The 288,358-nt window shown below is 41.0% G+C and overlaps 7 protein-coding genes across 18 annotated transcripts; 1 reads left to right on the top strand and 6 right to left on the bottom strand.

Annotated features, from left to right (window-relative positions):
* Positions 1 to 66,505: 66,505 nt before the first annotated feature.
* Positions 66,506 to 229,440, bottom strand: ptprub (protein tyrosine phosphatase receptor type Ub). 4 transcript variants are annotated; one of them, XM_069143102.1, is made up of 31 exons: positions 229,222 to 229,440; positions 178,801 to 178,932; positions 142,118 to 142,389; positions 134,084 to 134,165; positions 131,122 to 131,237; positions 126,136 to 126,310; positions 122,977 to 123,270; positions 116,640 to 116,957; positions 114,576 to 114,685; positions 111,611 to 111,812; positions 109,978 to 110,080; positions 109,618 to 109,891; positions 103,137 to 103,173; positions 99,250 to 99,388; positions 98,225 to 98,248; positions 97,755 to 97,909; positions 96,869 to 97,056; positions 91,478 to 91,550; positions 91,303 to 91,379; positions 87,797 to 87,814; positions 86,103 to 86,139; positions 85,061 to 85,158; positions 81,813 to 81,929; positions 80,693 to 80,847; positions 80,055 to 80,190; positions 79,155 to 79,304; positions 77,608 to 77,922; positions 74,853 to 74,978; positions 72,820 to 72,977; positions 69,432 to 69,567; positions 66,506 to 69,325 (listed from the first exon to the last, which is right to left on the bottom strand). In XM_069143102.1, the coding sequence occupies exons 1-31, from the start codon at positions 229,289 to 229,291 to the stop codon at positions 69,263 to 69,265; spliced, it is 4,350 nt and encodes a 1,449-aa protein (XP_068999203.1). In that variant the 5' UTR covers positions 229,292 to 229,440; the 3' UTR covers positions 66,506 to 69,262. The 4 variants fall into 4 exon arrangements, with proteins under 4 accessions (XP_068999203.1, XP_068999204.1, XP_068999205.1 ...); XM_069143103.1 differs by lacking the exon at positions 87,797 to 87,814; XM_069143104.1 differs by lacking the exon at positions 98,225 to 98,248.
* A 2,192-nt stretch (positions 229,441 to 231,632) lies between these two features.
* Positions 231,633 to 239,385, bottom strand: LOC138194399 (glucocorticoid modulatory element-binding protein 1-like). 3 transcript variants are annotated; one of them, XM_069143101.1, is made up of 10 exons: positions 239,250 to 239,385; positions 238,222 to 238,363; positions 237,807 to 237,865; positions 237,400 to 237,521; positions 237,111 to 237,214; positions 236,374 to 236,558; positions 235,838 to 235,984; positions 233,915 to 234,052; positions 233,518 to 233,634; positions 231,633 to 233,433 (listed from the first exon to the last, which is right to left on the bottom strand). In XM_069143101.1, the coding sequence occupies exons 2-10, from the start codon at positions 238,344 to 238,346 to the stop codon at positions 232,904 to 232,906; spliced, it is 1,527 nt and encodes a 508-aa protein (XP_068999202.1). In that variant the 5' UTR covers positions 238,347 to 238,363; positions 239,250 to 239,385; the 3' UTR covers positions 231,633 to 232,903. The 3 variants fall into 3 exon arrangements, with proteins under 3 accessions (XP_068999202.1, XP_068999200.1, XP_068999201.1); XM_069143099.1 differs by lacking the exon at positions 239,250 to 239,385 and adding an exon at positions 238,509 to 238,647; XM_069143100.1 differs by lacking the exon at positions 239,250 to 239,385 and having other exon boundaries at positions 238,222 to 238,647.
* A 229-nt stretch (positions 239,386 to 239,614) lies between these two features.
* LOC138194396 (discoidin, CUB and LCCL domain-containing protein 1) lies at positions 239,615 to 251,945 on the top strand. 2 transcript variants are annotated; one of them, XM_069143093.1, is made up of 16 exons: positions 239,615 to 239,679; positions 240,424 to 240,586; positions 243,671 to 243,892; positions 244,476 to 244,613; positions 245,739 to 245,790; positions 245,872 to 245,944; positions 246,038 to 246,171; positions 246,302 to 246,339; positions 246,716 to 246,907; positions 247,148 to 247,260; positions 247,378 to 247,552; positions 247,642 to 247,734; positions 247,943 to 248,036; positions 248,414 to 248,451; positions 248,532 to 248,639; positions 250,329 to 251,945. In XM_069143093.1, exons 2-16 carry the CDS (start codon positions 240,484 to 240,486, stop codon positions 250,769 to 250,771), a joined length of 2,016 nt encoding a protein of 671 aa, XP_068999194.1. In that variant the 5' UTR covers positions 239,615 to 239,679; positions 240,424 to 240,483; the 3' UTR covers positions 250,772 to 251,945. The 2 variants fall into 2 exon arrangements, with proteins under 2 accessions (XP_068999194.1, XP_068999193.1); XM_069143092.1 differs by lacking the exon at positions 239,615 to 239,679 and adding an exon at positions 239,705 to 239,888.
* On the bottom strand, positions 249,702 to 255,439 carry LOC138194398 (zinc finger protein 436). Of its 4 annotated transcripts, none has more exons than XM_069143097.1 (3): positions 255,194 to 255,439; positions 254,817 to 255,114; positions 249,702 to 254,047 (listed from the first exon to the last, which is right to left on the bottom strand). In XM_069143097.1, the coding sequence occupies exons 2-3, from the start codon at positions 255,094 to 255,096 to the stop codon at positions 252,504 to 252,506; spliced, it is 1,824 nt and encodes a 607-aa protein (XP_068999198.1). In that variant the 5' UTR covers positions 255,097 to 255,114; positions 255,194 to 255,439; the 3' UTR covers positions 249,702 to 252,503. The 4 variants fall into 4 exon arrangements, with proteins under 4 accessions (XP_068999198.1, XP_068999196.1, XP_068999197.1 ...); XM_069143095.1 differs by having other exon boundaries at positions 255,240 to 255,439; XM_069143096.1 differs by having other exon boundaries at positions 255,394 to 255,421.
* A 1,552-nt stretch (positions 255,440 to 256,991) lies between these two features.
* Positions 256,992 to 263,110, bottom strand: LOC138194395 (zinc finger protein 668). The gene is made up of 4 exons (XM_069143091.1): positions 262,794 to 263,110; positions 262,148 to 262,646; positions 260,184 to 261,151; positions 256,992 to 258,523 (listed from the first exon to the last, which is right to left on the bottom strand). Exons 2-4 carry the CDS (start codon positions 262,635 to 262,637, stop codon positions 257,732 to 257,734), a joined length of 2,250 nt encoding a protein of 749 aa, XP_068999192.1. The 5' UTR covers positions 262,638 to 262,646; positions 262,794 to 263,110; the 3' UTR covers positions 256,992 to 257,731.
* Positions 263,111 to 267,488: 4,378 nt separating this feature from the next.
* On the bottom strand, positions 267,489 to 271,525 carry znf576.2 (zinc finger protein 576, tandem duplicate 2). Of its 2 annotated transcripts, none has more exons than XM_069143090.1 (5): positions 271,443 to 271,525; positions 270,499 to 270,682; positions 270,278 to 270,393; positions 269,497 to 269,640; positions 267,489 to 269,304 (listed from the first exon to the last, which is right to left on the bottom strand). In XM_069143090.1, exons 2-5 carry the CDS (start codon positions 270,641 to 270,643, stop codon positions 268,468 to 268,470), a joined length of 1,242 nt encoding a protein of 413 aa, XP_068999191.1. In that variant the 5' UTR covers positions 270,644 to 270,682; positions 271,443 to 271,525; the 3' UTR covers positions 267,489 to 268,467. The 2 variants fall into 2 exon arrangements, with proteins under 2 accessions (XP_068999191.1, XP_068999190.1); XM_069143089.1 differs by lacking the exon at positions 271,443 to 271,525 and adding an exon at positions 270,905 to 271,391.
* A 767-nt stretch (positions 271,526 to 272,292) lies between these two features.
* Positions 272,293 to 283,718, bottom strand: znf576.1 (zinc finger protein 576, tandem duplicate 1). Of its 2 annotated transcripts, none has more exons than XM_069143033.1 (10): positions 283,641 to 283,718; positions 282,556 to 283,070; positions 280,941 to 281,453; positions 276,815 to 280,419; positions 276,459 to 276,729; positions 275,816 to 276,013; positions 275,635 to 275,730; positions 275,327 to 275,513; positions 274,800 to 275,007; positions 272,293 to 274,592 (listed from the first exon to the last, which is right to left on the bottom strand). In XM_069143033.1, exons 2-10 carry the CDS (start codon positions 283,031 to 283,033, stop codon positions 273,312 to 273,314), a joined length of 6,837 nt encoding a protein of 2,278 aa, XP_068999134.1. In that variant the 5' UTR covers positions 283,034 to 283,070; positions 283,641 to 283,718; the 3' UTR covers positions 272,293 to 273,311. The 2 variants fall into 2 exon arrangements, with proteins under 2 accessions (XP_068999134.1, XP_068999135.1); XM_069143034.1 differs by having other exon boundaries at positions 275,635 to 275,727.
* Positions 283,719 to 288,358: the final 4,640 nt, after the last annotated feature.

Raw genomic sequence — 288,358 nt, 5'->3', positions numbered from 1 at the left:
TGTTGGTACCAACGGAGTGTTTTTGCCAATTTTGAAAAAATTCCCTCAAGGTCAGATGTGATATCTCACCTGTTCACAAGAACAAGGCCGACGGATGAGAGGTACATGAGGTCATAGTGACCATGAATTTTGACCTTTGACCACCAAACTCTAATCAGTTTATCCTTAAAGCCAAGTGAATGATTGAGCCACATTTGAAGAACTTCTCTTCAGGCGTTCCTGAGATACGATGTTCATGATTTCATTCATTTTTGAGTTATACTGCATTCAGGAGGAGCAACCTGAAAACATTATGTTTCTGCTGCGCCTACCGCCGGCACGGAAGCATAAAAAGGATTCTCCATTTGCAGCACACAGTGTTAACTCACTTGTATGCATGTACTGAGGCAGGAGAGGAAACTCGCCTGTGAATCCCAGAGGATTCCAAAATTCAATATGCGTGGTTCTGATTGTGGAAAGTTTGTGAAAAAACAAGGGAAAGGTAAAGCATGGAGATGGGAATGTGAACGTCTGCGGCTGTTTTTCTTACAATGGTGTAGGTGAACGTGTATTTATCGATTTGATTATGAACTCTAAAGTGTGCAGAGGAATTTTATTCTGTAAATGTATAGAATTCAGTAAAAAAAAGAAAATTACTCACTTGACCGAAGTGGATCCTTCAGCAAGTTAACGATCCAGAGCATACAGCAATCTGTTAAAAAACATTTTTACCCAGATTAAAATCAAAGTCTTAGACTGGCCCTCCATTCCAACTTCAGGTATTCAGGTATTTCAGAAATCTCTTTATAGGGCATCACCTAAGCTCTCACACATTAGCCTTGTTCTGCAAGATTAATCCAAATCAATATTAATTAATGCTAATCAATGCTGTGCAATCTTTTCCACCCTCATGGGAGTGGACCAAACTAATGAAGTTAATGAAGTCGGTGTTTGAGACTTTGGTCATCAGCTTTTAGTGACGTGCAACATCTGCTTGCAGAGTATTTGGGGAACAGTGCAATGCAGTACTCACAGTACGGTACACAGCTGCGTTCGGGATGACTTCGTTGTCGTGATTTATGACTCCATTTCCCCGTTGAGAGAACATTCTCCCGACTAAAGGACAAATATTATCTTGTCTTAAGCCATATGCTTTTTGATGGAATTTAAATTAAGCTCAACAAGGAAGAACAGTAGTCAGAGCCTTACAGATTAGCTGGGGACAACACCAAACATGCAATGTCTTAGTGAGTCGCTAATAAACATGTGACTGCCAAGGACATTACATGCACACCATCCTCGAGGAAAAACTCCCCTTTAAAAGTCTTGCCTGCTTAGAATTTCATTTTCCTGCAATAAGGTTTATCAATAATTTGTTCAAGCATGCCCTGCTCTGCAAATGGAGTGATGATTACTTGTGCAGACTTCTAATTGCCTTGTAAATGAGAGCAGAATTACCAATACATCAACATGGATCCAATAAACTGTTTGTTTGCTCAGAACCACTGAGTCTAGACTACCCAAATCATCTTTCAGAAAGGTCTAACAGCAAGGCTGAGTGAAAGAAATCCTATTTGACAGAAGCACTGATTTGATCATAACATTTCAATATAAGTTGTTGTTACTTGTCAGTCAAGTTTCCTTTGAAAAAGATCAGCATCAGTCCCTGTTATTTTCATTACTGGCTCACAAGACATGATGTGAAATATTATGTCTAACTGCTTGTGTGCCTGAGTGGTACCCTGACAAGGGACTATACACATGTGGCTAAAGGCATCACACAATACAACAATTGAAGCAAATTGGAAATCACAAATGCCGTAGATTCCCTGTGGAGCATTTACCACCATTGTTGGAAGCCTTTTAGGCTTTTTAGCCTTAAGATGCACGCAATGGGTTTTAGAAGCAATGTTTCTTTTAAAAGAAAACATTACATGTTACAATAAAAGTAAAATTCGATTTTTATTCCTTTCTATCATCTTCCATCATGATGGGAGATCATGACTGAGGCATGAAAACACTGATGCAGATTTTTCCACATTCTCGTGAAAGAGTGAATAAGCCAAAAAAGTTAATTACAAAAAAAACCAATCTCCTCTGCCTGGTCTTGATAAAGCCCAGCATAAATAGCAGCGGCAAGAAATGTTCATGCTTTCATTCTAACAGCCATGAAGACAACACAGCTGCCTGGACTCGTGGCAAGTCTAAATCCGTGTGACAGTTTACTGCATTTCAACACCTCCCACTCAAGATAAAAAAAATAAGAATAAATAGTAATGCAAGCTCCCTCAACATATTCAGCAAGGACTGCATATGTTTGTATTGGCAAATCCAGAAAAATTCTCTTCGGCTACAGCTTCAGGGATTGGTAAGTTTTACCTGGGTCTTTCTTGCTCTTTTGTTTTATCAACGTGATTTGTAGTCCAGCAAATAAAATATACATATAGCACGCTGTAAATAATGGCAGGAAAGTCACACGTACTGTATGTTGTAGTGTATCTGTATTTCACTCGAATTCATCCATCTTAGAGTAAACCCTGATTTCTTGTCATACGTTCATCTGAGAAGGAGGTCTGACTTTAATGGAGGTGACGATTGTCAGCGGGTGTTGTGATCGATTAAACTGACGGGCTCTTATCGAACACTGTTCCTCACCCGTAAGGACTTCTGTCTGGGTGTGGTTTCTTCCTCTTCATCTCAGAGGTAAAGTGCTGCGCCTGCACCATCTGCTGCACCGTGTCAGGTCCTCTGTGCGAGTTGAATTATTGAGAGAGGGACGCGGTGTTCTCCAGACACAGGTACGCTGTTGTTTCACATGAAACATAAAATATTGGCCAGACAGGAACATGGGAGTGGACGACTCCATACTGTGACGGTAAAACACCATTGTGAAATTTTGTCAGATGACAAGACAACCAAAAGGATCTAAATTCCTGTAATTGTTTATGTCAGCTACTTCAAACAGTGAACACTGTTCAGGCGAAGCTTGAAATGGTTACAGCCCAGGCGCATGTCTGTGACCAGCATTATCATATCATCTGCTGTCGGGAAAACCGAATTTCAGAGATGTTTTTGCTTCCTCTCTGATTTTATGGAATGAATGTCAGTATTCATTTTCATTTGGCTTTGATAGTTGCCTTGACGCAATTACTCAGCCTGTGCAGGAAAAAAAATATTCACAAGAAAAATACAAACCACTTAACTTCAAAGCCACATCAACAATCTGATGTTCTACCTCAACAGAGAAAATAGACAGTATGTGACACTGTAGTATATTTGCTAGCAGTACATTCATAGATAAACGTGTTGTTACTCTTAAGAGCTCATGGAAAAAAAATGCTTCATTCCTCCTTAAAAGTGCAGAAACTTTCTCATGTACTGTATACCTGCATGTCTTTCAGATGTCAGAGTAAAGTGAAGAAAGTGTAAAATTAGATAAATTATTGCTTCTTCTACAAAGATTATTTTAAAAGAGCATCAAGAGATTTGTTGGTACCCCTGGAAAAAAGGGTAAATACAGTTGTAGTGATATTTCAAACTATATATTTAGTTTCATTTAATTAGTATCACATGTCTTCAGTCTTGTAATCAGTCATTCGGCCTATTAAAATGGAGAAAAGCAGTCACTCTGCTTATCTTCTTCTGCTCCATGTTGCATGTGGGACACATTGATATCATCCAGCAGAGAGTTTGTCTGAGAAGATCAGACAGAAAATTATAGACATATATGATAAAGGTAAAGACTATAAGGACCATCTCCAAGCAGCTTGATGTTCCTGTGACTGCAGTTGCAAGTCACATTAGGTCTGTGTTCGAAGACAAAAATATTACGTTTTCCAAAAAAAGAACACCATAGCCACTGTGAAACATGGAAGAAGTTCGGTTCTGTTTTAAGGGCTGCTTTGCTGCGTCCAGTGCAAGGTGCCTTGAATCTGTGCAGAGTACGACGAAACCTCAAGACTGTCAAGGCATTCAGGAATGAAATGTGCCGTCCAGGTGTCCGAAAGCGCTGTCTTAGTCACGGGTCACGTGTCCTCCAACATTATAATGACCAAAAACACACAACTAAAATCATCCTAAAATGGCTCAGTGGCCTTCAGTGAGTCCTGATCTGAATCCTATAAACATCTAAGAAAAGAGCTGAAACTTGCAGTCTGGAGAGGACAGCCCTTCCAACAAAATGGTGGCTTTTTCTTTTTCTAATGGAAGCTACCAACAAATTCATCCACAACTTTATATAACATATCTGTCCTAATGCTTAGTGAGATATGCTAACCCAACTGTAGCTTTCGTTCTGGTCCTGACGGTATGCAGCTGCGTTAGGAGCACAACAAACACCGGATGTGGCAATTTTCTACAGATAGAAGAATATAATGGATAACTCCGGAGAGGCTCAGATGAGATCGGTGAAGGAGGAACTCAGTGGGAGATGGATTGAGAAGGGTACCTCTTCTTCGCTCAGTATGTACAGTATGTACCTGTAGGAGGCAGATGATTGATTCATCAAGCCTGAAAAATCAATAGAAACCTGCTGGAGTTGCCGCTCATGGCTTTAAAGCAACAGATGCAGTAAACCTCATCTGAGTGAGCCGTAAACACCACAAATGTGAGGAGGATAGAACGATAGTAATGGGAATTAAGAGATGAGTAAAAAAAAAAAAAAAAAAAAAATAATATATATAAAAAAATAATCATCGGAAAAAAAACAAAAAAAAACAATGCTCACACCAATGTTTTTGCACAAAGGAAATATATACAACAATACATTAGCTGCTGATCCAAAAGGGCTTAAACTCACTGTATTTGTATCTGCTGGCCTGATCAATTGCAGGTGCTCAAACAAAACTCCTGCGCAATATATCACGTTGCTCAAACTGATTAATTTCTCTTCTCTCAGCGACACACTTCACATAGGAATACAGACACTGTGCATGTAGTGTTGTCAGCCTTACTATTATTCAGAAAAAGAACATCTAATAAAGAGCTTTTTGATTAATTTACAGTGAGAAAATACTAAAGATCAAATGTGATTATTCTGGTTATTACCAAGTTTCCTGCTAAAAAGAGACAGACCCTAAAATAGAGAACAGTTTGAGTATTCTAGCTAAAAGGGAACGATGAGGTCAAGAAAATCACTATCCATTGATTTTACAGGCAGTGGTGCCTCAGCCAGCCTTGCACTCAGATAGAAAGAACCCCCCCCCCCCAAAAAAAACATTGTCATACGTGTGGTAAAGCTCTTCTAGGTTGTGGTAAATCATAGTTAAAGGGAAAACATAAACTTTAAAGTTAATTCAAATGTGTTTGTGTCGATATTGCCTATGTACTGCTAAACAGTGACTGAATGACCGGAAGCATTTCATTTTTCTTATAATATTCAAGGAGCCTGAAAGCAAAAAAACGCACGGCGTTTTCTTGTTATTGCTGTGCTGCAAATTGTTTTCCTTTTGGAAAAAGAAAGTGCTTTTTTTTTTTTTTATTTCCACAGCTTGGTAGATCCTCTCCTGGAGTCGAGGCAAAGGGCAACATGCAAAGATGAAATACTGCAGTTCAGTCCGCAGACAGAGCCGACCAGTTCTGAGGTCAAAGGAACCCAAGCTGCTCCACAAATTTGTCAGTTCCAAAATAGCAGTGCTGTGAGGCACAGCCCGTTGTTTGTGACAGACCTTTGGAGAGCAGGCGACCCGGCTCTGCATCAACCTTCAATTCACATATCTAAAGTTAATTGTTACCATAGAAACAGTGAGAAGATGAGAGGGATAGACTTTCAAAGTGTTTTTAATTTGTGTTGTATAAGTCGATATAGTCTGTTCTCAAAAGTGGCTCTAGGACATCACGCTTGGGGAGGCTGAAATTCAGTGGCGGAATACAACAACTATGAGGGTGGAGGATAATCAATCGGTAGTCTTACATTTACAGCAGTTCAGCAGTAAATTAAATCATATCGCAACAAGAGATTCAGCAGTGTGGACCCAAAATACATATCATAAAGAAGATAGAAGAAGAACAGTTGCTGAATGCAAAAAAAAAAAAAAAAGCCCCAATAACCTGATGTAGTGCACATCAACGGGAGCCTGGTATCATTTGCGTGTGATGTACTCACTCTGTGCCATGCGTAAATGACGCCGTGCTCTGACGCCTCACATCAGAGGCAGCACCTCTGCTGTCATGTCAACATGTTTGTCCTGCAGCCTTCAGAGCGAGCAGGGATTTAATAAACAGAAGGAAACGCTTACAAGCAGCTTGTGGACAACAAATACTTCAACAATCACGCACATTAATTTAGAGCTAAATCCGGACTGATTTCTACAATAAAAGTCAGCATCTACTGGCGGGTTGGTGTTTAATTGAAATAGCATATGTACATTTTCCACATTAAAATACTTTATTTTGCTCTTGTTGATAAAAGCCACCAAAGTGGCAGCAGAGTTATGTTGCGTCAGAGACGTCTGTTCTCAGCACATCTTACCTTTTCCTCAAATACCAAGAATTAACCTCCCGCCTTTAAATTATTACGTAGCCCTACTTGTTATTTTTGTCAGGGCAATTCTTTTCTTTTTTTTTTTGCTACTTTAACAATATGATGTATCTCCTGGTGCTTTCATGACATAATCATAATCATACATACATAATCAATAAGGGTCAGTTTTGGCCTTTCTGCTTCCCTCCCTCCCTCCCTCTCTCTCACTCTCATTGTCACTCTCAGTCTCAGTCTCACACACGCACGCACACGCACACACACACACACACACGCACACGCACACACACACACACACACACACACACACACACACAGCGCGACTGAGCGAGGATGATGGATTGAGCCCGCAGTGGACATTTTTTATGAACCGTCCCAAAACAGTGGACAGTTGACCTGGAGTGGCGAGTTGTACATGGTGCCACAGCTACAAATGCTTTTAGACAGGTGCCCTTTCTGAGATTTTAATGAGACCATATTGTTTTTGCTGACTGTAAGAGACTCACAAAGCTATTCACTGTTTTAACTCATGTTTTTAATTAATTCGGTTTAATGTTGTCAGCCTCTGTTTTTGTTTTTGGTGTCTGGTACAGCAAAAATAAAAGGAACAGTGAAGTGCTAGAACTTTTTAATGGGTGAAACCAAAATGTTCGCTGGACTCTCAGAGACGAAGTGCAGACTTGACCTGCACAGGCTACTCTCGCAGTGTTGAGTTCAAATATTAAGGGCAGAAGTTGCTTTTACAAGGTCGCAACATCTGATGAGGGGGTGAAGTTTGCTGGTTTATTTGGCTGAAACTGAGTAAATGTTGATGAAATGGTCATGAAAAGTCTCTCTCTCTCTCTCTCTCTCTCTCTCTCTCAGACACACACACACACACACACACACACACACAACAAAATAAACATTGTTGGCTATGGCATAGTAGATAAGCCAAGACAACGGTTGAGTCTATTTGTAACAATGTGAACATAGTGACATTTTTTGTGTGAGAATAAAGGGCTATTTTATTCATTTTATTTTCAAATTAGCACAAGACTTGTGTTGTGTCATTCCCACCACTCAGCAGTATATGCTGAACTTGAGGCTTTTATTTTTCTCCCCACGCAGCAGGTGGAAGAGTCAGATCAAACAAGACAAGACATTTAAACACTTAAAAGTCTTACTGTGGCATTTTCAAATAGTCCACAAAATTACCCCGAGATGGTGGTTAATGGCAGATGATCCTTTGAAGTGGAACAAAAGATAAGCCACTGATCCATGTCAAAGCCCCATCCACAAAAAGAGCGTAGCAGAATTCTTTTTCTTTTTGTTTAAGATATTCCTACTGGCTGTAAGGTTTCGATTAATAATAACTCCTTTAATATTTTACCCCTTATCAGGTCACAGTCTAAGAGCCACAATAAACAATAAGAGAAGAAGCTAGACTTATGTGCTTTCTCATGGCCTACTAATTCTAATCTCTATACAAGTGAGGCGAGGTTACTTAACCTTACCCTCCACACTCCACTGTTCCCATTCTTTCACATTTTTAGGCTTTCTGGTTACTCTGAATCACCTTATTCTTCTTTAATTCCAATAAATGCATGCTGTAGTAATGAGGCAAAGTCGGTGCTCCCCTGTTTCCTTTCATTTGCTTAGAGATCACAAAGCCAATGCATCAGATAGGGGTTTCACCCTCCCAGCTGACCATGGCTAAATGGTGTTTTTGCTCTGCTGAACACTAATCCTTCTTTCAGATAAAGCTCATTATAGCGGGGGTGTAGCCAGCCCGGCTCCTTTTTAAACAGACTTTGAACCCATCTGCAGCATACAGCGCAGTTCTACAGGGGACGGCAGTTCAATGGCGCTGTAGTGTTTGCACATTTAGAAGCACACCGCACGTCTCTCATGCAGCACAGTGGTTTGTTCCTCGCTCTCAATATTCAATCTGAAATAACAAAGATGGACCAAAACTACTCAAAGTAGCTTCAGTAGCTGCTGTTGCACCGCACGTGTTTGGTGTAATATAAAAAAAACATAATCAGAAATTTTAAGTTCGAGTATTATGAATTTGCTTATTCACAACAGACTGACAGAAATCAGGAGATAGAGGGAGTTTATGATGCGCCCACCATGTTTGGCTGTTCTGACGCGTGGGCCATTACATGTGCTATTATCCATTATGTCTGTACAGAAGGTTTTATTGCAAAGATAAGTTTGCTCTCATGAAACAGATTTGGAAGTCAGCAGCTCTATCATGGGCTCTCCCAGAGCCAGACAGCAGCATGTAAATGAGGAGCCAAACAGATGCACTTTATTTGTGCTGGAGTAGGCATTGTTATTTTTCTCTCTCTGAAAATGAGGAGCCGGAGCTGGACGTTCACAGCCTGAGGGGATGGAAATTTAACTTTGAAATGGCTCATATATTGAGGCCCACAATCATTGGTATTCTTTGTAGTGTATTTTAACGACATACATCAGCCATTTCAGCATCATGGTCGGCAATAGAGCATGTGTGATGCCATTTGTAGATGATATTTTGTCAATAACAACCTCAAAAAGGCTAAATCCTCCTAAAGAAAACAATAAATTTGTCTTCTTTATTGCATTGTACTTAATGGAACGGGAACTCACTCCTCGCTAATCATGCTGTCTTTTCTTTGACTGTGCAAGAGGAGGATGTAGACTCATCTATTAGTGGCTGTTTACCAATTGTTCCCCCTGCAACACCCACATTACACTCCGTCACAGCGAGCTCACAGATTGACCACCCGGGGCGCTGTGGGAGCACAAACATCAGCAGAGAAATTGGTTTCCTTTCCTCCTGCTGTTGTCCCGGCCCCTCTGCAGCTGCAGAGTTCTTATTAATGCCATCAAGGGTCTATTCTGTTGATCTTTCAAAGAGGTAACATCTTTCACATAAAGCGTGGTTGAATCTCTGGAGTATAATCTCAGGGGAATAGGCTGTGAGATTGTAGGGAGCGCTCAGAATGGATCTGCTGCCTCTAAACATCACACACATGCTCATGCAGCTCCTCTACCCCTCCTATCACTTTTATGCCTGCACTTCTATTTCGGTATGTTTGTGCTGCGTACCGTCTGATGTGGATGTCATTATGGAAGGCAAACGTTCAAACTAATGAGGTTTTGGGGAGTTGAATGTAAATCTATTAACCTGTTTATTTACGGAGGAAGAGCAGTAACACAGGTGTCAAGAAACTGCCATTTTAATTTATTTGGTGCCTCATAGACACTGTGGTGTGTGGTGCTTATTGTGTTCTTCTATGTTTGCATCTAATGAAGTCATGTTTGTATGCTAGAGGACTCCAGTTTGGCTAAGATAATCAGAAATCCAAATCCAATCAAATTGTCCGATGTCAGCTAAAATACGGTCGGGAGTGGATGGATGGTTTGAAAGGCTGGATTTGTAGAAATGCTGTTTGATGATGATGTTTTTTAGGGATTGTCTAGGATACTTTCTACTGGATAATTTTCAACTGAATCTCTGAATTATTTCTTCTTATTTTCCAATATTTCATGAGTCAGACTGTTTGCAATTTGATAGACAGTGAAAACGCTATGGTCAAAGAAATAAGTCTGAAACATCGTCTGTCCTTCTCTCTCTGAAAATGCCTCATATGTAGTCTTCTATAATATATTAGAATTTTAACCCTGACAAAAAAAATAACTAGATGTGCTCATTATCCTTTATTTCTCTGAAAGAAGATTATTTAGTCCTATACATTCCATGACTGCTGCACAGTACATCTTGTAATTGTGAAAAGGGTTTTTTAGTTGTGACTTACAAACCTAACAAACTCAAGATGTATGAAATGTATGAGATGTCTAATCCATTCTTGTTACTATTATGTTTTTTTAAGTGAGTAAAAGAAAAAGAAACCACTGTCAAACCTCTTAATATGCAGCGTACATCCACAGTATTACATTTTCACTTTGAAACGTCATTTTGAAACAAAAACTATCTTCATTCCCGCAAGGATATTAGAACTATTTTACAACTAATCTTTAACACACCAGAAAATGCATACCACATGCCATGATTTATGTCATACACTGGCCATGGCACCTAAAACTGGTGATACAACATATTTAGAGACCGGCGGTGTTCATTAGGTTGGTTAGGTTTAGGCATAAACAGTGAGATAGATAGTGCTTTTGGGGGAGGTTGGTTAGCCAACAGTCAGTTGTGCCTGTACACACTGTGACTCCTCAGTAATAACAGTGTAATTAGTTTTTTCTTGTATGCCATTTCTCACTGTCCTTCCCTGTTTATGACCTTTGATTAGAATACATTTTATTGTCTTTTTAGCAACCAGCATATCAGCAATGGGCATTGGATAAATATTTTAACGAGCATGTCCTGTTTAAATGTCAACCGCTCAAACAGACGAAGATAACATCAAAGGCACTTTTTTTGTCCAACTTATCTAGCCTCTGGTGCCTTGACATTAGACAGCAACCCTCTTCTTGGTAAAGAATAGGATGTCGACTTTGGATAATCCATTTAAGTAATCTCTCCTTCTTTAGAAAATGAAAGCAATGGCTTAATATTTTTTGATGAAAATGGAAAAACAAAAATTATTTTAGATAAGCTGAATGTCAAAACTAAATACTGTGTTACCTTCTCCTTAAACAAAATAATGCTATGTAAATGATTGCCGAAGTATTTCAGAGAAAGATTCTACATTAAGCATAAGTGTAAGTTAGAGCTTAGGAACCCTTAGCCTGCACTTATTCACAGCATCATCTTTTTTGGGAGGAATTATGTTCTCCAATCATCTCAAGAAAATTATTGTGAAAAACAGCAATTGACAAAATCATGATGATGATGATGAATTATTTACAGGTTATATTTGACCATACGGTAGCAACTTGCAAATCAAGTAGTTATATTAAGATATATTCTTTTTAGATAATTATAGTTTAAAGACTGCTTTCTGTCACTCGATTTTATGTAAGTTCATTTTAAATGATCTAAACAGGTCTACTATATTCATATATTTATACCATATACAAGTCAGTGCAATTAATCAATCACTGCGCAATGTGTCCAACAGTACTGCTAAATCCATGATATTCAGATCTCTATCCACCAAATCCACCTTCACTGAGACTCAATCCCATGTCTCCAACTGTCTCACTGACATTAAATCAAGGCTGTCCAACTTTCTGAAACTGAACAGTGATAGATCCAATTTAATTACCATTGGTCCCAAGCCCTCCCTAAGGCCAAACAAAACTTCCTCAACATCAAGAGCTCCCACTCTGTCTCACCTCCTATATCCAGAGGATGCAGCACAACACCATGTACATCCTATATCTCGTTAACAGTACTGCTGTTTTTTCCCATTTGAAAAGCAAAGCTCACATCTGCCCATACCTCTCCTTTTGTGGTTCATCCATGTTTGAAGACTTGACTGCTGCAGTAGCATTATTTAGACCTCCTATTTAGAAGTCCAGTACATCCAGAGCTCTTTTGCTCTCTTGCTCACTCACATAAGGGAACACATCACCGTTGTCCTCCAGAACCTTCACTGGCCCCCTGTTGAACAACACATCCAATTCACTCATTCAGAGTATCCTCTATAACAAGGACCCCTTCCACCACACCAACATTCTCCACTGCTACACTGCTGCCAACAGCCTCCATTCATCTGATGCTTACCTGTTCAGAATGGCTCTTAATTTTTTCAATGTCCCCGCTAATTTACTTTTAGTGTGTACTCTGCTTTTAGTGTGTTTGTATTTGTTTGTTGGACTGTTTGTTTTCCTCTGAGTGAAGCATCTGTGAGTAACTCGAAAAGATGTGATTGCTGAATCAGGAAATACCCTGCACTGTGTGGAAGCTGAGGGAAGCTCCAGATGCAAATTCATAATTTACACTTTCCACATATGGCATAAATGTACCTTGTCCACAGTAAGATTGGTCATAGGTCTTGGTATTTCTTTTAGATATGTAGTGGATTAGATTCATATTTGGGGCACCACTTTCTGTCTAGCAAAAAGAATCAAGATTTAATTTTAATAGGTTGTATAAACCGATATACAAGTGATCAGTCGACATAGTCTGAACCGTGACTTCTGCATTCAGGGATTTCTTTCAATATCTTCCAGGAAATACACAAAAACAAGTGCTTGCTCTGTAAGGATATTTATTGAACGACATTTACACCAAGAATAAACTATATGAATATATATATTGTAGTGTATGGGTCATGGATGTGATGAACAGGATTTCGAAACGATAGCGGAGTGCTGGTGGGAAGAATAGTAGTTAAGTTAATAAAAATGGAGCTAGTTTCTGATGTAAATGATGATTTAAGTCATTTAGAATTTGATAAATCAGCTATCAGACAACAACCCAATGGATCAAAATACTCATAGATTCTGCCTACTGTAGGGTGGTCCCATCTTTACTGGGGGGTGGTCCCATCTTTACAGCCGTCCAAACAAGCCTCTTTCTTGCGGACCTCCGTGCAGATGTTGAGGGCTGGAGTTTGACGTCGAGCTGGCGTGCCCGTCCAGGCTTCTTCTGCTGGTACTGTTGGGTCTTGTTTAGGATCGACGACCAGGGTGCAGTTTTGCAACAGCTCTCAGCATTGGCAAAAATGATCTTCTGAGCTTTGTTCGGGTTGACAGATGACTTTATCCTTACTAGATTATCAAAATTACTTCTTATGAGCTGAGAGAGAGAAAGAATAAAACAATGGTGTTGTTGGTTGCAGGCGATAATTAAATTCAATTAGTCGCAGTGTGCGTTCTTCACTTGGTTTAAAGTTTACTTGGGGTTGATAAAAGTATAGAGCGTGGTGACTCTAAAACGACCAGAAAATGTGAGATAAATTTAAACAGGGAGGGACTAATGATAAATATTAAGGTTGATCAGAAGAAGGGAAAAAGCCCGTTTCAGTCTGAGGTTCACAGTTTTTATGAACGGCCAGGCTGGAGGCGGGGTCAAGTGTCCGATGACCACTCTCTGAGCCTGCTCTGAAAACAGGGAGAATGCTTCCTTTAAGAAAAGGGCTAACTATTATTTTTGATACGGCTAAGAATAAAAGTTCATTATTCGTCCACCATGACTAAAGTTAAACAATTATTGATATCAGTTACACAAATACTTAATACAAGTTTATATTGTTAGCCAATATGAGTAACTAAAGACAGGTAGAGAGTCTGCATATAAGAAAGGCTTATTAACGTCAATGATGTGTACAAGTGTTATTGATTTGCATGAGAAACAAACTCAGAATAAAACATTGTATGTGCATTATAGTTTCAGCTTGAATACTGAGTTTATCATTGTGGAGTTGTACCAATGTTCCACTATAGGGCAGCAGACATTAGTGGTCTGGATAGTTTCACCTTCTGGTGCTGATGGAAGGGTCAGAGGACAGCCGGTTCACAGCATTAGACAGAGTCAAACCCCAGCCCTAAGGGGAGTTTATGTTTGTTTATTCGGCCTGGTGAGTTTTATGATGTGACACAGGCAGGCAGTAGAAGGAGAGATAGATGGATAGACAGAGATCTCAGAAATCTGGATAGATAGACAGAAATCTAGATAGAGAGATAAATAGAGGGAGAGTGAGATAGAGGTCTAGACAGAGATCTAAAGGTCTACATCGAGAGAGCTCCTGAAAGAGATTTAGAGGTCTAGAAGAATAGGGAAAGTCAAAGAAAAGTGCAGTCTTGTGCAGTCTCCAAATACAAACATTTAACAAATAAAATATACTGTCTGGCAGTCCTTTTGTTATTACATCATAATGATATCATTTAATCAATAGCAAAACTGGATATATTGAGATTAAAAGTGATACCCTTTTAATTTGAGATCCAAACACAAAGGTAACTAAAATCAGCTTTGTTTTTAGACTTTGTTTTCAACAGCAGTTCTGCATGAGATCTTTGATGCCATGAAATCACCTCAGGATGAGCTCCAACACAATATATACTGTATGGTCTGTCCACCTCTGAATCATTCAGTCCATCTTTAATATTGCATCTGCTTTCATGATAACAATGCAGGCATACTAAAATAGTTTCCCTTCAAAAGAGGAGAAAAAAAACATTGTCCTGATTCAGTTTTTTGCCTTTTTCAATTCAATATACACACAGAATATGCCTCACAGACCCTCTGAATGTTTTCTCTCTTAAATATATTCCAATATTGCATATTGAGTATTAGGCAACAATATTGAAAATTGAGTTGGGAATAAAGGATTAAAGCTTTATGATATTTTGGGTAACCTGTTTCACTGAATACAATCTCTTATCTATGATTGTAAAATTATTCAGTGAAAGGGGATTATGAAATTTAATCTTAACAGGGATTTTTATGGTGAAATAAATTATTTTCCTTCTTTAGTTCATCAATATACAATGATTTGAAAAAGGTTTTTCCTACCTCTGAATGAGACAGGTCTATGGGTAGATCTTCAACATCCTTTCAAATCACAACAGAGACGGAGACAGAGGCATCACTTCCTTTCTGTGCTCGCATTACTGTGATTATTTGCTGCTCTGCTGCTTTCATCATCTGTGCACTAAGCTTAATCAGTCAAAGTGAAGATGAATCCATTTCTGTGAAAGCCAGACATGATCATTCATTTGGTTTATTATGTGCTAAGACTTAACCTATCATTGGGCTGTTTTTTAATGTCATTCTTGATGGCAAATGAACAACAATTTCATAAGGCAGCCTGTTATGTTGCTTAATAACTAATAGCAGAAATAATGCAGATTTATTTTATTTTTTTTACCAAGAATTAAATGATGTGCCCATGATGTGAATGTGTCATGGTTTTAAATAATTGAAAGGAAGTAATAGAAAGGGAAAGCCTTTATATAACAGGGTATAAAATTGTTCCCAAGAATGAGTTATCTGTTTTTAAGCTTTTAACAACTCACTACTTTTTCTTTTACGGAGACACGATTCGAAAATATAAACCTTTCTCAATATATGCCTCACTCATAATACACTATGCCAGATAAAAAAAAAAATTGGTTTGGCCAGTTAGACAAAAGGTTTCAGCTGAATTTGGCTGCACATGTTTCCAGACCAAGATACCAGTAGTAAAAATCAATATCACCCTTTTTCATTCTATCTCACCGCTACCCTATTCTTTTCCAGTACCGCCTGGCAATCCATCCAACAATCAATCCATCTGCCTAGTGCATCATGAATCATTCAAGTATCATGAGTTGTTGACGTTGAATGTTAAAATCATGTAAGTCAGACTCATCAGACATCTCATGGTGCTGCATGGCTGCCTTCCATATCCAAAGTTGACACCCACAGGTTTGTCTCCAGCATTGGCTGAATTTGAAACAGTCTTCCTTTGGGAACAGGGAGGTTTCTCCACAACCATGTATGCTGTCCTCTCCAAGGAGCAACATAGAGGCTATTTTTGATGTAGAAAGATAACCTCTGTGTATCTGGGTATTACTCGAGAGGACTACACTTCAGACTGTCCATGGTTGTATCTCCTGATCATAGCTTCCAGTATCAGATAACCAGGCGGCTTCAACTCCCAGCAGTGACAGATATTTGCTAGAGTCACCTCGCCTGGACTTATCTTGGCTGGACCTGAGAAATCCTGGCCATAATCGAAAGTTAGAATCAGCACAGACACATAATCTCTAAGCCATTCCTAAAGCAAAGTCAAAGAAACGTTCAAAAAAAGCCCATAGAGGATATTCAGCAGCTGAAAATCTAGCTCCTGAGAGGAATGTGCTGGATTTAATTTAGCTGTGTAAGATGGTAGGATACACCTGCAGCATATTGAATTGTTCCAAGAATGGTTGATACTGAGAGACAGGAGAAAGATAGAAGGCAAGAAAAAGAGTGTAATTTTACTGAGATGAGAAAGGGGCTGGGTTTGTTGACCAAGCTCTTTTTGAAGTAGACATCCCCCAATCTCTATCCGGATTTGCTCTATAATCCTGTCTTTCAATTTAGTGTCTCAATCGCGTGTTCACTGAGGTAAACAACCTGGCGAGCCACAATTTCCTCTTGGTGACTTGTCACACCCACTCCTGTCATGTTCCCACACACACGGATTCATGAACAGGTTGATATGGTTTGCATAGAAATGTGCGTGAACTCTGTGAAAGCTGGGGACAATATGAGTCCATTTCATTTCCAATGTTTAACATTGTTTCCAAGTATTAGTAATAAAACTCATAAAAACCACACATTCTGTATAGACTTTTACCAACGCAGACATTTTGACTTATCATAGGAGCAAAACAACAGGTGTTTTTGAGCTGTTCATTAAAGTATGGTCACCAGTCCCCTAAAGAACAGTAGGGTTGAAAGGGAGAAGAAGATTCAGTATAGCACGACACATAATTCCAATGAGACAGGGTTGAATGTAATCATACGTGAAGTGTCTGTTTACACATTTATCAGGGAGGCAGAAAGCATTGTTTTAGATGGCAGATGTGTAAATGTAAGTCAGTTCAACACACTCACTTCTTAACTTGTGGGCATACTGTTAGTGATGGGTGCTGTGGGAAAGCCTATGTGTGCAAGAGAACTGTTCATGTTCTGTCGGCATAAATGGTACCGTAATTGGTTATAGTTGTAATTCACATGTAGTCCCAGCCCATCCTGGACACCCACTTGTACTTCATCCCATAGCACCTGACACTTTTCCACTTTTTCCACTCGTCCCAAGCTGTATTTATTTATTTGATATTTGATATTTATTTGTTATTTTTTTAGTTGATATGGTTTGTGTGTGTGCGTGTGTTTATTTATTCACTGCTCTTATTTGTTTCTAAAATAATTATTTTTTATCTATCTTACTATATGTATATGTATATTGTAAATGTTGTCTTTTGTGTGCTTCTTCTTGTGTTTCTTTGCTGCTGTAACAACTAAGTTTCCCCACTGTGGGATTAATAAAGTCCAAATCTAAGTCGAAGTCATTTAGGAGAAGGAGGACCTGAGGACAGCAGCATCAATGCAACCAATGACATTCAGCCGCCACTATATCACTTTGATACTCTTGATGACAAGTGCTATGAAATCACATTGACTTTCATTAATCCCCTTCCCGACTACAAGTTGTTCTCTCTGAATATACCTTACATGTACTTCCTGCAACTCAGTGGGAATGGGAGTGGGTCTGGACTTGCTGATTGCAGGCGAGGATGTATAAGACATAGTGCTTTTTTGTAATGGAAAATAATAGGGAATTTAAATTACTCATGTATTCAGCTTGAGCAAAAATCACCTTACATTTGAATTTTAGTTTTTTTCCCTTCGTGCCATTTCCACAAGAGTAAATGAAAGCTTTGCTCGTTTCAGGCTGGCTGAAGTAAATTGCAGATGATGGTGGTTTTCGGCGGAATGCTGTGAGCCATACTTATGTCTACAAAAGAGAACTGTAATAAATGCACCAGAATTCAGCACTTACAGTGCCATTATGTTCCTTGATTTTAAACCATTTTACTTTGCAATTAACTCAGGGTTTGCCCAGTTATTTTAGGAACATATTCAAAAGTTACATTAATGGCTAGTGCTCTACTGAAACATTTACATGTTAACTTTCTATTACTACTTAATCTGGGCTTTAATATAATCAGTGTCCACAGACATGCTTTATTTTTAGACTTGTCCTGGAGTTTACACAGGGCATGTTGATTGGCCAGTGATTGGCCCGTCCAGGCCAGCAAAGGTTCAAGTCTGCAACATGAGCACATTTAGATGATGTATCTTTTAAGATATATGACCAGCATATTGCATCCTTATTCACTGAATTACCCGATGGGAAGGTGAGGTGCATAATGGGATGCGCTAGCGTTGGCTCAATGGACTATGCCATTGTCTCTATGCCACTCTTTCATACTGGCATCACATTGACTTACAGGTAGGTAAGACGATGAAGGTAAATTTCACCCAAAATTTCTGTTTTGGACAAATAACGCAGAGGTTATGGTTCTTTGTAGAGTTTTGTGTTGATCTAAAAAAAAAAAAAAAAAAAAAAAGCTAAACATTACAACAAATGTATCATCAAATACAGCATTCCTTTTTATTTATCATTATTGTTTTATTTATGTAGCTTACTTCCTCATGCAGTGCAACAAAGGTGGCTGACCTGAGAAGCTCAGAGACATTTTACTATCTCTAATGTTAGCCAGCTGTGAACTGCTGATGAGCATTCAGTGTACATGGATATAAACAGAAAATAGTAACTATATAATAATGTCATATAAACAGACAGAAAACATCAACCCACTCTGCCCTCGGGCTAAATATAAACACCAACAGTGTGTAACATAAACATGAAGAATATTGACACAATTGTATGACCGCATACCCTTAAAAATGTTTATCAGATCTCGGGTAGGAAGGAGGTCCTGCTGTCACCTCCATGTCTCAACCACTGCTGCGTTTATGGCCACACGCAGTGTAGGGAAACTGAGTTCACCTGCACAGAGCGATCTGTCAAACAGAATGAGCAACCTCCGCATCAGTCTTCATGCCTTTCCACTTTCTAAGGTCTCTCCACTGTTGGGAAGCCTCACCAATGTTGATGGCCTTGCCTGATCATAGCTCTTCTTTTTCAAATTTAGTTCCTCTGACCTCTTTGGCCTTTTTTCAGCCATCTCTTCTCTCTAACAACACCATTAAGTTCTGTGGTCCAACACGTTAGAATGTGCCAGAGTTACCGACACGCTCGCTCCCACTGTGAAGACAAATGTCTCCTTTTGATGCTTGGCTGGAATTGTGTCTGAGACACTTTGTTTTCTGTTTACAGAACCAGGATTGTGTATAAACACTTTTTTTTTTTTCAGTGCACTCACAAAAGGGACAGCTGGTCCCTGAATGACTGTCATGAATTCGCTGAATTTGGCAAAAAAGTGTATTAGTTCAGAACACAGACAATACCTTTAAAGTCTTTATTTTAATCTAGTTTCTTTAATGTTTGATCTCATAATAATGGTTTCGCCTTCTGTTCAGATATTCATCCTGCTTGAGTTTGGTTTCCATATAATGCCACAGAAAATCTATTAAAACTGAGACACAGGAAATACAAAACAAGAAGATTACAGGTCAGTTTTGGTCCAAGACGATGATTAACTGCTGAAGAGAAAAAGTGATGATAGCCCACAGACAGGCTGCTGAAATAGACAGGAGTATATAAAGACAGAAACTCTCCGACTATAATAGAAGAAATGAGGCAGGTTTTTATTAAATTAATTTGGACAGGAATAGTGTGCAGAAGTTTCAGTGACAGCTGATGAGCCTGCTGCTATAGATAGCTGCTTTGGTTGGAAAGTGGTCTGCAGTGCAGCAGCAGTCCTCTAATTCTCTATCCTCCACAGGCCTTAACACTGGCAATAAGCTGCTGTCAGCTCACACTCACGCATTAAAGGAACATTCTTAGAGGTCAAACACCACCTGTCACACACCAACCGGGACCATCACCATGACAGGAAGAAAGCGAAGAGAAGGTAATCTGCTGAGGGATCTAGACTCACAATACCACACATGACAATCAGTCAAGAGCAACCCCTCTATGTTTCAGCATTCATCTGTTAATTTATTATTTCTGAGTGTTTGAAGAAAAATGGAAGAAGAATGCACGACTGAATCTCTCCATTAAAAAGTACTATCACATTGTGAGATATTTCAATGATCTATTGACTAGTTGAACACCTCAATCTGACAAGGTCGCATTCACTCGTATGGGTTTAGCCCACAGAGAAAAAGCCATCTTAATCAGCATGTCAGTTATTTAACTAAAATATGATGGTTTCTTTTATGTGTACACGTGCTGTTTGACAAAAGGCACCCTGTCAACATGTTTTATGTGCTCTTTTTGAAAAAGTATTATCTCTTCTTACAGCAGGACTCGGTCATGTTCCACGTGCTGAAAAGATCACCGCACAAAAGGGAACAGCCACCTCCAACTGTGACAAAAAAAAATGTGAAAGGTTAAAGTGCCCTCCATCCAGCATGCCACAATGGCAGAGTATCTTGTTTATTCCCTACTGGTATTCACATCAAATTCAAAGCCTCCGCTATATCAGATAATTTCCCCTTTTCTCTTTCCCTGCCATTTGGCACCATCACTCTTCGCGGTCTTATCTCTGATGGTGAGGACCGGTGCCCTTTCTCTCTCCATCTTACACCTTCCATCTTCCAGCTCTGACCTCCACAGAGATCTGCCATCAACCCAAAGGCATAAAGTATGTGCATAATTCCACACTTTATTCTACAGAAAGGTGGATTGACTTCTGATGCTGGTGGGTTGAAATATGATTTATCATATTGCTGTTTAATCACATTTAGAGCTGTAATTAATCAAGCTTCATAGATTAAGGGCCTGATTTACTGAAGGTTTGCGTGTGTAAAATCACGAGCAAACTCCACACCACCCGCAAAAAGATGTCCAGGCAGATGTATCAACGACGTGCAGTGAGGATTGCGTCTTTCAAATGTGCAATTTAACACACGTTGTCCATTTTGCGTGTTTTCCTGCATGCATATATGTAATATTGGGCGTTTCTGATTGAAGGTGCAAAATACTGGGAGGGAACATGCAAATACATACGTTTAGCACCCGCAACGATATTTACTAAACCTGAAAGTAGAAACAGGAGCACCTGATTGTTGTGTATTTTAGTACGACTGAAGGGAACGTATTAATCAGTTACGCAAATCTGGAGAGAGGACTGCTCTTATTGTGGTGAGAAGGAGACGCAGGAAAGCAAAGAATACGTAGAGAATGTGGTTTTACACCCGTTTAAACATTTATGAGATGTCAGAGGCAAAAACATATTCAGACATATTGTTTGTCCAGCGATGACATTTCTGAGTTATTGAATGAACTGAATGATGATTAACAGCCAACAACAAGGAGGAGCCACGAAATACCAGCAATTAAAAAAAACTTCCTCCGACTCAGCATTTTCCTGCCTCCGGGTCGTTCCAGCGTATCGCTGCTTGGACGTCCCACCAGTCCTGTTATTCAGGTGTGCCGTCACAGGTCCTGATTGTGTCCTTCAGCTTTCACAGGTTCATAAGGTTCACGAGCATTTGCGAGACACCGAATGAAAAGTCACCTGCTCATCACAGAAAGATCTGGACCTGCTGATTGGTGTTTGTTAAAAGATCTCATCCACCGTCCCTCCTGTTTAATTTGCCACCATTTTGTTATAAAGCCTTTTTTGCGCCTTTTGGTTTTTCCCACAGTATTGACCTTCTTGCTGATAATCTCCAATAAAGCGTTTTGTTCTTGTTATATTTATATTTCTTAACTTCAATGGGATCAGATTTCCTTTTCCTTTTCCGGTTGCTCTGTTTTCCATTGCTGGAATCACTTTAACACACAAACTCCCCATTTAAATACAGCGATTTGCACCTGATTTCAATGACGCAATTACTCTTAGTAAATCAGCTGCAAAACGGGTGCAAAAAAAAAAAAAGGCTAACTTTTGGACACGCAATTTAGTACTCTTTATTTGAGATCTTAGTAAATCAGGCCCTAAATGTTTAAGTGTCATTGTAGAAATGTATTAGTGAACACTTACACAATGAATACATTTGCAAAACATTACGCCAACTACAATTAACAACTCTGTAGTGTGCCTCTCCCCACATGTTTCACGCATATCTAAAGCTCTATGGCACAGAGGATCTATACAATAACCACAGTTTTAAGGTGGACATTGAAGATTGGTGTCACCAATTCAGTGTCTAATTATAGGCTAAATATAGGCACAATCTCCCCTTCTGTTCCTGAGCTATGACATTGAGTAGCAATCAAAAATGCTTTTGCAACACGCTATGATGTCACATTGAAGTTGACCTTTGATCTTTAGGATATAAAATGTCATCACATCAGCATTTTATCCTATGATCTTATCCTATCCTATCTTATCCTATTTTATCATAATTAGTGTATTAATTCTTTAGCTATAGCCACAAATGTGGTTTGTGAGGTAAAAAAAAAACCGTAACCTTCGACCACTAAATTCTAATAATTTAAATTTTGAGTCCAACTTAAGGTTTGTATGGTATTTAAAGCAATTCCCTCAAAGCCTTGCTGAGATATGTTAGAACTACTGGTACCTGGACGATTGGACAACCCCAAAAAAACAACCGGCCTCACCAGTGCTGCGGTAAAAAAATAAAAATGTAGCCCGGATTTTGCATGTTGTATTTCTTTATGTAATTCAGTCTGGATTCAGCAAAATATCAAAAGAGAATGTTAAATAGCTTTATAATTTTTTATGAGACCACGTGAACGGTTTTCAGTGCCAGTATCCAACACGCTTGTTGATTCGCCATAGAAACTATGGAGGGATTACTCAAATTTACAAGTTTGACATGCACAAAAGCACATAGCTTTCAGAGGTTATTTTCCAAATGGATGTTAGAAGTTTGCCTTCAGGGCTTTCTGGCAGAAAGCCCTGATAGCAAACTTCTCCTAAAATCCACACAATGTAACCAGTGGATTAGCTATGCCTAATTGTTGCTTGACAGTGCACAACATCACATCAATTGAGACTGCAGATGAAAAGTGTCTGCTTCATTCAGATGGATGGTAAGAGAAGCACCAGAGAAAAGAAGTCTAGACTACCTACTAATGCTGTGGACTACAGCGCTTGTATAAGCATCAAAGGTATAATCGGGATTGGCCTAATGCTTTTTTGTAAAAATGTAGGCAATCAAAGTCATGAGGGGGACAGCAATATGTGAACCAAATTCAATGGCAATCTTTACAACGGTTTTTCAGTCATTTCATTTAAAAATCACATTAGCCTCAATGTGGCAAAACAGAAAATGTCCAGGAATCACCAAATTCACTGGGACACAACATTTGGAAATTATAAATGTCTTATGAAAATTTCCTCCCAAAGCCTGTAGTTGCTGTTAGTTGTTCTGGTCTGAAGTGTACCAGCTATCATACACTATTTATATAGCTTCTCAGGGACTCCAGAAAACTAAATCTAAAAACTATATTTGGATGATACTAACTATGGCTGAGAATATGAGATGGAGAAATCAGGTCAGGTTTGGGACCAGATCTGGAAATGCATGAATGCAAATGAAAGTTAGTCATGGAGTTCCATAGGGTTCTGTACTTGGACATTTCTATGCAGATGCCACTAAACTATTTTTATCTATTAAACCGGATTGAACAAATCTGTTAGTGAATCTTCAAGCATGAGAGCTTTTCTTTCTTGTAAAGGAGAGTTTTTCCCTCTGGCTCTTGCTCATGTGGAAACTTGAATTGTTTGGTTCCTCTCTATAATTTTGTAAGGACCTTAATGTTTTAAGTGCTCTGAGATTACATACGTTGTGATATAAATAAAACTGACTTGAACAGTGCAACATGAAACTTCACCTTCAGGAGTAACAAGCCCCATTTAAGCAAATCACTATTTACTTTTGTCTTGGTGCCAAGACAAGGCTTGTGGTGTCCTTCCAAAAAGATAGCAAATGATTCACTATTTACACACTGTACAGCTCGAGTATAATAGTGCATTTTCTTCTTCTGAGCAGATAACTAACAGAAAGGGCATTCTGCAAGCCACCTCAATCATTTTACACTAAAGCAGTGCGAGAACATCATTAGATATATTTTTGTCAAAGTTCTGAGGGGAAACATTTTCTGTTTATGATGTATTACGTTTCCAACTTCTTACACTGTACGTGTGTTTTCATCTGTCCCTTAAAATGATTTAACCTTAAGACTGCAAATATTCATGTGCACACCTTTCCATTCACTCATCATTAAGCAATCATGCATTGCCTTAAACAAATAAATCATTGTCGTTTGCTAATGAATCTATTAGCATGCAACAGTAAAGGCGGTAACACCCCGGGCAATGTGCGATAGAAAGGATGATTAGTACCTTGGCTCGTCTGATTTTGTACTGTATAGAGAGGGTGCCACACCAGCAGTGCTCTGGCTTCAGTATAATTAAGGGATAATGGTACAACAGTAATGTCTTACAAGCCAATAAGGGAGGCCTCCAGTCGATGAGAATTGATCTGGGAGTCATCTCAATAATGACTGAGGCTAAACCTTACGAGGTTTTGTCTTAGCGAGTCAACGCAGCAGACTGTTTTCAAAGTGATTGTTTTTACGTTATGGTGAAGATTTTCTGGGTATTTAACTTGTACAGTAAATCCACATCGAACTGTCGTTGCAACTTTGTGTTAAGGAGTCCGTTCATTTTACACGCAAGAAAGGTTGCATGATGTCTTCTTGATTTCTGCCATAACCACAATTACGGATGGGGATTGTTAGGATTTTATCGACACCAATACCAATAATCAATTCCAATACTTCAATCAACTATTTTATAGATACTACTCTCCATAGTTTGAATCAAAAAATAAAGACATGGTATGAAAAGTTGTGACAAGATTCAATGACTATTTTATCATCACTTTTTGGCTGAACTGAGTTAAATAGCTCATTGATTTTCCTGTATGTACAGTTAGGGAGGAATACGGACGGGTATTGTTCAGACTTTAATGACCATGTGTGTGCAGCTGGTGACAGAGTCGCCCCCCTCCGCTCGCTCAGAGGTTCTGAGAAACAGATCTCTCTTCTGGTTCGGGAATAGTGAAACTAGACAAACGTCTTAATCAGAAACTGAGTTATTGAGACAAAACATGCAGGATAGAGAATATGTAGCAATGATGAATGCAAATTGTTTTTTTAGAATTGCTTCAGTAAAGATAACAGAACAGTTAACGTTGGAGCTTGTCGATACAGAGCTCCGTTGCTGCTGTGGTACCGGTTCAGATTAGAACTGAATTTTGACACCCATTGCTAACCACAATAGCTACACATTTTGAGAAATGCCCTCTTTTTCTTTTGTTCCTGCAAAATAGAGGAGAAGATTGATACAAATGCCATTACCATAAACACGACGATGAGAGCGGGGGGAAACAGCCAGCCTTTCACACTAACAGCTGTAGCAACACCTGCCGGTCAGCACCTCTAAAATTAACCAATCAACATGGTCCGTGCCCGCTTTGTTCTGGCTGCCCAATGTTCTGCACAAGTGCAAAAGTCGGTCCATGCATAGACGTTAACATATTTGTAGCACTCAATTTCTTTTTATTTTTTACCTTAATTCTTTCTCTTGAGATGAGATTGAGCGCCATCTCCAAAGGTGCTAATGGTAAGAGTGGGGGCCCGGACTCCATTCTCTATAGTACATTCACTGTTTATAGCCTAAACAGCAGTATGTGAATTGACAGTACAGAAGCACCTGTGACTAAAAAGCAGGACAAACTTTGCAGGACTCTTTTCTAACGGTCAACAAAATGTTCAGAAGAATTTCAGAAAAATCAAACTCGCATATTAGGTTTGTTTCAACAGGCAAACCAAAGGAATTTTGCTCCTTACATACGCATTAGTAAACAGATAGCAAACAGTCGGTGTCAGTACACAGTCTTACTTTCTGGCAGAAAAACAAATGCTGTAAACTCTTCCCTCACAATATCAAATATAACCAACCACAGATGAAAAGTATGCTCGGAGCATAACTTGAATTTCCATACAAATACACCATGTGATTTTTGGCAGAGGCAATGAAGAGGAACCATCATTTAATGGTTGCAGTTTGACATATTGTGTGTGTTGATGTAACTCGCTAATCCTCAGCATTGTAATTGTTGGAGGCACACAGGGTTGTCAGAGCATGGAAAGGCCCTGATTAGCTCTCACCTTACACCATTCAGCTCTGTTCACAGACATTTCACGCAACTTTTACTATCAACTTCTCATTAGTTACACAGGAGACTTCAGGTTGCTATCCCTCCATTCAAGATAATTATTTAACTCTAAGGGTGAGCCGCCTCCTCTATGTACGCCAAGACTGCTCTCAAACATATATTTAGAATTTGTGAAGGCCAATTTGCTGCACAGTTTGAACATTCAACAGACCAACAGACTTAGTTTAAATGCATTGTTATAAAGATACAGAAAGTAAAATTACTTACTACCAACTTGCATGTATTAAACATTTAGTTTAAATCTATAAAAGAGTTACTAACATTGGCAGAAACAGTCCAGCTTTTTATACGTCCATGTGTATTATATATATATATATTCGGGCTGGGGCGATATGGACCAAAAGTCATATCCCGATATATTTTGGCTGATTGGCCATTTACGATATATAGCTTGATATTTACATTGAAGTGGGTTGAATATTCATTTTTAAGTCAAAGCACTTTTATTAACACAAAGGAAGGTTTTTCCTTCTTGAATGAAAATATACCATTGCAAAACATAAATGAAAAATTATATGAAGTAAATAGCCTATATTAAAATAAACTGTTTACAAGCCGTTCGGATGTGAGCTACTTTAGCTCAACAGTTAGCGGTGGCTTCAATTCCTCTCACTGTCCAGCTCTCTGCTGCTCAGTGCGTCTTGTGTTCGGTTGTTCTTCTGCCTCCTGAAGTAACAATCCATCATGTAACTAATGGAGTTTGTTTGCTGCGATTACAGTGAGTCTCAGTGAAGCCGGGTTTTGGCCCCTCCTCTCTGCCAAAAAGTATCAGCATTTCCCATCATGCCTCAGTTCTTGCTTTGTAACTTTTGAGAGTAAAGCAAATAATTAAATTTGTTTAAATGAAAGGTAGAAATTACATTTACTTTGGATAAGACTTGCAGATTTGGAACATTTCAATGAAGACAAATATTGATGCATAAAATGGGCTATGACTCAAAATCATAAGTGTAAGACAGGAACAGATATCGAAACCTGTCAAACTACAGGCACAGCTGCAGTGAGTAACGGAGTCAGTCCTACGTTATACCAGACAATACTATAGGCAGCACTTGAATAAATATCGATATGTTGTCAAAATAGGATATATCTGCAGCCCTAATATATATAACAATAAATATTAAAATCAAAATAAATTCAAATTTGAAAAAGTAATGCCAATAATTCAAAACACAATCACTATAAACATATAAGAACATAAAAGCACTATAAAGGAGAGAAAATATGTTTAACGGTATAAAGTCAGAATCATGTTGATGTTTATAGTTCAGGGATTTTGGATTTTATCAAATGAGCATCAGCAACAGAAAAATATTGACTTTTTTGACAATAAAATTTTGTGGCAAGTGAGCAAAAGCGATCTACTGATAAAGATCATGTCATTTCGACCCAAAGCTCCAGAATTACTATTAAATGGACCTAATGCTGAAATAGTTTTCTCAATTAGAATCGTCTCTTTGTGCCGGAATTTATGACATCCATCCTGAAAAAGAAAATTACAGGTTAAAGAGTTGGCTGCACGTGAACAAGAATCCTTTCCACAAGCAATTGTCAGAAATACATTTCTTCAAAAGGCAGTAGAAATTAACAATGCTACTGCTGACCTTTCTAACTTGTGGGTGCTACCGCAAAGGTCTTTTGTGACTCACCACACAATCATCTCGACAGTGAGCCTTATCCACGATGAGTGCTCAACTACTCCCGACTCTATCAAAGTGCCCCTGCTAGTCAGCCTAAATGGTCACGAAATATACTGCTGCTGATCGAGGGTTTGAGACCGTTTCCTCTGGATGGTCACATTACAGCAGTGGACCCTCAGACACGCATTAGAGCAGACAGTGAAACTACATCGTAACCTCTGTATTTATTCGCAAAAGGGCAACCATCTCTGTCTTCTCAATGTCTTTATCCACATGAAATGATAATGTCACCACCGCAGCACATGAAATAGCTACATAAAGACAGTGCAGACAGAGCCGACACAGGGCTAAGCAACTCTAACTGTGATAGTCACAACACAGAGCAACAGGGAGAAGAGATTAAGCCGGACCACTGACTGCTCATGGTGTATAGATTAGCAAGATATAAATCTCATGAAAACAATTCTGCTGAAAGTCTGTGTGCATGTGTGTGTTTATTGTCTTTTGAAGCAGGGACAGATGTTAAATCATACGACCATGAAAGAATCTTGGTGTCAGCGATTTCCAGCCATTAGAAGGACTTTGGCTGTTCAATAATAGATAAGGCTTAATGGCTTCTTTGCTGCTGCTTCTGGCTGTGTTTGACATGGTAGTGAGATAATTAATGTAAAAGTGCCAGGGTCACATGGTTAAAGTTCTATTTTGGGGTCGAAAATTTTCCCCTTGTTTCCTGGAATCTTTTGGCATCCACCCATCTGTGCATTTTCAACATGTGCCACCCTTTTCCAAAGAACTCTGTGAAATATTCAATGTGCGAACGATTAATGCTTCAACACATATAGCCCTCAAGGATTACTTCTAGATAGATACACGACTCACAAATGCTGGTGGTGATGGTGGTGTTGGGGGGGGAGAGGAGGTGCTGGGAGGGGGGGGGCACTTGCACGAAGAGCAGTGTGTTCCCTTTATTCCTTTTATTTAACAAATACCTTTGTCATAGGCTTTCATACACTGGTCAGCTTTGTCTGTACTCCTTCAGAAGGCTATTTGTTACAACGTGTAATAACAGGAACGTCTACTAATTTTCTCTTCCAGATAAAACAGAAAACCTGCACATATCGGCTCTGAATCTATAAAAGGTTTTACCGCTAACAACCCCATCCATTACTGCCATCCACGGGCCATTTTGAATGCAGTGAACAACACTGCGTACAGATCCACATAAGCCTGGTACTAAACAGCTCTCTTCACAGCGTGAGAACATGCTCTGATTTACTGTAAATACCTCACTCAGGTTGTCAAACAATGTGGTGACAGCTTTGCGTCAACATTGAAACGACAGCTTATTCCTGTTGCATTGCCACGTCACGAAATCCAGACAGACAGACGGCCCTTTCAAGCAATCAGTAGCTGACATATGCATGTAAAAATACCTCCCGGTGTTGGCACGAGTTTACTTTCATGTAAGTATGGGATATATTTTCACAAACAGGCATGTTTCACAGCCGGCATTTTGACTTGTCAGAGTTGAAAAACAGGTGAGAGAACCACATCTCATTCTGGGGCTTCGTCTCAGGCGGCCAGTCATAACCACACACTTCATCACCTCCAGGTTCCTACTAAACACAATTATATAATACTAATTTGTTTTCAAGATAGTGCTGTAATTTGAAATATATTTCCTAACTTTACTTTTTTTTTTTTTTTGACCAGAGAAAGTGTGACATTCCTGGACTATACAAAAGTTGGGGTGAAAAGCGGGACTTACAGTTTTCTTCTAAATGTCTTATTTCCAATTTTCTTTGGCAATTGACACAAGTTCTGTGGTTGATTGATTTCGCAGCTGGTGCCTTCTGTCTGTGTGTACATGCGATAAGGCAGGTGGTTGTTAAACATGGCTGACATTAGTCAGAAGCTATGCGCTGAGATTGAGGTGAGGCAGTATAAACAGATCCCCGTTAATGGGTCTGTCTCTCCGGGTCCACTGTGCACTGAAGCACAGAGATAGGCACGGACCCGTCCGTCCCCCTGGAGCAGCGCTCCCAGAAAATTAAAGCCAGATTATTGATGAGCGCCTTTAAGAACCGTCAGCTCATCCGGTGTGACAATGGGTGCATTATTCATTTCTTCACAGAAATCATTAAAATGGCTTCAAATCTATTTTGTAGTAGCTTTTTTTTTAAAAATTTATTTATTTATTTTATGATAAACTGAAATAGACAAAAACAGAAAAATGACAGGCAGCAACAAAAGAGCGCTTTTTAACCAAAACATGTCCGCTCCGCTGGCAATCTATTTTTCAAAAGCTATTTGGGAGTACTGGCGATATTCACAAAAGGGAAAATGTACTTAATTTAGCGATTCATACTATATGTTAGGAGATAAATTCAGCTATTTTCAACCTTGACCTCATTTCTAATTAATTGTGTTCACATCTTCAGCAGCTCAAAAGGCTGCTCACAGCACAACAAGAATAGCAAGCTCAAACTGCTGCACACAACACTCAGTAACATACACACATGTACACCCCTTCAAATCGCAATGATTTAAGAATTAACGTGGCATTTTCAGGTGCAATTGTCTGACTTCATTCTTTCATTGCTCACAAGTTATTGTGTATCAGCTGTTTAAGCAAATCAGAAGGAGAAATATCCTGTCCAACTGCTAATTTCACACAATACCTCTAATATCTATGCGTGTTGGCGTGAATGTAAATATTATTGTTGATCTGAAACGCCTTGAACTGCTATCATTGGTGAATGCAATGCATTTCGACAATCTTCCACCGTTTGATAAATTTGTTATGCTGTTCGGAGACATCAGAAGCCTACATGAAGGTCTCACAATGCTACTTGTAATTATCACTACAAGGTTGATGTGAAATGTTTTTCCCAGTTGGCAGCTTGTAAGAGAAAAACTGATGTGACAGGAACATGATATTGGAGTGCAGTTGCTGGATAAAAGCGATTCACTTCCACAGCATCTGCTGTAGTGGACAGTAAGTTCTGTATGTTTGATACAATAAATGATCAAAAACAAGACGAAGGCAGGATCCAGTGCAGAGTCTGTTTACGTCGCTCTACAGCGACGTGATGGAAGTTTTCATCAAAATCACCAATAGAATTTAGGAACGTGAGCTCCAAGATAAAAACAAGCATCCTTGTCCTTTCAGGTGTAAACTATGTCAGGCATTTTTTTTTGTTGTTGGTATTGTTAGCAGCATGATGCTAGAGGTTTAGTTGCTCAGTCCACTCCAAACTGAATTATTTCACTGATTGCTATTAAATTATGTACAATTATGAAGAGAAAAATCCCAAAGACTTTTACCGAGCATTGACCACGACTCGGTCTATTAAGTGCCTCACCCTGACCAGTACCTCCAATACAGCCTTGATTTTACCCATATTCCCACTAGTATTTTTTTTTACATAGATTATTTTGTTGCCAAAATAGTTTTATTCCTTTTTAATACTTTTAATCATTATAGTAAACGTGATTTTCTTTGCCTGGTGTATGCCATTTGCTTATCAGTCAAAATAAAACTACGCAAGATGGTTAAACCTCCAATCCCTGGCCACTCATATTATAATTCATGTAATGTTTCTGGTGTTTGTCACAGGAGACTTTTTGAATACCTGTAATTACTGAATGCCTGCTCTCAACTAGTAAACCATCTTTCTTTCTATCGGTTTACCGTTAGTGTGAGCTACCGTCACCTTTTTTAGACACAGGTCACAAAGGGAGTGAATGTGTGTGTGTGTGTGTGTGTGTGTGTGTGTGTGTGTGTGTGTGTGTGTGTGTGTGTGTGTGTGTGTGTGTGTAAAATTATTGGCGTGAGGAAAGATATTTAAAATATTGGACAGTCAGGAAAATTAAAAGCTTTGACCGTTGCCAAGTAGCCTCGTCCACTGACAGCCTCTGCGGACGTTCCACCGACAGCTGAACATGTCTGATAAGAAGTGAGCCAAGGAACAGTGGCAGAAAGAGAGGTACCGAGACTTCAAGAGATGAGAGGGAGCGGGGGATGGTGTCAGGAGGACGATGCTTATTTGATAGAACAAAAGTTTATCCTATAAGAGCTTAAATAAAGATTTTCTCAACTGTTTCTGAACAAGTAGAAGTTTGATGGTATATTCCTCTTTTACTGCCGAGCTGAAACACTTAATAAGAAACATATTGAATTTTACTTGGAGCTTTCCTCTGAGTTTAACTTGATTAAAAAAGTTTAAAAAAATTTTTTTTTTTAAAAAGGCATGATGAAGTACTGTATATAAGGCATAACACATCCTTTACATTTCAGATTTTAAAATAATAGCTGCTAGGTTTGACTACATCCACAGTACCCTGCGCCATAATGACTTGCTGGATTTTTAGCATATATGTTTTAAATGGTAGTCAAATTGCCACCGTTGCCAGTTAGTGCCGTGCTTCTCTCATTAAAATATACACTTTCTGTACTTGTACTTGCACTCATATCGAATGCAGCAATCAGAGTTTTAACATAGATCACATTAATCCACTCCTCCCGGGTGACCTGTTAGCTCCAGACTTAATTTAACAAATTTTAAATTCATACATATCCAGTGGTCACCTTTCCAGAACCTTTAACCCTCTATGATCCAGATCCTTCTCCTACAGCTCTATATTTTAATAGTGATAATTATAGATGTTGTTATAGTTGTCCATGTTAGTGTTATAGTTATTATACTACAAATGATAACAGAACTGCAACTTCTATCAGGGGGCGGCACGGTGGTGCAGTGGCTATCGAATCCGGGCCTGGGCCTTTCTGTGTGGAATTTGCATGTTCTCCATGTGCCTGCGTGGGTTCTCTCCGGGTACTGCGGCTTCCTCCCACCGTCCAAAAACATGCGTCTCAGGTTAATTGGTGGTTTTACAAATTGCCCTTAGGTATGAATGAGAGCGTGAATGATCTTTGTTTCCGTCTGTCTCTATGTGTTGGCCCTGTGATAGACTGGCGACCTGTCCAGGGTGAACCCTGCCGTCGCCCAAAGCGAGCTGGGATAGGCTCCAGCCCCCCCATGACCCTGTTCAGGATAAAGCGGGTATAGATAATGGATGGATGGAACTTCTGTCAGGAAATAAATAATATCCATAAAGTTGACCCAGAGGCCTTCAATGTGGCTGTTGAGATTAGAATGCAAATTAATTAGAATTCTTTAACAATATTTTGATTGTACACTTCCAATCTTCACCAGAAAAACTCAGGTTTATAAAGATCTGCTTCATCTCTCCCCAATGCCAATATTGATATGAATAAATAAAGTTGTAATTTTAACCGACAAAGTAAATTGTTAAATGAACACATAAAATGGTAAAACCTTGTGGGTCGTTGAATTTGAACACTTTCTTTGTACCTCCATAGAAATATCTGAGTATGGGTGACTCACTCTATCAAGCTGATTCCCTTTTGGTTTGGCACAGCAGGCAAATTTTTTTAATAAGAATTCAAGCACGGGAATAAACAAGAGCAGAGAGAGTGCATTTGGACCAAATATACTCACATCTATGATGATAATGCCCAACAGCACACCAGCATTCGCATCTGACTGAGAGTGTTTTGATTCTCATCCTTTCTGAGCCGTTTTGTTTTTATTAACCATTTCCCGAGCCATTTACACAGCTGCACTGTTTTCTCCTTGTCTCCTCTGTTTTCCTGCTGCACTGTGGCTGGCTGACATGGAAGAATGAACGGTCTAAAATAAATTTCCTTGGATTGGCTCCATGCAAAGAAAAAAAACACTGAGAGCACGTTTTTGTCGCCGAGAACAAAAAGTGTTCTCAAAGTTTAGGTATCATCATCCTTACATGCGCAACCAGACTGAAAAATGGTGTTGTTTCCTGCCACCTTTCCACAGCAGGCTTACTGAGTGTTAATGAGAGTTCATTATCAACTGTTCAAACCTGATTCTAAACATCAGCTTTTTTTTTATAATCTCTGTAGAGTCCCAGTTATCGCGCAGTTGTTTGTGTACCAACCGATATCCAGCCTCTTGATGCCATTGTAAACTTTGCACAGTGCCCTGTACACACTCAGCAATCCATGCTCATCCCCGCGTCCACCTTAACCCTTCAATCTATTATCTACATAAACAAACTGTGTCCTCTGACAGCAGTGCCTGTCAATAAGACCAACAGGGTCGTGACGCAGGAGTATTTCTCGTCGACTGGGTCTCACGAGGCCACAACTTGATTGAAGGTTGGATCCATTTTTGTTACACCCTGGGCCCGTACAGGTCAGCATACCCTAAAGGAGAGCTTGCAGGTCAGCAATATTGCAGTGAGTCAACATTGTTTTTCTTACTCTGGGTTCTGATTTTAACACAGAGGCAATAGTTTTGCATCTGTGCAGAGAGACTGACCTTTTTTCATTGTTTACTGGATAATTTGTGCGCTCTCTCTGAGGTAACTAAAAAGCTGCTACCACCACCAGCTTGCTTGGGACAGACATCAAAGAACCTTTTCAAACTGACATTCTTTGAATTTTGCAATTCTTGCTGCTTTTATCTTTTTTGCCAGTGACCTGAGCGGTCTTTAGCTGAGCCGTCCTATCTCAAAAAAAGACAAGTGATAACTTAATTTACCTTTAGCTTCCACCATCTATCATCTTATTTGAATTTAAAGTTTTGTAAACAGTACAAATTTGCATCTTAAAAATCTGATCCAGTTAGTGCTGAGAAATATGGAATTCTATTTAAAAGGGTTTGGTCTGAAGTAGATATTTCTTTATTTTTTTTTATTTGTCTCGCACACAGGAAATCATCCAAAAACACTAATCAAAAGGTGTTCATTGATACTGCTCATGAGTCTGCTCTGGAGTATTTCAAGGCCCACAGGTCTGATTTTATTGAAATTTGGCCCGATTGTGCTTTCTGGTGTTGTGGGGATTAAAATATTATACAAACTGGCTAATGTGAACATTAACATTTGCAGTTTTGAAAGGACCCAGTTCTTCTACTATGCTTGACACAGCCCATTCATTACCAGGATCTTGTTACCCGTTTCTGAGTAGTAGTAGAGGGAGCTCTATGTTAGTCAAGGTGAATCTGCAGAAAGTAATCCTGAAATCACTTATTAGTATTAGCATGTTTGGAGTGCCACCAAATGTGACAACAAGCAGTGTTTTCCTTTGAAACTGCCACCATATGAGGCGAAGCACTGAAAATGATGAATAATAAAAGGATTCATTATTTCTTACCCATGTCACCAGGGGAGAATCCCCATATGGAGTTTTCAGTAAATGAATTAAACTCACAGATGTTTCAGCATCTGGTTGATCCTTTTGGCATTTGCCAAGGCAGAATACAATACCAAGGGGGACTGCACATGCTCTTCCCTCTTCTTTTTCTTGCACAATTAGGCGCTTCAGAGGTCTGGCGCTTTGTCTACACCTAACTAAAATAAACACCTGACAGACCCACCTTCAGCTCGCTTTTGGCACAAATTCCCACTCAAGTTTACTGATTGTTTGCAAAAACTGCAACTCAAACAGTAGAATCAATGAAGCTTGTTTTTACCTCGTGAATTAATTTTCTCTTTACACTGCACAGTTAACCTTGACTCTGCCGGTCGCTATTTTGTTCATTAATCACAGCAGAAGGCAGTCCAGTGAGCGAGCTCGGAAAGAGTAGTTCTTCTGATCAGGAAGAGCACGACAAAATGCAAACCTGTAAGCTCGACACGGCTGACTGTTTCAAACATAACGAGTGTATGAATAATCAGCGAAGTAGATTATGCTGCCAGAGAGGACCGACAAGGTTTCCATAAATGTTTTCATACTTTTCTATTTCCAACTTGAAAACTGGTTACTACTGGAATCTTTGGGAGATAGATTTTAAGTCACTTTAATGTAAAATTTCACTTTAGAATTTAGAAGTTATGAAGCTGACACACTTCAACAAACAAATGCATATACATATATCTGTCTGCCATGTGATTATATCTGAGAAGATTCAAAGAGACTCAGGCAAACCTGTCCCCATATATACGGTGCACTCCCCTGCTTTCCCTGCTCCTCTGCCATTCTTGTGTGTTCATCATTATGGTTTTTGGAGTTAGCTTTGTTCACTGTGTTTTGGATTTTTTTTTTTCCTGCTCCCAGTAGGGATTTGTTAGTTTGATTTGGATAAATTACCTGTGTACTACTACTTAGCTTTCCAGCAAAACAATTGAACTTTGAACTTCACCTCATGCCCTGAGTTTTCCTCTGCATCGGAGTCTGATTTTGCCAGAAATATTACAATTTGAGATGATCATTTATTATAGATGCGAGTTGTTTTTTGTCTGTTGTATTTTTTATGATGTGCTAATTTATGCATGGCTATCTACAGACAGAATAACCAACAACAGAGTCTGTGGAACACCAACAGAGCAAAAATATACTTGAATGACCCAGTACCATCCTGCTAAAATATGTAATATAGCACAACTTCTGCCTGATGAAATACTGAAGTAGTTGAAATATATCTATGAATTGTAAATTGCCTATTCCTCATGAATCTTTGTCATAATCCAAAGTCAAGTTAAAAATTTTGAGATGCTTTAACTTGCAAAAACCCAGCCTGGATTAAAAAGTAATCCCTCCTCCATCACATCATTTAGACTTAATCTCAAACCATTTTCTGATGCTAAAGTCACATCTTGGGTTCAGCAGACCATGACTTCCGAGCTTTTGCAAATGAATTTCTTCATCACTTCAAAGGCAGTTTTCCACAGCAAGAGCAGCACTTTGCAACAGTTGTAGACTGCCAGCATCAACAAGTTCGGTTCAAGGCTTACTCACACCCTGTAGTGATTCTGTGGAGAGATGTAAGCATTTTGAACTGTTTCTGCTGCTTTCTATGATTCTTACTTGCAAAACAGGCAAAGTGGATGGATGAAAGTTAAACAGTGTATCTCATCAAACCAAAAGAGAAAGGTATTTGCAGACTTTCTGTTCTTGCCTATTCATATCCATAATCATTGACCTTACAAAAACAGAAGGATGAAAAAAGTATTCCCAATACAAACATCCTTTGAGTCACTAAGCATTTTTTCAACATATATCTTAGTATGCGTCAGAAGTTATGGTCAGATAATTAGATTTAAAAATGACTTATCTGTGATTTCATTCGATATTGTGAATATTTGTCAAAAGCAATGAACTTCTTTTGAAGCAAAGAAGCCAGAGCCATTGCACTGAGATTTAATCAGAGCTTGAAAATCACACACGCTGACGAGTCTACAAAGGAGGTTGTTTTTCCAAGATGTAAAATAAAATATGCACTTGGTGTTATTGTATTTCCACTAACTTAATTACATTACATCTTTAACTTACTTCACTATTTGCATTGTCAGGTACAAACCGTAGCTTCTGATTGACTGATAACAGATGCTTTCCAGTTTTATTGGTTATTTTTACCTGTTGTTAGTACAGTGTAATAAAGATGTGCTTGGAATTTCCCTTATTTTTATAATTAGATAGTTTACCGCTGTGGAGGCATAATATTAGTCCATGCATCATGTCTTTTTAATGTTAGCTTATTATGATATTATTAATGTTGGCAGTGAAACTGGTTCTGTACATTTAATTGGAGTTGTAACTGTTTCTATATATTTCTGATAATGAAACGAATTTCTTGTCATGAAGGATGCAGGCTGTACGACTGAAGTACAGAAATCGTCAGAAGTATATTTGTTGTGAGGGGCAACCAACCTTCAAATCCTTTTTGGATTGTGGTGAGTGAAAAATATTGCACACACTAATCTGTGGAACAATATACTTGGGATGTCAGTTTATGTTTTGCATAACTGAAAGTCTTTTCCCTGGAATAGCAAAGGTCTGCTAAGGAACACCAAGTCAGTTTTGGAATTACAATGTTCATGTAAAAATGGCCGTCCGATTTCTGTCCGTTATGTTTCTCTGCAAATACACAACCGATTCATCACTAAGCTTGTCCCTTATTATTTTGTCTTCACAGTTGCCAAGAAATTTGACATTCCAACCTTGGACTTAAAAGTCTCTGATGAATTGAAGACCGAAGTTGATGAGCAAGTGTTTGATAAAAAAAATCTTCATGACTTGTGTGATGGAGATCTTTTCAAGAGTCATGCTTTATTTTCAAAACAGAAGCATGCAATTCAGTTTCAGCTTTTCCATGATGATTTTGAAACTGCAAATTCTTTAGGATTAGCACTTTATTTCATGCCCGAGACGTTAAAACATGTGGCTTTTCTAAAATACTTGATGCACTTCTGCAGGATATTAAAATACTTGAGAAGGATGGAATTTGAGTCTCCTTGTATGATCAGCCAGTGTATAGAACTATTGTCCAAGTTACAGGCGACAACCTTGGTCTTCACAGATATTGTTGCTGCTTCTATCTTGCGGAGAACGAAGATTTTCAGACTGAGTGTAATGAAGATTCACCCAAGATAGTTAAGCGAACTCGCGCACTTCACGTGGAACATTGCTAAAAGATGGAGACAAATCAAGTCTTCCCGATGTGATGGCCGTTAAACGTTCTTGCATTCTGAATTCCTTTCAATATATCAATACATGTGAAAACGTCTCCGTCCATATTATGCATGATATCTTGGATGGAGTGGCACTTGATAGATAAGTAAACAACATCAAAAGAAATAGACAGGAGAATTAAGAGTTCTTTGGAGCAAAATAACAAACGACCTGCAGTTACATTAGGAGAGGACTCCAATGACTTGGGGTTGAATGCCATCCAATCCTGGTGTTTACTTCGCAAGCTACCACTTATCTTAGTAATAGTTTGTTCAAATGATCAACACTGGTATGTGCTACTGCTTTTGCTTCAAATTGTAAACATTGGATTTTCTCCATAGTTATCAAAGGGTATTACTATTTCTTTGAAACACTTAATCGCAGAACACCACAGGTTGTTCAAGCATTTGTTTCCAAACAAAAGGCTGCTACCAAACCATCATTTTATGGTTTATTACCCTACATGTATTCTTAAAATGGACCACTTTTGCATAGCTGGTGCATGTGCTATGAAGCAAAGCATAATTTATTTAAGAAACAATTAAAAAGCCTCAGAAATGTAACAAAAATGTTGGCAAAGAAACACCAAAATCAAATAGCATACAAGTAGCAGATATTTCATTCACCAATCGTTCTTAAACCCTACTTGCACAGTTTTTATGAAGATTGTGGCATTCACCAATGTTTTCTTATTTGAGATTTCTTGGGTAAGAACAAAATCTAGACACACTCAATAGCCTTCTTAAGCACGTCTGAGTGCTGAAATGTTTGTGCCAATTAATTGGTTCATGCGTTTTCTTCAATTCAACAGTTGTATGATATTTTAGTATTTCATCTACAATGATATTTCTTTATAATTCATCATTTTAGTAATTATTTGAATTACTTTGCAAAGTTCCATGGCCAGCAGATTTGCTGTCCAGGTTTGGCAGCAGTGAATTGCTTCCTCCTGAATTAAATTGTATCCAACAGTGTGATACTTAATACAACACAATTAATCTCAAGACGGAAACATCACAAAAAAAATCAAAGAGGTTTAAGTGTATTTTTACTTATTGTTTCTGGGATTGCAACCAGCGTTAAGGTTGTCTGTGTCAGTGTTTGGGGCCGTTCGCTCCTGGATGTCCGGGACCATCTGAGATCAGACGTGGGGCAGATGAACAGGATCTGGGTGAACGTGTGGAGGTGCTGCTGCAGGAGCGTACAGTCTGCGAGCTTCTGGTTAGTTTTACGTAGTTGGTTTGAATTGGTCTTGGAGTCCGCTGCTGCACCGTCTGTCGGCATTATTTACGTTTCTCTCAATTTTTCTCTTCTCCCTCACTTTCTGTGATTCAGTGTGCACACGGCACTGCAGTCTCATGTCCTTTTATGGGCATTGGCAGGTCATTTACTTATGCTAATTAGGAACAACTGGCATGCGCTTTCAATTCACAATGACCGCAGGATTCATCAATATACGAACACAGGTACGAACAAATGGGTTTAAGAACACATTGTCACTCTGACTTAGACTTTTTCTTAGGACATTTGTTAAGAAACAAATGAAAAAATATTGGTGAATGAGGTCTGAGGATGAGCATTTGAATGCATATAAAGTTGTGTACAAAAGAGGGACCTCATGTGGTTGATGTCAAAGAGCTTTTCTGTTACAAAGCATTTGATATACAAATGTCATAGAGGTGGGATGACGCAAGTTTTTTTTATTGTGCCATACTGTTTCCTATGATATAGTATTCAGGAGTGAAGAGATTGAAATTGTATTCATCATTTCACAGAGGTCCATTTTTATTTTCTTAAAATGCATTCTGTAAAATATCTGTTTTGATGTATTTCACATTTATCATATTTTTTTTCAAAATAATAAAATGTGCTTTGTTAAATACTGATATCTGATTTATTTAACTTGTTGGGTTTAAAGATAACCTTCCAGACTAAGTTCTCACAGGTTTTAATCATAATTTATGTATATATCAAGTTAAATCCAATTCCATAGAGTTAAATACAATTACTAAAAATTACTCTGAAAAATTAACTTTGAGGCAAGAGTAAATTTTACTCTATTCAGACTGGGACAAATTTTATATTTTTTTAGAGTAAAATGTTTTTCAATTTGAGTAAAATTTACTCTGACAAATTAACTGTGTAGGCGGATCTATTGGCAGAAATAGATAAGATAAGAAAAAGATAATATTCGTATTTATTGGTGAGTTGTCACCTGAAAGTAAGAATCACTGTGCTTTCATTACTTTAGAATGAGCCCTTCATATCTACATGCGTGCTCTTCCGTGGAGCCCACCGTGGTGGACTGCCATGTTTTTACAGTAGCCCAGAATAGGCAAACTCATCACTGACTCAAATCTTGCGTTTTGTTGCACAATACCACCAGCTGCCATTAAATCCTACACACTCCACACTCCTTTAAGGGCTCACCCTGAGAACAAGACAAACCAGTGTCATGTGTAAGATAGACACGGCCACCAAACTCGCTTGCTGTTGTACAGTAATATCAGTTCCATTAGTTCTCCAAAGATGATGCAACTATTACCATCCTAATAAAGAGCAATGACCCATCCCCTGTTTAAACTGTATTTTTGAGGAAGCTCTCACTGTGTAACCAATACATATTTTCAGTCAGTGGCAAAATTGGTGTAACAACATTGCACATTTATAATGTTTTTGTCACTGTGTAATTAAGCTGAAGCTGAACAAAATGAGTGTGTTGTTAAATGTAAGTGTACTTTTGTTTAAAAAAAAAAAAAAAATGGGGGGTTGTATTTTTTTGAAGTACAAATAAACAAACTGACAAAATAAGCCTTAGCAGACAAATGACATGGTTTTCATCAAAACTGCATCCCTTCAGGCATCAATGAAATCTGAAAGGGAAACCTAGAGTTGGAGTGTTATGTAATGGCCACAATTACATTGTGTTCCGCTGTCATTTTTGGTCTGTTCAGCAAAAATTGCCTCAGCATGCTCTTTGTGTGCTTTTTTTGCTTTCCTATTCTATTTCATCGAGATTGGCACAAAGATAAAGTGTGGACTGAAAACAAAACAACATACAATTTAACAAAAAAACTGCTGGAGAATAATATATATTGTGTATAACGTTTTTAGTTTTTGTTGTCTTTTTTCCTGAATTCCTCATCTTCAGAAAGATTAACTAAGCAGGAAGCTGTGACCACTAACAGGCACATTAAGAGTTGTATCTTCTTTTTACAACTTATCTGAAGCAACTTTAAAGTTCATACTCGTTTGTAAAGGGTTTTGAATTTAGAAGAATCCAACAACATTAAGCCTCCTGTTTTGAATATCTATCAGTTATGTACAGAAATGCTCAGTCCTGCTCTCACTGTTAAAAAGGTTACAGAGAACTGCCTTGATTTACGTGAATAATCTGGATCCCTAAACTTAAAGCAGCGATAATCAATGTATTTATAATAACATTGCAGCAAATGATGACAACATGAGAGACATCACTTTGAAACTACAAAGGATTATCACCTGAATCTGCAGCTTGCCTTGGCTTTACAAACCTTCAGTGAGATTACAGTTTAACAGTGTTTAAAGATATAATCATCACGACAGGGTATGAAAAACAGCCAATAAAAACAAACGCAATGGTCTAAGTTGTTTTATGGACATTGGACCTTACAAAGGAGCCACAAGTCACAGGTGTGCTGCTGTACTTCAACAAATAGCTCTACACCGCAGGTTTTAGTTTACTCTCTTTGCTCTCATAGTGTCATTTTCAGCTGCATCAGGCAGTTGTTTCAGCAAAACAGCTCTAAAACCACACATATTCATCACCAAATGGCAGATAGACACGGTTAGCGTAAAGCTAGTATGTGCGGCATTTCGAAGCTGAAAAAAATATACATTTCTTTCAAGAGTTTGTGACAAAATAATGGAGCTACAATATGGTATTTTGGTATTAGACTTACAATCACCATGTGACCAAAATCTGACACCAAATGAATACTAATGTAAAAGCTGACTGTGTAAATAAACTAACCCATGTGAACTTAAATGTAGCAGTTAAATGTTCTGACCACTACTTGTTCCACACTGCCCCTAAGAAGACAAAATTAAAAAAAAAAAAAATCCACTATTGAAGACTTAATTATACCCACTGCATGCTTAATTTCAAACCCTTAACCTTAACCCAGTGGTTAATCCGATAATTGAATGGTTAATCTTGTGGAGACAAGCTTTTGTCTCCCAATGGTAGATCAGTTCCCGCAAGTGTGTAAACAGATTTTTGTCCTGGAAAGGATTATCTAAATATTAATAATTAAGCAGCCACACAAGACAATGTAACGTTTACTGAACTGTGACCACTGTGACCACAGACGACACACTGAACTGCTTCTTTTCTAAAGTCCCTCAAGCCAGTTGATTGTTTTATTTTAGTGATAAAACTAGTCAAATGTGGCAAGTTTATGTGTAAAAAAAAAAAAAAGGACACTATGTACTACAGATAGAGAAGAATTAGAAACTGACTTGCGATGCCAACACAACAATATTTAACGCTGGTTAACGTTAGCAGACATGACTAAGCAATGAGCCATGAGTAGCTGTAGCAGCAAAGCTTTTGAATGTACTGCAGTGAAGGTGTGTTTTATTGCTTATGAAGTCAACTCATCTTTTCTGAGAGGAAATTCGTGTTATTTCTTTTTTCAATAGTAACACTACCACACTTTAAACCATGCAAATTAACACCACTCTGAGTCAGTGACTGAGGTTAAAAGTATGTCACCTTATCTGCTCTCTTTAATTCACAATTGTGTATTCTCCCTTATTCTGAGTATAAATTTGAGATTTTTGAAGAGGTATACATTTTTTTTTTTTTTTTTTTTTTTTTAAAGGAGAGAGTAGGGGCAGCAGGATTAAAAAAAAAAAAAAAAAAAAAAAGAAGCAAAAACTACTAATGAAGGCTCTGCTTCAGTTTAGAAGAAAAGGGTGAATGTGCTGGTGTCAGAAAACAGTGACAATTCACAATCTTACTTTGATTAGGGGTGTTGCAGTACAATAGTCTGAAGTCAGGCTGAATGATGCTGTATTACTGAAATCATATTTTGCATACTGAAGCGCCTCTCTCTTTCTCTTCTTTCTTTCTTTCTTCCACCCCTCTCCAAAGTGAGACACTACTGGTTGGCTTTCTATGCTGTTGGTGGAGCGCTTTACATAAACAGCTGGAGCTGGACGAGAGCACTCGGTATAGAGCTCTCAGCTCTTTCAATTTCTGCGTTATAATAGCTTTCACAAACATCATCAGAAATACTCTGCTGGCAATAGTGGACCTCTATTCAATTGCTGGCTCACACTTATCCTACCAAGTGACACCGCCTGGTCTTTTGGACATCCTAGATAATATTATCTCTCATGCCCATACAATCATTATATTTCTACAGTACACACCGTGAATGATCAGTAAATACACATTCACAATCAGGCAGAATACAAACACTCACAGACCTGCACAAATACAGTCATTAAATATATGTGCACGCGCACAATTACAGAATGATACATAAATGAAGTACAGAATATGCAACAGTATGTGAGTATAATCTACAAGTCAGAAATAGGAGCCTTTTCCCCTGGGTTACCATTTGATCCTGATTATTTTACCTTCTATCCAAGATAGAAACAAAGGTTAAGTTAGAGAAAATATCTTGTTTTTGTGGGAGGGTTCTCTCTATTCCTGTGATTCCCGTGGTGACTTTTAGAAGTTAAATTTAGCTTTTGTCATTCAGGCTCTTCAAGTTTGTTGCGAAAAAAATCCTGGTCCCTCTGAACAATTCACCTAAAACAGATGGATGTTTGAATCCTGGCATGTTTCTACGATCAAATTTACAAAATGGAATAATTTAAAATTAATTACTGAATTTCCAATGATATTATGAAACAAAAGGAAATGGGAATAAGGAAGAAAAAAAAGTATCTCCACGGCCTCCTCCTACTTATACTCGAATCAAAATATTGAAACATTTTGAAAGAGGTTTTCAGCACTGTCTGTAAAGAATAGGATAAGACCATCCTAGGAGATTTAAGCAACTGCTGAGGATTTTGTATAGAGCTGATAAAAGCTACTGAGGACCACGTCGCTATTTCATTTTAAATCTCTGAAGATTCTATCCTCGCTGTTCATTCCTGTGTACAGAAACACCTGTTATTCTCCAGTGTATTTATACTCGATGTCCTGTATCCACTCTACCATATGTATATATGATCTGTAATACTACTTATATGAATGAGGATGATAAAAGAAAAGAAATAAATATGAATCAGTCTCAGAAAATGGTGGAATTCCATCTTTGGAGTATAAAGACTAAGACTGCTGGGGCGGTAGCCGAAAGTGTATTCTGCAAGCAGAAACACCACATACAGTGCAGGGCCATGATCCCTCAGCAGCTTCTCACCTGGGAACACTACCAGTTTTATTTGATGAGGCTAAATATTGCTGGTAGGCATTGGACTCAGGTCTTTAGAAGGCTTTTTCCCACTGCACCCTCAGGTGTCTCCATCACTGTGCTGACTTCAAACGCAACTTTAATTCAGGTTAAACTGGAGCACATTGTACCTTCGGCTGGGAGACATGTCTTCATACTTTTACAAAGAGTATCAAAAGGTATGCGTCATACACATTAAACGGCTGTTATGGTACAGTTTGTGAAAAGTGTGCATTCACTACTTTTCAGGGTGTTTAGTTAGTTTCTAATGAAGCCAAAACAATTCTCTATAAGGGTCATTTGACAATTGGAAATGCTGACTATGTGGGGCATTAGTGTCAAAGGGCGACCTACATTACTGGATGCAAGGAGGCCCTTGAAAATTATGAAACTGACACGAGACCCTTTAAGCTTGGCTAGCTACTCCCCCTGCAGAAAATGTCGTTCCAGTCTCGCCCACAGTTTCCCAGAGAAGAAAATCTGTAGTTTTTGTCGGGCGTTTCCGTTTAGCACAGTTGCAGAATGCTGCCACCACGGGGCCAAGTGATTGGAACTTTCCACAACCTTTCTGCCATTCAGGACAGGGGGCCCCTGAAACGCCCGTGTTCCCAAATGTCATGGAATGAAAACTGACACTCTGGTTGACAAACGGGAATATAACTGCCACTCGAGCCGTCGAACCTTTCCATCGCTAAGGCTGTTCCCTTCTGATGACAATCAGTCATAAAATTGGCCTTCTGGCTTTAGTCCCAGGTTTTCCTAAAGTCAGCGCCATTTCAAAACTTTTCTGCCATTCAAGGGAAACTTGGTGACTGCTTTCCAAGTATTTTTCAAATGTCAAAATATTAGGGAATGACTCAAATCTGACATTTGCAAATCTTTGAATAGGGAGACCTTTCCATCTCACAGTTGGGATTGCAGAGAACAACTGATGTGATTTTGGGGGTCTTTACTGAATGTTATGGCCTCCAAAAAACCTTGAACAAACGGTCAAAAGGTTGCCAGGTCCACTTAAATTCTTTTGAAGAGCCTGCTGCTTTAAATTCATACACACACGGGGGGGGGGGGGGGGGGGGGGGGGGGGGGTCTTCTCTTCTTTTCTCCTCTCGTCTCGCAATATGTCAGATTCCTTTATTGCTATGAGGGAAAATGTGCAGCTTTAATCCTTTGCATGATCAGCACGATGTGGGTTGACCAGATAAAATGGATACAGGAGACTTTTCAGAATACCCGTGTTGTATTAATACTTTGTTTGTTTGTTTGTTTGACAATTCGGGTCAAAACATTTATCATTTTTCCCTTTAAACAGGGTCCAATGAAACGCAGCGGGAGGCACTCGGGCATGAAGAATGTGCACATTTACAGAATTCATACACATGTTTACAGAGAGCCACACATGCTTAGTCCAGTTCACCACTTGCACAATACTGGTGTAGACACAGTGCAGAGTAAAGGTCCGTTTTGTGCTTCTTATGTAGTTTCAAGGCCATGGGTCATTGTCTCCGGGAATGTCATTTGCCAGAACATTTTATGACACTGACGGTCGACCTCATAAGCCCCAGGGAGGGCGCTGAGGGGAAGAACTCATCTTCGTATTAAAGCTATAAATAAAATCATTGGATTTGTGATATTGTTTCAAACCTGTAGGCTGCTTGCTCACCCGGCTGCTGTGAAGGACAATTTTCTGGCTGTGACAGGTGTTAGAAGATTGTTGTGTACCCTCTAGCCTTGTAGAAGTATGTAGCTCTCTTGACATAGGCCATAGACCAACAGGACGCTATGACAGAGACATTGGCCCCTGATCAGCTTTGTCATCTCATCTGATAGAGCACAGACTGTGTTGTAGTAACATTCACAGAAGGGCAGCCCCGCAGCACTAAGCCACATGCCTGTAACATGGTGATAAAGTAAAGTAACTGGGCAGAGCTCCTCTTGATAATAAAGCAAGCAGCTGGTTTCTAGCTCTAGCGTTTAACCTTGTCACCACATCCTGTTGATTTTGACTTCAATTTGAATGTTTTAGGACTACCATACTGCATGGAAACTTCATCATTTAAGATGCATACGCTTAAAGTAATAGGTTGACATTTTTTAGGGAATACACTTTCAAATTTGCGTTCTTCCTGAAAGTTACATGATGAGATTGATACCACTGTCATGTTTGTACACTATATGCAAAGCATCTGCAAGCAGTCAGTAGGCTTTGCTTATAACAAACACTGGAATAGAAGAAATTATTTTATGCTTTAGATTAAACAAATAAGATATATTATTTATCAGTGAGCTTTCAAAGTGCTATAGGAAGATTTAGTTACACCGGCCAGATCAGGCTAGCTGTTGTTTATTTTGTTGTTTTCTTTGATCATTTTAACTTTTGTAAAGTGTGTTTGAGTACCATGAAATGTGCTACACAATCAAGATGTATTCCTGTTATTATGATTATGATTATTATTAAGCTAACTCAAAGCACTAATAACACTCGCCAACTAACTAAAATCCTGCCATGCAGCAAAAACTTTGCCGAACATATTTTGTCTGACTTGGTCCTCATAAGGTTGGTCGGTATTTGAAAAACGATTATGGATATAACACTGTTCTGCTCTATGAGCCTTATGAACAGCGCCCTAGACTCATTAATTAACACTCAGGGGTAATGTACTCTACTTGGTAATAGAATAAAGATTATGTGTGTGGTCACTTATGATACGCTGTTAAACCACCTCTAAGTAACTCACTTCAATAAAAAAAAGAATCTTATTAAATATTTCAAATCCTTGAAATCAACAAACCCCAAATTAGAACTTAAGAGAAAAGAAAAAGTAAATAAATTACAATGTTATAACTCATTATCGGTAGGCCAATCTCACATGACCAAATAACCAAATACACCAGTTGAGGATATCACTCTTTTCCCTTCTGTGGATAATCACTCAACTCAACGTCACTTAAATAACAGAGCAATTACAGAAAATGTGTGTTAGAGACATTTTAGACTTATACCTTCAATTCAAATACTGAACAGTTCAACTCTATACAACTGTATAATGCATTTACATTAGAGTGGGGTGCAGACTCTAAACAAACAAATAAAAATACCGGCAAGTTACTTCAGGGTGAATCGGCCTGTTCGTTGCTGATGTGCGTCTGAATGTGACCATGCATGAAAACAGAGGTACTCACCCAAAGAAGTTCAGTTCACCGTGATCCCTTATGGCTTGAGAAGGCTCCTCTCAGCAGCCTCTGGGAATTGACGCGGAAAGTCTCCAGGGGTGCAGCTGGGGCCTTTACCTGGTCGCCCAGCGCGCTACCTGGTTTCCTCTCGGTCTGTGGTCGGGTCTGAAGATATCCATTAGGGCGCTAGCTAAGGGGTCAGCATCAAAGCTAATAAAGTCCAAATATACTGCCTTAACGGCAGGAGGGCCATTAGTTTAGCAGAAACTGACATTACACGTTGGTAAAAAAAAAAAAAAAACACAAAACATACTTAAAATGGAAGCTACTGCTACTGATTCATAACTTTAATATTACTCTTATCAAATGCACATGAACCGTAAGACCTTCCCCGCGCTCACGCTGAATTTCTAGAGCTTCTCTCTCTGAAGCGCTCTCACACAAGCTCGCGTCACCTGTATTGCTGTTTTCCCGCCAGCTTGCGTCACCTGTATTGCTGTTTTCCCGCCCCCTAACCAATCAGAAATAAGGAACTTGACGGCACCTCGTGACTTACAAATAAGAGGTAGAAGGTAACAAACAGGCTGTATGAGGCGAAACTAGCACGTTAGTACCCACCGCGTCCAAACGAACTCCTAGTGCTGCATTCACTGGCATCAGTAAATCACCACACTACCCATGTTAATAGTTACAGACAATCAAACACTGTATTACATATTGGCTATGTCACAAACACAGAAAACATGAAAAATATAGAGAACATGAAAATGATGCGATAACCCAGGGGGTTACATATAGTTACTGATTTCATATATATATGTTTTATAGAAGCAAATAAACACAATTTCCCATTCTCTCCTCACAAGCTGACGTTATGGCTCTAAAAAAAAAAAGAAAAAAAAAAGAGGAGAATTACTGAATAAGACGGGCAAGCGACTCGCTCAAACATGTCTGTAATAAAAGCAGGCCAGTGAGGAGTAGACACTGTAAACGTTTTTAGAAAGGAGAGAGAACAACTAAAACGTTCAAAACTCAAACTCGAATGCTGGTGAAGTTGGTGATTACGTACAAACTCAAGTTATTATTATTTAAGTAGTATCCACATGATTGCACTTACAAATAGTTGTTCTCGAGATTGATTCACCAGGACATTTAGTGCTTGTAAAGTTGAGTCAAACTCGGGTAATCTGCAACGGAAATTCTTCAGAAAGCCCACAATAAGGAATCAATGAGTCTCAAGAGACCAGTGGTTAAAAAACATGTCCTCAACTTCTCTCATACAGGCCACCCTAACATTTAAAGCTTGTGTTAATCAGGGAGATCTATTAAAACAACCAGGAACTGAATCCGTATTTCTCACTTCTACAGCTAGAAAACATCAAATTTGAACTTCAGTTGGTCGATGGTACAAAGTGTTGTCTCGGGCATTCACATTGGTAAATACTGTTTGTGATTATATATCAGACATACATTTATTAATGTAGTGTGTCTGATTCCTTCGTCACCAGATCCATCAAGGTTTCTAGTGTTGTTCAAAAGGGATGATTTATTAACACAAACACTGAAAAAGCATTTGAAATGTGAAAATGCCTTTTAAAACCTTTTACACTTGAAGAGTTTTTCCATGATTCTGTAATAGAGGTGAAAATACAACACAACGATAGCAGATGTGTGCACAAACCTCTTCTCAACGGAAATAATTCAAATCAACCATTAGTAACAGCTGAATCATACTTGACTACTGGGGGTGAAAGAGTCAGACTTTCAGTATGATAGCATGAAAAACAGCCCATCGTCTCCTTCGCAGCTTACGGATATGAGGGTCGGCTGGAGGAATCGGGGGTCATCTTGAGTAATATCATCACGTTCGCAGCTAGCAGAGGACCAGGCTGCAACACCAGACAAGATTACAGGGGTTGTCTGTCTCTCACATTCTTTTCCCACCAGACTACTCTCCCGTTTCCGTAACAGGTCTTCTCAAAAGACTGTCTTTCAGGTAAGCGTTGCTTCAGAATGGTTGAGCCAAAAGCAGTGTACCTCTATTCTCTGTCAGCTCCATTTGCTGTTGAGCGATATGATCCTGATTGCTTTCAGAAAAACACAGAAAGAAAAGAAAAGAAAACTTTTCATTTTATTTTTTAACCAAGCATCGTTCTGATTCTGCTACAGTTTGAGGAGTAGAGTGAGTATATGGTTTAGAGATTTTAGGTATTATAAAATATATGTGGTCTATACTTAGAACCACCTGTCCTTTCAAAGCACTCAGAACACCTGGGTACTCAAGTCCAAAATAGACCAGACTGCTCGAGGATGAGGAAACTGAGATTCAACAGATGGAAAGCCTCTCATCCCGCAGCATCCCAAACAGATGGAGCCGTAACATCAACTCAAGGACTTCAGCTAAGGTGGGAAACCAAAAGGGCCTGGGTTCCTTGCGATTCTACTCTTGCCGCAGAAAGCTTCCCAAGCTATGTGTTTGTATTTTAAAACCGGTCCCTCATCCTCATATCTATCACAATTTCTTATATAACCCTGCTTTGAATTTCAGAGATTTTCTTTACAGACTCTCTGAATTACTTTTTTTTTTTATGATGCTCCAATCAGAGGACTAGTTTGAGCCTCCAGGGTACAGAAGAACAGCCAGATATGGGTGATAAAACGGCAAGATCAATGGATTTAAACATTTATGCTGTTCCTGTTAGTTTAATCGTGATGGAGATGTTGTTGGCACAGTCATAACAAGAGTTGTTTATGTCTTTGGTGCAGGGTCACTGTGTGCAGAAGCCCTGGCTGGAGAGCTATCCTTTTTAATTATCTCTCCATTTGTAAAGTCCTGGTCACATACCCACTGTATCACACTGTCAGCTGCACTGTTGAACTCTAATGAGGATGGGGCAAGGTTAATTATATTGCTATTGCAAGGATGTAATAAACTTAATAAAATTATGACAGTAACATTAAATAAATAACAAGCGACGTAAGACCTGGGAGTAACTAAAGTGCCCAAAGACACACGGAAAGCTGAAAAAATTTGCAATAATTTTTTTTTTTTTATGCTAACAATTACAATAAGAGAGAATTCAATTGATGCCATGTATCTTTTCTTATACTCACTGCACAGTGCCCCTTACTGTCTCTGCACAAGACACAAAATCTTCATACTGCCAACACACAAAGGCTTTGCCGATGGTTTCAGTAGCATGTGTGCACAGACTGTTAGAAGTGTGGTGAGATATGCTGATTCTGGAGTGAAGATCTGTGTGCATTTAGTCCTACTCCATCTGTCCCTGATGGAGTGGGCCAGGGGTTTTTCTTTCTCTGACGATTACCGTGTTTCTTTATTAGAATATAGAGAGGCGGACAAAGGCTTTATTTTAAAAATGAATGTTTAAAAGTTGTGTTTCATACATAGACTGTAATTACAGATGCCCATTGCTTTTCAGGAATCCTTAATGTGATTTGGACAGCTTGACAATCAAAATCCATACCCTCATTATTCTTGCAAAAGAATAATAAAATCTTTGTCACATGAATAGCCAATTAAATCTGTGCAATCAAAATATAATTTTATCTTGGTAGTTGGGCTGAAATGAAAACATTAATGTTCCGCTTTCTGGAAAATACAAAAGAGTATATACCCGTTGTGCTGAGCAATGATCCTTGAGGAAAGCTAAAAGCTCCCCTGTCAGTAACACGCAGCACTGTGTGGTGCTAAGTGCCTCTGACTGATTTTATTAAAGCATTTGAGCCTTTATTAAGAGGACAAAAATTCTACAAAGTTGTAGTTTAATCAAACAGAAACCACTAAAGAGGGTTTTTTTGGTTTAAGCATCATGCAATGGATTAAAAAAATGCTAAACAATGACAACTAAAACAAATACTTACAAATGTAGGCTTTGTTTTACAACAGGAATTTTGTGATTTCAGAGAAGGAAAGGTACAGATGTAATCAATGATAGTTGTAATGCATGTTGTCTTACTGGGAAGCTTGCGACTGAGACACAAAATGTCCTATTTGGGGCAACCCGATGGCTGAGTGGTAAGATTGCATAGCACATGGGTGCAATTGCCATGAGCAATCAGTCCCTAGTTTAAATCACGGCCAGCTGGACCTTTATTGCATGTCATTTCCATGTTCTCTTTCCCAACATTTCCTGTCTGTCTCTACTGCGCTTATCTAATAAAGGCAAATTACTACTCTGAAAAGGGCTTGTTAAGAAATCTGTTCTCAAAGCAATAACTTTTGTAACTCAGACATCTAGCTTTAAAATTTGGTCGAATTAGTATCTCGTTCGGTGAGAAATGTTTTCTAAACACAGCAAGTTAAAAGTAGAGACATTTCACGTCAAGACAATCAAATTACAACTACTGCTGACATTGGACTCCTGTACAACATCACAAAGTCCAATAACACAAAGTGATGATTATATTTTGGACCAGTTTTATTTACTTTTGCAAGTACTGAGGTTTCAAAGAGTCAAAAATCACATTAAGGCCCACACTAATATCATTTAATGAAAACTCTTATGAGAGACACGGCTCAAAGTTAAGAATCAGCAATATTCAAAACGCGCATGAAACTCACATGATTACAGCATTTTGCATCACACTATAACCTCCTCACCAGGCCTCTCAGTTGGACCTGTGATTTCACTTGGCTCAATTATCAAACTGTGGCAGTTACAGGCCATCAGCTCTCCCAGGGATCCGTGGATATTGTTGCAGTGCCTTCAAGGATACAGTGTTAATTTTATGTTCCTGTATAGTGGTGTTGCTGTGTTTTCCAAACTAGATTAAAGTACATGTATATGCTAAATATCCCTTGTTTCCTTTTGCTTTGAACAGAATTATTTTGCTAAACATAAACACTTTCAAAGCACTCTGGAAGGTTATGTACTACACTTTTCTTTTGAGGGCACAATGTCTTGTCTTGTCTGAAATTACAAACAAGGTAGTTTCCTGGTGTTTACCCTTCTCCCGTGGGGATAACAGTGTGTAGCAATCTACTATGCCAGGACTCCACAATGTCTCTCTATCACGGTCTGTGCGTGTGGTCTACTTTTCTGCGGCGCAGATTGAGTTCAAGCCCTCGAACCACAAGCGGCAGTCCAGGTCATCTCTTTATGTTTTCCTCTGAAATGAGGAGTCTCCGGGATTGACAGGGTGTTAATTGTAAATGGATCAAACCGGAGACGTTGTGTGTTCACGGTAAAGGAACTAGCAGATGTACCTGTCCTGTACATCCTGACAGCAACAACAGACCTACTGTTTGGCCTTCAACACATGCCCAGAATTCAAGCTGTTCTGGCAGTGTTTCTCATCTGGTGCAGGTGAAGAGTGGCAGAGCTCAAGCTATTTAATAATAGTAATATCCAGAGGTAAGCAGCAACACAGAATACATTTTTTGATGCTTTTCATTGAAGTTTTTTAGGCAACACTAATACAACTTTGACTGTCAGGAGCAATCCTTAGACTATTTGGATGTACAGTAAGAATTTGTATCAATGAGCTTTGATTGCCTCTAGTATGTGACTTTTGGTAACAAATTTAGACTACCAATATTTGAACACCAATGAATTTAAACGACTTGCTTACATATGAGAGCAAAATTCACCTCAGTCTCTATGTTCAGCATTGTACACCACTGTCATTGTCCACTAATTTATATTTTACCTCAAAATAACCCTATCACTATAGTTAGCAGCTAATGCCCAGTCACTTCTAACATATCGGCCACCTGTAAATTGTTACACTTTAATAGAGATGTGAGAATGATGGACTTGAGTCTAACAGTAAATGGCCTTTATTGAACCAGAATCCTCCTCAATTACTGAAAAATGTATGGTTGTGGTTTGACCATTAATAGAATATTTTTGAAGGTATAAAAAAGCAAGAATGAGCTTATAAGAAATGTCATGTTTTGTGACATTATGACTACTTTATTTTTCAATGATCGGAGGATAACTCATTAATTAATAAACACATTATTGATTGGCAGTGCTCTAGAACTGCAATCATCACAATTTACAGTTACTATGTTTATCTTTAGTGGGGTAAGCTAATATCTATTGGCTACAAGTCTACAATTCCTTAAATTATTGTAAATAGATATGTGTTCTACTCATATTCTCATTTTCACCTATTAATGTTTTCGGATCTGGATGTTCCACTTTGCAGTGCAGTGCAAGTAAGAAATGTCCAATCTTGATAGCCAGTATAAGCATGCTTGTGCAAATGCAAGTAAATGCTCATGTCATGAGAGAACATTTACCATCAAGTTTCAACAAAATAGACCTAATATGACTGACAAAAGTCATAAAGTTACCACGCTAACTGAACCTGGCAATGTCTTTAAATCCATGTGTGGAAGCAGAATAAGATTACAGTCACAAAAAACACCACCAGCGTCATAAAGAGTCGCACCCACCAGAATTTCACCCAGTGGAGACACTGGTGCTGTCACACCTCACGAAGATTTATCGGCAGGTCTGTAAGAGGGTGTATGATTCCCCCACACCGCTCTCCTGACTCATGGGTCATTGACAGTGACTTATGTGAAAAGAGACAGAGGTGTCAGAAGGAAAATATGTGTCAGCTCACATCCTTCGTGTTTGACTCTCATGGAAGCCAATCACATCTGAAACAGTACAATGCTCTGACAGGGATGATGTGATATCTAATAATTGAATACCAAAGCACTGTACAAGTTTAAAAGCTATGTTTGTGATGCCTCTGAAGACTACCTCAACAGCTTGGGCCTAGAGGAATGTAGTTACTGAAATGTCTATCAAGCTCCTCATTTGCATATTTCAAATGAAGTTTCCAATGATGATAGCAGCATATTTTAGCAGACGTTTTTAAACATTGGTCTTTCGTCATTGGTCTATAACTGAATTTTCTGAAATAAGCAGGCTTCTCATTTCTAGTCAGCAACGATTGATTTTTCCAAATGATGTTAACTCTTCCTTGCAGCTGGAGAAAATTACCATAACTTTAGCTTTGTTACTTGGTTTAAAACTCAGTTTTTAGCTTACTTTTAAGTTTCATCATCTGACTTGTTTTTAAACATGAAATTGAGTCTGACATACATGAAAATACATCTTAAAAAGGCATCTTAATACTTGATGGCTACATACTGTATATGATATTATGCAAATAAAACCTCATGCTACAGGTTCCTGTCCCGGGTTAAAACTCAGCATCTTCACCAACTGATGATATTCACTGTAGACACAGAATTCTAGCAGCACTGTATTTTTTTTTGTTGCAGACTGGATCAGACTCTAACGTAAGCCTGTTTGGCTGCTTTACTCACACACTTGGACAACTAAAACAAAGATTACATTTCATGCTCTATTGTACATGCCTTTAACGGAATGTTTCACTTTTAAATTCAAAGAGACATGTTTTTAGAATCGGATCAAAACAAAGTGTGCCGAAAACATAATGCTAACTTCACCTAATTACAGATAAAATATACATATACTAAATATTGTGAGTGGACAATCACTGTTTCTAAGAGGAGTTAAGCAAACAGTCAACTGAAAATTGTGAAAGCATCTTAAATTCTGATCAAACATGAGAAAATACTGTACAGTATGTCAAGGGTCAAACTTTGACTAAGTGTGACTTTGATCTTCTACAATGTAGAGCATGCGATAAAGTATTTACTTTGTTCTGTGTCAGGAGATGTAACAGAGATTCAGTGACTAAAGATGGCAGACATGTGAGATGAAATAAAAGCTGTGGCCTTGTCATTCCACTCGGCCTTACATATATCAATCTCAGCTGCCGCCATGGTTTACACCACCTATGTGAAGCAGGCCATGACAGGAATATTATTGCTGCATACGGTCATATATCCAGTTTTGCACTTCATATACCCATTTACACATTAGTATTATGGTCATGCTCACTTTAGAGCATTGACCACTGACTGGCAGCGGAGGTCTGTGCATAAACTACGATGTCTATATCTGCATGGGTGTTCTATTATTGCCGGTGGTATTGCACAGCATGATAAGCTCTTTGTGTTGACAAAACACGGTTCGCATCAGGAAAAGGTTGGTTATACCCAGAGGCTGACTTGAAATCCACTTCTACTGTCAGTACTGCTTTAGTTGGAAAATGTAAAACTCTCCTTTGCATTACTTCATGAATTTTACATGTTTGTATTTGCTGTACTATTAGTAATGACAAAAATGGAATCTTTCAGAGACTATATTTGTCTCAGAGCTTGTCCAATGTGTACTACACAGTCTGCTGAAACCTATCATTGTGGTCCCTACAAATGCAGCCAGTGCAAGAGAACTACCCAGACACTAGGCCAGAGATAAATCCTACTCATTTCCTGTGTTGACAGTCTGAGGCTGCTTCCTTGACTCGGTAAAATTAACGGCCCAGAACGTTATTTTCCTATCCAATATGCTGCCATCAATCATTCTGTGTGCTTTCATCACTTTAAAAAATTATGTGTCAATGTTTTTTTTACAAAGGCAAAGCAACAAATTTAGTCACCAGGCAAAAGAGAGATGATAAAATGCACAAATTTGAGGGTAAAATGAGCAGGGTGTAAAACTTCTCGAGGATGAGTTTGAATTTCTGCCAAACAAAAAGTTATAGGAAGTTAAAATGCTCAAATTAGTGTCAGCAAGTGATGCCGGAATAAATGTGGTTACAAAATAAACTTGCAGAGGTCACATTTGCAGGTTTCCTCTCATCAGCTCACTGACATGACTAATTGCAAGAAATGAGAAAGGACTGCCACTCAGAGTGTTCTGTGACTGGCAGACTCACCAAGAAGAGGCATGAATGTTGCCCTCACAAAACTGATAAAGTACTTGCAAAGAGAGTGCTATTCATACATAATCTGTTATATGAAGTGTCAACGGCAAAGTATTAATAGTTTAGAAAAACAGAGTCTTGGCTAAAGACTCGAAAGCAGTTCATCTCCCAAACACAGGCAGAAATGGATAGGTATGGATGCACAGTTCGGTTTTGGAGAATATTTTTAATTGCACTATCAAACAACAAATACAATTGCTTTGCATGTGAAATATTAGCTGGCTTGCCCTTTATCAGGGAGGAAATCTGCATTTGAGGCAATAATGGTAGTTTGAATAAAGTGTATTTATCATAGAATGACAACTAGCCTCGTGAAGCCTGGTAGGTGGAGCAGAAGGTATATTATAACTGTGGGCTGTGACTACTCCTGCGTGAAGTATAGAGGTTTATTGCAGAGCGGGAAATTGCAAGTGCAAGGGAACAGAAGTGAGTGACATGGAGGACGATAGTATGGTAAGGGAGCATGTAAAGCGCATCCTCATTTCACTTCTAGGCTGATGCTCTCTTACTCCCTGATCACAGAACAGCAAAGGCTGATGGGAGAAGCGGATGGGTGGGGGAATGTGATTTGAGGGCATCAAGAAGCGGAACTGACAGAGACGGATTCACTGTGGCCCAAGCATGGAATTGCTTTTCCTTTCCCCTGGAACTGAGCTGGAAGTGTCTGCGGCTGCAAACAATCTCTAAGCAGCAGCTTTCACAAAGCCCAAGAGCCAGAACCATGAAAGCTCAGAGGCAGGTGAGAAAACGCGGAACTATTTAGAACAAGAAAAAAACAGGTGGCGAGGAATAACTAAAAGTCAGCTCTCTAGAAACTGTTGCGTCAACAGAAAATTCTAATTGTAACATATTGTATGTCTTTCACCATATTAGGTTAAGTGTGCATCTGTACGGTATGTTTAAATGCAAAGAAAGTATGTATTACTGTTTCTGAGTCTGTGTGCTAGAAAACCTTCTGCTTTGTGGGAGTGAGAGCCATGGAGGGTTTGTGTGCGTGCGTGCGTGCGTGTTTACGTGTTTTTGCTAATTATGCAGGTGTTATAGAGCCCATGCATAGAAAATTAAGAAGACAAGTGAGTGTTTCACTTTCTCAGTTTGACACAAGGATGAATGTGTACTATTCAATTTGCACCTTAACCTGAGAGAAGGTCCATGTGGAGTTCCATTGAGGTTACATCTGGTACTCTAACCTTGAGGTTCACAGGCAATTTGATTTGATGAGAATCAGAGTGAACATGTCTTAACCACAGCCGCTGCTAGTAACATCATTATAAACATATTAAACGAACATCCCATCAATGCACTCCACGCCATGACGAGCCACAAGAGAGTGATGCCGCAATCAAAAGCGTCATTAGAACCTACATGCATTAGTTGAAAAAACTAATACAGATTAACCTCATTTGAATTTGGTGTGATAAATTGCTTTTCTTAATGGCCCAAAGTCAAGGAGTTAACATTTATTCTGAGGAGATCAGATGGGAGCCCCCGTTGTTTCACCCCTAATGGTGCATGTCTGTGAGGACATGAGGCATTGTCAGACTGAGTTCTTTATTGTTACACGTCCTGCGATTTATCTTCAACTTGATTTTTTTTTTTCTTTTTCTGTCACTGATTCACTCCACATACTGAAAAAAAGAAATAACATTTCAGTCTCTAATATTGTCAAATATCTTCGACAAGGTAAAAGCTGGGTAAAACCACAGGAGGTGCTAGAGACTTTCATCCTGTCAGTCAACCGAATGTGTCCACGCTGGGACTGTGGACAGGCATTCATGTGCATAAAAGGCAGAGAGCCTGTGTCTTTGTTGTCTAATAGGGTTCAATGAGTCAACTCTCCTCATTCGTTTGTGTGCAACTGAACAACAAGAGCAGAAGAGAAAGTGAGACAAACATCAATTATGAACTAGCCACAAATAAATTCACATGTTCTTCCTCTCAACTGTTGCTTGGACAGCACATTAGTGCCACGAGAGATGCCCTCCTACCACTGAGCTAAAGACGTGGAATTTACCGTATGAGTAAATTCACTGTCAGAAAAGAAGCAAGAAGAATACGTACCATCAGGAAGTAATGTTAACAGGGTCACATAAGTAGCCATTCTTCCGTTCATAATGCAAGCATTGCATTTGGCCATTCATGGTAATAAGTCAGTTGTTGCCACTTTTGAGACACATCAAGCTCAATGCAACATGCAACATGGTTCAATGTTTTCCCTGTTTTTCTACTCATTGCAACAGATTAACATCAAACATGGAGTTGGGAATGCCACGGTGCATCAGTGAACTCAGGCTCTATGGTTAAACATTGTTATTTAAAGACTAAGTCCAGTTAATGTTCACACCTCGGAGAGCGTGACTTTCCTTTTGCCGTTTCTGAAAGTGACCGCTGATGTTTTCCCCTCTGTATCTCTGCCACTCTCTTCAACCACTCTCTCTTTTGACCAGACTGAAAAGCAAAGCAGCAGCTCTTCAAACAAGGATTACACCACAAAACAACATATTTATTGCACTGCCATTATGAATGATTTGCCTATGCTAAATTGCAAGTCTAACGAGTTGGTTACAAGTGCAGAGCAAGTTGGCTGTAATAGTGTGAAGGTGGCCCTCGCTAACGGATGCTGTCCTCTGCACTCTTTTGAGTGACACAACACCAAATACAAGTCTCCGCAACGCGTGTCGTGACACGGTCACCCTGGTCACACACAGCGGAGCAGACAGCTGACGACAGAGCAGGCAAAAATCCCTCCTACTCCACGAACGCTCAAGCAGCTGTCAGAAGCTTGCACTTACCTGACACAGAACTGGTGAAAATGCAGCAAGAAAAAAGAAAAGCCCAAGAGGGCTAAAAAGGGGAAAAAAAATGTACAAAAAGGGAAACAAACAGATGCTGAGAGAGGAAGGTGAGGAGACACTTAAAAAAAAAAAAGAGAACAAAAAGGGAAATTGCAAGTGCAGGAGTCAAATTGATAAAAGGCTGCACAGGAAAAACAAAAAAAGGTAGTGAGACAGTCAAATGTAAGAGAAACAGGGCCATAAATTATTCTTTTGTTATCCTGCCTGACAGCAGTCTCCAAAGACTTTTTTTTGCACGTTGGTATTCTTCAGGTACAGACGAGCAACCCGACCTGTGGAATGAAATATTAAAGAGTTCATATCTGCATGGGTGTAGATCCGAGGGTTCGGCCTACATGACACGACAGTCTATTCCCCAATGCTCTGTTGCTCAGGAACAGTATTAAATGGAAAAGCCAAGGAGCGAGATGAAGAGAAATGGTTCTTTCCTCCATCTAATTAGATTTGAAGGTTGTGAAAGACCAGAACATGGCACTGACCGTTCCTCTCGCTGTGCAAGTGACAAGACTCTTAAACCCAGAGACCAATTTGTAGCCAAGTCAGTCAGTCTCACTGTCTCACTGACCTAAAGGGGAATGGGAAGAGGAACAGCAGTCTGTCAAATTGCATTCAATGAGTATTTAATGCAAAATTCTCCCAGAAAACCACTAGAAATAAAGTATTATGCCAAGAAAAAAATGCCAGCTGCATAAAGTAGGCTAATAGTTGAACTTTTTGGGATACACTTATTTCCTTTCTTGGCGAGTTAGATGAGAAGCTACAGGCAGCATTTGGTTAGCTTGGCTTAACATGAAAAAAAAAATCTGTGACAGGGACTTCCTGAAGTCTTGCCATCACCATGTGGTTGCAAAGTACACAGCAGAGGCTGAGGGAGATAGTGTAAAAGAGGTATATACATATTAAGACTTTGTAGTCAGGCAAGGTTTTGTTTTTTTCCTGTTTTCTGTGTTTAAGCCCGAGCCCGGTATCATGCCAGAGTAAAAAAACAATCCACTAGAAGATTACGTGTCAGTGACAAGTTTTGCTTTCGCCTAGTCGTAAAAAGTGAACGCATGTATAACCAGCCCATACTAAGAGTGATAAAGTCCATGTAAGATTGGGATATTGGACAGAATAAACGCAGGACTTTCAACCAAGAGACCAGTATTCAAGTCCGTGAGAAAGCCACAGTCAACGTGGATTTCTTTTAAGGTAGGTAGGTAGGTAGGTAGGTATTTACTTTATTAATCCCCGAGGGGAATTTAAAAAAAAAAAAAAATTTAAGTGACATAAATAAGTTACTTACATAACATATGTAATTTATCTAACTTGCATTAAGTAACTAATGTGACACACATAACAATACTTATGTTAAGCCAGCCCATGATATTTCCCTAACCAAGTAGTTTTTGTGCCTAAACCTAATGCACCTTGGTTTTTACATTTAAACCAAGTGGCAACCAACTGTGTCGTCACCCTACGTAGGATGACGTCACAGTTGGTTGCCACTTGGTTGCCCACCGGTAGAACAAACAGACACACCCCCACCACATTTTGAGGCCTAATATCTAATCAGTGATATTAAGAAGGACTGCCAAAAAAACCCAATCAGAACGAGAGGCTTCAGCAAATTAAATCGTAATGACTTGTGGAAAAAGATTTGTTGACTTTGTATTTCATGAAAAGTTAAATGGGGGTCTATCGAGCCAGAGCCTTTTTGGAGTCTACCCCTACTGGCCCTTGATGGTATTGCAGTTCAAGGCACTTCCGCAATGGCCTCACTTTTCAGACCCGGAAGCTACTTCCACTTTTACATACATACAATGTATGTAATATTCTGATGTTTTTCCTGTTAAGTGTATCTTGGGGTGTCGGCATGTGTGTGGACGCATGCGGGGGTGACTGTTGGTGGGCTGTTAGTCAATGCATAGTAGAATGCATTTATACACTAGGGATGGTAAATGGAAATTAGCTAGTAGCTAAATCTGGTACAGAACACCTCCGCTCTTTTTGAGATTAATGTATTCTGTAAATGGTCCCTACTATAAATGAAGAAACTTAAACTATATCAAGCCTATGGCCGAGACGAGGCAAAACATGATACGGACAAGGTGTCGTCTTCCCGTCAAAACGTAAACATGTCTGCTATGGGTGGTATAAATCTTTTCATCCAACTCTCAGCAATAATCAAGTGAGCACATTTCCTAAAATGTCAAAGTGTTACTGAAAATATATTTCAGGTTCCTATACTCAACCAGTTGTTTGGCCATTTCATGTTCTAATTGCTTCATAGCTTTCATGTGAGTAAGTGAGTAGCAATGTTCTGTAGCTATGACTGTAAATAAGACAAATTTACATCAAAACATTTTCACACATGAGCAATTTTGTGAACATAAACTAAACATCAGCAAATACATGAAGTGAAATTTTGTCCTATTTTTGAGAAAATAGTGAAGATACAGTCTATACATATTTATGAGAACATAGCCTTGTTGGTTGGCTTTGATTTTGTGCTTTAAGGGAAAAATGTCCTTCATCTTTGTTAATCAGTCAACAGCATGAACAGAATAGAATTTACAGGAACATATTTCTGTTCTGTTTGTCCTTTTCCCTCCCCAAGTGTAATGTGCATCAGACACTGCCCCTAGTAAAACAACTGAGAACGATTGCAGGCAGTGTGGAAGAGGGTGACTATTCTCTGCAGGCTCAGGTGCTAAATGAAATGAGGAAATTGTGAATGACATGTCATGTGTGAAAGACAAAATGTTGAGAAGGAGTAGCATTGTAAGCTATGCTTTCATTAAGCATGCAGACAATTTTTTTTTTTTTTTTTTTTTTTTTTTTTTTTTTAACAAGCATGGTATTATTCAGCCATGGCAGAAAGAAGATAGGGGGCTGCGTGAGCCAGAGGACAATGGGCTCCAGGGATGTCGGGGGGCTGGGGGGGGGGGGGGGGGGGGGGGGGTACAGCGTCCTGCACTCAGGTTTGTCTGGTGTGGAAGAGAGATGAGAGACCAGAGGAAGACTGTGTTTTCCCCGAGGTTAATGTAGTATTATCAGTTGCACAACTGTCTTCTCATAGATGCATCTATTTCCATAACTGCTGGAGGAGAGAGAGGGAAAAAGATGAAGAAAAGAAGACCGGGGTGGGGGGAGAGACGAGTGAGTGGTTTCTTATTTCCTGTTTGTTTTCTCCGTTTTTTTTACTCGGAGGAGTAAACATTTGGGTTTGTATTGAAAATTGATGCATGCTTCATTTTAACCTGAGTGAATTGGTAGTGGTCAAAACCCAGTATAAGGCTTTAAATTTGAAATGAGGCTTTTAAATTTAAAAACCCAGTCAGATGGCATTCAGCTGATCAATTATACAACTTTGTTACTGACTGGCTGACTGAGTAAAGTAGAGCTGGCCCAATGCAGCTAAAGGCACGAAGAATAACACTGAAGGCCTTCACACAAAATACTCACAAATATTACATTTGAATTGCAAATATTTCACATCAAAATTACTCATACTGAGAGCAACGTGAATTTGTGAGTTGTTAAAAAAGTGTTTGAATAGATTTGTGTCAACTCACTCTTCAGAATAAATGATGGATTCAACGTCATCCAGTGATGATGATCTATTGCTGCTCCTACTCACACAACAAAAGAAGAGGAGAGCTTTGTATGTTAGCCAAACCTGCTGTGCAACTGTTGCCTGCTTATTGCCAACTCTGTATCCAAAATAAACTATATGACAAGCAATCAACTATCAGTCATTAGGAGTTGTGATGTGACGTCCATTCACTTCTACCCAATGTGATTTGTTGATGGCTTTACTTGCGGAGCAAAAGCTCATAAGAATTTACCTTTTGTTTTGTTTTGCTGCGTAATGTTTGTGTTCTGTGAGAAGGCACTCATGACAAACATTTTAAAGTTCAAAAAACCATATTGATGTGCAAATTAATTGCACATAAAAACCCTGTGTAAAGACTTTATGCATTACCATTATCAGTAAATACAAAGACAGAAATCATATTTAAACACTCAATTTGGGACTTTTGAATTCACTGACTGTTTCTAAGAGCTTAGCTATATGAATAGATACTGGTAAAGAGACATATGCAGTACATCTTCTCTGTGCCTTGATAAGTTTGGTATTTTAAAAGCAATAAAAGGAAATGTTATATTAAATTGACAATAGGGTATATTCCCAGTGTTTGTTCACTGCCTGTAAAGGAAAATAAAAACGACTTTCACTCTTTTTGAAGTTTGTCAAGGATCACAATGAAGTATGATTGATGGTCGTCATCACTTGTGGCCCCATTTCTCTGCTCTAAATAAACCAAAAGATAAATCCAGATGCTAAGCCAGTCCCTCAAAGGGTTGACCTTTTGATAAGCCCATCTCTCAAATTTATGGCAGCTTGGAGAAGCTTTATTGCCACAACGCAGAAATGGCTCATGTTGACATAAGATCATTTACAAGCTTCTCTCCAGAACCCTCAAGGCTCAACATCTCTATAGGTGTACTAACAACAAGAGATTATCCTTGGGGCAAAATAACTTCAGCCTCTCCCTCACCCGAGATTGTGTTGTTATTGTGACAGTGGTGGCAGAACAGATTTTGAGTAAAAAAAAAACTTGATATTTGACCACTACAACTTCTCTGACTTTATTCCTGGCCTTTCCTGGATTTGACAACTTCTCTCTGCCTTGTTTTATTTTACTGCTGCCATTTCATGCCAGCCATTGTGCTCTTCACTGGCCTAACTCAACTCTTGAATTCAACCCCATAAATGATACAGGTCAGAGCATCCTAAGTTCATGGTGGTTGTTGGTGGTGGCAGCAAACTACTGTGGTGTCTGGAACAGCAAAAGGTGAGCGCGATAATGAGGAAAGGGACGGATGAGTCACTCATGTGTCCTCTGATTCTGGTTATCTGTCCCAGGCTCCTTGTTTGCCTGAGTGATCCAGACCGGAACCATCAGGAGCTCTCTCTCTTACCTTCGTTCATGTGAACCATGACTTTCACTGAACTGAGTGCACACTGCTGAGATAAGGGCTCCAGTCAGACCGACTGTGGCAGTGGAACCAGCGAGAAAACATGGTGGACAGAGCCATCTGGCCAGCTCCTCTCTGTCCTCGCTCTGCTGAGCACAAAGCTGGAGCCACCTGTCTTGTCTGCGGCAGTATTCAGCAGAAGTTGAGTGCCACCAGGATGGTAACACAAGATTGTGTGTTTAATAGGTAAAAAGGTACAAAAAGAGGAGAAGACTTTCCCCTGAGTAAATTGCAGCCTGTTCACAAGTCTGTATGGGTTTTAAGGAACTATACATTACTTCCCCAGATGTACACCAGATCTTTGTCCCATTTTCTAAAAGCCTTTAACATTATTTTCAAGCCATATTAAAGGATATACATCATCCCTTTTGAGTTATTGACTGAGGCTTGGGCAAGGTCACGCGTAAAAGCTTTTGAGACAATATTCTCCCAGAGAATATTGGATTTCATCCGCACCTATTAGCAAGGCATTTGGCATGAAAGAAGAAACATTTAACATTCATCAAGATACACTACTGTGCTTTGAAGAATAGCAATCTCCCGATACTGTATCATATAGCTATTTGGCAACAAACAAGTACATGTTTTTGAGCAGTGATTCCTCACAATTGGTAGCTGTGTCTCAGGGGGTACTTCTGCAGCTGCAAAAAAAATGTGTGCCAGGAAGACGTAGCATAAAATAGCCCAAATTACTGGATAATCAGTAATTAATCGATAAATAAGGAAAAAAATGCATTTGGATGCACCATTTTGGAGGAGTTATCAGCTATGCCTCGCTGTTCTTCCCTACATCATCTGACACTGCTAGCTGTCGGACCTCACTGCCGTTTTATAGAAGGACCACTTCAGAGTGTATCTAGTGAGACTTGCCAGGGAGCACAGACAGAGGCTGACATCAATTGAGCCTGTCAGTGAAGGAATATAAGACAGGGAGCCCACAGAGAAAAGACAAAACCCTTGTTGGATCATGGCCGAGTGATAAGTTACCTTGACCATGGCAGTCATTACACCATCAAAATTAAATGATAAGATTCCAATTACCAGATAATTTAAACCACCGGTTAAATATGAGTAGTAAAGGATGGGGAAAGGATTTCATGTTGTAATAGCTTTCTGCAGGAGGAATAGGAAATTGAGAAAATCTTGCAGATATTAAATAGGGTTGTGAAAATGACCTGCCTCCATAAAAAAGCTCCTTATCTATGTCACATTAAATCTATAAGGCATTTCTGCTCCTTCTCACTGACATGACAAATGAAAAATCTCATCTTCGGAACTCCTGCATTTGCAATCCTTCAGCGTAACAGTTTGTTTTTGAAGGTTAATCAATCCCTAACCATCATAAAGGCAAATCCATGTGGCCTGCATTGTCTTCAACCGTACATAGGGGTCTTGTCCTCTAATTAATCGGCCTTGTCCCCCCCTGCTAAACACTGGATCAGTTTGCAGGCCTGCTGCATTATTCAACGCAGCCGTGGGTGGAGGGAGGAAGTCTGTGGTCTGGAGTCACCTTACTCTGGGCGAAGCAGCAAAGCGAGAGAGATGGAGGAGGATGAGAGGAAGAAATGAAAGTAATGGAAGAGGAGTTGAAAGGGGGGGAGAGGCATGATGAAAAAGCGAAAGATAAAGAAATAAGGTGAGACATGAAATAGAGGGGTAAGATCAAATGGTCGATGTGGTTCAAGGCGACAGGAAGTGCTAAAAGACCACATCCGAATGAGAAACCGCAGGTGGGTCAAGGCTGATAGACAGGAAGTCCACGTTTAGTTGTCAGTTCTCCGCTTCTGCTGACAAACCAATTGTAAAACCACACAGAATGTTTCAGCGGTGTATGCATTTATGACAGAATATCCGATGACAGGTTGACAAGAACACATCTATTTCTTCCCCTTGTTCTTTTATTGTTAATCGTTGTTATCTTTCAGAAGAAACCCCTTCCTGACCCCAATATACATCTGTCTACTCCACCTCTCTCATTAAATACACACCATGTCCCCACAAATACAATGGTCAAAAATACAGTGGTCATGTACCGTACTGTTGGTTCATACAGAAAGAAACAAGTGAAATAAATGGTCCTGTGCTGGGAGTTGGTGTCACTCAGAAAGCAGTCTTAATAAAAAGCTTTGGAATGGTAAAAGTACAATGCACTCGCACAGCTGTGGCTGACGGAAAATACAGTGCATGAAACAAATCATGTGGATATTTTGAAATCGGTTAAATGAAATGCAAAGCAGAACAATGGATTCAGACATGCTTTGATGACTTGTTTTACCCGGCGCGCCGGGATGAACACTCGGAGACGCTCAGTTCAGACTCCGCTGTTTAAAGTTCTGGCAAAAAACTCACAAAATGGTCATTTACAGCACATTCAGCTTTGTGGTTATGCAGTAGTTACTTACTGTACGTCTTTACTCTGGGCAAACAAACATATAGTATATTATTCACATAGTATTCACATAACATAATATACATCTGTATGTACACATTCCTTCTATCCTCGAGAAAAAGTGTCCAGGCACTTCCTCCAGTAATTCTTTGATCACTGACTACACCGTAGCTACCTCATTCTTCATACTCGACACAAAACAAGCTGCTCTAAGAGTGATTCTGTGGGAGCCTGGTAATGTTGGTACACTGTTAGATTCCTCACATATTCTGACACTCCCACCTGAACTGAACTGTGTGCTGCAAACTAGCAGCAGAGTATGCCTAGCTGCCATTTCTCAGCTTCTGTGGACTTCAAGGTGTCTCTCCTTGTTTGATAGTGCAGGTCCTGAAGTGATACCTTTACTGCCCTCCAAGAAAATCTGCACTTAAAGGAGTTTCAGGAGATATGGTGGAGCATAACATATTTTAAAGGGTAATAATTGAGTGTAGAAGAGATATTTTTTTGTGGTTCTGGAACAAAATGTAAAAAAAAAATATAAAAAAAAAACCGGCACAAAAAAATAGCTTCCTTTCTGTGTGATGGGGTCTTTCCAGAGGATGTTTCAAAGCTGACTCAGATCATTATGTGTATCACACACACCAACCTGACAGCGTTTCTTCCATTGGTTCAAGCATAAAGAGCTCCAGTGGTCTCCAGGCATATGGCCACTAGTTGAAAAATTGTGGATTTTGTTTGTCCAACAGGTCTGTGGCAAATTGTTTCTTACTATTCCTCCTTCTTAAATATATCATTTTTATTCCTACAAAATTTACCACCAATGCGAAAACACCAATAGGTGGTGAGCGGTGATGCAAAATAGCATTTTACACATATACATATATGTATGTGTGTATATATATATATATATACACACACACACACACACATATATATACTTTATTTATTTATTTTACATCACTAGCAACAACAACTAACTTCATGTCAAAATTGTACTTGAAAGGGTTCTGATAAAATTCAAACCGGTTTACCTTGCTTCAAGAGTTTACAATGCAACCAAATGCCTCAGACAACAATGGAGTAAAAGAATGAACAGACTGAAACTAGTAATGCAGCACTGATTGAGACATGTCACCACAGCATTAATGGAACATTATTTTTCACAACAACACTATGGCATCTCATTTCTAAGAGCTTCCCCCCACTCTGCTCCTTTTTCCTTCCCACTGGGTATAAAATACAAACCATCACTTTGGAGTGAGAACACTAGCTGATGCAGTACATACTGTATGTTTCTAGGCATATATCAAGATGAAGCAGTAGAACAAAGTAAAGGATTCAAGTCAGTCAGTGGGATTGGCACTGTGACAGTAATGAGACAGGACTCACCCACAGGTCCACTGCTGTGGTTCCTGGAAATGCCCACCTGTAGCACACATGGTTGTCCAGCACAAACATTATGGCAAAATACAACACATTGCACTACTGTACAGTTTCTGTTTTGATACTGCTGAATACTGGGCTAGTCTATCCTAATGCTGTAGGTCTCTTTAAAATCTCTTGTTGCTGTTTTGTACACAAGTATGGCAACCTTTTAGATTTATTCATATGAATAAATGTGTCCTGTCATTAGAGAATAAGGCAGTTTATGGTATGGTAGATAAGTCATGCCACACCCACAGTGGACTGCTGCTGTATGTAGCTCTTCAGAGAGAGGAAAATGCATCCACGTTTAGTTAAGTTACAGATGCTGCTGTAACTCTGGAATTGCATCCAGCTTCCTTGCTGTTTGAATGCAGCCAAGGTGACCCTTCTTTAGAGCAGACAGGTCTACAGAAACCCTTAGCACAAAAGAGATTTAGTCCAAGAGGCAAAGAGGACCGAGAAAAACACAAAAATATCAAAAGAGATAAACATCACCAACAAGGAGGAAATCACAGCTGTACTGTACATTAAAGGTTAAAAGTTAGAACCTTGACCATGTTTTTTTTTTTTTTTTTTCCTCTCTGCAGTCCTTTAAAAGCCAAGTCCACAGGTCCAAACATTAAAGAAGAGGAGGAAAGGAAGGGGAGTTGTCACTGGGTGGCCTTAAATCGAATCTCCAGCGCATGGGATGCTGCGGTAAACATTTAGTTGCTATCTTCCTTCAAAGCAGTCCAAGTACTCCAGGACAAGGTCATAGCAAAATCGATACTGGTCCTGAAGAAAAATAGGAATTAAAAAGCGAAAAACAGTGAAACAACAAAAATAAATATTCTATCCATTTAAAAACCCATTGCTGTATTTATTTAACAGGCTTTCTTACCACAGATTCCACCATGTTGGGTTTGCAGTTGCGTAGAGTTTTCACAGCATAGAAGATGTCCACCATGTTCTGGTACTGGATCATCTCGAGGAGGATGTTGCAGGCACAGAAGGTCCCACTACGACCACCACCATTGCTGTGTAGGAAAATATATTGTTTGGAAAAAGTAGTTTAAATAGTAGAAGTCTAAAACTACTTTGTGTATTCATGTCTGTTTTGAAATGATATTGGAAGCATGTGTGTCTTTTACCAAGAGTTGCCGGAAATTATCTGATCTGCTCCATCTCTGCATTTAACTATGTTCTATTGTACAGATGTTGCGTCCCCTCTCACTTCCCTTTATCTTTCGCTTTCAGTTGCTCTGCCTTGCTGTGCTGCTGGGTGAAGCTGTGGCTGTGGCTAGTGCTTGGCTGCATTTGTGGTTGAATCTATGATGCTATGGATAGTTCAAGCTGTACTTTACTATTTACTGCTCCTATTAACATTAGCCAAGAAGGCCTTGCTATGGTAACAGGATTACCAATACACCACAGGAGTTCAATACAACGCTCAGTAAGCACAACAAATTAACTTCTTACTCTCTCTCTCTCTCTCTCTCTCTCACACACACACACACACACACACACACACACACACACACACAACCACTGCATGTAGTTAGTGTTAGACTCATTATAAACTAATTAATCACAGCCATAATCACAATCCACAGCCACGACTATAGACACAATCACAGTGACAGGCATGTCATCCCACGGCTACGGTCATAATCACAGCTACAGTCTGTCACAGCAGCTGTTGGTGAGAGAGCGTGGTGAACCAGCTCCACTGGTTATCTTTATAACTGCAATGGTACAGACTTGTGGGTGAGTAGCCACGGCTGAAGGAGCACCAACCCACGCTGTGGTCAAAACCAACAGCAGTATGCATAATACATAGGACTGTACCATACTTTGTGGACCAGGGGGAATGCAAAACATGATGCAAAGGAAAGCAAAGTTTTAGAATAAATAATTCATGTCATGACCCTTCAAGGGCACCGTACCACTACCCTGTACATTTACAGTGTAATTTGCACATGTGTTTAGCAGGCAAAAAAATTAGTTTAATAGTTTATATATTTGAATTAAATAAACAATAGACTTGACTTGTATTTGTACACCCTCAGCCCCTTAAAAAAGGAAGGCAACGAAGCTAAAAGCTGCAAAACTGTTAATAGTGTGGGTGGAAATAAACCAGGAGGTCAGTGTAAAAATGTAAGTCAGTATTGCATCGGTTGCACTCGTGGTAGTCAGACCAGGTGAACATAGAGTTGATCTGAAGTGATGAAAAATGAGAAAAATATTGATAACAAAAGAGCCATCATTGCTCTTGGGGCCCCATTGTATTATTCAACAAACTGCATGCAATGAAAAGAGGCCCAGGTTAAAATTAAGTTGTTTGAAAAGTTCATTAAAAGTAAGAAAATGATTGACTAAATATTTTCAAAAGCTCCCTTGTACCAATGCATACGGGAAGTTCAATCTCTCTCATTTAATTTACAATTTGTGTTTGTCCTTTAATGCTGAATATTTAGTCATGCGAGTGGCGTGGCTCTCTGGTTGGCAATGTTGTCTGGAGGTCGGTCAACCACTTAGGTTTAGACTGAAATATCTCGGCAAGCAATGGATAGATTGCCATGAAATTCTGTAAAGACAGTTGATGATCCCTGAAGGGTAAATCCTCCTGCCTTTGATGGTCCCCTGACTATATTTCTAGCAGCAGTATGAGGCTGGCATTTGTGGTTTTCAGTGAAGTTTCTCCACAACCATTGGATGGATTGCCATAAAATTTGGTACAGTCGGTCTTGCTGCAACAGTCAATTTTTTTTATCCGAAAAACTTTGGTAGCACTCTAGTGCTACCATCAGATCGGCATTTCAGTATGTCCAATACTTCAGTTTATGACCAAGTCATTCAAAAGGACCATATACTAATGACATTTACATCAGCCTTAAAGCTGCTTAAAGCTAATCAGCAAATATTAGCATGCTCCCAGGCTGAACAAAGATGGTCAATATGGTAAACATCAGCATATTAGCATTGTGAGCATGTTAGCATGCTGACGTTAGCAATTAGCACTAAGCATAGCTGTACCAAGTGAAGCCTCATTGAGACATTAGCATGGCTGTACATTTAGAAATGTTTTTTTAAAAAGCTTTCCCGTGTTGCCCTCCATTAGATATTGACTGTCGGTGTTGCTTATCCAAGTTTAGTCTGAAATCCTTCAGTTCTGTCTTACTGCACATAGAGCAGTGGGTACCACACACAGTTTATACCAAGGATATAATATCAATATAAAGAAGTGTATTTGCCTCTCCGGTAGGAATGAGCCTCCTAATACGTTTAAGCGAGTATTGGAAGACAATAACAGAGTATAAGCAGGGCACAATATGTGTAATCTGATAACACTGTTTTTGTGTTTATACTACCTCATAAAAAAAATGACATTTGATAGAGTTCATACAGCATGAAGAGACTATACAGGATAGAAATAGTGATAGGCGAAACACTGTAAAGTGACCGAAAAGAAAAGATAAATAACAGCACAGGGTGGCATTTCTTGTAAAATACTGTCCTGGTCATCATAAATGAAAGGCAATATCAATAAAGTAGTGGAGGACAATTCACTTCCTCTCTCCAGAGACACACGCAGCACAGGTGGGCGTGGAAGACTCTGCAGCATATACAAGCAATATTAAGGTAATCAATCGTCGTCAGTGCTTTGGCAGTCCTGGATTTAGTGTAGTGAGAAGCATTGCATTCTGTATTAAGCTATAATTGATTTGATCTCCATAATCTCTTTCCTGGTTGTCGTGGGTAACACTGTGTGACAGCACTGAGTGATGTGCTTTTGGAAGGGGGCGGTGGGGGTGAACGTGTGACGGTTTTGCAATGAGCTAGACAGGCCCATTCATATTCATCAGCAGGGTGTGCACTCCGGGGGCTTAGGACAACAGAGGAGCTACAACACCACATACTGCACTATACCACGGTGCAGCACATTACGCCACAATTTGATTTTCAACATTATAAAATGCTGCCATGATAAATCGCACTGCATCTCATTGCACCAAATCACACATTACACCACAGACACAAGGCACGACACAGTGTCTGTCTCGCGTCAAACAGATTTGCTCATGATTTGCCACATTTTTACAGACATTTTTGTGATAGTCCCTTCTGTGAATAAGCTTTTGGTTTTAAACGCACTTCTAAATGTCAGTCTTCAGCGACAGTAATTTGCTGTCTAAGACATTTTCAGAAAGAGAATAAATGTATTTCTGCCTTGCTTCCTTGTCTTTTAATTTACAGCACATGATGCACGTCACTAAAAGATCACTCACAGGCAGTGCACAACAGTGCGTCCTTCTCCACATTCCCTTTGCCACTTGTGCACTTGCGCCAGTAGGTTGAGGAAAGCCTTCTTGGAGTCCGGAACGTCGCGATACGCCGACCAGCGCAGGAACTGGAACTGACACACCACCAGCTGGCCCTCTTGGAGCTGCAGATGCAACAGAAAATATAGAACAAATGTCTGACTCTACTGTACTGTGTTGGTGCATGTACATGTGTCTGTATTGTATTACATTTTCTGGTTGTTTCAGTATTTTTGTGTGTGTGCCAGTTAACACCCGTCTTTGAACGCTCCCCAGGCTGTGTGCTGGCACTCTCAGCGGTGCTCACTCAGCAGGTTGACTTTGAGATATATGGGTTTGTAGGTGTAAGCGGGGCCCGGGCTGTGCCTGAAAGAGGTCCCTGTGTGTTCATAACCTTGTCCTGTAGAATCTCACCTAATACTTAAGGACCAGTGGAGAACTGTAAGTCATGCAAATTGGGCTGGCAAAGACACCAACGATGCATGGAGGAATTGCCTCAGTGGAGGTGGGATTTACACAATGTCCTCTTTTTTTTTTTTTTTTTTAACTGCTCTCATACCCACACATACATATGCTTACAATGCACTTCCTTTGACTTTTACTCCCTACCCTTGTATATCATTGTCACGCATAGGAAATACACACTGCACCGAGAGAGGGAGAGGTGCGTGTTCTTTCTGTGTGATTTGATTTCTCCCATGCTGTTTTGAGTTGCCCTCTCCCTGACTGTGATGTGCACGGAGTAGAAAAAAGGTGGCATAGGTAGAGAGGGGAATGACAAGGGCAGTCCGACAGAGAGGGGTAAGGATGCCAATCAAGAAAGGAAGTTCTAGGAACTGCATGTCGCGCTCCTTATAATGGCAGTGGGGAAACACCTTGCATACAGATTTCTCCAATAATTGGTTGACAGTGATCCAGAGCAGAATGCATGCATGTGCTTATGCAAATTCCTCAGTGTAAAACATGCATGCATACCTGCACACACAAACACACATTCAACACAAAGAAATGTGTGGGGTCAAAAGGACTGATTCATGCATATAAACATATTTGGAGTGTTGTTGTTTTTTTTGTTGATGAAAGACCACAATGACAGAACTGTCAGCATCTTTATTTAGCTAATTATAATGAGTTCTGCCTAATTCTCTACCTTTTAAGATGTGTGACAGGGTATATCAACAAATCAAAAGACTCTGCTTTGCAGCCTTAAATTGTATAATGCAAGTGAAAATCTGTCAGGCATTATGATGATTAAAGTTCCCTCTTTAGTATGCCAACAGGCACCTGCGACACGGAAGACACCTATCTAGGTAATGACAAGGAGAAATTGAAAAAGGGAGAGACTGACCTTTATTGCACGCATGTCAATGGGCTTCTCTTGCATGTTTTCTATAGGCAGAACATTCTTATACTAATAATCACACTTACGGGAACGTCCGATGGAAAGACTGGTGAGTCTGGTTAAATGTTTTTGGACTGCTGAATATCAAAACAATGTCCTTTGTAGGATGTGTAATATAGTCTATGAAGAAGGTTTTTACTCATCTGCAGTTGTGCCCAGTAAAAATGTTCAGGCTACATTTTAGAGTGAATTTATTTGAAAGTGTATATATTTGACAAACTCCTCTGTCCCATGAGGCATAAACTAGAGATGTGATGTTGTGTGTGCATAAGACAGGAATAATGATGCAGAAGCGCAGACGGTGTACAAATCCAGCATCAAGGAAAGCGCTCAGCTTCAGTATAGAAATGTATACGTTAAGGTTTCAGGTACACGGCCTGTAGTACTTTGAGAACTTGTGTGAGGTTTTTAGACGCACATTACAAGTAGCAGCTCTGACTATATTGTAGGTAAAATGTCACATCTGAATTACCAGTGAGGACCACAGCTAATGCATTTCTAATAAGGCTCAAGTTATCATTTGAGAAATACCCCTGTGTGGAACAACATGTCCTGCGCAGGCTTTTTTTTTTTTTTTTTTGCTGTCGTAAAGACTCACCCTTGTGACGTTCTTGACCCGGAAGAGACGAGTAACGACATCCTCATCAGCTGACATGGACAGAAACTCCACTTCCATGGGCCCGTACTGCTGTAAACCAGGCTCCGGCCAGTACTGAACACATGGCTACACGTAGGAAATGGGTCAATGAGAGAGAACATTTCATTAGCGAATGCGGCATGTAGACTACTTAGAAAAACAAGAGCAATTTTCAGTTGTTGTGACCAGAAAAACTTTCTTTGGATCATAAAATAACTTTGTGTGTTTAAGGGTGTGTGCATGTATGCAGGGGGGGGTCTGCGTGCATGCACTGTCAATAAAATATCAGAAAGATCAAAGAGACACAGACAAGTAAGTGTTATAACAGTCTAAAAATGGCACGTGCCTGCAAGAGGTATTACGGCGCCATACCGGTGGAGAGAAACAGTATGGGAAGGGAGATGTTAATGTGCTTTGAGAGATTGCAACGAGAGGGAGACAGAGCACTCCAGAGCCACGAATGAACTCTATAGCAGAGTTCATAACAAGATCTTGCAATGGATAACTTAAAGTGGCTATAACTCAATTTTTGCAGGCGGAATCCAAAAGTCATTGCTTTGGAAGAAACAAGATGAAAACATTTAAAAAGGGGAGTGGACGAAAAGTGGGTTTGAACGGGAGCACCTACATGTTCTTTTGTTCTTTATTACCAGTCTACACAGGGTTTTAGAAAACTGCACACAGAAACACCAACTTTCTACTTTTAACTGGCACATCCCCAAATATTTAAAGAATTAAGATCATTTGTCAACATTTTAGCAATGCTTGTCAAGGCCTTAGGGGTCATGTTAGTAGTTTACTGGTTTTGAAGCTTTTCTCTTACATTGAGTGCATTGAGTGGGAGCAATGAATTACTGCCCACACCTGTCTAGCACATTTATTTTAATCATTAAGGTGCATTAAGCCAGACAGTATAATACCAGTATTGGTGATTAGGGTCATGCTGGATATCACAAGGTTCAAGTCTTCGACTGTTGAGTGCCTTTCTGTCAAGACTCTGACGTTAGCAAGTGGCCATTAAACACAAGTGTTTACCAGCTGCAAAAATATATATTTTGTGACCTAGTTCATTTCCATTTTATGACATCTTACAAAACATATTTACAGGTAACAGAACATCTTCACGGAAAAATATGCAGACTGAAAAATGGACCCTTCAATTATTTCTTCAGCAGTGGAACGTTTTCCACAAAACAAGGTAAAACCCTAAAGAGTGAAATAAAAAAAATCCAAGATAGATCTAGGATTGAAATAATTTAGAGTAAGAACCTGCTTTCCAAGGCTGTGATACAATGTAATTCATAATTCACATGGTTAATACTTAAAGTTTGACTGCATAACTTGTAAATCTTGTAAAAACAAAATTCAATCTAGACTCTGTGTAAGCTATTATCTTCAATGCCTTTGGCTTTTTACAAGTGATCTCTGCGATTCACCAGTTATTCATACACATATTAATTATACAGGTGTAAATACAAGGTAATAATGAGATTATACATAAGTACTTCAAATTACCCTTGTAAGAGAATTAATAATACATTGATGAAAGCTGATGTTACCTAATGTTGCTTGCTGGTATTCCTGATCTCAGTGCAGCATTTGATACAATGGATTCAAATATTCTTATTCATATACTATATCATGGGTTGTCCTTGATTGCCTTGTATTTGGTCTGGTGCGCATATCCTATGTCTGTCAATGGTATTTCATCCTTGCAGGTATTGTCCCTGTGTGGTGTCCCACAAGAAACCACTTTGGTTCCAATATTATTCCTTCTTTACTTCCTTTCCTCAGACAGTTGTACCTGTTCCACAGACTGAATTATTCAGCAACATTGTTGACTCTGCCCAACTGTTTATCTGCTATTAAGGAGTGGATGTTTGCCAATATCCTTCAGCTTAATTCCAACTGAACGGAGATGTTTGAGCACGTCTGTAGTCAAACTGTGCCAGCGTTTGGCTCTTCAACAGAGTAATGTTGTGCCTTCTGCTACAAACCTGGAAGTTACATTTGATCAGAGCCTTGGTCTGAGCTCCCGTAATACTACTGCAAGCTTGTTATGTCTATTTGACATAGTTTCATTTCATGTGTACTTGAGTTCGGTACTCATCCTTTCTTCTGTCCTAATCAGAAAATGGTGCGATAGCTCCATTTGTTCATGTGACTTTTAACAGGTTGTTATTGTTTTTTAGTGTTTCATTGAGTTTATAAGTGAATCCTGAATGTACATTTTGTGTTATGTTTTCAGTAATTATTGCTATTATTGTAAGTGTTAAAGTAAGAACAGGGAATATTGCAGTAGAGAGAAAGACATACTGTATGCGCATGAGAAAAAGTGGGCCGGCAACAAGAGGAACCCTGAGATGTGGCTGTAGGGGAATGCAAGCCTATTATTCATATTCAGAAATGGATCTTAAAGAGGGATAGTAGAAACTGGGACGGGTGTTATCTAGTCATGCCTTGAGATCAATGTGGTCAGGGATCAAAGCCCAACAAAATGGCATGAAGGAACTAATCTCAAGCACAGTAAGATAGAGAAACAGTGAAGGCAGGGTGTCAGGAAAAATCTCAAGCAAAGTTCATACAATTTTGAGAATGAAAGTAAAAACTTGCGCAGCAAACAGTGGCTGCTGGGTGATTGAACACTATGTCTGTTTTTCTTTGTAGTATCAACAAATCAATGGCAATAAAACAGTATATAACACTTTGACCTCACCCAGGCAGAGTTGGACTGGTTGAGTTGGTTGACCATAACCACTGCTGTGCAGCCGTAGTCGAAAACCAGCCTCCAAAAATCAGCTGTGGTGCCCGGCAGAGGGTGAGGGGTCACAATAAAAGCAGCCTGGCGGTGGAAACTGTCAGCAAGAGCAGCGTTGATGTAATTGTTACTCTCCCCTTCTGTCGTAACCAGGAAGGCCAGGGCGCGATCAGGCGGCAGAACATCCATGCTGCGGTTCTTCTCTCGGTTTCTGGGCAACAGAGCAATGCTGCACTCTTCCACGTCCAGGTGGGGAGTCACGGAGTTGAGCGTCTGCAAATGGAAATGTTAAAGAGGTCGGGTGAGAGCGAGGTGAGGATAAAGTGAAATTCAAGACAGCGTTTAAAAGATGGAACGTGTGAGGAGTGGTGAGGCACAACCGAGGAGTCAGAGATGTTAGGGAAGAGGAGGAGGAACAAAAATAAGTGAATCAGACAAGAAAAGGGATACAGATGACGCCAAAAAAAAAAAAATCCAATAATGCCAATTGAAAGAATCTTTAATACTCGGAGCATTAAGTTGACAAACTGACTTAAAAGATTAAAGGATAAATTGGGCCACGGCATAATAAAGCTGAATGTAATTAAGTTAAAAAAAAAAATCTCAAAAGGAAATAGTGCATACCAATTTTCTTAGATGAACTCTCTGTTCATTTAGCCATAATTACATTAGACAACATGAAAAAAATATTTGGATCATTAATACACAGCATCAATAATAGATCTGTGACTTGCTGATCTCAGTACAACCGGTTGGCTGTTTGCCGTCTGCCGGATGGGAGAGTAAAAGGCAAACGGAGCTCATTGGGTGGTGGAGAGGCTTTCAACATCAATGTCAAAGGGATAAGTTTACAAGATCAAAGCGAAGGATTTAATATTTTTCTTTATGAAGACGTAACAATTTGTAATCAGAATGTTTGACCGCCTACATCACCATCCCCTAATCCTAAACAATACATCCAACATAATTTCTACCATATGTATATTATATAAGGATAAAACTGTCTAAAATTAAAGGAGGAGCATGAGCGTTTTTCCTGTACCGCTTTGAAATGCTAAACCTGAAATCAATGTTGCTGCTGGTTGAGCACTGCAGCAAAGGGTGGTGGATGGAGGTGGTGGGTAAAGCGTGCGGGAACACAGCTGGCTCTCCTCTCTCCTAATAAAGACCTAATAAAATGTTCTGAGAGCACATTGCTATCAACCAGGTAGAGGATTTCAAAAATAATTAAAATTTAACTTAACATCTCCTTGTAATAATACATCAATTATCCTATTTATTTCTGCACTATCTGTTAATTTTTAAATGCCTGTATTATTAAGTACATGATTTCAACCAAAGAGAACATGTAATTATTTTTTTAGTGTTATGTTACTGTCGGAATACCAATAAGGCTGTTTTAACTTAGATCAACTATACAGTACACAAGCAAATACAATATTCTCTCAACGGTATACAGTAGATGATCAATATGTTTGACTCTGGCTATCCAGCCAAAGACGGACCTGAAACTCCTCCCGCAGTTGAGAGGAGTTACTCTGGGAATCCACTCGCATCATCTCTTTGTAAGTCACCACAAACTCGTTCACCAAGATGGCCGTCTCTCCACACAGACAGGCCTCCAGGATGGCATCATGGATGAAGATATACTGCTCCTGAAAGGAAAACAGGCAACATAATTCAGTGCTTTAGATGTACACAAGTGTAGGCATACATGAGCTACGGTGGGTTTCAGATAACAAACCAGAGTGTGTGTGGAGGTTGCAAACAGCTAAACAAACATTACAAAAGAGGCAGGGTGAGACAGCAGCAGGTTAGGAACATACTGTATGTACATGTGAATAAATAATCAAACAATATTAAGAAGATTTTTCATAACCTGGCTTGTTCTGAATTAAACATTTGCTTTAATGTTCGTGGTGTATCAAGGCTCCTGGAGAATAAATGAATATTTCTCAGTAAAAAAAAAAAACAACACACACGCAGTGCGCATTTAATTATCGCACCCCTGCAAATAACTACAAATGTAATAAACAGTTAACTCAGTGTTGGATTTACATAATAAGGGGTGAATATGTAAATTATCTGCGGATCTAAAGAACAGCACGTGCCTACACAGCACACTGACAGACAATGTGAGTCTTTTCTCTAAAACTATTGCAATGACCTTTACATAAGTCCCAGAGTGGGAGTATGGTAATATACTCCCTTCGCTCTTTGAATTTCCAAACAACAAGGAGGGAAAAACAAATGTTTAAAAACCTGGCTCTTCTTCGGCTCTTGAGCAGTGAGAGTTTACCATATTATGGCCATTGATGTAACCTGCTGAATATGTGGAACATGTGCAAGAGAATCGGACTCAGTGTGACTGTGAAGTGGATTCTGGGCAGCGCTGTTGTCCTGACCTCGGTCTGAATCATGTTGATGCGTCGAGAACAGAGGGTTTTGACACAGTTGTAGATATCCACCACACCCTCACACTCGGCCATGTCCAACATGACATCCAGCACGATGTAGCAGCCGGTTCGGCCTGCCCCCGCACTGCAACGAAAGGCCGTCTTATATGAGGAAAAATGCATAATCTTAATAATAATAATAATAAACTTTATTTTTATAGCACCTTTCATACAAGAAATGCAGCTCAAGGTGCTTTGTAATCTTAAAGCAGTAAATAATCTACTATTTTACAGAATGCAGTCTGTTCAGGAGTGCAGGTTATCAGCACAAAAGGAAATGATCCTGAAGGACCACCTTAATGTGCAAGGCAGTGTCAAGCTACTACATAGCGAACAATAGGGGCACCATGGTGCTTACTGCCACCTTGCTACAAGCAATCTTGCTGGCAAGGCTAACAAAAAATAACCTACCGATGCTAGCTGCAGCCTTCGACAGACACAGTGCACTGTAGTAACTGTAGTCTACCTACAGGATATTACTTGTTTATGATACTGTGAAAAATACATTTTCACAACACTCCTATACTGTATATTAAAAAAAATGCCATTACATGTTTGGTTACAACACTTGCTAAGCATCACGGTACCTGCAGTGGACCACCACAGGGCCAGCATCAGGAGGGGTGGAGGCTTTCACTCTTCGTATAAAAGCCAACAGTCCAGTGGCGTGATAGGGAACCCCATGTTCGGGCCAGGACGTGAAATGGAATTGACGTACCTCATGCTTGGTTGAGTATCCTCTCTGTAAAAAGAAACACGGTACACATAAGCGCTTCATGTAAAAGCACTACATACTGGCTGGCATCAAAGCCCTAATAGCCCTACAGCCCCTGATCTCGCCAAAGATGTGCTTCCATCCATTCTGAGACATCCCACCCCTCTCCATGATAGAAGCGACCAATTGTTTTGGTTTTGGTAGTGCGAGGACAACTAGGACATTATTTATGTGGGATGTTAGGTCCTCCAGGACATTAGGCCTGTGGGCATCACATGTTAAAAGCAGCTGCAGTGTGACAGACGTGCAGAAAAGGAATTACTGAGGCTCTAGGGATCTCATGGAGGGCTGGGAGGTTTCTCCTCTCTGCTGGGAAACTGCTTCAGTCACGCAGCAATTTCTTCCTCTGTACAGAGATGACAAAGTAAAGCGACGCAAGGCAAAGATTTGTTGAAGACAGATATCCCAAAAAAATAAAAGAAAGGAAAAGAGCTCTGAAAAAAACATCTGTCACCAGTTTCCAAATTCATGCGGATTTGAATAAGCAGCAGCGGGTGCCCATAGAGAGCGAATGTGACTGTGTGATGATAATGCTGTGTTTGGGCCACTGTCACTCCAGTATTGCTCCGAGCTCCTCCAATAAGAGATCCCCCAGGAGATTGACAGGATGGAGGCCATCAGGGGCACAACACTGTAACAGCTACGTAGGAAAGACAGCAGGGGCATTCACATCGCTACTGGTGTTAATACCTCTCAGTTTAACATGTGGACCTCGTGTCCATCAGCAGTAAATCCTGTCAAGTATTTAATCCCTTCTATTAATAGACTACTTCTAATTTTAATTATTCCTTTACCAGGTAACATGTCAGCATGCAGCACCATAGACTGCGTTCTACCCTGAAAGAGCAGTGACAAATTGAGTTTAGATCAAATAACAACAAAGACGTCAGGCAAACAAGGGCAGGGAAAATGTAAATGTGAGATAAACTCACCCTCTCCAAAGCAAAGGTGCGAACTGTGTATTCAGCGAGAGTCTCCGTCTTAAGCAGAGTGATTTTGATGTCACCGTACATCTCGCTGTCATCAGGCCAGTATTTACAGCATTTCACCTGTTTAAAAAACAGCAAAGCAACAGAGTTGAACCTTGTGTTGACGTTCCTTGAATTCACACCTGCAAAACTGTAGTGTGTGTAACATGAATCAGTCGGTTTGACAGAGAAATGTTGGGCTGAATCTCCATTTTTTTTTTTTTTTTTTTTAAAGTAAAACAGAAAGTTCCCTACTGTTTCAACATCACTTTTCAAAACGTAATACAGTCTATAACATTTGGAGTCTTTTTGCTACTTTTTTATCCAATTACTTTCAACATGTTGTAAATAAATGACACAAGTCACCCCCCTCACTTTTACTCTATTACTTTTAGGCGGATAGATTAACCAGGTTTGTTAAGTTATGTTGTACACAGCTGTGCATTTATCATTTAAATCTGGATTTGAGTGTTGTCAAACAACAAACCGTCTTTTCTCTCTATTGCATTCCTGTTGATAATATCGGTGCCAACTCAAGCAAATAATAGTATCACTGGATGGAGAACATCATCTTTACCATCAGTCCAGCCACTCAACTACAAGGTAAACCCACTTCACAATGGACACTATGGCTGTCGTCTTTTCTTATGAACAGGAAGACAGTAATGGATTGCAAGCTTAAGTTAGAATTTGTTGGATAAACCTAAGAGCGCCTCTCACATCCTTCTTTACACCAGTTTTGAATTTCATGGGACTGAAAGCGCTTTACATCATATTTGAAATTTAGCCATACGATTCAAAGTGAATGCATAACAAGATTTTACTCTTTAAAAAGTATTCACTGGATTATTTTTAACAGCTCATTTAAGAGCAAAGGAAATGCATATTACCCGTGTGATCATAATTCCAAATTAAGTGATGATAATAACTTTATTCCTTAGAATAGAAACATAGAGAAATGAAATTAAGTAAAGGTAGAGGTTCCATTTCAAATGCTGCAGAAAAACAAATACAACCTGTTCCTTTGCAGATATTTTATCTTGGGGGTGGGGGGGCAAAGAAAGGAGAGCCCAAAAATCACATAATGACAGGCAGCATAATAAACAGGAGGGCAGCAATCTCTTTCACCAACACCAAGCACAACAGATGTGATTTTTTTTTTTTTTAACATAATGGAGGTGTTATTTGGATTCAGCCACACAGACCACTTCTCATTTGCTGACTGTTCCCAGAATTGTCAGGATGGAGAACCACATTGGATGAAGGGCTACTGCTAGAAAAATGGTAATTTTCACCATCCACTGAGGTAATATGTTTATCTTGCCTGGACTGAAAAGGATGGAGTACTCATGGTAGAATTCATAGTACATGCCTTCATGCGAGGTGGAAAATATTGGTGCTACATTATGGTATGCAGTGTATATACCAAGACATTAGCCCTGGATTTGCTGGACAGAATATGTTTATATGCACCACAAGTATTTTATGGCATGTTTTATGAACTATGTAATCATTACAATGATCATGTAAATTCCTAACACAGCAGTGCAATTTCATGATCTTGTCAGAACAGACAAACAGGGGATAATCTATGACGCAATTCTGTAAAATGTACGCATTCTATGAAAAACTCAACAATAGCGCAGAGAGACTGATCAAAAATATGCATTTGATGATTGCTACTGCTCAAATGCCACTAAAAGAATATTGTACAGAAAGTTAAAGGGACACTTAGACATAGAGCTGCGCCATGAATCAAATACAAATGATTAATAATTGATATTATTACTTTTTATCCAAACCAGTTTTACTCATGTGAATATGTTCCATGAAATAATTCTGTCAGCTCACCCTTAATGCCCTGGAGCTGCTTTAACTTTCCCTATAACACAGCAAATCAAATCATGGCTTATTAACAAACAAGCAGTTGCTTTTGCCATCTACGTTTATGTTCACACACCCACACTTGTGACTAGCAAGCATAATCTGCCCATTGTTGGAAGAATAGAACCAGTCACTGGTGCAGAGCTGCTATGGAAAAAAACAAGTCAGTCGTGTGGGCTAACTTGGCTTCAGTAAACAGGATGAAGCTATATGCAAATACTACAACATGGTAAGAGCAGAAAATCACACACCTAACCCGGGGACTTCTCTGACACAACAGTCCATTGCACAGGAGTTTGCAAACACTACTCGATATGCAAAAATGATTTAATCTGGTAAGAACCTTTGTTAGGAAACCAGGCCAGAAACACTTAAGCTATTTAAAGTAACAAGACATGCGAATTTTCTTGTTTCTTGTAATTTCAGCAAATGCTTAGCATGAGTCTGAATCAGTGAATATGACTCTCAGAGATACACAGTTTGATACATAGAAGACAGTGGAGAACTACAGAGAACAGATTATGGTGTTAAACAACCCAATCTATAAAATTACATTTACTACTAGTACTACTGTTAAATTAACTATTAAATTGACTGTGACCAAGGTTTATGTGACAAATAACTATGATAAGGTAACATTGCCCAGTCTTTGTAAGACATGCTGGGAAATATTGCTGGGAGTTAGATGAGGATATTATTACCACAGTCATGTCTGTAAGGTAAATTATATGAATCTACCACCAGCAGCTCAGCTTAAACAGGAAACAGGAGGGAACTCATCTGGTTCTGTCCAATCAAGATAAAAAAAAAAAAATCCACCTGGAGGCCCCTGTGAAGTTTGTTTAAGCTGTTCAAAATGTGGATTCCATTGCAGTTGCACAGTTATCTATTTACATTCTGTGTAAAGCCAGGCTAACTGACTGCTCATTTTATTTTAGGACTCAGACATGAGTGGCATTAATCTTCTCATCTATCGTTCAGCAAAAAATGTGTTTCCCAAAATTACCTGGTGCATTAAATGGTAAATGGTCTGCACTTGTGCACTTTACAATTTCAGCCTCCCACACTTGCACACTAATTGTCTGCAATCGAAGGAAACTTAGGGGTTCGGTGTCTTGCACAAGGATACTTCGGCATGTGAACAGGAACAATCAGGAATTGAACCACCAACTTTAAAATTAGTAGGGGACCAGCTTTACCATCTGAGACAGTTAACAGGTTTGTGGTTTTGCATAAATTGGGGACATCAGCACCAGAGTGTAACAGTTTTTAAGCTCTGAACACTGTGGTGACAGGAGGTGGAGAAGGAGAGAGTGCACACAACTTACCCTGCCAACCTCCACCAGCTTAGTGATCATGACGATGCTGAAACAATTTTCCTGCCACACCATCCTCCAAAAATCATACAGAGTCTCCTGCTTTGGTCCTGGAGGGAGAGGGGAAGAAATGACAGAGAAAAAGACAAAAATGGCAGCATCAAGGCCCACTTTCTCAATAAGGGAGTTCTTGCTGTTGTGAAATCGCGTATTATTGCGACCCTAGTGTCCTTCCTCAGATGGCAGGGTACTGATCTCTCAAGATTGTGCCATCAATAAAGTTATTGGGAATTCCAGGCAGGCATAAGGGAAGGGGGTGATGGGTGACAAAACAACAGCAGTAGCATGATGATGAAAGCCCTAGGGACCACCAGTCACTCACTGTCATCCGAGGAAGAGACGTTTAGGAAGCGAGATACAACTTTAAAACGAGGATCACGTAGGACAGGAAGACAAAAACAAAGCTGACATCTTTTTTCTGTCTCTTGCAAGTTTCATCTGCCTCTCTGTGTCTCTCTGTGAGGAGAAGCTGGTGCAAGATAAGCAGACCCTGAGTGACTTTGTGAAGGGTGCTCCCAAGAAACTGACTCTCCCTTTGGGTGCAGAAACAGTACAAGGGAATTTTTAACACACACACACACACACACACACACACACACACACACACACACACACACACACACACATATAAAGAGCCCAAGTGTCCATGTCCATCAGAAGCGACTTTGTATTTGAGCAACAGAGGGTGAACTAAAGGTTTCTCTCTGACAATAAACACACCGCTCCACGTGTCACAGAGATTGAGAAGCTATAATTAATGTGTTTAATTATTCTGCTCTTCTCATGAATAATTCAGTGACGTCACCATCACTGCCTTCGTGGGTTGATAGTCATACCTTTGGATTTAGCAGAGAGATGGTTTTGTCAGGGGACAGTGCATGAGAAGGCTCATTGGTTGAATCATCCTCAATTTATTACACTGCAACAAAAGGTACTCCCCATACTGAATCCACACACTCACAAACACACACTATAGCTTTGCTGGGATACTCACCCTGAGTGGCGATGAAGTGGTTGGATCGATGGTAGCCCTGAAAGAGAGAAGAGGGATGACATGCTGAGTAAGCCATCTGCGCCTCAAGCACAGCTGTACGAGAGGATCTCTCTGTCTCACCCTTTTCCTCCCCTTCTTCCCTGCATCCTGCCCTCCTACTGACCCACTCTGCAACTGGGAAACGTGTTTCCAGTGTAATTTTTCCAGATTTGCCCAACCTATTGATGATTCCAGACCATGTTTTCACCCCCAGCGACTCCACAGATCGTTTGGAGCAGTTGAGGCGACACATGGTAAACACTGCATCCTGATAAACTGCTGATGAATCTCTGAAAATATTATTTGTACAGCACCGGGCTTGTTGAGTGAACAACACCCAAATCCCTGTGACAGTTTAATAAGGATATGATAAAGAAACTAAAGGCGCACTCTTTGTAATTTCAGGTGTCCGATTTATTTATCCATCTCTCTCTCTCTGTGTCGTCTCATAAAAACAAATCAGTTTGCATTGAAGATGCACTACAAACTTGATCTGGGATGATGAATTAAACCAAAACAGAGATTTTTCAGTAAACTTTTCTTCTGAGATTCTGCAACTCTTGTCACAAGTCAAACAAGTGGACCAGCGTCTTACACAGGTTTCAAATAAATGCACGAAACGAACATAAACAGCCTTCCACAGCAAAATCCGATTGGTACAGCAAGGTATTCTGAAAACCTCTATATCAAAGGCTGTAACAACCTTTGATATGGATGACAGACATTTTCATATGGTGAGTATGAGGTGAGTATGAATGACCAATGAGATGTCACCTCCACAGTCTCGAGGGGAATAAACACGACAGAGACCACCTGAGGGACTTTGATGGGTAAACACTTTCAGGACGGGCAAACTGTTCAAAGGAAGTCCTCTTGAACACAAGCACTTAGCTAAACCTTTCAAGGTAAAGGAGACACTTGATTCTGAAACTCTATGAAAAGATCCCCTAGAAAACCACATAGATGTTGTGGTTTGTCGAGAGGAGCAGCTGGAGGGATAATTGATGCCACAATTACGTGACTAACATAAGTCTGTGGAATGGAGAAGGCAGGTCAGGAATAATCTGAATAAACTCCCAAGCCCACCGGTTCTCATCAAATCAGTAGGATGTGGGAATCGCATGTTGATAACGTTTTTTTTAATCTTTGTGCAGAGGGCATCTTCCTAATATGTCGAGTCCATCCACGTTGCTGATGGATTGCTAAGCTGAATTGCATCCAGTCAGATAAACGAGGACATGTTTGAAATGGAGATGGATGACCAGTGCTGTGAGGCCTGCTATCCACAATTCCTCAGGCCCTGGCCAAACTCTATCAGCATGAATGCCACCACTCCTCCCCTTAAGACTGTCGCCATAGAAACTAAACTTCCTGATTCTTGGCCACTTATGAGAACTAACAAAGACAGCATGGTCCTCTATCCAGGGAGGACACATCTCCTTGTGTTCATTTGAAATCATTAGCTAAAAGGGTGTGTTTTTTTTTTTTTTTTTTTTTTTTTGTAAAATGTGCACAAACCTGAAACCCTCAGGGGTTTGAGCATTTGTGGATAGAGGACAGTGGAAAGAGAAGCGGGAAGTTGGAAGAGAAGAGGGGAAATAGAAAAAAAAAAAGAGGGCAATGGCAGGCAGAAGAATGAGCAGTTAAGTACTTACTTCCCTGTTAATCCGAATCTACAGGGTCCGAGGTCGAGGAAGTGGGGTGAGGAGTAGAAAAAGAAGACATATAGGCTAGTTAATGAAAGAAGTTGTAGTTATGGTTACAGACAGGTGGAGGTCTGTGTGTGTGCACATATGTGTTTATGTAAGCTTTGTGTGAGTTTATGACCGAGGGCCGTTGCTTTTTGATGAAGTCTGTTTTTGCTTCAACTTTTCCTTCAATTTACATGAAAGAGTTTCTTTCTTTTTAACTTGTCTCACACATGCAATAAGCTGCTAATAAGAAAATAAGGTTAGCTCGTTGTTTTCAAACTGTCCCAACAGCCTTTACAACACAGTTGGAAGGACATGTTACATAATCTGAACTAGTTCATGAGTTAGGTTATAAACTGTGACAAATAACGTTTAAAATAATGTGAGTTATTACTCTTTAAAGTCCCTGAAAACTTTGTCAAAAATAGTTTAAAAGAGTTTTCTGACAGTGTCAGACTCATGATGCACTACTGAAAAAAAGAAAATGCGGGGGTGCTGTCAAAATTCATACAGCAGAACCAGAAATATTGTGTTTTTTATTCCATGTATTCTCTTCACATGTCAAAACTTAAATTACCCACAATATAACTGGTTTGCTAACATTGGTTCAGAGACTGGGGCATTATGTTAGAAGCTGCTAATGTAACCTCGGAGCAGAGATTCCAAGATTTATTTTATTTTCGAGTGTTAGCCCCTGGATGTATTAACACAGCTGATGCGGTGCCACCACTCAGCCTTGCTGTCAATTTGTCCCAGTGGTCACTTATAAGGAAAAAATGCCCTGTGGCCCAAAAAGCATATTCCACATACAGTTGACCACCATTGTAAAAGAGATTTATGTGACATTGTTGACAGGACAGCTTCAACTGCAACCAATATTTGTATTATTTTTATATGAATGCAGGAAGGTTTCATATTTGTAAAACCTCACCAGCAGTTAGAAAAGTGGGTTTTATTTTCACGACCTCATAATGTAAAGTCAGTTGGTAACACGTGAAGGGCCAGCAGGGGAAATGTGCAGCAGGTCGTAAAGCACGGACACAAAGCCAAAAGCTGGAAAACTTCTAAGGCTCATGCCCCAAGTAAGCATAAGCGTAAGCGTGCTTCCACTTACAACTCTGCATCGTATGTTTGCGAACGTTGCGTACCGTACACATTCTCAGGTCCATTTGTAAGAGCCAGACTGGGGTCCATATCCAGTGTACTCGGGTGTAATACGCATCAGGTGAGAATGCTAGCTTTACCAAAAGCAGGACCACAGATGAATGTATGACAGCAACAATACTCGACTGTCTGTCACTTTATCAAACAGATAAAAAGCACTTCTCTGCTCTGCCTGTTTCCTCAAAAATCTGTGTATGCATGCAGATCTCACTTGGATTTGACTGTCTGACAGATGCGGTTTGAAGACAAGCAAGAGTGCCCCCAAAACAGCAGTAGTACTCTGTTATAAAGTCAGTTGTAAAAACCCACTCAAATGGATTTATTTTTACCGTGTATCATTGTAAGTTGTTGATGATGTGAGCATATTACAGAACATCAAAGGAAATGCTGCCGAATCCGGCACGGCACAGATCAATCCAATGTGGAAGCACCCTCACCATTTCATTCAAATATTGCTAAACTGTGATTGCTGCATCCCAACTAACTACTTGACATCACCTTTTTCCATCGAGGCGCCGCCTACTTCAACATTAAAGCAAAGACAAAAACTAAAATGCCAAAAACAACCAGAACTGTTCCAAATTTGGCAGAAAATGTTGGAGGAAATCACAGCTAATAGTAGGCTATGAAGTTGAATGAGAAAACTGATTTTCGGGGCCTTCATTTTCAGTAAAAGCGTAAGATAGTAAAGCTGTTTTTTAAACAAACGGATTGACACAATGTGTATTTATGTGTGTATATTTCTGATTGTGTGGCCGTGCTACACTTGTCAGGAAGACCCTGATACTCCTTTGACGCAAATAAAATGTAAATTGGCACCCGCCACGATGCACTTGACTGCTCTCCATTTGCAATAAGTGCAAGCAGCTGTTCAAGATATGCAATGTTCTGCACCTCTTCAAGCAACATACGCTAAAACAAAGCAAATAATCAGAAATTAAGTGACAGAAAAAGAAGAAACGCTGTTCCAAGAGCACAATAATGTTTCAGAGGGAGGAAAAACTTTTCCATTTAACCTCTGGTGAAATAATCACAGGCTGTCCAAAATATGTTTCGCTGTGGTGGCTAAGTAGTTACAATTCAGCTTGGCGGGTCAGCCTTTTCAGGGAGTAACATCACTGACACTGACACTGTAGTGGCTGCTGAGTGGTGTTTTTCCTCTAATGCTTGCACCTCTGTGCCCTAAACACTAATGGAGACCCTCACAATAACTAGAGCCTAACAGCAGGCCAGCTTTTTAATGCCCTCTCATTGTAATGAACTCTCTAAAAGCATCTCACCAATGGCCTTTCTCTACAGAGAAATAAAAGAGAGGAAAACAGCTCTGTAGTGTGCAGCATTTTGATGATACAATCTGGCCAAAACGAGGAATCCACATAAAATCAAGTCAACATATGTAGCTAGAAATGTTCTTCTCCTTTTTTCTCCCTTTTAACAGAGATCTTTCAACCTCTTATCAATCTCAAACAGAAGGGGAGTACATCAGCCCGCCTCAACTTCTCACAGAGTGCCATATTTACTTTACAGTACTCCCAATGACAGGCGTGAAAATAAATCTGTTGTGATAAAGAAATCGTATCAGATTGCCAGACTTCTCTTGACATCGCTCTAATAAATAGCAGCAGCTATGGTAGATAATTCACAGGGGAACTAAAATACAGGTTTATATTTGCAGGATACTGAAGGTTTTCTGTTTTGTTAAATGCTTTTGTTAATAACTTAACTAACTGCTGCCATCTATGCAAGCACTTCTATTCTCTGAATAAACACAGCCTCCACTCGCTTTTATGAATGAGAACACGCATGAATGAGACTGTGTGAGACACATTAGCAACATGTATATGTATTTTATATGATCAGTGAGAATGTTTCCACGGCACTGCATGTGTGTGACATTTGAGGTGAACAGTGGAAAGGATCATCTCTCGGCTCCATCCAGAGATTGAATGACATTAATGATGTCTATTTAATTTATGGGGATTTGTAGCATCTTACAGAAAGGTTCATCTCCTCTGCGAGACATTAAAATGCATTTATTCTGCTCTGTTTTAATAAAAGTGATAGCAGAGTAGTCTGGGTCAGGGATCCAGTACAGCAATTGACAACCATGACATCTGGCAAAACACTGCCGGGAAGGGTGTCTGATTAGATGAAAGCTTCCAGGTGAAAGTGGGGCAGCAGACTGGTGGGCTTTAGAGGGATGAGAGAGATGGACTGTGGCTGCGCAGAGTGTGAGAGATACAGACTCAGCAGAGGATATTTGTATCCCACATTGAACAGAGGCAGAAAAACAGGATTAGACTCACATCAATGTAGTTTGCGTTAATGTAGTCTGAGTTGGGGTCTCCCAGGAGGGGGTGGAGCTTCACTCTGTGGCGGTCATCTGAGACAGATACAAATAAAAGAGCAATGAAATGTCGAAGCTGTCACAAGATTTTTCTGTACTTTTCACACAGCATTAAATGTTTTATGATTACTTACATCCCAGCAAGGAGTCATGCCTCCCTTTGGTTTTGTCCTTCTTCTTTGTGCAGTCCCAGCCATCAAAGAAGCTCTACAGAGATAAAGAGACACTTGTTGCAGATTTCAGGAAAGAGGTATCGCTGTAGGAACCATTCAAATATCTCAGATAAACATAATCGCAGTTTAGTTTTTCTAGGTGAAAAAGAAAAATGTGTTTTGTGGTTAGCATGATACGAGCCATCAGCCGGGCTTAGAGGCTTAGATCGAGAGCCACTGTGTCACAGGGAGAGGTTCCTTGCTTCATGCATGATATGTAATTAATGAAAACAGCGTCGAGAGCTTCATTTAGTCCTCGTCTGATCCCAGAGCCCTTGTGAGTCACAGACCCCCAGTTGCAGCTATTTTTGTTAAAACCTTCAGCACCTACAATCTTTAACTGGGTTTGAATTTTAAGTGTCAATGAAAGTATCCAGCGATAAACCCATCAAAATAATCCGAGAATTAATTTTTGTCACAGCAGAGGTAGTGGCAGAAGCATGCAGTCCAGACTTTAAGCATTGGGACACATTTTGTTTGTACTTCATTTGAAATAAATACATGCATTTAAGTGCCAAGGTCTAGCTTTAATTTGAGCCGGTTTACATACTGTACAGCATATAGAAATAACTAATAACACATAGATAAGGGGTTACAAAGAATTAAAAAAAACACAGTCATCCAAAAAAGAAAAACACATGTTTGCCTTTCATGTGTGATTGTTTCAGAATTACATTAAATATGGCTGATGTTTATTGTTGTCTAATTTAGTGAATGTTTGTACAGTATATACCAATCACTGTGTGGTAAAATGAGAGTGAAGGCAGAGCAACTGTCTACCACCTGCCTCGTGGATGACTGCTTAGCCGTATTATAACACATCTCCACATTCGCTATCATCTCTCTGTGTGCATGGATGCACCAGCAAGCATTCCCTCGCACAAGTCATCGTAAGTCACTCTGGGGCCAAATTAAGCCTGCAAACAGCCCCTTCAGATCTGGGAACAAAAACACACACGCACACATCCATACCAGTCTACCCCCAGCAGTTCTCAGCCACTAGAGGTATTTGGTGAAACTCTGCCCAAGTCTGCATGCTGAGCAGGGGATTACAACACAGTTCCCCCTGCAGAGAGCCAAGAACCAGCCAAATCCTGCCTGGGATTACACCCTCCTCCTCACTTTTCCCTCCTCTTTTCATGCGCTCCCTTTCTTGGTCTGTATCCTTCATTCTCATTACCTCCTTCTCCTTCTCTTCATCACCTCTTTCCTCTTTTTTTTCCCTCTCCCTCCCTTCGATTTTTGAATTTAGACCTCTGAGGTATCTTTGTTTCTCTCCCACCGCTTCTCTGCTTAGTTCTCGGGAGGGAAGGGAGAAGTAGGAAGAGGTGAAAACCAAGAAGAAAAACTGTGAAAGTATATTGAAGGGAAGGAAAACAACACAGAGGAGTGGAGGATTGATTAGAAACCTTGGCTGGCAGGGATCAGTGGAGTGGGCTGGTTAAGAGGATCACACAAAATGAGTAAAATGAGATGAAAGAAATGATGACATCGTTAACTATATTTGTGAACTATTGACGTTATTACACTTTTAAATCACTTTTTGTATTTGAAAGTAATTTCTTTATGTGCCTTGTTTCCCTGCAATAACAATTGAATGGCTGACTTGCTGTCCTCAATTTCCCTCTCTGTTTCGCTGTGATGCTGTTTTGCTTTGACCTGTTATTTTTCAACCCCCGTCATTTTTAAGACGCCAATGAATTTTGAATCTCCCTGTGATGAGATTCATAATCTCCCTCCACATTCAGTCAAAATCCAATCAGAGATGTCTGATATGTTACACATAAACTTTGAGAAAAATGAACAGGATATTCCTGTCAAAAAAAGAATAAATGCTGTGTGTGTGTGTGTGTGTGTGTGTGTGTGTGTGTGTGTGTGTGTGTGTGTGTGTGTGTGTGTGTGTGTGTGTGTGTGTGTGTGTTGTTTTAAATGAGCACAGTAATTCAGTAGCCCATGCTGCAACTCAGCTTTGAATCAGTGAACGAGTCCATCATCCTTCCTAAGCTCAGCCTCAAGGTGCAAAGCGGAATAATGAAAGTTTTGAGTTCTTGAGTAAAGCTCCGCTGTTGTTTACTCATAAGTTTTCTGCAGTGGGAATATGACTGTAGTGACAGCAGCTGCCACACATACAAGCCCCCTTTAAAGCTCACTGTAAATTCTTGATCAATGCTTTTACAGAACATAGGTTTTCTTCAGGGAAATAAAAACCTATACCTGCCAAGGGAGTGTAATATGATACTGCGCATCATTTTCCTTCATAATAAAGCGAGACACTCCATCAAAACACATACTCTTAGCACAGTGAGAAAAAAAAACACACAAAGAGGTGTGTATTGATTTTTTGAGTGGAGTGTGTTTTGCCCGTGAGGGACAGTTTAATGAGTCTACAAGCAGAGTTCCAGAGGGGGAAACCGTGAACCAGAGACAAAAGATGTTTTCTCTTTTTCATGAATGCCATCGGCCGTGGGTGACAGAGACGGACTTCTCCCCAGGGTGTGAGCTGAACTCTCAGCCACAATCGTTCCACTGGGGAGAGGTATTCAGAGGTCTGCGCCTTTCATTATGTACTCTGAATCATACCACTAGAGATAGCAACCGCTACAGCAGGAGGAGGGGAATAAGTGATGTTCAGCAAAAGAAACATGTCTGTACTTACAGTTCAATCAAGGACTAAACCCCCACGGTGCATTGGAGTAAAAAAATAAATAAATAACTAAACTGTGATCTGCCAAGGAAACTCAAGAGATTTACAACATAGGATGTGATGCAGGCAGAATGGGAAGAGTGCATGGTAAACTGACCTGGCTACTCAATTACAACAACAGCAATATCAACAGGACATCTGAATAAATTGATCCAAATGAGTTTTAAAGGATAAATTGAATGATTTCCTAAAAAAAAAAAATTCTTACTGTCAACAAATTACTTGAAAAGGTGTAAAATCAAAAATGAATTTATCCCACTACTCAATTCAAATCAGTTTTATTTGCATATAATTTTTCACATAAAGCTTCCCAAGTTCCTTCGTAGAGTAAGATAAAAAAAAGAAAAAAAAACTAAAAATACAAGGATGAAAAAACAATTAAATTGTAAAACAAAGATTAAACAAGAAAACCCAAGGCACCTCAATTAAAAGCAAACCTAAAAAGATATTTCTTGAGGTTTCTTTTAAAAATGTCCACAGATCCCCAGATCCGACTATTCCAAAGCATGCAATAGTTTCTCTGTGTTTTTGGATATTAGCGATATTTCTGAGATGATAGAAGGATAGTTTTGTAATATTTCTGTAAGTCTCAAAGCCAAGGCTACAGTACAACTGTAATAATAATCTGAACCAGGCTTTGGATACATAGAAAATACGTCAGCAGGATCAATTAATTGTTGACTTTACTCTTTTCACAGGATTTGTTGACAGTAAGAACAATATATAAAATTACCAATGTTATACATTATGGAGCATCACCAGGTCTGTGCTCCCAAACGTGAATCCTGTGTTATTACGTGTTCAATATTTTCATCACCAATGTGAGAAATCGAAAGAGCCAAACTGCCTGCAGCCAACATCAAGCACAAAATTATACTTTGTGATGTTGGATGTATTTCTGCGAGACAACATGTAGCACTTGGGCACAGTTCAAGGCAGTATTGCTCTGTGCATCGCAGTCTGAAGATTTCCTCTACAAATTAGAGCACTTACATTGCACCATATATTGCAGAAGGAGGTAAAAACTAGTATTGCTACTAGGAAAGTAGATGGTTATTTGGCTATTGGAGAGAACAGGAAGCCAAAAAACATTTTCTTTCACACATCTTTCCCTGCTCGCCTTTTTCATCTTTCTTCCCCTCTCACTAAGCCTTCCCAGACCACCCCTGCTGCAGTCCGTTAGCAGCAGACAGGGGACTCACTAAGTAGAGCTCGAGACATTTAACCTCATCAGGCCTGCCGTCACCACAGAGGTCTTCTCTGGGCCAAAATGAGGATGATTTATTCATATGCACAGCAATGGTGTGATCCAGATGCCTTTTTAACCTTGGTAATTAATTTCCGTGGATGGTGAGGAGGGCGCATGGATGATGTCAGATTGATGGCCTCCCACACCACTCACAAGAACTCTTTAAGCTCTTTAAGCTAGCAGTTATCCACAGCATACATACTACCGGCCAATAAAGATAACAAAACGACTCCACTTTAAGGATTTTACCACCGTATCATCTGGATGAGGTGAGCCAGGGTGGCCTGAGTATTGAAGGTGCTAACCTCCATCAAACTGAGCTGATTTCCAACCCACTGCACAGCACACTTTGGCATATGTGGGGCTTGACATCAGTTTCTCCCACCACGAGCACCACTCACCAGTGTACCTTCCTCTACCGAGTATACAAGCTTAGACCCTGCCGGTATCTTTGAGCAAAGCCAGCAGCACTAACAATGTTGCCAATTAAGGTCAACCATTTCTGCTGAGGGAGGTAAAAGTAGGACACGTTCGAGAAATGATACCTTCCAGCTCCCGTGGAAGCACCTGGAAAACCCTCAGAGGAAGCGGCTTTCTGCTGTGACTTCAGCCCAGTTGGATTAGTTAAGTTATCTATTGTATAAGTAACAACAAGGTGCCCATTAGTCATATACAACAACCAGCAGTTTCGATAAAGGCGGTTACCTTGTGCATAATTAAGAAAAGCAGGTGGAGCTGCTTCGTGTTTGAATGTCTTTGAGTCAATTTTAATGCCACTTCTGAGGTGTTTCACAACTCTAAAGTCCTTCTGTCACAACTGATTTAAAGTGACATATTTCACAGATGCTACACAAAGCACTAATGCCGTAAATACTTCTCTCCCCCCTGAAAACCAGGATGCTATAGGATCACTGGCAGCTGTGGTATAAAAACAAATTAAAAAATATTCAGTAAGTTTCATGTGCTTGACGTTAACTACACAACCTTCACATGGAAGTAAAAAATAGAAGGTGTTGCCAGTCACAACACCAGCTGCCATCAGGTATGATAAAAGAGTTAAACAGTTTCTATAGGAAGGGAAGGTACCCAAGGTTACATGAAATTAAGCAAACAACTTGCTAAAGATGGTATATTTATTTCTGATAGAGATTATACTTGTTAATTTGATTTTAAAGGTAATTTAAATTTGAGGAAATATTTAAAATTTAGAAAAAAGTTCCAAAGCTCCTACAAACCATCTTTTTCAATACTCAACACTAATGTACCAGCAGCAACACTTTGTACTGCTGTTCAGTAAAAGCTGTCTACGATATCTTATCATGTCAGAGGTTAAGGAAAGAGTGTAATCGTGCCCTCACACCTCATATTCCTGCTTAAAGCCGTAGCCCTCGGCGGTCTTCATCTGATTGATGTGCTGGAGGAGGTCAGCCACTCGGACGGCGGGGTGGAGCTGCCCTGTGTGGTAGGGGGAGCCTTTGCGTCCACACTGGTGCCTCGGGGAGCCTCCCAGTAGGCTGCTGGCCTCGTTCACTGAACTACGAGCATCACCTGGACCGCACAAACACACATTTGCAGTTTTGGTGAGAATCCAGAGGATAAAGATTCAAGACCCAGACAGGTTATGTAATAACACATTAACAGACTTTTGTAACATTTGCATGTTAATTTGAGATGACACCCACTGGTGTTAACTGGGGTTAGTGTCACATAATGGCCCTTTGCATGCCAATGCTGACACGCACAGCACAGCATGTGTCAGGCATGTCATTTTGATAAGGTTTGCTTCGGTAAAGATGTCTCCATAATAGATCCTATGTAGATGGGACAGCAGCTCTGTCTCAGATAACGTGTGAAACGGACCAAGATCTGTACCAACTTTGGAGTAAACACATTTGTCTTTCCTTCTGTGTGATACCAACCATATTAGAAAGCAGATCAAGATGAAAAGCACTGACAGGAATCACAAATCATTTATTTTGATTCAAATAGGTTACTTCACTCTCTTTTTTTGAAATCTTGTAAGATTCCTGAAGGCGAGTGAATAGCTGACGGTAACTCATACTGAAGAATATTTTTCACACAGGATGATAAGTATCTCTGAAATTGAAACATTTATAGAGGGACTGAGAGACGGCCAATCAGATTACAAAGTGAGGGATGATGTGCGTCAACTTTGAAATTGCATTGTGTAGCTATGCTAAGCTCGTAGGTTTGTGTACACGGTCCTGCATATGTGTGAGTCTTACTGCGTGTGCCGCAAGTGTGTGCATCCATGAAGGAAAGAGCCATTCTTTCATCCTCCTGGAGGGTGCTCTGGTCCGTGAAACTGTGCTCCATGGAGCCCATATGGCTCTTCTCCTGCCGGTAGGTAATGGGCGTCTTATTCATGTTCACTGGTTTCCTGTTAATGGATGAGGAAGAAGATGGAGGGACAATTGATATACAGGAGATATTGTAAAAGAGAAAGAGAGACAGCTACAGAAAAAGGAGAAAAAGACAATGTTATGTTTAATGAGGAAAATATGAAGGTAAAGACTGAGAGAGACAAAAAGAAAAAAATGAGAAATTATACATATGTTGAGAAAAGCAGTGAGAGGCAAACCCAAACAAGTGCTTTATTGTTTTTTCTCTCCAACTCATGATTGACAGCCAGAGCACAAGCATGTATATGATGGATCACAAAACGATGGCAAAGCAAAGAGGTGGAGTCACTTACGGATAATAAGAGTAGTAGTCCCTTCTGGCAAGAGTGCAGGAGAAGGAGAAAAAAAAAAATCAAGAGAAAGAAGAGATGTAAGATGAAAGCAATGTCGGCTGAGGGCAGAATGCATTGATTACAGTGAAAATGAGAACCATCCTCTGGAGCTCAGCTGTGCAGGCGGCCACATGACACATGCGAGCGTATCAAGCAGGTGCTGACAGACCAAACCACAGCGAGGCGGAAAAATGTGTGTTTCTTTCAATCGAATGTGTCTCAGTGTTGCACTTCAAGGACTAGACCATGTGGCTTCCTGTCACAGCAAATTTAGCAATCAATTCTCTAAGAGCGAAATTCACGGTGGCTTAGTAGAGAGGAACCCAGGCTAATGGGCAGGGTAGTGGTGACTTTCACAATCAACATTATTCAATATTACCGTGGACGCTGTTTCAGCAATTTAAAAAATTACTGCTGGAGCTCCGACTAACTCTCCATTTGGCACGTCGGGTTCTTTAAATTCCCATATATCTTATTTAAGTAAGGCAGGTTAAGCCCTATTTGAGACTTTAACTCAGCGAGGACTACAGCTGCAGCTAAATGAATGCAGAGCCATAGGTGCAGCTGATTTACTGTAGACCTGTGGGATCATCGGCTAATAATCTCTAAAAGCACACCTTTTCCCTCCCAATTACCATCTCATTTAAGGGTCAGGCCTCTGCTTGGTGTGCGTAATTAAGTGGCTAATTGAATTGCATCCGCCTTTAATTACATACTTCACACTCAGATAAGCTCTGCAGATGAGAGTTGTTTGGTCCTTCTGGTGCACCATGAGGGAAGGAAAACAATGCAGCGCTGGCTGTTGGTCCTACTTCTTCCCTAAACAAGCATGACCTTTTCGAAAGTTCAGCGGGTATAAAAACTGAGCACTGAACTGTTCCAAAAAAAAAAAAAAAAAAAACAGAAAAGGGAAAAACAATGTGGGGAGATGTGATGTGATTGTGCATAATGAGGCATGTTTTGTACGGTTATCAGGAGCTGTTTACCCTTTCTTAATGATGATGATGACGGCACCCAGTAGGAGGATGAGGACCACCAGACCTCCAGCGCACACGCCCAGGATCAGTCCCATCTCCTCAGAGTGCTGGGACACCTCCAGAGCCTTGCGGTGATCTTTGCAGGCCGCTGGAAGTAGGTACACAGAACAAAAACAAATTCAAAAGGCATTATACAAATATAAGACTTGAAGGAATGAAGAAGAACCTGACTGCTATACCAGCCACCCACTTATAGAGGACAATATTAGCCTATCGCAGTTATATTGTATTGGCATGTATGTTGGCTGATCTGCGCCACTATAAAAACTTTTTTGACAGAGCATAATTTATATACTTGTGGTATAATAAAAATTGGTCTATTTGAGTGAATTCCCACTGAAATTGACTGATGTCCTAATGGACAATACACTGTTAAATATCATGCTTCCATTAACTATTTTTGTCACAAGTGTCAAAACTGTTTCATAACCACATTTGAGGGATCATTGCAAAAGATTTGTGTTCATAAATCTTGTATATACTGCGTATGACAGGCAGTCAAAAAGTTCAGAGCCAGAATGGAGCACAGCACCGTAACGCGCATCGAGCAGCGGGAAGGTAGAACCTTTTGAGTAACTATTTTAAGGTACATCACTTGATTGAAATCAGCACCTAGGTTACATTTGTTTCAGTGAGCAGTGATCCGGGCACATTTGTGATTTCCCCCTGGATATGAGCAGAATATAGTCTGATATATCGATATAAGTAACGGCATCGTCCCCAGAAATCCTGTAGATGTCGGGCTTGAGAATACAGGTGGAGAAAATACAATTCACTGTAAAGTCTAAAGCAAAGACTCCAACAGGATGTCGATAGAGGTGGGAAAATTGAATTCAAATCTTTGAAGAAGTTGTCATTCATGCACACAAAACTTTCTATTCCACAAATGTAGACTTTAAATATGGCAATACACTTAGTTGTTTTAGCACACTACTCACCCTAACTACTATGAGGAGATCTACTGATCCCACTCAAAATGGATTTTCAAATAGTTAGTAAAAATGTAGATGTTGCAAATAAAGTGGTGGTGAGGTGTCCACACCAATAAACCTGCAATAAAACTGCCATTGTTATCTGGATAATTAATAGATTGCTGTGTAGAAAAAGACAATAACGACAAGACATGCCGCTCATTTGCTGAGATTCATTCGTCATGAACAAAAAAGGTTTTTAAGACATTATTCTTCAATCTATTGTTGATCTTAAAGTTGTACAACAACATTGCAATAATAAACTGACACCTTGTGATTGTAAACATACATAATTACACCATGGAACTGACACTAAACCATTTTCAATCAACAATGATATGAAATATAGTTTTTCCAGTCAGAATCCTCCACAGAGCTCGACAGTATAATCTCAAGGTGCCCCGGTGTCTGTGAGCTACTGGAAAGGTCGTTATCATAATAGCAGGTTATTCATTTCTCTGGCATAGAGCTTCATACTTATGTAAATGGTGCTGAGCAGTGGGCCTTTCTTTGTCTTGTTCTCGGGGCCCACTGATCTAGTTTTTTTTTCTGTGTGTGTCAGTCTGTCCTCCAGGCCTTCACAGCCCCAAAACCAACCCTTCTGAGCCTATTGGTACAGCACAAACTACCTGGAGAGCGGGCGAAAGTCAGAGCAGGCCTGGGGAAAGAGCTCTATCTTGCAGCCTGCTGGGGGGGAAAAAGTCCGATCTGGGGCAGGGAAAACGAAAACGGTGCCATGTTTTAGCCCAACTATCTGCAGCCATGGGCTGTAGTAAAATATCATTCCAATATTTGGCGGGATTTCTTTTAATCAATTATGAGTGTCTGGCATATCAGAGTGGGGGAAATTAGTCAAAGGCCTGATACTAGAATGGAAGTGTTCCTACTGAAACTGCTATGGACTTTGCTTGTGAGTTTCTATCCACACATAACATGTTGCAAAACTGTGACATTTCTATGTGTGCTGTTTATAGACACCACTTCTGACAGGTATACTTAAGTCTATAGTCGTGGTAGGAGAGTTTCGTCAGACAGTGAATCAAAGATTTCTTTTGTGGTTTCTATTCACATGCAGGGACACACTATCATCCATGCCTTTGTGTCTGTGAGCCGCTGTAACTGAAAATAACAAAGATTTCATCCTCAGAAGGTGCTGCATTCAAAAACCATCCTCAGTCACAAACTCGGCACTTGCTGTTTATTCTTTGCTGCGACTTCATATAAAATTACATTCAAGGGAAATACAGGGGTAGTTTATGTGGGCTAAAAATGTAGATGAGGAGGTGAAAAATCAATTTCAGTTTTCTGACGTTTTGGACAGATAAGGCTGTTTTGCCACATTTAGCCTCGAAATTTCTATTAAGCAAAACACGAGCATGAAATAGATTTCCACATGAATCCATGCACCTGCCAGCTGCCCGATGGTGGAAATTGGCACTTAGAGGAGGAATGGAAGTCTATTGTTGTGTTGAGCCTGCCAGAGGATCCTTAATTAAACTGTCACCTGGAAGTTGAAATGTAATCTCCAGCTTTGTTATCCAAGCCAGAATCATTTGCCTCCACTTTGCTTTGTGATGGGCTGCTTGATAATGACGGCTTAGGACCCAATGATGCAGAGGTGACGTTAATGGTAGAGGGATCATGGAGATCACAAACAGCAACAAAAAAAAAAAATCCTGTGACCTGTCGCACCTTGAAATTGGAAATCAGCCCTAAAAAAATGTTTTCCTAACAATTCGCATACGAGTTTTTTTCAGTTGCATCGCCCTGCATGAGGTGATGATGTAACGCTGGCAGTTCTATGAATCATCACTTGTTTGTGTGATTGTGCATTTAACCCCTCTTTAATTTGTGTTATTTTTCCTTCTCTCTCCTCTATTGTATTTCAGCTTGCTGTTATTTTTTTTTTTATCTTAACTATCTCCAACTACTGGAGCTCCATTAGGAATTTATTTTATTTTGTCTTTGCTTCGTGCTGAAGAAAAGAGGCAAATGCAGTGTCAGGTCTTTTGCTGTGAGAAAGCATAATTAATGCATGCCCAACCAGGCTGTGTTGGGCAGATGGAGTGAGAAGCTGAGCTGAAATGGCTGGCCTTCCCTTTTGGCTTTATGCTTGAGGAGAGTCTCATCTCTTTCGTTATTCACTCACAAAAAGAGGCCTTCACCAAAAAAAAAAGACACCCCGCCAAGTCAATTTAGTCGAAAGGCTCTGCTTACTGTTGCGGTGCTATGATAACTATAAATACATGACTTTTATTCACCATGATCTGACTGCGTACTATGGCAGAGGGGCTCTCCTGCCATCAGGGCTTAAAGTCAATTTCTCTGCCCTTTTCATGTCCCTTTGAATCCAAAAGCTGAGGTACAGAGGATGGGGGGAGGAGGGGGGCAGGGTTTTCTTACACCGATAGGCCAGGGTGGCTACATCTGGAAGTTTTGATCTGGAGAACCCTTCTGGACGGCACTAAGGTCAAAGCCCTCAGATGTAGCTGTCTGGTGGGCTGCTGATGAGAACAAAGAGTCTGTCTTTGATATAGTGTGTCCCACTGTCTGCTCCCAAACAAACAGGATGAAAGCCTGACCTCTAATCCTTCCCTGCTTGTTGCCTTTTTCTCTGAGGCCCACTGCTAAACAACCAGGACTGTCAGAGAAAATTTGTCCAGATCCATGCTGTTGCGCTTGAGACAGAGGTGAATAATAGTGCAGTACAAAGTAAAGTAATACTATTATGGTTGCACTCTTAATTTCTTATCTTTCATATCTAATGAGACGGTACACAATCTTTTAAGGGATTCAGAGATTATGTAGGCAAATGTATTTAAATTCACAGTGTTTGCGGGAGGAGAAATATTCACGTTGAATTACCTTTGCGAGCAATGCGAATGCAGTTTATTCTGGATTCCTGAAAGAGAAAGAAAACACAGACATCAGAGGGAAAGGTGTCGCTTTGCATTTTGCATAAAGGGGATGTGATAAGAGAAAAGAGGGCGACGTGAGCTGTGGCGTGCGCACACACACACACACACACACACACACACACACACACATATATATATATATACACATACATACATATATATTTATCACACTGAAAATATGAATACAACAGATAAAAACACATGAGTGAAACATGATATTTATTCCACAGCTAAGCAGTAAACATGTAAAGTAACTCTGATCCACATCTGGAAGCAGCACCAGCTCCCTGCTCTATTGTTTCTACCCTCAGATTAAAAATTCAAATTGCTAAACATGAGTGGGTCGCACTATTCTTCTCAGAAGAAAGCATGATTCACTTTGTGATGAAGACAAAGATAAACTACAAGAAGAATGATTCGGAGTAAAAGGGCAAATTACCTCCGAGTTAAAAGTCCTACTGATGACATTAGAAAAAAATATCTAAAATCTGAGAGCTGTGGCAAAGTGTGAGAGGAGATTACAAATTCTTGCTAAAGGAGAAAAGATGAGAGTTGAAACAGAGCATAATTAAGAAGAGGGTTTCAGACCAGTGCACCACTATGAAAAATAATTAATTGTATTCAAATTTCAGCTGATGACATCTCAGTGTTATGAAAAGGACCTTTGTCAAACAGCACTAATGAGATCCAAGACTGTAATCCAATTCCATCCTGCCACCTCATGGAGGAGATGTATTATCAAATTAAGATTTACAGATGCTAATTCAGGCATTATGGGACAATTATGCAAATGTGCCTATTCGGAAATGAGCAAAAGGCGCTTTCCTCAAACTCTGGTTAAATAGCTGTTTTAAAATAAAAATTCATTTTGAAAGTGAGTCTTAAACATTCTCTTAACTTGATGGTTAAATCTGAAAATACAGAACCAAAATGTAGACAAACGTGTCTTTCTGTCAGAAAGCCTGTAATTTCCCCAAATCTAGGCACACGCTCTGTGAGTGACAGCATGAATGAATGTCATATATATGTGTAACTACACGTGGCACTCAAGGTTGTTAGAGTTATACATTTTACTAACAATGCAACAGTGAACATAGCAACAGTCTTTCAAGCACAAGGTATTTGTTTTTAATGTTCGACATTGTACAATATGATTTAATACATATGGCTACTATTGGAGTCAAGTATAAAGGCAACCAATAAATCAATACAAAGCAATGCAGTTGCCCTTGTACTCAAGGATGTGGTTTAATTCAGAATGGTTCAGAATTTGTCTATGCCATAATTTGTTCTCTCTGAACATATATGTATTTATATATATATGACCATAATCATAAACTCATGTTGACACCTGTGAGTTGGTGAGCTCTGCTTTAATGATCTAAACACACAGTCTAAAGTGCATGGCACAAGAACATTTAGGGTGTGTCTAAATCATCTATTGTTTGTTTAACAGTGGGCAATCTGAGTGCAAAGTAAGGCACATAGTTCAAAGAGCTGGAACTTCATGCCCTAATTCATCACTGGTGTGTTTTGGGAATCACATGAAATAAAAGAGTCATCTCCCATTCCATTTAAGGGTCAGGTGAGCTTGCACCTCTGTAGCTTGATATTATAACGGTTGATTTGCTGAGCAGAAGAGAAACACATCTGCTCTTGTGCAGATTGATCAGATTGATGTGCACAATAATAATAATCATTCACAATGTCATCTTATTCTTTAACTTTTGCCTGTTTGTGTGCAGTTGCAAGTCCCTGTATGTGTAATAAGCAGAATCTGCACCCACCTATAAAACATATTACTATATTATTAATGGGCCCATAAAATAACTTTGAAATACTGCATGATTGGTTGAAGTCCAGTTTTTTGTTGGTCAATAACTTTTAGCTGCCTCAAGATAGCAATGCACCAACGATGCACCAGACCAAAACTCATTTAAGACTAACACACATATGAGCGCTCAGATGAGCACAAGTACATTTGCTATTTGAACAGTGTTGTGTTTGGCGCTGCTTTTTGACAGATTTTAGGTGGAGCCTAAAATCTTTTACATAAAATTTTGCCCTTTTCTAAATGTTTTTATTTACAGAAGTACAATAACATAAAAATGCAATCCGAATGTAATCATAATAATATATAAATATGAAATATAATAACATTAATCACATTCTACAGTCCCGCTAGCAGCTCTGTGAGGTTGTACCGAGACACCGCGGTGCTTTGAACTAAATGCTAATGTCCGGATGCTAACATGCTCACTATGACAATGTTAACATGCTTATGCTGAGCAGAAATAACATTTACTGTATTCACCATCTTAGTTCAGCATGTTGGCACGTTAACGATTACTAACAAGCAGTTAAGTATATCCGAAGCTGCTGGCGACATCATAAATTTTGAAGGTACTTGGTCATAAACCAGAGCATTAGACTGCAGATAACAGCCATATAAACAAATACTGTACACTTCTAGTCTCTGAGGTTGTGATTTACATTTTGATATGATATATAATATTTTAAATGCAAGTGAAAAGCCATACTTCACGCAGCGAAGACGTATGTATTTGACTGTTGGTGCACTTCTCTATAGCATAACAGGATTTATTTCAATTGCTACAGATTTTCAATTTGTTTTAATTAATCATCATTAATCAAATTTAAAAAGTGCAGCCCTAGCTCACTTATGTGTCTCCAGAAACGCTGACGGCTGACTTTGAGCTTTCCAAGGACTGACTCAATTATATAAAATATCTAAAAACAGCTGATTCATCTGAACCCGCCTCCTTTATGGAGAAAGCATTTGAAATCAATCATAAATTGAATCATTACAAGCTTTGGCAAATTAAGACCGATACATTTACATCTACTTACTGCAGATGATAAAAAAAAAAAAAATAGGCTATTGTGATGGATAGGAGCACATTCGATAACACACACGTTTAAATCATTGTGTACCAGCTCAGCAGAATAGTTAATTGGCAAGCTCCAGATTGTTGAAGACACATCGCATGTCTTTCCGTGCAGTGCCAGTCACGCCAGAGAGGCTGGTGGTTCCTGGCAGCTCTAAATACAAAACACAAATGCCAACAATGTGTGCATGTGCGCGTGTGTGTGGTGCGTGCGTGCGTGCGTGGGTGTGCGAGTAAAGTTGGGAGATCTAAGTCTAGATGTAATAAATGGCCTATGCTGCACCCGTCAAAGCTACAATTTGTATCCACAGTCTTTCAAGTACCTCTTTAGATGGATCAATCAAAGCAATTACAGAGGCTTGACAGACACTCTCTAGATAATTAGCATGGATAAATGCCAAATATTATGGTTTCCATATATTGTTCAAACTATTCCCACATCTGCCACTGTTGCAGAGGGTTAGGTGTAATGTTTCCCCCGTACAAAGACAAACACAAACACTCCACACAGATTCCATAAGGCGCACAATTAAATGATAAAGTAAGGAGGCTGACAATTCTGTTTACATTTCAAGAGTTCAGGGTGCAACTACCTGAAATGATTGCCAAACACAGCAACTTTATCAGCACTTCAATGTGCAGAAACCTTCGTCAACAACTGTTTTATGCAAGTAAATATGTGACGTTTCTGATGTTTCACTCTTCAGAAAGAGCTGCTTTCACTGCCAGCTACTCTTTGAGCTCAAGATCAGAATTTTCTTTTTCTTTTGCTAAAACGAGTGGGCATAAGGTAATCACACTTACCTCTTCTGAATACAAAAAAAACACAACAAAAATGCTTCCCTCTTCATGCATATGCTGAAAGCATTTTTTACTAAAATGCTGTTTTTCCCCTGCATTTTTCATGACAGCGTGAGCACAATGTTAAAATGTAAATACCCTGTAATGCATAGTGGCACATGGATGATAAGCAGGAAGATACAAAACAGCACAAAAGTGCTGAAACGCTCCTGGTCCATACAGGCTACATGAACATACGAACATCTGTGGTTTTAATAGACCGTTTCATTAACAATTGGATGTGGTCGCTGTCAGGCGACTCTGTGAAGAGAAAAATGACAACGCTGAATTCTTAATACTCTCATTACCAGCTGTGGAGATCTTTCATATCTACTGTTCATATACATGCTATGATTTATAACATTACATATTACTAACATATCTTATTAATACATCTAACATAGCATCACATACTATTACAGCAGCTTATATATTTTTACACTATTGTGACACTATGGAAATAACATATGGCGGAGTTGAACTCTATATACTCCCTACTAGTCACTGTTAAGCTTTCCGTAAACACCATAAAAGTGATGTCATAAAAGCGACGTCATAAAAGTGACTCCTGCTAGTCACAAACATGGTTTTGATAAACAACACCAAATGTTGTTTACGACATAAGTGAAACCAGCTGGATGCATGTGCTTGGCACGTATGCACATATGGACCTATGTATGGATTCTGTGAAATAAAGTCTCAGCCCACTTCTATGCAAAGTGAGAGTATAAAAACTGTATTTGTGTTTGTATTCGGGGTAGAACTTCATTGCTTTGCACAAGTGATGGACTTCTCCCCATGCGCAAGAGAAAATAAAGAATTCTTTTGTATTAATCTTCGACTCCATCCTCATCTGTGACCTGTCTCCCGAAATTGACCACCACACAGTCAAAAGGTGTTGTGGTGTATAATTTACAAAACTTCTAATTGCTTCTATTTCAAGCTTATTTTTTAAATTTATGCATACAGTCTACAAAATGTTCTGCTGAAGTACTCGTGTTGACACAGACCTGCTGGGACGTGTCTTTAGTTCCCTGATATGACGTTCATGGGTTATATGCATTGAAATAAGCATCTCTTCCACTGTGCTGAACTCATTGACTATTGGTAAATCGCATGCTTTTTAGCCGACATCCCTGATAACAAAAACTCAATAAAAAAGTTATTGTGCTTTAAAAAAAGAAGGAAACAACAACCTCCAACAGAGACTGACAAAAGCCATTTTTCTTAAACACTAACGAAAGGATTATGTGTTTTACAGGAGTAAATTGTCCTTTTTTGACTGAAGGTCTATGTGCGCCCGAGAAAATTAAGTTACTGTCCTCCCAGGAATTGTTTCCGTCATGCAGCACCGACATAGGGCTGATGCCCAGATTTCGACACAGATGTGGCTACTGTATTTCCAGTTGAAGGCACCGCTGTTTGAGAGACTGGGGACAGTGTTAGCTGTGTGATTTGGCGCTGGGCTCCATTCATTGTGGGTCATGGCTGCTGGCCCCCTGCCAGGCAAAACAAAACCTAATCCCATCCGCCGGTAAAACCAGGCCTCCCCTATCTAATCCCGTTCTTAGTAGCCTAGTTGTGTGAAGTGCTCACACTGCACTCCCTCCGTGTGTTTCTCCACTGAGTTGGAAAAAGATGCTACTGGTGGGTTTGAGCCACCCAGCTCTGTTCATGGGACTCTATAACACACTAATGCAAAAAAAAGAAGTAAAGAACCAGCAACTGTTAGGACTCAAAAACACACACAAGTGATCCAGCTTGCATGTATTTAGTCCTTTCTGGACACGGAAGACTTTGTTACCTACAGCAACATTTCTCAGCTACAGTCTGTGAATATTAAAGCAGTAGCTTTCTACCTCTGATCATCTGCACCTGTGCCCAATTATCTTTAAGTAATTGCCTCACCCAAGTAGCATCTCTTCCAGTAATGGAATTTGGAAAGGTAATGTGGCATCCTCTGGGTACGACTGGAGGTCTTTGTCTGCTCAAGAACGATGAAATGGAAGGAAACACAGCAGTGTGGGACAACATACTGTTTCTCAATCAACAAGGGCGACAACCAAGATTCACTGCGGTTTGTAGTGTACATACAAATGTAGACATGACCAAGAATTAGGTTTGGTTTTGTGTTACATTGGTCTACTATCACTGGCTATTTTCAATGATAATCAACTGATTAGGTGCATGAAGAAAAAAGGAGCAGACAGCGACATGAGGTAAAAGGACAAAGAGGAAAGGAGTGAGACAGAAAACTAAAAAAAAATAGACAATAAAAGACGAATGAAGCGAAGTGAAGTACATTGTTTGCTGAGTAATTCCAGCTAATCACAGCTTTGCTGGCTCCAAGTAATGAATGCAAGTAATTCCTTTCTCAGAAACGCTTTGTTTGCAAAGAATCAAAGCGGTGGGATGTAAACATTAGTAGTTTTCAAGGAGTTACGCTGTCAGCTCAGTTTGTTTTCATCCAACAACCTCTTTAACTGCATAAATGCTCTTTCAAGGGTTGCTAGCCCAAACAATGCCAACTGTCCTACAGCATCAACCACAGCATTGCTACTGTAAATACAGACAGTCATTAACAGCGCTCAACACTGGCTCAGAATTACTCTGAATATGAATGTCTACAGAGGGGATGAAGTGTTGCTGCACCACTTTTGTGAGTTCACAGTCACTCACCCCTCTGAAGTTGCTCATAGCCTGGAAGTAGACAAGGTAGCTTTTGCGGGGGTCCAGAGGGCTGTTCCAGTAGCCGTTGTAGGTGTGATTGTCGCCCACAGTGAAGGGGCTGGCCTCTGGCAGACTGCTGGGTGGCAGCTCGGCAGTGTAGTAGTGTGGTGTGCCTCGGGCCTGAGCCTCCCCGTGTGACATGGGCAGCGGGAAACACTCCTGAAGCCCTAGCTCCCGCTTCACTTTCTTCCCAGTTTCCTCCTCAATCACCACCTGGTATGTGCTGGACACAGAGGGAATGTGTACCTTCAATAAGCCATGTTTGGTATTAAAAAAATATAATGTGAACATTTGAGATGGCATCCTCACCTGACAGGTGCTCCTCTGCCTTGGGCGGGGCGCAGCAGGACGGTAATTGTGCTCTCTGTCTCGCTCAGGGGAGACGGCATGTCTCCGTAATCAAACGTAGGAGCTGTGGACATGCAGAAAGACACAACAAAGTTTACATGTAAAAAAAAAAAACAATTGAGGCACACGCGCACACACACAGACACACATCTAACCTGAGCCTGTGCTCATTCAGGAAACATTAATTCAGGTCAAACTCTGTTTCTTTCTCCTTCCACATAAATATGTTCATCCCTAAATTGTCATGTTACACTGACAGACAGTTTAATTTTAAAAGGCTAACCCATGCTGATACACCCGATACACATATTCTCATATTCAGTACACAGTCTGAATTTCCATTTGAGTTGTCTTGGACACAAGGCCAATTAAAAGTCATGGGAGTGAGGCTAAATAGAATGGGTTTCTCATTTGAAAGTATTTGGGTAAAGTCGCGCGCTTCCACTGGAGACGTGGCGGCACATTTGTCTTTAATATCAGCAGTCAATTAGTGAGGTGAAGGAGAGCAAACTATTCATGAGGAATCGATAATTATCATATTAAAAAGCAGTTTGCTAATACCGCGGCAGAAAAGAGCTGACATCAATTAAGGAGAGGCAAGGAAAACTGAATGTGCATTTGTTGACATTAAAGGTCTGCAGAACTAAAAGAGGGTGTGATGCCTGCTGCCAAACGGAGTCTGTCTGAAGGATAAGTGTGTATCAGCCACGGTGCACACATCGTATGTGTGCATGCGAATGAGGAAATGTATGTAGTCGGACACTCTGTGTGTGTTGCTTGAAGATGCTGACAGTTGTAGCTGTTGAAGGTGCTCAGTGTTTGCTAGCTGTCAGTGCAGATTTGAGAGATGCTCAGTGTAAGTGAATGTTCTGCACCGTGGGCCAGTGGAGAAGGTTGAGGATGATCTACAAAGACTTTTGGACTGTATCTGCGGTCTGGCTTTGTGCCACAGTTCTGTCTGACATCCAGCCAGTAAGCTGTGATTGGGCACTAAATCTATAATTAAACAAACTGGACCTCTCTGTAAAGAGATAGGGGCAGAAAGAGGAGGACAGAGTGAATGTGTGAGCAAGACTGGGAGGAAGTGGCCACGTTGTGTGTTCCTAAGAGGTGTAATCCCATCCCTTCACGAGCGCAAATGCATCATTAAAGGGAAATAGAAACACAAAGGCTGGATTTCTATCACCAGTAATAAGCTCGGAGACTCTCGAAAGTGACATCCCTTGTCCCCAGAATGTACTGCATCTTTCTTTATACATAACACACAGCAGTGTCCCCTCTGTGGTATTTCTCCGCTTCCTACGACTTAATTTATGTCTTGAGGACTGTGGGATGACAGTGTGCCAGCAGTTGGGAAAGGCAATGGAAAATAGCTCTTACACTGTGGGAGCAGTAGTTTTACCTCAGCGAGGGAGGAAGATACCGAGGTCAAAAGAGAGAAACCCCGCATCCTAATTATAGCACAAGGTGGGAGAAGTCTAGTGTTGTACCTGCATGTTGCATTGGTGATAGGTAGTGACTGCACAGAGAGCTGATGCTACACAGGAAGGCTGCCTGTCTCCATTTCTATCTTACAGCACATCATCAGTGGTACCTGAGATGTTTGTGGTGATTTCAGTCAGGGCGGTCTGGCCAAAGCCCTTGGCTGTACGTGCTCGGACAGAGATTAGGTAGGTCGTTCCAGGGTGGAGGTTGGAGAACATGTGGTAGGTCTCGTTCTTAAGCTTGGACACCGTTCTTCTGGGTCCTGGGACGTTGATACCCGGATCAGATGACTCAATACTCTGGTAACTGATCTGTTGTAAGGTGAGGGGGGGAAAAAAAACAGGACGGTCTCAGGGTAATATCATAAAAACTTCAGCAATGATTTTGTGCTTAGTTGTTGTTACTGCTAATACATTTTAAGCACAATGTTTATTTTGGAGTCTCATTAATCAAGAGCATTAATTTGGTGACAAATTGGGTCTGTCATAAGTAGTAATTCAAATATTTAATTCATTTGACTAAGGAAAATGAATTTGCTTCTCTCAATCAATGTGCTAATTACTTTGATGAATAAGACTTGATTGGCAATGTTAAGTCAAATTTTTAAGCATACAAGCAAACTGACGTTTTTCAAGCAGTATGTTGAGTGGAAAATGATTTTCTAATACACTATAAAGGCCAAAAACTGATAATACCACACATTAAAAATTATGTTGAAGTGTTTAAATCAATACTTCTAAGTGTTTATTAGTTCAATTAACTCTTATTAACACTCACAAATTCCTTTAAAAGGGAAATATTTTATAAAGTTTTCCATCAACAGGTGATTTGCCTTGCCCAAACCTCGTGAGAATTTCCACTTCTGCTCTTTGAAATAGTGGAGAGCTAAGTGAGATGACCTTACTGCAATCAGACAAGGGTGAGCATATTAGGATATACATTAGAGCTGGAAGAGATCTACTTCATTGAAGTAATGAACACACACACACTCACATACTATGCACAGTATATGCTCTTATGCATGTGCTACACAAACACACACACACTGAAGACGCCACTCGAGCCAAACCAAAAGGCTCTGCTGATTATCCTAAGAAGAGCTTAATGCCTGCTCAGGCCTCCTTAGTGTGAAGATAGAATTATGAGCTATCCAGTGACTAAACAGAGAGAGACCGCTGTGTTTCCGCTACAAAGGCAGACATAAAAAGATGCCAGACACTGCACAGAGCAATGAGGGGGGCATGCAAGACAGCGCTGCGGTCGATAAGCTCAGGCAGAGTGGTCAATGGTTTAATCTGAGAGAAATGAAGAGGATTTCTGCAGCTCTGTATAAAGCTTTCTCTGTCAGTTGAGAGAGATCAGCACACTACAGAGTAAAAAATCCTTTGCAGCCTCCACTTAATATGTCAAACCAGAAATCGTATTTAATAATATCCTTGAGGCGACATTGCAAGATGGGCCAAGAAGACTTGAGGATCAGTAGGCGGGCCTACCGATAGGTTCACCGACAGAGGTTATACAGAAAATACAAGACCATTATCCAGCTAAATCAAAGCCCTACAGTACAACAGATGCATGTGATTTATTGATTAACAGTACCAGGGTCTATTTTAATGGCACAAGTTCAGTGTTAAGTCCAGGTCATGTGCTCAAGGTCAGCGGGAATGTGTCCAACCATCGCTACTATTTTTGGTAACATAGGCACAGCTCATCATTGCGCTAAAGGGTGCAGCAAAGTGGTTCGGTGATTAAGCGCGTGCTGTATCTGTTCTGCGCCTGTCACAGTATAGATGCTGAAAATGGTTTGCCAAAGAGAGAGGGTAGAGAGTATTTTTGTAACAGACACAAAAAAAATCTAAAGATCAGGCTCTTGTGAGTTCCAGGAAAATGCTAAATTTGTGGTGTTGCTGGGGATTACTTTGCGCTGGGTTAATTGTTGATCGGAAAGTGGGAATGGACATGTTGGTAACATGCTGTTTGAGTATTGCAAGAAAACCCTAAATACTCTAATCTTTGAATGTGTATGTTGTTAGTATTATCTTACATTAGTGCTTTACCATATATGTCAGTAGCCCTATAATTGTTTGAGATATATTCTGTCCTCCAGAGGCTTAATAGCTGAAGTCTCTGCTAGAGGTTTATGACCGTTGTGTCCACTATTTAAGAACCGTAACCAAGAGTGTTTCTTGTCGAACTAGTTACTTGTTAATTGTATTTAAATACACCTAAAATGGAGACTTTTGCAGCTTGTCTGATGACAGAAACTAAGTTTACTTTGGATCTGTAGTGGAGTGTTACCCCTCATATCTATAGTCCAATGTTATCACACATTGTTGGAAGCTCTCACCTTGGATGACGCCAAAGTTTATTGTCACTCGCAATATCAAAATAACATTTGGTTCGGGATGACTGCAGGGTGTTAGGCTCCTTTGTCAGGTTGAACGTGTGACCCATGTCATGCGACTCTGTCGCTATAAGGCCGGGGTCTCAAACCGCTCGATCACGATTTATCCAGTAGCTCAAAGGAGCTCTAAGAGGCAAAAAGGTTGGACATCTCTGCTAAAATGTCTCATCCTCCTGCACATCAGTGCGATCTTCATCAGGTTTTATTTACCATGTCTAGAGGTCATCAATTTATTTACCCATTTAAAATTTTAACTGTGACATAAATGGCTTTCTCATCTGTGATGGTTTTTGTTTAAATAAAAAAAAAAAGTGATGGCATCACTTAAATACATTCTGTGAGATTACATGTTACACATAAAAGCTGTTGTCCCTTCAGCTGTCCCTTCATGCTACTATATTAGAGTTTAGGCTACGTTAGTGGCTCTGTCTTGTTTGTTATTGTATTTTGAGAGGTTTACACTACAGTAGCATTACATTGACCTCAATGTCTTTTCATTTAGCAAGTTAAAAGTAAAAAAAAAAAAAAAAAAAAAAAAAAAAAAAAAAAGTTTGAATACATTGACATCTAACAATTGTCTTACTCTTTCAAGTATGAAAGCTACAATGAGACAAACAACTTTGGAAGTTACAGGAAGGAGAAAAGCAGCTGACCATCTCCGAAAGCTCACCTCATATTGGGTAATCAGGCCGTTGGGCTCGACAGGCTCCTCCCACTTCAGGAAGATCATGTCATCCAGCGGGGTGAAGGTGAGAGACTCTGGTGCGATGCCTCCGGGAACTATAAGACATTTTCAGAACAAACATTTGTCAGGGAAATTGAAGCGCTAATCCCACAATGAGCCTCTGCTGTCAATATCACAGGAGTGAATGTCACAGTGGCCAAGAACAATGGACCGCACGAGACACTCAGACAGACAGTGAGCAGCAGGCAGAGAATAATCGGATAAGGATACAGTTAATTCATGAACTGCATAAATGATGTAACTACAACACAGACGAGAGGAAAAAAATACATGAAAAATATTATAATTTTATATCTATCTTCAGTGACAGCTGAAATATATTCATAAAATGTCAGTAGTTTGCCAGTAAATGTCTTTCTGAGTGGCAGTGAGAGGACTATGATTGCATGAACATTCAACTATACACAGTTTTTTGGGCCATTCAGTGTCAGTGCGCGTCCCCACAGTCTGTATGAGCTCTGTACAGAGGAAGAATGCTGTGTGAGATTCAGGCCTGAGGCTAAAGCAAGAGCCAAACAGCTGAGTTGACTGTTATTTTTGGATCGAGTTAGTCTGGAGGACAAAGTTGCAAAGGATTTTTGGAAAAAAACCCGTTTATAATTGGCAGATACTGTGTATATATCTATATATATATCAAACAAATTCACTTGCTTTCTTGTTCTTAGTTGATCTTTTTCAATCTTTCTCTGTCTATATCTTTTTCTAAAAAAATCTTGCTCGTTTAGATATTTTCATGGTAGAATTGATTTCTCCCTCAGCTGCTGTGCAGACGATGTGCTACGGCACAAAGGAATAATAGGAGATAAGAAATAAGAACAAAATCCTATCTCAGGATTGCCCGAGTGTCAGACATAATGTTTTCTCGTTAATGTTATATTCATCTGAAAATGAAAAGGATCTTTTGTAATGTTGATTCAGCCTCAGTCCGATGGTCACCATCTCAGTGTGTTGGGGAAAAACAGAAGGGGCCGGCAGAGGCATTAGAAGTGTCAATGTTATGAAATATAAAGCAAATTCACCACATATGAACAAAAACTGAAACTGTATTTCAACCACTAATGGTACAGTTAATTCAAGGTCGAAGCTGGAAAATCACAACACAGAATAATGTGACAGTAAAGGTTTGGTTATGGGAAGTCTCAGTTCTGGTTAGTCTCAATTCTGACATTTACTGAGAACATTTAAACAAATTTGAAATATTCGGGCATATTTGACACATCACACTCCTAACACACAATTTAACATATGACAATGAATAACCCAGAGTCTAGGTCTGTGAATAAAGGATTGAGAAAATAGAATACACATAAAGCTGGAAATGATTTGGGCAAATTCAATACTTTTAAAACAGTAAAACAACGTACTGCCAGCTCTAATGATACTAAATCATTTTTGACAAAACAAGATCCAAAAAAAACCCAGGCACAACCAGCTAATATTAGAGCAGTCAAATATTAGATCAACAGTCCTGCAGTACTCTCACTCTCTCTTTAAAGGTTATAATTTTTTGGTTCAATCCGTTTTAAAAAGGTGTTGATAACATGTTATGGTAATCTTTGAGGCTGCAATTTGTTGTAATGTGTAATTAAACTGCATTAGAAAAGCCGTTTCTGTTATTTAGCCTCCACTCAGTGAAATAAATGGGGTGGACAAGATAATAGAAACACCTTTTGGTAGAAAGCAATACATTTTAACAGCACACAACCAACAACATCCTCTTAAATCAGCATGAAGTTGAATCACTACCACTTTAAAAGTTTGAACTATGCTGTGACATTAATCAAGGTAGGAAAGGATTTATTGCTGAACTGTTGTATGACAGCATTACAATAGCTGGGTGTACCTAATAAACTGGCCACTAAGTTTATATTACTGTTCAGGTGATAATTTCTCCCAAATGTTTCCCATTTCCTGGTGACACTTTTCACTTTTAGTTTTTCTATGGTTTGTCTTTATACTATCTTTTCTGCGATCTCCTCCCAGACTTACTGTCCTCCTCAGTCTGAAAGTTGACCTCCCTGCCCTCTTTCTTCCCCTCTGGGTTTGCCAGTGACAGACGGACATGGATGCCGTGGTAGGGTGGCAGATCACGCAGCGTGAAGCGTGAGGCGTTGTGCTCCACTGCCAGGCACTCGCGCACGGTGGTGTTGTGGCCTCCGCCTCCTCCCGCCATGGTGTAGCGATAGCACAGGGACACTGAGTAGGTGTGGCAGCGTGTCAGGTTGAACGCCAAATTCTCCCACTGCAGGGACAACTGCCTGGACTGGATATCTGTGGCTGTGAGGCCTCGCAATGCACGCATGGGCTCTGGGAGGGACAAGAAAAAAAAAGATCCAGTGACAAAAACAAGACATGTCATCAGAAAAGTCCGGAATTGTAGAAGATTAAACACAGGTAACTTTGTTTTACTTTGAAATATCAGATTTTAGACAGAGCAGAACAACAGATAAATGACAGCCTTGCTAATGTCCCAGGACTACCCTGGCAGTTTTTCAGCTGTTCCTCTCCTCCGTGCCACCATATTGCCCCGCCACAACATAGAGGTCAGTTTGCTGCCAGCAGAACACACCCACATCCCCGATGGCGGAGCAGGAACTCATGCCAATTACGCTAATTAATCGGACAGGCTGCGGGTTGCCGTTGCACTCCCACCACTCCCCGCCTCCACATCACAGAGCAAATTGACTATCCAGTAGTTAAAACTTCTTTGCCCCAAGGTTTAATCCACACACAAAAAATGCCAGTGCTATACAAGGGCATTCACTTCTGCCGGCCACTCTTACTGCTGGGTCATCGTGATGGCCTGTCACATATTTTTAGAAGGTACCAAGTTAATTCTGGTCATTGCCGGGTTAACCCTGACTTTCTCTGACTCAGACTAAAAGAACAACAGCTCTGTCTTTGATATCCCCCTCAAATGTAGTGGCGAGCTGAAAGATACACAGAGCCTCTGTACACAGAGTCTGAGGCACAGAGAAGCCAGTGTTCAGGAGGACGTCCGAAACTGAAGTCAGGCCAAGTTAAGCCAAGGACATCCTCCGTATCAATGGAGGCATTTATCAGTGGCCATTATTAATACAATCAATACCTTTTTGTCAAGCAATATACTACATAATGTATCGTATGGCTTTATTCTTTTAATAGAGCATGTTGAGTAATGGGCCGGGGAGGCAGGGAGTGACAGCGGAGATATGGGGTACAGGGAGAGATCAGTATAGTTTGAGGTTGCTGGCCAAGGTCTTCATTCCTTCACTGACTCCCACACTCAGAGGGATTCTCACTGCAGCACAGATTAGTGCAGGGAACTTAAATAAAACAGCTAATGCATCACTGAGCAGGCTAATGCATTAAAACAAGAATTATCTGAGAAAATGGGTTTCAAAGGGGCTCTGTACTCTTGCAAGGACACACATCACACACACACATTTGTTGTATAGGACAAATATTTAACTCTATGTCCTTATCACTGTTACATATGTATATTTTTCTTTCCTTCTGTCTGTTTCCCTTGTACACACACACATATATATATACACATCACATTATATACGTGTTTAGGTATCTATTTGAGTGTGTATAAACACTTTACAATTGCTTTAATAATTACCTTACAATTAATTAGTTAATTAATTTGTTTTTATGACATTTCTATACTGAAGGTCGCTGCTATCAGCGTTCTTTTAATTTGCTGTCTGACATCTCATATGATGGAAATATGACCACTGCATTGATCTGAACCTCACCCAGACTAATGTGACGGTAGATAAATGGGTGAGCACTGTAATAATAAAGTAGTAGACTGCACCCGGCAAGAAATGTTAATGTTCCATTGTTCAGTGTGACTGAGGATTGTCTTAATGGTGGAGTTGATAGTCTGCACAGTCTGGGAGCTAAATAAAGAGAGGCATTTAACTGCTGAGTTGATGAAAGCATCACCAAAGAGGCCACAGTGTGCTCATTATGGGTTTTTTCAAAGTGGACATTTGTGCCAGCTCCTTCCCTTTGCCTAGTCTTATTTGTCTGTATGCCACGGGCACCCCATCTTCTGGCACCCTGTGGTATGAAAACTGCAGCCGTCCCACCATGGCCAAGAGCCCACAGCACCATGTTGATCCCTGGAGATTGGAAGTTAAAGTGGATCTGACAGGTTCTGGTTTATTATCTCCCTTAAAACAGACAGAGAAGAGTTTCCTCAGATTATGTCGAATGGATCTCAACTGACTCTGTCAGGGGAGAAAATCTAACTTGAACATGGGTGCCCGTTACCGAGTACACAAAAATCCAAACAGCCCGAATGTGAACTATAATGTGAACTACGAAATTCTGGCTCAGGATGGAGGACATGTCAAGTAAAGGAAAGTACTTGTATTCCTAATGTGCCTAATTTTAGTCATGCTCCAGTGTTGGCTCCCTTTAACAGACCGAGAGCATCGCGGGCAGGGGTCTTCCAGAAGGTTCAGTGACCCAGCAGCAGGTGGAAGCCCATTAACATAGTTTGGGGACCACCTGCAGTAAAAATGCTCGCCTTTCCTCAGTGATTTACTTGAGGGGCCTCAAGCTGTGCTAATGCACCGTGCTGATAATCACAGCAATGGCTCATCAAGCACACCTGGATGGCCATCAGAGCCCGGCAGAGACCGTGTTCACATTCACGGCCATTAGTTTTACAGCACCCGCGCCAGCGCAGCTCGCCTCCTCGAGAATGTGTATCTGTGTGGTGACGCCGGCTAGCCAACATGTTTCGGAAGGAGGGAAATATTCAGCATGACCATGGAAGAGTGAGATTAGTCACGGTGGCGGGACACGGCTTCTGGAAAGGAAATTCACTTTCCTCCTAAATACAAGGAGGGTCCAAATATCCCTTCTGTTCACTGGGTAATTACCACCTCTCCGAAATCACCACAACAACCCCACCATCTATTTTCTCATGCTTAAACCTAATCAGGCCAACAGCAAGGGGGACGATCAGGATGCAGCAGTAGGAATGTGGGGTCAGTAAAGGTGGCGTAGACCAGATGGTTTGGAAGTTAGGTCAGGGGAGCGCTGGGAACCAGGTGGTGATTAGAGACTCCTGGAGGGTCAAGACAGTGAGATACACCAGGTGGAGGAGGTTTACATTGTTGAAGTGTATAACACAACACTCCCATGTAAGAGCCGTGAGCACTGGTCACGCCCCGCAGGGGTCAATCAGATGCATGTGAGCCGCAAACACACACAAAAATACTTTTACCGTCAGTCACACAAAACTTTGAAAAAATACAAGACACAGTGACGGACAATATTGAGTTTCACCTGTACTTCCTCTGTATTGAACTAGTGCTGCATCTGAATGCCCTGTTTAACAGCTGAGCAAACACAGCAGTATTACTTATCCCACACATGGTTGAACAAGCTAATGTCACAGTGGTTGAAATGTAAATACATCATTAATGGCTGAGTTTAGTGACTTTCACAAACACTGATACTGGCAACTGTGAAAGCAATTTCCCTACGTTGTGAATCCTTTCTCGCTTCACCTTTCGCACATTCACTCTCATTTGTGCCATTTCACTCTCACTGTGAAAAACTACCCTCGCTCCCACACACACACCACAATCTTCTCACTACTCTCCTTTCTTGCTGTCAACTTCTTTTTTTTTTTCTTTTACTTCTATATTGTGCAATTGTCTGCATCTCTTGAATTGGGGAGGGGAGTGCAGGTACTGGGAGAAGTGGGGGGGCTGTGAGCTCACTCATGGTGCCTGATGAATGAGGGGTGTCTTTGGCTGTTGGGAGAGGAGAGTAGCTCTAATATGTCATTGGAGAGGAGGCCAGGGAGGCTCTACTGGAGCAGGGTAGGAAGATATGTGAGGGATGGTGTGTGGCAGGGAGAGACCGTTGGGCATAGAGAAGAGTGATGACCACGGAAGACGAATCCGCAGACTGCCTTTGGGTAACACAAAGCATTCCATCCCGTGTGCCCGTGACTGCGAACACACGTCGCAGATTCAGGGAGCAGCAATGACTGCCTGCATCTCCTGTGTCTGGATCTCCATTAGCACAGTATTCTTTATGCTCCAAATGCGCGCACATATTTAAAAATAAGCACGGGTGTGGCTGCTCTTCTCCCTGGGTGTTCTGTGTCTGCACAGTGATAAATGACACAGGTGCACAGATGGAGAAAAAGGCCCGACAAAATGTTCGACAAAAAAATAAAAAGCTTCACCTGAATGACAGTTGAAAAGAATAAATATTTCATATATAAATCCGATCTGTAATTGGAATATTAGTTTTTGGGTCAGGTGACAGAACATTGTTCAAAATATCTTTGTAACTGATTAACTGATTAATTAAATAATGTGCGTCTTTGTGACATCACAGTGTAAACTCAACTAAACAATTTGCAGAGATATGATTCAAAATCAAACCTTTTTGTGTAGCAATAAATCGTCTCTTTCATAAGAAAAATTCTCAAATCTGTGACCAAACCAACAAAAATTAACACAAAACTACCTTCAGAAGACTGGGCTTGAGCACTTGCTTCTTGGAATTTATAATCATCATTTTCTACTAATTTCTGATATTTTAAAGATAAATCAAGAAAAGCTTTTACCTACAAATTATTGCCCATTTGTTATCCTTGCCAAAAAAAAAGTTTCTGTCTTCTTCAGTTGACACCAAAGAAGCCCGCTTTAGGCTAGCTGCTGCAGTCAGCCAGCTGTTATCTTTTAAATAACTGTCAAACCAATATTGCCATGCTGGCAGCGAATAAAGTCTCCCTTTCAGTCTCCTCAGCTCCAGAGTTTAGAGAACACCAGTGATAACAAATGTGTCTTTTCTTATGAGATAAGTATATGCAGTGACTAAGTCAGAACTTGTCTATCAGCTCTTCTCGGACTGAATTTCGGCAGATTATCGTGACCGATGCAGCCCCGTAATGTAAGGCACTCTTTAAGTTACAGTGTGCAGCTCATGGGCATCAGTACAATGACCTGAGGCTCTTTATTAGAATGACTTCATTATGTGCAAAGAAGACATATTTAATAATACCTATATTAAATGTATGAGCCTCGACAATTTAGAAAGTCATTGAGCAGAGCTGTGGCAGTGAATGAGAACAGTTTGCTGTGAAATCCCAGCTGCTCAATGTTTGTGGTTTCTGTTAGGTGTTCAACACACTGTATTCCCTTATGCTTGGCTCTGGGGCACTGCATCACATAAGCACAGCTCACTGTAATTCCCTGAAGCACTACATGCTGTATAATGGTTTCTTTCAGAACAACATTTCTGCCCGAGACCAAAACAAAACCCCAAACAGGAAATAACTGCCTGGACTGTTATCTCTCCAAACATGGAAAAACTACAAGACTACATAGACATACTATGAGATTTAGAGGTACTAATTAAAGAAAAAAGCAACTAGATAATAGAGCAGACAATAAAATATTATTCAAAATGAAAGGTTTCCTGTGGAATTTTTGAGTGACACCACAATTTAACTTTTTTCACAGACAATCCTACCAATAGCTTCTTGCGGTTCAACAGATCACTTTGTACCACTTTGTAATATATCCACAAGTTCACTACAGGGCATTCGGAAAACATCGAAAAGCATGTGGTTAGGGTTAGGAGAAACAAAGCGCATGGATAGGGTCAGGGAAAAACAAAACGCAAAACACAACAACCACACATCTGAGTTATTTTCTCTTGGCCTCCTGCAAGGCAGACCTTGACATACATATTCCGCCACCTCTTCAATCTCCTTCTAAGGACTTCACTGCCTTTGTACTTCTCATGAACTCGGTCATGTAACCTGTCTCTGTTGACGTGCATCTACCTCTAACGCAAAAGCACCAAGCATCCCAAAAACACACTGCCCTCTCTTGGACTGGTGGGTGTATTTCAAGCTTTGCCGTAACACTGCTTGGTTTGTTTACAAGGAAATCAGAGGTTACCTTCAGAATAAATAACACGCAATATGGATGTAAGCTGGGTGGTGTATTTTCAGCTTGCACAGAAGTTGTCCCCACCCAGTGCATATAGTACCAGTTTGTGGCACTAATAGCACTGATGTTTGGAGTTTTCTGATCTTTCTCATTTGTTTTCTTGTGAAACCCTTCGTACAAATTACTTTTACCTGTTCAGGCCTCTAAAAATCCTTGAAACCAAACATCTTAATAAGAAAAAATTACAACTCCTGTGCACACTAAACCTGTCACAAGGGACTTCAAGGAAACAACGTTTTATTTAAAGCTGTCATGAGACAAAAGGGTTGAAACCCACTGCAGTGGGTGAATAGAGCTAGTGTAGGTGTAGTGCATTTTAACATCTGGATCTGGAGGCTCACCTGCACATTTGGTCCTGCTCACTAAAGGAGGTCCTGGGGGGCCAGTTCCTCCCTCTCCTGGCCGAGTCAGCAGCACACTGATGTGATACTCTGTGTCTGGATCCAGGTGCCACAGCTTATAGGTGACCATGTTGACTCCATGCACCTCTGACCATGGAGACTGGCTGGCGCGGTACTCAATCTCCTTCCTGATAATGGGGCCATCTCCCAGGATAGAGTTGGTGTTGAGCTGGATGATCAGGTAAGTGGAGCCGGCACGCAGCAGCTGAGGCGGCGCAATGGGAGATGGAGGTACTGGCGGAGGAAATGAAAAGCAGTGTTTTTCCTTTTTTGTTTTGGTAAAAGCATTTGCTGCTGGGTCTGCAGCACTGCTGCATGATATAAGGAGGTGTAGTTGTGGTATTAATTTTACTAATCAGTCGTATGCAAACAGATTTCTCACTATGTTAAAGCCCACTGAGTCTTAAATGAGTCCCGAAAGACTGCAGGATGTGAGCAGGTCAAACTGTGTTAAAATAGCAGATTAGTCATACCTATTAACAAGGCATTCAGAGCCTTGAATAAATTTCGAGCAAAGTGGTGAGTGGGAAAAAACAGCTGTGCATTTAATGTGGTGATCTCTGCAACTGAGGGAATAAGTGCTGTACATTTTTTTTTCTCCAACTGTCCTCACAGCTTTGATGAAAGAGGAGACTCCGCATCACTGTCGTTACAGATTGCCAAACCAAAATTTAAACCCAAAGCCCACCAGTCAAATGTCAATTTCTGGCAGATCCAAGCCACTGAACAATTACACGGGCAGCAGAGTGAGTGAGGAATGTGAATGCAAAAGAAACGAGGACAAAGCATGAGAAAAGATCACAGTGAGATCTGTGGCTGTGGCTAATCCTTCATTCCTGCAGAGGCACCTCTGTCTTATATGGCCCACCTCTCTGTGGGTTTTCAACACTACCAGAGCCTCACCTCTAGTCTGTACTGCTTCCCTTAGCCTGCAGCAGCTCATCTTTGGACTGTCAATGACTGCATCCATAATAAAAAGTCATAATTAGGCTACAGGCGAGAAGCCAGTCAATTAAATTGAAAACAACTAACTTATTTATTTCACAGTTTAACTTTGCAGCTATTAATTTATTTTGTTTATTTCACTCTTCAGTTTTTCTTAGTATATTAATAGTTATCTTTTCCATATTTTCCACCAGTAAAAACAAAAGCTATTCTCAAACTAAACATTGCTCTCAGTGCTACTCTCTGTTTAATTAAGAATTTCTCTCCACTGAAATGTATACTTTAAGAGGATAAAAATCCCTGAAAACACATCTTCAAATGGGCTCAGGATCAAATATATAATAACTATGGGGCCACAACAAAAGCCAGAGACACATGGAGAAAGATCAAAATGTGTTTTGTTAATTATGTATCTGTGTTACTGTCCTCGACGGAGCAATAAGAGAGCTAAATCATAATTCCTGCATGCTACAGTACAGAAATGAGTAGACCCAACTCATTAAGGGGACGATAAGGGCTCTTCTTAGCAGTGCAGCAGGAGAAAGACATTTATGAAAGTCTTGTTAAGAGTCAAAGCCAGTTGACTTGAGCATCACTTACAGCTGGCCATCTCATCTTATGGGGCAGCTTTGCCAGAAATAACATATTTGTCCTCATTATGAAAAAAGTAAGAAAAGTAACAACCACACACACAGTAATATTTATTTGCTGAGAGTGTGAGCACAATAAATAGGATTTCATGGCATTCTATCAGCTTATTCACTGACTCCAGGTTTAGTGGCTGCTGCTGGTTAGAAGGTTTAGTAACAGTTTAGCAAAAAGGCTCCATTTTGTACTGTGGCAGTCACTCTATCGCAATACTAAAACGAGCGCACGCTTCCATATCAATGAAAAGGATTTACTTCACGCCACAGCCGAATAAAACTGAGGCTCCAGCCATGTGAGCAGCTGTGTGAGACTGTACCTCGGCGCAGCAGGGCTTTGAATAAAATGCCAAAATTTACTTGCTAACACGCTCACAATGACAATCCGAATATGCCGATTCTAGACAGTTATCATTTTTACCATGCTCATTATCTAAATTAAGTATGTTACATTTACTAATTAGCCCTAACTTCAGCTGATGGGAATGATATTATTGTTTAGGTATTTAGCCATAATCAAATGTACAGTATGGGACAAATAAAAATTTTGAGCAAATAATGGAGCTCGAAGAAAGGTTAAGGGTTAATATTATCATCTCCATGTTATTCATCTGAAGGGGGACATGAATATCGCTATCATAGAAATAAAGTCACAAATGCCAACCTCATGGTGACGCCAGAGGAAAAGTCAGGGGATTACCAAAATCAGTAGGCTTCCTCCTCATTGAATTATGAATGTCTTTGAGAAATTTCATAGCAATCCATCTACCAGTTTTTGAGATATTTCAGTCTGTAGCAAAGTGGTGGACTGGCTTGGCTACAAACTCCTTTTGCACTCGTTTTCTCTTGTCTTTACAACAGTCTTTAAATAAAGCAATAATAAAAGCACGCAGTACAGAGGACTAGGGGATTGAGAATCTTTCACATTCTTATTTCAATTTCTCATCTTCACTTTGCTGAGGGCTGGAGTTTATTGTGCCATCAAACCATTCCACAAACATGTCATTACTATGCTGTCAAAGTGGTGTCAGGCAGTGGGGGTTGGAGTGAGTAATGGGAGTGAGGTCACCATCTGTGGTACATGATATGACAGGGGCTGCAGGAGTCCAAGTCAAGTGAGCAATGTTTTGACAGAGAGCTGAAGAGCTCAGGATGGCAGTCTATCTGACAACTTCAGCTCAGAAAACAACACATGAGGGAGACTGAGCCTTCATGTGAGACCAGTATCATATAATTTCTGATTAATTAATTTTATGGAAATAGATAAGAAATAGGTATATATACTTTTCAAAATCATGCACAAATGACATCCTATGGGTGTCAGATTCTTTTTTTTTTTTTTCTTAATTCTCCTTTGAATCACATCTCCTGTGACCAAGAAAAGCAAAAAACCATATACCATGATAAAAAAAAAAAAACTGCAGGAAAACTGAGTCAAGATAACAGACAGGAAGGGGAAGGAGGGAGACCAAAAGAAAACAGTGTGAGATAAGGAAAAGAGAGTGTTTACCTTTGACAACGAGTTCAGCAAAGTTTGACACCCCAGAGCCCCTGGGGGACTGAGTGACGCAGCGGTAAAGGTCTTGATCAGTTCGCTGGACCATGTCTCGCTGGAAAGACACCACAAAGCGCCGATGACTCAGGTGCTTGACCGACGCCAGTGTGAAAATGTCCCCATTGTGTCTCTGGAAAGCAGGAAGAGAACAGGGTCAGAGGAACCAGGATGGGTCATGGTGCGCTCCTCTCTCTTACACACACTTGTATATGTCATCTTAGTACAATGAAACAGTTGCACACACTAACATTGACCTACACACATACTGTGCACACACTGGTGTCTATGTCTTGTATGTGGAATATATGAAATATATGAAATATATGAAATACATGAAATACTGACACATAATATCTCCTAAAGGGGCAATCCCTTTTTCTAAGTATTTTTTTTCCATCAAGTTGGGAGATTTGCAACAAAAATAATTTAAATAAAGGCTGAGACTTCCCGACTGGTACTCCCGACTGAGGCAAGTTGTCAAAACCCAAGGTCTTACACGTCCCATAATCCAACTTGACGAAGTCTCTTCATCACACCCTGCCTGCCTGCATGGTAAACGTCCACATCTTTCAAACTCATAATGCACGCCTGAAGGACGGCAGAAAGACAGCTGTTCTCACACGCTGAGCAGAACTCACCACGACCGTAAATTGACCTTCAGGTGTAAATTTGGTAGAGTGCCCCTTAAGTTATATAAGACCTCTGGCATCGACCTCTTGATCAGTGATTCTCCAACTGTGCTATGTGTACCACTGGTAGTACGCAAGAGTCTTGCTGAGAGGCCGAATAATTGTCCTCTAAATTCATTTTATTACACACACGCACGCATTACAGTGTTGTAAAATGTTGTTGTTAAAAATTCCAATATTTTAGAAATAAAATGTTCCTATGCTTAGCCATGTCAGGTGACGTAACATCTAACTTAGCATAATGCTAATGTTAGCTGGGCATAGTCAGATTTTTACTCCTCTGTCATTGATTTTAGCGAGCGCAATGAGTGACATTTTTAAATGATCAAAAAGCTGTGGAGAGAAAGGTGACATCAATGGACCTGACAGGTCAGACGAAAATTTCAAAGCTGAAGAGGAGACGAACTCTGTAGTTAAGCCGCTGAGTGGCACCACTTTTAGCAAAGGATGTAAATGTATTGTTTGATGTTAAAACAGGATATATATTTATATATAAAGTATCTATCTATCTATCTATCTATCTATCTATCTTGTTGTTATTTTGCCCCTCTGAGGTTATTGCATGGTTAAACCAATGAATTTTATTTGATGAAAAAAAAATGTATGCGTCTGCTGTGGGAAGAGGCAATTTGGAACTTTAATTTGGTATATGGGGTAATTGGTCTGAAAAGTTTGGCAACCTCTGCTCTAAGTAAAACAGGTTGTATAAAATATTGGTTATTCAAAAACAAAGTTTTTTGGTTTTTTTATTGCACAGAAAAAAGGTCCTCATTCTTCATGCTATCAGTCTGGTTTTTCACATTTATGTGGTAGCACATGTTTGTGTGTAGTGAACACAAGGTCCCCAAAATATTTGTGTAAATATGGCTGTTTTATGTCATAGCAAAGATGTGTTTAAAGAGTCTTCCTTCTGTCCTTTTCCATTTTATTATTTTCTTCCTTCATTCCTTCCCTCCATCTGTCTTCTCCTTCTTATTTTAATACCGTGTCTATGTTTTTTAAAACTTGTAATCTATCGTGTTTTATGTACGGATGTATTTGTTATGATAAGCATCCTCTACCCATAACATCCAGTCTCCCCCATTATCACAGGCACATACACAAAAACTCATTACCTTTACTGTACCTAGCCCTTGTACACAGTTATTGCCCGGTAAACTCCTGGAACAGTGAGCTAATAATATAACAACACTCACTTAAAATCACTGCTATCTGGGTCACTTCTTATTAGAGCTGTGTAATTAAAAAGGAGGATTGTCCAATTGTGTACAATATAATTAGAATTGCAGGACCATATAACTGATTAAATCATGTAATATGACAATCAGACATGCTTTAATAAAAGCAAATGTAATCTTGTTAGAATAAAAGTGATTATGAGGGCAATACATGTCCTGAGTGTTGTCCCTTAATGGAGCCCATCCACGACCTCAGTTGTCCTCAGTGTGCAATCTTATTGAACCAAAACATTTAACTGCTCAGCAGTTAGAATTGAGAGACAGTCAGACTTTAATCCATCAACATTTAATCAGTTTAGTAGCCTAAATAGGCCAGCAGATGAATAGCAGCATGGAGAGCTTGTGTTTTGTGTAAATCTAAAAGACAAGGAAGAGTAGAACTAGTGAAAGCAGACACAGAACGTAAACAAAAGTGAGTTGGGTCAGTAAGTGAAAAACAGCATGACAGAAAAACAAAAAGAGAAAGATGGAGATATAAATGAATGTTGTATGAAGCACCTTGTTGCTGCACCGAGAGGCACTTCTCGCATTGTTTCACACCATTTAAACCACCAGCATCTGTCAAGTCCACATTCTCTCAACAAAACACATTGGACCTGACATTTTTTTCTCGTGTTTTAAGGCCATTCTCTCTGTGTGAAATAGTGGACATGAATTGTGATACTCTCACTTTTGATCTGTTAGTTTTAACAGAATCCAAAGCATGTCAGCAGGCCGGGATTAAGAAGGAGACCCTTGGGTTCTGCTAGGCCATCTAAGTTTAAGTTGCACTTCTGATTTGGGGCCTTCAAAAAGACACAAACCACACAAACCTCAGACCGAGTCTTTGCAAACAAACACAAACACACACCCGCTGATTAAGGTCAAGCAGGCAACAAATCTTGTGACCGAAAGAAAAGCAAAAACATCTTAATCATACACTCCTGCATCCTCCCTGCATCTCTTATATCTTCTTTTTGTCACCTTGTACAGAGAGGAGGCAGGGGAAATCAGGATAAATCAAATAAGCATGAGATCACTTCATGTTATGTAAACAATTTGGCTGTGGCTAATTGGCGAGGAAATGACAAAACGATCTGTAAATCTGGCAGGCGTGTGCCTCCAAGACAGTGCTGCAGCTGGTGCAGCAGACACAATCAACACAAAAGGGCACAATAACAGACTAGAATTAGTGCCTCGCGGTTGTATGCCGCCGTCAACCAGTCAAGTTGCAGTTTACATCCATGTCTGTCTAGACTCGTATAACAGAGAAGACTTTGAAGGAATGAGGCCAATCCAGCTGATTCTGATGGAACCCAAAGCTGTAGCCATGACATCAGACGACGCTTCAAATATAGATGTTGCTGCAAAAGAACTTACCAATTCTAAAACGTGGATACTTCACAGACATCTTCAACTTAACAGAAGAAGATCTATACAATCAGTAGAGTTTCAAGGTGGACACCCAAGATTAGTGTCACCAATTCACCAAATGTGAAATGTGGTCAAAATGTCCCCTTCTGTTATGGCCAGAAAAGTGTGCATGCAGAACATTAGAAGGTCATGGTGAACTTGAGCTTGGGATATAACATATCGTCACTTCATTATTTTATACCATTGAGAAATTTGTGTGAAATTTTGGTCATAATAAGCACATGAATTCTTGAGTTTTGTTGTTTGGTGGGGTCACAGTGACCTTGACCATTGACCACCAAATTCAAATCAGTTCACCCTCCAGTCCAAGACAACTATGTGCCAAATTTGAAGAAATTCCTTCAAAGGGTTTCTGAAATATCGCGTTGACAAGAATGGACAGATGTACAACCTGACAACAGAATGCCAATGGCCGCAGCTGTAGCTGGCACAGAGGGAGACAAATAACAACAACTTAAATAAACAGGGCTCAGTGGTGTGTGTGAAGCAGACAGAGAGATGGTAAAAAGGACAGCTGAAGGTAGAGGAGAGGAAGGGAAAAATCATTCCAGTGGCCTGGAGATCTCATTACAGCAGGCGTCTGTATGGCTATGCCAGCTAATTACCCAAAGCATTTGTCTTCATCCTTGTGTTGTGACCAAATGGGCGGTTTGATAAAGCGTTCACAGAGGTGTGAATGAGGATGCTTCAATTACCTAAATCATAGATCTCCCAGTTTCAAACAATGCAGTAGGTTTGCTGAGGTCAGCCATGATTAACACTTGCTGCAGTGGGAGGTAAGATTTTGGCAAAAGCATTGGATTTTTGGGTAATTGCAGCAAGATGTGAGAAGGAAAAAAAAATTACGCCCTGCAGCACAATGACGTTTGGTTCTTTAATCCAGACCTCATGAAAAGACGGATTTTAAAACTGCAGTTATTCCCACCAGAGGTAAGGACTGTATGGACACGCCTGACCTTCACAGAGCAAGCAATTTTGAATGAAAAGACACGTCTAAAACGCAGCACATGATGTGAATAAATACAGTGAAGAGAGCAAAGAACATTATGATGCCATAAGTAATGCAAGTTTTCAAAGGCAGTGGAGTGAGGAGGCTTTAAGGCCTTTATAGCTTTCATAGCTTTCAAACTCTATTTACCATCTTTATTTAAGCACAGACATGTCTGGGACACATAATAATTCACAAACAGAGACAACCTTGTTGCGCTGGTTATTTATAGGGTGATTCCTTCCACTTGAAGTATAGTTATACATGTGGTGAACTACACTAGCTTGTGATTTAGAATGAACTCTTTCATTCAACTTACTGATTTACCTCAAGCATGGACGACTCACTGAAGGGGAATATTGGGGTTATACTTGGGCTCCTGGCCTTTGTAGGAGGGGTGTGGTGCCTTTTATATAGCTGTTCCCTGGGGCTCTCTATCTCATAATCTGTCCATGACCGAAGGCACTGTACCTCCAAAGTGGAGGGGCTCAGTTAGTCAGGGGCGAAAGTACAAAAGTTTTCCCTTAGTATTGATGACTGAGTTGCAGGTAAAAATACAACAAACTCACACACAGGACCTTTTAGCTATAAAGTCCATCATTAAATCACTCACCTCCAACAGGAACTTCTCAGCCTCGGATGACCTTCCAGCTGCAACACACTGGAAAGTGGCATTCTGCCCAGCATTGACCTCCTCATCTCCTAGCCTGGAAAAGTGCGGCGCCTTATCTGAAGAGACAGACAGAAAGAGAAACACTGTGAGATCAAAAGACTCTATTACCTTTCAACCATTCACAATGCTAGACAGATACAGACTGAGACATGGTTTTGTCAAGGTTTTCTTTTGGGTTTTTCAAAAAACACAAACAGGAATTTCAAGCATTTCTGTTTGAGGGAAGTTGGCTTTGCCAAATGTTGGTGAGAGTAACATTTGTTTCAGTAGATAGTCTGACAGAACTGTCTTCACCAATTTCTATTCAATTCAGTGTTTTATTGGATTTGTTGTTTGTGAATAAAGGTTTGAGAATGAGATTGAACTGATGGTTATTGATGCATGTAACATAACATTACAATTCTCTCATCTTTACTTCAATTTACAAATTATTTTTGAATTGTTCATAGCAGTTTGCAAAAGCTGCAGCTTCAAGAATAGAACACGCCAAGGAAATATTAGCAGTGATAAAGAGCAGGCAAAAGAAAGATGAGAACAACAACCAGTATATGGCTGCACCATGTCTAACAAAGGCAACCGGGCTTTTAATTTGAAACATTTGGCTGGCCAATAGTGTAACTTGAATCAGCCACTAAGAGACAGACATTTGCCTAATATGGCTGACCCTGCTGTTTTTTTTTTTTCCAAATAATTGTGATGCTTCAAAAAAAAAAATTGCTTGTGTTGGTGTATTTGTTTTGACAGTGGCAGATATAAGCCGTTGTATATTATTTTCATTTCCAGATTCTCACCAAAACTTGGTGCAGATATGTGCTGCATATCCATCATAACATTAAGATTACATGCAATGTTGGAATAATTATACAGTTTTACTAAGAGTGAAAATCCCTTCAATGTAAATGTGCTGAGAGAGGATCACTCAGTGTTCATTACCAAAATAACTCGCTCACAAACAACATCAGATTAGAGGCAATCTATAGATGAGCAGAATGTGGGAGTGAATCTGAGTAAGAAAAGCCACAGAGTAGCATCAGCTCTCCACATTTTGACTAATAATGTCCCAACATGCTGTGCGGAGCTGCCAGTGAGTCAGTGTGTGGGAGTAGCCCTCGCACCCAACTCCATGATTAACAATAGCGCACTAAGAACCAAAACCCCTGCAGAGCCAAATCACTGGGTAAATGCCGGCAGCACTGCCTGCCACCTCTGAGAAATGGGGGAGGACGAGTCGACACGTCACTCCAAATGACTGACAGGAGGAGATGGCAGAGCAACTGTGAAGCTGAAGCATCAAGGAGAGGCAAACGTTTGGGTCTCACTCATCTCCTGCTTGGTTTTACACAAGACTGTGTTGCTATCCAGCAGAGAGGGAGATGACAATTTCTTGATCTTGTTTGTGTACAGTAAGGAAGGGAGAGTATATGCATTTATACCCCACACGTGGCCATGTTTCCTTTGAGTGACTCTTCCTCCTAAGGTTAATTCATAATTCATGCGGGGAGCCAAATATACAGTAAACAAACACCAGAATGAGTGTGAATGGAAAAGAACAGGCCCTACAGTTGGCAAGAACTGCGGTGTTATACAGCTATATATGTCAGATCTTATCCTCAGGACTTTTTAGCATGATAAATATTTCATTGGACTGCAACACTGGTTTCAGAGTCAAAGACTAAGACTCAGGAGAATACAACGGAAATGTCGACCACGCTTCAACCAGAATTCACAAAAAGGAAACAGTTGAGAGTTTATTTAATTTTTTGCCATGCGAGACTTCCCTTCTTCTTTCCTCACACTCTTGGGTGCCAAGTGATGCAGGCTGGCCATGTGCCACATCATAAGGCAAGCTCAGGTCTTGATGAGAGTCTTAATTATTTAATAGCCACAGTGGGAGCATTCAGATGATGCCATCTGCTGTGTCTGGGAGTAACAGGGTGGCTGACTGGGTGGTGTGCAAACACTAGGGGTACGAACCACTCTCGCAGCCGGTGTTCGTTTAATATATTTACTGGTGGTATCCTCTGTAACATGACATCCCTGAAATGTCCATCTCAACTAGGATCAGAACACTCCTGTGATAAAAAGGGGAGTTGTATTAATATTAACAGGGAGATAACAGAGATCCCCATGAGGGAAAAATATCCTTCAAGCTTGTGTCAGTTATACAAGTCACTTGAAAGCATTGTGGACCACGGGTGTTAAATGTGCTATAAGCTGACAAGAGCCCTTGTGTTCAGCAGTGGGCTGCACAGGGAACATGTCATTGACAGTGAGAGACTTTGTCCAGGTATTAGGCGCATGGGTCTTAGTGAATATGTTTTACACAAGGTCCTCGGGCTGACAACACACTAAAAACTGCTCCCCCCACCACTGACACAGAAAGCTCTCTGCTGCAGGGAGCCGTTTGTTATGAAAAACCCAACCTGAAGAAAAAATACATTTTCATAAAGCTTCAAAATGTAATGCTTGATAGAGGGGGGAAAACCCTTTTGTACAAAGTGACTTATGACCAAAAAGCTGTTCTGCACTCCCAGTAAAGTCAGACAACATGAAAAGTGTAAAAGCCTTTGTAGTGCTAATTTAAGATTTTACTGATTAACAAATAAATTTGACTGTCAAACTACGCTGCAGGCAAAACGACAGGTGTGCGTTTAGTTCGAAGAGACTATTGGCATTTGGGTGTTTCAGTGTTTTAATAGCAGCGCTGTTGTCACAGGATGCCTGAGGACAACCTGCAGTACTAATATAGAAGGTCAATCAGCCATAACTCTTCTCCTCATCCTATTCATGTTTCATGCTGCTTTAAAATACATTCCTCCCACTCCTCCCCCCCAAATCACTAAACGCTTCTCTCCTGCAGAATCTTTTATAATTGCAATCCATTGTCAGGAGTGACACTTACAGCAGGGATAGTTGAGCACCATGATGTCATCAATGGCAATGTAGCCTCGCCGCTCCCTTGAAACGGTTGCCTCAATCAGTACCTGCAAAAGGGAATATGAAGATATGATGAACAGATTTAATTGATAAACAGCTAAAGCGTTTACTTGTGACTAATCAAAGCTGAAGTGTAAAAGAAATGTTATAAAGAACACAGAGAGCTGAGTGAATCCTATTCCTCTTGTTCCCTTTGGTGACAGACGCATTTATTACAAAGAAGGCCATCACCACATCTTTGTGGATCTGCTGAGCCAAAACAAAAAGCTAGACAATGAAAAGAATAAGAGAAAGACAGAGACATAGAAACAGAGAGATGGATAAGTTTTGCCTCTGTCCGCAGGGCTGAGAGAAATAATTGCTTTATCAGGAAGCACACAGCCTGAGTCATGAGCCCCTTTCTACATTCAGGGCGCAGGCAGCAGTGAAGCCATAACAGCAGATAATACAGCTTGCACAGGGGCCACGAGACTCAGGGGAGGACAAACCTCTATACCGTCCGGTGGAACAATAAGCTGGATGAGCGGTGGGCTCTCATGAAACCTAATCAATATCAAATCACCATCCTCAGTAATAGTGAGAGAGTTATGAGGCGCAGGGGGTATGTTTGTTTTCACAGCACCAAGGACAGTCCTCCATCCACATGTTTGATCAAAAGCCAGCTTTGAGTTATTGTTTCTCATAATCCTCTGACCAAATGATTACAACATGGTTCCCATCACCGGGTCTGGATTTTTACTGAGGCCCCCCACACACTTAAACTGTATTACGTCCTTGAACTATATATGCGTGTGTCTGATGTCCGTCTTTATACAAGAGTGTAGCTGATGTACATCATGCGAGATTGGAGCTTACTCTCCTCAGAGTCAGACAGTGGAATTACAATATAAGATTGGTTATGTGTTAACACTAGGCCTTAAAAATGTTCTAAAATGGTGCCAATATTATACATGAGTATATTTTAAACATGAAAGTTATTTTTTCATGGTGGGGAAAGTAGTTTTTAATTAATGAGTACATAGACCTTGTGCTGATTTCAACTGCAAATCTACCACATAAGGGACTTAAAAAAAAAAAAAATTTAAAAAAAAAATTCAAACTCCATCTGCCAAGGAAGACCATGGGTGTGGTTGAATGCTCTGGGAAAAGCTAGAATGTGCACCTTGAATAGAGATCAAGATTATATTTTGAGATATTTTAATCAACTCATAGTGTTTCTGTAAATGGATGAATTTATTCAAATAATCTCTCATACCTCGTCTCCTAAAGGAAACCTTGGGATGTGTTTGAAAGCTCTAGAAAAAAAAAAGCCAGTAAGTATCCCTTGGAATTTTTATACTAGTACCAAAATGATTACAAAACCTCACTCTGAGGAACACTTGTGTTTTTTCCTTCAAAACTTCTCCAGATCTTTACACATTGGTGGAAATAAGGCCTCAGATGATCTTCTTGTGTTTGAACCTAATTTAAGAGTTTCAACAACATGTTCGGGCCCTTTGGCCCAAATTCCAGCCTTCCACGGTCAGCAGGACAGAGACTGTCCATCTCCCTGGACTTAGAAAAGAAGACACCAACTGGTGTGACAACAAATTCGGCCATGCATGACCCCTAAAGGCACCTTCACAGACATGTCGTGATGGGATGTGAGGAGATTGGGGTCAGCTAAAAAACTCCAGACAGAATAAGATGCAGACAGCCAGGCGTGCAAAGAGGGGAGGTTTGAAGCTGACAGAAGGAGAGGTGGAGTGGAGAGGTGAGGTGAAAGGAAAAGCAGAAGGAAAGGTCCTGGCTGCTCGGTGCCCCGGAGTTGGAGAGTGACCCTGCCCTGTCTGGAGCTGGCTGCCGTACTCAGGGAGGAATAGGGAGGCTAATCTCCTTCTGCTAGAGTCAGTTTTCCCGTTTGTTCCCTGCTGCAACCTGAACTAGAAAATGCCATCGCTCTTAAAAAGTGACATTAACATTTCCTGTTTTCATCATTTCCACTTCTCCCTCGTTTTTCAGGGTGTCTATTTTCTTAAAAGCCTGTGCAGGATTCTGTTCTCTTATTTCATTGTTTCCACCTTTCAATTTTTCATCCTCTTTCCTTTTTTTTGTTGCTGCCCAACTTTTTCTCTCCCACCCTCAGCTCCTTAAGAGCTCCTGCATAAGTGCACAAAATTAACAGCAATGATTAAAGCACATTATTCTTCAGTATGTTGACCTGAATTAGCTGTGTAAGCACACACGCACAGGCCATTAGACCAACATCAAAATTTGCCAAAAACACTGATTAGGCCTAATGGTATACAAGGAGGAGAAGAAAAAAAAAATCTTGAAAGTCTAATTGAAGGTGGTATTACTCTTTGCTGAACTAAAGCGCTGAAGAGATTGATTGCTGGTTAATCCTCAGACTTCTCAGCCATTAGGAATGGAGGTTATTAAGTGGGAGAAATTCAGAGCATTTGTTTCAATAAACAACCTCCACAGAGTTTTATTGAAAGCCACTTTCCCAATGGAACTTCCCCATATGCCTGTACTTTATTCTAATGAGCTGTTACTTTGCTTTCACAAGATAAAAATGCAGGAATCACCATGTGGAGATAAAAAAATTAAAGTGTGACGCGCAGTGATTTACGACTGACGTAAAATGCACATTAGGAGAACATATTACATTACCTTGTAATATTGGCTTTTAGAAGCAGCTGTAATGTATACAAGTTAAGAGACGATTTATTCAGGCGCCGGTAAACCAACGTCTACCTTTCTCCGGTCAGGAGGCACCATCACACACAAGGCTCTCAATCACCATTCGATGCAGTCATGGAGTAGATACAAAAAAAACTCCTAAAAATTTGCAGACAGAAGGTGAAATAAATCTGTTCAGGTTGAAAATGTCAAAGGATAACAGTCAGGGTTTGAGGATATAGCGTCAGTGTCGGGAATCTCAAATCGCTCTCCCTACGGTTTTTCACAAAATCCCTTTTCCATAGCCATGGGCTCAGCTTGGAGGACTCTCGGTAGCCTACAGCAGGGAAAACACGAGATGTTACCAGACAAAGCTAAGATACACGCAGTCTCATTAACAAGCCTTTGATGTGCCTCCTTCTGCCTTTTAAAAAAAAAAAAAAAAAAAAAAAAAAATGAGTCTAATAAGAAAACAAGATGACATCATTGGAAAGTAATGAAGTGGTTATTCTGGTTTAAGAGGTCATGCTTAACAGGTTCAATGTGTAGACAATGTGCCAATCCAGTCTGTCCATTGGTATGATTTATTTTTGAATTAAGGTCTGACTTGGAGGAATAATTCAACATTTTGTGAAATGGCAGTGAAGAAAGTTATTCTTAGTGTCATACCACTGTAAGAAACAAGGGCTAAAATCCACCACAGTCCTCATTTCATAATATATATATATATATATAAAATATCATTCCAGGGTTCAGATGAAGTTGATATGTGATCTAAATTAGAGAAGTGCCACTGGGTATCTTCTTTTTATTTTCTTTTTTCTTTTTCGTACTGTCTTCTGAAGCACCAATCTTTTCTGAGTTATGGCAGCAGGATAATTCCTGGCATTCAATAAGTTTGTGGCCACATGTAAATTTAAAACCGCACACAATGAGGTCACAGATACCCACATACCCACTCTATTTGACTAACTCAGACCAGCCCATACTCATTCCCAGCGCATTGCAGTTTGTCAAAGTCGTTGCCATCAGAGAGATGTGAACACGGTGCCCTTTGATGTCGGTACCATGACCGCCCGGGACAAAGAAGGAACTCATATGACAGAGTAAAAAGCGTGACAAAACCGTGGCAAGGAGGTTAGAGGTGATTATATAGAACAAACACTAGAGGCAAAGTTCATGTCAGTGAGGAAGTAAATGTGGATTTATACATAATGTAGACAAAGTAACTTACAGGATGTTACTTATTTGAAATTACTTAATTTAACCCAAATCATGAGCTTCTCCTAAACCTTATCGCATGGTTTTGGTGCCTAAACCTCTGTCACCTTGTGCGTATCTCTGAGGTACCAGAGGCAGTTTTTGTTGCCATGAAATGAGAACGTGTTGGTCAGACTGCTCAAGCTTCACATTAGTTTACAATTCAGTGAAGCATGTTTGCCCAGAACAATGGCTTTGGCTCTTATCCCTTATGTCTTATACTGAAGTCTTACTGGAGCCGAACGATTACATGAGCAGTGTGACAGAAGCAATGATTACACTTAAAGAATACCTTCTCAATGCACATTTAACATGATATGTGAGTGTTATATTATGAAAGTTGTTTTTAATAATTCCAATCTCAACATGTGGAATAACTGATGCAAGACAACAGAAAAGTCTGTAAGAGTCTGAAGAAGATTCTGACATTTGGAAGGAGACAAAGAAGTGGGAGGGGGGGAACGTGTCTCTGGCTCTAGTTGGCAGTCTTGGAGGGCTGGATAACATCTTTAATATTTGATAACAAGGTTCTCCAGGTACTGAAAACACTTCTACCAATCAGAAGCAGAGAGAAATATGGCAATTTGAGCTAGACACACGACATCTTCAATCGAGACATCTCAAGGTGATCTCGCTCCCTTACAGTTTCACCCTAAAATCCATTGAAATCCAAATCCCAATTTCACATCTGTGAGAGGAGGAAGTGGTGTGTGTGCAATGCTTGTCACCCCTGACATTAATCTAAAGGGCAAAGAGAATGTAATGGAACTTGTGCACACTGGAAGTAATCCAGAAAACAATTTTTTGAAATCACCAGGCAGGTGAACAAATACTGTGGGATTGGGGAGCCTTTGGTTTTCATCAGATTAATCCGCTTAGTTTTGGTGATTATCTGAGAATTTCTCTGACTGACTTTAATTACACTCCACAATGAAATAAACAGCGAATGTGAAACAAGGTATTTCATTACACCCAAAATCACAAAACAAGCGACCTTGAGTGTAATCTCACATCTGTGCGGCGCAAAAGGCTACACCGACATTTTGTATCCCTCTGCTGTAGGAGAGGAACTCGGTGTTCGAATATGTCCTGAAATCTAATTGGGCAGAAAAACCTGCGGATTTGAAAATTGTCTCCAAAATGACGTGTTATACTCCTGGGATTTATTTTACTCAGAGACAATGATAAGAAGTGTCTATTCTCCACCTGTGCTTCAAAAGAGCGCTTTGCTAGTTTAATGACAGGCTAAATCAGGCTGCCTGTCACTTAAAATCCAAAGTGATTGCGTTAGACTTGCTATGGAGCTGATATGCCCGAGACCCTCAAAGTCATAGAAGCAGCAGCTAACATTATTTAGAGCTAAAAGTGTTGGGTGAATATTAAGAGAACTGTGCTGAAACAAACCAGGCAGGATCAGATTTCTACTGTTCTACTTTTCTATGTTTTCACTGCATTGCTGTGGGTTAACAATAGAGAAACGCTAGCATTAAGATACTATGAAAGCAAACATCTAGCCTTACACCTCCCCACTGACCCCCCTCTGCTTTGGCTGTGTAACAGAGAGCAGTGACGTGTTGCAGGACAAGACCCACTGTCATTCCACAGTGATGAGGTTTTTGACTGCCGAGGGATTAGCAATGTAAGCCGTGGTATGTGTGATTTTGTGGGGGCAGTTTGTTTTGCTTCCTTTGTACTCAATAGCAGCCTGAGGTCAGCTGAGTTAAACTGAAATGTAAGAGTAGAAGCAAAGAGAAAGTGCTTTGATTCCTTACATGCTGCAATTGGATACATTTTCTCTAATGGTGCCAATACCCGATGACCGAATCTCCAATATTATCAAATTTAATCCAATCAATTAGAGCGCTGCGTTTTCCCCCCAACATGAGATAAAAGCTGGGCTATTAGCAGTTTAAGCTGTTCTATTAAAAGGCTCTACTGTCAATACTAATTTAAGTGCCAGGCCCATCATCTTCTCCCATACCGTTTGTCCCATCTTCAGAGCCATCTACTCCTCATTCTCATAAAGCCCATCATAAACCCCCTTCTCTGAACTGGGGCCTCTCATTGGCAGCCACAGCACAAATTCTGACTCACCTACAAGCCATCACTGTTTACCAGTATGCTTCGAAGATCAGGAGACAAGAAAGTACATGACTCCACTGAGAAAAAAGAAGGGAGGATATGGGCAATGAACCGGCTATATGCACATAAATTCAACAGTACTTGACAAAAAAAAGAAAATGCAGGATAAAATGTGCTATTACTTTATTTAGGACTTATCCTTCCTGATGTTGTGATAGGGTGAAATAATGGTTAGCGAGTCTATTTTATAAGAGAGCTCGCAGCTCAGCTCTCAGCGTCCAACGGCAGAGATGCCCTCTTTAGTGAGACACTCCACCATTTTCAGCTCTCTCATTGTTAAACTTTCAGCGTGAGAGCAACCAATACGGAATTCATTTAATAAGGGTATTGTAAAAGTAATGATTCACCCTGAAAACGTCATCAAAAGAACCGAATCAGACAGCGAGGGCCTCATTATTTGTTGTAAAACTTAGCTGATGAGCAGTTTCACTGGCAGGCGTCCTTGCTAACCTCTTTATGACATGGGTGGGGAGGGGGGGAGGGCAAAGCTCAAGAGAAAGTGCAATGGCAGTGGCACTGATTAGTTAAGCTCACAGCTTGTATACTGATTTGTAGCTACATGACACCTAAAAATACAGTGGCAGACACTAACTCCACTAGTATCTGTAATTTAATGGGTTTGCCCGTGGAGGTTTTTCTTTAAAAAGCTTAAAAACATTCTCATCTTAAATATACATCAAGACTGTAAAGATTATTTCATCTTAACCAGAAGAAGGATCCCTTGCAGAAAATAATGTTTTCCAAATGGGACACATGTGATCACATGTATTACACATGCTGCAACATATGATAACATGGGGGAAATATGTGGATAGGTTTTCACATGGGAATCGACATGGGCTTCACACATTACACCATGAAAATGTTCCAAAACTATACGTTTCCCATGGGAAAAATACACACATTTGCACAATCACATGTATATGTGGTGAGGTGATCACGTGCAATTTTGCACATGAGAAAAATTCACGTGTTTTATCTGTAAGGGATTATTTAGTCTGCGTTTATAGGGAATTCAACATTTTGGGAAACACATGAATTCACCTTCTTACTGAGATACAACGAAAAAGATGGAGATCACTCTCTCTTGGTCAAATATAATGCAGAAGAGCCGTAGTAGATAGTATACCTACAGTATGTGGCTTTATATTATGAGTAAAGCATCCTTTAGTGTAAGTGCTTTGTGTATACTGTCTGTTTGTTTGTTCCCTTTAACTTAAGGTTGTTTTAACTCATTTTCAGATCATGTGGCACTGGCAGAAATGTGTCATGGTGCATCTCTCTCCAGGTTTGTACAATGTTAAGGACTATTATTTACATAGTGAAGGTCACATCTTGCAGGGCTGAATAGAATTTAATTAAGTCAAGGGGATTGACAGTTGATAACATGCACAGTACTCAAGTTAATTGCTTTTTGACAGCTCTGCAGACTTTGCAAAAATAAGAAATTGGATTAACAGATGGATAACCCTCATGCTCACCTGACTATGCCATCTACAGACCACAGCACATCAGCCACCCACAGTACGTGTCCATCAGTGTCTGTCTACTTTACGTGCACTACGACATGACATGAAAATTGTTAGAGTTGTCTGAAAACACAGTACACAAGCCTCAGAGGGTGACATCTCCACCAGGCATTCCCACGTGAGATCCAAGTGCCACGAGCGCTAACATTGGCTACATTCACTGGAGAATCAGTGCCAATTAAATTGCAAACGCAAGTAATTAACACCCGATTCACCTCGAGGCAAAAATGAGTGGGGATCAACAGAGTCTATGTGCCATTTTGTAGTTTTACAAGATTTCGCTCAATGGCTCTGCATATCTTCATCATAAAAATAAATCCTCTCTTGACTGTTAAACTCCGAACATATCAAAGTCAAAACAGCCTAATGGAGAGTCTAAAAGCTGAGGACAACAAAGTTTGTACCTGGTATTCGTTGGGCCAGAAGGTGCTGACGGCCAGCTCAACCTGGTGCCACTGTTTGCCGTGAGACCCCGATGTGTTCCACACCGGACTGCCGAGCGGACCGCCGTTGACCCGCACGTACGCCCGCAGGGCCCCAGGACTGTGGCCGTCACGACTGTACAGGAAGTAGCTGAACTGGACGCAGTGCGTGTCGTTTTCACTCAGGGACTGCAGCAGCAGCTGAGCGCGATGACCCACTGCATGCTGGGAAGAGTTCACCAACATATAGGATCCTGAAAAGAGCAAAGAACGAGTTATTCACAGTATTAAAAACTTTAAGTGTCACCACAAAGGTTAATAATTGTGTCTGTCTGTCATCGTTTTCTATATGTTAAAGGTAATTTTAGTGAACTCATTTTTTGAATGCCAAGAATTAAAAGTTTAAAAGTCAGGGTCAATCTGTATATTTTAACTGCACTGCATTTCATACTAGCCTAAAAACATTCCTGTTAGAAACGGATATCATTTAAAAGTTGTGGAGGTGAAGCAGGCATTTTAAAAAAGCGTGCTGTCATTACATCTGTGCCTCCTGAGGCAGAAATAACTTTTTGGACAATTATTTTATTGATGTATTTTACAGTTTGACCACTGTCATTGTTGTTTTTTTAGATTAGGAGCCAATTAAGGAAACTGTGATGTAATGAATAGTTGATTGTTGTATGTGTGATCGAAATCATGCAGCTGGTCGACTCTACTGAAAGAAGCCTGAGGAGATCATCAGACATCTGAAGCAGAAATTATTATTACTTGATCGAGTAGAGTCAGGTTAACACGTGTAGGTCAGCGTCTTGCCGTCCGGTTTCTGAGCTCCTTCGTCCTCAGTCTTACTATTGTCCCACAGAGTGTTCTACATTTACAGATAAGGAGAGGCGTTATTCTCATCCTTGAAACATCGGAGACTGTCTCCTTCTGCAGTCAAAACAACCCTTGTATTTTGGAGTATTTGCCGATTCACCCGGTGGGGCTCCTATCTCAGTCTAGGGTATGAAGGAAATCTTCCTCACAGTATGTGTTGGGTTTTACAAAATAGTTATTGGAAAGGAACTTAGTATGAATCGTCTATTTAGGTAGGTTAGAATAAATTTAAATTATTTTCTATTAAATAAAATTAGTGGCCAGAATAGGGAGCAATATGAAAAACAGTATAGATTAGTTACATCAGTGTTCATAACATGTCTGCAGCACCGATTTGTTCAGCTGTTATTACTTTGACACATATCTGGCAGAGATTTGTAAATGAGCCACTGAGGGATTTTTGTTTTGCAGACTCACTTGAACCAAAGTAGGCATGTCACGAAGGAACAAATCTGTTTTTAACCACTTTTAAGATGGGTGAATCAGTAAGGAGAGAAATGAAAGTATTATCCGAGAACTCATGGCTATATGTGTAGGCGGCTGATAAAAGGAAAACAAATGCGCACTGTTGAATAAAGGGACACCACTGGCTCAAGCTAAGGCGCCAGTTCTTGTGAATCCCTTAGACAGATGAGGAGTACCAGTGAGAGACAGAAGAAGAAAAAATTGAAGGACCAACTGAAAGAAAGAAGTTATGGCAGGTTTCCATTTGCAAGGTGATGCCGAAACAAGATTCACAAACAGCCCCCCCCTCCCCAAAGCCCCCTCTAATCAGGATAACATAACCCCATTGCCCTTTGCCTAGCATCTGTCCAGCCTTGAGTCTGTGCCCGCTAATGTGATTAGCACAACAATGTTTGGAGACCTTCCTGTGTACTCACATAATGAAGCCTGTTGTCTTTGTACTCCAAGGTCTTTCTGTTCTCAGTCAGAAATGAGCCCAGGAGGCCAGACAGTCACAGCCTTGGCGCCAGGTGTCCTGAAGACATTTATTCTCCACTCAGATGTAATAGCATGTGATGTGGACTTGCCAGACAGAGAACGAATTCTTTACATCCCACACAGTCTGCACCTCCAAATTAGGAAGCTTTCCAGACAAAAAAAAAACACACACACTGTACTCCTTAATGTCCTCACGTTCTGAGCAACTCACCAAAAAAATTACTATGACTTGCGAGCACAGAACTCTTCAGCTTTTGTCTTTTTATTCATCGACTAAGTGCCAAATGAGACACCTGATGGAGTCGTCTGCTTCTTCAGCAGCACGACCCAGCCAACGGGAAAAACACTAATTACCTCTTTAAGTGCAAATAAGACAAAATGCAGAAATTCACCACCTGATGTTTTACATAATGAGATTGAGATTCACAACCCTTAACACTGAGCCATGAAGACAGTTCAACTGAGGAGTGTAGAGATTGCTCTGCAGCGCACTGTCAACCGCCCCTGATTTGTGTCTCGTCCTGGACTTGGTATGTCTGCACTCTCATTTCGTTTTGCTTAATTATATCTTTCTGAGTCTGTCTCCTCCCATCCACCCCTCCAGGCCCAGAGCGAACTCCATAAAATAATAGCAAAGAGCAGAGGTGCAGCAGCTGTTCTGTCACTCCTGGATGTGTGCCACTTGTTTTATATTTAGATGTTATTAACACCTTTCTGTTGACTCTACAAGTAATCTTAATGTCCCGTGACGACATGTGAACCATACGCTCTGCTGCCCTTTAACCTGGCTTGAGATTTAAATCAAAGATAGGTGAAGTCGTATATTTAAATTTAAAGTACTATTTGTGAGCGCATTTGATGGAGGGAAATTAATGTTCATCAATTAAACATGGCGACATTAAATTGAGGTCCTGGACACATTCTGAGCAGTAATCCTGAGATAATCCATGGCAGCCCACTCAATACGGACATTATCTGTAATTTTAGTTCATGTGATTTGGCAAGTTTCAATGTCTTGCTTCTTTGGAGCCCAAAATGTTCAATGTTTCTATCTGAGGGGTGAAATGGAAGAATTACATTCAACAAAAGGGAAAAATAATTTCCTTAATTGTTGAAATTAAGAATATGTTTCTTATTTTAGTTTTTCAGTGATCCGATAAGCAGGGAAGTGCCCATATGTTTCAACAAAGGCATTTAGTTTCTTATACAAATATGTACACAAACCAAACTGTAAATAAATTTGACCTTCAGCCACTGATTTTTTTTTCCACTGTCTACCATTACTGTCTTCACCAACAAAAAGGTTTTCCAAACAAATCAGAAAATTGGCACTATAATAAAAAGGAAAGCCGTAGATAAGAAACAAATAAATAATTTCATCAGAGCAGAAATAAAGGAGCATAATAGGAAACAGGAAGACCTCTGCACTTTAACATGTTTTTCCTTATAGACAATGTCACACAAAACTGTTTTTTCACAGATGACAGTATAGGAATAAGTAGGAACTTCAGGGTTAGATCATCAGTTGTGATCCAACACTAAAGAGTGAGCGCTGCTTCTGTGGAGGACTGGTTGATATTAAAGTTAAGGCCAGTCAATTTAGCTTAACCTTGAGATGGCGAATAACATCTTCAGAAAAAGCCAGGGAGATGAAGAACTTGTTAGGCTATACCAAATCATTATAGGGAAGAAAAAAAGAGGGCAGAGTGACTGTCAATGCCTTCACACACAAAGTAATGACACTCGAAGAAGTCCTCGTCAACTAGAAGTTGTCTGCCTGTGTATTTATCAACTCCATGATTGTACACTGGGACAGAAACATCAGCAATACATGAGTTTGTCCTACAGGAGAGTTCAGGTGCTCTTTTTGTTCTCTGACCTGAAGTCATTTCAGCTGTCGGTTGTTCTTTTAAAACATTTCCGTCATTTGAAAACTGTACAGATCTACTGACAAAATGACAATTAAAATGTAACACAAATATTTCTTAAGCTTCTAAATGTCAACCTAAACCCAAAGTTTGAAATAAAGTATGCTTTTTCTTAATATAATATTGCCTCCAAGATATATCAAGAAAATCCTTCTGTTATAATAAACTTGTTAAACTTGTTCTTATGAGAACTAAATCTGTTGAGTAACTTTAAAAAATATTAAACTTGGTTGTCAGATGTCTTTTGGGGATAAGAAATATTGCCACCCGGCACTGTTTGATTCCATTTCGCTTGATTTAATCTCCACTTGTGATGTGGTTCACCACTCTACTATATTTGGCTGTGTGAAAACAATAGCTGAACCCAAAAGGTAAAACCTCTCTAAGTTGAATTTGCCGCTATGCTGGTGGAAGTTCTTCACTTGTTCTCTGATTGGTTTCTTCCACTTCTGTCTCCTTCACCTGTGGTGCTCCACTATGGTCATTATTAGGGCTGGGCCACTGGGCGACATACAATATTTCAGAGATGATTCTTCTTGTATCCCAAACGGCCCATTAATTATCCAATACAAAGTCCTCTGAGGACCATAGGCAAAATTAAACTGTATTTACAAGTCATAAAGTCACACACTTGACTATACAAGACTGCAATTTATATCCCTCTCAAGCTTATCCGAAATGTAGGAAACAAGTAACCTCCTTTCTGGCCTTTGTTCTTTCTGTACGTTTTAGAATTGATTTAAAGATTGACCTGATAACTTTAACTTTCTATATGTTTAGGCTCACATCAGTGTAGATATATCGGCCACTTATGAGTGGAAGGTGGCCCGAGATCTTAATTGCCTAACAAGTCCTCAAACCTATATACGAGTATGGATTGTTTGTTCTGATCCTCAAATACCACCTTTCCTAAATTACTGGCCCTGGTTATGTTAAAGCACAATAAACTATTGGTTAGGGTTAAGGAAACATAATAGTTCACAATAAAATGACTACTTGAACCATGTTGTCCATCAAAGTTACTATTTCCTTAAAATTATGAAATCCTCAAGCTTTTGGCAATAGTAAATGCGGTTATAAAAAACTGTCCCAACTCGTGGTTGGAGACGGGCAGCAAACATCAAACTCCCCCACCGAAGTTTGCGTCTCTATGGACCCATCAACCATAAGCACCTCTTCCTAACAAATCCTCACATTACATGTCATCTGAACTCTGTCACTTCTCCGGACCACCAGGTTGTCGTTGTTTATACGACCGCTAGATGCTGCTTAACTTAAAAATGTAACTGTGGACTGTAATTTGCTGCTTGCACAAAAAAACCTATGGGATCCTTTTTTGGAGGAGGACAGTCTCTCATTGCTGGATTGCCAAGAGTGGCCTTTCAATCAGGGTGTCTCAGTTTTTAAACTAAACACATTATAATTTTAGGCTACAGCCAAACCAATATTATCTTTTTCACTCTCTGAAATTTTTTATCTGACTATTTTCCAACTTTTATCAGGTCTCCTTTTAAAAGCACAGCTCATATATTTTAAATTATTCTCCGTCGTAATCTGTTTTACTCTGCTTCCTCTTCTCCTTTTTATGTTTCTATTTTTTATAAAAAGGCAAGTACTGGAAAATGAATAAAACTATTCAGATCAAATTGTAGTGTTTTGTGTTACGATGCATGCATCACATACACACACGCGCGCACACACACACACACACACACACACACACACACAAACAAACAAGACAGCACCTTTCATGAATTATACTCCAAAGCACCATAAAATCTGATACATTTCCGTCCAACCATTGATGTTCCTCTCAAGGGCAAAAGAACATCCATAACAAGATTAGGACTGATCCAGCACATCATAATTCATACAGAGAGCTGCTGGACTACAACCTGGTCACGGGCTGTAGGTGATACTATCTGTGGCAATTCACAACAGACGCAGAAAGGACAGGAGGACCATAAACAGCGGAGTGATAATTACTCAGGGTCACAAAATCAGGAAAACACAAAGTTAAAAAGTAAAAGTGCAAAAAACCTACACAGAGCTCTGAAGGTGGAAGACGGCTCGAATAAAAAAGGGGAAACTTGACAGCAGAACAGAGGGCTGAAGTATATTTGTGCCTCTAAAGGTACCAAGGTTTTTTTCGATGTGACCCACCCAACAAACATGTTCTCCTCTGACATCCAAGGCTGGAGTACAAGTAATCTCAAATAAGCAAGAAACTACAGGGACCAAAGGTCTGAATATAATGGGAACAATGGCTGTGAGGGTTTAAGAAGTGTCCTTGATGCCGCTTGCTGTGCCATTAGTGTTAGTCTGAGCCCTGGCCAGCTCTCAGCACCACGACCTTGATGCCCATCTTTTCACCACGTGCTTTCGTGCTGCGCTCTCTTCTGAGGAGGTCATGATGGATTTCAGACTCAATCTCTGAGGCTCTGATGTCCCCCAACTGTCTGTTTATTTGCTGCTGTCCGTAATATCCTTCAGCACAAGTAAATATATACATAAATAACCCTGGGAAAGAGTGGAGCTCTGGCAATTGGCTTGAAAGGCACAATAGTGTTGTCATTTTGCTACTGTTTGGTCTCACTCTGAGAAAAGCGGCTCACAAATGTATAATTGCCTCATTACATTTGGCATTACTCAGAGCAGTAAGACATTTCAGCAGAAGACACTACAGTCATAGACATAAATGGCTTATCACTAACACCACATGTTAATGTGTTCGGTACCCATCACTGTAAATAAGTAAATGACAAAGTTGTTCTTTGGTTCTTTGTTGTTTTTTGCCCGTGTGCCCTCTGGATAATTTGAGGCAAGCCTGGAAACACGTGAACAATGTAGATGGAGGCTTTGATAAAAGGAGACCTGTTGAGAGGATGGACAGGTTCCTTTCCCAATAGAGGATCTCATCCAGGGACAAAGCAATAATAAAACATCACACAGACTTAATCGACTTACAGTAATAACACAATGAAAGCAGTCCTACGAGGAAGCTGAGGCTGACCTTATACTCAAAAAGAAATAAGTAGTTTCCTGTGAAACTGAATTCAGGGAGCATTTAATTCCCAAAGACAACATCATATGCAAGAGATACTGTATACAATCTCATTTTGATGCTTTAGAGCTTCCTTCTTTTACATTATGTCTATCAAAGTACCTCCATAAAATGTTGATATTTCTTAATTGTGTGAAAAGAATTCTTATTTGTATTTAACATCCTCTTTTCATTTTGCCACAAAACGGACAACAGAGCATTTGCGAAGCCTCGGCACCGTTGTGGTTATCGTCGCTACATCTATCAAGCTTTCCATCCTCACGTCACACACACAGTTTACAATGATAACAATGGCAGATTTACCACTTGAAATTATTACAGCAGTAATTAATTAAACTCGGCGGTCCTTGAATTTACACAGAGATGGACAAAAGCAAATTCACATTTCAAGCCTGCAACCATCAATTTTGCTGGCTGGAATGACGACTGTTGCAGTAGCACATTATAATTGCTGCAGTTAGTTACAGTAGTTTTTTAAGCCTCAAGAGTTAGTTCAAGAGTTGGTTAAAACTGTCACCTCCTTTTCCAAGAATCTTATAGAAAGAGTGCATAGAAGACAACGAAATTAAAAAACACAGCTGTTCATTGCGTATTCTGCAGAGTAGATGTAGCATCTTGTATTATAAATATAATAAAAATCTGTGATCGAAATATCCTGCCAGACTGAATGTATGTTGGAATTTTAACATGTTATGTCTCACTTTTTGTATCAAATCTGACAAGATTTTTGACACAAGATGCTTTTGTAGCTGAAGTGTAAACTTTCCCCAATTTAGGAGCAGACACACAACTTCACCAAACATTACATTGACAGCCTTCCACACTGAGTAAATACTATGCAGCACATGTATGAGTTCTGAATGGGGCTGTAATCACACAAACAAATAGTTAATGATGTGCTTTTTGGGAAGAAACGCTCGGCTGCTGCTGTATGTGTAAATTAAAATACTGTTTAATTTATTCATAACACTTCTGCTGACGTGTTTTTGTTTTTTGAGGAAAAAAACAAAGACACCACCCAAACTCTTTAAATCGCACTTACAACTGCTTAAACAGAACGTCACGTTGATATATGGACAAACCTGCCATGCCTGGTTACACTTAGTAATCTATGATTGGACCATCACTGATTGTGGGAGGGGTTTAGCATGGAGTATATCTCAATACAAACAATCGGATTCACTGAATTCAATCTGTGGATGTTATCCAAGCAAAAAAAAAAAAAAAAAACTCCCACTAAATCTAATATAAATTACATATTTGGGTTTTTTCTTTTCCAGAATTCAAATTTGACATTTACTGCGACAGATCACATGCCTGCTCTCTCACACACACACACACACACACACACACATGTTAGACAACTGAAAACATCACTGTTGGCTGCACAGGAACCTTCTCCATTGCAGCTGGATCAATAGAGCAGCCTACCAGCTTTGCATCAGGGCATTAAGCAATGACAGGTTCTCCGTTCAGCTGACACATCACCTGAAGTGCAGAACCTAATCTCATTTTCAGCTCCCTCTCATCCACAGCTCCACCTCTTTCATACTCCTTCTCTCCCATTCATATCATTTTTCATTATCGCCAGCATCATCCATCAAGTTGCGTCTCTCTCCCACACAATATTCAAAGCAGTGCACAGTATTGACATTTTCTTTTCTTTAAAACAATCCGCCCCTCCGGCTGTATTATTTTTCACTGACCAAAGATTTACTTCAAATGACATCGCTTGCGTCGTTCATTTTCTAAATGTTAATCGTGAAAAAGCATTCTCTTCATCAACTTATCATTTTTCATCTTCACACAGTCTATTCCATTTGGAGGACTTTAAAGCATTCTCAGTTAACCATACCCTGTGTCCCCATTTTATGACTTCACTGTTCTCCAAAGCCCTCATTTAAAATGCAAAAACAGACCAAAAGGTGACAGAAAGGGAACTATTGAATTAGGCTGTGTGGTGCCACAGGGCACTCTTAACCTTTCTCCAGTGCTTTTCCTTTGTCTACACTGTTAACAACTTATCTCCTTTTTTTTCCTGCTCTTAACTTTTATCTGGGACCCTCATTCCAAGCGAGAGATGTGACTGGTGTCTCTGTGGGTCTTTATCACCTCGAGTAGAGGGCCGCTGGACCATTACCCACGCCTCTGGGGACAGCCCGGTGCGCACAGGGTAGAAATGAAGAGTGTGGGGAGTACGGGGCCAGCTGAGGACTGATGTTCGAGCAGGGAATAAATGAAATACAAGTGCTATTGTCAAAGTAGGAAGTGCCTTCCAGCGTTTGAGAAAGATAAGGCCACGTCAGCAAGTGTTGCTGTCTTCCTTCCAAGGAGAGAGAAGCGGCTCACGCTGACCTTTTGAATTGTCCTCCAGGCAGTTCAAGATCAACTGCCAGATTTTCCTGGGAGAGAAGCAGCTGAGTGGACACATAAGAGAAAAAAACGAAGGAAGAAAGGAAGATGTACACTTCTTGAATGTCTGTTTGTCAGAATGTGTGACAAATCCAAAAGAAAAAAAGATCTAGTTCTCATGGTGGCTGTGATGGCACAGAGGAAGAAGAAAGGTGCACACACGGAGGATAATTGCCAGTCATCACCTGATACAGCATCTATAAAACACAAACATTCTCGAGATTTTTCCAAAACAAATCTTTTGTTCACGTATTCAATACAAACCACATTCAGTAAAAGACACTCTTTACAGAGCAGTAACATGAGGTTTGAGAGATCGGACACTGAATCACTGTCATGGAAGTATAATAAGTGTTGCATTATGGGAATCTGATTTGTTTAGTTTTTTTGAGGACACTATGTGATGTCAAAGAGTGATCACACTATTTAAATAAATGGTGTTACTGGTGAAGTCAGTTGGGCTTTCTCTTCCCCATACACACAGACTGCAGCACAGTGTGTACTTGAATTCAGCTAGACAATGTTAAGAGTAAGAGTATTTCTGATATTTTAGGAACAAAAGTACTCAAACTCTTACATCAAAATTACCAAGGGGCACTTGAAGGCAACCATTGAGTCATACGGCACATATAGTAAGTGGGCTCACTGATTAGTTCCTCCTTGATGCTTGAAAGTGTGCTAATCAGTAAAATCATTCACTGCGGGGCTGCACACTCACCGCATGTCTGACCATCATTTTCTGTGGCCTAAATCATACGCAATCCTTAATAAGTACAGCGAGTTCCTGAAGAAGTGGAGGAAGTGCTTGTCCCATTCCAAATCAACACAGAAATCACTTAAGATTAGCAAAAACATTTCCTGTGCAGGAGTGGGTGTCTCTGTCTCCGAGCACAGCCAGGCAGAGGGAAGGTGCAATCCTGAGCAGAACAAGAGAAAATGATTCCCAAATCTTGACCCACATGACTGAAATTAGTAACTTATTAAAAGAGATTAGTTCAGCTTTGAGTGAAAAAAAAAATGCAAATTAATATAATAATTGCAAATTTGTCTTTTACTGCATTCTGAGCTGTTAAAATTCATAAGATCCCCTGAAAACGGAGCATTTACTGATAAAACTGGAACTGCAGCGGAAGAACTGTTTTGGAGGGCAGGTGCTCCACCGAACTAATAATCTTGTGCAGCTAACACTTGTACACAGGTAGTATTTGATTAAATTGAGCACATTCATAGTCAAAATAAAATATGGACTGGAACCTTTTTATGCAAAATATTTCATAGTTCCAAGAAGTTTTAGGACTACAGGGAGCTCATACTTGATTGTCCTCTCCTTGGTGAGTTTACAAAAGTTTGTTGCCTGCAGTGCACTGCGCTCGATGATGGTGCGTGTGCAGTCATGACAATGAGAACAAGATCAACCCTGAGGCTCTAAAGGTTGGTCAGGGGAGTAATCAGCCATGTGGTCAGGCTATAACCTCCATCGCTGACAGACAAACTAGATAACCAAGTGGCCCTGATTAATTTTGTCTCTCTTTAAAAAAAAAAAAAAAAAAAGTATTCCACATCAATGAGCCATGCATCACCGTTAGCAGTCTGGTCAAAGAGCAAGCCCACTGTGCTGTTCTACAGAGCGAACATGTCAGAGGGCCCTCCAGATCAGATAGAAACCGAGTGAAGCAGACATCATAAATTAAGTGTGTGATAATCAAAAGGAAGACTTTGTAATTATATGTATAGATATTGGAAAGACCATTGTAATAGCATTCTATTACTTATTTTTATTCCAATTTTGTTTTGCAGGACAGCAATCGAATACATTTCTGAATTATATCAGTCGTATGCTACTATTGTACATTTGGGAGTGTGCATCCAGCTGTGGTGTGCCAGAATGTTCACTATCTCCCACTGGAGCCTACCGGCGGCCACGATGCTGAGAGAGAAGCCGGGCCTTTCCTGTCACTCCGCTCAGCTGTGGCTCTCCAGTGTAGCAGAAATCCATGAACCTCAGCCTTTCAGCAGCCATTCGTCACCCTCAGAGAGCATATCGCACAGCCCTGAAAGACATGCTTTCTCCCTATAGCACAGTTAAGGAGCTTTCCTGACAGAAAATACAATATCAATAAGTGCAGCGGCTTTGTATATCACCATCCATCATGATGAGCAGATAAGGTTTGTCTTAATTTTGGTAAGTGAAATATCATAGAAGTCAAATTGCTCATATACTGATAGCTTCTTTAGATTTACCACTGCAGTAAAGTTGTTAATGAGTTCAGTAGCTGCTTGACTTTGCATAAAAATTGGATTATCTGTCATCTTCTGCAATCTGTCTTCACATACTGAGCACAGAGACTGTATTCATGCCAAAAAAAAAAAAAAGAATATGAATGCTGAAATGTTTGTGGAAACACTCATAAAACAGCATTTACATAACATCTAATTATGTGAATGTAAATTAACTGCCGAGCATATGTTCAAATGCAAGTCAGGTGCAACTCTCCAACATTACAGCTTGAGACAATACACACAAGGCTCTGCCTTGCTGTCCTACATTTACCGCCTACAGGGAAATTCACACATTCCTCTGTAAAGCTTGCCCATTTAGTTTCACTGCAGCAACCGGGTCTTGAGGGCTTCATCCTAGTTAGTGGTTCCCCTGAGCAACACTGCCTGGACAGACAAGACAAGGCTCATTGTCCCCCATCATAACAGTGCAACTCCATGCTGAACTGAATTTTCTGAATTAGTATAGGTTTAATGCTCTGTGTACGGATCTGTCCGACCTTCTCGGCTGGGATGTTTAAAACATTATCTTGGCCTTAGCTTTGACCTACCTACTCTTTGTCCTTCTTCTCCCCACCCCAGGAGGAAGAAGATAAAATTGAACAAACTAAAGCAGCTGCATTAATTAATTTCCTGGATGCCCCTTCTCACTCTGAAGCAAAATGTATCACTACTGTAGTGGAGAGACAACCTGTTCAAAGTGTTCTCACATTTTTTTCTGATATAATCTTGCAAAATGTTCAGCCCTCAAAGCACTAAAAGTATTAAAAGGGTATAAAAAAAATGAATGGCTGAATAAATAAATAATATAATAACGACAATAAATGAATGAATAAATGAGTATTAAAAAAAGTTCAGGATGGAACTGTGATTCAGCAGCTAATGAGACCGGAGATGGATATTTTCCCCACCGGACACAGAAGGGAGGCAGACCCGCTTTGTGTCAATGATAATCAGAGAAGGAAAAGACAATCCAGCGACAGGCTAATTTTTTTGATTAGATTTTCATTAGCTCCTTGTTATCAATGATTGATCCCATTAACGTGTCAGCAGGGTGACATGCCCCTGTGGTAAAATTAGAGGCTTCCAGGGACGAAGGGCACAGCCGCATAATAATGCACGCCATGGTTTGGTCATCTAGCTGGATACGAAGCTAATGAGCTAGTCACGAGAGGAAATGAATGGCAGTTGCCTAATGCTGACATCTTTGCAAAGTCTTTTCCCAAACATGCAAAGATTATTTATAAAAGAAAAAAGAAAAAAACATAATTTCCAGACTACATGTACTTGAAAAATATTTGTATCTTGTTGTGTTGTTTCTGATGCTCCACTCTACAAGTCAACATTGTAGTGATTTAATTGTATGGCTCCAGGCACACTATATCCCAAGATATTAGAGTCAGCAATGATAAATCAACATAACAAGCCATTCAAGCAAAACAACCTCATATACAATCTGCTCATTTTCTCTCTCCCACCCTTTCCACACACACACAAACACAGTTTGCTCGCACACATATACACCTAATCTTGAAATTTGTGTCACAGTGATGTCAACAGATGCTGCTTAAATGGCCTTCAGCATGCTTTTAGTAATTACTCAGATTGTTTAAGGGAGCCTTCACCAGTGCCATCAGCAAAGTTGTCCACCCACACTATCCCTCCCAAAACACTTAAGTCCCAATAAACTCTGCCAGCTTCTTTCCTGCTGGATGTTAACACATTTACAGTGCTTCAACAATGACAAAGCGTCTCTCCAGCTCTGCAGATACTTATTATAGCAACACATTGCTATGTCCGCTGACATATATTTAGTTGTGCTGACTGAATGAGCAGTGTGAACAAGAGCGTTGCCATGTGGCAGTATGTGCTGTATAGAAAGAAAGATTTCGTCACAGGAGGATTCAGGAGCCTGACGGATGGACAGGTGCCAGGTTACAGCCTGAGATGAGGCCACAGTCTAGTGCCAGATAGATAAATCTGAGGCAGACACTGATAGGCCGCAGAGTCATCATAATGACAGGCAAGCTGGAGCCAAAGGCAGGAGGCTGAAGCTCCGCCCATCCCAGAGGTATAATGTGCTTGTGAGTAACTACCCCCCACACCCACCCCACACCCTGTTTGGTGGGCAGACATTCTATCTTGGAAAGAAGCACTCATCATTGTGACAGCTACTGTAGTTCTGACCTTGGCCGCCACCAAGAATGCTGCATACCTTTTTTTGGGAAGAATTTCAATATATGTAAACAATTGACAAAAAACTATAAGAAATAGATTTGTTTCTTTTTACTTAGACACGTATATTGTTTTGGTTGTTGTTTTGTTTCAATTCATTGCACTGTTGTTTAGTTTATTTAATGTTATTCTATTTTATTGTGGAGTATTTTTTTTTTCAATTATATTCAATATGCTTGCCCTGTATACAAATTTCCCTCTGAGGGATTAATAAAGTATCCATCTATCCATCTATCCATCTATCTATCTATCGTTCTATCTATCTATCGTTCTATCGTTCTATCTATCTATCTATCGTTCTATCGTTCTATCGTTCTATCTACCTTTGATCAAAGTGCAAGTATACAGCTCTCTCGAGGAGGTAGGATTGAGGCATTTATTTTATGAGAGCACAGATGCAAATGATCAAATTAATGATAACATTGTGGCTTCATCGTATGTCAAATTATGTTTTATGTGCAATTGAAAATGCACATTAATACATGTCTTGGTTCAGTCTATCTAGAATAATTGTTACTGTTGCTATGCTTTCCCTGTGTTTGCAGTCAAACAAGTAAATTGCTTAAGAATTCCTAATCACATGCCACCTTTGGTCACGTAGCTGATTGGGAAAGTATAGTCATGATTGCTTTGTATTGCAGAAGTAGTCCTTAAAAAGGCATTCACATGCATAGGGTGAGGAAAAGCCTTAAGGACACTGTATCTGAAAGCCACATTGCTTTTAATTTTTTAACCTTATTTTTTCACTGCTGTGAGCTCCACAACACATTTCTAGTCACCAGTATTGTACAGGAGTGTTTCTTTCTTGTCCAGGTGCCGAGTCCAGAACTGTACATAACTGTGATTTCTGCTTCCCAAGGACCTACAACACTGTTGAACGTTCAGTTTCATTTTTAAAATGTATTACACAATACAAACTGCAACATTGCAAGATAGAACTGGCTCCTTTCCAGGTACAGAGAGGCACAAGTATCAGGTTGATGGGGAACCATTTTTGGGGTGCAGCATGCAAAGAAAGTCCCTAGTCTGTGGATAAACTTAACCAGTGTCTTTTTACCAGCTTATCTAAATGGAGATCAGATATGAATAGTTATTAATTACCTCCTGCGTTCCTGCTATGTTTTCACTGGCTGTAATACATACATACTAAGCGCAACTTAATTAATCCACATGGGGAAAATGCGGCCAATACATTTGACCCATAACAGGCAGGCAGCATTGGGCCTCATACCTGATAAATCTCTTCTGGGGCGGGGTGAAAAGTGTTCAAATACTGGTAGAACATCCAACCGGCACAAAGAGAATCTAAATTCTTAAGTCTTAAATTGAGGCGCCACGCACTGAAGCCAAGGTGCTGCCAGTTAGCACCAGCTACAGAGAGCCAGTTAGAGAATATGTGCCTGCATATGCAAAAGCACGAGGAATTCAATATTCATACAGTCATATTCTCAAGATGTTTTATGCAAATTAAAGAGAGGAGCAAAGTGCCATAAGCACTGCACATTGACTGTAGTTGTCACTTGATGAGAAATGCCTGTTGTTTGAAAACAAACACCTGCTGTGTGTCGAGATGGTCGCGTTGCACCATAACGGTGCATTACGGAAACTGTGACTAATTGCACAACCATGCAATAGATGCTGAATTTGCTCTCACAGATAAAGACAATACATAACCCAAGCATGATGATTTTGGCAGTTGTCCCTTGTAATGATGACACACTTATCTATGGACGTAAACAGCATCTGTTCACCATCACTACTCTCCACACGTGTACACAACTGAAAAGCTGAGCCGGTTAAGATGCACTTTTCTTCTGCTCTTTTTTTTTTTCTACCATGAAAGTGGTTTCTGTTTTCCAAAGACCGGCAGGAAGTGTGCTTTTCTTCCTCTGTTTTTGTTTAACCTCCCATCGATTACTACCTCTGCGCGCTGAGTGATTTTGTTTTCTCTGGCCCTCTATGTGGTGTCTGTCTGTGGTGTGACATCCTTGTCGTGACACTGACACTAGCAGAGGGGAACAAAACCTACAGAATTTTTTTTTTTACAGAAATGCAGCAGGGCAGCAAAGCCACACACATCCTGAGCCTTTGTTTCCGGCACATATCCTTGGGTACACAGCTATGCACACTAAATACGTTGAAGAGTGATTAAAACAGACACAGGGGAAGCAAATTTGGACTTTGACCTCATAACTTTCTCTTCCTTCCACTGCATGTAATGTTGTAATGGTGCCCTCTGTTTTTCACTTTAATTAAAAATTCTGTTTTGCAGTCTTATTCTCTGTTTCTTTCTCTTCTATGTACCTCGAGGTGATCACACGATGGGCCAGACAGGGTTCAGTATTGGGATGTGTGTCGCATTGTAGCAGCCTTTGGGACTGGAGTGAGGCTGAATATACATTTGATGCATAGTGAAACAAAGTTATTTACTTAATGTGCATTTTGATGACACGGTGTGTCCGTGTAAATGGCCCGTAGAGAAATAACAAAACAATCTCTTCTGAACATTAGTATATTGCATCGCTCTTGTACAGTCAGTATTCTGGGGATCTGTTTTCCTGCTGTCAGCAAGCCGTGAGGGACTTTTATCCACACGAAGTTTGCAAAGTGATAAATTTACAGCTTGTCAGAGTAGCCATCTGCAGCATTTCTGGAAAGGCACTGTAGTTTTTACAAAGCTCACTTAAAATAATCAATAAAACACAGCACACAAAAACATTTTTTTCCAAGCTCTCCCAGTTTTTTTAAATCTCAGCGGACAACTCAGACTCTACTTCACCTCGTTGCCTGCCAGGGCTTTTATCTGTACCTCTTGCTTAAAAAGGATCAGAAACTGTCAACTGCCAAACTCTGAAGAGCAGCAGCATGGCCATTAGGCAACCATGGAGACTGCTGTGCTCGCTTTCAGAGGGTTTGCAATGGAGCAATTCTGAAAAGCCCTGCCAAGCCCCAGCCTAAGGGAGCTCCTGCAAGCTCAGGGCCCTATTTCTGCCTCTCCAGCCAGGCTGCAGTCATCAGCCAGTCTGTCTGCAATCAACAATAGAGCCAGATGGACAGAGACTGAAGGATCCACCGGCTGGCTCTACCATACACACAGCCAAGAAATGTAATGCTCAGAAGTAACTTTGTTAAGCCATGAGGACCTCAGTCTCACAGGTTTTAACAGGTGCAGGGGCAGAGATCCAGTAATCAAAGAGTTTTTAACCTCTATTTATCCAACTTGATGTTTGCTGAGCACTCGTGCTCTTTTAGAGAGATAAATGTTCTTCTGTAATTTAAAAAGCATGACCCATATGCCAGGCTAAGACTAAATGATATATGTTTCTGTTATGATGGTAAATATGTCAAATTAGGCAATCAAAGTGCCATAAATTCTTTCTGTGTTTTTGTCAGGAGACCGGCAGCACTACAACTACGACCCGGACCAACCATCGTTACATTCGTGTGCGGGTTCCTGTGTTGTTGTGGAGAAGGGTCAAGAAGTTGTCAATTATGGCTATGACTCATCAGTTTGCTGAGGTGCATCTGCTATTTCTTGGACACATTTATCTCTTTTTACATGACACGCTCTCGAGGAAACGTCAAAAAGGCAGCAGCATTGTCGCCACAGCTCAACAAACTGTTTCTCTGTTCTGTTGTTCCACCCAACACCAACATCCCACTTTCTCTTCACCATCTTTACAAATGCACGCCAGATAGAACTCTGTCATCCAATTGGTCAGCATCAAGGAGCATATCGTAGGATACGTCAAACTAGACAAGTAAAAACAAAAAGGTTTTGACATACCAGACTTTTTGTTGGTGTGTCGTGTGGTGTTCCAGATGACACCTCGCTGTTCTTCAATCATGTCACACTATGAGAATCATTTGTCGTTCACGACGTTCAAATGCGAACCCAACACTGGAAAAATGGCGGGATGACTAAATCGTGTCAAAATCGGGCTGAATTCTGGCAGTCTCAGCACACCTGGAGGCTGCAAGACACAGTCCACTGTGGACCAAAGAGTTCCATCTGTTCTCTGTCCTGATTTTCGAAGTCTCTGGACATGCTCGCAAGGACATTTCCAGGAGTTCTCCAGGACAGTATTCAAACAAATGCAGCATATCTACGATACAATTAATTAATTCTGCGTGTGTTAGTGAGAAGTTATTAGACTCAAGATATCATATTTCCCCACTAGATTATGTGGCAATTTGTGAGTAATTTTGCAAAAACACGTAGACATCTCTTTTGTTTTAACAGCTTTCCATAAATCCAACCTTCAAAATGTTCTCGATGTTCAAGACACATGGGGAATGAAACTAAACCATAACCTGTAATAACAGAACAGCAGAGTTGAAGTGTTTATTCAAATGTATAATTAATTCACTCCCATCTCTCAGTGAGGTAGAGTCTAACATTAACCATAGGATTATTAATATTTTAAGAGTCAGGGGAAGGAGAAGGATTTTGTGTGGTTATGTCATGTAAAAAAGTTTTCAAAAAAATCAAAATGTGGTTATTGGAGGAGGCAAATGTTTCACACGCATGCCTGTGATCTACTCATCATCTTTTGTGGGTCACAATGACAGCAGATTCATACTTTGAGGGTTTTAAACCATATGCTCAGGTATCACTTTACATCCAATCAGAGCATAATCAGCTCTGACTATACAATATCACAGTCCTGACAAAAATCCCCCAGTTCAACAGTTCTTCATCATGATTGGACCACAGATTCTGAAGGATTTTCAGTCCAATCTACCCACATAGTGTGCCTCCCAGTGATCCTTCAGCTAAATTCAGCTGGGAATTTGGCTTTGTACTAAAAAAAAAATAGCACCAGTCCCAAAGTAGATGGCTTACTAATAGCCAAAACAAAGCTTCTCAGCCATCTGCTTGCTGGTGTGCACTGCGTTGAAAGACCCGGAGGTCTTACGAGACCAAATGCCAAGCGTACCCAGAACAAAGAGAGCAGACTGTACATTACTGCGTGCTGCTGTGACCTGCTGAGCCTCTCAGGGCGCGAGGTCTTCATGAGATGAAGCCGAGCAGAGCAGTAGGGAAGAAAAAATAAATAAATAAATAAAAGGAGGAGCCGCTGCAGCCAGCAGCATTTGCAGACGAGCCTTTGAACTGTGGAAAGGGCTAAACCTTTACGCTTAAGACATCCGAGGGAGGATTTATAGCTGCACCCTGCCTCTGTAAACAAGCAGGCCCGGTCCATGTGTCCATCCACACACAGTATACATTAATGATATCTACTGCAGGTTATTATCATACACACACTTCAGTTAATATACTCATAACACACATGCACTTGTAAACAGAAGCCACAGACACACAATTATACTGTAACAACACTCGCTTATATGTGGGAGCTGATTTAAGCCTTCCCTTATTCGCCTTGTCTTTGAAGTGTTCTTCTACTCCTCTTGGTAGTGCAAGGAAGTTCGACCCGCTGAAGCCCGTGGAATCAGGATTAGTCTAGGCCCGCTTCCTAATTAATTGTCGGGATGTTTGGCTAATAAATCTTGGTTATCTGGCCCTTTAATCGTAGCAGGAGATAGCACGACTCTGACCCAGCCGCTGGAATTTTTAACAGTCTATGCCTTCTGTAATCAAGCTCCAAGAAATGCGGAGGGAATATCTGCTTTATTTTGCTCCTCTCCTAATTCAATTAAAAAAAGATAGGCCAGTGCATTGCGGAAATTGTTGTGCATCATTAGATTAGTCTCTAATTGGCAAGCTGTATTCTACAGCGAGTTTGGCACAGTGTTTTTTAAGAACTTTTCTTGTCACAGGGAAGAGAGGACAGGATTAAGAAGGGAAGACAGTAACTTTACAAAAAAGTGTTTGACTGCATCTGACGTTCAACTGTGTAGATAGTTCCAGTACACATAGTAGGATACTGAAGATGGAGTGTTTTGACTGACATACGAGCAGACATTTGGGTAAAAAGAAAAAAAAGGCTCGCTCACATCTAGAGGCGTACACGCCTCCAGCAATGAGCGCAGGTTGGGATAGCATTAGCTGGTGTTCGGCTGCTCCTGCCCTGCCACAGACAGCTTGCCTCTTCAGAGACTTGGAGCCGAGATCGTAGTTTGGCTCTCTGAGTCTGTTGCAACATGTCTATGTGAGAAGGCATTTATAATGCACCAACCAGAGCTCAGGAACAGAACTGCAATGTCATCTCATTCTCAATATCATGCTACAGCTGGGGAGTGAAATAAAACTCAAAGCCTCAGACAGAGATGCAATATAAAAAATAAAAATAAAAAAAAATAAAAAAGCAAAGAGAGTGCAAATGAGTGAGATAAGCTGTGGAACAGCAGAGATACAGGTGCAAATGTGCAGTTCGAGGACAGCCTTGGAATCAGTGAAATGGAAAATGTTTGTGTGGGAGTGTGTGGGAGTGGGCATGTCTTTCTATATTTATGTGGACCAATTTTGGTTCAAAACTATTGTTGTGGGGGGATTTCTCTATTGTGAGGACATTTAGGCTGGTCCTCACAACTTTAAGGGGCAGTTTGAGCATTAAGGCTTAATTTTAGGGTTAAGATTTGAATTAGGTTTAGGTCAGGGTTAGGCACTTACTTCTGATGGTTAAGGGCAGGGGAATGCATTATTTCAATGAGTGTCCTCACTAAGATAGAAAACCCAACAGTGTGTGTGTGTGTGTGTGTGTGTGTGTGTGTGTGTGTGTGTGTGTGTGTGTGTGTGTGTGTGTGTGTGTGTGTGTGTGTGTATACACAAATAGGTGCATGTGATCCTGAGCTGGGAGGACTTCTCTGCTCCCAAAGAGGCCCCAAATAAATTAGGTTAAGCGATGTGCAAATCCCACAGCTGTTTGAGGAAGCGTTTTGCAGCCATTTAAGGGGCATCCAGCTGCGCATCACAGACTGTCCCTGCCACCTCAAAGAGAACACATCAGACGAGGAGAGCTGCAGCAGAAAGCAGCGGCAGGAAGACTTTGAAACATTATATTTCCCACAAGTTAGATCTTAGAATTCCCTGTTTTCTCTGCAATGAAAAACATTACAAGCAAAGCGTATAAAAGAATATGAGTTTCTACTGAAGTTATGATTATGGCTTTTTCTATTGCTCCCTTTAGAGAGCATGGCCCTTAGCAAGGTGACGAGGAAGCAGCTCACACAGCACTGGGAGCTGGAACTTCATAATTGTACTGTCACAATAAAACTGATGCAGAGCCTTCCAGATTTCACTTTATGGCGTTGCCTCAAAACACATAAACTGACATGTGGGCAAAGCAGCTGATTGGCTAAGCATGGATGCCCCATGTTTCCTTAGATAAATCAATTACTGCACATGCAAAGCATAAGTCAGCATACTATATGCATTCATGATGGTGTGAATCTGAGTGCCTGTGCCAAGTTTACTCATGCACATGTTGCGTTTGTGTGGCATCAATTTACTGCACACGCGATCGTTCTCCTTCTCATCGTCTGATATTAATATCTGAGCAAATTCTGTCAGACAGCTTCTAGTGGAGAACCCCCAGCAGTCATTAGCTGTAACAACCTGGGAGTGTTCCTCAGAGGGACATGCTCTTCACTGCCATTACTAACAACACAAGGGAAGCCGGGACCACGATGCCACGATTGAACTACCTCGTCTGCATCACCGATGCATTTTGTTATGCTACAAATATACAGAGTTCTTGTTTTGTTCTGTTTTTGTTCCGAGCAATTGTGCGGCTGGCTTCCAGCTGTGGCTAGCATAAGCATCTGGAGCCACATTTTTATCATGATCGCAAAATACAGCGGCTGCTTTGTGCCATTCACGCTCTGTAATTGCCGTCAGTATTTCTAAAGGTAGGAGGTGCCGAGCAGACTTGATGGAGGCAGTAAAAACTGTAATGACTGTGAAAAAAGGAATCGAATGTAGTAATCTTACAGATGCCATAAAAGCACACAAGGCTTTTATTCCTCAGAACGAACATCTCTCAGGCTGTTTGTAACCTTCATCCTCTTCATACCCTAACTTGCCGTCTTGCCGAACATTTACTGTCAGAGCAGGACAAATATTCTATCTGCAGCCCGTCCAGGGTTGGAGGGGCGCCTTTGTTTCACGGGCAAATAATCTTCTCAGTGTTATTAGCATCCCCCACTGTCCAACGACAGGGAAGAATCCCCATGTAAGCCAACGCTTCCTCATCAAATGCTTCAGTTCTGCCTTTGGAGGACAGGATGAAGATGAAAAGTAGGGTCTACATCTCAAGAAAAGCCTGTCAAAACATGTCATCACGGTTTGAATTATCACTGCGACGAAGAACATTTTCTTTTCTTTTTAATTAAGTAAAGGAGATGGTTTTCTCTACATCACAGTTTGTAAGAAGAGCTAGCAGACTGTGACTTATAGTAGTACATTGGGGATTTCAGAGATTGGTCTCATTTATCAACTTACTTATGTGATGAAACCGGACACCAAATCATCCAGGTATCCCTGGTCGATTATTCGCTCCATTGCCTCATGCTAACTCTTTTGCATATAGCGGATATTAAGTTAAGTGATCAAATGGAGCCAGATAGAAAATGGGTCTTTTAGGTTTAAAATGTTGCCTTATAGGTTTATACATTTTACAAAATAAAATACTATTCCTGTTTATACTTTACTAGAAGTACAGATGATATAAAAAATGTTTAATTTTAGAATTATTTAAGATGGGAGGCAGTCTACTTTAAAGTCATCTTGTCTTGTATAATATTCAACAGGAAACTACATACACCACCTTGTAAAAATGATGTCAACGATTTTCGACTTTAAAAAGAGAAAACCTGGATAAAGGCACAATTACCACTGAAAGCAGAAATTTCAGGGAAAGAATACAATGCAGCACAAGAGATCATATGTTAGTTGAGGTAATGGAAGCACAAAACTCACTTTTTCACTCAAAATACCCAGTCTGACTCATTAACTCAGGGTTCCTTCTCAGCACCGAGTACCAATCCAAACTAGAGAAAGTTAGTTTTCACATACAAAGAAATTGTGCTGGTGTAGTGGTGCATCACACCAAAACTAAAAACGGGAGAAAAAACAAATAACTGTACAACGCAAGAAACAGATCAAAAAAATTATCACAAAAATATCACTGGTAATAAATTTAATTTCACTAAATACTGAATAAAAGCAAAAATATGTAGTAGTACAACTGTAAACACTATAAACAGTATGTGTAATGCGTAAGTGTAATAATAATTGCGTTATATAATGGCTTTTTTCATGTTCTGTGTAGGCTGTCTTTCTTGAATAAATAGTCAAGGAAGGGCGAAAGAATTTAAAGATTTAAAATTCCTAAACTTCAAAGAATTATAAGCATTAAAATATTTGCTCTTTTGTGGGCTTTTCATCACAAAATCCATTAAATTCTTCAGCATGTCAACTCATCTTCCCTCCTTGAACTATGGTCCTGGTAAAAGTAAGACATCAGCCACTGGAATACTTGTAAAAATAAAGTAGAAGTACATTGTTTAACTCATTTAAGTGTGACAGTGTTTTGAACACCAAAAAAAAAAGTATTAAATGAAGTCACTGACTTCACTGCAGCTGATTCATCTTTGTTTTTCGTCGACTTTGCTGTCCCTTCTTCATCCAAGTCTTTCATAACTTATCTGAAAGGCAATTTGCTTTATATGTGTTAATGGAGAATAATAAAGTTTGGTGAGGCTTGAGAAGCAAATTATCAACAGTCTGGTTAAAAGCATGGAGATGGACAGCATACTAATCAGGCTGGCATATGAGAAACAGAGATATTTTGTAAGTCAGATCATCTTCAGATATTACTGCTAAAAGAACGCATTAAAATACTACTATAACAAATATCTGTGTTTGGAGTTATATTTGGTCTCACTCTCACCATCTATTTCTGCATGTTTCCCTCCACATCAGATATCATTAAGGATGGTGGGAAGATGAAGAAGGGAGATGCCAGACCTGATACAGACTATTTATATCCAGGCAGCTCCAACTGATCCGAGTAAAAGACAGGCAACAAATTCAGGGAGAGCTGTGGACCCCTGGGACCTGATATAATATATTACTTATTGTGTATAATTCAAATCGCTATCCATCTCCAGTTACTCATTCTGCTTGCATCAGGCCTTTCACATTCATTATCATATCAGTTAACACGATTTAATGCAAATGGCTCCACCCAGAAGCAGCGCCTACATATCAATTACTGACACAGTGTTGTGCACGACAAGAGTTATTATGGTAACAGTGCTGAATTAAATTGCACCTGAGAGGAAGTATGTGAATGAGAATGGCAGGAAGAGGCGAGACATTGCGGGGGGGAACATTAGGAAGAGGAATAAAATGTTTTGTCCCCACTCGCTTATTCTCTAAAGGACCCTCTTGGTACTTCATGAGTCTCCGACCAGATGCGCCTCGAGAGGATCTAACATCTCAAATCAATGTTATTCCAACAAATGGTGATGAAATAACCTACTCTCAGAAGCTCTCCTGGCCACCCACTATGAGAAAATACACTGAAATCATTAAGTCTCACAGCAGAGGATCAATGGCAGCATACTGATTCTGCTCAAGCCATTTGCAGGGATGTGAATCTCTGCCATTAATTCGCTCTTTTCCCCCCCCGATTATGGTGAGGACACTCAAGGCATATACAGCAATCTCAGTCCTAAATGATGCATCCATCACCCACTCAGCCAAAGTGACAGCTGATGTAAACATGAAACACATCTTAAGAGGATTTAAGAAACATTATGTGTTTTAAAACAATGACAGAATTATTATGCACTGCTTTATGGTTGTGAAATTTAAAGGGCATGGCTGCATGGTTATATAGACTCCTTTCTAAGTGCTGTTGTGCAGCTAAAGCGGTTTTGCGATTCCTCAGAGCTGCAACCAGTTTTCCCAGTGGGACTTCTGAGATATGAACTCCGGTCCCACTGGGACACAGGGCATTGCATTTATAAGCAGATGGTGGTGGCTTCACACTTCCACAGGAGACCACTCCAACATTGTATTTCCCCTTAGAAAAGCAATCAACCTCACAATGAAAATAAAGCATGCACTGGAGAATAATGGCATTCAAATAGCAAGTCTGCAAGTTGGCAATGATAAGAGCAACGCTCTCATCCCGGAGCAAAATGAGTTTAGTGTTATGAGGGCATGTTTCTGTCAAGAATTTTAATAAACCAGGAAGTCTTTTCATTAGGTGTTGCACTTTGACATAGGTTGCATTTACATTTTCATTGCTCTAAGTGCATTTTTCTGTTGAGCATGACTCTGATATCCCAGTCTGCTGATAAAGCATCTGCTGCACATAGGTAGGTACTCTCTCACCATTTTTTGCAGCTGATATGCTCTGCCCTGCCTTCCCATAACTTTTAATGTTTTCTTTTGTTTTGCACCACAGCGCTGTTTTCCTTTGGTTGATGTTTCTATGTAACCTTTTGCAGCAAAGTTGGGTACGAGCACCAAACCAGCCCTGAAGCAACACCACTGAGATGTTTCAGCCAATCAGCTCTACCTCGACTTAATGCAGATAGAGGGCCTCCTAAATTAGCCTGGCTCTGCCCCATTGCTCACAGCTTCTGCTTTGCTGTGATTACAGTCTGGAATCCCACCCAGCCACTCTGAAAAGCGGACCAATCAGTGACCATTGGGAGTGGGTAAGCGTGACAATGTTGAAGTAGTTCCAACAATAGCAGCAGTAGGAGAGTACGTATTGTATGTGGTACTCAATGCCAATTGTTTAAAGGCCGCCTAAATAGTTCAAAAATGTACCCGCGGTCTACTCCTCATAGAATGCAACGACTGGAAACAATCCTAAATGGAGCCTGACTCGATCGATATATTCACACAGTGCATTTAGGTCTGGTTATGCAAGGCTACTCCTCAATGAGTGCTACAGATAAGCTTTAGGATTACCGTATGTGATGGCATTAACAACTTTATTATTTTTCGGCCCAAATCAAACTGCAAAATATTAATCTATGCTGGGCATTCAAAAAAATACTGCTTCAAGTAAAATACCATGAGGTGTCAAATATGGGAAAACCTTTTAATTCATAAAACTTAACTATCAAAGTAACAAATCTACATACGTCTCATTCTGACTTCTCATCTGCCTGTTCAACTGCTCGCAAAAGATCAGAGACACTCTCCCCTCTATCAAAACCGATATCAGGCTCATGACTTAGTTGTTGTGGGCATAAATGACGAACCTTTACTTTTCTTCACATTTTCTGCATTTTTAATTTGTGTTGGGAAAGCTAAACTCAGGCCTGCATACAAACAGAATTTTAAGAAACACTTGGAAGCGATCTGTTCTGGTTTCAAACAACTGGCTCGGGCTCATTACTCATTATATCTAGAAATATCTAGAAACGTATTCTAAAAACTATCCACACAGGGCACAGATACAAAGCTTATTCCAATCTCCAGATCACCAAAGAGAGAATGTGTGATTAGCAGAAAACATGTGGATATCAGGAGAAGAAAGAAAGCTTCAAATATTTAATAGAACATGTTCAAAGCCAGCAGGCAGGAGTAGAAATGTCTTTCAAGTGTTCACATTTGATTCACAAAGATGCTTTAACTCTGCTAATCTTTTGCTTACTAAGAAAGAATCAGACAGCCCAAATTGGATTAAGTGATATAGAATTCAGTTTTGCAAGTATCCCCTGACCACAGCTCTGCGCCCTGAGCTTACACTAACTTCACAGATCAATACTAGTCCTCAGCACTCAACAGAAATATTTATCATTAAATCATGTATTATACATGGTCTTCCCCGTGACAGTTTAGTTCTGAATGTACCTTGAAATTGTGATTGGATCCCTGCACATCTAACTGGGTTTTGTGTTATTGTATATGCAGAAACTTACATTACAACTTATTTGATAGATTAACTGTTGAGTGTCACTATCATGAAGTAGTTCTGTTGTTGGTTGAAACTAAAACTTTACAAAAGTTCACTTTGTTACGAATACTCTGGTTTTCAAGCTGACCATCACACTTTGTAGCCAATCAAGAATGTTTTTTACGCCTCTTCTTCAAGTGCGTGACAAACATTCACTTGGACTTAAGGATGAACTGGTACGATTTTGGTGGCCAAAGGTCAAAGATCAAAGTCAGCGTGATTTCACATCCTTTTTCCACTGTGAACGCAATGTTCAGGAACATCTGGAGGTAATCACTTAAAATTTGACACAACCATTTACTCGGATTCAAGGATAAACTGATTCGATTTGGGGGAGGGGTCAAAGGTCAAGTTCACTATGACATCAACCCATGCTTGGGACCACGATAATTGGGGAATGCCTAGAGGGAACGTCTTAAAATTTGACACAAATGTTCACTTGGCCTCAACAATGATGTGATTAGATTTGGTGGTCAAAGGTCAGAGTTCACAGTCACTATGACTGCACATCTTTCCAATTCTTTTGAGCGCCATATCTCAGGAATGCCTGAAAGGACTTTCTTCAAATTTGGCACTGACATTTACTTAAACCTAGGTTTAAGTTCAATTAACTAAAAGATTTATATGCAAATTATGAAAGCTTTTCCCACAAATATCTAATAGGTTAAAATGATTATTATTCACCTTAACTGAGGAGCAGAAGCAGAGATTGTGACCATATTTCACATTTAAGATAGATAATTCATTGTTAACACTTCCCTGGGTGTCCATCTAAAACTGTGGTGATTTTATAGATCTTCTATGTTGTCAGGAAGTTGTGTGGGAACTATCAACGTCTTAGAAATTATACCTTTTTTGCAGCATCATCTATATGAGTTGGGACAGATCGGCATGTAAACTGCACTTTGAGTGGTTAGTGGAGGCATACAACCGCTAGGCAGTAATTCTAGTTAACCCAGTCTCCCAGAAATTGTCTTTACCAACTGTTAAATTGCAACAGCAAAACAAATCAGAGGGAAATGTTATTACAGGCAGATTATGTTGTCTGTCAACATAATGAGGAAACACTGTTAATGAGCATATTTTACAAGTCTCCAATACACTGAGACTGATGTAGCAGTAATATGATCACTGACAACACTTCCGTTCCCGCACTACAATATCCACTTGTACGGTACAGTATTATTATATTTATAATCATGATTCAGCAACGGCAGGACTTGGGTGAGGTGAGGCAAAGATCACAGTCTGGTTGAATATTACCTAAAACAGGCTATATAATACCATATAATATAGTAATAAAATAATATAATGAGAGTAAAATGTAAAAAAAAAAAAAAAAAAGTTGTATTGGGAGTTGCAAAATGTTTTCCATAACAAATAATGTGAAAAAAGCAACACCACTCTCATACTAAGGCAATAACCTGGCACAGTGCAGCTCGCTTTATTATTCATTGTCTTCAAACTATGCTGGAATTGTTAAAAGAGCAAGGTATAAATAAACAAAGCAGCCACAATGGAAATCTCTTGAGTCTGTCAAGTATGGCCATTATTTGTGAGCAAAATCCAAATTTCCAATTTATGCAGCAAATATGCTCCAGCTTCATTGCAGTTGTCACCCACATGGCCTTTTTCATGAGCTGAACTATTATGCTTCAAGTGACCGGCCAATTCATCTCACCTGAGTTTAGGTGGCTCACCCTAGAAAGTCTATTTGGCTGCGATCCCGAGTGAGCCTCCTGAGCCTCAATTATGTTGTTAAACCTGCACATTTACACATAAAAGCCCTCGAGCTGTCCCTCTAAGGCGACACTAATTAGACGGAAACTGCAGCCAAAAGGGGGGCTGCATTACCATACCTAGCTATCACCTGGGTGTCTGTGTGTGAGTGAGTGGAAAAACGGAGAGCAAAAAAAGAAAAAAACTGGTCATAGAGTTCATTCCAGCTAAACTGCAGGCTTCAGTGACTGGCAAAATGTCTGCCGTTCCTAAACGTGTCTCTATCATTCACATTAATGATTCCTCCTTACCTTGTTGAGAAAGCATAAAGGGAGCGGATGCTCGCTTCCCTGAATAACAATTCAATTAATTTGTTATATTTTGAAAGCCTCAGTGAGATGACAGGCATTTTTGAGATGCTTTAAAAGAAGACTTGGCCTTCAGACGTTTATATAATACATCGGTGATCAATAAATATGATCCCCTTTGCTTTGAGGTAATGAGTCATAAGCAATTATCTCAGAGAGCCAGTATTGTCCCTTCCGAGCAATGGAGGACTCTGCAGGTTCATTCCCACCGAATACTACAGCTGATTGCACTAATTAGTTCCTCCTGTCTGACTGAAGGTGTGTTAATTAGTGCAATCAGCTGGTGAAACGTTTGACTGGAATAAAAACCCTAAAGAGTCTAAAAACCACACGATAGGGCACAACTCTCTTCAAGGGAATGACTGTCCGCTGTGACCCAGGCCAAACAATAAATATAGCTCTCAAGCAAGAAGATGTTAAAATGGTTCCTCGTCTCTCCATGAACTAAAGATGCTTCATCATCCCTTGAAAGTAAACAACAGACCACTTTATCTCATCTCTAGTTTCATTCATCATCGAACAGTTTTAGCCTTGAATATCAGCTATTTTTGTAAAATGGATACTTTACTTTGGCTTATACACAACTTTTTCTTATTAAGATTTACTCAACCATGACTTCAAGCTCTCTCTCTATATATATATATACACATCTGTGCTAGAAATACAGTGGGTACGGAAAGTATTCAGACCCCTTTACATTTGTTTCATTGCAGCCATTTGCTAAAATCAAAAAAGTTCATTTTATTTCTCATTAATGTACACTCAGCACCCCATGTTGACAGAAAAAAACAGAAATGTAGAAATTTGTGCAAATTTATTAAAAAAGAAAAACTGAAATATCACATGGTCATAAGTATTCAGACCCTTTGCTGTGACACTCATATTTAACTCACATGCTGTCCATTTCTTCTGATCCTCCTTGAGATGGTTCTACTCCTTCATTGGAGTCCAGCTGTGTTTAATTAAACTGATTGGACTTGATTAGGAAAGGCACACATCTGTCTATATAAGACCTTACAGCTCACAGTGCATGTCAGAGCAAATGAGAATCATGAGGTCAAAGGAACTGTCCAAGGAGCTCAGAGACAGAATTGTGGCAAGGCACAGATCTGGCCAAGGTTACAAAATAATGTCTGCAGCACTCAAGGTTCCTAAGAGCACAGTGGCCTCCATAATCCTTAAATGGAAGAAGTTTGGGACGACCAGAACTCTTCCTAGACCTGGCCGTCCAGCCAAACTGAGCAATCGTGGGAGAAGAGCCTTGGTGAGAGAGGTAAAGAAGAACCCAAAGATCACTTGGCTGAGCTCCAGAGATGCAGTAGGGAGATGGGAGAAAGTTCCACAAAGTCAACTATCACTGCAGCCCTCCACCAGTCGGGGCTTTATGGCAGAGTGGCCCGACGGAAGCCTCTCCTCAGTGCAAGACATATGAAAGCCCGCATAGAGTTTGCCAAAAAAACACATGAAGGACTCCCAGACTATGAGAAATAAGATTCTCTGGTCTGATGAGACCAAGATTGAACTTTTTGGCGTTAATTCTAAGCGGTATGTGTGGAGAAAACCAGGCACTGCTCATCACCTGCCCAATACAATCCCAACAGTGAAACATGGTGGTGGCAGCATCATGCTATGGGGGTGTTTTTCAGCTGCAGGGACAGGACAACTGGTTGCAATTGAAGGAAAGATGAATGCGGCCAAGTACAGAGATATCCTGGAAGAAAACCTCTCCCAGAGTGCTCTGGACCTCAGACTGGGCCGAAGGTTCACCTTCCAACAAGACAATGACCCTAAGCACACAGCTAAAATAACAAAGGAGTGGCTTTGGAACAACTCTGTGACCATTCTTGACTGGCCCAGCCAGAGCCCTGACCTAAACCCAATTGAGCATCTCTGGAGAGACCTGAAAATGGCTGTCCACCAACGTTCACCATCCAACCTGACTGAACTGGAGAGGATCTGCAAGGAAGAATGGCAGAGGATCCCCAAATCCAGGTGTGAAAAGCTTGTTGCATCATTCCCAAGAAGACTCATGGCTGTACTAGCTCAAAAGGGTGCTTCTACTCAATACTGAGCAAAGGGTCTGAATACTTATGACCATGTGATATTTCAGTTTTTCTTTTTTAATAAATTTGCACAAATTTCTACATTTCTGTTTTTTTCTGTCAAGATGGGGTGCTGAGTGTACATTAATGAGAAATAAAATGAACTTTTTTGATTTTAGCAAATGGCTGCAATGAAACAAAGAGTGAAAAATGTAAAGGGGTCTGAATACTTTCCGTACCCACTGTAAATGTGAGATTGGGCAGAACGGTTTATCATTTTTAATTCTAAATTGCAATGAGCAAGAGTTTTGCTGGTAACTTACATATTTAAGGAGAATAACCACCTCACAGCTGTAATCCTCAATCAACCAGTTACACAGTGAAGGCTGTAAGGAAATTACAACCAAGTTGTAGCCATGACAGTAGACAGTATCTCCAACATGGATGTTGCTTCAAAGAAGCTACAAATTCTCAAACATTGATGCTTCACACACATTTTCAACCCAGCAGCAGAGAAGGTCCATATAATCAGCACAGTTTCATGGTAGATACCCAAGGTAAGTGACACCAATTCGGTATCTGACCCAATGTGAAATATGGTCACAATCTCCCCTTCTGTTACTGAGTGATGGAGTTGAAAAATTGCCAAAGAAGTGTTTTTGCTTAACATTATGACGTCAAAAGAAAGCTGATCTTTGACCTTTTTTGATATATTCATCATTTTAGCCTATTAGAAATTTTTGTGAAATGTTTTCATAATTAGCGCAAGAACTCTTGAGTTACGGTCAGTAACATGTTTTGTGAGTTCACAGTAACCTTGACCTTTGACCTCTGGCTACCACATTCTAATCAGTTCATCCTCAAGTCCAAGTGAACGTTTGTGGCAAATTTAAAGGCATTCTCTCACGGTGTTCCTGGTTACAGGTCGCTTGACATTTGTCAAGTTTAAACAACACAGTGCTGACAATCTCTATCAAACTCACACCATATCACTGTTTTAATCTTTAGAGGTCTGAATAGAGACCTTCAGAATTAAGGGTAAGGCAGCTTGTACTGACAAACTGTGAAGGTAAAAATTAACAGCAGGTTACGTAGCGTGGAGCTGCCAACTCTATGATTACGGGTGATTTTACTCACAAGCAGTTTGTCATTGTTGCCCTATAAGTGCTTTACTACTCAGCTGTAAATCATACCAATTCTGAATGTCATGAATATGTTCAAATAATATTGTGTAATGTCAAGTATACATAAAGCAAAATTAGATATTGTCCTCCAATCGTTTGCAGGGAGATTCCAGCTATTATAGATTTAGAAAAAATTTGACCTCTTCTATCCTCAGTGCACTTATTTTGTTTAATTAAATAAAAACAGATTCAGAACTTTCCATCTGAGAATACAAAAGTATCTGCATCATATCTATAGAAAACCATTTTTCTCTGCAAATCAAGCAGCAAAATGACAAGCTATGAAGTATATTATCTGTCTAAAAATGCCCAGAATTTTAAGAGCAAAATAAACAGAATTTTGACTCAACAATAATTGGATCATATGCTGTGTGAATGCAAACTGCCAGAAGGGAAAGGTGGAGGAGGGCAGTGTAATAGAGTATTAAACGAGTAAGGATGGCTGGACAGCTCTGATAACAAAACCTCCCCTACAGCAGATCCTCGCTCTGCCTCACCCTTTCACAGACGCAGATGAATCTCAGGTCACCGTCAATGACAACCACACAATAATGCACTACTGGTCCACAGCGTGGCTGAGGCTAAGCAGGGGTGAGAGGTGACGGATAGTAAAGTCCAGAATGACATTGTCCTCCACAGCCGCCCGAAAGAGGATGCTGGGGATACAGATGGAGGACTGTATGCCAGTTTGACTATATGAATTAGCTTTGTTAAGGTCATTACATGCAGTCTGCTGCTGCAGTATGAGCCAGGCTGTGAGCCTGTGATAATGGTCACAGCCATGCTTCATGATAGTCTCAACCTTTCCTAGACCTTAGGTCCCATCCAGTACAGTCTATTGACAAGAGTCTGAGACATTTATGTAAGAGCCTTTTGTGCAACTAGGTAGCTCAATCAATTGACCCCAGGTTGTTGCAGCGTGATGTAGAAATGCACAGACAGAGCTGGATTCTAGACAGCTGCAGGACCTGCACTGTATGTGTGCCATTGGACAGAAGATATTTACAAAAAAAGACAGGGAGACTGAGGGATATGCGAGATTAGTATGCAATACATGGTGATAAAAAAACAGTAGCATATTTCAACACTGTTTCATTACCGTCAGAGAATTTCTGTATGACTCAGTAGGAAAGCGATGAGCGAGGTTTATGTGCACAGTGGCACTTCACCAACAATCACTTCACTGAGCACGTAAAGGGCTGAAAGAGAAACGTTTCAGTCTCTTGTATCAGTCATTGAACTTAAAGGGGGATTTATGAAAGGAATTGTATAAAACCTTTAGTGGCTCTGGAGCTGTGCATATTAATCAGCATTGTGTTACTCCCATTACGCACCTGAATCTTTGACATAATGGATGGGGGTCAAGTTGCATTGCGGGTAATGTCAGCATGTAAGATACAAAAATCCTGATTCTGATATTGTTTTTCTGTTGGGAGTCCAACTAAGTTGTAGAGGTGAAATTCAAAGTAGAATTTTAAAGGAAAACGTTGCCTCCAAATTATTAGGTGTACTATTCAATGTGTTGATGAACTGAAGTTTTTACTTTTTCAGTGGATATGTCAACTATTTGTTTTGTTGTGGGGCAGCTATGGCTAAGACAGTATAGCAGGTTGCCCGCTAATCATGATCCCGATAACAGGCGAGCATCTTTCACGGCAGCTCTGCCACCATTGGTGTGTGAATGTGTGTGTGAGTGGGTGAATGGGAGAAATATTTTAAAGCCCTTTGAGATTGCTAAGGTAAAAACGCACAATATAAATATAGACCATTTACCGTGTTATGCTTCGAATCGCCTTTTTCTGCTTCGGGAACATTTCTGGGACCAAGCAACCATTTTACGAACTCAGAAACCTCAGCTGTATTTTGATGGGAGAAATCCAAAAAGGTCAGTGCATTTGCTGGGTAGTACTTTTTTTTTTTATAACCAGTTCCAAAGTAAACTGTCCTGACAAGGAGTTCAGGACTTTTTAGTCTTCTTTTCCAACTCTGCATATTTCCTTTGCCTCCACTCAAACATCGGAGTTGCACAACAATACATACAGAAAAAGGTAACTCTTCGAGGAATCGCGACGTGCAGGGACCAGGGGCAAGTTATACCCTTCATGAGTAAATACTCCTCCTGCTCCATGAACATTTTGATCCACCCTTGTATGTTTTTTTAAAGAAAATGTCAAACAACTCTGTCATTTTCTCACCAAGCATCTGACTAATTTGCCTACTTTCACAGTTTTTCACATATGTCCTTGTAACTTTATGGTCAAAAGGCGAGTTAAGAGTTCTTCCTTCACTGTGATCAACAAGCTTGGTACATTTTCCTTTCAAGAATATAGAAAATGTTCTGCTTCTCATTCACCAATTCACACTCACACACTAATGACAAGTGGAGGTGCCATGCAAGGCACTGGCCCGCCATCGGGAGAAAATTGAGTTTCAGTATCTTGCTGAGGGACAACGGCATGTTAGCAGGAGGAGCCGGGAATCAAACATTTCTCTTCCACCAACAAGGTGAACAAAGATAGAAAGATCCATCAGCATTAGCTGTTTTTAAACACATTTAATGGGTTTTTTCCTTCGGACGACCCTGATACACTGTAATGGATAATGCAGGAGACCCATAACTTTTTCAAGCTAATGAATCTGCCTTTCAAAAAATTAGGTACACTTGACATGCAAACACATTCTTCTCTGCAAGGTCACCGTCCTGCATGCCTGACTCCTTCATTAAAACAGCAAGAGGCCTGAAGATTATCAATATCAACCAGACTTCTCCAATCAAACTCAAAATAAGGTGGAATGTGATAAAAAAAAAAAAAAAAAAAAAAAAAAAAAAAAAGGGCCATTCTTATTAAGATCTCACTGCATTCAATCTTCTTATTTTTTCAAAGACTATTTCTCTCTTTCATGGGAGCGGTAGTCTCTAATTTCTCCAGGGAGCCACAAACTGCTGCTATCTCAGCTGTGTTTACTAATCTTCCCTCGACACCAATTTCTCAACCCCACAAAGTTAATACTGGTCCAATGTAAATAGCCTTATCTCATAAACTCTTGTTATCCCCCCACCTTGGCTGCCCAGTGTGATACATTGTTAGACGTCAACACAGAGGGATTAAGTCAGAGAGAAGGGGGGGGGGGAGAAAAACTTCCTGCGCCTGTATCTGCAGCAAGGTTATCCACCTTAAATGACAAAATGAAAATGTCAACCAGTACCTAACGAAGGAACTGTGCTGTCACTATAAAGTGACAAGAATCAGAGGAAGAACATGACTGCTACTATTGCAGGGCTGAAGCATGAACAGATAATACATTCAATTTAATTTCTCTGCTGGTCCTCAGAAATGATCGATTGAGGGCTGATGCTCAGTCTCTCGTGCCGTCTCGTCATGCGCAGATTACAGTACCTGCCTCATTCCACCTGTGCAAGTCTGTTCCACTGAAGGCCCGGATTGTTGTAAATGCCATGGCAGTAAGTTTTAATTAAACCCAAAGGGAAAAGTATTAATTATCTCATTGCCTGCCGTGAATTGGCTGGTGGCTGAAGGCAGATTCTCACTCGAATGCTGATGATGTTGAGGTGAATGAGGTGGAGTTTTAAGAGTTTTAGGGAGTAAATGTGGGATTTATCAAGTACAGAATTGTATTTGGATAGCCACCTGAAGGAATTTTAGAGCCGTAATATATAAATCACAAAGTACCCTGCTTTTAAAAATATGACCATTTACCCCTGCAGGATATTTTTGACCGTTTTCAAAGGCAATTTGAGTTGATAGTTGCTAAACGGACCAAATGTTCCCTGAGGGCTGTGTTTATTTCTTTTTAGTATCCGATTGTATCCTATCCTGTCATCTTTCCATCTGCTCCTCTTAGCTTATCTTTCTTTATAGCTACCGTATTAACTGTTTCTTCTGCCATCAAAGGATGCCAGTCCCTATTTCCAAGCTTGTAAAAAAGAGCATGTATGTTCTCTCTATCCCTCTCATGTACATTGAAGACTTAAATGCATGTTTTTGTCATGGATTTGTTGAATTCCATTACCATATCATCACTGATTGGTTGTACTGGAGGGAGGTCGTTTCCTTAATCATACAGCGAGTTTCTACAGTAGAAGTTGTTTAACAGAGAGCCACTGATTTTTCTGCTGAGAAGCTGAAACAGCACTCTTCTCTTTGTCAGATCCCTCTAGGTATTTGTTAATGCAGAGATGGAGGAGCGCCTTATAAACTATGCATGCCATCTCCCTCTGGCAACCACCAGTAGAGAGGATGATGGCAGGAAAATGCTGGTTTCCATTAGTCCTGTGAGGCTGGTTAACATAAAATTATCCTTGGGGTTAGCAGGAAGCACACAAAACTGGGGTGAGTGCTTCATTAGATCTGATGCATTATGGACAGCGGACATGTATAAAAGCTGATTTACACACAGTCTTGCTTTTCTGATATGCCGGTTACATTGATACAAACAGACGTCTATGTATTTCTCAGACTTTAAGACAATAAAAAAAAAAAAAAGCTGAAACACACACCAGCTGCTGATGTGGCACAGAAATAGCTTCTGGTCCTTTTAACCCATGTTCTCTTACTTGTTGTGTTTCGGAGTAAGGTTTATAGCTTCTGATCAGGTCTGTCTAATCAAACCCCACTAACAGACAGATTTGACTAAAATGGCTGCAGTCTAAAAAAAAACAGTCGAGTACAGAAGACAGAGGCCCAAGGAGAGCAGCAAACTCACCCTTCAGGAGGTCAGAGCTGGAAGAAGGTGAACTGTACGTCCGAAACAGCAGCCAGTCAAAGTCATCCTCCTCCCCTTGGGTGAAGTCACACAGATTAGGGTCTGAATCCTCCTCGAACGTGCAGCCGGCAGCTAAATGAAAAGGAAAATTAAAACATCATTGACTGAAAAAAATTTTTTGGCTTACAGCAGAGTTTTAAGAAGATAGATTTACCTCAGATGCTCAACTAAGGTTACTAAGAATCATTTTTCTTTGTGATTAATCTGTCAATTATTTTCTAGTTTTATTGCAATCGTTCTTTTTGTCTGATCAACAGTCCAAATTCCATCAACGGACCATTTACTGTCATGGAAACCAGGAAACAGAAAGAAGAGAAAGTGGAGGTCATTGTTTATGATCCACAGCCAACATAAACCAGAGCCTTAGCTTCATGGTGATTTATGTGCATCAAGAGTTTGATCTTTATTTTTTTAATTTCTCTCTGTAGCTCTTCCTTTTATGGAAACTGGAAAATAAAAATGTAAGTGTCTTCTTCCCACATTTAATGTGCATTTTAAATCAGACACCAACCTGAGCTGCCAGCCACAATTAAATGTGCACCAAAGCCACACTGACCGCCTCGCTACCATTTCAGACCAAAAGAACCTCAGTTTGCTGTTTATACGATTGTCAACCACAAGTTGGGTCATTGTTGGTATGAAAGATTGGACTAGAGTTAGAGTAATAACTATGCTGTTTTGGATTAACATAATACCTCTCTAAAGTAGAAACTGATGGCAGCTTCTCTCAGACTAATTTTCCATACTTTGCACTTAAGAAGGTGATTAAACATGAATGGAAAGTTATTCACACTGAATTTTCACAAGTTGACAAAACCAAATCTTGCAGTGACTTTCAGACAAACTGCACAAATGGCAACCCTACATCTCCAGTAAAACTTAACATTCTTGACTACAATGGGTAGGATTTGATAGCATGGGTATGGGAATTTCAAAGCAGCCCAACGTGACCAAGGATTTAAGCACTGGTTGACAAAAGGAATGACAGTTTGGTGCGTTTTGGAAAGAGAAGGAGTTTCCAAAATCTGAAAGATAATTATCATCTGAGGACACGTGATTTTTATAGATATCTTCAGTTGAGAGACTTCTCCTGGAAAAAAAACTTGTTTTTCAATACAATAAAGGTGAGAATCAAACAGTTAAAACAACATCGGAGATGTTGGAGAATGTGGATCATTTGATGTTTATCACGCACATGTCTTTTGACAATGTCAGAGAACGGTACGTGAAGTGTTTGTACTTTGTTCCCAACACAATTAGCATTACAGATCTTAAAACAATAAAAATGTAAGTGAAATAAAATTGACATTCTAAGCATATGATTATGGCAGGGCTTTTAAAATTGTCAGTAAGGTTAAGGTATTAAGAGTACCTGTGAGCATCAGCCTGGTTTAAATGCTCAAATACAGAGTGTGTATTAAAACTGCACTAAACCAAAATTGTTCACACATGCACATATACTCTCAAACCGACAGCAAATCAAGCAATGAGCCATAATTACTTCAGACCCACACAAAAGAAAACAAAGCCTGGTAAAAGCAATAATTGCCCTTGCATCTGAGGAAAATTTCCCCACCCCCATCCATAAAGCATTCACAAACAAGACTACATATCCTAAAGCCCACTCTCATAGGCACATACAAATAATAATAACATTTGGAGAAAGCAGGCACTCTGGGGAATGTAGTGATTATCATAATACCTCACAACCTCCTATTCCATGCGCCAAAAAGCTAATTTTTTCGAATTAGATTTAATAGCTGTGGCTTTAATGGCCCTTGGGTCCTGAATAATGTGCTTCAACCGTTGCTCTCTGCATCTGTTGCCATATTTCACATTAGTCCATCGTTGTGAGAATTACAGTCTAACAGTGGGCAGTTTGAACAGCTCAGTCATAAGACCAGAGCCTGTGTCAGTAATAATTGGAGCAGGACAGCACGAGACGCGGCATGCTAATGATAGGAATAACCACGAGCAGGTCCTGAAGGTGACCCGTGGTCTGCAGCTTTATTGCCGCTCATTCTTTTCTCTGATCTGCCATCAAACCAATGGTCTCAATATGACAGGCTGCAGACAAAAACGCAGCCGGCCTCATTGCAGTGAGGATTCATAATTCTAATTTTTACTACTGATGCATTAACAGATTATTGTGGCTGCTGGATTGGTTGGGTATGTTACAGGCCAGTAAAACTGTCTGATACCAATGCCAATATGATATTTGAAGTTTGGTAACAATAACAAAAATAAAAGCTAAAGATTTTGTTTTTATTCCTTAGTCTGGGGAACATTTAGGGCTGGGTTCAAAAATACCTTGACTTCGATAGCAGTAATTTTTTTTATACCAATTTGATCTTATATCCATTGTAAGAAAAATGGTCCAAAAAACTTTTGAAGATCGGAATAAAGTACTCTAATGTAAGATTTAAGCTACATAAGTTGAAACTGAGAGATTTTATTTAGATGAGCGGGCTGCCCGAGTACAAACTGCTATGGTTTACTGACACCTACAATATTTACTCTTGTGCACATCAAGCAAACACTATGAATATACAAGACGTTTTGGTACCATATTAACATTTGGTACCAACTGATAGGGACGTTTTTCATGTTAAATACTACTGAACCAATTTAGTCCGTGCTAATTATCTTAGTTCGGTAACCAGCCCGAGGAACATGTTTTAAAAAATTAAACATAAAGCAAGTGCCCAATGTTAATTAAACTTAAATTTCTGGACCTTAAGCACAATTAAAATGAATCACGTTTCCCAATTTCCTGATTTACATAGGTAACTATGTGATTAACAAACATGACAATGGGATGGCCTGATGGCCTGGTGGCCGAAGGGTTAAGGCGCTGACACAAACTGGGCACTTTTGTTGCTTGTCATTTCATATCTCTTTTTCCCCCCATTTTATGTCATGGGCTATTCTTTCTGGAAAAAAGGCTAAACTAAGCATCTTGAGTCGCATGTGACTGCTCTTAAGACATTCTGCTGCTTTGAAACAAGAATACTGATCAATAATGTTCTTGCTATCTGGTTTAAAAGGTTACACTTGGTCGGAGGCGTTGATCTGCAGCACAAACACACAATCAGGGTGCCTTTGCCTCCAGGAAACATATTACATCACCAGCACCTGGAGTGATTATACGATAACACTGGAGCACATTTACCATCATGTAAGCTTGGTCCATTGGGTGATAGTAGCAGCCAACCAGGAGGGGAGGGAGTGGGCGCTTCTCCCTCCGGGTTTGATTTATTGTCCCGTGCTGGGCTGTTACTGCACAGATCTGCTGCTGAGGCCAAGGGTTAATTGTCCCGCACTGGGGTCTATTTCTAATAGAACAGCCGGAGATATAGGACCTGACACATCCAAACGCTGGCACTATATTATTCCCCGCTGCTTCAGTGAATGAAGCCTGCTGATTCCTCCCCTACAGAAGTCTCATCATCCAGAAGAAGGAAGCCGAGATCTGAGGCCAGCGGTGCCGGGGATGTCATCTCCTCAGAACCCACTGGGAGAGATCCAGCTCATCTGTCATGACAAACATACTCCCTCCTCTGCTCCTTCTGGAGGACCGATGGGTGTGTGGAGTGTCAGTGGCCATTTTATACCTGAATAATTACAGCGTAATTTAATGCAATGACCAGCGCAAAGTCAAACGCTGCCACGGTTTAGTGGCTGAGGTCATGACAAGTTGCACACGTTGCTCCACTGTTCATTACGTGTTCATTTCATTAAAAAAAAAATGTTAGGTGATTTAAGCTACAAAATTAAATATTTCCATATTGTTCTTGGATAAACAATGTCTAGGATTGATACAGAGTGAATGCAGATCACGAAACCTAGCCAAAATGTTTACGATACTGCTTTCCGTTTATATCACAATGGAAGTGTTTGATCTACTGAGCTGTCAGCACTGAAACTCTCTGTCTGACAATCTGAGGCTCGCACAATCAGCAACATCTTTTAAGGATTTGTATTATTGTTAGTACAATTCTTAGTACCAGAATGTGTTACTTGTATTTATTATCATTTTTGTCTTATGTTATTGATGTATAATTTATTGCTTTTTCTTTAATGGAACTATTATAATTGCCTCATTACAGTCTAGAAATGTTTTACTTCTGCTTCAACTGTGAAGCACTTTGTAACTTTGTCTGAAATTTGCTGTAACAATAAATGTCATTATTATTAGTATTACTGGCCTTACTTCCAAGCATTTTGGATACAAGCTATATTTTAGATGTGTCATTTCGTGGAAGGAAAATGGAAGAAAAAATTGGTCTTATCAGTCAGTAAGCACTAGTTTTCAGGATTGAGTAGCAGCAAAAATCTTGTTGGAATTGTTCAGTTCAGTGCTGCGCTGTCAGGATGAATCCCTAAGAGGGAACACAATGGAAGGATGTGACGATGATGATGATGTCAGCAGGGGCAATTTACAGACTTGAGTTAAAGAGGTCTTTGTCATGTTTTAGTTTTGTCACTTTGTTTAACAGTAATCTCAGTGTTTACTGTAAATCTACACTTGATCTCCTCAGAACACTCCATAAATAAATCAATACATAACCTCTAAAATAACTTCAGATTTACACGGTGAAAGTGATGAGCCGCGCTGTCAGAGGACAGATGCAGCAACTCCTCTTTGATTTCATAAGGACATAAAAGAAGGTGGTGACTTGTTTGCCAGACACTCCAATTTGCCGCTACATTCGCGGGGATCTGTAAAAATATTCCCTAGTTTTATGTGTGTAGTTAATCGTGGCTGTGAGTCTCTTTCTGCTCAAATCACTTGTTAGTGTCACATGTAGCTTCTCGTATTAGATTCTGTATCTCGCCCTGTGTTTACCTGTATAATCCTATGCCTTGCTGTCTAATTAGAGAGTCAGCTATGCACCATGAAGATTGTCAGAGTCTCTGCTTATCCCCTTTATTTGCATATGTTTTAAGCATAAGGACGCTGGACTAAGCTTATTTGAAGTGCCACTACAACAACTTTTCACTTGAATAAATCATAATCAGCAAAACAGGGAGAGGATGAAATCCAAAATGTGTCTGAGCCCTACCTCAGAACCATAACAGTCAAGGTGTTATTGATATTTTAAGACAATCGAAATAAAGCGTGGACAGCACTCATTGTGCTAAAATCTTAAAGTGAACACCTTTTCTTTTGTAACATTGCAAAGGAAAAGAATGACATGCTTTTAAAAACATTATGCAATCCTTTGATGTGAAATACTGCAGTTAATCTTTTCCCTGGCACCTCAAATATTCAGTGCAGTGAATGAGGAGAATGAAACAGCATAGTCCAACCCCGCAGGGCAGTGTTTGTACAGATTGTAAATTAGTGGTACTTGTTTGAGTACCAAATTGTCACATCGGCCACTCGCCGAGGTAGTAAAAGGCTGTATGTGAGATTGCAGGAGTAAATTAGCTCAAGTGATGTCATTTGGAAGAGTTTCGTTGCGCACATGACTAGAAATTCTGGGCCCCTCGACAACAGCTCACTGGCAGCATTAAACAATAAATATCTTTAATCCTTTACATGTTATAACACCACTATCCAGGTCTATTACATAAGCCTACATTCAGAGTTAAAAAAGTGGGAAAGTAAGTGCAGTAAAACTAAACAAATATGCACAAAGTGTGTCATAATGGGTTGATTTTAGAAAGTCCACAAATCCCCGAAGTAGCTCACAAATGGACCACCATCTGTAGACTCCTTCACGGTCCCTTCAAGTATAGCAGCTATATTAGTAAATTAGTTAATTAGTGTAATTGAGCCAATCAATGACTGAAAGGATGTTTTTGCACATGAAGTCATCAACTTTTAAAGGATCTTTCAGGATCTTATGGCTTCAAAGTAGAGTGTCTTATACTGTAGCTCAAATTTAAGAGCTGCAGCTGCTGCAAAAAATCCTAAAACTTTGCCAACAAAACTCTGATGTGACCGCTTTTCTCCAAACAGCAGCTTTGGACGATTTGTACTTTCTCAAAACTTTAAGAGTATTTGAGCCGTTTCTCTCATGATTAGTTAAATCTATTTGTTTACATGCAAGTATTAGTGTGTATTCCTGTGTTCTAGAATTAGTTTTATTATACTCCCAAACTAGCTGCATTGTCAGCACTAAAAGTCAACAGGTACTGGTCAATTTAAATAGTTAAAGATTTTGGAAAATATTCAACAAATAGCCAAGAAAAAGTAAAGACATACAACAACAAAAGCTTTACACCGCCACCACTTTGTTTTTTGTGAGTTTCTTTTTAAAAGCATATGGGTATATAACATATAGAAGTAAGAGACTTTTTTTTACCTGTGGCCAGGCCAGGCCAGGTGTTTCCCCCCATTTTCAGTCTTTATTGCCAGGCTAAAGTCACATGGTTCTGGCTCTAATCTTATATTACACTAAAAAATATGAAAGTGGTATTTATATTCTCATGATGGCCTCAGGAATTTATGAAAACTATTCTTTTAGCACAACTTAATGAAATATGAGTAAAATAAGGATTCTTGGCTATCATTCAGTGTTTGGCATTGTGCATGGAAGATTTAATATCCTGTCACTGTGGAAAAAAACAAAAAAATCAAGAGTGATGAACACAAATAACTGTTTACTCATATGGCCCTGAAAAGAAATTCGGAGACTGATCAAAACCAACCGAAAACAGCCAATTTCAAAGGTCTGTCATTTATACCAAAAATAGTGAGTGTGTGCTCCAGGAAACCAATCACATGCTTTGCCTTAACGCTACCTCTAACCTCTGCTCTTAATTATCTGGCAGTCAGGATGGGTAATAAACACCAGAGCCTGTCAAGTCAGCTGGGAAATTCAGGCTGATGTGGAGGCAGGGATGCTTGTCGTATCATCATCAACAAACATGCTGGGAAGAGAGCCCATACCTGAGAGCTCTTCCACTCCACACAGCGAGCCTCATCTGAATCTGGGGTGAGTGCGTGTCTGGCTGGTGGGGATCCAGGTGGGTATGGGTGAGTAATATTGGAAGCAGTTAGGAAGAGGAGGAGTAGAGTGGTTGATTTGCATTGCAGTGAGTGTGGCCCCATGCATCAGCAAGGGACAGGTATATTTATTCTCTACAGAGGCTCTCCTCCCCAGCACTCCCCTGGCTGCCTGTGAAAGCCATCCATCCCCACACCTGAATACGCAATGAAATCATCTGTCTGCCTCCCCAGGCATTAATAACTCAACCCTGGTGGCTGGATGGGCCTGGTCACACAGGGAGGGGACGGGAAGCAGCCTGAAAAAAGAAAGGGTTGGAGATGGTGAACAAGTACCATAGAGGTGCTGAGCTCCAGGGTAGACGATATTGAAATATGCTGCAAGTGAGCATCGGGAGGAGGAGGAGGAGGAGGAGAAAATAAGAGACTTCAAGAAAATTACTGAGGTAGAGGGGTGGGGCTGTGCCCTTTGCAAGAGGGTTAATAATAATAATAATAATAATAATAATAATATGTTCCTCAGACTTTCCCTTTCTCTTTCAGAAACAAGACTGAATAAAAAACCTTGTATCTGTCCTTACTGTGTGTGAAACACAAAAGATATTTTACTTTGAAACAAGGACTTTTAATTTGAAATGGATAAAAGAAGTCGCAGCATTCAGCCAACCGACAGAGTAATTACTGCTGTGTTCCAAATAACATACTTCCCGTAGTACCCTAACAAGTAATGCTCTTACATGTTAGGACTCTTACTTATGTAGTGCAGGAATGTTGACAGAGTAGTGCTGTTTCAATTTGCACACTGCTGTTCTGCACTGACTGGAAGGACCTCAGTATGTGAATACATAACCCACCAAAATATCTGCAGCTTTAATTACTTTACTCAGAAATGAACAGGTTTTTGTTTAGATTTAGATTAGATTTGACTTTAACAATCCCACAGTGGGGAAATTTAGTCATCACAACAGCATAGGTAGGTAGGTAGGTAGGTATATACTTTATTAATCCCCGAGGGGAAATTTTTTTATAGAGAACACCCTCAATAAACACACTGATTCTTCTGTCCAGCAGCAGTCATGAAAAAAAAATACTTTTGTGTGATGTTCAGGAACATCTGCAGCTTCCTCAGAGCCATAATTTGCAAATTATTTATGCCTGTGGCCCCGCCCCATTCTCTATGGAGCCAAGATGGAGACCGTTTCAGGTGAAAAGTGTCCAGCATTTTCCATTTCTTTTTTGGGGCATTTTGAGTGCATCATCCTGGTACTTACAGTGCACTGCATGTTTCTGTACTTGACAGTGTGAACGCACTCATGCACTCAAAATAGTGAGTGTTAGTGCACAAGTACACCATTTGGAACACACCTTATATCAGTGTCGTGGAAAAGCTGCCGAATAATTCTTGGCACTAAGAAAAACACACGTAATAGCTGCAAGTCATTGATAAAAAAAAAAAATCTGAACATATTGCACAATACGGAGACATGAACAGAAATATTCAAGACGTGATGTCAGACACGTATTAGGCTGAAATGAAAGTCACATCTCTTCAAGATGGAAATGAAAATACACACAAACATTAGGTCTCTAAAAATGTATAAATACTGTTTGAGCAAAGGATTATGAGGTCTGATCAGCATGTGAATAGTAAACAATAAGCAGTTACTCACATCACTGAGTCACTCACTCAGTGACAGACATCCACATTTATCGCCCAGCTGTTGCAGTTCAGCCAAACATATCAATAGCCCAAAGTAATAGGACACTGTTAAAATGACACGACTCACTCTGCGATTATAACTACAAGTGGATAAAGAATTTGAGAGAACGGTACTGGTCAATATGTTGGCTAAATTGTAGTGCAAAAGTGCCAAAGTAGAGATTGTTTACAAGCAGTGTCTCTTTAACAGTTTGTCCATTGAAGAGCACCAAGTTGATTTTTGCTCTGTAAAATGTCCTGCTCTGTTTGTATCTGGGTCAAAATTCAGTCAATTACGGAGTGTGTTTATGTAAAACAAAAGCTATTGGCTGATGTCTGATTTTTAAACTCCCACTATCGGCATCAGGAAGGAAGTAATGGCATACACTGACGTACTCTAATTTAAATTTGAATGGAATCATCATTTATCACACAGTACCCAAAGTAGGAATCAATACCTGCCAAAATAATAACAAACATGACAAAATGATGTGTCCTGTTTACCAAATATCACAGCCGTTCTTTATTTTTGAACCGTGAGCTGTCATCTTAAAAATAAAACTTTCATACAAAGACACAGTTGTCCCCATATGGTAAAAATGCCTCTTTAAGACTTGCAGTGAACACAAAATTAATCATTTCATTCAAATCAGTTGTAACTCTGCAATGAGATAAAGTTAAAGGGACCCTATATCAAAAAGAAAAATATGTAGCCCTCCTTCCTCGTCTCCTTTGATCATTTCCATACTGTCTCTAAATTCAAATGAAGTCAGGAGCATTTCCCTTTTTCATCTTCTGACGATGAACAATGACACAAAGGCTTCCTACAGCTGTATTCTCGCCGAAACCTAAGATACCAGTCAGCTGCAATTCATCTTGAAATTAATTTTGCCTTCACTTTAAAAGACCGGTACAATATTTCATCCTCGCTGGTGGCTTGATGATAAAAGTATCTCAGATGTCATTGGAATAAGAGTCCAAAATGTTATTCTTCCTATATCAGCCCTTTCTGTGCTATTCTGAGGGCAACGCAGAGAAAAAACAAGGACGCAGACAAAAGCAGCCCGAGCTTGTTGTCTCCTGTTTCTCCTTTCCAGAGAAAACATCAATTATTCCACTTCCTAGTTCCTGCGGGTTTAGTGCAGGAGGTACAAGAGATCTCAGCTCACACTGATGATAACATGTTCGTTTTAATTATCATATATCACATATCCACTTTTTTCAAAAGGTCTATTTTGAGTTGGTGTCTTTTCTCAGGTAGGACTGGAGTGCTTGCCACCTCTTCTACGCTGGTGTAACATTCACCTCCACTCATTTCTCCTCACCTCGACAGAGGGAAAGATGTCCGAAACAAGTGGATTGTGACAGCAACGGAGAATGTAAAGGCCCATAAAATAAATCAGTTTAATTAGCAGGAGAAAGTCTCTCGCGTCTGGTGGCTCACCCTTTTCAACATCTGTTTTGTTTTAGGCCCTTGTTTCATAAATGTGCTTTTTTGATTTGAGAGATGTGGGGAGACTTTATCAAGGGACTAATTTGCAAATGCGAGTTCAATGCAGGGTGACAACAACCACAGTGTGTCTGCTGATGAAGTGAAGGAGGTCCTCCACATATGAAGCACCATAGGAGTCTTTTTCACCACAGTGAGGGACAAAGGTTACGCCTCAAACTCTCAGTGAAAATCCGCTTTATGTGCAGACCTTACTGGAATTTGATCAGCTGTAATAAGTCTGACTAGCCAAAAATCACATAAGATCCAATTCCACATTCATGTGTGGTTCATAATACTATTCAAATCACATTTTTGCACATCTGTTCACGTCTGACACCACAGAAGGTTCTGTTAACCATTCACGGCTTGTCTGTCTGGACCACACTCATTTCTGGACAGTGTTACCGGTGGTGACGGCTGAATGAAATGAAGCAGCAGCGTCCTCCGTCTCTGATGCTGTCTCATTATGTTTAAAAATCCTCTGCCTTGGAAAATCAACATGTAGTAAATAAGCAATTCAATGTCATTACCCTCCACTTTGGTTTGTTCATGTCAGTGGCATCTACTTTCGGGCACAAAGTCATTACAATAGAAACCAATGAGGATAAGACTGAAAATGAAGATTGCCACCCGGACACACAGATCGGATCTGATCACTTGCAATTTGTCAGGCAGACAGTCAAACAGGGAGTTCAAATTCTGATATGTTGTGTAAAAATTAAATCTGATTGTGCCCGACACTGTGAACACATTAGAAACAAGGACACATATCAAATTTAAATATAAAGTAATGTGACCTCCAATCTACCATTCAGCCAAATACTCCTTGTTTTAATAAAGCACAATGTGCAACCACATATTTATCAACGAGTGTGTAAGTTCTCGAATGTCAGAAAATGTATCAACAACAAATTTAATAACAGACTGTGCATGAATGTAAAATACCATCTTCTCCAAACTTTAGTTCTTGGACTAAAATTGATTGAGGATTATTAAGAGGTTTAGTTGATTAATAAGTTAAATTAATTAACTATTTATATGAGTAACTATTTTGATGGTTAACATTTGTAATAAGCATTTTCAACTATTTTCTGACATCTTTAGACATGATTGGCCTAATCAATCAGAATGCACAACATTACTGAAAATATAATTAGTTGCACGCCTATTATGGACCTTTTGATGGCAGTTTTTTTTTTTTAACCATTTTATGAAACTTTATAGACTTAGGATTGATTGATCAATCAAAACACAATGAACACATTATTAAAGTTTTGTTAGGAGCAGCTCTATTCCTGACAGCGAATATTTATTACAAAGGATTCAGTATAGCACACAGAAGTTGTCAGGATCCCTGTCTGACCCTGTGTGTTTTGACCTTTGTTTCCCCAGACCTCATCTCCTCATGTGTGCTGTCATTCCCCTGTTTATTGTGGTATGCCATGTACTTTGGTCCCTGTCTCTCCACTTCCTGTCTCCAGAAACCTCCCATGGCCACGCCCCTGACCATTTTGAGCAGCTGCTGACAATCCACCTGATTACCACCTGCAGGTTGACACACCAGTGCCTCATCCCACTACTCACCTCCCAACACTACATCAACCCTGGTCCTGCAGTCCTGGGTTGTTGGTCCATACTGTCTGCTACGTCCACTCACCTGTCGCCAGTGCTACCTGTCCTGTCCTCTCCTCTCCTCTCCTGTCCTACCTCTATCCAGCCTGCTGCCCTGTGTCGGACCTCGGGAAACCACACGCTCTATCCAGCTTGCCTGCCTGCTTCAGACTCATCCCCCACCAGAAAATAAAGTCTGTTCTGTACCTGAACTCGATTCTGTGTCTGCATTTGGGTCCTATCCTGCCACACCACATAACATAAGCAGTGTAAAGAAAGGGTTCAATTTAAAGTTGGTGTACTGACCTACAACCAAATGGCTTTTAATAATAATATGAATAATACATTTTACTTGTGTAGAGCTTTCATTGATTTTCCTTCATTTCTTTTCTGGCCTGTTTTATTCATGTCTAGGGATGATTGGCAGACAGCTGATGGGTTTTTATCTGCATGCCAGGGTCTTATGTCATTGGTTTCATATCTTGCAACTTTTGGTGTGAACACAATCCCAGCTGACGATCAGAGCTTCATGTAGCCTGATCCAACATATTTCCTGATGTCATACAACAGATTTAGCATTCATGAAAAAAGATAAATATTAAACTGTGAGAGGCCTTACTTGGGAAATAAAGTATGCTTCTAATTTAGATACTAATAGCTCATGATCATAATGATTCATAATCCTTCTTTGTATTATGAATCATATTATTATTTCAGTCTCCACCTTTGTGTGTTTCAAATGTGCTTATGATGTGTTAAACAAAACACACATTTATTTATTAATACATTCCTCCTCAAAGTCGTCAGATAAAAAGCTTGCTGGAGAACATGTGCACAGCCGAAGAGTCAAACTATGCAAACTTGAAAAAGTTCACCCGTTAAACTTCCTGCATTGTGTCATTCTATCAACTGAATAGCTTAAGTAAATATTGGATTTAGTCCTTGGCTGAGCAGCCAGAGTAAGAACAACCTCTTCCTGGTTCAGAGATGGGTCATTCTTGTGATTTCTATCAAACCGCCTCCGCACACTGGCTCCGCAGCCAGTGTGCTTTCACCATCACGAGCAAAAGGTTGACCGATGGGTCATTTAAAGGTCAAGACTTCAGCATCTGAATTTAATGTCCACAGTTATTTTGGGTAAACAAACAATCTCCCACACAAACAGACACTTATTTCACACTTCAACTGACCTCAGCCAATTGCATGCAACCCCTGACCAGCTGAGCTAAGTCCGTTTGACTGTGTCCTCTTCAAACTGCCCGTAGCGTCCCGACTCGCAGAGGGGGAAAAAAACAAAACTGGTGCGAATCAAGTCGGCTAAACCACATGCCCCGTAGCAACTTCACCGCTCTGCTGCCTGTCAATTCCACTAACACAAAGGCAGCCAATTGCTGTCTCCACAACCTGCAGCCTTTCAATTCCTCTAACCCACATAGGTTCACATGAAGGGAGGGGAGTGTGAGAAGAGTATTTCAGTTCACTCGGCCTTTCTTTTCATCTCTATGCTATTCCCTCACAATCAATTGTTCTTGTCTGTTGTGCATTTAGCATAAGAAGTGTGCTCTCTTTCTCTCTTTGCTTTACACAGTTGACATCAGCGAGGATGAGACAAAGGACAGATAATTTTACCTTTTTTACACAGTAAAATACTATTCTGGTAAAGATGTTAAAAGTGCTCAAATATTTTGTAAAAGCAAAGTATTTTCACTGCCTAGGGATCCTCTCTTAAAGCCTGGGAAATCAAATCAAGTCATACTATTTAAAATTTTACTTTAAAACAAAAGTAAAAGAAAAGGATTTGTAAACTTTATGAAATCGCAAGAAATACATCAAACCTCAAAAAGATGAAGATATCAGTGATATTATATTCTCTGGAAAATATACCTTGAGGTGATGTTTGGAAAGAAAAACTAGCAGTTCGAAGCACTAAAGACCATGATTTATTGGCAGAGATGGAAAGAATTTTAAAATGCTTTCCTGAAGCAAAAGAGTTCAACATCTGGGTAATTATGGTGCGTTCATGAACAACTGGGAAGTGGGAAAGTTCAGATCTCTGAGTGGGACAACACATATCAAACTACAATACACCACAAGGAAAGGGTGAGGTTTTTGAGAAAGCTCAAGACGGTTTGACTTCACAGAGTTTGTGGTGAAAGGAAGAAATGTACTGACTCTGAAATTAAGTTGTGTTTAAAATGGCAGGGCATCAAAACATGTAAAAATGTTGTGTACAAATCTTATTAACTTTCTGAGCTCCATTTTATCAAAGTGTTAATTTTAATGGATGACGAAGAGGTTTTTTTTGGCAATTCTCTGTAGTCTGACAGCAGGAATAGAGCAGATTTCTTGGTGATGGCCATGTTGTGTGTTTGTTGTCCTCATGCGAATGATCGCAACTTGAAGTCAGACATTCCTAAATGTGAACTGTCCCAATTCCCAGCCAACCGAATACACAATTGATCCCTGATCTGGGACCAGTTCCCTGAGTTTACTCATTGGAGCCCCATGTGGCCCTGAGTGTCAAAGAAAAAGTCAAATCATCACAAGTTGAGCTCTTTTTACCACCAAAACACAAACAAAAAAACCACAGATGCACATATTGACAGTACTAGTGTTGCAGAATATGCTAGTGTTGCTTGATTCAAAGAGCCCACAGGCCGTGACAAACATATTCACCAAAGGGGATTTGGTACTATTCTCTCAAAAGATTATGTACAAATCCAAAATTAGAAAACATTCAGAAGCAAGTGTTTCTTTGAAACCAGAAAATATATCAATTGGTAAATTACCAGCTTACAGAAAAACTTCTGCGTAACAATGTGTCTGTTTCATCGCTCCGTCAGCAATCTGAATTTGGTTCCTATTTTTTCCTGGCTAATCGGCTCCATCAACCCGGTGAGGGTATATGTTTGATCACATTAATTGATTTACAGTAGCACATCTGATCAGTGCACAGAATGTGGGACATCACCTCTTTCTAAATGAGACCTGCCCATATTCAAACCACTGAGAAATGTAAGAAACAAACTCCAAAACAGACAAAACTTCAAGACAATTTAAGCAACTTTCATGAGAGAAATCGCATTTCAGTTGGCATTCAGGTGCATAACCTGTGAGAGGTTTAACACCACTTGTTTTAAAACCACAGCTAAGCTCATCTAAGCATAACTGACAGAGAAACAGCCAGAGGGAATTTATCATATTAATTAAAGAAAGATATCTGAATGACAGCAAATGTCACAAAATTGTTGATTCTTGAGTCTGAAACATGCAACCAATTAATTTGACTGCACAATTCTCAGTTTGTTATCGGCGGAATAGTATTTAAATGAGTCTGACACCACAGCTACAGGAGCATCGTCCCTTTTCTGCATGAAATTTTAAGGAATTATAAGTGAAGGGGGTAGTGCCACCTGTGCTACTGGTGCACAGAGGGGGAGCCAAGAAGTCATTTAAATCTACTTAAAGAAAGAAGCTAAGTATTGTGTGGGGATCGGGACGTGAGTGAGTTGTGCAACTAATTTTCAGAGCAATATGGTATTGAAACCAGCTCTTAGACAGATGCTCTGTCAGGGTCTCCAGAAATAAGGCGAGGAAAGTCAACACCTGGCACAGGTCTTAATGGCAAAAAACAGATGCATTAAAAAAAATATGTGCCACCAAACACTAATGTGGAAGTGTATAATGAATTTTCTGTGACATTATCCCATCAGGGCACAAATTGAAACCTTAGTTAAGTCCTCCCTTTACTATGCAGTACATAGTGTCTCCATTTTGTCTCGATTGCATATACTACTATCTACTAACAATATCCAACCATGCAACGCACCAGAATTTATAGAGGTGAACCTGACCACTGTGGGACTCTTGCGTCATCACACCTGCAGTGATGATACAAAATGACAAATATTCAAAAGAGAACAATGTTTGAATTTACTGCAGATAGAGCCTAATGTGCAGTCAGTGAATGTATGAACAGGAAATACATTTTGGAGGCATCTCTCAACTAAAAAAAAGAAAAGAAAAGGGAACAAAAGCAGAGACAGAAAAGGAATAATTAAAGATGCATGTCTGTTTATTTGTGAACTAAAAGGAATGGCCCTGCTTCATTTCCTGTAAAAAAAGAAGAAAAAAAAAATTGACAACCTGGCACTCCTCATGTCTCTGTGCACTCAGTTAACTGTCCTGTGGGGGACCCTCTGAATAACAGTGACATCTGAACGTCTACATCAACAAGCACTGAAAACAAATGACAGAAAACTGAACAATCAGATGCCTGGAGGGAGCGGAAAGTAAAATTCAACTAAAGAGACATGCTGCTCCACCTTTTAACAGCTTCCCCCTCTCCTTCCAGCCTCCACCTGCTCGGCCACCCTTTCCGGGCCACCAACCCAGCCAGCCGTCAGTGCCCACCTGATCGTCTCCTCATATCCGGGCAGCTCTTACGAGCACATGGTCCTTTGGCCTGCTGTGGACCAGCTTCCTGGTGCAGCTGCCACCTGCCCAGTCGTGTGGTGTTTTGCATCAATCTCACTGTGGCTGGAGCCAAGTGGCCAGTCCAGTGCGAGCTCATATATGCATGCCTGAGCACGAGCGTCTCTGGTTTGTAAGCATTCATTTATATGTGTGATATAAACTGCTGCTGCTGGAGAGATGCGAGGCAGACAGGCCGTCATTCAAACAAAGATGGACGTGGAGAGAAATGGGAATAGACATCCGGCAATCACACGAGGATGTGCTTTCACACTCAATCCAGGCAGAGAGACACCAAATAAACCTTAATCCTCACTGTCTGAAAGATCGGGCCACATAAATCCCAACCTCCCTGTTAATTCTCAGTACTTCTGCCTTTCTTAAGAGATGAAATAAGGAAATGATTAAATTGACCTTAAGCCTAAGAGGGCTCTGTTAAATGTCAGTGCTTGCGAATGTGTCTTTTAACTGCGTTCGGCCACATAACCTGACCTCAGATGGAACTCCTGCTTTCTACCGCTGATGTCTGGAAGATCTAGCCTGAAAAACGAGACTTTGTTAGTTCAGCTGGTCCTTGGAGAAGACGTGGAATGTGTAAAATCAGAGCTAACTTGCACCATTGGCCACCTAGTAACCCATGTTCAACATCAATCTGTGCCATGATGAGTTCCAGATACATGATGAGAGAAACAGCAGCATCAAGTCAAAGCCGGAGCTGTTTTTATATGTCACACTGTGTATTTTCAAACATAATAAAAAAAAAAGCGTGTACGAGCGTTTCTGCCGGCCTCTTGGGGACTAATCAGTGAGATTCTTACAGAGCGTCGGCTGTCGACACCACGCACGTGATGAGAGAAAGGAGAGGAGAGGACTGGGGCACAGAGAGTGAGCTGGCTGGATGGACGAGATGAGAACAAGACCATTTTCCAGCCATCTTAGTCCAAGTGAAAACGGCAGGAACAAAAAGCCTTGTTTAAAGTGATTAGCTATGCTTCAGTCACAGCACTTTGAAGACAGAGTCAAAGCTCTCTGCGTGGAAAATACCATTTTGAAAAAGAAAATCTACATTTCCATTCTTTCCCCCCTATTTGGAGTCAGAGACATCAGACGTTACCAAAAACTCATGAATACATACGATTTTCACCTGGAATTACAACAAGCCAAGGAAAAATGCGTCGGAGCTTTATCATAAAGAAAATTTATGTATTTTAATCAACCAAATACCGGTGTTGATGTGACAGCATAAAAAATATGCATCAAAATGTAAATGCAATGTTTGTTTTTATTTTAAACATACTGCTCCATAAAAGTGTGCATGCTACAGAGAAAGATCATAGGGAGTGGCACTGTCTATTGGACCTCAGCCAACCAGTAGGGGACAGTGTTTGAGGTGAGGAGTCCTGGGGGGAACAGAGAGAGGGACGGCTGCCAAGACTCGCTGTTAAAAAGCTAATTAAACTATTGGCCCATTGTGAGGGAGGTGAGGGTTGAAGAATGGGCTAGAGCTCACCCCAGGAAGTGACTCTGTAGCCTCAGAGCGGCCGTGCTCCCTGAGGTAAATTTTCCACTGAGTCATACAAAATAGGCCTGCGATGGCCTCTTGATGTCGCCGCTCGGCCCCTCTGTTGATCAGCTGTCCTTTCTGTTTTTCCGACGGGTTCAGAATCAGCCTTCACGGAGAAAAAGCAATTCCAGGAATCCCTCCGCAGCTTCAATCCCTGTGCCCTGTGTGAGCCGTGATGAGTTCCTCATGTGTGTAGACAATAAAAAAAGGAAAACACAATGCAGCACCACCACGTAATAAATTCTACACAAAATCAGCAGCCATCCTTACAATGCACTGACAACCAGCCGCACTGTGTGTAGCAGGCATCTGCACTTTTACACTCTGGTTTATTGGACTATGAAACTGGGAGCGTCTACTACCAACTCTGAATGACGGCAGCAGCTGTCTTGCTTTGAAGTAGGATGGAGATTAAATGATGTGATGACTTGGCCACTTCTATTATTTATTTTATCTAACAACATTTAAATAAATGTACGAGGCATTGCCATTACAGTGCTTTAAAAAAAATGTGAATAGTCACAAATGGAAGAATCGACAGGTACGAGCTGAGCACATTTGTCAGACCTTTCTGCACGACATCAAACTCAACATAAAACACTCTAAGAACACAGAGGATGGTCCCTTTTGGGGTCTGCAAAGCATTGGTCCCTTTCCATTTCATTGAAAAAGACTAATTCTGCTGCTGTAGACAACTCATGACATCCAAGAAAAATTCAAAGAAATCTGCAGAAGGACATTCTCCTGGCATATGTGCAGGGTCAGTGAGCAAAAGGGGTTACTTTGTTATACATGGCTGCTGGCCAAAAGAATAAGGGCCGTGCAGACAAATGTGAGTTCTGACTGCACATCCAAATATTTGAGAGATATTTTTCTTCTTTTAACTGAATTTTATGGCTAAAGTACTCTTAACATTGTGCATGACTCTTAAATGAAAAGGAAGGACATTGCTTGCACTTTGTTATTGATGGATATTAAGTGTTTCTGTTTAATTAAGCACCTTTTGTATGCCAAAATATATGTTTCTAAAATCAGCCAACACCACCTTTCATTGTAAAACATGAACCTCTAATCAATAGAGTTGGGTCATGACATACAATTTTGTAATAGTCATTAAAGAACAAAAGATCTAATACTTTATGCCATCTGCCCTCAGATGGCACTCCTGCTTTGTACCACTGATGTCTGGAAGATCCAGTCTGAAAAACTTTACTTTGTTAGTTCAGCTGGTCCTTGGAGAAGATGTGGAATGTGTAAAGTTTCCGTAGTTTTTTCAAGTGACTGGTAGAAATACATTACTACCACCTAAAGGTGGCGGTAATGCACCTACAAGCTTTTTGCAAACCAACATTAATCAGTTAAAACAAATGAAGAAGTACGCTTTCCTACCAGGTGTTGGTAAAATGTGTGACACGGTGTGATTAGATGCTACGGGAGAAACTTAGAAAGACAGTTCTGTGTGAAGTTCCTTAGAAGGAAATAAATGAAAAAGAGTAGCAGTGCAAAGTCTGCCAGATAAGGCTAGCATATCAGGAGTCCACCAGAGCTGTTCATTTGAGAGTGAAGCACCGAGCAGACGATTTATCCACAAATCAATCATCCATTGCAGCTTGCTTCGTCACCAGATGAAGTAAGTTTGATGTTGAAACTTGTAGAGCAAACAAGGGCCCTCATCTCAAAGATAATCGCTAAAGATATGCCTCTCATCACCTTCATCAAGGGTTTTCAGTTTTTGCGTGTGTGGGTGCAGGAGGGGGTCCTTGAATAATAGTCGAATAATTGCCAGAAAACATTGAGCAGTAATTTTTCCTGAAAGGTCCATCCCTGCTAACCATACACATGAGCTCCATGATGTGTATTATTAACAATGCAGCAACAAACATTACTTAGATACTCATCATCTGTGGTGATAGTCAGGGTTACACTCTGCATTAACAAAGCCAATATAAGAGCATGCGGAGCCTTCACATATCTCTGCATCCTGCTGCATCTCGGTTGCGATTCTGCCCCAGTTGGTCAGCCTCGCTAATGGAAGACGCCACAGGCCACTTTCCATCTCCTCCCATCATATTCAGCCACAGTTGTTTGACCCATGCAGAGAGAACTTGAGGTCTGCAGGCTCAAATGTCTGTGATCGCAGAATAACAGAGAACCGTGAGGAGAGACCAGGAGGGTTACAGCTGTAGAGTAATTTCACTTTTACGCAGAGACACGGCTGGATGTGTTATCAGTGCTGGATTCACATCGTTTGCAAGGGGTTTCCACTTAACATGCAATGAAGATTAAGCCCTGCATGTGAGATACATCTTTACCAATTTATCTGTATGGATCTATTTTTCATTTTACTGCTTAAATTTATCTAAGATGACCCACTTCTCTGAGTACTCAGAATTCTCTTTTGAGTGTCGACAGCCAGAGACATCAAACACAAAATGAAACGCCCATCAAATATGTAGCATCAGCCAAATCACAGAAATAAGACTGACTGGCTTACAAAGCCAATAATTTTAAATTACACTTGTTTTACATCACTTGATTTCAACAACTCAATATCGAACTAAAGTCTGCATTTTTCTTCATATCATCAGAGGCCTTGTGTGTGGAGACATTATCAGATTTTTTGTTTTTGTTCCCAAAATGTGCATTTTCAAAAGCCAACAGTGTTTTTGTGAGTACAAATTTATCAAAACTCCCTTTGCCACACCTCGGCTTAAAAGAATAATAATTTTTCACAGGACACCTCAAGTACATTTTCCTGGTGGCACGTTGTGAAAGGTTTTAGCTGCTTTCAAAGACCAATGCGATTCAGTAAAAGGTCAGGAAATAATCCAATCCTTTCACAAAGTATTTTTTTTTTCACCCTTTTAAAAGTACTTCACTTTTGTGTAATAATATCTTTTATGAAGGTTTAAACTTGTCTTGAGAAAGGTCTTAAGAGTGGAAAAGAATTGCAGAGAGCACTCTGCAATCCTCAGGTGGATTGAAGGTTTTAGTTTGCCGTTTCAAAGAATGTGTGCGCCATGCTACACAATTAAAATCTTCACTGTTAGAGATGAGTTTTAGAGCAGTTTTTTTAAACTTCAGAGGAGCCATTTTCCAACCTGTCTGCACACTTGCTGAGTAATGAGGGTGTAAAAGTCCCAAAGTAAAATAAGTTAACGGTCTTAATCAGGGATCAAGTACTTTGAGACCTCTCACTGAAAAGATTAAAGGTGAAAACACCTCGGGACACCTGGCATTAGACTGGAGTGGGGGAGGCTGAGCGGCTCTTTATCAACCTCTAATATCCTGCTTCCACCATCTGATTGTCTTCCATAGAGGTGGAGAGTCCCTGCTGTTACACTTCACATTTTCTCAGCAGGAATAAGGCTTTGCTTACACTCAGGAAGATGTTCATAAAGATCCATTCATTTCCTAATTATAAAGTCTAATTGTGCTGAAATTGGACTGCTATTGTTACATCTGCTCTCTAAAACTGCAATTTCCCTCTGAATGCAGGTGTTGATGAAATATGTAACTCTGGTAAACGCGGGAATCATTCGCAGTGTTTTTGTTAATTGTTTATGTCCTGTGTGCACGCAAATCTCTTTTCCCTATTGTTTCAAACGATGTGTGTGTGTTGTCTGGGGACATAATTAGCTGTCATTAATGGCACATCAATTTACATCATTCAGTCATCAAGATGCAATTTAAATCAGCTAAAATTTCAAAAGGCAACATCTCCACAAAAGAAAAGTTAAATATCTTCATGGCCAAATTATCAGAACCAACAAAGGCAGAAAGAAGTAAAGTCTAATAGTTATCTCCTGGGATTAATTGCTCAAATAACTAGTTTTATAGACCATGAACATGTCTGAAGACCACATTAATTTGCTTCATCATAGATGTAAAGCTTGAGGATGAGCTTATGGATAAACCCTGGCTCCACAGCTGAAGATTTAAGGGGGCCTTACAGCATATCACGAAAGTAAATCACTAAAAATACATTCACTGTGGAAAGCCAAAGCACTTCTTGTCAGAATCTCTCTAACAAGCTTTTTTGAGGAGACAACTGTTAAGATTGGTGAAAACAAGCACCAACTGGATCTCTGGAGCTGCCATTGTGGACAATGGGAGCCTCTGTTTGATTAACGCCACACACAGAAGGATGCAGAGCAAAAAAGATCCTGTCGTGAAGTCTAAGGGACTGAGATGTTTCCATCACGATGCCCTCTGACAACATAATTATGCATTGTATCTCAGTTCGCACGGCTCGCCAAACCACATCAGCTACAGCTCAGAGTCCAGCAGCAGCAGTGCAGCTGAGGGACGGGGTGGGGGGCAGTCGGAGACTCGGGGCCTGAAGCTAAGCAAATAGAAAGCAAAGGCAGTAGATTGGAGACCAGACGCAGAGGGGGTTGAATAGGGATGTCAGAGAAGCGCCAGTGGTCTTTCACTTTGCATCAGCGTCAGATTAAGGGCACTGGCAGGAAGAGCAGAAGCGAAGGCACCAAGGGGCAAGGGTGGCAAAAGTGTGGGGAGCAAGAGAGGAGAGTGTTAAACCTGAAGCAAGCACTGCCACGGCACATAACTGGAAGGCCTCTTTAGAGACTAGACACATGATGAAAGATGATGAAAAGAAATCTGTCTCCTGGAGGGGACTGAGCATGTACTGAAAACCACAATGTTTTTCGATGGACAAAATTATTGTGAGTTGAAGTAATACTTGACTAGAAATCCACGTAAAGCTTAAATGAAACAATGTTAAAAATAAGAGTGGGTGCCTGGAAGCTTGAGTCATGCCCTGCAATTACTGGAAAGACCTGAACTCTAGTTTGAGATGTTTAATTGTGTTACTGACTGTCTGACGTCAGTGTGCTCAATTTAAGGTTCTTCTGCACATATGACAGATGTATCAGAAAAGTGAAACAAACAACAAAGGGTTTTGTTAATCCATCCATTTTAACCAACTTACTCCTTTAATGAGCTATGAGACTGTGACATAAATTTGAACGTAAACATATATAGGTCTATCACGATCATGAGATGTTAGTTGATTAATCGTCATACAAATAATTGCAATTAACAATTTAAATGTTTTTTACTGTTCATTTTATGCCACTTTTATAATTTAAGCCTCATCATAAGAGACATTTATTATCATTTAACGCTGAAACATATAAATATATATATATTTACTACAAATAGGGCCTGACAGCCACCTTCTTGCAGCAAATCCAACAAATCGCCTCTTCCAAGTTATTTAGTTATCCTTTTTTATTGGTCTTAAAACCAAAATGTACCCACAGTGGTGCAGAGATGTTTGGCTTTGCAACTAAATCCATGATATTGATGTCAATAGATGCTCAGCCAAAGGCAGTCAGTCAAATATTAGAAGTAAGGGGCCTTGAGATTAACGATTGGTGGCGCTAATGCTCCACTCCTGTACTATTAAGCCATAGCAGAGGAAGTAGGTGCAATGAGACAATGTCATTGAAAGAGTGCCAGTCAAACCTCAAGCAGTGGAAGATGACATAGAAAATATAACATTTATGTTACTTTTATTCAGCTGTTTTTATGCAGATGAATAGAAATGATTATGCGATAAAATCAGGCGATAATGTAACAATTGGGACCGGCCTTAATACCTCTAGTAATTTGGCATTTACTGAAACAAGCAATGCTGAACTTTTTCTTGCTGTCTTCGATTAGAAATTTTTTTAAACAAGGTATGTTCCGTTTTTAATAAAAGAACGGTGCTATTTAACAACATGTACACAAATTAGACACATTAGTTCGCATCGAGGCAAAATTCAGCACTTGCAATCACGAATACCGATATAATTAAAAATATGTCTGACCAGTTAAAATGCAGTTCAGTACTGGCCAGCCATCAAATGTAAAATATCTGTTTACAAATATGCTTTCTAATGTTCTTTCACGCTGTACAGCAAGAAAATTGATTGAAACTTTTTTCAGTCAAACAATTCCACGAAACGTTCTGGCTGAATACTGATAGTCTAGGATGACAGCCTCTCCCCTGGATAATGATGTGCCTCCCACTGAACTAAACAATGTTTCCTCAGTTGTGTGCCTCTGGATACTTTGGACACTTTATCTTAAAGAAACAGAATCACAGATCAAATCAAATGGGCTCTTTAAAGCCAAATGAAACATGCAGTAATATCACGCCAATCTTGAAAAATGGTACCCTGACTGCTTTACCGTTCCCAAATGAGACAGACTGGGTTCTGCCTCACCAAAGCACGAATTATCCCCTCTGATTCTCCGAGGTCATTGCTGTGGAAGTGCAGGTGCCCCATCAGTCCTGCCACAGCCAATGGAGAGGGGAATGCTAGGTAAAGGAGGGGTGGGGGCTCAAAAGTGGCTCCTTAAATCTCCACCTTCATTAATCACACTTTGCATGCCTGCGGCCCACCGAGCAGTGTGACAGTGACAGCACTGAGAATGATTAATACTTAATGCAGCGTTTAAGAGAATGATTTATGCCATCTGTTAGTGGATGACATGCTGCAGAAGTTGGCTTCACCACTAACACACACTTGTCAGCAAGGATTAGGCGAATGATACATAACTTAATCTCAGGAGCAGCAGGTCACCTCCAAAATTAGGCTGATTTTAGACCATGAACACAAAGGGGGAGAAGTGGATGTGGTGGGAGGATAGACGGGGTGGGTGTGCGTAACCTCAGCATAAAATTAATTGGAGCTGGCTAGGAACAGTCCACAACTAATCAGGCATTATGTTCATCTCGCATTAACCCCTAACATGCAGCAGTTGGTGGGTCATTACTAACTAAAAACCACTCGTCCATCTATTTTCTGCCAATTAACTAGGGAGTATGGCACTGGGGGTGTCCATGTCCATCTTCCAGCTCTTCCTCAGGATGCTGAAGCAGTCACAGACCAGATGGGGGACATACCCCAATTTAAACCCTACGAGTCCTCATGAGATGCCAAAATCATCCCAACCACTCAAGACACGAATGAGAAAAAGCTCTAATTTCAATGTCCCGGTTCCTTACTCTATCTCCAAACCAGCCTGAAAGGGAAATAGCCTTAACCACTCATATTCATGATCTAAAGCTGGATTAATAGTCATCCTGCCATAAATATCTACAGCGAGGGTTCAAATTTATAGTTCAGCAGCGTATTTCACCCAATGATAGCCCGAGTCGCTAGATCACTATATCATACATGACAAGGTTGTGTCATGCCTTAATTATACTCTCTGCAGTAACTGACGTTTACATTCTATCATTTGCTTTGTGTTATCGAGCAACACACACGCAGCCAGCAGTGTGGTACAGATTAGAGGAGAAAGCTACTGAGTATCACTACTTTTTTTAATTAGGTGTCTACACAGTCAAAAATCTCCACCAGCATCAAAAACTTGTAGGAGAACCCACAAAAAGCACAAATTGACCAATTACAGCCTCCATGTGGTGTCTCTGTAGCCTTCGTATATCGTTACTCTTTTTTTTTATGTGGTGTTTATTACGTCACGGCCTCGACAACCACCATCATCACCTTTGTAGTTGTGGTTTTAAGCCCTTAACGCAGACCTATAAATCCACCTTAATACTTTGCGGTCAGTTCCTCAAAGCTCATGAGAATCAGCGAGGGTTTGGAGCAGCACAACTAGTAAATTGAGAGGTTTACCTTCAGACTGAGCTCCCTGCTCACAACAGTCCAGCAGCCTGGAGACGCTGCACAAATCCATCTGTGAATCTCAAACCACCAGAACTTTATTTTACATTTTATTCAGCCTCCCACAGGTTCCAAAGATACCACATGGTAGACTGATATTTGGGGAAAATATATCTCAAAGGCTTATTTTTAAATGAAATTATGCTAATATCTTATTACATGTAAACCCCATACTGCTTCAAAAGCTGATTCAGAGTATATACAATATTAGAATGTATATTATAACATGAATTTACCAAAATAAAAGCTCTGCTGAAGGGGAAAAAAGGGGGAAAATTGCATGTCAAATGTTTATTTAAAAGGCCAGAAATTCTAAATTCTGATTATTGCATTGTTGCTAACAACTATCATCTAATCTCTGACTTGATTGCAAATAAGCAGTGTTATCTCTGCCTGCCTTCCCTCACTCCCTTCCTCCCCATTCCCTCCGTAATATTTACATATTCAAACAAACTGTCAAAGCCCCAAAACAAACAATTTGTTATCTGCCAGAGTTTGCATGGTTAAAAATACCCTGCATCTCATCTGCATAAAAGGTATCAGTCTTTCCTCAGATTACTGGTTTTCCCTGCTCTCCTCTCTCCTCCTCTGTTCTTCACAGAGCTATCAGATGACAAGGTGAACGCAAGGGTAATCAGTTTGGTCACTGCTTTGAATCTTTCTCTTCTGGAAGGTTGCACTCCTGTATCACCTTTGATGTTCCTACTGAGAGTTAATCGACAAAATCAGTCCTTCAACAATGCACCCGTCTTTCCTTCACCCAATAAACAGCCATGTCCAAAACTTCACTCCAGATTAATGTTAACGTTCATAAAAAAACATCAGCCACTGTTTCATAAGCATGATCAAATAGACCATCCATTACTGTATTCAAATGTGGAGACAATGTGTCCTTGGGAAGGACTATTCTTTACCAAACCAGACGCCTTCAGAGACCGGAGAGAAGATGTTTGTCAGTAATGGGCGAGCACAGGCTTGCCTATCAGCAGATCGCCTCAACTGCGATGGTTTTCCACAGCGTGGGAGCAAAATGTAGTGGAGAAAAGCTCAATGCTTCTGATAAAAACTGCACAAAGCAATCCAACATGTTGCAGAAAGATGCCATATGGGGTCACCTTTTTAACATGTCTATTAGTCAGAGCTCTTTTTTGGACAATCCTCCAACAAATTCAGTTTTTTTAAAGAAGAGTTTAAAAAAAAAAAAACAGTTTGATTTGATGGAACAAGATACTTTATCCAATTAATGAAGAGTCAGGAAATCACGACCCGTTGCACCACAGACTGTAAGCCAGAAAGTGGAGCTGTCTGAATTGAAACATATTACAACTATTTATAAGTGTGAAAGAATTATTTTGCCTTGACCTATTTAACTTTGCTTTTGGTTGCACTTTTGCTCTTGCCGGTTCAAGCACCTCCTGTCTGTCTACAAATAGAAGAGAACATGAAAAAAATTAAATAAAATAACAAGGTACTTAAAGCAGTGAGTAGTAAGTTATGAGAGGAAATCACACCATAGCAATGCGCAGCAGGATTCATTTTATACAAGCCAAGAAATGTCAAACTATACTAACGAACACGTCTATTCTCCCAATCACAAGCAATAGTTGTGTCTCATTCGTGTCCAATCAAATGCTTGAGTTTTTGCTTGTTGCAAACAAAGAGGAGCAGACTGAGAGATCAAGAAGGTGTACTTGTAGACAGGCTGTTAAAGCAGCTTCTTCACCTTTTCCTTAAGAGACTTCCTATCAAATCTAGTGAATGTTGTAAAGAGGAGGCAGCGCAGCGGTCTGACGGAAGCTCATACACACTCATGATTGATTGATTGATACACAGTGGTAAATCAAAGAGCGGGGTGCTTTTTCAATCATGGGCAAAGTCTTTGAACATAAATAACAACTACCATTTTGCCTGTGGCGGTTTCAGCTCACTATAAACACAGGCGTTTGGCAGTCGTCATGCACAGTGAAACGTCTCTTTGAGAGGGAGACAGAATTCTTCACAAATGTAAATTTATGTACACCCATTTGACATTTTCCACTCTTGATTGGTTTGTATTTCACCTCCTTCTCCTTCCTAGCCATTATCAAGGATAATTAGCATTATTTCCAGGCCTGCTCGGGAAATGAAGAAGACTACTGGGTGGAACAGGACCTTGAAGGCGCCACTAACCCTGACTCGTACCACGCCTGCCACAGACAGACGGCAGGTAATCCCTGTCTCATCCTGACAACAAAGACCTACAGCAGCAATTCACCTGAGCCATGAGCCCATCACAGGCCTGCAGAGATTTAGTAATAAAAACCCCACTACGAAGAAGAAGGCACCTTTTCCGGAGGCAATTAGCACTGAAGAGCTTGTCTGTTCTTTTCTTGTCTGTAATTTTTGAAATAGCCATCAAAATTACCGAACCCTGGAGAAATGACATCCAAATTTAACAGCAATTTAGATGTACTTGAACATAAAAAACAGTCACATTTAAAGCATTATTTCTGTTTGTCCCTGGATTAAAGTTGTTTCTCTGCTCTACTTGTAATGGGAGGCATTTAGGCAGGCCATCTAGACAAAAAAAAACATCACACCATTTAAGTGACAGTCTGCCAAATTGGCCATTAATGGACCCATCAGTTCTGAATACGCTCACAAAAAAAATACTTCCAAAGAAGTCCAATAACTGAAGAGTCTTTTATTTTGATAAGGCCTTACAGGGTTTTTGTTATTCTTCTAAACTAGATTTTTTTTTCTGAAATGAAAATGAATCAAGAGCAAACTCTGCATCCACACAGTTGCACAGAAACACATAAATAGATGAAGCATAATAAACTGTAGTAAAGCTTAGCTGTGTGTATTTACAATCCTATTTAGCTTCAAGAGGCTTTGCCCACAGAGTGTCTGAGAGAGTGAAGAACCTCCAACTTGACCACCAACTGGAGTCAAGGACAGAAAGCGCGATGATTCATTTGTGGGAGTGCTGCCGCCAACCCACTGCTAATGACAACTGAACTGTGTAACAATAATTAACGGGCCACAGTTTTGTACAATTATTTGCATACTAAATTGATCCAATGCTAAAAGAGGTCCAAATTCTCTGTAAACATGGCATCTTTAATGGCTCAACATCTGCATATATTTTTTTTCTTCCCATAAGATGGATTCACAGTTTGCACCGAGTGCGTTATCACTTCATTGCCTCAAACTGGGTCATATCTCCAGGCACAATTACAGCCAAAACCTCAAAGACAAATTTGCTGTCAGTCCCTGTCCCCCTTTTATGTATGAACAGCGAACTGTCAGCGGGACAGGCCGAGATAAAAAAAAAAAAACTGAGCGAGGATTGAGAGGAAGCGTTAAGGATGACGCGGCAGGCCTAACAGGTCGATAGGAGACAAACATATGTCTAATAAGCCAATGATGAACCCAGAGTGGTCCCTCTTGTGGGGGCCCGGCCCGTGCTTCTAACAAATGTGTTATTGACTTCTCGCGGGCAGCCAGTCATAGAAACACACTGTGTATCCGACAAAGGGAGAGGAGTGTGAGAGATGAGACAGGAGCTGCTGCAGTGGGTTAAAGTATTGATCTTACAGTCCTGTTTATACCCTGCAGCTAACGACAAGCAGGAAATAATTGACATGCAACGGTGACAGATTGAGCATTGTGGGAATCATTAGAACAATTCAACATACCTACTGTGTGGATGCGGTTTACAGATTTGTTTGAGGGAAATTTGTAATGACTGAAAATACAATTAGAGACACTCCAGTATTTTGCAAAATGGAAAATCAATTGTCATAACAGGCTGTTTGAGCCACACTCTTATCCACTCGCCTTTACTGAATACAGAATGTTCTGGCTTTTGAACAGTCAATACGCTAAAGTGGGGCTGCAACTATTTTCAATATTGATTAAATATCATCTTTGCAATTTCCTAGTGGCCACTGTGATCTCTTCAAATGTCCTGTTCTGTCCAAACAACAATTCAAATAAATTAAATTTTTGAAAATGTATGAAAAGGAAAAAGCAGCAAATTCTCATCTGTGATAAGTTGGAGTCTTCAAAAATGTGTAAGTTTTTACTGAGGGAAAAGATTTTAATTAAGAAATCATCAAAAGTTACACAATTCATTTCCTGTTCATTCACTAATCAATTAATTAACTTCCTGTTTCAACTCAACATTGAAGCACAGACAAATCCTAGTTACTAAAATACCTCCTCCATAAATTTTGATTACACTGATTTAATGGTAAGTGCTATTGTAGTTTATGAACATGTACTTAAATGAGTTACAGATAATGAAGACAAAACGCTGAAATTGCTTCCGCATAGATTATTAATATGTTGGCTGCAAGTGGAATTGTACCGTGTATAGTGCTTCCTGGAGGGTTATCATGAACCGCCAACAATAAGTCAGGAGCACATTAAAGCCATTTCTTCTGCAGTTATTCATCAAAGTGATTCAGTAATGTTAACTACCGCTATGCACTTCTATGCCGTGATTTATGGAGCTCTGAGGCTGAATTACAGTCACATGTCACAGAGTCCAGTGAGTCAGACTGCAATGGGCCCCGTTTCACCTGTGTGTGTGTGTGTGCGTGCGTGCGTGTGTGCGTGTGTGTATAATTACGATGAAAAAGTACCGCACGTCATTCATCTCTGTCATTAATTTCTTCCCCAAAAATGTCCCCTGCTACTTTATTTTGACATCACCGCCTTAAATTTGTATTGAAGTCACAATGAATAAATAACTGCTGTATGTGCATAGTCAGATAATGGGATTAATTTTACAGTCCTGCTTGGTAAACACTTTTGGCCTCGTGTTCATTTTCTTTCAACCTACAGTGCAGAGGTTTTGTCTCCCCCGTTCTGTATGCGAGAGTAATTACAAAACAATGTCAACACGTGGTTACGTCAAGACACTCCGCCGCAGCCTACTCTGCCACTGCTGCTGTGGCTGCAAAACCATGGCTAAATGCTGGATAAATGAAATATAATGCATCACAACCACTGCAAAATGACCCGGTTCACCATCATAATTTGATTCATTTGGTCCGAAGAGCTGCATGACTGAATCATTTTATCCCCATTCAAGTTATTAGTGAGCTAAATCGGAAGTTAAAGAACGCAATATCGGCACTCCCAGATCAATATATTCAAATTTGTTGTGGGCAAAAACTAATGCTGATGATGGCTAATAGTTTAAACACGTCCTTTTTTTTCCCCCACAATAAATTGTACTGATCTGTGAATGATGGTATTCTGCTCTTTTTCGATTCTCGCTACAACACGTGCACCCGTGCTTTTTTTCTTCATACTAAACTTGAAGTCAGCCAGCTCGGCTCATGTAAGTCTCTGGTGTGTGTGCTCATCCATAGAGCATGCCAAGAAGCTGTATCATCCAGCAGATCGGGAATGTCTTATCAGACACCAGTTTAAAAATGCAAACTGCAGAGCGATGTATCTATCAGTGATAGACCTAATCAGCATGGTGTGAACTCATTTACTGTAACGGACATTTATTTGTATGTAAAGATCCTGCACTATTGTAGCTAGTAAGATAGTATATTGGCTTATGAACTAAAACATGCTAAAGTTAACAATAGGGTAAGCTGCATTTTAATATATAAAATGTACATTAATATAAACCCAGAATAAGCGAGTTTGGTTACTCGGGGGCAGCAAAAACAAGTTGCAAACACGAAACTAAAATATCATGACGATCATTCATTTAAAATGTGTGTTTCTGGTCACCTGCATTATTCATTTTCCTTTAACCTGTTTGGTCTCTAATTTGAAAACTCTGTTATTCTTGGTAGGTTCACTTCCTAGTTACTGCCTTTGTTTATAAATAGGAAATTGTTTCCTAACACATTCAGATCAGGCAGGTTTTTGAGTCAAGATAGGATCTCTTCTTGTTTTTTTTCTGCATCATCATGTATGTGTATGTGTATGAGTACATAAAAAATGCATTAGGCCATGCAGGATGCTGCCTTGACACATCCACCACACTGTTGATCATTTGTGTTTGTTTGTATGCATGTATGGTGCGGATGAAAAAAAAAAATCCCTAAAGGAATAGTTGCTCATGTGTCTTACACACACGTGCACATATGCATCGCCTGTATATTGGTATTTGTCTTTCTGTGTTTGCACATAGCACCCAAATAGAGATATTGGCCTGCTTCCATGCTGTGTTGGTTAGCAGGTGGAGGTGGAGTGTGTGATAAATGTCCTGTTAGGTGCTGACGGAGTAGGTCCCGGAAAGCTATACGGTCCCAGGGGTGGGAGGCTAATCACAGCGGTTTCTCTGGAGCCCCGCTGCCCCTGAATGATAAACAACTGTAAGCCCCACTCAAAAGAAAACTACACACAGGCACACCCGCTCCAAACACTGATATTATTTCCATTGTTCCAAATGTTGGTGATCAAGTTAGGTCACATTAAATTTGTCCATAAAGCCCTTTAGCAAACAGGTTTATCTCGAGGCAGGGGCAAAGAAGGAGAAGAGACCATACTGATAGAACAATAAAAGTGGTCTCGCTATAGTCACGACAAATCCTGACAGTTGGTAATAAATTGACACAGGGATTCAAAAACATCTGAAGTAATGCTTGTTTTCAGCTTTTCATTACCTGGAATTTAATTACTTCCAACCACCAGAGTAATGAATGTCTATAGGAGCCCATTGTGAAGCATTTTGAGAGTTTTCAACGCTTATCCCCTTGACAATATTTGCATTTGTGATCAGAGCTGATACTGTGTGTAGACACAGTTCTGTTTAACAAAACATTAATTATGTAAACTCAACAAAAGCAAAGCTGGCTCCCCTGGCCTCTGTTTCCCTCCCTTTCTCTCCGTCTCTCTCTCATCCTCATGCTCTACAACCATTGCTCCATCCTGCAAATGACAAACACACACACACACACACACACACACACACACACACACACACACGCACACACGCTCAGACACACAAAAAGTGCAGTGAAGCAGAACGCATCTGGCTACACCAGCCGTCAATCTTACACCGCTGCGTGGCCTTGCAGAGGGACGACACCGGCTCTGCCCAGTCTTGCCGCTGGTGTTGATTTGAGGTTTCACACAAGACAGCATGAGTTCCCACACAGCAGAAGTTGGAAATATATGGAGGAGAAGGCGAGGCAGAGGGGAACAGATAGGGGTGAGAGGAGAAGGAAAGGCAGAAGGGGAAGTGAAAAGAGAGAGAGCAGGGGAGAGAGATGGAAGAAGGGAGAGGAAAACTGTGGGCGAGGCAGAGCGAGATGAGAGGGAGATCTGGAAGATACGCTTGTGCCCACAAAGCACCTCTTTTTCAGCTCCAGCAGCACTGAGCACATGCATGAAAAGCGCCGGTCATGGCTATTGCTAAAAGACTTCTGAAAACTTGTCTGAAGCGTGGCGCTGTTATCCTGAGAGAAATAAAACATTCTCAACTCTTAGCGCTCTGTGCCGTGGGCACCAAAGACATGCAAAGTTCTTGCCGCTTCCAAGAACACGCTAAAGCACATCTGAAAATAATGTGAAAAAACGAGGCGGCTCGAATAAATAGAGGCCCCCTGTGAACACGTAGCCTCGGGGTGTGTGTGGGGCTGGAACGGTGTCAAATGAATGGATCAGGTCCGATCAATACGTGAATGGAGCTCCGCGTAAAAAGAAGGTACGACAAACGGAGCCAGAATTGGAGGAACCATAATAGCATTAACCACCCTAACCCCACCTGTTCTCACTCCTCCTCAAGGTATGAATGACTTTTGCTGAGCACGCCGGAGCGAGGGGAGAGTTAAAAGACGCCGTGAGGCCCAGTGAAGAATGCACAGTGCAGGTGGGAAACCTCTGGCAGATACTAAAGCAACGCTCCACAATATCTTCATACTAATCCTCCTCCTTCAGGCACAAACTGAGCACACTGCTCTGCTAGAGCACAAATGATGTGTGCAACTCCAATCCTGAGATAACAGCTTTCTTTACACCCCAATGTGTGTATACAAGACAGAGAAAAGGAAGAGGCAGACTGTGTACTTTCGTGTGCATAGTGTAAATTTGTGTTTGCGTATGTTGTGGTGTACATCCTATGGTTCTTATGCATATCCCATAGCAGTGGGACATATTCTGGGTAAAATATGCTGCCAGTGTATACTTTTCAATAATTTTAAATTAAAATGAGAAAGAAAATAAGCTCATGCTTCAGGCCAATCCAATGAAATAAATATGGAGCCTACACTAATTATTATTTTCATTTTCATAATGAACAGAATCATGAATTACAAGGTGCTTTTCACAATTTTGTTATGAAATATTTATTGGTTACCGTTTCACAAGTGATTTGTTTATTTTGTATATATTTATAAATTTTAAAAAAAGGGACATGTGCTGCAAACTCATTCAGGCTATGAATGCTGTAAAACAGTAAATGTCACTGCACAAAAATACATTTTAACAAATTATTTCTGTCAAGTATTGATTTAATTATTTAAAATAATTGATATTTTTTAATTGATAAATTACTTAAATAACTGATCTTGTATCAAAACCGTCAATTCATCTTCACAAACAAAATACCTGATGTATCACAATACTTCATCACATTGAAGCAAAAATTCTGTAATTGTGTTGTTTTTGCCACAAAGTAGTCCTCTCTGTGAACTGGCATTATGGAGCTACAATGTTCCCGTTCAATCAAAGATAATAAAGAGACACTGTGGCTACCACAGCAAAGCACAATCTCCTGATCCACAGTGTACATTATATCATCATGTTACCCAACACAAATATCACATATCTCTACCAAAGACTCCAGTAACCTGACAAGCCAAGAGGCTATTTGTCCAATCTGCTGTAAAAAATTGTTTTTTAAAAACACCTGTGTACCCCTGCCCTGCTCTGCTAATATGGCCTTATTTGCAGGCAGTAGAAACAGCCAATCCAGATTACGTGACTAGTCCTGGGAGAGCGTGGACGTGGATGATTTTTTTTATCAAAGGCCAAAGAAAGAGGGCAGCCGCTCTCCACACAGGCAGCCGATCCCAGACCCTGAAAAGGTGGCACTGAAACAGGAACCTGCGAGAAGAAGCTCTCCACCCTACGTACTGCGAGAGGCCTAAACAACATGTGAGCACCGGGGCAGCTGAGATAATAACATAACATGATGTGTCACGAGCTCTCATGTTGTTAAAACCACTAATGATCTACCCTTTGTCTGGGATTGCTGGTGCCTGGCGTCTCTGATGTAAACCCGTGCCACACACAGTGTCATGATAATGGAGATGACTGGGGGACTTTAAAAGCTGTAATTTTCCTGAAATTATCATCTTTACTTGTAAACATATACATGTCCATGTGTTCATTTACCCTGCAGCAGCAAGATCCGTTATGTTTTCTGAGTTCCAGCAATCGCTGCCTGGACGATGTAATTTTCATAGGTGCCGTGTTTTGTCTCTTAAAAGCCAGAGGTTGCAGTCAGCTCATTTTCCCCTATTTCCTGAAAAATTTTTTATCAAAATGGTAGCTCGGCAGAATCCCACTGAATCTGGCCTGTCAGCCTGAGACTGACAACAACAGGAAGGCTGTCGGCAGGACATCTGAGATCCATCCCTCGTTCCCTCCTCTCATCTCCATGTGTCTGCATTTTCCAGCTTCACCTGCCCTCCTCACACTCTTCACCTTGACCGGATACATGACTGGGGAGCTGACAAGCCTGAGCATATGTGCGTATGTGTGTGTGTGTGTGTGTGTGTGTGTGTGTGTGTGTGTGTGTGTGTGTGTGTGTGTGTGTGTGTGTGTGTGTGTGTGTGTGTGCGTGTGTGTGCGTGTGTGTGCGTGTGCGTGTGTGCTGAAGCATTTGTAGGTCAGAAAAAAATAGCCCCACTGGGAGCCTGACCGAGGGCTTAGGAATACTTTTTAGTCTGGACTGGCACTAAAGCCTTGCTTATGAATGTTATATTATAGCAGTGTGTGTGTGAGGAGAATACAGAATTTGCAGAATATACACACACTCAGAGGGAGGAAATATTATTCAACAGGTGAGTGCAGACACAAAGCTATTACAATGCATTACAGGATAAGAGGCAAGACAATTCATAAGAGTGGCCTTCACAGCACCTCCCTCAAGAGATTTAAAGTGTTTAATCTGAAGCACACTGCTTCATGGGGGCGGCTTAGACATCTGTAATCTAACATGCCTGGGGGGAAAAAAATTCTCTATTTTCTGGCCAATAAAGTGTTGGAGAACGGAAGGAATAAGAGGGAAAAATGGCCATGAAGATATAGAAAGTGATTGTTTCAAAGACCTGCTTCCCGTCAATGATGTAAAGTTATCCCGCTAATTGTATTGCCCAAGGAGCACCCCGGGAGTACACAGAGCACAACACAAACATATCTGTAAACCCACACCACATTCATCACTGAATGTGGAGATTTAAGTCAAGAGGTGCTGTGGATCAATTCAGGTTAAAAGAGGTTAATGTTGTTTGGCCTCTGAGTAATGGAAGGGCAAGTGTGTGACTATGCGTGACCGCAAATGTTTGGGTATATTACGTGTTGACAGATATTGTAGCTACAGGGGAGAATAGGGCTGGGCGTTATGGACCAAAGATTAGAGTTCAGTAGTTTTAGGGCTGAATGGCAAGACTCTGTATTTATCTCAGTATTTTCTACTGGGCTAAAAGTTGTTTTGTAAGTCATAGCTGCAAGTGACATGTCAAAAATGTATGATCAAAATTAAATGTAAACACAGGGTCTCCTTTCCTATTTGAAAATACACAGCTGCAAAACATAAATGAAAAATTATATAAAATAAATACCCTGTATTAAATAAAAGAAAAAGGTTTCTGAGAACATTCTTTCCATTCTCAACATCAATAACAGACTGACGTGCTGCTGTAAGCATATTGTCCTATTTCTATTTGCCCGTTTCTGTGCTAGTGGTAGCGATTTTGCTGCTTTGTCTAAACTCTGTTCATTTGCTATATTTTTCAGTGGAGCGTCCAGTTTACCTGCCGTACATTTGAATTTAAAGTTCTGTTCAAGCAGTTACGGTTTTCTCCTTTGAGCAATGTTCTCTCTAGTCCTGCAGTTGTTTACTAACTATTCAGGTCTGCCAGCTACTTTAGTTTAGCAGTTAGAAATGCTCCTTTCCCCTCTCTCTGTCCTGCTTTCTCTTGCTCCATGCGTCTTTTGTTTAGTTAGTCTTCAGCCTCCCTTACAATAATGGTGCATGTAATGAATGTAGTATGTTTGCCATGATGGAGGCGAGGCAGTGTAAATTGGAAGTGTGGTATAAGCAGCATTGAAAGCAAATCATTAGCTGTTATAGGTAGCCAGCTCCATGCAGGCTGAGGCGACGTAGCTCCGAGCCTCCCTGTCGGCCGGGAAGCAACAGAGCCTGCGGGCTGCCGGGCCGCATAAAGAGAGTGAGAGATGGGAGATGCACTCGGCTCTGAAAATACATCGATACGCCTTAAAAGTCAATATACCACCCTGACCCAGTGAAAAATGGAACAACCTGATAGATACGAGTAGTGCGTGGCAGGAGTGTTACAACCAACAAAAAAAAGTCAGGTACACGGGTAAGAAAATTGGTAATGAGTGTCTGAGGTCTTCAAGAAAAGCTGCTAAACACACGTGGAGGAATGCATTACGGTCAGTGTGACTTCAATCAACTAAATTATAGAAAAGAGGTTTTTAGAGAGGTACCTGCTCATTACCTGAAAATGAGTCACTTTGTAAATTACAGAGCAACCAAATGTCCCAGGTGCATCAACAGACCCTCCTTCTCTCCATCCCTTCACTGCACACACACACACACACTTGCAAGCACACACACACACACACACGGTTGCATACAGCATTTCTCCTACATAAGGCAAATGCGCAGATTTTAGTTCTAGGTGTGACATTTGTACTTTGCACCACCGTCACCATCAAGACTTGGTTAGTATAATCAAGTTAATCTGTATAACATGAACTGGCTAATGAAGTTACCTTCTCCCTCCTCCACAGGGTGAGAAATTATATCTCCGTCGGGGGTCTTTTAACCTCTGCATACGCGCATGTTTCTCCCGACAGCCTCCGGAAACACGCACCTTCACACACCAGCTTAATGAGTGCCTGGGGAGACAGGCAGACGCACACACACACACACACACACACACACACACACACACACACACACACACACACACTCCAAGACAGGTCTGCTTTGAGCTCAAGTTCCCCCTGCTGAGAATACTGAACCCTTCCCAAAAACACTGAGCGTAGTGTAGATCCTCGAGAAGCCCTAAGGCTGAGAGGACAAGGACAAAGATGGAGGGGAAACACAGAGCCTGGTGAAACATGCCGAGAGAATGATGAGCAATGGAGAGAAATTAGGAAGAAAAAAGCAAAGGGAAGGATGTGATTGATCTAAGATTACGTCTTTGAGAAGGCTTCGGGAAATTTACATTTACCTCATGTTCTGTTTGCAAAACATCCTCAGGAACAGCTCAACATGGGACATTGCTACAGAGTACATTATGGCTATTCATAATACAATACCATTTTTTTTTTTTTAAAGATAAAAAAAATTTTTTTAAAAAGGCTGCACACAGCATTTCAACATAACTATATGAAAGAGTTGTAGAGGCATTGTCGATTTATCAATATCAACTACATAAAAAGCCCAAATATAAATTGTATGACCGAGACATCCCTAAAGCAGTGGAGGACAATGAATCACGATGACTTAACTTGGCTGGAGAAAAAGAGCAGCAGACGACAGCTGCGAGAAAGCAGATGCTTTCCATGTTTGTCTTCCGGTAACTCAGGCTCAACACTTTCTGCAGCTGCTTCACAATAAAAGCCTCCCAGAAACCAAGCAGATGTCAACTGATTACTGTGAAGTCACTGCATCAAGAGTTGAACTGTAATGAGCTTAAATGTTGGGCTAAATCTGCCTTTGGACAGCTGTTAATGTTTTTTAGCCTTAATGTCCCTTTAGCTTAGCTTTACCTTATTCAGGAAAAAGGTTGTCAGGACATGTGTCAAATCTCTGGAGCGGCTCCCCCTGTGGGCCACGTTGGTAAACTGGACATAAAGACAAGCTTCTAGGATTTTTTTTTTTTTTTTTTTTTTTTTTTAACTTTGGCTCCCAAAACATTTTGGGCATTAATGGTTAATAGTGTATCCAATATGAATTAGAAAACAGTTGCTTAACAGAGTTGTTTATCAGAAACTGTTAGATTTCGAGACCTCTTTCATGGAAGAGTTGAGCACACAACACCATCACCGCTCACAAAAAAACATATTTTCTTCTCCATAAAACCCCTCTCAACCTCACCTTCCACCCATATATCTCCCATTATTAAGTTCTACCAGAACCTATCGACCAGACACAGGCATTAATTGCAACTAAAGGAGCATCTTTCTTTTTAATCTCAGTGGAAAAAGACAGACCGACGGACAGACCAATCTTAAATCCTTCAACAGGAGCTTGTGGCGCCACAGGGACTCACTGGACTGGGATAAATCCTTAGTTCCATGGCCTCAGCACTGAATGAGCCCGTCCCCGCAGGAGCACATGTGCCTAACCAAGCTGGCAGACAACCAGTGAAGTGAAAAACCCTCCTCCGAGAGGTAAAAACCCAGTTAATTCATCTGCCATAGTGACAGTTCACCAATGCATCAACCCCTGCTGAATCCTAATCAAAAGTTGTCTCCTGCATTTAGCAACAAATCGGGCTCACAGAATCGCACACGCTCGTTAACCTGGCTCCTCAAGAGGAATTAAGAAGGAAGTCGAGTTGCCTGGAAGCAGTTTTCCTCCTTTGTTTTTCCAGTCGGGGCAACTAAAGCCACGTTAGCCAGACAAACACATTCCTATCTGCCTCCTGAACTGGCAGCACAACCTCAGACGTGACCGAGTTAGCCCTCCATGCTGTCCCTCTGATGGGATTAGCTCTTAAAGACTGTGGAAAACAATTCCCTGCTCCCTCTCAATAAGGTCAAAACAAAGCATTGTTGTGTCAAGCCATGCACTGATAATTCTGCCAACTATGCACCTGCAGCAATGTTTCCTAATGTACAAGCAGCTGATACCAGCAAAGTTCATTGTAAATAAGAGTAAATGCGATAAATTAGGTGGTCCATTTCATGTGACCTTTCTGTCTTTGGATAAATCTTCCCCCTGCATTGTCATTATTCACACTGTCCTGCTTCCATTTCCTTTCTAAAGGGCAACAAATGGCTTCACTTATGGAGGTGGTGTAGAGGCTACAAGCATAAGATTACCTCTGTATGCAGATCGCAATAAAAGGCTGGACTAACAACAAAGTAGCTGTCTTCCCACTCTTTGTTTCACCTGCACATACAAGGCAATCCGTGTCAGCGACCATGTTTTCCTCAAGTAGAGGAGGGTAAGGACCCGGGGGTATCGGGCTTTTAGTCCTGCCTTACAGCTCGTTCGCTCAGTTAATGAGAACATTAATTACATTCCACAAAAATATCTTCAAAACAGCAAGAGTGTGCTTGCGTGTGTGCATTCTCGGGAGAGACGAACAGTCATGCATGTTTCATTTCAGAGGTGCTGGTGTAAGGCAAATACGTCTGAACATTGCTAAAATACCTCAGGGAGGTGTACAGCAAAACATTACCATTTTCTAATTAGGCTGAAACAAATGATAGAAAGTTTGAATGTGTGAAAAAGGAAGATAAAGCAGGAAGGTGGAGTGCTGCACACTGTGGGTAAACAAAGCTATCTGTAGTAGAGATTATTAGGGTAGGGCAAGGGATCTCGGCATCAACAGGGCTCCATTGTCAGTTGCCTCTGTCACATGATAGCACTGCTAAGCAGAATAATACCCATATTAACCACCATTCTCCTCGTGTTTTTTCTCTTGTCCCCTGTGATCAGCCTGCTTGCAGCCATAATCCCGGACTAAGCTGATTCTTTAATTATCCTGGTTGTCCAAACAGACAAAGGCCAGGGCCGACCTGCTCCGAGGTCTCTGACACACTGTGTACTCCGGCTACTCTCTAAACACATAGTTGCTCCAAAGCCTGTTTCTACCACAAAGCCTGACTTTTTCATCTTTGTAGTGCAAGGCATTTATCATCAGAGGAGCATGTTCTAAGAACCGTATGCAAAAAAAATAATTTTCATTAGCATTTTCGCACAATGGAAGATTAAAGCAAACAAAAGCTCCAATACAATCCACATGGCTGTGATTTATGGAAGTTCAAAATGGCCAAAGGAGTTCAGCAAATATTTTCATATAATCAGGTGGGAACAATCACCAATCTGGCTCTTCCACATATACAAAACACACACCGGGGCAGTTGCCAGTGTGCATACAAACATCCACACGAATAAACACGCAAGGACCGAGCAATAATTACAATCTTCTGTTTGTGGTTTTGAATTAAGCTCTTTGTTAACGACACCCCGTGGGCTCCCTGGACATTCTTGCATATTTCTGGCTTTGTGCTAATGTGAGACACGCAAACCAAACGGTGCTCTGCCTTTGGCTGCAGTAGGTCCGTGCTGTTTGAAAGTGGCATGAAAGCATTCCATCCATATTAGCCTTTCCAGGCCCTCCTCTAAAAGTCTGCCATTCACATCAAAAGGCCAAAAAACAACAGAAAAGCACTGAAATCTTTTCATGGGCATGTGCATGCCCCATGAGCCGGCAGCTTTACAGAAGATCACATCACAGCGGTGGTGTCAGCATTTGTTGAAAGGCTCACTTTCCAAAGCATTTTAAGAATCATCCATCGAAAACCTTTTTAAACAGGTCCATTTTCACCTTTTCAGAGGCAAACTGAGAAACAGAAAGCACAAAATTTGGGCATTACAATCTGTATTACAGAAGACACCCTCTTTTGTTAGACACTTGATTTGGATGAGAAAAAAAAAAAACTTAGCAAAATTACTTAATCAAGGAAAGAACTGGGGTTAGTGCACCAAAGGCTGAAACTCTACTCCACAGACAGACTGTACGACATGAAAAAGGCTCTGGGTCAAGTCGTTCCCCACTTCAATCCCCCGATAAGCCCCTCTTCTCTTGGGGCAATCACCTCCCATTGCCAGCCTCTCTTCAGCTTGTGAGCCGAGTCAGGCAGCCAGCACAGGAACAAATAAAGGTCTTTCAAAATCTGTTTGATGAGTTGTTGCTCAGAAACACCAGGCAGCTCAGCAATCACAAACCCAGGAGGACCCTGGAGGGCCCTGGAGGGCCCTGGAGGGCTGTGGACAGCCAGAGAGCCCTCACGGTGGATTTTTCAAGGCTACTATACTTGAAACTCAGGTGAGAAGATCACCACTTTTCTAGGCCTATATAAACATACCTAATCATCAAAGTCAGGCACTGGCATGACGAGGAATCCTGTAGCAACACAAAGAAAGCACAGTGATTTGAAGATAAAGGAACATATGTTCTTGGTCAGGAGCTTGCCCTGTCTTCATCAGTGACTCGCTGTCTAAAAACACTAAGCAGCAAATACAGTTTCATCTCTTTGCCCTGAGGATAATATGCCACCTTGTCATAAGAAATTCATAATGGAAACTGTTTTCTGTGCTGTTAATAAACGTTTTGAATGTGCATATTGCATGCCACAGGAGAAATGGTACAGAGGGACAAAACCATGAACTACTTGCCCCTGAAATGTCTTACAACCGTACAAAGTGAATCAGGAGACTTTTCTTGTGCTCAGGATCCCCTGAGCAACTGTTGAAATAGTGGCATGTCAAAGTGAGGAGGATTGTGATGGGAGGTCATGTAGGATCAAAAGGAGAGTTTCAAGAGGAAAAAGACAATAGGCTGACGGTGACAGGCTGTGTTTGAGAAATCAATAGGCTCTGCTTTTGTTCTGTCTCACTTCAACACCTGAATCAGAACAAAGTGTCCAAGGCCGGCCGAGTTCCCAAACTCTCTTTACTAACATCACTTGACAAAAGCTTTTCAACCCAGTCGGCAGTCAGAAACCGGCACATGTCCAAGCACATCGTAGCAAACTGCCAAACTCTGCAGAACCACAGTTTTTAGTTACATTTAAATCACAAACTGATACAAAGCACCTGCTGCCCAGAGGAGAATGAGGACTGCGTGCATTCTGCAATGTAAAGAAAAATTCTAATGTTTTTTCTTCTAGAAAAACTGGAGTACTAGTGTCTAACTTTCTCTGCATGATACCGTGATGAAACTTTTTACATCGCTGCGGTGGAAACCATACAACCCTGGTGAGTTCAGGGGAGTCTGATGTTTTCACTTCAAATCAAATTTCATAGACTTACAAACTTGGAGACAAACACCTCGAAAACATCATAAATCTTGTCCAATCAATGACAAGGTCAGTCAATGTCACATTCTCCTTAATAATACTTTAAATCAAGTTCTTCTCACATGTTATACGTGCCCAACAGGTTTAAAATCCGCCCTGACTTATCGCCAGCTGGCACCTGTGTCGCCACAGCTGCCATGACCTACCCGTAACCCACCAGCAACAGCAGCTGTCACAGCGGAGTGTCACCACTGTGCCATGAGACGGTGCTGCAGGGAAAAAGAGACAAAATGCCTCCAATTCCACAGCATACAAGTTGTATAAGCTAGAAACTGTATAACTGAGCAGCTTTTTTTTAATCTAGATTTCTTGCTGAGCAAGCCTCAAATACTGAGACACTATACATGCTCTGTTACACTTTAATGCGCTTCAATTTCCACCCACTGTCCTAATAAAGTTTATGGGAAAGATTGTCAGTCTAATAAGTTTGAGATAAATCATGTTGATACGTGTTTAAGTTCATGGCTGGGTCTCCGTGAGGATATCTCCGTGCCTAAAGGGACAGGTCAAACCGGAACTACCACTCCCCCTTTGAGAGCGGGCATCATGGCCCAAAGACAACAAAAGCCTGCATCCATTACACAGGCAGGTAGATAAATGTCCTGAGGAGAGTGTTTTGACTTTTAGAGTAGTGTCAGGGGTTCATATCTCACATGGGGGTTTCGCATGCAGGGGACTATACAGGCAGCTGGACAATAGATCAGATCTCGGGACCGCAACCTGACCTAATCCTGAACTTTGACCCCCGCAACCTGAGCATTCCTTACACACTACACACTCCACAATAGAGGACCTAGAGAATCTGGATGTAAAATTTGTTGACACAGAGGAAGGTAAAGAACTGAAACACGGCCAGCGGGCTAAATATAAACTGCTCAGGAGGCTTTCTTTCCTCTGGGCAAGGGATAAGGAGCAGCACTTGCAGCATCAGTCTTGCAGACCCACTTTCTGCAGTCTGGAACCCGCCACCTTAGGGAAGAAAACACAGGGACTGAAACGGCTGCAGCTCAGAGCCCTGCTTATTTCTTTGTTGGATAATCACACATCTCTGCATGTGTGTGTGTGTGTGTGTGTGTGTGTGTGTGTGTGTGTGTGTGTGTGTGTGTGTGTGTGTGTTCGAGCTATGCAGTCTCACTCTTTTCAAATCCAGGCTATGAACACTGGCCCATCTGTGTTCAATGACAAATTTCCATGTCCATTATTCAGGTAAAACATGTGCTTTTAAGTGATAATGAGTATAATAGCTCTGTCATTTTAGACCAGTACGTCACCAAGATATTTTGTAGCTTATTTTGTAATATACAGCCTTCTTATGGAAATGAGGCTCCCTCTTTCATGTTTGAGAGGATTTCTACATTTCTTTTTCCTCCTGCTCTACACAATACTACTAACATTCCTCTGCTGAAAACCAAGCTTCTCTTATGCGTTTACATCATGCCAGTCCCGACTGGCTGGCCAGCTGGCTAATTCCCACTCCGACATCCAACTTGCAGGCCACAGGCGGGACGCCACTTTGATCAAATTTAAGTAAAAATGGACTTCCCAGAGTTTGTAAGATCAATACCACATTAATAACACCTGGCTGAGGGAGCTGAGAAATCAGCACTCTGCCAGTATACTGGAAAAGACGACGACAGGCCAAGGCAGGCCACTGACTGTAAATCTCTCAAGTCTTGGCATCTCTTCCAGGGTGCTGGAAGGTGTCACAGTAAACCTGAGGATCTCATAGTGGCAGCAGCTCAAACCCCTGCTAGCATCAGTGTCAGGGCAGGCTGAGTCACTCAGCACCGTGGGATCTTTTCAGATGGAAAGACTTCAGATTGTGACTTCCTGCTCTTAGAGCCAAACACAGGACTGACAACCACATGCACACACACGAAGTGCAGCACTGTGCCATGCATGTAGCAAAGGGAAGCTATAAACCTTGTGTGAGAGTATTCCAAGTTATGCCACTTGGAAAACATCAGCACCGGAGTTATACATGTTTTTGCGACCACTTGTACGTGAGCATTTGCGACGTCACCATGGACTTGAGCACAGAGCGCAAATTAATTCAGCAGCAGAGACTCTTGAAATGCTTCAGACAGTCTACAGCAACCAAGCAATGAGCCGGGCGAGGTGTTTTGAGAGACATTGGCGTTTCAAGCGGGACAGATCATCACTGTCCAAGAAAAAGGAGCATCAGGAGCCACCAAGCGGGTTTTCTTTGATATTCTTTGTGTTGTGCATTTTGAATTTTTCCCCAGGGTCAGAGTGTCAACACCCAGTTTAACTGTGACGTTCTGATGCGTCCGACAAGAAAAAATTCAAAGCAAATGACCTGAAGTGTTGCACGATGGCATTTGCACATGACAACACGCCCGCTCAAATGAAAACGCAAAAGATTCTCACCCTCAACAAACCAATTGTCGCTCCACACCACACCCTAACAACAGATTTAGCTCTGTGTGTCTTCTTTCTGTTCCCCAAAAATTGTGCACAAAATTTTATATGCACCCTCTGATCAGGTCCGTGGTGAAATCACAAATGCTCAAATACCAATGGTCACAACAATGGCTGTAATTTAGTTGCTGAGGTTGATCAAGCAATGTAACTTGGAATACTCACTCACAAAGGTTATAGCTTCACCAGGCGATCCACCGTCGTATAGTTATTTACTCTGTTTTCATCAATTTGCTAAAACATTCATAGCATACATCACAGAGTGCATCTTTCAAATAAAAAAAAAAAAAGTGAGTGGTCCATACATTGCTTGGAAAAGAACTGGAATATCCTTAAATTAAATTTGAAGAACCCGGCAGAAAATCAGCAGAAAAATTAAAGAGCGATCGTTTGCCAAATGTTCAGTCAAACATAGAACGGAAGAACTAAAGTGTTTGAATGTATAAGTGAATCAATTCACTTGTATTGGTGAGCTGTTGCCTTGCAAGAGTCTGGTTGCCCTCGTGTTTCACGGTCATTTAACCCTTTTCTATGGGAAGAAATTCATTTTTTGATTCCTCACTTGTTGTTTCTGTGGACTTGTCCTGAGTCCTGACCCCTTAATAACACACTTACAATAAGAGACCTTGACAGGATAATAAGTGTCATGTATAATTATCTCCAATCTGCCGGGTTTCCCTCCGAGTGGTTCCTTTCAGCGCTCTTTGTTGGCCGGCGAGACTTGAGACGAGGGAGCGTGGACACACAGACGAGGCCCAGGCTAAATGGCAGAGGAGGCGCACACAGCGGAAACAATCCCGCTTTAGGGCTTTGCCCTGTTCTCAAAGACAACGACCTGCTCTTTCTCAGCCTCAAAAAAAACATGACTCCCAACCAGTAGCTGACCTTTCTGAAGAGCAAACAATCTTGCACCCGAGCGGGGCACAACTCACAGAGCCTTGAACAAAAATACAAACAAACCTTGGACTGATTTAGAAAACAGAATGGTAACACGTGATAATTAAAAAGAGAACAGCAAAAATACTAAGCAGGATTAATTAAGTAGAACAACCACAAGATAAGTGGGAAATCTCTGCGCACTCAGCAAAGTACAAACTTCAAGGAGCTGCCATACGCGGAAGATGAGAAATGAGAGCAGCTCAAGACAGAGGAGGCGCCTCATCGGATACACGCTCTGTCTGACAAGGAGAAGCGATCATGACACTTGGTATGAAGCAGGATTCCTTGAACACATACTATAGATAGATGTGTTTCATCCTCCAGTCTTATGGCACGAGTAAGCCAATCAGGGCCTGGCTCTAATCCACACAGCTCCACATTACAATAGATCAGAGACAGAAGACACAGGCAGCAGAGCACAGTTCTCTCACAAGCACCTCGTTTAATCACACACACACACACACACACGAAGGCAGAATAGCCGGCGCACACGAGCTCAGCAAAAGTCCTGCTGCGGCCTCATCTGAAAACAAAACATCCTGACAATGTAGCTGAATGAATCCCTCTGTCACTCCCAGTTTCTCTGTCCCAAATTCGTCCCCTCCAATCCCCTCCCTCCTCATTGCAAAGTTTTCCATCTGCTCTCTGAATTACTGCCCGTGATCCCACAAAGATGGAAATCCAATAGTCTTTTCAGGAGCCTGATTTAGGCCCAATCCCCACTGCCCCTCACACGCTTTCCACAGATGGTGGCCTGCCTCCTGCAGGGAACATTTTCACTTGCTGGATTTGCCGCGATTCTGTGTGGTGCGAGGCAACATTTTCTACACAATGGTTACATTTTTTACTCTTTTTTTTTTTTTTTTCCATTCGGTCATATGCTTATTGTGTTGAGCACCTCTAATGGACTCTCAAGAACCATACGTAACGGCTACAAAGAGGCACAGTGAGATGAATAATGGAACAATAACAACCATTTGCAATAAAGAAACTGGTAAAGCAAACATATTTAAGTAATGTAAGACAAATCTTTTGAATTGAATTTGGTAAATGTTAACAATTTTAGTCAGGCAATAAATAGATTAGTCCTCTTTTAATTCTCTATATCCTGTTTAATCTCATCAGTGTTTTCCTTATGTTTGTTTGCTGCTGTGTCAGCACACCTATTAATGTCTGCTTACATAATGTATGTGGGCTTCTCTCTAATATATTTATCCCCCAGCTGACTATTCTTTTCATTTGCTTCTAAAGGAAATAGTACAAATTTGTGTCATTGAAAGAGTAAATTCCCCTTCCCAAGGTGACATCTTTTCTGGTTTCCTCTGACCTACAGTCCACTACAAAGATATTCAGTTTATTTTCATGTATGTCTAAAAAAAAAAAAAAAAAACACACACACAACAACTTAAAATTTAAGAAGCTCACACTGCAGATTTTTGGCATTTTTGCTTAAAAAATAACAAAGTTGATTTGATTATCATTGCAGCTCTGTTCCCTCTCTGCTTGCATGTGCTGGTGGAGCTCCACAATGTTTCCCAATACTACTGCTGATGTTTATGCAGTGTATACTCGAGGCCCGCAAGTATTATCCATTCCATGCCATACTTTAACTAGACAGTCTGAGCTTCGCAGACCTTTTCATCTCAATCCAAGTGTTATCTTATTCACTGAAATAAGCAAAAAGGATATTCTGCCTGAACTTTAGATCAAACTGGGAAATGACTCCTGAGACACGGGATAATGACACCACTCAGTTGACAACATTCGCTGCTTATAGAGGAGACAGATGGTAAGTGAACATCCATTCTAGTCCCATAAGAGACAACAGAGGAGTGAAAGTGTCAGATTGGGCTTCACAACATGAAAAAAAGCACAGAAAACTGGACTCTCATGTCTCCTGTCTCATTGTGCTTAAAAATAATATGTCATGTTTATTTTCCTTCTTGTCAACCACACTGCAGTCTGCATACCTCGTAGCCTCTAATAATTTCACTTCCCGTGAACTGACAGCCTGGACTGACCCCAACATAAGCAGGAAAGAGTTATGGAAAATATGGATTAGATCAGGTGAAAAGGGCAAGAAATCCCCACGGAGAGCAGAGTCTTAATTGTTATGAAGCCTTCAAGGTGAAGGTGTGCTCTTCACGCAATCACAGCAATAAGGGCAGCATCCATCAAAGGAGGCACTCTGAAGATTGTGGGAGTCAAGGCTGCGTTAATGCTCCTTAGCTTCTTCTGCAGGATGGAGGCAGGTGAAGAAGCATGAAGGGAGTCCGGCCAGGGGGGGGATCATGCCACAGAAACAGGCCGTTTTAACGGCTAATGGGAAGGTAAAAGCACAGATGGCGAGGTATGCATCACTCCGGTTAACAAACTAAAAAAGCGACAGCATGTAAATTTTTGTTGACACTGTCACGCAGCGTTTGCGTAGTGGAGCGTTGCTGTTCCATTCAGCTCTTTTAATTACCTGTGTGATTTAATCCTTCATATGTCTCAGCCCATTCCTCTTAATGATGTGCTCCATTCAGCTCTTGACAGCACACAGTCTGCTTGCACAGGTTTGTTGTTTTTCTTTTTTTCTTTGTTGTTGCTGTTGCTTCTTTCACGCCGAGTTATACATACAAGTGTTATACTGAGCTTTAGTCGGTTTTCCCATCTCAGGAAACAGTAGCAGTGCCAGAGAAAGATGCAGATACTGGCAGAATTTCAAGTCAATCTCTTTCTGCATGTGACTGGCACTGTGTTGCATTTTGATACGGAGTAGGAGCAGCCTGCAGTGTAAATGTTATCAATATTACTGTCTTATTATCCTGGTTTTATGCTCCACAGGGGTACAATTTTACATGGGTGAGACAGAAATTCAAACAGGCCCAAGTCATTTCAGGCTTTAGACAAAAATACCTCAAATACAGCACTGGAATTACCTGGCATAAAATGACCGAGACATTTCAATGAATAATCAAACCTGATGTTGAAAACAGGAATTAAAATGAAAATGAAAAAGCTCTCTTTCAGATTCCTTTGAAAGAGATTTATTTTCACCACTTCGTCTCTTTTTCCACCTCTCTGATATAGGGCTGATTTTCAATTTTGGGAAGATTTATTTATCTTACTGGAACACTACTGCGAATATTAAATAGGGGGAAGAGAGAGGGGGTGCAGAAATTGCATAAATGTCATCCTTTTATCTAAAATAAAAAAAAATAAAAATAAAGAAATCTAGTTTATTTGTTCGCAAAACAGAAAAGGGGACCTTAAAGAGTAAAAGCTTTCTTTAAAAATCAATCAATGTATAATATTTATTATCTTGGAAGATTTCGAGCCGATTTCTGGGCTTTCTGCAGCTTGACAACCCAAAAGACCAGAGGCAGAGCTCATCACATCAGGAGGGAAAAAAAAAAATCCAGCAGCTTCAACAATAGATCTGACAACTTCCACACAGTGCAAGTGACAATTTGGTTTCAATAATCACTGCAATCTCACGCACCACATAAGAGTGTTAACTTTTAAAGAGTGAAAAATGAGGCGTTCAGGAGGAGCTCCAGGTTTCAGTCTCTGGATGTCATCGCAGATTGGTTCAGGCTGTGGGGGATACGAGAGACTGGTGCTCACAAATATTGATAAAATCGCCGAAATGTGGTGCGACAGTCGCTCCTGCCGTTTAAAAGGACAATTTTGTCGCTCTGAATGGAGTAATATCTAACTTTGAAGCACAATGTCAAACACCTTTTGGGCTACCTGGCGCCTTTAAATGTGCTCTGGCGATAACCAAAGGCAGGAGCAGCGTAGCGCAGTGGCTTGTGTTGTTTTGGGAAATGGGAGCCTTTTCCCGGAACACTCACGCAGATGCAGTCGACCTTAATAACCAACATTTTTTTTTTTTTTTTTTTTGCAGGCACTTTGAAAACTTAGTGCTTCAGTTTCCAAAGTTATTAATTTGTTTGTTATCCCTGATGGGAGGGCTAATAATGCCCCGTCAGTAAGTCATGGGAAGGGGCAGAAAGCCGCAGATAAATGCGACAACGTGTTTGCGAACAGGAGCACAAAGTTGGCATCTTAACCAGACTCGCTCCGCTTTCGCGTTCAGAAGAGTTTCATCCGCGAGTAAAAACTTCCCATCAGCGTTTAGGAGATCGAAATGAGTAAGTGTCTTACCTGTTGGCCCCTCGATGCCATCGGCGTAGATCTGGACAGTCAAAATCAGCAGAAAGGCGCAGGTGTTCATCGTTAAGGTGTTTTAGTCCACTTTAAATGTGCAGAAGAAAACATTGCATTCACTCCGAGAGATCCGGACGTGAAAGTAGCAGAGCGGAGCCCATCAATTCCCCCCCCAATTCTGACTGAGAGGAGTTTCGGAGACACTGAGGGAGACAGGGCAGAGCTAGTTCTGCAAACTGACGTCAGGGTAAACAGTTCAGGGGAGAGATTTTCTTCCTCAGGCCCACTTTCCCTCCCAGCCTCCACTTCTGTGCACATTCAAAGTATGAGCCGGGCGCCTCCAAGTGGCCAAATGCAGCAAGGTCACTGTGGTATTCAAACGTCGGCCAATTTGAGCCTGTCCTTACTTCTTCAAAGTTACATCTGAGGGGTTAAACTGGATTTTCAGGTGAAGCTTAGAATGAGGCTTACATTACAAGTTAAGGTTTGGAGTTGGGATTTGGGTTAGGCAGTTCAGGAGGCCCGGACATTTCAAAAAGTTTGAGACTTTTCATCCATTTATTTCTGTTAAGTTACTTCACCTTCATTACTCTTTACCCAGCAGCACAGGTATAGCCAACAGGAGCAGGTGTCTGACAGCAATGCAGAGAAATGTCTTTATTGAAGCCAGCTACATGCCCATCACTATGTACAGGTGTGGTTTTAAACTAAAATGTCACTTCTGCTGTATACGTCATAAATTATTTTCATGTTTTGAAGTCATATCAGCTGTCTGAGGTCGAATAAAAGCCAGTTATACATACTTTTACTAGAAAAAAAGAGATTTTTGTCATGTTCGCTGCTGTTTTACAGCCGAGGGGACTAATATATTCAGACAGGTAAGCATTGCCTTCACACCTCCCCTTGACAGATGCAAAGCATATTTCTCCAGATAGTCTGTCAAGTCGTGTGCTTTGAATTTGCATTCGATGTGGGTACATTTTCTTTTCTCTAACCACAGATGTCCCCGTTTGTTGGAGAAACAGTGCAAATCAAAAAATCACGGATGCTATGTCATGTGCAAAGTTCAATGTAACGACGGAGCAGGTGTAAGAACATGACACATGAAAAAAAGACTTGGAAAGTCACAGTGACTTTAAAATATATACATATTTTCCAGGTTGAATGGCATGTCACAGTCTCGTTAAAACCTTAGAGTTGTGTATTTGATTATAAATGATTGGACACTCTTCCCATGATGCACAGCATTTGCTGGTATTTGATTACAGCTTTACGAGGGTTTTGATATTCACCTTTGGAATTAAATATCTTGCGCAAGAGGTGATGTGGCAGCCACTCCCCTCCATGTTAAAACACGACACGGCCGACACATTCAGCTGCAGCTCCAGGACTCCCAATTGGATCAAGATCCCATTATGCCGGCTATTCATCGTTCAGTTTGTTGTTGCGCGTGACCACAAAGCTGTGGATTAAATTAGGGCTAGCCAAATAGACGCATCTAAGGCTTCCAACGTGAGAGCACTTTACAGACTCTAATGTTGTTAGACCTGAATGACAGATTAACGATGCATTGCTCTGCAAATTACTTAATTTAACCAAAGGAGCACAACATGTGTGGAGCTATCACCTGTAATTACACCTTCCTGATGCATAGCAGACTTTGTGTGCCCTGGTATTCAAGGCAGAGAGAAGTAATTTATTTACAAGGGAGTATTTTGGTTCCAGAATGTGTTCAACTGCGTGATCATTTGCAGTAAACCTAATAAGATGTTGCAAGATACGATCCAACAACAGGACAGGTGTCAGCAGAGATGTTGAGAGCTGCACTATGATTAAAAGGCATTTTATCAGCTGCCACTCATAACCCCTCGCAAGCCAGTACATCTGCACAGGCAGTGTTGTGCATGAATTGATAATCACATACCAACATAGCTGAGAGAAGTTGTCAAAGGCGAGCCATCACGCTTTTATCTGTGAGCTGAAACTTTAAAGGATGGTCAAACACATCCAGCAATGATTTCACACAAGAAAAGGACCATTGGCTGTCAAATTAAAAAAAAAGAAAAGATTGTTTGATATCAGTGATTGTCATGTGTCATGTTGAATTTCCTATTAACTTCTGTTCTTTGACGATAACTGAGGTACCAGGTATTCACATCAGAGGGTAGCACTATCTGACAGTGAGCAAGATGAAGAGATGAACGAAACCTCTTTGATTAAAACCAACAAGAAACTTCAGATAAAAACCAACCTGTATGTGTAATTTATCAGCTTCCTGTCTGCACTGTCAATAAGTCAGCAATCTACCAGCATTTTGCAATTCTCATCAACAACCTGACATAAAAAGAATCGATAAATTGAGTGCTGTGAAGTCAGCTCTTGAATGCAACCTTAAACACGGCTTTTGATCAAATTTCAAACATAAAAATGTTTATTTAAAATGTGTTCACTATTGTACAAGGTCATGTTGGACTTCAGTGCCCTTTTTAATCACACCCTTGTGCGTATAACGTGTTTTTTTCCTTTTATCTTTTATATATTGCAAAGGGATAATAAACAAAAAAGGTTCTGTATTTGCAGCACATGTTAGTACACAGTACCTTGTATAAAGCAACAGCACGTCAACAGTCACAGTTATTACTTTATACATTGTTTTCACTGTCTGAAACGAAGGACATTGTCTTCTTCTGGCAGTGAGGTCTGGTGCATAGATCTTAGGTCAAAGGCAATACAAGCCTGAGTGAGACATATTTCACAAAATTCAAATAATGTAAAACTTAAAACACAAGTTTAACTCACAAAATAGGTATTTCAAATGAAAAATATGAGAAAAGAAATATTCATGACTTAGTGAAAAAGTTGTCAGCTACGTTTAGGCAAGGGAAAGGGTAGTCACCACAGACTGTACGATAAAATTAGATATTATATTTACAGACTTCAGAAAGGAGTCTTTAGCCTAAACTTTATAAATATTTACACAAAGATCTGTCACAGCTACCCGGGTTTCTAATACTATATCCAGCAGACAAGAGAGAGCCCTGGGTTTTAGGCTGGCAAGATACTCGTGATTATTTTCATTATCAAATGAACAAAAGATAATTTTCTTAATTAGCTGTTTGTGGTCGATAAAATATCAGCATATAGTTGAAAAAGAAATGCCCATTGCAGTTCCCCAGAGCCCAAAGTGACATTTTTATATTGCAAAATTCGGTATATTTTCTCTGACCAGCAGTCCCAAGCACACAGGTCAGACTACAGCAAGTTCAAACCAGCTACATTTGAGAACTGGGGAGAGTGAATTTTTGTCATTTTTGCTTTAAAAAAATAAATTATTTTGTATCAACAATTGCAGATTAACTTTCTGGCAGTCAGTCGACTAATCACGTCATGAACTAGTGAGTTTGACTCTATTGTGTTTTGAGTTGATAAAATGTCAGAAAAACCCATCTAAATTTGTCTTTTTGTCATTTAAAACCTCGTTGCATGAACAAATCTGTGCCTGTAACTCCACAGCAGAAACCACAACTCCAGTAACCACCGTAAATATACAGTGTGAGCGTACAAGAAATAAGCAGTTTGAAAAAGTAATGTTTTTTAATAGTTTCCCCACTGTGTCTTCTTTTAGTCTCAGGCACATTCCCTTCATTAGTCCCACAGAATCCCTCTGGGGTCGTCTGGCTCACTTACTTTTATGTTTCTTTGATGCCTTTCTCCCTATAATCACCTTTTCAATGTCAACCAAGCCTTCTGTCTCCTCGACCTCCTCACATTCCCGAACTTTTACAGTCCTCTGTCCAGGCTCTTTGTGGATCATTGAGGTGTCCTCTTTCTCGTGGCCCTCCTGTCCCAGCCGCTGAACATTTTCCTGGTTTGCTGTCTCCCTAATCTCATGCTCCCTCTCCGGCGTGGCACTCTGGCCATGCCTGTCTGTCCTGCCATCTCCGGCATGGTGATGCTGCCCGGTGAAGGCGGAGAAATGTGTGAAGAGCTGAGGGTTCACTGAGAGATGAGCGTAAGATGCAGCAGATAAACCGGTAACAGAGAGCGGCTGGATCACCGTGCTTGTTTTGAGGGAGGACAGCAAGTCCTGAGTGTGGCTGTTTGTCCGGCTTCTACGTTGAGGTCGAAGGTGTTTTAGGGATGACATTTTGTAAGATGTGCTTTTATCACAGCTCTGTTTCCTCTGCTCCTCCAAGAGCTCATCCAACACTAAGTGAAAACAATATAATAGTTAATACAATCCACTGGGATATGACTGTGTGTACTGTATGTTGGCTTTGACAGCTTTCTCACCATAAACAGTGTTATGGATTTTGTTCTCTTCATTCTGGCTGCGCCTCAGGTCCAGCGCTTGCTTCACTGAGTCTAAAAGCCCAAACATCTCACACAAGGAATTGAGTATAATGGCATCTGACAAAACAAAGTAATATAAAGTCAGTTACGAGGCTTGAATAATTAATACTAGCCTATACTAATTTGCCCACAATAAATTCAGCTGTTTTAGAAATCACCAAAAAAAAAAAGAATCCATTTTTATCCATCTCAAACCAGATTTAGCTGGTGGAGCCTTTATTGAAAATCCTTTTGAAATTGGATTTTCATTTATTGATTTGACTGACGTTTCAATAGCGTCAACTAAAAATGATTTTCACAGTCCAGTGGTTAGACAGGTGCCACTGTGGGCGCGTACCTGTCTGCTGCAGGTTGTCCTTCTCACTGCGGAGCTCCACTCCCTTCAAAGTGGTTAACAATTCAGTCTGGAGACCGGACAGGACCTCACCCATCAGCCCGGAGTCTGCCACACTCTTCCACAGACTCAGTACTCCGTCTAGAGAAGGTCAGCAATAACTGGGACATTATTATATGCGGAGAGCTCATGTGTTTGACTTTTCATTTTATTAGAGGGGTTACAAAATGGTAAAGAGCAACAGAGATATGAGGGAAAGTCATACAGGCAACATCATAGAGGTGATGAACAAATGTATTCCTGTCTGGGCTGTGGAGTTGGAGAATAAAAAAAAAAAAAATTAAAAAAAAAGGTAAGACACAATAGAGCGAAAGCACAGCAAAATAAATTTAAAAAAAAAAGTGAGATAAATAAGGAGGTGTAGGGAGGCAGAGAAATGACTGGAGGGGATATTTGCAAAGCATTGAAAGAGTAATAAAGCAAAGAGGGAAACACGGGAGATGTCAAGGTTGGAGAAACAATGAAAAAAAGGTGTAGCACTTGGAGAGAGGATGTTAAACGGGAGATAGAGGTAGACAGGAAAGAGTAGGCAAATAGATTAGAAAAGAGGTGCTCGGAGAAGAGAGAAAGGAGGGCAGCGTAGGTTCGAAGGAGAATGAAAAACTTCTTGGGATCGGTACAAAACTGAGCGAAACAGAAATTGAGTACATCAGAGTGATAAAATGTCAGAGGTGCTTGATATCTTATCTCACAAGAAATGCGTGCACATTCATGTTTACTTAAATGCGTGTCGAGATAAATAGGATATGCCTGGCGAAACTATTCTAAATCCCATTTACAGCTATCTGGAGTTAAATCAATTTATTTCTCCGTGTGGGAAATGTACACTACTAGGAAGCAAGACATTTCTGTAGATAGAGGAGTAGAGCTATGAGCTGAGAGCTCTTACCGAGAATTGTCAATTTGTTTTAAGCCCAATGACAAGCAATTCTGCATGTGCAGAGACGCATTGCAATTTGCCATTAACAAGATCACCTCAGGCTATTTTACCTCCTCCAGTCCACCTGGAATGCTGCCTAATCAGGTCACCTTTAAAAGCCCTTAAATCAAAGCTTAGGTCCCTGCAACAAAAAAAAAAAAAGCCACGCTTAGAAATGTCAGATGCTGTCGAATGGTAATATAAAGGGACATGACTCTTTGCCTGCCTGTGGTCAGCAACTTTTTAAGGACAGTGAGCAGGAATGGCAAAACATCCCTCAGCTGCAGATTCACAGGGTCATCAGCTCGGTGTATCTCAGGGGTCAAACAGTTACTGGTGTTAAGAAGTGTGACACGAGGGATCGACAGAGTGCAGGACAACTCGGCTTATAAATGTGTGGCCTCTTGAGGGATGAAGGTCAGCGGGCTGCACCCGTGCCTCCCCCCATGATATCCTATAAACTTATTAAGTCAAACAGTTTTGAATTTACCACCACAGCATCGCCCTTTGACAGACGACAAAATGATTATTACTGGAGGTAAATCAAAACTTCCTTGAGTCCACAGTTTACAGTATATGTTATAACATATAACTTAACAGACATGTGGCAGGAAACATATGACCTGCACAAAACTGCAGTGTACCTGTGGGCTGCAAAGCTTCTAAACAGAGTATATATCCACGTACTGAGGAGGAGCACTACAGGTGAGTAGTTTACTGCTGTGTAGGAATTTATGCCATCAGTTTTGCTGATCCAATAACAGCAGTTGATTCTGCACAAATGTTAACGGCACCATGACGGAAAAAAAAAAACTGAAGTTAAAAGAAGACTCGGGATTTAGGCTCAGTCGTCGACGTATGTGTCCTTTCAGGTAAACTAAGTTTTTCAACAAGCAAACTTACTCAACAAGAAATGTATGAAAACATATATGGCTTATTATATTTACCAGGAGTGTCATCCCTCTTTCTCTTGGCAGAATATCCATTGGCCGCTGGGGAGTTTACAAGCCGTGGTGGACCATCGCTCCACTCTGTTGTTGCCCTGAACTTATCCTCCGAAGGCTCGTCTGCCTCTGCTGCATTATGCACATCTCCTGAAATGGGAACAAAACAGACATATCCAGTAAATACAGCACACAAAAAAAAGTGATATCATCACTGAATGTGCTCTTCTCTAAATTTTGATATTTCTGTTCAGTGGTTGAAGCATCATTGAAAGCATCTGAATACTTTTATTGGTCCCTGTACATATCTAAATTTTGAGTTCATTTCGGTATTCATTATTTTCCTGAAAATCCTAAAGCCGTTTGTAAGAAATGAAATCACTTGTTTTATTATTGCAAGCCAAAGACATCCAAGTGTCTCCTAAAGTGTCATCTCAGTGATACAACAGCAGCCCGAGCATCTGTTGGAGAAAGCAAAAAAAAAAAACAACAAAAAAAAAAAAAAAAACGGCAAACTGTAAATGCCAACGGAAATCTACCTGTCAAGGGAGGCACCTGTCCTCCGATTGGGTCAAGAGCCAGACACGACAGGCTCGGCTGCACTGAGGTACCCGTAGGAAGCCGCGTGCTGTTGATCAGCACATCAAATTTAGTGCTGCGGCAGGTGTTGCTGCACACGGTGTCATGCTGGTAGAAATCTATCTGGCCAGAGTCCATCATTTTCCTGCATGGGGAGAGGCAGGTTATGAGACCACATGGTATCCAAAAAAGTATTTGATTTTTTTTTTTTTTTTTTTGACGATGCAGCTGCTGAGGGATTTGAGGACTGCCTCCCAGTTCCAGTGGTTTGTTTGACACAAATCCCATTGGTATAACTTGTGGAAGAATAAAGGTGAAAAGAACAGGTACTGCCGATTGACTCCAGCACATTGTCTCACGGTAACACCAACAAGTACAAACACGATAACGAGGTGAGAAGTATCACTCGGCAGCTTGCACGCATGCTATTTGATCCTGCAGCCATGATAACGCTGCTTACCGACTACCTCTGGAATGTGCTGGCAAACACAGACGCTCACAGACTCCACGTAATTGCAAATTACACGAGTGAGAGATCTTTTATTCACCGCATTAGACTGACACTTTAACAGCCGACGCAGCAGAGTAATGTCGCCTTAAAGGCCAGTCAGGTTTTGCTCTTAGCACGCAGCAGTCTTTCCATCATGGTGTGAGTAAGAGGACAGACAGTTGTTTCTTTAATGTTTCATAAGTCTACCTGAGCATAACCCCTCCCAGTCTGATGGCTCTTTTCCAGTCCTTCAGAGTGGCTTTCCCTGCCAGGTGTACAAACTGCTTAGGACTGATGAGCTGGTCATTAAACTGTAAAAAAAAAAAAAAAAAAAAAAAAAAGAAGACAGCACAATTTATGTTTGGGAAAGCTCTTAAATGAAATGCAAAGAGAAAGCAATAAGACAGAGGTGACAGAGAAAATGTGAAGATAATCACGTGTCCTGACTGAGGAAGTCATTTTTAAATTAGTAATAAATGAATAATCCACCACTTACTTTTACACATCTGACATTGATTCCAGGGCACACAAACTTCTTAAATAGCAGCACCGCCCTGCTGTCGCCACAAGTGATCGGGTAGCCATATTCAATCTCCTCTCCTTCTGCTTTACTGTCATCTAAACATTACAGAACAAAAAGATAATCGCGACCGCCCACAGCGAGACCACAGCGCGCCTTCACAACAACACCTTCCTAGGTGCTGATGAAATTAAGAAGTCCATCACTGCACGCCGGGAGGTTCATCAGTGCATTGTTTTCAAATGTGTTACATAACAGGGCGGCTTAAGAGTGCACTGCGAGAGATTCATTAGTGCACATAATACGTGTGTTGTATTAAACAGGTTGTTGATTTTGTGTGGTTCAGGTCGGCAGTGATAGAGAATGTTTCTGGTGTCACCTACCGTGATGCGTCTCAATGGCCAAGACTGTCGTGCCAGTGTCAGCAACGTCATCGTTTACCCTGCAGAGGGCGACAGATTTACAATAACAATCATTTCATGCTACCTGAGAGTTTAGTAGTTTTCTATTCAACAGCAAAATCTAGGAATAGCTGCTGCATGTCTACCCTTTTTAGATTTTATTTACGTCCTTCACAATTCTTAATTTGGTCATTTTTGACTTAAGGCAGCATTATACTGAATATAAACATCATAGGTGTCATGCAATTTCCTGAATACAAACAATTAGCATTTGGAAAAATAATGTTGTGATGCAAAATATGTATCGAAACATTAACACAGATATTTCCCTGCTTATTTTGTGACACGGCAAAATGTGAAACATCTATTGGCCCTTTAATTACGTAAGCCGTGTTACCCATGCAGGATGGGCTGCAGGTGCAGGATGACTTGAGTCTTATGGTTGTTGCCACTGTGCTCTCCCTCCTCTTCCTTCACCGTCGTGAGTTCCCCCGAAGACACAGTGACCTCAGCACCCGCCATCACCCCTCCCCGCAGAGCTGCACGCAGAGAGGGCCCAGCACGCATGTTAACATCCAGATCACACACATGCAATGCAGTCAAGCTTTATGCACAGGCAAGTGAATGAAAGCCTCATCTGATTGTCTTTTCTGGCGTGCAACTCTCACTGAAATGAGTCCATACTTGGCTTAAAATGCCATAACCCTCGCCCCGGCTCGCCTCGCTTCCGATATTGCTGTTGAAAATGCACAGAAATATAGATTATGGGACAAAGGCCTATAGTTGTAAGTGAAAAAAAAAAAAACAGGGTTATGAGGCCTGAATTGTTAAAAAAAAAAATAAAAAAAAAAAAATGAATCAATGTGATAGGCATCACTGTATCAACGGGGTGAAAAATGGTTGCACATATCCTTTTCCACAAATATGACACCAAAACAGAAAAAGACCTGTTGAACAAGGGCAGGATTTTTGTTGCTAATCTGTTTTATGCAAATTCCAGTTGACATCGGTCTCCAAGGACTGTTAGCTCTTTCTATTTGCTGTCATGTTAAGTGTTCATGCTACAGTTTCTGAGAAGGTGACAGTGAAATTATGGTGTACGAAGCGAGTTATAGATACTGACAAATCTGCAGAGCATGAACACATTTTACATTTGTCAAATGTGAATGAACCGTCCACTGAACTGTTAACTGTGGTCTATGGGGATTGAGTGAAAATTAAAAAAAAAAAAAAAAAAAAAAAAAAGATAATATATATCCCCTGCGGGTAAAACAGCTAGAGAATAATAAATTGTCACTACAATTAAAATCTGGTTCAATCCATTATATTATTTCAGCCTTAGACAAGCAGCAGATGAAGCAAGACGACCGACAACTACCAATAAATAGCACGGAAAGAAATGGAGGAGAAACGGATTTTACAAACTGTCTTGTTAGGATTATTCCATGGTAGAAAAACAAATCAAGCAGCCTTGTCATGCAGTGGAGAGCGGACTATAATAAACCGGTCAACATATTCCACACTATATTAAGTAGCCCTTGTTGGCTCACTAACTCCCACACGAACAGTTGCGTGCCTTTCTCACCCTCCTTCACCCACTCAAACTGACGTGTGTCGGTGCGGCAGCACGCACACCCCGGCCAACAACGGCGCGCGCTCCGGCTCCGGCAAAGAAGGCTCCACAAAAAAAAAAACACCAAAGTCTCCTCAAAAAGCTCCACAAAAAAACAACAACAACAACCCACTACTTTGCTACTTTAAGCGAATATTGTCATAGTTTTTTTGTTGTTGTTGGTTTTTTTTTTACCCACCGTTTTACAGCAGAGAATAATTCATCTTCGGCTTGTCAAGAGAGGTAGGAGAGCATGCGCCGTGCTGCTTCGTTGCACTTCCTGCAGTGAAGGCAGCATTTGCCTGAGAAGCATCTGTCCCGCTGTCACGAGAAGCGGTTAGTTCGCACGCGATGTGTAAATCGGTCAAACTGGCCTTATGCGACTCCGGCTGAGCGCCTCTGCAGGAGCGCACGGGCTGAAGCGATTCAAGCCTCTGACGGGAACTACGAAAGTGTGGTTTTTTTTATTTTTTTATTATTAGTAGTAGCAGTAGGCTCAACGCGCACTATTGTTTTAAGTTGTTTTTGTGTACGTGTGGCTTCGTTTTGCTCATAAAGGCTGTTTCCAAACTGTTGTGTTTTTGTTGTTACCTGTATTTCGCCAGAAGATGGCAGGGTTCGCGCTTAGTTTGAGGTCAGAAAGTGTTAGTGGGTCGATAAAGGCGCACGCAGACAGGATATTTCGACGTGCTTTTTAACTGCGTGGGCTGTCGTTTAAACGGTCGGTGTCGACGATTATAGCCGTCTGAGGTCCAGGTTCAGCGTCGGCATCCTTGCAAATAGAGGAAGACGTTAGTATTAGTGGCACCAGCTGCTCTCGGATCAGTACACATCTACAAATCAGCCCACTCCTATTTTGGGGAATGGAATGCTCGGCAGGCTGTGATTGACACTCTGGGAGAGCCAATAGAAAGGGGAGTTTACGCCTCGTGGCCAATAGTAAATATGCAGTACTTTGTGCTCTAACTTTTTTTTTTTTTATTGCAGCTAGAACCTCGATCCGACGAGACATGCACTTTACCTTTTCCTCGCAGAGCGCTGGAAATCATGCTTGCAAAGTGCCAACACATCGGGAAAGCTGTGAAGTCTCTTATTACCGGCTTTTGGATCACGTTTAGCGTCTGTTCCGTAGGTGTTCACGGCCAGGAGGGTAAGAAAACGCCTGTTTTATTGACGCTTTTGATAAGATAAGGATTGTGACCTGAGACTTGAGTCATAATAATGTCAGTCTGCTGCTCACGTTATTTTGAATTAAGTAAAGTGTTTTTGTTATTAATTACATTTTTTTTTTAAACCACTGGAACAAGTGAGATGAGCACAAACATTCTTAGAAATCTGTTCTATCCTATTTAAGCTCGTCATTATCAAACCTGCTCATTATTATTGAATTACTATTTAATAGCCTACATTTTAACTCAGAAACTATCCCCTGATTCTGCTTGTATTCTGCAGCGCACAGGTCCTTACAGTTTAAATATATTTTAATTCTACTCTTTGATTCACAAGAAACCTATAATAATCAAAGAATATGTGTTCTGGCCACTGGAGAATTACTGTATTTCAAATTGAAGTCGGTGCAAAAGTCAACCATGTGATGTCATGGTAGCATTCTTTACATACTCTCCCATTGTCCATGTTTACCTACTGATCCTAGCTCTCAGCTTACCTTTCCCACAGTTTTTGCACAAAGCCGCAGTCAAGCCCAGTCTGAATCAGTGACCGTATGCACAGACAAACAGGAAAACAGGTGACTGACCCGCAGACTATGACTCTAGCAGTCAGCCACACCACAAATCTTCTTTGTTGTTTTTGTCTGTCTCTGGAGCTTTGGTTTCCTCACATTGGAAGATGATTAGGTCCAGGCTTTTCCGGTATGGATGGCTTTGGTGGGGCCAGTGTTTTTTTTGTTGTTGTTGTTTTTTGTTGTTGTTTTTTGTGTGTGTGTGGGGGGGGGGGAAGCAGTATTTCAGCCTTTGTTTTGTAATACTGTGATTGACACACAAGACGGGACCAGGCAGTGTAGTGACAGGTGAACATCCTGTCTGCTAGTGTGGACCTGTAAGGACCTGCCAGCGAAGCCTCCAGTAGAAAACAATGTTGCCGGTGTGCTTTCTGATCGACTGTTTGCTGTCCTGCCACCCAGTTAGAATCTGTTTTTTTGTAATTTAACACTTACATTTTTTTAAACTGCAACAAACTGAACACGTTTCATTAGGAAACTAGAAATGACCTCAGGGTGCACAGGCGTTGAATAGTCCACTCTTTAACGATCTGCAATTGCAACCACTATATATGTATAGATAGATTTCCAAAACTATTAAAATTATGTCAAAATTCACTCGTGTCTAGCCAAGGCCTTGCATCTCGGTTATTGTTCTCCCCTATGAGACCACTGTCCACACTTGTGTATCTCGGAGTATTATTACCAGTGAATATGGTTTGTGATATGGAGTCATTGTGTTTCTACGACGGGCGATATTTTGTCACTATCCAACTTTGCTGCCATTTACTGGATTTTAAGATTTATAGTATCTAATAGGACTAATATCGTAATGTTACGAAAAGTGACAATTAATTTGCGGATCTGTCCTGTGATTTGGATCCACTCCAAAGTTTCTTCCTTTGCCCGTGTTTCACCATTCCACTTAATTTCATAAAAATCGGGCCAGAAGGTTTTCCATAATCCCGCTGACAAACGGGCAGACAAACTAAACCGAAAACACAACGTCCTCGGCAGAAGTAACTAGAAACAGACAGGCCCGGAGACAGACTGCAGGCGAAAGAGTTCAGTGAGCAGGAGACAATTACCGGCCACCCAGAACTTCCCCTGCACCGCAGCCTCTGTGGCCTCCCAGCGGAAGGTGACAGATCCCCCTCTGTTGCCCACGGTTACAGTATGCTGCCGTGGCATTTCCAGGCAATCCTCTGGGGACATGAGGAGGGGCGATAACATTCAAAGGTTTATGGTATCGGGAGCTGAAGAGCCGGCGGGAAGGAGGGAAATGGCTGGTGCGATGTGGGACGTGCGACACGGGGTGAGTGGAAGGTTATCCTGCGGTTTCCCCTCAACACGTATCCAGGAACCAGATATGGAAGACAAGGCCAGGGATGATGTTTAGGCTTAGACTGACCCTGGTGCCTTCTTCAAGTTTTGACCATTCTTGGAACACGTCACCCCTTGAAATTCTCGGAGCAGGATCTGAGTTTGCCGGCCCCACACCACTAATCTCTGTGTGACCACTGTGGGAATTGACTCATTTATGTCCTGTGACCAACAAGGATGTTAGACCATCTAAATATTTGTGCTTTCCGTTCCAGTTCAAGTGTTAGTCACAGCAACTGCAGGGCGGAGGGTGGAATGAATCAACATTCAAGAAACGAATTCATAATTTAAAAAAAAAAAAAATCTGTTTCCTCGCTTCTCCAATAAGAAGGCCGTATTGTAATTTAAAGGTAAAAATTACAGACGTTATATTTAATATTAGAAGAATATCTTTTGCAGTCTATCCAGTGCGCAGGTCTTAGTTTTTTGGGCTGACAGTTGTGTCATCTCACAGTTATGATCAGAAGAGTATAAACAGACCCTGGTCTGCTGTGTGTGCCTAGATTAGACTTCTTATTCATCTGTCTGAAATAGTACCTTAATAAAGCCTATAATGTTCTGTGTATTTGATTTAGAGAGTTGATGACTAAACTGTCTGCGGTCATGTCATTTCGGGAAGCCAGTAATTCAACTTTTTTTTTTTACAGCTGTTTTGGAAGTGAAACTTCTTAGTTTGAACATACTTTGATAACTACTAGCTGCGTGACAAATAGATATTTCTTGTTGGTCAGCACTGTTACAGTACACGGTACAGCTGAAACTATTATACATTTAGTTAATGGTTCAATCTGTAAATAAAAAGATGATTAAAAGGCAAAGATTTGGGTAAAAAATAAAAGACTGAGAGTGTCAATGAGTTCGAGCTTGTCAAATTGAATTTGTTTCCTGGGTTTTCTTGTCTGCTGTGACTTTTGTATATTGAAATACTGGTCAAACAAAACCAGCAATAGGAATGTGGCATCTTGAAAAACAAATGGTTATTTAAGTAAATCATTTACAAGATTAATAAATTGCAGCCTTTGTTTGTTCAGAAAGAAGTTAAGTGAAATAAAACCCGCCTTCCATAACCATGTCCTACAAGTTAATATTTTATTTTTACCTTCCGAGTTGTCTTTTTTTTGGGGTTGTCAGGTAATGGCTGTGGACATACACTGCTGGGAACAGAGTCCGGCACCTTAGCCTCTCAGAACTACCCCGGCACCTACCCCAGTAACACCTGGTGTAAGTGGAGGCTCCGTGTGGCAGAGGGCCGGACGCTGCGACTGCTCTTTGGAGATTTTGACATTGAGAGCAGTCCGGGCTGCAGCAATGGTTCTGTGCTGGTCACAGACAAGAACGGAGAACCCAGCCTGGGTAAGTCCACCTCTGATTGTTCGCGTGTGTTTTAAAAAAAAAAAATGCATCTCCCCTGTTCCCCCATCGGTCTTTACTTCAACACCTGCTGGTGGACTTTTAATGTTCCATGTCATCATTGACGTTCTCCCAGCCGTGAATGTCAAATCCACACAGGACATACCATCCAATTGACACACTGAGAGAGGAGGCTAACCCTATTCCGCAACAGACACGTCTACGTTTTGCAACCAGCTGTATCAAGTCTTGAGGGCATAAAAGTTTTGACACCTCACCAAAATGAGGGTTGAGCAATTTAGGAGATATACATATTTTGCTAGGCGGCCTGTTGTGTTTATTATCGGATTCCACAGAGTCTGCCTCGTGATCTTTGTTTTATTGCAGTTGTCCGTACATGTGTATTTTCAATGTAACGGTCTACATGGCTCTGGTCTAAACATTAGTGCTTAGAACAACTACTTGTCATTAAGGACTGGCAATAGATGTATTTTTAAATCATGAAAGTAGTGTGCTGTGTGTGCAGATGGACATATTTCTATTCATGTGTTTTAGAAATGCAGTTTGTGGGTCTGCTTGTTCACAGGTCCAGTGTGCGGTAAGCTTGATGCAGCGCAGAAGAATGTGACACTGAAGAGCAATGAGGTGACAATAACATTGAATTCTGGCCCACACCGCTCTGGACGAGGGTTTCTACTTTCCTATGCCACAGACCAGCATCCAGGTATGTCTGTAATTCATCCACTCATGCTGTCAACTAATTACCAAACTCTGTGGTCACACTAATTTTATGTATTAATGCTGTGATGTTATTGTTGCTGGGCAGGAAGAACTCGTATCTTGAGCTTTTACAAATGCCAGATTTGTAATTGTTTGCGCTCATTTACAAGTTGACACTGGTGTATTTTTAACACCAGCTCCTCCGTGAATATTTATGCTTGTGCACGTGCACTTGCGTGTTGACGTGAGAGTCGCTGCTCATTGGCATTCATCCTCCATCGCCGTCGTTGTTCTGCCGTGCTTGCTCAGAAAACAAGAGTCAGACTCCCTCTCGGGCCGAATAGAGTGAGGCCTCAGGCTTCAGCCTGTCACCAAGAGTGACTTGATTCCCTGTCCTCCTCCTCCTCCTCCTCCTCTTCATCAGCCCCATAAGGCTTCTCAATCCAAAGGCTACTGATTTTGCTGTTATTAAATCCACATATTTTTAACTCTTTCTATCAATTCAACAACACATTGTAACATATGTATAAACACATTTATTTATGGCTTAAAGCCCAAACATCATGTATTCTTGATATCCTTCGTATCACTTTGTGAATGAATGAAAGCCAAGGTTCTTCCTGCGTCTGATTTTAATATCCATGTAGACTTGTTTACTGTGAATACGTCTCTGTATTTAGAGATAGTCTCCTTCTTTCCGGATGATGTAATCCGTACTACAAAGTATGTATCATAGTTTCCTGTTTTCTACCAAGTTGTTTATGAAATCCAGCTGTGTCTGGAGCCAAGCCTGCCCTCAGACATACAAACCACGGTCTGTTAACTGTGAACACACGAGAGCCGTTCGCTGTACTTGTGAACTGTGACAGTAAGTCACAGTAACAAAGGGCTCAGTCACATCAACGGTGATGACCACTTATCCCCTAATATAGCACACTTAGAGCATGCTAGACTGTCTCCCACAGAATCTGTGTTTGTGTGGTTGGGTGGAGGGGGGGGTATTATGTAAGCCTGAGATACAGCGTCCCACATCAGTCTGTTAAAGTCCACCTATACACTCTTTTAATAAGGTGTAGATTAAATCCCAGGAAAGGTAATTCTGCTATCTGTCTTCTTTTTTTTTTTTCAGATCTCATTTCTTGTTTACAACGAGGATCTCATTTTAGCTCGCAGCATTTGAGGTAAGCGGTTGACCTCCACATCTCCGACAGCAGAGTCTGCTTCCGCAAGTGTTTCTCACGTGTTATTCTGCTGCTTCTCAGCGTGTACTGCCCTGCTGGGTGTAAGGATGTCACCGGGGACGTTTGGGGGAACTCTGAACAGGGTTACCGAGATGTAAGATCACCGTTTCATTTTGGCCAACCTTTTGTAGACTTTTTGAAATGATATCAAAGTCTGAAAGTGCTCCATATTTCCCCTCCGCAACAGACCTCAGTCCTGTGCAAGTCTGCAGTCCACGCCGGATCCATATCTGACAGTCTGGGAGGTCGCGTCACTGTGAATCGTGGGAGAAGCCTCACACTCTATGAATCCACATTTGCCAATGGAATCCTCTCTAAAATGTGTGTTTGTTATTCTTGAGTTTCACAATTCTAAATGAGACATTACAGTAATGCTACTTGGCTCCAGACTGGTTTAGCGAAGTTGCTTGGTATTGAAAGTACTGACCTTTCGACGGCCTTCTTTTGACAGGGGATCATTATCTGAAAAGAAGCTGCTTTTCATCCGAGGTATGAGCCAGACGTGACATTTCTACCTACATGCTGCAAACTTTTCAAAGGGCACGCGCAGTGTTGTTGCATGTTTTAGCCCATTTACTTCAACCACCACATTATTTATATCCCTGCTGACCTGATACGGGATTTTAGAAGTAACGGGGGGGTTTTTTTACCTTCATGACAGCCACAATTTTTCTTTCCAAAAAAATGTACGTGTCGATTTCTGCAGTTCACAACAGAGAACATGAGTCTATAGTCAGTATTCAACATGATTGTAGCAGCAGCGTTAGCCATGTTTAGCCAAGTAGTTAATACTGTTGTTTATTTAAAAAAAAAAAAACTGTGGACCACTTTCATCAGTCGATTCTTTCCTCTGGTCCCTGAACAGAGTGTAACAACATCCTGGCTGTTTCTGGTTTAAATGCTTCATCTTTCTGGGATAAAAACAGTCCAGAGCACAGAATGTTCTGGTCCTCCAGAAACATGGACTCTGGCCACGAGTTCCTACTCTGGGCAGCAGAAAGTAACGATCCGAACCCGTGGGTGGAGATGGAACTGAGCGATAGGAGCACTATCACAGGTAAAAAAAATGAAAATGTAGAATTTTTATTTTGTGTTATAATATGTGTTTATTGAACCTGGTTAAAGAATACGATTTGTGATGTTCTATAAGCAAAACATATAAATACATACGGTTAATAAATTCCAGATAAATCAGATTTTCTTTATTTCTCTTACTGTATTAAGTAAAAACACTTTTATCTCGTCTTAAATTTGAATCTGAAAAAAAATATTATTGTGCTTTTTTTTTTTTTATCAGGAATAATAACAATGGGATCAAATGAGTTCTACATAGAATCCCACATTCTTCTTTTCAGCAAAGACAGAAAGAACTGGAAGCTTTACAAAGGTGCTCTGAGCAAAGAAAAAAAGGTTGGTGTTTCATTGTACACTTTTACATTATGTAGCATCTGATGGAAGCAGTAGAGTCATAAACATGATTTTAGAAGGTCCTCTGTGAGTAAGTAACTTGGTCGTCATGTCTCCTAGGTGTTCCAGGCCTACACTGACGGCCACCTCAGGGTGCTCAACAGCTTGTTCCCTCCTGTGGTGGCTCGATTTGTTCGGCTGCAGCCGCTGAGCTGGCACGGCAGAGCTTCAGCTCAGGTCCAGGTCCTAGGCTGTCTCGCTGCAAAGGCCACACCGAGGTCACGGCCACTCGGAGGTGGGCATGAGCAGTTAGACTTCGCACTGTCCACATGGGTTGAATAGCAGTTGATGTTAAGTCTTTCTCTGCTGCTACTCGTCCAACAGAATCTCCGTCCATCAAAGTTAACATGGACACACCGCACGCGAGCACCTCTCCCACCCCCACAGAGGGCCCAGTGTTTGTGGAAACAACGCGAAGTATGTACTTGTATCACCATCTAGTATTTCCATGTGAAAATGAATACAAGTCTGTTTGGAGAGGGATCCTTGTCACGCCAGTAAAAAAAAAAACAGTGGCATATCTCCTTTAATCTCACATTAGGCATTGTGTACATTCCAATAAACAAAACCGCCTTCCTCACACTTGTTCAATCGTTTACTCACTCACACGCTTACACTCTTCCAGGCTCCAGTCAGCCAGTCATAGTGGCAGTGGGAGTGGTCCTGGGACTGATAATGTGCGGGAGCTGTTTGTTGGCTGGAGTCTGGTGGAAGCGAAGGTACAGTAGATTAATACTGGCCAACTTTTCGCAATACATTTAAAAGATCTTATTTCATTTAATCCCAAATAGCTTTCATGTCAATGCAAGGCTGCAACTAACAATTGTTTCCATCATTGATTCATCTGTTGATTATTTTTTTGATGATGCCTATGAATAGTCAAACATTTTGATTGGATGCCCATCATAACTTCCAACAGCTCAAAGATGACGTCTTCAAATGTCTTATTCTGTTCGACAAAAAGTTAAAAACCCAAACATTTTCTTTTTATATGGCAAATAAAAGCAAGTGTTTTTTTGTGTGTGAAAATTGATAGAAACTGTATCTAGTATTTAAAAGACCTCAATGCTTTGTCCTCATCTCCTTCTCCATAAAGGAAAAAAGATTCACAATTGAAGTACTCCTTACCCTCAAGTAAGTCAAGCACTTCTAACTTCTAGTAAATCTTTTTAATAAGACTGATTAATGACTGTGCATGTTTTTCTGTCGAGTAGATTGTCAGAGTTTCAAGGCAAAGAGTCTCCCCTGCCCACAATCAGAGCTTATCTCCTACCCTCTGGAGAGAAATGTCCATGATGCTCTACCCAGCCCCCCTCTTAATGGTGAGAATTCATCCATATTTTTTATTTTTTTTGTTGTTTAAAACAGGAAACTGCTGCAGCTCAGTTTTTCTTTAAGTTCCATCAGCTGCTGCATTTTTTTTTTCCCTTTCCCATTCAGAGTTTACTGGTCATCTAAAGTCTTTCCCGCTCTTAACAGTCTCAAGCTTCGGTGGTCAGTTTGAGGAGCTCATGCCAGGCCTGACAGGCAAACAGCTCTCTCCACGGGCTGTCCATTCTTTTACCCTGGCTCAGCCCATCACCCAGCCGCAGTATAAACATTCCTTTCTTTGGTCCACGGAGCCTCTCTGAAAGAGTCCCTTTAATTGGAGCTCGATAAAGGGCGCTCGGCCTACTCCCCCCACCAGTCCCATCTCTGCCTCCCCCATTCCCCTCCCCCAGCGAGGGGGCCCTTCACTGAGAGGTCCAGTGATAAACGGGACAGAGGGTCAATGCTAAGACAATCAAAGGCCTCACTAAAGCCGGTCTAATTAAAATAGCTCTGGCTCTGAGGCTCCCTGTGGGCTCTTGAGTCAGGTCTAGGCCTCCCACACCACAGCCACTTCTGCTGGGACGAAGACTAGAGTGTGGTTGGATCCAAGTGCTCCACTGTCAGCCCCCATCCCTGTGATTAGGGGAGACATTGTTGGTGGCCGGGCAGCTCATGTAGGGGCTCTACACTGGCCTGGCAAGAGTAGAAAAGAAGCATTTCCCAGAAATTGTTGTTTAAGATGCAAATAAGCAGTTGAGAGTTTTTCCCAATACTGAAAGGATGCTGCACTGTGGCACAACTGAAACACCCCCACCTCTCTCACTCTCACTCACTCTCACACTCTCACACACACACACAGGACCATTAATTATTGGGGATCCACCACTATGCATAGAAGCTCATAAAATATTCAATTTTTCTACCCTGCTTGGCTGGTCCTCATGCCTTTTATAAGAGTCTCCAAGATATTGAACGAAAACGTGTTAAGCTTAAGGAACGCCTGTTCTCACAGAAAAAGCCCAAGCTTAACTTGGAGCTGTAGTAGTATGAAAAAATACTTGGCACATCTGGGCAATTTACATGTTTTATTGATAGTTGAAGTGAAATGAGAAAAATAGAAGCTCTGAAGCTAATGGAGAAAGAATTGCATCCTCAAATGCATCATCAAATAATCCACCGTTACATTTATTCAACATAAAATGGTAAAAGAAAGTTTGATAACCTACTGCTTGCCTCAGAACTTCATATACTCTTAAAAAAAAGAGGTCTCTAGGCAGTTAAAGGATTTGGAACAGTTGAGGGGAGAGCAGAGAGAGAAAAGAACAGCATAGAGATACAAGAGACAAAAAACAATGGGTAGTTTGGTGGGACCAATAACCACAGACAAAAAACATGCAGCTGCAGGGACAGAGATATCTGCAAAAATAAAAACGTGTTTAAATATGTAATGGAATTATCCAACACTGTCACCATAAACTTTGTGACAGTGATATACAATTATTCTCTATGAAATGGCATTAGATTGTACTGGTCTAACTGGCTGAATGTAATATCCTGTATGTCAATATCCAGGCAGAAACTGGTTTGGTTTTGATGTTTTTTATATATTTTAGTTGATACCCAGAGCTTGCTTGATTTTGCTGCATCATAACTGAATAGAAATACAGTCTCACACCTTTTTTTTTTGTTCCCCTTTCTAGACTATGCCGAGCCTGCTCTCTCAGCTATTGGACAGAAGGTTGGGTCAACATTCAGACCTTCCTCAGATGAAGGCTATACCACCCCCTTCACCTGCAACCACTATGACACTCCAGGCAGCGTGCCAGAGTATGCTGAGCCACTTCCTCCAGAGCCCGAGTATGCCACTCCATTCGGTGACCAGCTCTCTGAGTCCAGCCTACCCACTTTGATAGGGATCGCTCACAGCAGTGCACACGGACCTCCTGCTTCAGCACCTTCCACTGGTATGAGGGCAACATCCAGCCACAGTCAGTACAACTGCCCTTCACACAGGATGTTATTCAATGGCTACTGCACTCCTGCCCTACATGCCAATGGCCCACGACCAGTCAGTGCAGTCTACGCAGAGCCCAAGTCATGTGACTCTTTACTACAGAAGAACACGTACGAGGAGCCTTTGTGAGCACAGCAGGCTCAGACATGTAGGGAAAAAAAAAAAAAAAGCTCTCCTGAGCTACAGTGTGTGTGTGTGTGTGTGTGTGTGTGTTGGGACCAGAGGAGCACTTGGACTGATCTTAAGTGGACACTAAGCTGGACAGTGCTGTCCAGGGCGCACAAATCCTGACCCTCCAGTGAGTGATGTACCCAAAGTTCAGGGGTCACTTTGGACCACTATAAATATGAGGATACACTACTCCGAGCACGCAATGACCCGAGAGCTGTATGGACACAAATATTTCCTCCTGGGAAGTATGTCATCGTGCTGTTTTTTTTTATTTTTAATGCACAAAGAAAATGCAGGTTTGGTCGTGTTACAGATATACTGTTTATCAATTAAATGTTTTATCACAAGCTGCACTTTCAGAGAATACATACAGAAATGTATGCTACAGTCTATTTAACAGGTTAATGCGAAAAAGTGGATTGAGTATGTTAATTGTCCTCATAAAGCATTGTATTCGCAATGTGTATACCTTCTTTTTGTAAAAAAAAAATAAAATAAAACACCATTCAGAAGCACTATAAATGGTACACTGTAACAAAGTGTTGTATTGATTACCTATAACCACTAGGTGGCTGTCATGAGCTTCAGACATCTAACAACAATGGATTGTGTAATTATTTGTCTGCTGGTTGTCATACCTCAGATAATTTTCACCCATTTGTAACATACAGAGAAAAATTACAAACTGTTAAAAAATAAATGTTTGGACTGTAGTACAACAGGGAGGCACAAACAGGCAACGTGACGTCGCGATCACGATGGACTACCCTTCACATGGACAAGAACCCCTGTGATTCAACCCACTGCAGAGTCCTTAAGCAAGAAACTGTGGATGGCGTAGCTCAACCAAACTCAGGAGGAAGACTGTTCGGCAAAAAGAGGATCACAAAATCTCAACACAAAATGTGGCCTTTTTGTTATTTGGGAGGCTTTTGCCACTGCAGAGCGGCTCTCATACAAGTGACAAACACTTACCGAATGAAGTGAAATTCACATTGTATTCTTTTTTTTACTTCAAATTTGGTGCCTGGATTTCCTTTGATTGTTGTATGTGAAATATACTCTAGGTTGTTAATGGATAAATTACTTAATAATTTAAATATTAGTAATAAAAGGCATTTTGTATAATACGTTTCAGGTGGCAGTCCTCTATACTGTAAGAAACTGTTACTAAAAGCCACTCAAAGTTCATGGGAAGGCTTTGACAAGCTTTATGGTGTTACAATAAAAGAGGAATACCTCCCTCACTGCTGAATAAGGCACAATAAAACAGTTGTATTAACAAAAATACCAGTTGGCTTGGTGTGTGATTGGAGCGAGCAGTAAGATAAAGCCTTAAAGCTTATTCACGTAGCAGTGACTAATCTGCACTAAGCAGGATACCTCACTCAGATATGAGGAACTTGATCCCTCAATAAGAGAAAAGTTCTCCACCAAATCATAAATCATAAAACAGGATTGAATTTCTGCACACAAACTGTGCAAAATCTCTCGTTGCAATCCGCCAAGGTGTGAATCCTCTGCAAAACTTAATTTCAGTCTTAACAGGAGCTCGAAAAGAAGTAGTGCGATACTAAAGACTCCAATTTGAAGAGTCATGTTTAACTACAGAGCATATTCCATAAAAAATTATTTCACAAGAAGCAGTTTACTCTACAGGCTGTAATCCACCAAGGACATGACTTTACTTTCATTCACTGTTATCTTGGCCCCTCTCGTTCATGCTGAACTGTTTCCTCTGCCCCTCCTCTTCCTCCTCCTCCTCCTCCTCCTCCTCTCTCCCGTCATGCGAGTAGTGCACCAGAGCCTGGTGTCTGTTCCTGGACGGGGCATCTTTAAAACGCAGTCCACAGTCCTCACATGCGTACAGAAGCCCCTCTCTGCCTGGGTTTGCTCCCTCTGACTGAGATTTGTGCTCATTTCCGCCAAGCAGGACGGAGCCCGGATGAGCGGCGGAAGAAGAATCTCCAGAATTCAGCCCAACACCGGTCGGAGGCAAAGTCCTGGGACGGCCAGGTGGACAACCACGACCTGCAGGACCTCGATACACCCCACCAGCTCCAGGCTCCCCGGCTTGTTCAGGAGCCAGCCCGTGGACTGTGCGGTAGTGGAAGCGGATCCCAGAGCGGTTGGAAAAGCCTTTCCCACAGACGCTGCAGATGAAGGGCCTCTCTCCCGTGTGGATGCGGGTGTGGATCTTCAGAGCTCCTGACTGGGTGAAACACTTCCCGCACTGGCTACAGCGGTAGGGCTTCTCTCCCGTGTGCGTCCTCTGGTGGGCCCGGACCCCTGCCAAATGGGGAAACCCCCTGCCGCAGAATCCACAGGAATATGGCCTTTCACCTGTGTGAATCCGCCTGTGGATCTTCAGAGCTCCTGACTGGCTAAAACTCTTTCCGCAGTCGGAGCAGGAGTAGGGCCGGGCGCCCGTGTGCACGTTGAGGTGGATGCGGAGGTTGCTGTGCGAGTTGAAGGCCCTGCCGCACTCTGTGCAGAGGAAGCCGCACGGTTTGTGGGCGTGCTCGGAGCGCTGGTGCTGCAGCAACTGGGACGGTCTGGAGAAAGAGGCAGGGCAGTGCATGCAGGGATGCAGCGACAACAGGGTCGTAGCCGGCCTGCCTCTCTCCTCTTGTTGCTGCGTTTGTTTGTGCTGGTGGTGGCACACCTGAGTACAAGTGGGGAAGGAGTGCTGGCAGGACAGGCAGGGGAAAGGGCTGGAGGGCTGCGAGGACTGGGCAAGCTGAGGACACGGTAAACATGACGTTAAAGGGCAGTGGTGGTGGTGAAAATGATGATGGGCGTGGGTGTGAGAAAACGGGGAGTCTGAGCCTTCCTGGTGGCTCAGTATCTGGGCGCAGGTTTGTAGACCACGGTGGCAACACAAGCAGGGAAACATGGGGAGATGGGACATGAGCTCTGAGGACGCTCTGGAAGGAGGACTGTCAGAGTTGCGGTCTTGGCTCTGAGTCCTTCTGTCTGCGTCCCCACTCTGTGGTCCGCTGGACAACCTGGTCTCCAGCTCAGCCCTGGTGGTGCTGCTTGGTACGGTGGTGTCTGGTAAGCACAGGCTGCGGCTCACCGGAGCAGCCCGGCTCAGATCTTTGGAGTGGCAGGCCGCCTCAGAGAGTGGCGGCAAGGACAGAGTGTGTCTGGTTGGTAAAGTCTCGAAGGGAGGAGGAGGAGTGGAGTAAGGGCAGCCAGGGCAGGTGCAGGCAGGATGCACATGTAAACCCGCTGGAAAAAATAAGATGGTAGATTGTGGGTGACATTACGATAAGGAGAATTATTATTTTACAGTTACTTGTATTTACAGTGATATCATTACATCCTTCAATATATTTATAATTATTTTCAATTTGCACTGCAATAGGTCTTTTTGCTCTACACTGCCACAGTTACCTGTCAAGGACAGGAGATTTTTCACTTGTGGTTTCCCTTTTTCTTTTACATTTCTCATCATTGGATGTTTTCTGATTCGATACGGACATGTCTCTGTTGATGAGTATTGATGAGCTGATGCTGTTTTATAATTAATATTTGACTAAATTGACCGATTTGACGCCAATTAATCTATATTTTAACTTAACAAATCATCTATTAATCACTGTGAAGTTCTTATCATTTCAACACTGAGGTCCATCCCGCCCTGATCCCAAGGAGGGAACTGTAGGTGAGTTCTGCGGCTCTCTGATCAAAAAAAGTAAGGAACCGTGAAGTAATGTTCATTCATTGGGTCTCTAAAGCTCATGAGGTCACTATGTCCTCCTGGTGTTCCAAGGTTCTACATTTCAAGAACGAAGCAGGCACCTGGACCTGGGACGGGAGGAAATAGCAAGATTCCTTGTCACTCCGTCTCTCCTTGATGGAGTAAACATTGCTGTTTTGCCAACCATTGTGGTCTCCTGTGACTTCCTCACTCTTAACTCTTTGATGTCCATCGCGACAATGGTTACACATTTTTGCAAGTAAACAGGGGAAATGAATCTATTCGCTGAGCGCCCACCTTCTCTTCTGTCTCCAGCCTCTCCCTTCCTGAGTGATGCCCCAGGGTGCACCGGTCTGCCGGGTGCTGCCTCGGTCTTGTCCTGGGCCCGTCTGGGTGGCTGAATGGGTTCAAGTGGAGGAGCTTTGAACCCCAGAGCACCAGCTGCAGCACCTCCACCACCTCCTCCTCCTCCACCACCACCACCAGCCACACCCCACACTGCGTTCAACACATCCGGCTGATGTTTTGAGGGGTTTCCAGACGTGATGAGGTCACCAATGAACTGGTGCATCTCCATCCAGGAGCACTGGCCATGCTGCGAGAAGCACATAAAGCATGAGTGTCCGAGAAGCTGCATGTGCTGAATGAAGCAACTCGAGTCTCCTTTATGTCACCTTAAGTTTGGAGCTACGTTCAAAAACAACAGGGCCGCTAACTTACAGCGTCGCGACACTTGTCTTTGTCCATGAATTCAAACACGCGGTGGCGCCGGATCGATGACTCGGCTGCACGTTAATCGATTCGGGCAACACGGCAAAATCAACGACAGCAACACATGAAATAAAAATAAATACATGCACACGTTTGTCCTTACTTCGCTGTACATCGACCCTCTCCCCTCGATGCAGCTCACTTCAAACATCCCGTCAGCAGACATTGTGTTTCCGGGTGACAGGCGGGCGCTGAAGTCTTTTTATTTTTTTTTTTATTTATTTTTTTTTAATCTTATACATATGTATCGTTCTCTTTCCTTAAATAAAAAGTAGGTTTAAAAAATAAATATTAAAACCAATTGATAAGTACCACAGACAGATAAGCTTTACGACGCTTTTTTTTTTTTTTTTTTTTTTTTTTTTTTTATCAAGTGTAGTTCACGGTGAAATCTGATTTCGATTGATTGATTGAATGATTTAGATCCAGATCATTTGCATATAAATATGATATTTGTCGAATAATTCATTATCTGTAAACTGTGAGGTAGCCTTTGGTTTTTTTTTTAAATTATTTTTAGATTTGTGGGAATTCTGCAAATCTCACAATTTTGTCAGGTAATATAGAGAAACATAGTCATAATTAATATCAACAATAAATGTAGTAACACCCTACCAAAAGTCTGCTGTCAAAACACCAATGATGAAAGAAGTATTCAGATATTTTACTTGAACTGGACCAATAGGACCAGCCTTCCTCTTGGAGTGACCTTTGCTGGTTGAGGACTTCTGGGGAGGGTAACGGTGATCTTTAATTTCCTCTACTGGAACACAATCTGTGTGACTGTGGACTGGTGGAGTCCAAACTCTTCAGAGATGGTCTCGTAACCTTCTCCAGCCTAAAGAGCCAACAGATGTTAACTGAGGTCCTCACAAATCTCCTCTGTTCGTGTCCTGATACAATTTCACAAAGACGTGGAGAAGCTCAGTTTTAAAACCGAGCGCACGCTCACGCCTGATGAACATCCCATTGATTGAAAACACCTGAGGTTAATTTCACCTTCAAATTAACTGCTTATCCTGGAGGGTCACACTTTTTTTTTTTTTTTTTTTCCCCTCACAGATATGCAATATTGGATCATTTTTGCTCAATAAACAAATGATCAAGTTTCATTTCATTTCATTTTAATAAGTTCTCTTTGCATACTGCTAGGACTTGTGTGAAAATCAGATGATTTTCTTTGGTCATATTATTCAGAAACATTGAAAAATAGGTTCACAAATTCTCAAGCACCACTCTACTTCCTACTGCAAATAACTGCGCAAGTGATGTCTGTTGGATTTTTTTTTTTTCTGCTAAAACCAACCTAAACCAAATTAAAGGAGGACCACTACAGTATTGAGATGTTATGCTATTGTACAAGAACTAAATCTCCATGCCATATGAAGGACATATTGTGATTTCTAATAGGATTTTCTGAGCAATGATAATCACCTGCTTTATATGATGGTATAAATCTTGATGAAACCAGGATGTTTTTGACATTTTATAGGAAAGGTTCAAGTTTAACTACATAAATGCGGCGAAATCTGTGGATGTGCAGTTGTTTCTGAGTTTTTTTGTTTTGTTTGATGAGAGCAATATCTCAACACATACATGAATCAAATTCAGTAAATCATTCGGTCACACCAGTTCTCTCTCTCTCTCTCTCTCACACACACACACACACACACACACTAAAAAAAAAACTACAACAACATATTAAAGGATTTTACATTGTGGACTAATCTTTATTTATCTTTTGAAAAACACCTAAATATACCTGAAGAAAGTATAGATTCAGCAAATGCAAATCCCAAGGTGACTTAATGTCATATTATTGATAAGGTCAAGTGACTCTACCAAATAATCTAAGTTCGCAGCTGAAGACTAAAAAAAATCCTGCATTTTCATTCAACTAAATAAACAGTTTAAAAAAAACAAGTATTCTGTTTCCCCCACACAAAAACAAGGAAATAGTGGCAGACATCGGGAATATGAGTTAATGCCAGGAGGAATCCTGCACAGCATTGCATAGGCTTCTTCACTGTCCATTTCCCTTCGGTAGCCCAAAACGTCCACAAGCCCGAAACATCCAGAATGTAAATGAGAAAAAGAACTCGGAATGTTTGTTTAAATTACACAAATAATAGAAAAATCTTTCTTGCACCGAAACAAATATCAGTTACAGCAGTTTTTAAGAGTATATTCATACATGTGGCAGAAGTAGGAATAGTTAAAGGACAACCCTACACTGACATAAAACCATATGATGGTCGGTGTCCTGACGAGACAGAAATGTATACGTTATTCATTAAGGTATAATTCTGGCTGTATGATATCACCTCCATTTTTGGTTGAGGTGGCTACAATTATTGCAAAATACAGTGTGTGTCCTTCGCAGGGTTGGGAATATGACCACGGAGTGAGTTTATTCTACATTTCTGTGACCTCACTGTGTTTTATTTTTCCATATCAACTTCCATTTTAATATTGTCCTTTGGCCGCTTGTCGGCCAGTTGGCTCCATGTGGATGAGCACCAATCAAACTCAGGACCAGGAGACCGAGACTCCTTCTTTATATCTACTACCGGTCCAGAGGGTGCTGTCTGAGCGTTAACCGCGGGGTCTATTTTCAATTGCTTCCCTTCAGCATATAGATCTGTCTGTTCAGCGTTTGTTTCAACAATCACTTTGCTGTCGTGGTTTTTAAGTTCTTGTCCGTCAGTACCATTATCCTGCCCTGAGATTTCAACTTCTTCTGGCTCGTGTTTAACAGGAAGAAGAGGAATGTTGGTCATCACAGAATCAGATGAGCTACACTTCTTCGACAAATCCAGAGGAGCTTCTGTATCCTGTTTAATCCCAGTGCACAGATCCAGGGGGGCGTCCAGCGGCGCTCCGAGAGCAGGCGAGAGAGCCGCTTGAGGCAGCGCCTGCATAGTTGGAACTCGTAGTGTCTGAGGGACTGCAGATGGTAGCCCGTTACTCTCAGATGCACAGACAGGAAGAAAGAAGACGAGGTTCATACTTTTGTCAAGGGTTAGCTTCCATAACCCGGCTGATGGACCAGAGTCAGCAGAAACACCTCCTGTCAGAAGCTCTGGACTGCTGGAATCCTTCACTGGTGCAGCGGGGTCGTTCGAAACAGCGGCAGGCGCGGCGGCCGTGTTTGCTGCCGAGTTGGGTTCCTCTTTGAGCATTTTGGTCTGAGGCAAAGAGCTCCTCGAGGTCTGGCGTTTTTTGGGAGCATTCTGGAACAGGACAAACAACAAGAACATGCCCGTCATTCAACCGGCGATGCAAAACCAAAGTTGTGACACACAAATACGTCTGAAGACTTCCAAGTTTGGGGAATATGCTCACTCCCATTCTTTCTAAGTTACGAGAAGATCGGTAGCACTGTCACGTCTGTGCAGTAAACATGAAGCTACCACCAGCAGCCAGAAAGACCGGAAACAGGCCAACGGTGAGGCTGGCCTCCATCCACGCGTAGAATCCACCTACCGATGGACTAAAGCTCAGGAACATCCGGAAAATGAATCAACGTATTTTCCAAATTGCCTAAATTGATACAAGTTTAAATCTCAGTGAAAGTTCATTATAAAGGCGATGCCTCTGCCTATTGGTGTGGCCGAAGTCAGGCCCTCCAGGATTTTGCCGAGTTGTTTTGTGATTGTTGCAATCAAAAATGCTTCATTTTGCAGTGTTTTTTTTTTCTCAAAAACTGTGATGCAATCTGTGAAGTTTTTTTTCTCGTTATAAAGTTGCAAGTCGAGGAGACAGAGTGGATATTTTTCCTAACTGCTACCTAATAAAGAAGGAGTCACATATAATCACTTCCAATGATAATAAGCATACTGCACATAATAGAACTACACAGATGATATAACACCTGAATTTACTCTTGTAATCATGAATGCAAGAGATTTACAGTAGATTTTTTTTGATTTTTGATTTTGATTTTATACACTTTATTAATCCCCGAGGGGAAATTTCTTCACTGCAGCAGGGGGGCTCTCAGGGGGGAGTTGCTGCAGCAGGCTGCCACTAGCGCAGCGCCAGGTAACCTGACCTGAGGTGCATGTTTTTGGATGATGGGAGGAAGCCGGAGAACCCGGAGAGAACCCACGCAAGCACAGGGAGAACATGCAAACTCCGCACAGAAAGGCCCAGGACCGGATTCGAACCCGGAACCTTTTTGCTGTGAGGCGACAATGCTAACCACTGCACCACCGTGCCACCCCTGGTAGATAGCCAGATTCCTAATGTTTCGTGTAAACGTTAAAATAATATCAAAACCAAGACAAGACCTAAAACTGAGACATTAGTACACATGTAAACGCCTGATCCAGGTTTCTAATCCTCGGTTGGCACAGAAATTATTTTCTGAAATGTTAAGAAATCCCCTGCACACACAAACATGGACACTACTAGGACCATGCATGTCGAAAAAGAATATAAGTAGGTTTCTATTGTTGCATTTAAATTCGATATCATGAATAGTGGTCAAAACCAGGATCCTGGTAAACTCAGTCATTGCAAAAAAAAAGGCTCATACGAATTTTGCACATTTTTTGTTTTTGAAAAAATGTTCACCAGAAAGTCACATCTTGAATGTTGACGTTTCCGGGAGCATTTAAAATCCACCACCAAAGAAACGTGCCCTCTCACCCACACCGCTACGTGACAATAATTTACCAGCAGCTGAAGCGGACGACAGGCTCGGTCACGGATCACAGAGTTTGTCCAATTCTCGTGTCTGTGCTTAAACTAAAACTAACAACTGAGTGGAAGTGGAAATCTGCAGAGTAAAGTCTTATATGACTTCAATTAAAATGTAAAAAAAAAAAAAAAAAAAAAAGTGGCACGCTCCTTTAAAACGCTTACATCACCTCAATGTCCCACACTCACCGCAGGCTGAGATGTTTGTCCACAGGTCTTGAGGTGGCTGTCGTAGTTCTGCTGGTGGGGGAAGCCCAGTCCGCAGCTTTGACACAGGCAGGGTGACTGGCCAGCATGACCGCCCATGTGGGACATCAGCAGCAAGGCCGACCGGAACCCCTTTCCACATTCGGCGCATTTCAGCACCCTCTGGTGGGCCCCGGCGTGGTTCTTCAGCTCCTCTGAGGTGTCAAATATCTGTCCGCACTCCAAACATCTGATCTCGTCCGGCGTCTCGTTGGGCTCCTGGTTGCCCCAGCAACCGGTGTCCTTCTTGTGCTGCTGGAAGTCCCCCTGATTGAGAAACTCCCTCAGACAGGCCACGCAGTGAATGCGTTCGGGCACACACTTGTGTTGGCGGTAGAGCGTGGCCAGGCGGAAGTGGCACCGGCATCGCACGCACGTGTAAGGCAACAAACCCAGGTGGGAGAAGCTGTGTTTCAGGAGGGCGTTCTTCGTGCTAAAGGTCTTTGGGCAGTCTGTGCATTTGAAGTTGCGGTGGCACACTCTCCTCTGGTGGCGCCGGAGGGATTTTTCAGACGAGAAATTGCGGCCGCACACTTCGCACGCAACGTTCACCGTGCATTTGTGTAACTGCACGTGATTCTCGCAGTCCTTCAGGGAGGTAAACACACGTTTGCACAGGTCACACTCGTAAAACTCGTCCTCGAAGTGGGTCCGAGACAGGTGGTCCTTCAGGTCCTCCTGCGACTGAAAGCCCAACGGACAGATGCGACACCGGAGACGTTCCACTTTGGCACGGGCGTGCGTGCGCAGGTGGACGCGGTAGTTGTATATTTGACAGAAGCGCTTCCCACATTCGGCACAACAGTACGGGCGTGCTCCTGTGTGCAGGTTCATGTGGTCTTGGAGCTTGAATTTGGAGGACAGCTGGAGATCACAGACGCTGCAGCGGGAGTCCTCCGAATGACCCGACTCTGTGGGGAAAGAAAAGGAAATCCAGCGGATGAGAGTAAATAATGAGTGTCAGGCAGGAGAAACTACGGATGACAACATGATCACTATTTTTATTAATCTGATCTATCTACGATGGACTGAAGCATCCATTATCGGTGTACTTTTGGTATCAACTCATGTCAGTTTTGAAAAGTTAAGCCTGGTGATATGTGAATAAATCCCATGAAAAGTACTTTTACAATTTCTCAAATCGATCAGAGGGTTTTGGCCTATTTGTTCTTACTTAACGGCAGTCAATTGCTAAGTCCTTTTTCTTTTCTTTTTTATTTTACTAAAAAAGTTTGAAATTATTTTGTTTGTTGGACTTTTACAGTGAAAAAAAGTGAGCAGCACGTAGTCATTCAGCAAGTATGCGCCCCATTTGATGACAAAAAAAGGTCAAAAACTACATACATTCATAAACATACATTCTCTTATTAGAAAGTAAGGAACTATTGGTGATGCTGCTGCTGCTTGTGATGTGGTCTTGGTAAAAAAAATGGTTGGCATCATTTCAACCACAGGTCTTTCAAATTCCATATAATTGGGCCCATGCCATTCAATATACAGTAGCAGTATTTTGACAGTGGCAGGTCGTTGTTGAGGGGTGAAAAACGGGTGAGCAACATATACTTTTATTTGACACAAAAGCTAAAGATTTCCAAAACAGCTGAATATATGTGTTTATCGTGGTGTGAAAAACCCTGAAAAAGGAAAAGTATCAAAATAAATCACGTGTTTACTCTTCGAAAACAACAACAACATCCAAAACAGGCTAATTTACTGCTATTATGTGACTTCCCCTCCCCCCCCCCTCCCCCCCTAAGAGTGTATTAGTAAGGATTGCTCGCCTATCACAAGTAAATCTGAATGACTTGCGAGTCGCGGCTTGCACCTGCTTGTGCACTGATATCAGTAATGGTCAATACGTGTGGGTGCGTATGTGGTATCTATAGCCTGTGGCAAATCAGTCATACCATTGCTGAGCCCCTCTTCTTCCTCATCATCCTCTTCCTCATCCTCCTCATACACCTCTGAAACGTCGCTGTCGTCTGAGTCATCCTCCTTTTCCTGCCGCGCTTCTGTTGTTCCCTCTTGGGCAGCGGGTTCGTCAGCTTTCGGTTCTCCTTCTTGCTGCTCGGTGGTCAGCGGGTCGACGACTGCGGGTTCTCGTCCGGCCGTGGGATTATCTTGCACGCTCAGTGTTGACTGTGTACACTGTGATATCTCCGCCACAGAAAGCACTGCGGTTTGTTGGGCGTCTGAGGGCTGCCTTTCCGCACCTTCTTCTTTCCCATCCCTGGTCAGCCGTCTTTGTTTGTGCGAGGCCGAAAGTGAGGCGGGAGAGTGGCTGGGTGGGAATGACTCATGAGGTGATGTTCCTCTATCAGAAGTCCCCTGCGGCTGCAGGATGTCCGGAAACCCCAACTCTGTCAGCTGGATGTCAATGGTGTATTCAATGGACATGATTGCTGGCTGAGGAGTTCATGAAACGCAGACGTGTTCAATCAACATCTTACATTGACATCGAGAGTTTAAGACTGTAAACATGCATCTATTAATAAATAAATAAATAATAATAATAATAATAATAATAATATAGATTTAAGACAGTGCACTTACCTGTCGAGCGACTACATCTGTATTTAAATATGTTAGTCAGCCTTCGTGGAAATTCTTTCACGACACACCTTAAAGCATTGTTGGCCACCTCGCTCACCTGGCAGCAGGAACTGATGATGGAAGAGTAGCTTCACAAGCCGCTTACCCGATAGGTTAGCTTTTTTTTTATTTTAAAATTACAAAGCAAATGAGACGCGTAATTTGTACGGGCAAAAAAAAAATATAACATTCAGCAGCACGCCGTGGAAATAGAGGGATAATTAGCTTGGTAGACAGCGACAAACGAACTACTACTGCAGCTCATACGCATCGTTGTATTGGGAACAAGAAAGGAAAACAAATGAAGCAGCAGAAAGAAGAGGAGGGAAATGCGCTGGGGCGCTCGAGCACACCTGGCGTCTGGGAGTGGTATTACACGTTATATCACCGCACAGATGTGCATACATGCGGAGGAGATATTTTATATTAACCAAATAGATCAAATAAAGATCAATAGATCAAAAGATTTTTTTTTTTCGTTGACTTTTAGACAGAGGAGACCGGAGCCAGAATACAAGTTAAAAGGTTTAATCAGCAGTTGATTAATCTTGTACATGAGGAGCGTTTTAACAATGCACCGACATCATGTGGTTACAGAGTAAAAGGCTCAGAGTATGAGCGTTTACAGTCAGCATTTATATGACTCTTGTGGGCGTGGTCCTCGTCGACTCAGATGATACATTTCTCTTCAGGCTGAGGCCTTGGCCTTCACAATTATCTATTCGATAAAGGGCCTGTTATTGACTACTTGATGAAAATAACAAGTTGCACAGCGGTGAGCCATCTCTACACAGGCACAAAGAGTTGTTCAAGGACGTGTCTCCACGTATTTTACCATATAAAAATGAAATTCTTATAACACGGATGCTTGGTAATTCAAATTACTTTTACAATGTAAATCTCTTATTGTCTATTATCAATGAAAAAAATACTGACAGTATTAACAATAGTTCTAACTGCTTTGTTTATTACTGGTTTAATAAAAGCATCAATCATGAAAAGTAATTAAGTTAATTTACTCAAGTACTGCGGGCCTACTTGAGTATCAGAGATTATAAGACTTTAACCACACCAGTCTGGATAAAGTACTGCCAACTTTGCACCAGCATGTTTACTGCCCCACCCAGAACAATAAAACCCCGGATCTCCTGTATGCTAATGCCATGGATACATACAGTGCTACTGCCCTTCCCCCCCTTGGTAGGTCGGATCACAACCTGGTCCTGCTGACTCCAAAGTATGTTCCTCTGGTGCAGAGGCAGCCTGTAACCACCAGGACTGTGAAGAGGTGGACACAGGAGGCTAAAGACGCCCTGCAGGACTGCTTTGAGTCCACGGACTGGGATGTGCTGTGTGGACCACATGGGGAGGACATCAACAGCATGACGGACTGTATCACAGAATACATCAAATTCTGTGAACACACCACCGTACCATCCTGGACTGTACGCTGCTTCCCCAACAACAAGCCGTGGATCACCGGTGACCTGAAGATGCTTCTTAATCAGAAGAAAGCAGCCTTCAGGTCTGGGGACAGGGACGAGCTCAGGAGAGTGCAGCACCACCTGAAGGAGAAGCTGAGGGAGTGCAAGGACTCCTACAGGAGGAAGCTGGAGGCCAAACTCCAGCAGAACAACGTGAGGGAGGTGTGGACCGGTATGAAGGAGATTACTGGGTTCAAAGGGAGAGAGAGACAACCAGGGGGCTCCCTGGAGAGGAACAATGAGCTAAACTGTTTCTTCAACAGGTTTAGTTCACCGCCCTCATCTGTCTCCTCCACACCTCACACCTCCCAAACACCTCTGCTGCCTTCACCCCTCCCCCCTCCGTCCCACCTGGTGAGCTGCATGGACACAGAGTCCTCAACTCCAAAGGGCTCTTCCACCATCGACACCATGATACCCCTCACTGTAACGACTGGCCAGGTTAGGAGACAGCTGGAGAGACTCCACCAGCGCAAGGCTGCAGGACCTGACGGCATCAGCCCCGGGGTCCTGAAGACCTGACGCCGTCCAGCTGGCTGAGGTCCTACAACACCTCTTCAACCTGAGCCTGAAGCAGGAGGAAGTCCCGGTGCTGTGGAAGACGTCCTGCCTGGTTCCTGTCCCCAAGAAAACGACTCCATCTGGCCTCAACGACGACCGACCGGTTGCCCTCACATCTCATGTGATGAAGGTGCTGGAGAGGCTGGTCTTGGCCCACCTCAGGCCGCTGGTGAAATCTTCTCTGGACCCTCTGCAATTTACGTACCAGCCTCATGTGGGAGTGGACGACGCCATCATCTACCTGCTGCAACGAGCTCAGTCTCACCTGGATGGAACCGGTGGCTCTGTGAGAATCACTTTCTTTGATTTCTCCAGTGCATTCAACACCATCCAACCACTGCTGCTGAGTGAGAAGCTGCGGGTGGACATGGGTGATGTGGGTGGACACGTCCACCGTCTCCTGGATCACTGACTACCTGACAGGCAGACCACAGTTTGTCCGTCTGGGCAGTGTGCTGTCTGATACGGTGGTCAGTGGTATTGGAGCTCCACAGGGAACTGTTCTGTCTCCCTTCCTGTTCACCTTATACACCACTGACTTCCAGTACAACTCAGAGTCCTGCCATCTGCAGAAGTTCTCTGATGACTCTGCAGTGGTCGGGTGTATAAGGGATGGACAGGAGGACGAGTACAGGGCAGTAGTGGAGGACTTTGTGGAGTGGGCGGGAAGAAATCACCTGCTCCTGAACGTGGCCAAGACCAGAGAGATGGTGGTCGACTTCAGGAGGAAGACGACGGCTCCACAACCGCTGAGTGTTCTGGGAGAGGAGGTGGACATGGTTGAGGAGTACAAGTACCTGGGTGTCTCCATGACAACAGACTGAACTGGAAGACCAACATCAACGCTGTCTACAAGAAGGTGATGAGTCGACTCTTTTTCTTGAGGAAACTCCGATCCTTCAATGTGTGCAGCGAGATGTTAGAGATGTTCTACCAGTCTGTTGTGGCCAGTGCATTGTACTTCACTGTGGTCTGCTGGGGGAGCAGCATTGGAGCCGGTGACACCAACAGACTTAACAAACTGGTTAAGAAGGCCGGCTCCATCATCGGCTACAAACTGGACAGCCTGGAAAAGGTGGTGGAGAGGAGGACGCTGAGGAAACTATTATCCACATCGGATAATCCTGACCACCCTCTCCACCACCCGCTGGAGGGACAGCGGAGCACTTTCTCCAACAGACTCCTCCAGCTCTGCTGTCACAAGGACAGATACAGGAGATCATTCCTACCGACCGCAATAAGACTGTACAATAACTCACCTCTGGTCAAATCCATCACACAACAATAACACTGTTGTCTGTTTTTCTTGGTTGTTTAAATATAAAAAAAACCAAAAAACTTTGCACTATTGTTTAGTTTTAATTTAATTATTCTATTCGATTTTATTTTATTGTATATACTGTGCATTTTTATATTTTTTTACTGTTGTTTTATTTCTTTCCTGTATCTATAAATGCTGCTGTAGTGAGAAAAAAAAAAATTCCCCTTGGGGATTAATAAAATAACTATCTATCTATCTATCTATCTATCTATCTATCTATCTATTATAGAAAAAGTCCAAAAGATGAAAATAGATTTATATGTCAGAACTTTCTTTTTTCTTCTTTTCCCTCCCAGTAATCATGACGACCCCTCAGATGCATCTGCTGTCTCTTTATATACAACTGGATATAAAATAGCAAGAACACTACCATGCTACTCTTAAAATCAATTAAATATATAATAACATATAAGTCAGAGGGCCAAAATAAGTACCTTCACACCTTACTTTGCTACTAATGCTTATGTCTAGTACTGTGCAGTACTTTTACTTGCAATAGAGTAATTTAAGGATCTGAATACTTCTTCCACCACTAAATTGCATCATATTTTCTAGGTTCATTATTCCAAATAACAGTATGTATATTAAAATAGTAAGTTAGATGTAGCAGAGAATCAGAAGTACATGTACAAATTAAATGAGTTGACTTATTCCACTGTAAGTGTCAGATACAACCTTGTTTGAGAAATATAAAATATATAAAAGAAAATGACATTGCCATCATTATTATGGATTATCATGTGGTAGAAAGTTTTTGAAAACATCTGCACATATTTATCTCACATTCCATCAATTCTCTTCCATTCAAGTGCTCATACAAAATCCTATTACCGTTGTGTGACAGTAAATGTTTATTATGTATTCATTAACATGATTACGACATAAGAAAACCAAAATGATGACACGCTCCAACTATGTAGGACATACAGAAATAGTTAAAATAGTGAGGTTAAACATGATCAATATTTTAATCAATACTTTGAATCGTGTCCAGGCTCACTATTGATTTGCTTTAATGGATGAGCTGCCCAACAGAAAAGATGCGCAGCGACCAAATCAGCACATCAGAGAGCCAAACTGCTGGCTTTCTAAACAATGTAAAATCTTTCTCCTGCAGCCTTTTAAAAATACCAGGCATTCTTAATATAAACTACTAAATAAGACGGTAATACCATTACCATTTGACGTCCAGCGAGTCCCGTCCTAAAAACGCACGTCGTGTGATCGACACAAACAAGCCACTAGGACGTGTTGGTGAATTAGAGGTGAGAACAAAGACAAGAAGTCAAGTTATTTCTTCAGCAGCCTCCCTCAGGACAGCATTTTATTATTACATTTTTGCAGTGTCCAGACACATTGCAGTGGGGGAGCGAAACAATCCAATCAGTGAGTAACATGATATACACAGTTCCTTATGGGGCATTAAAAAGCCGTGAGTCCCACTTCAGAAATGTCAGACATGAAATATTATTTTTGAAAAGTGAAAAAATAAAGGATAAATTTGAGCTTAAGACAAACCAGGATTATAGTGGATCATTTCTGCCCACATGCCAAAACACTCCACATTGAATCTGAAGCACTCAGGCAAAAATATTTTTTGCAGAACATAATCATGGTGTCTTAAAATTCTTCCTCAATGAGACTTAATTTAGAAATTAACAGTCAAAATGTTAAGTGTAAAAATGCACAATATGAACCAGAAGCTGTACATAACACATTTGTTTTGACAAACTGTCTACACATTCCAACATAGTATCTCTACTAGGCATCTAATTTACTCCAAAACTTACAAAAAAAAAAAATGTATTTACCCAATCGGTTTTGGTAAAACAAGAGGAAAAAACAAACAAACAAAAAAACCATAAAAACTTTTTTTAAACCACAAAGTGAGTTGAACAACTCAAGACACCAAGTAATAAAAAGTCATACCACACGCATTTCACACTAAAAAAAAAAAAAAATTTAAATCATTTAAAAAGTTAATCAAACAGTTTCGGCTTTTATAAATAAACTATGAAAAATGGTGTAAAAGATGGATTTAACATTTGGTTAGTCAATTTAGGAGATGTGCGTTTGTCCAAACTTTCAACAGATCATAATCAAACTCAACTTTAAATCCAAAACTCGCTAAAACTTGATTTTCAAAACCATTCCAAATTCATCCGGAATAGCATCTGGAGTAGGAGATCTCCAAAGTTAAAAGAAAAAACAATTCAGGACTAAAATCTTCAAAAAAACATAATCTTTCCGCAAGGTCCCCATGTCTCAATTATCTCTTTGCACTTGGGTTTTCAGGCTTTTCCTCTGGGTGGCTTTTCTGGTGAGCTTTCATGGTGCGCTCGCGGCCAAAGCTCTTCCCGCAGGTTGGACAGGCGAAGCGGCCGACGGCGTGAGCCCGAGACATGTGGGCGTCCAGCTGCTCAGGACGGGCGAAGCTCTCCTCACATTCTTCACAGGGATGGGCTTTCCGCGGGGTGTGCTTCTCCTTCTTGTGAGTGCGGAGCTGAATCAAGCCGGGGAACGTGAGATCACATTCAGGACAGGGGTGCTGACGGGTCGGAGTGGGGTCTGCTTTGGGTTTCTTCTCCTTTGCTTGACTGTCATCCTCGGGACTTTTTTTATCTTCTGTTGCCGATTTGGGTGTCGCTTTTGGAGGACGGCCGCGCTTTGCTCCGGCTGCTTTTCCTTTTTCTTCTGCTGGGATTTCTGCCGACTCCGATGTGCTGCTGGCCTTCGCGGCCTCCTCGGACACCTCTGCCTCATCCTTCTTTTTCCGCTTCCCCTTTTTCTCAGCAACCGCCGGGTCTTCCGCTTTGGAGGGTCGTCCGCGTTTCTTGACAGACGAAGCGCTGCCGTTGCATTGCTGCCCTTCAGGGTACTTCTCCTGGTGCTCTACCAGCTCGGATTCGGCGTCGAATCCTTGACCACACTTCTTACAGCGGTGGGTTTTTGCAGAGTCCTCCGGCTGTTCTGCAGTCTCTACATCTGGGCGGGGATGCTGGGTCAGGCGATGAGCACGCAGCAGTCCAGCACTACGGAAGGTTTCATTGCAATCTTTACAAACCATCTGTCTCTCTGGACACACCTGTCTTCTATGGGATGTCAGCTAAAAAAAAAAAAAAAAAGGCAAGAAGGAAAAAGTTACATAGAAACATTAAAAACAAACTAAAATGTGCAGTTCATTTGCTATTTGTAAAAAAAAAAAATAAAAAAAATCATTTCAATATTCACCATACGGCCCTGGGCTTTGACATTCACCGTGTTATTGAGTTTTAAAGCAAACGTATATTATACTCACTTCCGAGAATGTTTTAAAGCTCTCCTTGCAATGAACACATTTGAAAGGCTTGTCATCCTTGCTGTGTGTTGGCTGGTGCTGCGTCAGTTCCTCAGATGACAGAAATGTGCGGTCGCACACGTAGCATGTGAACAATGTGTTTCCCTGGAAAGAGACAAAATACAGAGGAACCAACGTTTTTACACAAAGAGTTATTAGAGGACAAGTGAAAAACGGGAGCTGATCTTGGGTTACTAACAACTCAAATACATAAAACGTATTTACCGCGTAATCTCTTGAAACAGTAACATCCATATATGTTACACACTATTTTCAAACATCCATCACAATATTACAAAACATCTTACTCAAAACAACTGTGGGCTCGTTGTGTCTTTTAAAATGTCTTTCTTGTATTGCTACTCCATTGAATAACGGGTGCCTGAAGAATACAAACCTGCTTCTTCAACTATACGAGTACTCTCACACCAAGATAATTAGTGAATGGTGAATAAAAAGGGAAAAAAAATAAAAAATCACTGTGTCATGAAAGTTAGTGTCGTTATGTCGGGTTGAACATAGATTTCGATGATGAAACCATCATAAACACCGGTCAAAAAGCAAATTCAGGCATTAACGAGCAAACAGCATAAAGGTTAGGTTAGATAGTTACTTTATTAATCCCCGAGGGGACATTTTTTTCCCCCGCTACAGCAGCATACAGGAAGCAATAAGACAATAACAGAATAATAGAAAGCAATAAAATAGCAGTAAAAAATATAAAATGTAGTGCGAGTCTCACCTGCTGAAGCTGTTGCTTGTACTCTTCCCGGTGGCTCTTCTTCATGTGCCTCTCCTTGGCTTTGGCACTGCAGAAAGTGATGAAGCACTGGAAACACTGCAGATTCTCATGCTGGTCTAAGAGGACAGGTGAAGATCACAAAGACAACGTTAGTATGTTTTGGGTTTTTTGTGCCACTTTCGGGACACAGAATGAATCTCGTGACCACTTGATCCCCTTACAGGACTGGACGGAGGGGGCCGGAGGTCCGTTCAAAGTGACGGGTTTGTATGGCTCGGCTGGCTTTTCGGGGGGAGCTTCTGGAGGCGGATCCGGCAAGCCCCGTCCCATCACTATCTCCTCTATGTTCAAAATTTCAGAGTCCATCCCGTAGGTACAGCGGCGGGTTCCCAAGTCACAACTTTCCTGGATTCAATTAAAAGAACGATGCAGAAACAAATGAACGACCGACAGATTAAATATCGCAGGTTTGATTAAACAGCGGGAAACACAGCGCTGTTATCATCATCATCATCATCATCATCACCGATCACACTAATAACTAGTTATGGTCCCGCAGCCAACATATGGAAATCACTACTGCTAGTCTAAGATGAGGTAAATAATAATAATAATAATAAATAGTACCGTTTTTTAAATGCACAACGCGTGAAGCCTCGGAGGATGTTTACTATCGGTGCACTCAAGTTTTAGCTCCTGCTGGCTAACGTTTAGGCCGCTACAGCTAAGCTAACTAGCTCCACGCGAGCCTTCCGGCCGCTCGACAGAAACGGACCCGGTGGAAACGGACCCGGTCGGTAAACGGAACAATTTGCACAACAGGCAACAGCTTCGCTTTAAACGTGCGAGCGCGCAGCCGACGCCGATAACAAAGTAAGAAAGCTACTCAGAGAGCGGGATAACGGCTGGCTCGCGGGCTAGCTCGCGCTAACAACACTGGCTCTGCCATTCAAAGAAGACTTCCTCGAGCCTTTTCTCTTTTTTTTTTTCTCCAACACACTTTTAACTCTTTGTCCGGCGCGTGCGCGCAGCCGCCGTGAAACAAAACACGCGAGAGCCGCGTTTAACCGCCTCTAACCGACGGCACGCGGCGCGGGGGAGGGAAGAAGAAGAAGAAGAAGAAGAAGAAGAAGAAGAAGAGCGGAGTCGTTACTCGTTACTGTACCTCTGCAGCTCTTTGAAGGCAGTTTGACTGAGCGAGAGTTTGACCTCACAGAAGTACAACCGCTAGATCGGACACTGCTGCGCGTGCGTGCGTGTGTGTGCGTGCGCGCGGTTGTAATAGCCGTTGGTACAACTAAGATGGCTGCCGAACAGCAACCGGAGAAGTCCTCGATGGTTTTTTTTGTTTTTTTTATATATCGAGACAAAACATTCAAAAAAAAAATTTTTTTTTTAAATTTGAGATCAGACAAGTTTGATCTTCGCTGACACGGAGGACCAAGTCTCTGTTGTATAGAGGGACAAAAAACAAAAAAACAAAAACCCTTTTAATATAAACGAAGCGCTTTGCGTGCAACGATTTTACTTAACGTGATATAATAGATGTTGTTTTCCGGATGTTAGTTGGTGTTACATGTTCAGATAATGTACCGAGAAATAAAACCAGCCGCAGCACGTACACGAACAGCTGAACCTGAACGGAAATGAATTTGAACCGTTTTTAAATACTTGTCTTTTCTATATTGTCTGATTCTATGTTTGATTTTTAATCACGTGACCCAAAACGACTTCTATAAAACTACTTATTGTCATTTTAATGTTTTTATATAATTCTCTCTCTCTCTCACACACACAGTGTAAACTGTGTCCTATTTTACCAAAAACACTTTTCACTTCTTTAAACGAACAGATGCCCTTTTCTGACTTTAATGCACCTTTTACACCATTTATTTGTACAATATTTCTCTATGATATCTGAAGTATTCTTTTTTCTTTTTTTACCTCATAAATAACACACCTCTGTATATTAATATATTTTAACTTAGTTATAGCATGTAGCTTAAGTGGTTTTCACTATATGGTCCCAGTGACATTGAAATTTCCCTTTCAGATGAGAAATAATCATCTTTTTTAAGGCAGACAATTTGACACGTCACAACAGTAAGAGTGCAGTTGTAAATGACAAAAATTAACAAGTATTTCCCGGTATTATGCATTTCTTTTAAAGTATTACTTAAATATGTCCTCATACACTACAAGTAATGGTTATTTATGGCAACATTTGGTCACTTTTACTTTATTGGTGATCTTGTGCAAGGTGCAGTTAAAACTACTTGTGGCTCTTAATTATGATGTATACATATATGACATCTCTCGTATTGTTGTACATCATTAGTGTTGGTGCTGTACTGCTGCTGTAACACAGATATTTCCTCTTGTGGGATGAATAAAGTACCTTCTATTGCTCTGACTTACTGCTGCAGTAACACGGCATGCTGGGACACTTGAACAGAGCCATTGTTAACGTTACTGGTGACGCCTTTTCTTTCCAACACTATGAGGAGTGAAAATGTTGGTAAAAAGGTTGTGTTGTGCGATCATTTGTCAGCAGTCTTCTTCTTTTTTTTTTTTAATCCAATAATGCATAGATTTCTGCATCTGTCTTTTATTCTTTTCTGAAATTCAAATAAATATGTTTAAATTCATAGAGCCCAAAAAATGAGCTCAACATGGAGTGTAAACTATATTAGGTTAAAATAAATAGTAAAAAAAAAAAATCATCATGGTAACCACAAAGTCAAAATCATATTTTACAATTCTTTTGCAGCACAGTGTATGGCTGAGTCTTTTTACATTTTCTTCTGAAGGCAAATTCATTTTTACAGTTGCTCAATGGCATAAGAAAGCACATCACAAAGCATTTGTTTTTTTAAATGGCGTCAAGGTAATCCTACAAAAGAATGGCATTGCCAGTGAAAGACATCATGGAAAAGTTGTAAGGACAAACGAGCTGGGTTTACGAACATCAAAAACACAGTTGCAATCTAAATCAGAAAGCAAAACATTGGAGAACACAAGGTAAAGTCGTGGACTACTCTTTTTCTGAACTCCCTTGGTTATGGAAATTCAAAAAGCAGTTGTGGTTGCGTGAGATACAAAGAAAGACACAGCACTTAAGGCAAAGCACTCGCGATGTTCTCTGACAGTCCCCAAAACGACACCTGCCCCCTTCTCCCTCCCCGAGTTGCTCTGGCCAGTGGCCTGAGCCGTCGTACCGCGTGGCTGCATCTGGAAGAGGACTTTCCTCCACCAGGATGGGGTTGGGCGTGTCATTTATTGCGTGAACCTTATCTGGGGGGGGGTGAGGGGGAACCGAGTCCTGTGTATCAGAGCCGCTGGAGAGGGTCAGAGCCTTGGACACCTCCAGTCTGAAGGCCATGAAAGTCAGAGGTGCACATGCCGCCCGGTGATCCTGTCGGTACAGGAGCCAGGAGTTCACCAAAGCCAGATCTGTGAGGTACCAGAGCACCGCTTGGGGCCAGCAGGTTGGCGCCGAAGCAGTGTGGGGAATAGAGTAAAGATTTTGCAAATCCCGGTTGAGACGAGCCGACATCTGAGCCTTCTCAAAGTTGTCAATGAGAGAGGCCATGTTCTTCTGGCCATTTCCGGCGGTAGAAAGTATGAAGCCGCAGTGTGATCTTCGTAACATCAACTTTCCATCCGAGCTTACAAACTCATCACCAATCTGTCCGCGTGCTCCTCCCACTCTGCCTGCTCCATGAACCCCAGCAACTAAAAGGCGGTCTAGCATTGCAGGGGTGGAGAGTTCCTGTTTGCAAAGGAACACCATGCTACCTTTCGGGACCATTTTTTCTACAGCATCTTCTTTGTCTAACAGGTCTACTTTAAGATCCACATGTAAGAGTAAACCACCAAATCCAATTAATGTAGTACAGTGGAGAGACGGCTTGTTATTGTGTATCTTCCCAGTTAAAGGAAGTGGATATTGGTCAACCGCGTAATCGCCCTCCTGTCTCAGTGACTGGCACCCCACTTTGAAACGGCAGAGTAATGGCTGAACCTTCCAGAGGGGATCACTCTGTGGTTGTGAACTGTTCAAGTCATTTGCCGTGTGACCTTGCCCGTCACTACACTGAGAAAGTACACCTTCCCTGCTTGGGCAGGTTTCCCCTTGCTGCGCACTTTGAAAGTCCTTATTACATCGTTTCTGGATATTGCCGTCAGCTGGATCCTTTGAGGGAGAAGTTATCTTCAACATGCGAGACAACTGCAGGAAACGGGACAGTGGCATGGCTTCAGCAATCAAGGGCACCTTAGTCAAGTCCTCCCAGTAGAGCCTCGGACTGGGAAACTAAAAGTGACGACAGACCAAATCATTTACAAGCTTCAGTGGTCATGCATCTAAGACAGCGTCCACACCAATATGTTCTCAATTTCAAATAAAAATGATCTCTTTCCACGTGTGTCGAGAATCCGATTGCATTTTGCAGAAAACGTACGAGTGTGGATGCAGTCCTTCTAAAATCATTCAAGAAATGAATTAAAGAGGAAAACAAACCTTTAAAGTTCCCATTGCAATGTGGATCCCAACAAAGCGTGCAACCTCTTTGGCTGTGACGGGGTTTCGCATGTTGGATAATATATTTGTGCAATAGGCAATATCTACCCAGGTATCCCAACCAAAATATTTGGAGAAGTAATCAATGGGCTCTCTGGTCCTGTTTTCATCTCTCAGTTCTTGGAGCTGGCTCGTTGAAGTTGGCAAACTAATGGAGAAACAGAAGCAATCATGAGCAAGCGACACATGAAGGAGCAAAACAATTGCCATGTTCGCAACAAGTACACGAGCACTAAATCTTTTCCTACCATAATAATCTATAAAACTGTGACTACATCCTTGGTTGTTTACAGCAATTTAAGAACATTTTAAGTTACAGATATTATTTCTTCACAGTACGGCAATACCATATTTTGGTACAATACTATACAAATGTTATTAATGTGTATTTATACATATTTCAGTAGAAGTCTGTGATAGCTTGAAGACTTAAAAAAAAAAAAAAAAAAAAAAAAGTTTTACTTTACTTTTGTGATGTTTGATTCGGCTGTTTTGCGCTGTTGGTTTGGTTCCCGTAAAAATAGGCCATCGCTTCTGCTTCTGAATCAAGTTGAGGATCAGACAAGTCAAAACCACACAAGTGTTCTTCATCAGAGCTCTGGAGGAGAAAGTCCCGGAGGTCTGATGGATGCTGCCACTCAGAGTCTGACACAGCTGAAAGGTGAGATATTTTGTAAAGATGAGTCATCTGTGAGTATGATTAAAGCTTTTTAATGAATAGCTTAGGAATGTCAAGTAGTTACAAGTATTGGTCATTTTAAAACGGTAAACAAACCTCGTCCATCTGCAAAGTCACTGACCCCTGGCTCTGACAGCAGACCTCCGACTCTTGTTTCCTGGAAGTCTGATGCAGAATGGCTTCTTTCATCTGCTACAACGGAGTCAACATTTAAAACGTAGGTCTTCCGATAATCTTTGTTAAAAGGTGAACATAAATGGATAAGACAATTACTCACATATATCACAATCTGCTGTTTGATGTTCCGTCTGATTTGCATTACCGGACTCCTCTGGGGTTAAACTCCCTCTACTGGTCTGAGCAGCTCCCAGCAGGACCTCCCTGTCCTCCTCCTTCACTGGGTAAAAGATGCATTGGTTGGTGTTGAACTCCGGAGTGATGCGGCAGTCCCTGGTTGTCTCCTCACTCTCCGTTACTGAAAGCAAAGGGTCCCCAAAAGACAATTCATCCATCTTAAACTACCAACAAGAGCTTTCGAGGGGCAGTCTGAAAGTTTTGAGACTGTTCCTGCTGCACGCAAATGGAGTTATATCCTTTGTGAGTAAGTATTTCAGGCTGCATTGCTTGATCAACATCAACACCTGGGTGACCACTGGTATGTGCGAATTTGTAAATGTTTTAAAACGTTGTTTTAGTCTTGCTTTTTGTCTCTTCTTTTCGCCACCCTTCCCAAGTCACATTTGGTGTTTGTACTTTTTTGTGTTGCTGTTAAATCTTGGAAAAGTTCAAATAAAATATTCAAACAATTTAATTTTATGCCAGGTTAATTCCCCACTGGCTCTCTGTCCAAGATTAAAGTGCTAAGAATGTTGAACTATTACTTAAAAGTGTACCTGCATTTTTAAGTAATTAATACTTACATGGGGAGACTGTGTTTTCATTGCTGAATGGCTCCACATTCCATCGAATGTGTTTACTGCCATTCGTGATTTGAGCGTCATTGAGCACGAGACTGCTCTCTTCTTTCACCAGAACGGTCCTTATATCCCGATGATGCTGCGGCTGCACACTTGCACTCTGTCTGTTTTGACAGGTGGGCGCAACTTGCAGAGGATCTGAGCTGTTCTCTTCAACCTTGATCTCCTGACTCTCGAGAACTTGAACCTCATTCTCGGCACTGCTGTCCAAACCCTGGAACGAAAACAAATGGTGCAAGACCGCAATGTTTGGACTCACGATTAGTGTATGATATGTGCCGGTACCATTAGAATCTCACCCGTCGGTGATAGCTCCTTGCTGTCATCGGGCACGGCTCCTTGTCTGCAGTCTCTCTCCGTCTCGAGGTGAGGAACCTCTCCAGTATGATGCTGGATGGAGACTGGTCAGTCTCCCTGTCTTGCTCCTCTCCACCCTGCAGTCCTCTTTCATTCATTACTTCCTCAACACTAGTGGTAACTGACTCCAGATCAAACACAACTTGCTCTTCAGGAGACCCCTCTAATGGAGAGCGAAGGGAAGGCAAAGGTGCAACGGGAGCGGTAGCTTTGTTGGCCTCAAATTCAGGACTGGTCACCAGCTGTGAAGTCTTCGTGCTCGTCTCATGCTCAATCGTTTCTGAATCTGAGGTGACGAGATGTTGTTCATAAACTATCCGACATTCATCATGTTCTTTCTCTAATTCTGTTCCTCTGACGGTATCTCCCACTGAAACTCTCTTCGATATCGCATACCTTTTTAGACGTCCTGTTCCTCTCCTCCTACCTCTTGTGGCATTCCTCATAGCAGCTCCCTTCCCTTCTTTTTTTTTCTGGACTAGGATTTCTTCTTCCTCTTCTTTGATCTCCACCTGCTGAGTGGAACATGAAACAGTTTGCAAAGTTAGACTTTTTTCAGACATCTCATTGCTGACTTGCCCAGGATGTTTGTCAGTGCCGCCTCCTTCAGAATTGCTGCTTTCATTTGATTCTCTTTGGGGAACAGTGTCATCACGAGAAACCGAGTCATCTCTCTCATTCTGCTCTCCAACAGTGACTAAATTTACATCTAAAAGTAAGTCCTCCTTAATATCTTCGTCCGTAGTAATCTGTACGTCCGACTCGCAGATAGGATTCTTCGGGATACCATCTTCTCGTTTGTCTTCATTTGATGTAAAAGGCTCTACTGTCTCAAAACTCTTTGTCTGAGTAGAGGTACTTAAACAGGATTCAGATGTGAAATTAGGAAGAGTCTCTGCATTTTTCATTTGATCAAATGGTGAATGAACTTCTGGAGCGCAATGAGACTGATTATCGGCTTGTGTTTTACTTTCACCCTTATCTTCATAGGCGTTCACTTCAACATCTGGAGGAGGAACAGGTAACGATGGGGATGGAATCAAGGCTGGGAACGAGACACTTCTCTCTCTGTCTTCTAATGCCAACTCTCCCATCTCAGGTTCAGTATCCCAGTAGGCAGCAGCATTCATCACCCCAGCAACCTTATCATGTTCTTTTGGAAGCTGGTAAAGATCCAACCTGGAGACGCCTTCAAAGATGTTCCCATTGGTGTACGTGAGGCTGGGACTCTCTACGATATGCACTGTCGTCTTGTGCTTCTGAAGGGATGAGACTTCACTAAATCTCTCCCCACAGTCCTTACACTCTAAGGCACGCTTGGGATGAGAAGATATCACTCCTTCAGTCTCTACTTTCGAGGCTTTACGTTTCCTGGTGGTCTTTGGCTTGGTGGGCGGTGTCTCAGGTGGCTTACGGGGTACCTGACAAGACAACAATGAAATATTTTTCTGGTTCTTTTTGGGTCTCCCGCCTTTTTTCTTACCCTCTTCTGGGAGATTATTTGCTGATTTATCGGTTGGATGTTTAATACTGTTATTCTGATGAGACATTGTTTGGGACTCATCAGGTGAAGCCTCAGGTTTTTGGCCTGATGCCTTTGAAGGGTCTAACTTGTAAACTTTCAGCTGAGGCTGTTTATGACCCTTCAGTAGCAGTAGCGAGTCTTGGGTTATGTGCGAGTCAGGCACATCTCCCTTTTTTCCTTTTTCCTTTGCAAGGTTTTTCTTCACCTTTCCATCCTTTGCATTCTTGGGCCTCTCCTTTTGCATTGTTTTTGCTTGTTTTTTCTTCTTAAACATAGGCGAGGCTACAGTTTTGTGCTCACTTATGCGCACCACACCCCCCTTGGCCACTTCTTTTTGCTTTTTCATTTTCTTTTTTCTTGTATCCTTTTGGAGTGGCTGCCCCTGTGGCACCTGGGTTGATGACGGTGGATTTATTTCAGCTGTACATGACACATTTCCAACTGTCTTTTCCTTTTTTCCCTTTCCTCCCTTCTTCTGTGATGGTACTTTTTTCATTGAGTGATTTGCGGCTGCTGTTTTACCCGTTATAGCATCTTCCTGCACTGGCGACGGCTTCTTCCGTTTCTTGTTTTTCTTCTCTTTGCTTTGTGGACCAAATTTAACAACAAGATGAGACTTTTTTGTTCTTTGGCGTTTGGCAGGTTTGGCATCAATCTGAAAGTCATCCTTGTATATGGATCCTACCAGGTCTTGCATATATCCTTGGAAGATAAATGTCCTGGCTGGCTTTCTTTTCCGCACTTTCACCAACTCTTGAGCTGACATTACATTTATGGGTAACTCTGAGATCTGTGACACCTGCTTGGTGTGTAACTGCGATTGAACCTCTTCTTTTGCTGTCGGCTCCTCGACTTCAGATGAATTTTTCTTGCCGTCTTTTGGCAGTTTTTCAAATGGCTCTTGTTCGGCCTTTTCATGCGTCTCTTGTGGTGCGTGTCCATCCAACGCGGGGTGGACTTGATCTAGGCCTTTTCTTTGCGTCTGTGAATCAACCTCTTCGGAATTAGTTTCAGATTCACTTGGAGTTTGCGCAAGTGTGTTTGGTGAAACAAAGGGGCAAGACGAAAGGTCCTGTTGCTCTGTTTGTAAAGATGTCTGCTCTAACTCAACTGTAGGCATAAGTGGTGGGACTGACAGGCTGGTGTCTTGCTCATTTATTAACATCTGATCTGCAGTCTGATCAGAAGTTGCCAGTTCAGTGGTGAGTACCAAAGAGGAGGAAGGGATTTCATTTTGTGGCACATATTGGGATTGTTCCAGCTCCATAGTTGGTATCAAAGCGGGGGTAAGTTCTAATATGACTGTTTGCTCGAGGTTTTGTTTGAGATCACCAAAATCATTCTGACAAACCATTTGATCCATAGGATCAGAGTGAACTGCACTAATCTCTGGTTGTTGAAAGATCTGATGTATCAGCTCTCCATCATGTCTCTGTACCTGTTCAACCAGTGTTAGCTCAATATTTTCACCTGCTGCTATGTGTGCACCCAGTTCTGAAAATGAGGGGTTTTCTAGCTGTCCATCTGGCGTAATAGGTTCCAGTATAATTGTTTGCTCCATTGGGTTGTTTGACGGGTCCAATTCAATTGTCTTAGATTGTGTCTGCCCTATAAAATCCATCTGCAGTGGACTGAGATTCAAATTCACCGGCTCTGCCAGTTGTGATATCTGATGCACTTCCAGTGGTTGGGCATGAGGTGGCACCTGCCCCAGTATGACCACTTGGTTCACTTTCTGCACATTTCCCAAGGATTCAATAAGTCTGCGAATCTGCTCTGTGTCAATATTGGCATCCACTTTTTGTAAAGGTCCATTGGGCTCCAGCTGTAGCAGGGCTGTTTGACAAATAGATATTGGAGTTATAATGGGTATACTTTGTTTTACTTGCTGCCCAGCTGGTTGGGCATTACCGGCTGCAGCAGGCAACATATTGTGCTTAGTTTTCATGTGATGTAGCCGTGTCTTGGAACTCTTGAAAGTGGCCTTGCATACAGAACAAGGATACTTGATGGTAGAAGCACCTAAAGATAAAAGAAGAAAGTCGTGATGCACTGTGGTATGCCATGAAAACACATTTCCTGCAAGCTGACAGGTTGTCTTCAAGAATTGTATTATAAAACGTGACTAAGACTGAAAGTCTACAGGCGTACTAGCAGCTCTGTGAGGCTTGTACATAGTGAAGCTTTGTACGAAATGCTAGTGTCAGCTCGCTACTCGGTCTTAGCTACTTAGCTTTAAACACAAAAGTCCAGCTACAGTTGATGAGAATATCAGTAGTTTTGCAAGTTTTTAGTCATAATGCACAGTATTGGAAACATTTTCATTTTGACAATGATAACGGCACTATGTGACAATATAAGGGATCAACAATGTGATTAGGTTTAATCCTGAGGAGGGCACAAATGTCCAATTTCATGGCAAAGCATTCGATATCAGTCAAGACATTTCCCTCAAAACAACAAATGTGGCCATAAGTAGCTAAAAAAAAAAAAAAAAGATGTGTACACTGATAAGACATTTGTAACATGGACATTTGTCTTACCATCATTTTTCCTCAGTTGTGCTTTGGATGTGGCGTCTCCCCCATCTTCCTCAGCACCCTCTGGCAAGTGTGATACCATGTGTTTCTGCAGAGCTTTAGACATGGTGAACCTCTTTCCACACTCCTTGCAAACGTACGGCCTCTCTCCGGTGTGTGTGCGCCGGTGATACTTCAGTAATGTCAGCGTTTTGCAAGGTTTGCCACAGTCAGTGCAGGCGTAACCATCCCGGCCAAAATGAATTTTTTTATGAACAGTGAGCTCGGAAGACTTGTTGAAGGCCAGACCACAGATGGGACACTTGAAGGGTTTCTTCTCTATGTGGGCTTTCTGGTGGATCATGAGCTCTGTGGAGTTGGTAAAGTGGCGGTCACAAACATAACATGCAAAAAGGGCATTCCTCAGAATGCATTGTTCATATTCTGCGGGGTGGCTCAACTTCAGATGACGCTCTTTGCTCTTGTGATCGCTGAAGATGATATGGCACTCGATGCACTGCAGGGAGAGCTGGGACGCTAGAGGGAAACAGGGCGGGAGGGTTAGAAAGTTTACGTGAAACATGCATCCATATGGTATTCTTAGAATACAGACAAGTGTCCATAAACAGTATCAAGATTTGCACAAAGAAAAGTGTGCCCGTGGGGTAGTTTCAGTTCCATCCATGTAGGCCTGGAGGAGGCTTAAGAAACAGACTGGCACCTTCACATGAAACCCACAGTAAATAAAGGTTCATCAGGGATAAAGAGACCCTACCTCCTCTACAACTTCCCTTTAGCAGCCAAACAATACTGCATTCACTTCCTGTTTCACACACAGGGAGTCAGGACTAGAAAAAATGTATTACTGTCCTCTGTGCTTTGGACCTTTAAGGGTTCAGTTAGGAATCTTTATAATTAGATAATTTTATGGAACTGTGACTGTAAAATGTAACAAGACATAATGCGGGTGGACAAGGAAAATAATGCTGCACCGATTAGTAATTTATTTGATCGACAGAAAATTAATCTCCAGCTTTTTTGTAGAATCAATTAATTGTTTTCACTCATTTTTTTTAATTAAATATATGCTCAAATGATCTGATTCCAGCTTGTGGATGGATTTTGGTTCTTGGTTCCTCCATGATAATAAACTGAATACTTTTGGTTGTGAACTGTTGGTTCAGACAAAACAAGCCATTTGAGGTTTCACCTCAGGTTTGGGAAACACTTTTCACATTTCACCAAGATCCAATCAATTAATCGCCAAGACAATCAACAGATTAATCGATAATGACAATAAGTGTTAGCTGCAGCACTAATCGGATGCTTTGCCTATGATACTCTGCACCAGAAAGTATTAACTGTACAGTTGTAACTGAACTTGTTGTATCAGTGTGATTAAATACAACTTGAAAGTGTTTTTTAAAAGCAGACTATCTTGTTATGCACAGCGAATTATTGTGCACAAATATTTACAGTAGGGTACTATTTATTTACCCTGAGCAAGAGTAATATACTGTAGACACAAGACAGAACCTCCCAATGACGAAATGTTATTTAAAGTGCCAATATATATTAGTTCCTATGGTAATGAGTGTGTACCTACTTTAGAGATGCACATACAAGGTAAAACACTCACATGTCAGAGGCAGACTCGAAGGTTTGGACATATCCATCTTCAGAGGATCTACCATGGCCTTCTTGGAAGGAACATATTTCCTGCCGTCAGTCACACGTTTATCCTGCTTCTTTGCCTTCTGCCCATCAGACCCGGGGCTTGAATACGGTACCGGTTCTGTCGGGGCCGCTGGCTTTGCAGCAGAGCCCGTGTCTGTCCCTCCGGTGTTTTCCGAGGACTCGGTCAGCGCCTGAGCAGCAGGCCCGTCCTCCACTGACGGTGTGACTGCCACACCGGCCGGTGTTTCTGCTGTTTGCACCCCCGTCTCACTTTCCTCTGGTGTAATCACTGGTTCAGTCGCAGCGGGGGGAACTGGTGCGATCTCCTCCTCTCGTGCACCAGCTTCACGTCGTGCTGGCTCAGTCTCAGTCTCGGTATCCAGTGGTTGCTCTGTTGTCACAGGGTTTGACCCACTGTGTGCCTGGGTTGGACTCTGCATGGCTCCCTGCTTCTCAGATGCGCTTGTTCATATGTTTCTGTGAAATCAAGTCCCGCAGAGAGACATATAGGACTGTTAATTACACAGACCAAACCATCTCTTGTGTGAACAGCTCACATAAATTCCGTTATTATGTTTGCATCATACAACTATCGTATAAGGACATGCGTCTGTTTAGGTTTTTCTTTTTTTTTAAAAGCAGTAAAGAGCATCTTTGTTTCCCCTCAGGTCGACAGCTGGGAGACCAGAGGGGCTTAAACATTTGAATTACAAAAGAAGACAAGTGGACATGGAGGGCAGCCGCTGGGGGGCTGCCGTAGAAACATTTCAAGCCATTGAAGTGTCTTAATATTGTGCCGAGACACATTTTAAGCATGCTGATGAGTTTCTTGAGCAATCTCTCCCTAATAACCACAAATCCACAGATAATGGTAGCCTGGTTAGCCTAAGTCGCTGATTTGCGGTCAAATCAGGGTGCAAATAGCAAGAGTTTCGGATTCCGATATGGGGCCAAAATGCTAAATATTCACACGGTTTGCACGTCCACCCGTTTCCTCAGACGCCTGAATATCTGTATTACAGCAGGAGGGTGTAGATTTAAGGTTACCTAGGCTGCCTCGTCCGCCCGAACATCTCCGCGTCGTTTCTCACAAAGCCAACACAGAGGCGATGCAGACATCACGACGTCACGTCTGACAGCGCACACGTAGGAATCATGGGAACTGTAGTTCCCCCCCATCCCATCCCATCCAGCTACTTTCTCCACTGCACAGGAGTTGAAGCGTCCTTAACCCTTTAAAAAACACACCTATTTTTTTTTTTTTTTTTTTTTAGGCTTCTGCTCGAAAATTGCAAAAAGAGTATATTTCTGCAACCACAATAAAATAAATTAAAAAAAAAAAAAATTATAATCAAGGGAACACTTCTGATATTTGTTCAGATGTGTATATATGTCCATATTTTAATAATAGTTCAGTCCCTATTGGGGCCCTCTAAGTCTTTAAGGGTTAAACCCATTTGAACAAAATTTACATTACATTTAGAAATCAACACAAAAGCAAATGCAATCTGATAAACTCTGCCAAGGAAATGTTATTACCGTAGCCCAAAACCTTTGCCTCAAAGGGCACCCAACCCCAGCGGTGGAAGAAGCGCTCATATCTAAGTGACAGTACAGTAACGTAAAAAAAAAAATACTCCATTACAATTAAAAGCATGTATAATCTTACTTTATTAAAAGCAGATTTACTGATTTTTTTTTTTTTTTTGCAGCAAAATGTAGTATAAAAGTATTAGAAATGGTTTGGTCCATCTTATGATATATTATTATAGCCTGTGATGGAAATCGTGGAGATGAGGTGAAGGAGGTTCTGGGTGTCGACGCGGTGACGTTTATTGGCAGCAGCTCGTACGAGGAGAGAGATCACAACGTGTGGCCGTGACCGGTCGCTACACCTCTCTCTCTCCCCGGTACTCCCACAAGGGCTCAACTATAAGGAACACGTTGGTTCCGATAACAATAACAATATGTCCTTGGCTGAATACGGTGAGTCGGAGAGTCGGACATAATCAACACGTATCACGGACAGTTAGTTCCCGAGGTCGGGGCGTTCTTTATGGGACCTTTACCCCGTTCAGGGAATCGGGAGGAGCCTCATAGTATGTCAGGCCGAAACAATAAAGTTTCTTTGACATAGCCTGTGTGACAAAATTTGATTATTAATAGTGAAACATCGGGGTGCGAGCAGGATGTTGCAGGTGGAGCTGGTTTGAACTACTTTACATCCAATTTGATACACAGGGGAAAGCGGACGATTACTGCGAGATGAAACAAGAAAAAAAAAACAAAGAACTGACACAAAGAACAGATTAAATAAAAATAATACTGTTAATTACACATGTTCCCTAAGACAAATTGAATAAAGTAAGATAAATCACACAATGTCCGGGCAAAAGTAAAAAAAAAAAAAAAGGTAGCGGCCAGGTGGTGGTGCTATTGCAGCGTGGGATGTTGGATCTGCTTCAAAGGGACGCATCCGCTGCAAAACCTAAACATTACAGTCCCTGTGCTGTTAATTACACAGAAAGAAATTCACCACCAAAACTGTGGTGCACGTTCACATCTCAAATGCAAATCATCCAGTAACATTTGCGTCAACGTATGTATTAAATGAACCATTATGACTGTGACGTTTCTTACACAGATGTCACGTGTGTTCGTTCGTATACATCCAATACTTTGGTTCTGCACAAACTGCATACACGAGAATTAAGAGACCACAACGGCAAGCCGATCAACCGCGTGGAAGCTCGTAACGGTAGACTCGACGGTCACTTTTCTAGATACTTTCAATAGATGTTAAGACCTGAGAAACGTTTTGAAGATAAACCAGTTTAATGTGTACTTGCATTAATATTTCAATCAGCCAATATAAGAAATGTTGGTAAAACATACGCTGCACAAATGCATTTTCCAAGGAGACGCGATGAAGATTATTGAGCTCAAAGTTTATTCCAAACAAAACTCAAGATTTCTCCAAATTTTTAACCCTTCAATCATTTTGCACATTAATAGTGTTAATGAGTGTTAATGAGTGTTAATGAGTGTTAATGAGTCCACTGCACATCAAGGCCAACGCAAACAAAAACGCCTTCACCGTTGATTTTTTTTTTTTTTCACGAGTTTTCCCATCTTTTGTCCGTGACATCGTTTTGCACCAAATACATCAAAAAAAAACATGTAACTTTGTATAATCTCACAGCACGCGACACGAACTGCTGAAGCTCTCTGCGTTCCAGATCGCTTCGTGTCAAACTCGCCGTGGATATTTAAATGTGTCGTAACAAAGGGAGATTCGGACCACGCTTGGACTGCGTGACCGGGGTTTTTTGTTTTTTTTTCTCCAAAAATCATCATCAACACTTTTTCTTTCAACGGAAAAGTAAAACAAATCAAGACGGCGGCGCGCGGAAAACAAAACGCTCCCCCGCGAGGCTTCATCCCTCCGAGTCGTCCCCCGGCGTCGGCACCTCCCCGCTCGCGTGCTTCATGTAGTGCAAATGCAACTCGGCGACCTCGTCGAAGCCCGTGTCGCACTCGATGCACTCCCACTCCCGATACCCGTGCTCCCCGCGCGCGTCGGCCTCCCGCGCCGTTCCCGACCGGAACTCCCCGGGCGGGCCGGGACCGGCCGCTTCGGGAAGCTCGAGGCGGTGCGCGGGCTCGCCGCAGTCGGACTCGTCCGAGTCGGCGCGATCCCGGGCCTCGGCGTCCCGGCGCGGGCTCCGCCGCGCGACGCCCGGCTCCTCTTTAACGCCGACGAGGGAGGCCTCCTTTTTGACCCTCCGCCGCTCGGCGAGGGAGGAGGCGCCCCTCGGGCGCCCGCCTTTGGACCGCACGTAAACCCGGAGGTGCTTTTTCCGGTGTGAAATTAATTTTGCGGGACGGGAGAAGCTCTTCGCACCGGACGCGCCCTGGCGAGGCTTCGCCCCGGCGCGGGCGCCCGAGCGACCGACGAGCCGGTGGCGCTGCAGGTGCTCGTCGAGCGACTCTTCGTCCTCGAAGCCTCGGGCGCAGCTCAGGCACCAAAAAGGTCTCCGTCGGTGCAGGTCGGCGTGGGCCGTCCGGGACTTCTCCGAGTGGAAGGCCTTGCCGCACCGGTCGCACCTGCGGTCGCGGGGCTCGGGTCTCGATTTCGGCGACGCGCGCGACCCGTGAACTCCGAGGTGACTGTTCAGGCGAGTCTGCCTGCGGAACGACATCCCGCAGTCGGAGCATTCGTACTTCTGCAAGCTCGGTTCGCTCGGCCCTTTGGCGGGAGAGGGGCTTTGGTGCGTCCGCTGGTGTTTCGTGAACGAAACCAGGTACGTGTAAACCTTCCCGCAGACCGAGCAGGCGTAGCCCTTTGAAACCCCGACGCCTCGGGTTAACTCGGAGGGTTCGGCGTGCGCCGGGCCGATCGCGTCCTCGCCTCCGTTTTCTCCGACGCCCGCCCTCCCGGAGACCGGCTCTTCCGCAGGAGCCCCGTCGTATTCCACCGAAGCTTCCTCCTCCTCCTCCTCCTCCTCCTCCTCTTCCTCCTCCTCCAGGGCGTGCTGGTGCAGGTGAGTCCGGTAGACTTCGGAGTTTGTAAACTTCAGCCCACAATCCTTACACGTGATGCACTCCTTTGCTACAAAGGACAAAAAAAAATATATATATTTTATTACCACTTTACAGGAAATTTTGTTTGTTCACAGACAAAATGTTTAAACTTTAGAGATTATAAAATAAACGCAAATAATCACACCCCCCCTCCCCCCAATTTGTCATTTGACGTGACAAAAATGATTCTAGTGTTCCAGCAGCCGTTCGAAGGTTCGGCACAGACGCAGAAAGCCCGCTCAGAACTGACCGAAAGCCCAAAAAGTGCCCGTGTAAAGTGACCGGTTTTATATTTAGTCCCAGCAGGTGAAACCAACACCGAGCTGCGGCTCTTCTGTCCGTTACGTCCGACGGGAAAAGGATGGATTTTTCAACACCGTCCTTTCGATCTCGGCGCGACGCGCGCGCGGAACGTGAAACGCCCCGTTTTGTTCCCGCGTTTTGTTCCGCCCGGTAAACCTCGGGTTTCAGCGCGGCAGCCTTCCCCCGCAGGTCGGACTCGCGGTTAAGTTTCACGACGCGTCTTCGACTTGGGAAAAGTCGCCCTTCAGTTAAAACGGGGACGAGGCCGCGACTTATCTTCGTCGACGAGTCCGCCGTCTTCTCGGTCGATCTGCGGAAGGAGCGGCGCCCGGGTTTTAGAGGGATGCGCCGGACCACCCCTCCGCTCGCTCCCCTCCTCCTTCCAAAGCGGGTAATAAAAATCGACAAGAGGCCACACACACACACACACACACACACACACACACACACACACACACACACAAAAAAGCGAGAAGGGCGCTACGGGGGGGTCAAGTGTTTGGTTTGTCCCTTCTGGCCGACTGTCAATTTGAGCCTAAAAAAAAAAAAAAAAAAACTAAAACAATTCATAAAATAACTTGAGACCGAGGTGATATCTTGACAGACCAAAGAGGAGGTTTAGTTTATTAACACCAAAAAAAAAAAATATAGAAGTAAAACTAGAAAACGGGAACGTTTGGGATTTTAAACAGCAGATTGATTGGCCGTCAATCACTCAACGGAAAACAAACGAGCTGCGGGACAAAATACGACCAAATCAGCAAATTACATAATATAAAAAGTTTTTTTTTTTTTTTAATTAATTTAATGTCTCTACTTTTAATTTCGGCGATTCGTTTTTGTACGTTGAGGTTTGAAACGGTTCAATCCGTTATAAT

The sequence above is a fragment of the Embiotoca jacksoni genome, unplaced genomic scaffold (genome assembly GCF_022577435.1).
Source record: "Embiotoca jacksoni isolate LCO1_2020_lvr unplaced genomic scaffold, fEmbJac1.0.p SCAF_11, whole genome shotgun sequence".
Lineage (NCBI taxonomy): Eukaryota > Metazoa > Chordata > Actinopteri > Embiotocidae > Embiotoca > Embiotoca jacksoni.
Note: the sequence above shows the minus strand (reverse complement) of the source record. Positions and strands in the feature narration are given on the sequence as shown.

What these genes read in the sequence shown, in the direction of transcription:
- LOC138194398 (XM_069143094.1), bottom strand. Translation starts at nt 255,156, where the DNA reads ATGCAGCTTCTCGGACACTCATGCTTTATGTGCTTCTCGCAGCATGGC. An exon ending in GGCTGGAGACAGAAGAGAAG is followed by an intron (nt 254,048 to 254,816) that starts GTGGGCGCTCAG and finishes TATTTTTTCCAG; the next exon opens with CGGGTTTACATGTGCATCCT.
- LOC138194396 (XM_069143092.1), top strand. Translation starts at nt 239,814, where the DNA reads ATGCGACTCCGGCTGAGCGCCTCTGCAGGAGCGCACGGGCTGAAGCGA. An exon ending in CTCTGACGGGAACTACGAAA is followed by an intron (nt 239,889 to 240,423) that starts GTGTGGTTTTTT and finishes TTTTTATTGCAG; the next exon opens with CTAGAACCTCGATCCGACGA. An exon ending in TTTAGCTCGCAGCATTTGAG is followed by an intron (nt 245,791 to 245,871) that starts GTAAGCGGTTGA and finishes GCTGCTTCTCAG; the next exon opens with CGTGTACTGCCCTGCTGGGT.
- LOC138194399 (XM_069143100.1), bottom strand. Translation starts at nt 238,391, where the DNA reads ATGCGTGCTGGGCCCTCTCTGCGTGCAGCTCTGCGGGGAGGGGTGATG. An exon ending in CTGCAGCCCATCCTGCATGG is followed by an intron (nt 237,866 to 238,221) that starts GTAACACGGCTT and finishes CGCCCTCTGCAG; the next exon opens with GGTAAACGATGACGTTGCTG. An exon ending in AATCCATAACACTGTTTATG is followed by an intron (nt 233,434 to 233,517) that starts GTGAGAAAGCTG and finishes GTTTTCACTTAG; the next exon opens with TGTTGGATGAGCTCTTGGAG.
- znf576.2 (XM_069143090.1), bottom strand. Translation starts at nt 270,643, where the DNA reads ATGGACTCTGAAATTTTGAACATAGAGGAGATAGTGATGGGACGGGGC. An exon ending in GGCCCCCTCCGTCCAGTCCT is followed by an intron (nt 270,394 to 270,498) that starts GTAAGGGGATCA and finishes CTGTCCTCTTAG; the next exon opens with ACCAGCATGAGAATCTGCAG. An exon ending in GCTTTAAAACATTCTCGGAA is followed by an intron (nt 269,305 to 269,496) that starts GTGAGTATAATA and finishes TTTTTTTTTTAG; the next exon opens with CTGACATCCCATAGAAGACA.
- znf576.1 (XM_069143033.1), bottom strand. Translation starts at nt 283,033, where the DNA reads ATGCAGAGTCCAACCCAGGCACACAGTGGGTCAAACCCTGTGACAACA. An exon ending in AACAGCAGATTGTGATATAT is followed by an intron (nt 275,731 to 275,815) that starts GTGAGTAATTGT and finishes ACTCCGTTGTAG; the next exon opens with CAGATGAAAGAAGCCATTCT. An exon ending in TTGCAATGGGAACTTTAAAG is followed by an intron (nt 274,593 to 274,799) that starts GTTTGTTTTCCT and finishes CGTCACTTTTAG; the next exon opens with TTTCCCAGTCCGAGGCTCTA.
- LOC138194395 (XM_069143091.1), bottom strand. Translation starts at nt 262,637, where the DNA reads ATGTCCATTGAATACACCATTGACATCCAGCTGACAGAGTTGGGGTTT. An exon ending in AGAAGAGGGGCTCAGCAATG is followed by an intron (nt 261,152 to 262,147) that starts GTATGACTGATT and finishes CTTTCCCCACAG; the next exon opens with AGTCGGGTCATTCGGAGGAC. An exon ending in GACAAACATCTCAGCCTGCG is followed by an intron (nt 258,524 to 260,183) that starts GTGAGTGTGGGA and finishes GTCCTGTTCCAG; the next exon opens with AATGCTCCCAAAAAACGCCA.
- ptprub (XM_069143102.1), bottom strand. Translation starts at nt 229,291, where the DNA reads ATGAACACCTGCGCCTTTCTGCTGATTTTGACTGTCCAGATCTACGCC. An exon ending in GGTGCTCAACTATCCCTGCT is followed by an intron (nt 131,238 to 134,083) that starts GTAAGTGTCACT and finishes CTGTCTCTTCAG; the next exon opens with ATAAGGCGCCGCACTTTTCC. An exon ending in GAGCAGGACCAAATGTGCAG is followed by an intron (nt 116,958 to 122,976) that starts GTGAGCCTCCAG and finishes TGTCCCTCCCAG; the next exon opens with AGCCCATGCGTGCATTGCGA.